Raw genomic sequence first — 224,845 nt, 5'->3', positions numbered from 1 at the left:
GCCAGGCACGTCTTAAAACTTTAGCAAAGTGTTACTATTGCTGTCCTTTGATGCTCTTGTCTTTGTGCCACATAGAGGGATGGAATATACTTGTTACATCTCAGTTTTAATTATGCAATACTAAGAGTTTTGAACCATGCAAAGTACACTTAGAGAATGTGAATGCCAAGGCTAAAAATATGACGCTGGGGACCTGTGTGGGTGGAAGCCTTTAGCGTTACACAGTATTAGTTATCATGCAAAGACTATATCTATGGCAACACGTTCTTCTTTGCAAAATAGTAGATTTTTTTGTGTTTTATCTTTTATTATCTTCACATAATTAATCAATACTTGGGGTTTCTGCTTCTGTTTATGAAACAAGAAGCATCAACGATGTCTCAAAGTGTAACATTTTTTCAGCAGTCCGACAGGTTAAATGTATCCATTCTAACTCTATATGCTTTAGAAATTGTTATAAGAAAATAATTTATACATGTTTTTATCCAGTGGGTTTGAATAAACCTTAGTACACTGGGAAAACCCTCACATGGACAAGAGGAGAATGCTAACTCCTCATGGAAAAACCACTGCTGAGTTTCCAACTAAGAACCCTGTAAGTGTTGTGCAGCAGGGCCTTGCTAAACATTTTTCGCATTTTTGTCACATTACAACTAGGAATGTAAATGGATTTTATTTGGATTCTACATGATTTTAATACTGCACCTTGAACACACCATTTCCACTGTGAAACACGGTGGTGCCAACAGCATGCCGTATGGATGCATTTCTTTAGTATTTATAGGGAGGAGCATGGAGATGATGGGAAGATGGATGAAGCCCAACACAGAGAAATCCTAAGATTGACCTATTTTGCCAAGAAGAATAATCTCACACAAGAATCTCAGTACAAAGACTTTGATGAATCATTGACGGTAGCTTTAGCAAGAATTTTGGCAGCACCTATTAGCGTGTGCTAACAAGGTTAGCATAGCTTAAATTGTAGACAGTGCAGTTGTCTTTCAGCCTTTTTAGTGGATGCAGTTGATGCCCTGCTGATGCTCAGTGATGGTGGTCCTGAATAATTAAGCAGCTCTGACAGCCGTGTAGGGGTTCGTCTCCATGACTACTGCTCTCCCTGTGTCCCTACAGCCCGGAGGAGTAATGTAAATCTTCAGTGTGCTCTATGTCAGTTTAACTCTGCCACGCACAGACATACTGTATGTGTCAGAGTTAGTTGGAGCCTTTGATTTACATGTCCTTCCTTGGTCTCGTCTCTGCTCAGTGTCTTCACTCTCGCAAAGTGTTGTGGACAGCTCAGGTGTCAGATGAGATGTGAACAACTAAAAAGATCACCTACAAGGTGTCTGAGATGATTATATAGAGACAGCAATGCTTGGGGGAGCCTCTTCTGCCATGCGACGCGGAGGGCTAAGGGAGTGGTGTAGGTCACCTTTTAATGATGTTCATAATTTCAATTGACCATATGGCAGCAATATCTGAGATTCTGATTCTGAGATTGGTACTTCTTCCACTGCCCACAACAACTTGTAGTTACCACACACACATTCACCACACCACTTAGACTTAGGCAATTACCCTTTAACATCAAATGGATCATCAGTACCCCGGCCCATTAGATAGTGAATTAACCTTATCTACCTGTAGATGAAGAGGTATGGCTATGACACATAACAGCCTGGGCCCAGACACCACGATTACAGAAAATGTGCTTTGCACTTTCCACACAGCATGACGCAGGCTAATCACACCCTGAGAGATTCAATAAAAAGAGGATTATGACACAGTTATGTTTTACCAGAAATACTTGCTCTGTGTTTTAATCATGCACTAATTTAATATCCCACAACATGTTGGGCATTCGGTTTTGGGTCCGTTTGATTTTCAGAAGCTAAATCTCAGCGTGGAATGTCTAAAGCCGAACTTCATCTCAGTGGGTCTTAAATGATTTGTGCTACATTCAGGAAAAGATTGCGCAGGAAAAGATTAAAAGGTGCTTTAATTAACTTTAGCTTTGTCACAAAGAACATTTTGTAATGCTCAAATGTGATGCTCTCAACATTGTTACTGGTTTGGATTACTTTGGAGGATCCTTCCAAAAGCTTTCTACGCTACTGTCCATTGGCTAAATCTGTTGTCATGGGGGCAATGCAATGTTCATCTGAGCATAAAGCCATCAGTGTGTGAGGATCATCACAATGATGACTATGAAAATGATGATTATCATGGTTGCAATCATGTAAGCTTCAGTCTCCAACGAGGCTAATCCCTCCAGCGAAACAGAATGGCCTGTTAAAAGAAATCAAGCCGAGACACAGTGTGATTACAAAGTCAAGATAATCAGTGCTCTCCAGAAAGAGCACCTAGGTGCCTAGAGAATCTGGCCACTGGCTATCACTTCATAGCTAAAATAAATCAGGACAATGCTTTCCTCAGTCTGCAAGGCAGATTAATGAATTAAAAATAAAATAACCTGAACCTAAGATCAGCAAAAGAAGCATCCATCTTTCCAAATATTAAGAACAGAAGCCATTTAAAGAATTTTCCTTCTTTGAAGCCAGAAAATATGTCGAGTTAACCTACCAATATTGTGTTAATCAACTCAAAGTTTGAGTTGAAATAGCAAATCAAGCAGAGTGAGTGACAAACAGTTTTCAGTGGTAAGTATTTTAAAAAGTAATTTTGACTGCCATCACATTATTCACATTAAATGGGTGTAAGCATAAAACAAGCAGTGACCATGATGGGGTCTTGTACAGAACCCATTTCCCATAATCAAAATATTCATTTTTTGGCTCTAAAACTTTATAAACATTATTTGGAAACTATTACTTTAAATGACCAAAAAAGATTCTCTCATTGCCAAAAGTGAAACTGTTGGAATGATTCCTCAGTCTTTTGAGAAAACATTCTTTGTACTAAAGAGACATAGGAAGAACTTTTCAAAGGTGTGTTACATTTGGCTTTAAAGCCAACACAGCATTACAGAAAGGAATGTCAAACGGACAATAAAACGTGGCAAGAATACTTTATTTTACTTAAATGAAATCAGTCGAAAGTCACTTTTTGCATCAGGTTTTTTTTGTTCTAATAAAGTTTGTTTTATGATCTGAAACATTTAGATGTGACAATAAAGCTAGAATACATGAGGTCTTTAGGGGGGTAAATATGAGAGTGCGCCAGGCTGCATGACGTCATGGCGTAGAATCAACAGCACCAGATTTCACCTGATGTGACTGCCTGTGACTGGGTTCACGCACTCACAGTGGCATCAATGTAGGCCGGCCACAATGAAAGGTCAGACAAAGGTTAAGAGAATAAAAGATGCAGGGGAACAGAGATGATTTAAAAAATGAAAGAAAAATTGCAAGGAAAACTGAGAATATAAAAAGATTTTTAAAAAAAGAGGCATGTATTTATTCAGAATGGATACCAATGAGCTAAATGAGATGTAAAGTCATGCTTATGTTTCCAGGCAGCAAAGAAGCATCTCAGGACCCTAAAGTAATCTGATGCTTAACAGGGCCCCTCTCAATGTTGCCTCACAAGACAATTCCTCCCCTCTGTTGCTTTGGCGTCAAAGTGATCTCTTAATTAATTCATAACGCTGCACAGATCTAAATTTGCTCTCGTTAGCCACCCGCTGTTTACTTTTCTTTATTTGCTATCATTAACCCCTCTTCCCTTCAAACTGTGCACCGTGAGTGTGCAAGCACGGGGGGAATTGGGGTGGGCGTCGTGACATCCTCACCTAGCAACCTGGCACAGTGAGATGCTCAAAGGCTCTGGATCACTGTGGTGGCACACACACACACACACACCCACACACACACACACGAGTACACCCAGTTTCCCACACTTCAGCCCCTCAGAGTAAATGTGACTCAGGTACTTCTGCTGGTGACGCTCCATCAACCAGACAGCTCATCGGGACTGGATAGAAACTGGATCTGCATCAACAGGTCTTTCCTGATAAGATGACTGATAAATCAAGAGGAAAGATTAAAGGAGAAGTGCCTCATTATTGGAGAAAAAGGGACACGATTGCTTAAGCTTATTTTTTCTCTCTCTCAGTAAACAGAGAAAGATTTTTTTTTTTTTTTTTTGCATAGGGGAGAAAAACAAAAACTTGGACTTTTTCTCTAATCATATTTATTCTAAGAATTTTTTAGGCCCAGTCATAGGTGTAACTTTGCATAATTTATTTAAACAAGTGAAAACAGTCAATTAGCCAAAGCTATACGCTAACCTAGTTATGAAAGAGTAACTAAATGGACAATCTCTATCCTCATCCAAGTTTTCCTCATGGACCTACAGTTGCCTTGTAATAAAGACTGACAGTGTGCCACTCACACACGTGCGCGCGCGCACACACACATGCACACATCCATGGACTGCGTCATGCCCTATCCTGCAACACGCCTCCAGTAGCAGAGGGATGCCTTGCCCACCTGTGGCTTCTGACTCCTGGAGCCAACCATCTCATCACACCTGCCATTCCTCTCTCCTTTCATTCATCTGGTTCTTCTGCTCAATCCGGTTGCATTCAGAAAAAGGAAGGAACTTTGGCCAGAAGATACTTTAGAGGTTTACGGCTCAAGTGACGTAGAAGGAGGAGGACAGCATCCCCCAAAAAGGATCTGGTGGCACTTTCAGAGTGGTAAGACATCAGCCATTTTGAATTTAAACTGTTTGGAGACATAGATTATAGAGCATAGATTAGATAAGTATAAGGATGGGAGTAATGACAATTTTAAGACAGCACAGTGGTAAACAAACATCAAAAAGAGAGCAATACTGACACATGAAAGCAGTAGTATGTTATTAATGCTGAAAACGTTTTGACTTCTACTCTGCTAAATAAATCATTATTCATCTTCCTTCTACTTTTTTTTGCAATGCCAGTCCATCTGTTGGTCGTTGGACACTGAAGTAACCATATGCTCTTTATGTATAAATCATCCACCACAGCTCGTTCCATTTCAGCTCTCTTTGGTAAAACATGAATTTAGCACACACACACACACACACCAAAAACCCTCTGAGGTATTGCCTGTCCCCTAAAAAAATTAACCCCATAGTTTTTTTTTCACTTTTATAAATCTAGTTATTGCTATCTTCTGCTATCTTATATATTTTTTGTAAACCCCCAAACAAGTCTATTATAACCTGATTAGTTCTTGCTTGAGTTGGGATGGTCATTGCAGTAATAGTAATTATGAGCATTTATTTAGTGGTTAGGTCATTTGTTTCCTCGCTGATATGTCCTCTTACGCAGACAAACGGTCCGTCATTAAAGTGCCTTTTATATGGGAAACCAGAGTGAACAAAAACAAAAAACAACACAAAAAAAGCGAACACATGCACATACAAATGCTCGACAGTCACAAATCAAATACACTAAGCATATTGACAGTGCCATGGGTTTTGCTGACTGTCATTTAAGCTGTTATCAAACAGCCAGGGAGATGTGTGGGAGTTTCAGCTGTAATTTGACAGTTTTGGTGGCACTTTCTAACAGGAGAGCTGTGTCTGCTGTTGGCTCATCTGCTGCTACAGCCTGACAGCTTGTTGAGCTTCCCAGCAGGAAGCAGCAAAAAACAGGGAAAAAATGGCTAAAACAATGCAGATTATGTGCATTTACTGCTCTGTTTGTAGATTCATTACAGGATCGTCCTGCTTAATTTTCTCCTGCAATAAATTGTGACCCGGCCCCACTCCCTTCACCAAATATCTGTAAACCTGGACCTAACATGAAGCAAACATACTTTTAATAAACTGACCAAATCTGGCAAAGACTACCACACATGTTGTCTGTGAATGCTGCATGTGAATAATTGATGGTATCAGCCTGCTTAAAAATGCATCGCCAACCTTTCTGTCGCACAGAGAGAGGAAACAGTAATTAGCGTTCACATATGAGGGGAGACCCTGGCTAATGATCAGTTGGGTAAACACAGCCAGCTGCTAAAGGCTTTTGAAATAAATATGCTGTTTGTTTATGACTCAATTTGGATTACAAATATATGAAAACACTGTACTGATAACTTTAGTAGCTAATTTTTATCGCATGCTACATCTGGTTTGGTTTTAAGGAGAACAAGTACAGGGCCTGTGAGTTTGATATACAAATTTCCCATCTGGATTCGTAGTTTTGTAAATATATTGTTTTCTGGTAAAGGTGGCCTTTATTTAACAATAGCTGGGGATAAAGGTGACAAAGTGAAAGAAAACAAGAAAATGAGTGAAGTTGCAGCCAAGAGGCCTGGACTCTTAACCTCAGTCTGCTGCAAAAAACCTCAACCTTTAATTCAAAAGTCCTCATATCAACCAGCAGCTAGAGATTTGCTTATTTAAGTCTAATGTCATTGAAGCAACTCAAGATTAGATAAGAGAAAATATGACAATAAATAGGGTGAAGTATTACACAGTCCATTTAAGTCTTAAAAGAAACCCTGCATAACGTGTGAGATTAAGTACTGCCTTGCCAAAAAATATTGACACATAAATTTAACTAATATTTGTGAGCTTCCTATTGGATAGTTCATGGAAGTTACTTAACCCCAGCTGATGCAATGAGCAGCTTCCACTTACTTTGACAACCATATGGACAACCTATGGTCATTGAAAAGATGGTCTGTTTAAGAGTCAAATCATTAGCATACATAAAGCAGAGAAAACATCTAATTGGATTGCAGAAGCTACTATCATTAAGTTGAGAACTATCTAAGGCATTATTCAAATCTGGAAGAATAGTAGGAAATAGAGCAGTGGTCTCAAACTGCATTCCTCAAGGCTGAGTATCCGGCAACTGATAGATGTCTCTCTGCTTCACCACACCTGGCTCCATTAGCATCATTAGCATAGCTCTGTGGCACTTCACTGCGTACTAGTGAGGCAGTTTTACCAATTAGTTGAAGTGTGAAAAACAATGGGGCTCATCAAACAGTTGCAAGACTCTGGACCTTGATCAATGCAGTTTGGTGACAAATGACTGCCGAACTGAAGGATGTGTTTAATAGTGAAAGTAAGAGCTGTGTAGCCATAAGAGACCACTAATCAAAAAAGCTAACTGGAGGAAAAAAACAAAACATTTTGCAAGGGAGCATAAACACTGGACTCTGGAGCAATAAATAAGGACATGTGATCTTATGAGTCTAGACTTCCTCTGTTCCAGAGGGTTGGGTGCATTAGAGTAAGAAGGGAGATAGCTGAAGCACTGTACCCATAATGACTAGTCTCTACTGTAGCAGTCTGTGGAGACAGTGCTATGATCTGGGGTTGCTGCAATTGGTCATTCCCATATGATGATGTCAGCTGACTACTTGAAGATACTGAATCACCAGGTTATTCCATCTATAGATTGTTTCTTGACTAATGATGTGAGGATATCCCCAGATGACAATGCAAACTCCATTAGTTGAAATTGTGAATGAGTGGTTCAGGGAGTGTGACATTATTTTCACACATTTATTGGCCACCAGAGATCAGACCTTAACACCACTGAGAATATTTTAAATTTTCTGAGGACAGAATTGAACAGTGGTCAAACGTCTTCCACCAATACAAGATCTTGGAGAAAAAACAAATCCCATATGGAAATAAATCGTGTGACGTAGCAGAAGCTATGTGTGCTTAATCAAAGCAAATGTGTTCTTTAATCAAAGTTTCAACTGACTTTTATATATATATAAAATGTCTTACATATTTGTTAAAACGGTCACTATGTCTACTATGAGACAGATATTCTTGAAAAAAGTCAAGTAACTCGTCTTCAGCCAGAGCCTCTGGTGGTACCTGTAGAAATACGACGGTCAGAAACAACCAATCAGAGCCAGGAGGCGGTTCTTAGCACTGTCAATCATGATTGTGTCGCTAGGGGTCCTTACTTCCTGCTCACCTGTGGATAATAAATGCTTCGGCTTTCCCAGAGTCAGGGGTGTCGGGGGGAAAAGTTAGGAAAATTTTCTTTTTTACAGAAATAGAAAAAAAATTGGGGCCCTGTCAGTTACTGTTATTGTGTTTTTTTTTAAATTGTTTTTAGCAGTAAAAATAATTTACTGCTAAAAATTGCACTCCCAGACCAAAAAGCACACATCCATATTTGCACTGACCACCCCCCTGCATCTGCATGAAATGGTTCGTTCCTGCTTAGCGCGCTTGACAGTGACGGTGTTCAGCAGCAGGCAGTAGAAAACAACCACCGTGGCACTTACTATGCCGCCAAGAAAAATGATAAAGTTAGGTTTTCAAAGAAATAGAAATAAGAGAAAAAAAAGACAAGAGTGTCAATTTGTAACACAGTTTTACTCCGAGAGGTGGGTAGACTGTTTGTCTCCATTTCAGTAGCATATAATGAACGAAGGAAAAGAAATACCAAGATATTCATATATTTAACTTGTCCCTGTACCTTTTACCACACTTGACAACAGGTGAGTCAGTCAGCAGCAGCTCTAACCCCTGATACCAGCCTAACCTTTCACCCCCGCCCCAGTGAAAAAGGTGAGCGACACTGTTTTCGATGACAAGCTAGTTAGGACTGCAGCCAGTCCACACAGTTTTACCTTTACCTGTGTTTAAATTACAGATATCTGTTGCCACGTCCCTCCTGTCCTCTCCTAAGTGAAATTAGAGCTGCAGTATGTAACTTGTATAAAAAAATATTTTTTACATGTGTTAAAACTGAGAGATAATATGTGAAAAATTTATTTCCTCTGCCTCCTCCCAGTTCTATCTAAAAATAACCAATCAGAACCAGAAGAAGGGTCTTAGTGCTGTCAATCACAATCTCATGTGGCTGCTCATGCTCCTTGCCCCTCGCTCTGTGCTATGCTGCAGCTGTTGCGAATGTTCAGTTTTGTTAGCATATAAACCGCAGATGAACAGTTTTCCTGTAACAAGTTGTTTCTCCACCATTAACACATTTAGCAGGGAGTGTATGAGATTGATTGACAGCACTAAGACCCTTCTTCTGGTTCTGATTGTTTTTGGTCAGAATAGTGCATTACTTTAGCTAAAAATAGTAGTTCAGGGAGGAGGTGGAGGAGATTGATTTTTTTCCCCCAGATTATCTGTCACATAGCAAACTGTCACAACATGGTGACAACTTGAACAAATATTGATAATTTTTAATTAAAAAAAAATTAAAGTTATATCCTGCAGCTTCAATAAAATGCAACTACATAGCGTTTTTTGACTAGTCTGGTTTACTTCATGTATATTTTGCACGTTGCTTTTGACTGTTGCAAGTGGGGAGAGGCCGTTCAGTAATCTAAAACTAATAACAAAAAAATTTAAGCAACCTGTTTGCTGTATTGCATGCGAACTGTTGCATTTAAAATTCATTAGCAGTAAATATTGTGCTAGTATCAGTATTGGACCAAAGAAAGCAAGGCAGTTGCAAGCCTTTAAAATTGTGACACTTTATATGGGTCAGATAGAGTCAAGAAATTGTAACAGTAGTTGCGAAGGAGGGTCCCAATTATATTTCTTGTCATGGGGCCCAAGGCAGCAACCCTGATGGGAGTTGACCCTGAAGTCCTGAATTACCTTGGAGAGAGAAGGAGCTCCCCTGTGTCTCCCAACAAAGTCCTGAGGTTCAACTGGAAAGGTTAACACAGGCATGAATGCTCAGGCTAGTTAGCATGGCCACCAATGACGGCAGATAAACAATGTCCCTACAATGGTGAGTTGTTTGTTCATTAGTACATTTAGCAGCGTGTACACTATTCAACTGACAACGCTAAGACCTTCCTCCAGGCTCTGACTGGTTGTTTTGGACTGGGAGCAGCAGGAAGGGAGGAGTTGGAGGAGCTCGATTTTATCTGTCACATATCTCTTTTCTGTCTCATTAAAAAACATTAAAAATACTCATAATGAGATAGATAGCATCTCAATACAATGATGTATAAAACATATATTTAAAAAAAAAAAAATATATATATATATATATATATATATATATATAAAATACATAGCCTACTAATATTAAAGTCACATTATTTAAAATAATGTGACTTTATTTTAAAGTCACATTAAAATAAAGTTTTAATGTGACTTTAAAAGACACATTAAAGTGTCTTTTAAAGTCTTCACATTAAGACTTTAATGTGAAGTCTTAATGTAAAGACTTCACATTAAAGGCCCTCATTTATGCTTTATTGTTATTTTTTCTCTGCAGTTGCACGTAGTGTAGTTTTCCCACATTTAATCACATTCCAACCACAAATATCTAATCTACTTAATAGTGATTTGAGAAAAAATCCCTTTTTGTGTTTACCGCATGCGGCACACAACGATCATCTGGAGGAATCTGCTTTGGTCAGATGAGATCAAAAGTCTTTGGTCTCATCTTGCAAAACAGTATGTGCCGTGGATAACAACACTGCACATTGTCCTGAACACAGCATTCCCACTGTGAAACATGGTGGTGGCAGCATCAAGCTGCGCTTTTAGCGAGGATATTCAGACTTCTAGCAGCAGGTAATGAGCACAACAGCAGGTTGGAAAAAAAGACATTTATTTTCAGTGAGGAGCTCTCTTGCTATTTGATGAGAACATGTGATGGCAACAATTATTCATAATTTTAAAGAAAGTAAATTAGTTATTCTTTGCTGATGTCTTGAACTTCTTCGAACCTTGAATCTCACACATTGTTAGCGTTCTTGTTATGATTCCCTTTAATTGGAATTATAAGTTTGGCATGTCTTAAAGCACTCTAAATTAGGCGCTAGAACACCAGCGCTGAGTAATTCTTAACTACAGAGCAGGTTATTTTAGGAAAGCCTGACTTTTACTGTGAACATCTCATTTGTTAAGTTATTGCAACAAGTAGACGACTGAAGCAGTAGATTAAAAAAAAAGATCAAACCTATCAATTATTTTTGTAAACTGAATTAAATTTTATTTAGATTGAGGGATTCTGGAATGTATTGCATGTCTTGTTCACATTAGAAGGGCAATAAAAATGTACATTTAGTGTTTGTTTTTCCCTCTAGAGTAAAATGACAAGAAAATCCCACACTAGAAGAGCCCTGACCCCGCTGTGCACAGAGATTAAGGTAAGTCACAGCATACCATCTGTCAAAGGAAGACATTTGCGGCATCTTGGATATATACTGTACCTGCGGATTTTAAGATGAAATTGACTTCAAATATTTTAAAATTTGTTGTGATAAAAATATAAAAATAGTCTGATCGTAAGCCAAGACCTGTGATTCAAGTTGAACTACTCTGACTGCATCTTGGTTTTTAAAAGTTCTTCCCTTGAGTCTTGCTTAGTTTATTTTTTCCATCTGCATCTTCTTAAGGCATTTAATTTTCCCTGATATCTTCCATCTGTTTGTTGTTGAGGCATTTAGTTTTTTGTTTCTCCACCTGTCAGTCTCTGTGTCCTTTGGTTAATACATGTGCTGTTACTTTTTAGCTCTCTGAATCCATGTTTACTCCCCTGCTAGCTCCTTTCCTTTATGTAAGATATTTTGTCCCCCGTTGCCACTTTTGTATCTTTTTATGTTTGGCTCCCTGTTCAGCAAACCAAAGTCATTTTTTCATGTTGTATTTTAAACTGTTTCCTGCTGTACCACAGGACATTTTCTATAAACCATTGCTGCCTCCGGTGTATTACTGACGGCTTCTTTAGGAGCTAACGCCTGAAGGTTTAAAAAGCATGGACCCAGTAGATGTCAATCTTTTTGAATATTTTAGTCGAACAGCCACCACAGCCACTTGCCTCCAAGCTGTCAACCATTAACCGGTTGACAGCTTGATCCATCCATGGAGCTATCTTTCTGTAGGATCCCTCTGCCTCCTGTAATGCTTGACTTGAGGAAAGTCAGGCTTGCAGCAGTAATCCTGCTCAGTGTCTTCCAGCTCCCTGGCCTCATTTCTCACGGACCTGCTTCTATGCGCAGCCAGCTAGTTACCCATAACAAAATTATTCAGTTAGCTCTCAATCTGATCCTGCCGTGGAGCCATATGAAACACTCTTGCCACAGATGTCCAGCCTCAGAGCTGGCACGCGTTGTGGACATTTTGCAATCCGGCACTCTGGCACTGATTGTTGATAGGTCTGAATCCACAGCCGGCCTGAGGCATGAGCAAAGTAAGTCACTTCTTTGAGGCTCCAGGCCAACATAAAGCTTCCATGAGGCCTTAGTTTCCCATATTGTGTAAATCTCAGCCATTTTAATATTATGTTGACAACTAAACATAATGATATAGTGATTTTTTTTGTTTTTATCCTGTTTAAATCTACATAAGAAAATAGCTGACAGATTAAATTATTGGATCATTTCCTTATGGACACTGCAGAAGAGAGGAAATGATGGCGTTTAACAACATTTTCATCATTGTCATGATGAAAATGTTGATGTCATGTTGATGGTAATACTTGGATGTAGTGTCAGTCTGCTCCTTCTGCGTGTTGAATTCTTGTTTTTCTGACAGTTTAACATCAGAATAGTTTTAGGGAATATCTACAAAGAATAATGCATCATTGATGTCCTGCTGCCGCTGGACTACATTTGAGTCAATGTAATTTAAACAGGTTAAAATAAAAAATAACTTGAAGATAATAATAGGTAACCTTACTAATATGTGTCTGATTTCATATTCCAGACAAATATGAAATATTTGTTCCAGCCATGACAAATATGGCTGTCAATTTGTAAATACCATGACAAATTGACCCTCCCAAATTGTCATGGTAGAGTCGTCCATCCCCTGTCAGTACCATATTTCTGTAGCTTTCTTCTAACCAAACAACCCAGTGGTTGGAAAATTAAAATTTCAAAATCCTAACAAATCCAAATGGACTCGATATGCAGTCAGTCAGTGCCGCCAGGCTCTCTGACCACCACCAATGAAAATAGGAAAAATAAGTAACTGAATTATGTGAATACTATTAACACTGTCAATGAAGAACATCCAAACAGACATTCCTTATGCATCATGTTATTCAAATGGATAAGCACAATAATTCTGTTTTTGCCCAATATTACGTGGGGAAAAATTGGAAGTTTTCAACAACGCTGCTAGCGTTGTTTCATACAATTATGAAGGGAAAAAGTATCAAAATAAAAAGTCACCCTGATCAATTTGACCTCAGATCACTTATGTCAAGTTCTCAGACCATAATTGGTCAGTGTAGTGCTCAGGCTTGTTCACTGTCATCATCAGGAAAGGCTGATTGCTGCTTTTGGCCCTGTGTAAAATTATTTTTTTCTCCCACCTGCATGAGGAACATTTTACTGGTAGAGTGAATGCTGGGTGTGCTGACAAATTTATTTGTGCAAACATTACACCATCTGGTTAAAAAAAAAAGCTGGCTTCTACAGATATATATATATATTTTTTTTTTTAGAAAAAAACAAAAAAAATGTTTATGTATGAGGAATTGAAATACCCAGATAAAGAAAAGAGCCTGAGGCGTGTGTGCATGAAAAGTGCACTTAAAGCAGGGGAATAATTTCTTCACCATTTGCAGTGTTTTTAAAGATGGCTGGAATAACAATAACACTACCAAATTTCCTCTGGTGTTTTTAATCTCCTTTGATATTTTAGATGTGCAGATGTCTTTGTGTACAGATACTCTTTGGTTTGAAAACGTCATTAAAAAAGCAGTTATTGGATATTGTTTGGGTAACAATTCAAATGGTAGATTTTATATGTTGTTGTTTCTTCAGGCATTGAACATTAACTTGGCATTTTCTCAAAGCTCGGTCCATTTATACTGTTTTTTCAACTGAATACATTTACGAAATTGTCAAGTTATTGATGCTTTAACATTTCCATTTTTCCCGGTCTATTAAAATCTACCGCACATTACATTTAACAATAACTTCGCAGATATTGTAGCAGATTGAAAATAGTACAACAAACGATGCAAGTAATTTGTGCGTATAGAGAGGAGTGTTTTTATAGCACATGAATTGTGAGAAATGTAATATGGGTGCATAAAATGCTTTGTACATTAAAGAGCTGTAATGCAGAGCATGTAATGCAATATGTTAGTTTTGAGGTTAGTAACCATGGCAACCACATGACACTACATAGGTGGGAATTTGATTAAATAAGCGGATGAGCTGGTTTTTGCTTCATCAAATGCAGATCATGAACAGTCTAAACTTTAAATACAGTATGATTTTCTAAGAGGTCTTTAGGTGGACAATTTTATTCTCTGGTTACTACAGCAAGAAGAAACTCCCACCTTTTGCAGGAATTACAGCTGCAAGTCACTTTGGATAGGTCTCTATATGAGTATGCCACATCTTGCCAGGAGTATTTTTGCCCATTCCTCAAGACAAAACTGCTCCAGCTCCTTCAAATTAGATGATATCTGATTAATGCCCTCCTTGGGTAGTTAGGAGTTTTGGTGGACACCCCCCTCTTGGCAGGTCTGTTGTGGTACCATCTTCTTTCCATTTGATGATATTAGATCAACAGGATAATCGGAGATTTTGATATTTTTTATAACCCAACCCTGATTTCTACTTCTGAACAATTTTGTCCCTGACTTGTTAGATGATCTCCTTGGTCTTCATGGGGTGTTTTGTTAGTGGTGGTGGTGCAGCCACCAGGGCTTTATTTCAACAACACGTTTAAGAACAGGTTCTAATGTAACAAAACACAAAAAAATGCCATGGGGAAGAAGAAGAAGGATGAATACTTTCACAAGGCACTGTACATATTTAAGCTGAGTTTGTTACGCTTTCTACATGCCTGTGTCTGCAGGGATGGAGTATATGAAATAAAACTGCTGTCTGATTGTGTCAAATATGAAACACTCAACATCTAATGGCAAGCCTGAGTCACAACTTTGGATGATGGAATTACATTTTACTGACAGATGTTTTTGTTTCTGTTTTAAGACACAAAAGTAGATGTATACTTTTCTTGCAAAAAAGCAAAGAAAAACTGCTAAATTTGTCCATGAACAATTTTTTCATAGCATAAAATTACATGCTATAAAGAGAGAATTTTATGAGGTAGCTGTAGGAAATATAACATCATTTTCAAGTGCAGATAAATAACATGAGGAAAAGTTGCTGAATCAGGGAAATGCCTAAAACATGGAGGGTTGAAAAACAATGTTCTGGAAGGTTGATATGACAATAACATAATCTATAATATATTTATAATGCATTTTGGTGCTAAGCCATTCAGTGATTTTATGGACTAAAAAAAATGTATTTTAAAGTTCATTCTCTGAGCTACAGAGAGCCAGTTTAAGGACTTTAGACGTGGGATGATGTGCTCCATTTTCCTAGTTTTAGTGAAAATACAAGCAGCTGGACCAACTCCAGCTGATGATTAGCACCGAGAGGAAAATTACAAGTTTGGGGACTGCACAAAACTGGTGAAGCAAACCAGTGAAGCTACTGTTATGTGTTGCAAAGGAAAATGTTCTTAATTCATTTGAAAAAATTAGTGCTGTAAGTGGTCGCCAAAAGCTTTTTGCCACTGCTCATTTCGTAGTAAACGTCCATAACCTTTGGAGCTGGTAACGTGTTTCTTTTATTTTAATGTTTAATATGATGTAATATTATTGCTCCTATTAGATCTACCACAAGCTTTATGCTTCCTAGCTAAAATATTTACAGGACTCTGTAACCTCTTCATTATACCATAAAATCAGTTGCTAAAATTAAACTCCAAATTCAATTAGCTGTGTTGCTTATTTAGGTGCCGAGAGTTAAAGGCCAAGAAAGGCACATAATTAAACAACTACGAATTAAACAATTTTTTGATAGTCAGAAAAGATTTAATTGGTTGTGCTAATTCTCTTTTGGTTTTTACGTTTGAATTAAGTTGTATAGCTGAATTATTAGAGCAAAGAGTTGTTGAGCTGAATGTCAGCCTGACTTCTGGTGGTGCAACATTCTGCAGAAGAATATGAAAACTCCACATTTAATGTTAGAGCAGGTAACATTGCTAGGTGTTGATCATTTCTATGGATGTACAGTGACTTTTCACAGTTTAAAGTCTTGTCTTTGACAGTTTATGTATATCTGTAAGACATAAAAATTGAAATACTAGACATTTAATGTTTACTGTTTATGTTAACTGATAAAGAAGTAATTTTTACATAAATGGTCCAATATTTATTATCACATTTATTGAAACACTACAAATTTTAGTGTTTTTGTTGAGATCCCATGTGATAGACCAATTATGACTAATGTGTAATTGTAAAATGGTTGGGAAAAGATACACGTTTTTCAAAATTGTTACAGAAATGGAACATGTGATGCGCATTTGTATTTATTCTTTATTCTTATTTCCCTACATAAAATACAGCGCAGCCAGTTCCTTTCAGAACTCTGCTAATTAGTCCACCTGTGTGTCCTTTAATTTGACTATAAATGGAGCTGTTCTGTAAAAGCCTGAGTCATTTGTTCGGAACAAAAGTGAACAAACAGCATTGTGAAGCCAAGAGGACAGTCCAGATCCGTCAGGGATTGAGTTTTGGATAACCTTAAAGCAAAAGGCTAAATGCAGGTTAACTTTTAAACTGCAAAGTTGTTATAGCAAGATCAGTAAGAGGGCTTTCCAGTGCCGAATTTGATCAAAGTCTGAAGCCACACAATGGTAAAGAGGTCAGAAAAATATACTGTAGACAGATGGAATAATAAGCAAGAATAGCTGCCACGAAGAACAGAGATTCAAGTTGACTTGTGTTATGCTGGATGAGCAATGTTGGACAGATTCTGTTGTGGATTCTGAAGGGTTTTCTTTATCAAGTCTGACTTTCTTTTCCCACGACCCAAATCCAGAGGTGACAGAAGGAGGTGAAAATAAACAGTATTTACTTAAGATAAAAAATAAAAAACTAGTGTTTAGCTAAAATCAAAAACAGGAATTCATGAAAGCACCATGAGGAAATACTGGGGTGTCTTGCATTGATTGTTTGAATGCAAGACAGGCGAGTTGATGAGCATATGAATGAACAATAGAAACAAAACTGGAAAGCTGTCTACAAAGTTTAATAGTGGGTTGATTGAAATTGTCGACCGTTATTTCAGAAGCGAACTTGTGTGGTCAGAATATTATGTTGGACGTGTATGTTTCCAGGCTGCACTTTAATTGTTGCATGCCCAACTTTTACATGCACCCCTGCTCTATCACACCTGAAATAAAAGAATGGCTAATTACCAGGCCTTTGCAAAACTGAATGTAATTGGTAAAGAGGGAAATTAGCCATTTGATTCAGGTGTGTTGGAGAAGAAATGCATCTAAAAGTTGTAGCTCTCATGGAATGGAATTGGGCATTCCTCCTCTTATTTATCTCAAAGTTGTTCTATTAGGTCGAGAGGCCAGGATGTGTGTTCAGAATAGTCCTTTTGAACCTTGCTTTGTGCACTGGAGTGCAGTCATGTGGGAACACGAAGCAGACCATTACTAAATTATTTCAATGCAAAGCTGGGAACTATAAATTGTTTAAAATATCTTGCCATGTTGAAGCATTAAGAGTTTCGTTTTGCTGGACCGAAGGTGTCGAGTCCAGCTCCTGAACAACTGACCTACGTCATATTCTCTTCTGCACCCAACTTCTCGCTTGACACAATGCATTCAGGCCTGTGCAGTTGTCCTGGCAACTGCCTGGAGAACTAAGCTTGCCAGACAAAGAAGCATTATCCGTCACTCCAAAGAACATGTCTTCAGTGCTTTGCACTTTACCTGGTTGATGTAAGGTTTGGATGCAGCTGCTCAGCCATGAAAATCCATTCCACAAAGCTTTCTGTAAGCAGTTCTTGAGCTACACTGTAAAAAAAATTCTGTTGTTTTTACAAAAAAAAAACCTGGCAGCTGTGGTTGCCAGAATAATTCTGTAGAAAACACAGTGAACATGTAAACTGTTTTACTGACCAAACAGTAATTACAACAGTGTTAAATTGTGAAATGAACAGATTTTCCCATAGTTTTGCACAAATTTTTACTGTGATTTGAAAAGGGTTATTTTTGTAATAAAACAGTTTTATCAAGTAATTTTAACCAACTTTTTCTGATGAATTATCATAATAATGCTGTTATTTTACACTTTTTTCCAGTAAGATTTACCCAGTTTTTGTTTGTTGTACAAAAAAACTTAATTTAGTCCTACTGATAAAATACCTTTAAATAACAGATTAAAACTGTTAAAATGTCAATTTAAAACATTTTATTAATACTTTCTGAAAAACAGAAATTTGCTCTAATTTTTTTTCTTTTTACTAATAATTATATTTTTAAATATCTATAAGCATCACATTTCAACAAACATTTCCCACTTAAAGGAAACTTTAAAACACAAGGAAGCCCAATATAAATTGTATCTATGATAATCTTAAAAAAATAAACATACACTTACATGCCTTTGAAATATTTATTTTCTCATTTGTCTTTTCTGAACATCATGAAGCACATGAAGCAAATGCACCTGCTGAATAGATATAAATTTCTTCAACCTTTTTAACTTTATCAGAAACAGTATGAGAACCAACTTTCACCCCCTTTTTTTTGGAGGGGGGGCTCGAAGATTATAACATACAATACATTTCTATTTCCAGTATACATTTTAATAATAATGTTTGTTTGCTTCAAAGGTTTTTCTTTTTTAGAAACAATTCTATTTTCAAATATCTATAAACATCAAATTTCAACAAACATTTACCAGTTAAATGCAAATTTAAAACACAAGAAAGCCCAATATAAACTGTATCTATAATGATAATTCAATTTTTTTTTTTAGAAACAAAAACATTTTAATTGAAAACATATTTTCAATGAAATTCTCATTTGTCCTTTCTGACATGGAGCAAAATTCAGCCACTGAACAAATATAAATATGTCATTTCAACTTTTTTAACTTCAGCAGACAAGGTGTGAGATGCAACATACATTTACAAATCTATGCAGCTCTGTTAAGATTAAACACTGTCTTGATAACTCACTGACTTTAGTCCTTTCTCAAACATCATGCCACTCATGATCCGAAAGTTCCTGGATCAAGGTGAGTATACGGGGGTTCACACGCAGTCTGGGTTTACGGGTTTCTTCCACCTTACTGCCCTTGTCTGGGTTGATTGAGAAGAAACACCTTAAGATAAAGAGGACAAACAGAAAACTACATCAAAATGTGCTTCACAAAGAAATAAACATTTTATTCAAGATATAAAAGTTGTCAAAAGTCAAATTTAACTCCCTACAATTAAAAAAAAAAACAAGAAAACAACTTATACCTCTGCAGAAACTCCAGTGTAGACGCCAGCCCCGATGGATAATGTATGTTAAAACAATAATAGCTCCCAAACATCATGCAGAGGGCAGAAATAAAACAGGAGATGTTGTTGTTTCCAATCTGTTGATCCACACTCAGCATGAATCGTTTAGCATGGAAGCAGGATTGACCTAAGGAGAAAGAACAAACAAATTTAGACTCCTGATACAACAAAACAATGACATTTATATGAAAAATAACAAATTAAGTAAAAAGTACAAAAAAATATATTAGTATCGTAAAAGCATAAGAAAATAATTGAAAAAAAAAAAAACAATATTAAACAAAATGCCAGATGGACAAAAGGGCAAAGAAAGGGGACAAGACAACAAAAAAGACAACAGGTCAAAGAAACTGGAAAAACAAAAAGGAACTCACCACACACAATGATAGTGGGAGTCAAGGAGACATTCTCCATCTGTACTTCTTCAGCTAGGCATGTGTCCTCCACACAGAAGAACATTGCTTCTTCATTTTCATTGAAGTAGCAGAGAAGTAGGAGCATCAGCTCTTTAACATCTTCAGAGTAACCGTCCAGTTCTCCCCTTAACATCTTCAACTTTGTCTGAGCCTGGAAAAACCTTTTGTTTTTGTTCACACAAACAGTGTTCATGTAGTTCAGCAGTCTTCTTCCCTTCATATCCATGTTCCTCATGAAGGTTTCCTTCAATCCAAGTCCAGTAAGTTCCTTGTAGTGTACAGCAATCCCAATGTCATGAAATAAAACAGGCCAGGCTTCCAAGACATCTTGAATGCTTTTCCCCTGGTTAATATCTTTGTGCTGTGAGTAGAAAGTTGTCCTCAGTAATTGTTTCATCTCCTCAGGATTGGCCTCCTTCTGCAGAGACATCATCTTGAGCTTGTCCTTCTTCTGTTGCTGACTTTCAGCAGTTTCTCCAAGAGGAAGGAATTTTACATTCCAGTTGATACACCCATAGGTGTCCTGAATTGCAGCTCTCTGTTCCTGAAGAATTTCATCTGTGTCAGTTTTCAGAGCAGCGCTTTCGCTTTCTTATTTTAGGCATTGTAGATCGCTTCACGTTGTCAATTCGATATTGAAGTTGTTTGACGAGTGAATGATAGCCAGGGCCAATGACATCTCCATCGATAACGTCTTGTAGAGATTTTGGATATTTTGCCACCATCTTCTTTGCAACCTCTGTAGAACTCCTTTTATCCAAGTAAGAACTTTTTTGCATCATTTCAGACACCACAATCCTGACCATCTCCTTCCTCATTTTTGGACTTGGCCGTTTACCTCTCTCTAATGCCTGCATCAGTTCTTCTGAGAACTTTTCCCATGGTATCTCAAAGGTGTCCACCCAGTCTGCTGCAGATGTCTGGTTGCTGCTGGAGGAGTTTGATGACACACTTAGCGGGGACAATGACTGCTCTGATGGAGGAGTATCTGGTGATGCATTACTTGAGGACCTGCTGGTTTCAGGGGTCCGGCCTTCAAAAACACAAAAAAACAAATAAGTTATCAGAACTGAATATGAATATCAGTGTTTAATGGTTGATTTTTGCTTTTCTACAATTTTACTTACGTCTGAATTTCCAAGCAGCAAGTGCCTTTCTGGCTTGAATTGGTCTTAATGCTGACAGCAAGTCTTCCTCAACAATGAACTGGAAGTCATCATACGTTTATACTCCAATTGTCTGTAAAGTCTCCTCGAGAATGTCTTTTGAAGCCTCTGCAAGATCAGGCAACACTTCACTGATAGCGCTGCGTAAAAATGTTTGCTCAGCCATTTCTGGAATAAAATCAGACAAAATAATGGTAAAAGAACAAGATCACCGTAATATAACATGTATTCAACTATGTACAAATTAAAGAGACTCATACTTAGTGTCAAACAAAATATCGTGCCTGATTCACACTTTTTAGTCATGTACATCCTTAAATCTTTTACTGGACATGCTACAGGCCGCCCCTCCATTATATGCTCCTTTAAATGAGCAACGACTTCTTTCACAGTTTGGCTTCGGTGCCCACACAATGAAATGGTGCATTTCAATTTAGCAACAATGGCTTTGGCTAATTCGGGTTGTGAAGCCACGTTGTGAACTCGGTAAAAATGAGTTTTAAACGCTGCATATGTACAAAATGTCCGCTTACATTCTGTGCCGAGGCATTTGAATACACAACTGGGCTCGTTTCTGTGCACAATGCAACACATAGCCCCTCAATGAGTCTAGTGTTTTACAGCAAAACGTACATGTAATCATGTTTAAACAATTTCAACCTACCCAAAAAGTTACACGTGTTGCAGGTGTAGCAAAAAATGATTCGACTGCATATTGTTCCAAGAAGCAATATGACGCCTTAAAAACAAAATTTAATCTCCCCAGAAACACAAATTACCGTGCCTTTTACGTTTGAAGAAAAATAAAGCTTAACTTACATTTGCTGAAAGCTGACGAGGTCCAAACAGCGTTCTTTTCTTTGCCGAGGTTTGAGCACAATTCAGCTTCTTCTGAGATGAGAACCGTTGAACGAACTTGTTCAAAACAGCTTTCAGGCGCCAGGTAAGCGGACCAATCAGAGAGCAGAACAGCGGACCAATCAGAGAGCAGAACAGCCCGCACTGTCGAGCGAATGGGAGAAGTTGAGCACAAAGCGGTGATCTCTGTCTTTCTTGCAGTAGCCAAACTTTGAGCTTATAATGGCAACGGTGAAGGTAAAAAATCCAGTGTTAGCAAAAAAAATAAATAAAAATAAAATAAGCAAGTACATGACTTCCTTGTTGATTCAGGTGTTTCCTCCACGTTAGTCGTGAAATATGAAGAAATGATCCAATCAAAATTGACAAAGAATAAGTAAATGAATTAAAGAGGAAATGACAATCTAAAGAAGTGGGAAAACACAAGTGAATATAAATAGATAACTAGTAAACAAAATTGGAAGTAAACAATGTGGAATCATAATTACGTAATTCCACATTAATTTCCAAATCGTCCATCCATCCATCCATCTTCCACTTATCTGGAGTTGGGGCAACAGCTTAAACAGGGAAGCCCAAACTTACTTCTCCCTAGCAAAAAAAATGGTAAGCTAGCTTCCAATTCATTTGGATTTAATAATCACAGAATGTAAATGTTACTTTTTCACTGCTGAAATGTAAAAATGTTGTGAAGGATACAACTTTTTCCATTAAACATACAAAATGTGTGTTTTCCACAACAAAATACAGTATTATTTGCAATTTTCTATTTTAAAATTTACAATAATTTTCGGTTCTACATTATACAACATCATACTGTTAAATGAACAAAATATCATTGTGTTTTTCTTTACAAATTTTTTTTGTCATGATTTCACAGATTTTTACTGTTTATTTTACAGACTTTTTTTTACAGTGTAATCTGTAGGCCATCTGGAGGTTAGGGAGTCTGTATCTACTGACTGCAGAAATTTGGCAACCTCCAGGTTTTGGTGAGTGAGGGAATTGTTTTGGTAATAAGTGTATATGTTATATAAGTTTGAGTTGTAATTATTGTGTGGGCAGATAGTTTAAAACAAAGCTAGGCTAATGATGATAACCCAAGCTTTGAACATCCCACAGAGCATTGTTTAATCACAGCTGAAAAATAACCAGGGGTGGGTGGAGGTTCATTTTAAGCCACTTTATGTCTAAATTATTTTCCATCAGATCTTTCTTCTTCTATTTAGCCATGATTCTAAAGTATCTCTGACATTTTCTTGGTATTATCTCTGAACCTTTCAAGATCAAATGTGTAATGGTGACTGAAATGATGATTACTTGACTTCTAGCCGTTCGAAACATAGACAATAACACCTGGAGCCTATCTTTGCTTGATTAGAGTGGCTGTTTGTGTGCTTCAGCTCCCGCTGGCTGTTTCTACGTGTCTCTCCTTCATCTGCTCTCCAACTGTCACTTGTTCCCTCGTCCCACTCTCCCAGCTCTCATTCTTCTGGGGATCTCTGTCTTGCTTTTTCACTGTCTCTCACATTCCCAGTCAAGCCATACTCACAAACACAAATACACACAGTGCCGTGTACTCCCAGGTGGTGAGTGGTTGCTTTGAGCAACGGCAACAATGTCCCTAGTGTTCAGGCACTGTCACCTCTCCTTACGCCGTATCCCATTCCATTATCTTACTTGTTGTCGCTGCGTCCAGCTTTCATCGGATCTCTTTCATCTAGTCCTGGTGGTTTTTCTGTTTCCATCTTGTCTTCAGTTGCATTTTCGTGTCTTATGGTATTATCCTAGTGGATTCATGTGAAGACATTGCTGAAATTCTCCTCCTTTCTCTGACAACTCCACCATCCCTCAGCATGACATAGTTTTTGACACATCTGAAGACTCTGAGTGAGAGGTAGAAGAGAAGAGGAGGAAGGAGAAGAGATCACAACTGTCATTTTATATTTGCGATCAGTCCCTGATCTGGTTGGGGGAGAGAAATTGAGGGTTCGGTGGGTTAGCTGATGAACTGTAACGCATGAAAAAGAGGAATCCTTGGTGGGAGAAGGAGGGGGGAAGAGTGACATGGTGAATGAAAGCTCAGAGAGCAGGAGAAGCAGGAGAGAGAGGAGATGGAGATTCAGAGGCAGTGGGTATTCAGAGCACAGTGTTCACACACAGAGAGTGACTTGCTGATTGAGGTGTTTCTGTATCTCGGTCATCTTAGACCATCTCTACATCAAATTCAACAGGAGCTCGGCACTCCAAAGACTCTTGCACCTCTCTTTGTTCTCCTTTTTTATGCTCTCTGCACCTGCAGTCGGCTCTTTTTTTTTTTTAAACCTGTGCTTCGATTCCTCACCTTTTCTTTCTTGAAGCCCCTTTTCACCCGGATTTAAATACCCTTGCTCCTGTCTCTCTCCCTCCCTCTGTGCTTTGCCATGTTTCCCTATTTTTCTCTCTCTCCCTCTCTGCGAGGAGAGAAAACAACATCAGCAGCTGAGCCACAGTAACAGCACATGCAACAGGGAGCAGGGAGGACCTTCTGCTTTCCCACCTTTGCGCTCTGACTCCTGTTCCCCTTGGAGGACGATTACAACGAGGAAAACAAGAAGATTGCAGGAATGGATTTGAGCTGGTGAAGATCTGTGGAAAAAACGGCATAAAGAAGGAACTAAGACTGGACTTTTATGATGCTTTTGTAAGTGAAAACAAGGTCTAAACAAAGGGGTGACACACATAGTGCTGACAAGTACTTTAGACTTCAGTAGAGATGCCACCTGTGGCACCAGTGTGATTCAAGAACAGCCTCCTCATATAACCGTGGCTGCTCTTCTTTCCACATACCTCGATTGAATTTGAACAACTATGGCATCCAAGAAGAAGTGGTCCGAGCGGAGAGAGTTGAGGAGGGAGCGGGCATTCTCCACCCGGGATGATTTATCTGTTGCGTCAGGAGCATCCGGGCCGGGGCGTCCCACCGCCAGGGGGCGTTTTTCAGAGTCCTGGAAGAGGCTGAGCTCCAGAGGGGGCTCCACCAAGAGGGGGGCGCTCAACTCTCAGCAGCCACCGGTAAGATAGTTAAGATACAGAGACCCCCTTGACTTGTTCCCAAAGATCAATCAATGACCCGGGTGCTGGGAGGAAAATGGGACAGGAAACACTTCACCTCACGTAGGAGGGTGTAAAGGCTTTGGGAAGGATTAGGAGGTACGTTGAGTTGAGGAGTTTAGAAGAATCATTTATGTCACTGTCACTTTGTTTTTAGGGACTCTAATGTCCTCATTTGTGTCAATTCATCCAACCTAATTAGCCATTTGACCTCTTTTTGACTTCTAAACAGGCTTTCTGGGTTAACTTCTTTGATTTTTTTTTCCCACCCCACTTTTACTCCATCTTTAATCATCTGCTGCCTTGGAAATTTATCAAAATAACCAGAGCTGGGTTTAAGTTTGGTGTTACTTTCCAAGAGAGATTTGAAACTTTGTAGGAATAATTGCAAACTGGTGTGAGTTTTATTCCCCTGGCCCTGGAGCATCAAACCTGTTATCTATTTAAGACTGATGAAAATTATAGTTCTTGTGCTTGCTGTCATAACTAAAATGACCCCTGGATCTTTAATGGTATGGTAGAGAGGGTAATATGTTACTGAGCAATCATTCGATCCAAGACATTACCTGATTGATTTCTTAACAGATTTTTAGCTGCAGTTGCTGATTTTATGATTTGATTCTGCAGAATCTAATCATATTAGTTTTTCTTTGAAATATTTGTGGTTACGTAAAACCAATAAAATTACTCTCCCAGTGAAGTCATTCAGGTTTCCTAAATATGGAAGTTGTTATATAATTGTTAAATTGTAAATCATAGTGGAATTCAGTGACCTACATGTTCATTGATTTTCCTAGCAGTTTGACAATCCCTTCACATTACAGAAGGAATATTGCTTTGGTAAAACACTAGAATTATTTCATCATTGTCGACAGTAATAAAATTACACTTACAATAGCTCACAACTTGAGGAAACTGTTGTGAAATATGTTCTCATGCAGATTCAGTTCTTGATGACATTACCATATCTTTAGCTCCTGATTGGGTTTCTTTTTCTTTTGTCTTTGCACCATGCCGAAAACAATTCTTCATGTTAGCTGGAGGAATAACCAAACTTCTCTGCAATTTAAAATGTGATGGCTCCAGGATTCCATCAGCTCTATTTTTGAAATGTGGAACTTCACTGATGTTTATGGATCCAGGTCAGCATAACTGAAGCTGGTTAATAATTGGCAGCGACATCTGAGCTGGGAGATGAGTGTGTTGAGAGAGATGTGCTTGGATGGAGAGTTGAGATCCATTTCTGCTTTTTGGTTTGTGCTCCAGTAACTGGGACTATTTTGGATTGCTCGCATGTACTGATATTTTAGCGGTATTAACTATAGGGCACTACTATGGTTTTTTGTTTCAGATTTGCATGAACAGATTTTTAAAAATGAAAGTCAGATACCTATGTTTTGTCTGTGTCTCCTGGATTTATGTACTGTATCTGTGTGATGGAGGATAGGCTGAGAGAGGTCTGCTGGGGTTTGTGTTGCTTAGATATGAAGCCAAGATACTGAAATACCAAGCTAGTCTCTAATCATTACTTTGAAATCATTACAATGTCTGTGTGCTTGAGTGTGCTCGCTCACTTGTGTGGTTCTGTGCAATCTTGTGTGTGACTGAATCAATAAGATAGAAGGTGGTGCAAAGAAATTGGAAAAACTGGAAAATTGCAGGCATTTTAAAAAATCCAATACTGAGAAATCACACTGTATGGGAATTAGAGTCAAAGGCAGGTATGGAGAGTGGGATTAAAAAGCTCCAGGGAGAGAAACTCTCTCTGGGCTTCTATAAAATCTGACAGTAAGGAGCAAATGTGTGTTTCTTTTTTTTCACCTTTTAAATATTTGTACCAAAGAAAATCATTGTCATTTTTGACAATGATCGCAAAGGTTAAGATTTTCCGTTTTGATTTAATTGTGAACTAAAAGGTCTATATGAATCATGTAGCTTTATCTAAAACAAGAATTTGATTTGGGTTTATTTTTTTTATAGCTTGTCTTAGTTTTTTCCATATTAGGAATAGTAGTGACTTATCATATATGAGCCGCTGCTGCAAAATCTTAAATCAAAAATGATTACAGAATTGACATTTTTAACTACATTTATCATTTTATGTTGTAACATAAAATGCAGAGCAGCTAGTCTAGCACAAGAGCTCTGTGTGTTTTCAAAGGAGAACTATGAAATTTTCTTTAGACTGACAATATTTCTAATTACAGCAAAGTTCCTTGACAGAGGTTGGAAGCAACTTTGCAGGACTTTGTTCAGCCTTCCTGTTACCTGCTACAAGTCTTAGCCTCTCTCAGAGCCTAAACGGTTCCACATGCATCACCCGAAATGCAGAGATCGGCTCTCACTGACGTAGATCTGTTATGAAGATTGCATCATTTTGTTTGCAGAGATGCATTCGCCTCCCCTTCTCGACACCGGGCCTGTGTCTTACTATTTCAGCAGAGCTCTGTGCTGTGGTCAGATACAGAAAACATTATTGATCTTTCACTTAAACTAGTTGTTTTTTTTTATTTTCAAGAGATATGCATACTTTTAAGGAATCATACATCAACTATTCAGCTTTGACTGAATTATATAGGAACCATTACTGAGTTGCAAACATGTCTCAACATATTGCAGAGAAAAAAAACGTTAATTCTTTTTAACAGCGTCTTACATCTTTGTTCCTCCTTTCATTTTAATTTTAGACACATTACCTAAAGTGACAATGCTTAACTTCTTTTTCACTCAGTGACATTGAAGACTGTTAGTCACATGGTAGTAATTATGTTTATTATTTATAAGGAATATAATTTTACTTGTCAGGACCAGTCGAAGTGAAATTGTCTGATTCCAGTTACTGTAGTAGTGGGCTGCATGTTGCTCTCACTCTGTTTGCGGTTTTACTTTTAGCAGGTTTTACATGATTTTTGTTGTAATCTAAATCTTTTTTTATACCGACTGCAAGTAGATGTTATTATGTCGCTGGAACTTCACTTCTTTGTTTATAAAAATCTGTAGAGATTAAATGTGTGATAGTTTGTCTTTGTTTGCCTCCTTCCATGTGAAAGCCCTGCAGTTCACCGAGCCATCTGTGCTTTATAGAGACCTATAAAGAAACCCACCGTTGTTAAAATAAACAAACAAGTAAAATGTTGTTTTGGTTTAAATGTCTGTGCTTTGCCTACTGTGTTCTGCAAGGATTCTTGAGATGGTAATGTTAAAGACTTTCACAGCTTCACAGTTCAGTTTTATAGTAATGAGCTTCATCAGTGGAACCTTTTAGGCCAGAATTCAGACAGCTTTTCCTCCCTTGTGTTCTCTCCCAGCATGAAAACAGGACAGCAAAGGCTCCCAAAGCTTGTTTGGTTCCTCTTGCTCATTGGTTGTTATCTGCTCTGATTAGGCTCACTGCTGCTAATTATGTGTTTCTTTTAATTTCCTTCATGTTAGTAAAGTAAAATAATGAATTAAAAATTGCTCCAGTATACACATAGCCTTTAAATCGAGATCCAACTGTGATCTCAACAGAAATGTTTTCATTAGATACAAAAACTTACTGTAACTTTGTTTTGTCTCTGATTCCAGTTCTCACCACATCATTAAATGTTTATGAAGAAAAAAACATCCACAATTACTACATTAAATTGAATTCAATTCTAACACAACTTAAGCCAAATTGAATTGAATTTTTCTTAACTTTCTCTTTTTTTTTTGATGACTTTGAAAACTCGAATCTTATTAAATCTTTACCGTTTTTTTATTTTAGTTCTAGTATTTAATTGGAAAGCATAGACTACCTACAGTATACATTTGGGAAAGGCTACATGCTCATTTCAGTGCAATTTGATGTCCACCATTCTACAGGAAGAGAGCTTATTGGGAAGTGAAAAATGTTTAAGACAACTTTTATTACCATTGTTGTGCGAGATACTTTTGTTTCCCATTGATAAATAAAGCTGATGCTGGGTGGCTATTTTAGTTAGAGTCTCATTATAATGAACAGAAACTGATTTTACTTAATGAAACAGAAAGCAGAAAAGATCAGAGTTGGTTTCTCTGGAGACAAAGAATATGCCTTTCGATCCTTTCTACTTTTTTCTTTTTTCTACCAAATTGCTTTCAAACATAAAATGATTAAGTGTTCTAAAGTTTTACTTGAACATTTACTTTTTTGGTTTCTCCATAATAGCAAGAGCACGCTTTTCTCTAAAACCTTACTGCGGAGATGTAGAATATGTTTTTTTTTATGTTAAAATGATTAAACTCTGACATGCAGTTGACATGTAGGTAATACTACAACCTCCAGTGTTTGTGGTCATTGTTGAGTCTAATGAAGCTTGCAGATCTTGTAGGAAAATTTGACCTTTGTGTCTAAAGCCTGAAGTGACTCTTGCCTGGCAAGACAATGATTCAAGGACAAGTGAAGACGGGCAGCTTTCAACATGATCCAGACAGCTGCAGCAGATGGTGTTTTAACTAGTTTGCATTCTTATTCCTGGATTTTAAGTACCAGGACGTGTATGAAAAGATGTAGGGCTGATCTGGCGTCATCTTTTTGGACAAACCTTTTTTCAAGACTCAACTATTGGGTAGAGTTATGAGTATTTATTTAGTTTTCATTGCTAGCCTCCCCCTCCTCCATAAAGTTTTATTGATTTTCCAGGGATCTGTCAGCTGCTGTATATAATAATGTATTATTTACCCCGATTTCTTAGAAGATCTGAAACTCGGCTATCTACAGTATAGAGATGATTCCCAAAGCAGTGCAATCTCTTTCATATTTTCCAGCTGTTTTGCTCTGATTGTGTGCATTTTGTTTTCAAAAGTGATTCACAAAGCAGGCTGCTTGCATACATGCAGAAGCAAGTATACCCAGAAAGTCAAGTATTTGGAGGAAATTTGCACCTTATTTTGAATCAGGTTACACTATTCCTCTTAATCCATAAACACAACAGACTCCAAAGTGATCAGAGATTAATTAAAAAATATCAACATTTTACTGAAACTTAAATTACAAAATCTCGGGGTGCTGTGGTGGCGCAGGGGCAAAGCATGACCCACGTTGAGGCCTTAGTCCTTGTAGCGGTGGTCGTAGGTTCGATTCCCGGCCTGGCGACGTTTGCCGCATGTCTTCCCCCTCTCTGATTACCCTGTTTCCTGTCAAACTACTTTCAAATAAAGGCCACTAGAGCCAACAAAACCTTTAAAAATTACAAAATCTCAATATTTAATAATCTCAACATTGTTATAATTAAATGGAATGATACGTCTTTTATTGATTGGTTCAGAGACAATGAACAAAAAGTCAAGATAAATGTATGAAGTTGCAAATATCCTACAGTGTCTATTTTAATTAAGAAATGAAACAGGGTCTGTTTTTTGTTTTGCGTGATGACAGCTTACTCACCGAATGCTACCTGTGTGTCTCCATTGCTCCCACACAAGCCCACCAACTATCAGATCCTTATCTCACCCTCAGGAAAACCGAAAACAGGACCAGAGATTCTTTAGTGTGTCTTGCTAAAGTTGCTATTTTGCATTTATTTTCTTTTAAATTATTTGTTATTTTGCATTGTTCTTGCTAAACACTCCATCCAAGTAATCTGCATAATGCATACAGCTCTGGTCTTTGTGAATGTGATGCAATTTGCTCTGGTTTTAGCTTTCATAAATGTACAGTACGTAAATATTGGCAGACTTTTCCCTAAATGCGTACAGTGCATGGTTCAAGTGTGTGCAAATGGCATCAGCACTCAGAGGTGCTGTTTTAGGCTCAGAACTGCCTTTGTGTCTCATCTTAGATTTAGAAGGACAAACAAACTCTGGTTAACATTTATTCAGAGCACGGGCACCGATTTATGTTCCCGCTGGTGGGTGATCACCATGCTTGTATGACTCGTGGATGTGGTCATTAGCAAATCAATAAAAATGTAATCTGCCTGGCACACGTGGGTTTCCGTGAATCTCTGTGGGTGCTCCAACCCCGAAGCACCCACAGAATCAGTGCCTATGATTCAGATCATGCAAATGGCTTCATCAGTTTGCTCGTATGTGTGTGAAACAAAGAATGTTCTGGTTTTAAATTGCATAAATATTCAAAACACTGAGCATAGATCCCTACAGAAACAGGATACAGCTATCAAAAAAACCTAGTGACAGCAATTGTGAAGTCTTAGCTAACTAGCTAACTCTGACCTGTGAAGTAATACATTACATCTGCTTGATCACAGCAAACTCTAGAAGTGAAGAAACGTCATGGAGACCAAGAACATGGATCAGAGATAAAACTGAGCAGAAGTTTGAAGCCAAGTTACGTTAAAACAATATCCCAACTTTTGAACATCTCACAGACGACTGTTCAATCCTTCATCTGAAAATGAAAAGAGCATGACACAACTGCAAACTAAATGAAGAGACCAGGCAAAGAGCATCACTAGATACTCTGCCAAGAGGTCCATGTTAGCCCTGGGAGAGCTGCAGAGATCCACACCTCAGGTGGGAGAATCTGTCGATTCTCTTGCCACTCTCTGGTGAAAGATTGGCAACGAACATGTAAAAGAGTGCTCTTACCCTAAACGAGCAGCACCCCCTCAATGGAACATGGTTTTCCTTGTAAGGTACAAAGAATACAGCGAAACAGAGTGAAACCCTCATCCAGTCAAAGTTCAGACCTAAATGCAACTGAATCGAAACTGTATCAAAAAAGACATGTCTCTTCACAGAATCTACCTATCAGGTCTGACTGTGCTTAAGCTCTTTTGCTAAGGAGGATGTGCAAACCTAATCAGTCTGTGCAAAGCAGACTTCGACTCACCTCAAATGATTTGTAACTGTAATTTCAGTGGGAGGTGGCTTAGCATTGTATTGACTTAGGAAGGCTGAATACAGAGGGACAACACACTTCAGATTTTACTTTATTGGGAAAAAAAATCTGAATCATGTATGATTTTCCTTCTACTTTGTAGATATGCACTACTTTTTGTCAGTCTATCACATGACATTCCTATAAAACACATTAAAAGCGGTGGTTATTATGGTTTGTGACGTGATAAAAGGCTCAAGTAGTGTGAATGCAAGGCACTAAGAGAATCTGAAAACTAGGTTGAATTTTGTTTAGTATTTATTTAAATTCTTCCTAAAGGCATACGTTGTAAAAAAAAAAAAAAAAAAAAAAAAGAGAGTAAACAAGGCTGAGCAACTGCTGGCTTGTAAATCATTGACCTATTGAGTAGAGCTCATTATGATTAAGGTAAATTAAAGAGCCAGTGATAAAGGGAAATGCGAGAGCCATCTGGAGAAAGGCCAGTGGGTGGCAGATGGACAAAGACAGATGTGATCTCTGGGCACATCTTTCCCTTTACTACGTTCAACCTCAACACTAAAAGCAAACCGGCAACATAACACCTCCAGAAACAAACCGTGATGGAATGCCGTAAGATTTTATGTCCCGTCATTTCCTTTGTGCTGCTATGAATCTAATTTAAACTCTGTAATTGGCGTCTCTTTGTAACCATCATGCGCACACCTAAGACTTTCATTTCACTTTCACTTAGCACTCCTGAGAAACGGAGTTATAACAAATCTGAGACTATAGGCTGGTGGCATGCCTGCACAGCTAAGTCCTCAACATTTTAATCGGCTTAATCCACCTTTTGGCAGCAGACCGGGGGTGAAAATAAGCAGGTTATTTGATGGTGGTGATGGTTTGCGATAATGTAGGAGTTGACTGACATACGTGGCAACAGTAGCTTTGGAAACAACTGAAGTATCATGCAGGGTTTGTTTAAACGGGGAACACGGTGGGAGGTGTTGGATAGTGGGAGAAATTGCTGAGGAGGCAAAGCCTCTTTAGGCACTTGCTTCTATGGGATTGTTTTTGTGTGTGTGGGAGACAAAGGAGGAGATTGAGAACTGAGTAGCCATAAGTACTTTTGATATCTGAAGGTGTAACAAATTACAAATTACTTTTCCTCACATACAGAAGTAGGGCAATACCTCTGTTTTATTGTGGCTTAGCTAAGAAGACCTTTTCCAGCATTTGAAGAATTGATGTGAATGGTGAACTTTTCCAGCTGGCACATTGAAAGGCCATGTTGAACTCTGACCATTAAAAGTCAACGAAAGCAAGGCTGCATGCTTTTGTTGCTGTCTTCAATGCTTTGTGAACTCACCTCACTGACGAATGACCACCAATGACCTGAGAGCCATTATTTGTGGAAGCGGTATGAACATGTGGGATGGGACGGTGCTTTCTGACCTTAAAAAACACCCGTCAGTGCTGCTGCTGTTTGACTCCAGTTGACTTGTTTTGTTGCAGCCCGCCAACTTGTTCTGAACTGTTTGTGAGTTTGCCTGCTCTCACTGCCGTTGTCTGGTTAAACAGTTAAAAATAGGGAAAAAAATAGAGGCTGGCAGATTTTTTGTTTGTAGATGAAATACCACATCCTACACAACTTTATTTTTCTCATTTTGAAAATGCCAGACAATAACGCATATACTTGGATAGTCCCCATTCCTCCTTCTTTCTCACAGATAAAATTGTTCAGTGTGATTGTCTCCAGACACATTTATCTCTCTTTTTTCTCTCCAGGTAATTTTATGAGAGGTTGAAGTAATATTGCATCCCTGTAATTGCTTGTTTACAATGAAGAGTTCTGGATCATTTGGTGAAATTGAAATGTAAAAGAATACTGTTTGTGCTAATGAGTCAGAATTGAGTCATTTTCCATTATGTCAAAGTGATGGAACAGAGTTGTTCAGTTAAGGGAACTTTTTAGAGTTTACTGAAGAAGTAAAAAAAAAAAAAAAACGTTTGCAGATGTGCTGCATTAGAAATACAGTACAACAGACATTTAAACTTCCATGTAATTTACTGGGATTTCTTAAAAAGAAAATTATACATAGATTTCTTTTTTTTCCCCAATAAAAATATGTAAAGAGGGGGGATATTTTGCATTGCTAAGCATTAGCGCAGGGTGGAGCAATTCACACACATGGCATGGTGACATGCCAAAGCCAAATATAGCCTCTCGCAAACGGACATTATTTCAGTTGCTCCCCTTATGGATCTGTCAGATTACCGGCATGGGTTCCTGATCAAAGCTCCTCTAAAACCTTTTTCTAAACGGCCTTGCTCTGAATTTCCTCCGCTAATTCATCCTAGAGAGGAATAGAGGTGGAGAGACCGAGTAGACAAAAATGCATTGAGCGATGCTCAGTCATGCCTCACTCCAAAACAGCTACCATCAGACAGCCCACATTAAATTACTGTTTCTTTTGTGTGTGCTCCATCAAATAAGTTTTTTGTTTTACTTTTATCTAAGTTGAATTTCTTGAAAACCACATTGTCATTCTCTACATACCACAGAGCTTTTGCCTTTTAGTCTCAAACATCAGAAATTAGGCATTGTCTTTCTGAATGGTGAATTCAACATTAAGCATACAAGTGATACATTTCGGGATAAAAAAAAATAAATCAGCAGTTCCACCTAAACTTTAATTCAGTGTAGATGCTATGAAGTAAAATACCTCCCTATGGTCAGTAAGCTAACTTGAGGGTAATTTATCCAGGTTTTAAACTCAGCAGAAAACAACGCCTTTCAGCCCCTCCACACACACACACACACACACACACACACACACACACACACACACACACACACACACCCCGACTCGCGCATTCACCAACCTTGAAAGTGTTCCCTGGATTAATGACTACCTTCTAACTCAGTTAATCTGTCACTATCCCCTGCTGAGCTCACACGTCTCATCCTGTAATCAAAGTGGAAACCAGCAAAACATAATTGGCTTTTGAGTTTAGTTTAAGCTCAACATTATGCTTCATAGAAATGTTCTAATTTTTTTCTGACAGCAGCAGAGCTGGCATATCTGCCCATTAGTTTTGTGCAGGAACCACTAAGATTGTCCTTTTTTACAGAGACCATATTAAGTACAAACAAAACATTCAGCTCTCATTAAATATAGAATGATCTTTTTTATGTAAATGTAAATATTTTCTGTCCATGTAAATGTGTTTGAATGGAGAGCTGCTGATCTAAAATTTGTGTAGCATGCTACCTTTGAACTGTGGCTTTGAAGCTCCGCTGTCTGATGCCACGAGCCCTGGGCTTTGAGGATGAGCAGATCCTGATATGTATTACCCGGTGTAGACAGTTAGGCTGTAATGATCGCCATTAAATCTATACCCAGGGGTCTCTTTGCCACAGGGCTGTGGAGCTAGGTTTGTTACGCTGCCACACAGTATGGTAACATGGACAGTTTAAGACTTGAATGTTTGAGCTGCTTTGATTTCAACTGTTTCAAAAGTGGATGGACCATTTTTAAGAAGTTTGAAAGAAAATTTGAATTAAAATTTTGGCAAGAACAGTATTCAGAGGTCCTTCCAGAATTATCTCACTGAAAAAAAATCAAATGCAGTTATATCCTGCTTTAAACCTGAAAATAAGTTTCCAGTATTTCTGTAAATCCTAAATGAGAGTGCCAGACAGTCGGCAATCAGACAGTTGGTGCTGCGGTGTCTTTGTAAGAAAAATTACATTTAGTATTTGTAAGTTAGGCCAAATGTTTAGTTCAAGTAGAGATCATTGTCTAATACAATTCCTTCAAAAACATCTGGTTCATAGATGATTTAAGATTTTAATAGCGCTAATCAATTTTTATGTTAATTATTTATTGAAGCCATGTGTTTTTGTGATTTTAATAGAAACAGAATAGAATTTTATTACATTTTTAACATCTAACTAAAAACCTGTCTGTTTGAAGGTTTTACTCTAAGCTTGATCTCTTAGAGTCACACAGAGAGCTGAAGAAAGAGGGATTTTGTTTGGAAAAAAAGCAAGTCAGAAGTCTAGGCTGTTGCACCAGGTTGAAATAAGTGACTGTTCATTATGTTGGTTTCTGACACTGAGCCATGTCTGCAGTGCTCTGTTGAGTCAGAAGATTAGATCGGCAAGCACTAAAGCTAATCTGGAATTTATAGATTTCTGTGTGCTTGGTGTGTGTGTATATGCACGTGTGTGTGAGTACATGTCTTTGAGCTTTGGGCTGACATGGACTTGTGAGTCGACGGTATTACCAGGTGGGTCCTGCACTAATCTGCCAGTCTACAGAGAGAAAAAGTGTCAATCGAAAGAAATAGGCCCAATCACGTCACTTTTCTCAGGAGGCGACTTCACTGATGGATTCCTCTTATTCCTGACATAAAAGATATTGTTGCAAACAGATGGCTTTCCACTTGTTTCTGCTGTTCCTAATATAATACGCAGGCTGAATACAATCAGATTAAACAGATGTTCATTCAAGGGAACATAAGCAACTCAAATGTGTAAAAAAATGAAGTGGCGCAATGACTGCTAAAATATTCAGGACACAATTTTTACATAGAAATGAAACTGTGAAGAAGTATCTCTTTATTTCCTGCCTCCTCATGCCATCACTCTACATAATATGTACGTTTTTTACATATTATGTAAAAGACATAATATGTAACTTTTTGTCTTGGTTTTTCCAGCTGTGATTTGGTCTTGCATAACACACTTATGAACACTGAGCTTACCTGAAGAAAGTGAGGCCTGCGGGTCTTTTGATGTTCCTTTGACTTCTTTTGTGATTTCCTTGATTAGTTGTTGGACTGGTTTTGGAAGGTCAGCCACAAATGTTAGTGTTTTTCTCATCTTCCTTCAAAGCAGGGCATGTCTTTGAGTCTTTTTGTTGTTGTTAAGCCTGATCTATTAAAGTACTGTTTTTATTCTGCATGTGTTTAGTAATCAGGCTTCCTGTTGATGGTAAATTTGATTTTACATCATTTGCATTAAATCCACTATTTAACAATAGGATAACTCCATTTCCACAAAGTACAATCGTTGAATGAAACAATTGTTTAAAAGCTACCCTTCGAATGTACTTTTGTTATCTTTGTTTGACGCCAAGTTGTTTAAATAAAAAAAAACATAAAATGTTTTTTATATATATTTTTTAAAAGTGCTGAATATAAGGAAAATGCTTCATCAAAGAACAGATAGAATTGGATCCAGAACAAAAGATTTTATAAAATGCTATTTTGAAAACGTAAAAAGCCAGTGGTGATGTGTTCTCATCTTAAGTGACTTGAGGCACCATTTAAGTGATTCCCACCTTTAAGAGCCTGTTTCCCTACAGAGCAAATTGTTATTCAGAGGTAGTCCAGCAGGGGTTGGCATATTTGACTCAGCTTTACAGGGGTTGTCTTTCATCTTGGTGACAATTTCTTCTCCACTCACACAGCTGCTCTGCCACAGCCCAGATAACCTCTAAAGTACAGCATACTGCAGCATTTAAGGCAGCCTTAAACCCAACCTGAGGCATGTCACACTCTGATACCACACAGTCCTCTGTGAAAGTGGTACATAACACTTCCCTTCATTTTCAAACCCATATATTAATACTACTTTTAACAGAGATATTGTAGAAACTTAAAAAAACTTGGGTTTATTCTTGCAAGGCATTGTTGGTGCTCTGATTTATACTTAATTATGTCATAAAATATTTTATCAGTTAATGTCAGACAAAAAATAAAAACATGTATTTTTATTGAGATGCTTAGATGGTTAGCCGTTTAAAAATATGCAATCTTGTAATATATTATAAGATCAAACGTAATCTTGCAATTACATTTGATTTGTCTCAGCTGTTTATCTCTTATAGTGTCCATGTTAGCGACAATACTTCTCTTCATTGCAGAAACCTTTTCTCTTTGTTGTTATTGGCTATTCTTGTTCTCACTCTTTTTTCTTTCACCTCACACAAATCTCTAATCCTTTCCTCAGTCGATAGTAGACGGGTGTGTCTCACAGGGACAGTAGAGATTTTCTTAGTCACACTTATCTCCTTTCTCGAACAAAGAATTGAAGCACAGGAACCCCCCTTTCCTCCACCACCACACACACTTTAGCACGTTTTATTTTTAAAGAAGCTTGACATTTAAGCTTGTAGATCAGACGTACGATTGTCATCCTTCAACTGGAAGAAAAGTGACTTGATTTTTAAAGTCTAAGTGTTGTTGGGCTTATCACTGGTCCACAGAATATACTCATCTATTGTTTGTCTGTTAAACATGACATTGCATTAATATAAAATGCAAATTTGAAACTCAAAAGCACCATATTAGTATGCTTGCTTCGCTTTGTAAAGCATTCTATTAAGCTAAATGAGGGTAAAAAGCTTTTTACTCTTTTATGTCTGCATTAGTTTATGAGACACAAGTACAAAAGGGCTACAATTCAATAAATAATTTATTAAATGATTACCTACAATGTAATTGGTTATTAGAAAAAAAATTATAAGTAAAAATATGTATTTTTTTCCTATAAAAAGTAATATGTAATTGTATCATAGTTATAAAAACTTGTATTGAAAATAGCTGCTCTGCCTATAAACTTATTTACTTAATCTTATATGCATTACGAAGAAAACTATAAATTAGGCGTTCCTCAAAGTGTCGTCAGTCAGAATGACAAACTGTATAATTCAAGCTAATGCATTATAATCAAATGATTTATTTGGATCTATAAGGGGTAGGGGGCACTTGTTACTAGAAAATTATTGTCTTTTCAAAGACCACCAGTGGCTCTTGTATATTATTCATCTACAATAACAAAGAGAGAGTGCCCATAATTGTGCCACACTGAGTGCTGCAACTGCTGGTGCATGAATGCCCTTTTGTAATTTCCATACACCTACACACAAACAGAGCGTGCTGCAGGCTTTACTGTAACTGACTAATCTCTTGTGATCTCTCTTTTAACCTTCAGGCATTTAAAATAGTTAAAATATCGCAATAATTCTTTATAGTTGGCTTCTAATAGTAGTGTGATGTGCTTTTAAGTACTCTGCACGACTTCATGTTGAATGAGATCAAATTGTATTCACCACTATATTATCAGGTCTAGAAAGGTATGGAAGAGAGTGGCACATTATGCAGCTCCAGGTCCCATATTTAAAACCTGACCACTGCTTAAAATGAGCCACACATTCATAGTGGATCTTTCCATTTATTCTTTAAAAACGGGATAAAATGAAACAAAGTCTTTGGAAACTGAATTTGAAATTCACAGGAATATTGAGGCAGATCCATCAGTCTAAATGACAATACATGCAAGAATAGCTGTAGAGATATCAAATAGTTAATACAATAACTTGTTCAACTGTACAGTATTCATATGAGTCATTGTCATAGTTTCTTCCATCCTTTGGCTTTAAAGAGGCAGTGAGGTATTGGGTAAAAAACCTCACTGATTTATTTCCTCACCATGTTTTGCTTCATGTTTGAGAAATCGTTTATTCTTCTGCAGCTTTTACTAAACACCTGGAAGAACTTTGCATCATACAAACTACTCTGTGCAACCCTGGCAGGAACGTTATTAAAGTGATGACATGCTTACGGTGGAGTGTTTCAAAGAACAGGAGCTTCAAGAGACGGGGATGTGGATTTCTCCAGCTCCTACACAGTTAACATGGACTTCTTGGCTGCTTCTATGATTGATGTTCTCCTTTTTCAGCATGTTTGGGTCACTTTAAGTGAACTGTCATGTCTCTTAAAATTTGTATTTGTTCAGTTCAATTTTAATTTTTAAATGAAGTGTTAAGCAGTGCTTGATTAGATGATCTAAGCATGGGATATTCACTTATAACCTATGATTACTTTAAATCCTCTTCAAAACATTAGATATTGCAGAGATGCTTTGTCATGCTACTGCATCAAAATACCGTAGTAACTGAATCTTACAACCAAGGCATTATAGTAATCAGTACAAATGAACAGTTCAGGTGTTTGGGATATAAACGTTGCCCGTAGGTCATTATTTTTAATTAGCACCATCTTCTGACTCTGTTTCTTCTGACTGATTTGATAATGCATGGCACTTGCCATCAGTCGTTGGTATGCTGGGAACATTGCACAGAGCTGCTTGAGGCAGAGTATCAAAGATAAAAAATGAACAACTGATTTCAGGTATGTGAGTTCATTTATCAGCTGTGTTTGGAATTGCAAAGATCTGTTGCAAACAGATTGTAAAAGTGTTATCAGAGAAAACAAGCGTCTTTGTGATGCTGCTGCTCTGTGTTGATATTTCTCGCGGAACAATCGGAGGCAGTTCACCAGCGTGTGGGCGTGTGCTTACACACAATGTGCTCTAAACAACACAGTTATCACTTATCTGATTCCTAGCAATGTGCAACATACACTGTTCCCCACTTCACACATGCATGCCAATTAGATTCTGTGACTACCTCGAGTGCAAACTCAGACTCTCATCAGCTTTGCATTAACTTTCTGCCTCTTTCATCTATAACTTTATTGTCAAACAATGTTGTATTGGGCTTAGCTTGATTTAAGAAGGGTAAGAAATGGCTTTGCAATCTTATTAACACCACTATGACTATAATATATAGGCAAATAGTGATTGATAGGGAGTTGTAAGAACTGGTGGAGTGAAAACACACTTTGAAAGCAGCTGTGTGCAAGCCTGAGCATGTCTACCTGTAGTTCCATCCCACAGCCTGATAATAATTACTTCTCTCCAGATGGAGGAGTGTACCCTACACAGCAGAAGTCTTCCTGCCTCTCCGAGGCAAAGGGAGCAGGGGGTCTTTGGGTGTGTGTGTGCATAGATGTGTTTGAGTGCATATGAAGGGAGGTATTGAACTGTCACTTACTGAGCATCCTCCAGGGAGGAGAGGCGGAGGAAGCCAAAGAAGATAAAGGCTTTTGAGGGATCGTGAATCCAGCACACACAGCTTTGTTAACAACCACCTTTTTGCCAAAGAGCTGACAGTGTCATTTTGTATGTGTCCACTTGATGGATGTAGCACATTATAGAAAATTACAGCCTGAACCACAACTGCTTTTAGTAACACAATTTTTTTCCTTTGCTGCACAAATGTGAGTTTCTCTCCCAGCAAAATTTCATACAAGTGGGAAAAGCTGTGTAATCTTGACATGGAGATTAATTTGGTTGCTATGAGTTTTATTCAGTAAATTTGGTGACAACATTCAGAGTTAGATGGGTGGAGAAGATGCTAATCTTTTCTTTTGCAGGGACCACAAGGCTGATCAGATTTTGCAGGGATATGGATGGAGCTAAAGATAGGGCAATCCTTCAGCAGAACGCTGTGCTGGTTCCAAGCAGCTAATGAAGCAGGGAGACCTTGATGAGTTGGCACCAAATTACTTGTATCTTATTAAATACCTATAAAATATCATCCTAGGTTTGTCCCCAATAGTATGTTGTATAAAAAGAAATAAGAGATGTAATCCTATAACATTCTAATTTTGACACTGCATGTTTAACACGATGCAAGCCAAGAGATTCACATTTTCAATGAGCGATCAACTTCACAGCAAATTCCTTTTCGATTGACAGGTGGAAATGGGCTTCCTTCACACTTCTGTCATGGTGCAGATGGGTGGTGTCACACGGTTTATCTGCAAAGATGTCTAAGAGAGTAAATGAGCTGCAGAACACCCACATTCTGTTAGTGGATATAAAATATGCTCCCACTCTGCCAGTAACAACTACAGCAGATTATGACCAGTCATTTCTTTCACATGAAGCCACCTAAATCTGCTCTTATGGTCCCAAATTACCGTGATTTTAGTTGCCACATAAATCAGACTGTGTGTAAAGGTTATCCGTTTAGATGAGCTAAACGGATTGCAGTACAGGGTGAAAGTAAAAAGTCATCTCTTATTTTGCTTATATTTTCTTTTAAATAAGCCCACTTGTCTTGTATTTTTAAAAAAGACTGCATGATATCCAAAGATCTTTCATTGCTTTTCACTTAAGTGTTTTTTGTTACAAAGGTATTTTCTTTTGTGTATTAAAGTACCTAGTTTTGGCCTGCAAGCCATTCAACCATGTAAAGATACCTAATTAAGGGAATCATACATGCCTGCAAAGGATAGCTTAGGTAACCATCAGACCTAAATTGGACCTTTAGATGCCCTGCAGAAGCAGCAGCCTCTCACTTAGACACATTATTCCCATCTGTTTTCGCACTTCTAGTAAATTGCCATATGCTTTCCAATTTGACTGACGTAAAATATTTTTGCACCGACAAGGTGATTCTCTATAAGCCATTAGGTAAAAATTTGACATATCTTGTCACGGCGTGCAGTGTATTTCAGATTTATTCAGGCAAAACTGTGCATGAGGAAGAAAAAAGGAAGTGTTTTTGAAAAGTAAGTGACTTAAAAAACACCGACAGGAGACAGGCAGTCTGTGAAACTGATGCCTTTAAGAAACTGGGGGAAAAAATCCACAGAAGCTGAGAGATTCATCGTCTCTCAGTTGATCATTCGTATGCCAGGTTTTCAGATAATGGTTAATGAGGAATTGCATTGTTGATGCTTAAGTACAACTTTGTTTATTCTTCAAGCTTAATAAATTTGTTGACATTAGTGGAACAGTGCTGGTAAAATGCTCACAATTAAATATATAATAAGGTAGTGGGGTTAGAAAAAATAAAAATAGATTGTGAAGGATTAGAATATGGTGTCGATGTGGCACAAAGGAGATCTATCTGAGTATCGTTCTCTCCATTCTTCCTACATCACATCAGTTTTGATTACCTCATTCTTCTGTAGTTTTATAAACCAGCTTTTATGGAATGCTGATCAAACCATCACTAGTTTCAATTACCATAGTAAATTTGTTGTTAATATTTAGTTTAACTGGGGAATATATAAAGCACCAAAAAAAACCAAAAACAAAATGGTGTTTTTACCCAGGCCGTTTTTGCCTTGTTTTTTGCCACAGTTCATATTCCAAACAATAGGTGTCACTATTAAGCAAATAATGCCAGTCTACAGAGCGATAACAGAAGGAAGGTCTTCTCTTATCAGTTACTTTTCAAACAAACAAAACATTCAACCTTAACATAGTCAGTTTACAGAACAGCTTTTCTTGATGCCAACATGTCAAAACCATATATTCATATTTACTTCATTTCATTTTCTACTTACTTTTTGTCCTTTCATTCTTCCCTGCCTTGTTCCATTTTCCTTCTGTCTTTCTACCCGAGTCCTTTTCTTCCATCCTTCCTCATGTCTTCCTCATGTGTCAATAGAAAGCCATTGGTTGCTAGAAGCAGATGATAGTTTGTGTTCTTTGCATTTACGGACTAAAGCATCTTTAAAAGCTTTCCATTCACTATTGTAAAGTGTCACATAGGCAGAGATTGTAAATACAGCATAGTTTTTGTTTAAGCTAGTAGTTGCAACAAGATTTGTTGTGTACAAAAATGTAAACTAGTTCTTTTGTTATTGGACTTGATATTTTTTAGCAGAAAGAGACACTCAAGAACTACTATTTTTGATGAAAAGAACAATACTTTTTTTTCAAATATTAGGTAAAACCTGTTATGTCTTTACACTGAAATTGTGCAAAACACACATCAAGTCTATTTTTATATAAAAAAGCTTATGTTGACTATGTGAAAAATACTTTTACATCTTTTTTTTAAATCTACTCTTTCAACGTTCAGACTACTTTTTTTGTTGAAATGTATTGTTTCAGTGAAAGGCTGACGATTTTACTAAATCACAGTTTGGCAGCTCAATGTTCTTTTTCTAAGGTTTCTTTGTTTTTTCCAAGTATTTTAATGTTTTAGATTACTACATTCCTCTCGAAACACTGTGGCTTTCATGAGCTGCTTCAACTTGTCTTATGAATTTTGTGTTCTCAGCTGTCAGACATTACCAACTTCTGCTTCTTTCCTACCATTCATTGTAACAAGAAAAAGGTATCCGTCCTCATGTCTCTGCTTTTCTTTTCATCTTTCTCTGTCCTTGTCTGTCATTTAGTTTACAATCTTTATACACAGTGAAAAAGCACCGCACTGTCATCATTACTCAGATAGATGCTGAACCTGACAAAAGGCAAAACCTTTTCATGTCAGAGAACTTCTCCCACGCGACTCCTACAGACTCGGCCCATGGTCAGCTAGCGGAGATACTCCAGATACAGCCAGGTTTCTTACCGTGCCATGCTTTGCCCTTTCCATACAGAAATGTTGATTTATTGAATTTATCATGTATATACAGCTCTGGATCACATCAATAAAAGACTGCTTTTGTTTAAAAAAAAAAAAAAGAAACTCCCACTAGAAATAATGAATAAATATCAAGAAGTGTCACCAATGACACCATGCCCCCTGTTTTTTTTTTTTTTTTCAAATAAAATCTTATCCATCATTCTCTATTTAAAACCTCCCGACTTACATTTCAACTGTAGCATTTTTTGAGAGGCTAATTTTATTAATAATTTCCATTAGTCAAACCATACGGGCAAGTCAATCAAGAAAAAGTGCAGAAAGAAATTCTTTATCAAAACTACACTTTGATTTACTCTGATTTACTCTGATCCAAGCCATAATTTGAGCATCTCTTATTCTACTATGTGACTGATATGACACAGAGTCACAAATAATATCACCAGTGAGGGCGGTTTGTGAATCTGCTTGGGCCAACGCTCCAGCAGACCATTGTAGGTTTTGTAGTATGAGCTTTGCATGTGTTTTGTCTGACGGACCAGTTTTAGTTCACGTTGCAATTTTCTTGTGATCCGAATTTGTCTGCTCTGCTTTCAGTGTACTGAGATTTTAAATTTTTTCCATATCACTGGGTCAACTTCAGTAGGACATGTAGAGCAGATGAATCATGTGTGGTTAAATACTTCTACACATCATCTGTAGGTCCCAGCTGGTTTTATCATGAACAATTTCTGAGACCTGCTCAATCCATTTTGGTTGTGATAACAAACCATTTTTAGTTTATTGTAAAGTTTAGATTTTTATACATTATGCAAGCTCCGTCCGAAAGCTCTACAGTAAATTTATTGTAAATCAATTTCTTCATCTTCCACTTTACAGAACCCAGTGGGAGACATGAATGTGTGAAAATCAAATCTCATCTTGTCAAGTCTTGTTCTGTGCCAAGACACGAGTAGCTTTTAACATTGTGATAATTAGTGCAGCCTTGAAAAGCAAGAGGAGAGAAGAAATGAGAAACCATCTGTGTTGTGTGCACGTGTTAAACAGATGCCCTCTTTTGTTGATGATTTATACTAAGCTTTTTATCAGGGAGATGACGTTGACCCGACTTACTGTGTTAAATATTTTTATACCTTTGAAATAAAAAAAAACGGCAGAATCCCCCGTTTCGTTTTGATTAAGAACAGCTTCTTGTTCATTAATGTTTCAGCTTTGCTCTTGTTTTTTATTTCTGTTGAAATCTGTTGCTGGGAAATGGATGAGAATAATGTGCATTTGAAGGCTGCCATCTAGGGTCAAGATGTGGGCAGTGCAGAGTGATTCAGTGAGCTGCGTTTGCGCAACCACTTAATAGAGTAAAATGGACAGGTGTGACTTGGAGGGTTAGGGGTAGGGAAGTTGGACTGGCATTATTTTTGTTTTTATTCTTTATGTCCATAAATTCACTCCATGTCTGATCTGACGGACGGCTGAGAGAGACTTGGAATGACTGCATGGTTGGTGATGTGGATGCTGTTAATGTCAGTGATTAACTGTTGGTTCAAAACAAGGATTAAACACAGGATGGTGACTCAAAGGAGGAATTGGGGCATACACTAATAGATTGGGATGTTGTTCACTTTAAAAATCATGAAAAGAAAAGGCCTTTTTAAAATTCTGAATACCCTGAAGTTCAGCATCGCATATGCATACTTTAGAAGAAAAAATCCTATGTATTTTGAATCCAGTCATACTGTGACATAATGACGTGCTCAAGAGAGAAGTAATAAATTAGATTCATTTTTTTCCAGTAACACTGCTAACATTTGTCTTTGCAGACTTCATGTCTTGATTGAGTTATGGTATGTGTAACAAAAGCAGTTTAAGATGCTATTGTCATCAACCTATTGTGAAATTTCAGAGCTTTTAATTTTCTGATTTTACAAGACAGTTAATGCTTTCTCAGATGAAGAAAACGTGTCAAATCTGTCACAAAGATCACACTTCTCTTGAAACGTGTAACTCAAAACAGAAATGCAGATGAGATAAAGCCAAAATAGCTTGTCCATTTTCCAGGTTTGCAGTCAAAAACTGCATTGCAGTCAAACATTACCATCCTCAGATTTGATTCACTTTGCAAAGGAGGCCATGTCTGACAGAACAATAGTCTTGTTAAGTGCTCAAAAATGTCAAAATGAAAACTGTGAATTTTCTGCCAAATAATTAAGGAGTATATGTACATTAACAAAAACACATTTTGTTATCAGCATCAAGCTGAATGTTGTATTACAAATCACTTTGTACAAATGCAGACACTATAACAGCCTTCTTAAAAAACAAACGAACAAAAAAATGACCTAACAAAATCAGCTGAATTAATTCAAATGTAATTGTTTAAGACAAATCACGCTTTGGTTTTGATCATTGAGTTAGTTAAATCTTCACGTAATTAACTAAAAATAAAATAATTTAATATTTTGTGGCCGCACCATTTGGGAACAATAACTGCTAGCAAGTAATTTCTGTACTTCTCTATGTCAGAACTTGACAACAGGTAAGTTGAGCCACTATTTCTAAGCAAACTGCCTGGCATTTTAAGGGTAGCATCTCCACACTGTAATTTTCAGATCTTTTCACAGATGTCCAATTTTATTGGGATCTGGACTCGCAGAGAGGATGTGAATTTTCCAGGTTTAATTCTCAGCCATTCTTGAGTGGTTTCAGTTTATTTTCCTTTTCTACCCTTGACCTGCAGCACAGGCTGAGCTCTCTGACAGTGAGTAGTGTGTTTCTCTCCAGGATGCCCTGGTGGTTTTGAAACTTCATTGTGCTCTGTGTAATTTCAAGGTTTTCTGTGCCAGATGCAGCAAAGCAACCCCAGAACAAAACCAATCCCACTCAGCCCACAGTAGGTGTTGTGGATTTTTAATTGAAAACGTAATTTTTCCTTTCGTAAACATAAAGCTTATGTCAAAGGTCTCAAAGTGAAATCTCCAGTTTTGTCTCACTTGTCCAATTTTAATAACATGGCTGATTGCCCGCTCTCATCTTAGTAAATGAGTCTTGCTTTTTTGTGTTTTCTGTCAACAGTGAAACCCTAATAGGTTTTCTTATATAGAATCTCTTGAGGTTCAAAATAAAACGGATGTTGTAATCAGAAAATGGTCCATCTTGGCCTTGGAGACCATCTTGAATAGTTTATTTTGCTCTTTTTCTACCACTTGTCTATCTGATCAACTTGAGTTTGTATTTTCTCTCACGTTGTTTGCTTTGAAGGTTGTTAATGAACCTTATACCTTTATTTACAATTAGCTATTTTTGTCACAGGAAAGAGGTCAATAGAGATGCAATGAGTAGGGTATTGTGGCTGATTCCTGTTATCTCATTTTTGTAAAGCTTAGATCTGCTGATATAGACTTTGGCCTTTCTAATATTTTTCATAATACCTTGGAAGTTGCAGTATGTAACGTTGATAAACAATATGTTTTTTACATATTTGTTGAAACTGTCACCATGTAGTTAAAAAAAAAGTCTAGGTCCTCCGTCTTCTCCCCATGGTCCTACAGCCATCTGCAGAAATTCACAGCTGATGTATAATCAGAGCCAGCAGGAGGGTCTTAGCGCTATCAATCACTCTTGTGTACACGCTGCTCTCTCCATTCCCCTTGCTAGCTGCTAGGCTACAGCTGGTTCCCCATCCCAGAGCCTGCAGTGAATGTGCAAACTAGTTAGATTGGCCACCGATGATGGCGGATAAACAGTTTTCCTGGAACGACAAGCTCTTTCTCCACCATTATCACATTGAGCAGCACGTACTGCATTTCTGCAGATGGCAATAGAATCACAAGGAAGAGGCCCAAAGTGAGAAGCTGTGCTCTACTCAACCTTTCTCTGATCTGCAGGAAAATCTCAGTCTCTCTCTCTGTTTCTCACCTTGAATCGTCTTGACATGTCATAGAAAACAGTCTCCTTTCAAAGAGCTAATCGCATTACTGGTTTTTCATCTTATTCCATTTAAACACAAGATTTCTAGATGCATCTTTATCTTGTAGCCTTTATCTTCAACGTAGATATGCCTACACATCTCTCCCTGTAGTCTCTTTGGTCTCTTACCAGTGTGTTGCATTGAACAGAACTAAACTACCTTGCAATACTTCCTGTATCCATCCATCCATCCATCCATCTTCTTCCGCTTATCCGAGGTCGGGTCGCGGGGATAGCAGCTTCAGAAGGGAGGCCCAGACTTCCCTCTCCCCGGCCACTTCTTCCAGCTCTTCCGGGGGAATCCCGAGGCGTTCCCAGGCCAGCCGAGAGACATAGTCCCTCCAGCGTGTCCTGGGTCTTTCCTGGGGCCTCCGCCCGGTATGACATGTGCCCACCTGTATATTCCTCTATATTCCTGTATATTCCCTTTAAATAAGTTGGACGGCGGATGAAAAGGTTGAAACCACCTCTGATACTAATCACTTGGTTTGAAACATAACGGTAACTTTTTTTCTTTTCAATTAACCGAGGATTAATAGTCTGTTTATGAGTTCCCAAAAATCTGATTATACTATTTTAGCGTATCTTTGTAAGATAAACAAGGGATTTTTTGTTCTTTTTTTTTAACAAGTTGTTCTTTTTTAGATATAAAATAGAAATAAATATGCCTCGTGCTTTTTGATAGAAGTAGCAGTTTTGAATGCAACCCAAAAATGTTGGAGTTTAAAAAACTAACTGCAATTATGCGCCAAATCATATTTCCATAAAGGTCATCTGGTTTTTACTAAACTCAAAAAAAATGCTGTCAGTTGATGAGTGAAAATGGTTGGACTTCTTAGTTTAATGCGTCATGAGTTGATTTCCTGATTTAAAGCCAATGAAATAAAAAACAGCTGTAATTGATTGCTACTTGTCATGTCCTTACAGACACAGACAATTAGGGAGCGTAAAAGGCCATACTATGGCAGGTGATGCCTGGAATAGTTACTATTACAATAATTTTTTTTTATTTATTTGTCTTTTACAGTAGATGTTATCAGCTTAAGGTATTTCTTAAAGACAAACTCGCCTGGAGAAATTGTTTTTTCTTCTGGTTATTTCATCTGAAAAAAACCCCAGCTTTTTTTCCACCCCACTTTTGTCAAAAGAGGCTGAAAAACAAGTGTCAACCGGTGCACAGGAAGAAAGCAAGAGTCAATTGGTGCAATAAATTTCAGCAAATGAGCGAAGGCGAAAGAGAGATGCTTGAGGGCAACGAAGAAGATTTTATCCACAGTGACAGTCGCAGCATCAGTCCCGTCAGAGGTTTCTAAACCACTTTGGAGAATTTCCTGCATAATTATGATGTCTCACGTAGGTCGCTAAGTAGGGTTCTAAGTAGGTCGCACTCCTCTCTGTTGCTGCCGCACCAACTTGTTTCATGTGCTTCCATCTTCAGCCTCCATCTGAAGGCACTCTGTAAGACAGAGCTTCGGCTCTGCTACAACCCATTTCCACATGGTGCCTCATCACATCTCTTCCTTCTCTTCCCATTCTCTCCATCAGCCCTCCTACCACTGTATCTCTCCATCACTCCTCCTTTTTCCATGTACAGAAACAATCATTCTCTCCTCTCTCCATATTTTCAGCTGGTTCATCAGTTTTGCTTGATATCATTATTCCATCTCTTTTTTTTTCTTCACTCTCTCTCCATCTCTCGCTCTCTCTTTTCCATTCTCTCTGTTTTCATCTTGGAGATAGGAGAGTGCATGCAGTCTCAAATCTAAGTCTCCTCTCTGCTTATGCGCTCTGCGCTACGATCCTTCTTCCTCTCCCCTCCGTGCTTTACCGCACTGCTCACATCTCCTCTCTCCACATCTCCTTCTCTTCCTCACTTTCTCTTTCTCTACCTGCATCTCTGTCACACCACAGGCTTGCATCTCTGCTGGGCATTGCTGTGCTTTGCTTTGGCGTTTGGAGAAAGGCTGTACGCTCTGGGGATCTTTTCGCGCCAGGGCTGAGCACACTCCGGCTTCTTGCAGAGGAGGATTTAGCTGCTCTTGGTGCGCCAGGTTTGCCTTGCCTTGGATTCCTTGGATCTGTGGGAGCTGGAGAACAGGGGAGGACAGGAGGAGGAGGAGAGGGGTGAGAGGTTTACTGGCTTGGAGGAGTCGAGGCTTCAAGGTGGTGGCGGTGGCGGCTGATGGTTGCATGTCGAGGGTCATGCCCTGGGACTTGCACGTTTTTCGGCAGTTGGAGTTGGAGACCCTGTCCCATTTTTGCCCCCCTCGAGGGGCAGAACTAATCCTGGTGCCGGGGAAAGCTGCCGGGCACCAGTGGCTGCAGCGTGAAGAGTGGACACCATGAACCAGCTGGACGCACCAAGACCACTTAACTGGACCATCAGGAAACTGTGCCATGCAGCCTTCCTGCCATCTGTGCGCCTGCTAAAGGTAAAAAAAAAAAAAGACATAAAAATCACAAGAGAGCTGAGAGTGCAAATGAGCTAAAAAATAGATGCCCAGGGAGATGGGAAAAAATATGTCAGGCAGCTCTCCTGCTTTTCTGCTCCTCTCCAAAGGAAGACAGCTGTTAACATTCTTTAGTGTGAACACTGAAGAATTTTCTTACAGAAGAAAATAATTTATTGTGCTTTAAATCGATGAATGCATGGCTTTCATTAAAGGGAGGGCAGTGGGTATTTTTCAGTTGAAAATAAGAAAAAGTGGGGCAAAGCTGCCAGCGTAACGCTCTCAGAGGGGAGCTCAAAGGGCTGGAGGAGTGGGGATGTGCAAAGAGTGGCGGATAAAAATGGAGTCAGGGAAAAGCGGGAGCACAATGCTAGAGAGGTTCAGAGAGAGTGGGACAAATATGAGAGAGAAGGGTGAGGAAAGTGTTGAAGAAGAAAAAATGACATAAAGAAAGTGGGGGGGAAAGATGCAAGGACATCACAGGGCCAATTTCAAAAGTTTATTTACAAAACTAACAAAAGTGCAGAGGCTGTAAACTGCTGATTTGTGATTAGAGTAATTCAAGATATGAGAGCTAAAAAGAGGAATTTGCAGGAATATCTTAGAAGAAAATGCTCCACTGGAGAACAGAAAGACTTGGACATTTTGAATCCAATTCCAGATCTCATATGATGAATCACTCATCACATAATAATGCTAATAGGATAATGACAGCTTTGTCTGCTAATTTTGAGTTGCAAAGGTTTAGTCGGAAGTCTGTTTTCACATTGCCTGAGTAGACATGCATAATGGGAACTAGAGCATCATTTGATATTTGAATGTTTTGTCACTTCTATAAATCCACAGTCCTTTTATACAGCTCACTTACAGGCATTTGTATCCTAAAACCTCATCTTTGTGCGCTCTTGTGATTTTATAAGCCAGTTACAGGCGCTCTGTTCCGAGGGCTATTGTTGGAGGTACTGAATACCTCTTCTTCACTCTCCTTTGATCTGGCTCCATCAAAGTACCTCACAGAGCAGTTTTGCTGTGATGTTGAACCACACAACCAGAGTGCCTCGACTCATGTCGTGCATTTGCATTTGTATGCCGTGGTTAAATGAATGTCGCTGTAAAACCTTGATTGAATCTGCACAGTCTGTGTGGGGGGAGTGTGGATGGCAACACATGCTGCAGAGCTTAACATGAGGTTCATGTTCTTAACACATTTTACTTTATCATCATCTAATTTGGTCAATTTACACTGAAAAGAGTGATGTCTACTACAGCCATAGAAAAAAGTGATACTAGAGTAAGAAATGATTAATTTATCTATTTTTTTCTCATCATATAATTGTTCTGTATTGTATAGCTGTATTACTTCCTTGAGAGCTTTAAATACACTAATAATACTGTGCCTTTAAACAAATCAGGAAAGCCCAGAAGATTATGTCATAGCTTTGGAGGCATTTGATGGCTTAAATGTCAACACGTTTTTTTCCCATTTGAGTTCTGCAAACCTGTGGATGTATTTTAATGTAACTCATTAAACACAGTGCTTCCCTGCGTGACATCACTGAAAAACCAAAAAAATATTGGTCAAGATATTTAAGGGAGAATTGCAGACCTCCATAAGTCTGTCTGACTCTTGAGTACAATTTCCAGATCCCCGAAGCTGCCATGTTCACCCCGTTAAGCAGTATACACTCAAGTATAAACACAGAGGGAATTCCCAGCCATCACACTATTAAGGAAGGAAGCTTATTCTGTGTCCCAGAGATGATGGTGAAAGCAAAACTCTTTGTGAAGATTCTGGCAGAAGCTGGTAAGAGAGTACCAATGCTCTTGAGTGACTAAAATGAAGAAGCAATCACTTCAAGAGCAACATAAAAAGTCAGTTTGCAGATTTACACAAGTCAAATACCTTAATTTGTTTAGTAACATCTCCTGTGATCTGCTGAAACTAAACATGAAGTTTGTGGTAAAAGGGAGAATGCTAGAGAAACTGATCTACCTGGGAAGTACAGGGATGGTAGTGTCATGTTGTGGAGCATTTTGCTCCAGGAGGGACTGGTGCACTTCAAAAAATAGATGGCAGTAAGAAAAAACAAAACATTGGGGCAACATCTCAAGAGATGAGGAAGTTAACGCCGGGGGACAGTGGGTTAACAAAGAAAAGAAAATGGGTGGATATTAATTTTCTAACATAATTCATTTTTGTTATTTTTTACTGCTTTCATGCATCTTGTCTTTCTCGTTGCTGTTTGGTTTTGGTGACGACCTAATTGCTACTAAGTACAATGATTTTGCTTGTCTTGGAGTTGTGCAGATACTGGAGTGGAATGTTGTTTGTACATTTAGAGATGATTTTTTTAAAACTCTGCAGTGGTAACATGGTTTTTCTTGTATTGTTTTTCTATTTCCAAGGATAATTTCAAAACAGCTCTATGATTTATCTTGCTTATATGACGGGTTATTAGGAGATTTCTTCCTAAACTGTTCCATGAACTAGTTTCAAAATATTTTACAAAATGGATACATTTATAATTATAGAATATTGCTGATAGAGTTAAGGTTTGCCTGAGTTTGTCTGATGAATAAGAAGGAATGTTGGTCATCACTCTGTACAGTGTTGGAATTTCCCCAGAGATATATTAGACTGTCAGACAGAAATTAACCTAACATTGTGCCATTATTGTTGGAAATTTCTGCCTGATACACATTTTTTCCCCCATACTCTGACCTCTTACCTCCCACCTCCTGCCAAATGCAGAGTTAGACTGGTGTGTGGCTCTGTGTTTTTTTTTTTTTTCCTGTCATCTCCCCACAGGAAAGATTGTCTTGCAGATTGTCTATGCTTGCATCAGTGCACCTGCCTGACAATAAGTATCTGTGTCTGTAATGTGGTCCTGCAGAGCCAGTTGACATGGCAGCTTATGGTGGTTTTGTGTACCCCTGTGCTCTACTCACTGTTGTACAAATATTGTAACCTCAAATGTAAGCGGGGTCCAAATTGCCTCTGTGGATTAAGGGGGGGGCATACATGAGTCCTAGCAATGCAGAATAACTTAAGGCAGACTGCCCAATTAGTTGCAAATTTCTTGAGGTACAGCAAATTCAGTGTTTTAGAGTGACCATAACAAAATCGTGATCTCAGACTTATGGAAAATTTGTGGGCAGAGCTGAAAAAGTGTGTGGGAGAAAGGCGGCCTCCGTTACGTCAGTTCTTTCACAAGGAATGGGTGAAAATCCCATCAAGCTTCTGTGAGAAGCTTGTAAGTAGGTGAATAATTCTTAAAAGAGGAAAAGTATCTTTGTGATACATTGCCAGACTGTGAGAAAAATGTTGCATTTTTACACAGTGTGCATTTCTGGTTTCTGATGTATTTGACATTTTAAAATACTTTAGTATGCTGACAGCCAGAGTAATGAAACCTAGAATAGGAATTATCTCAACTATTGCTAGACCTATCAATGTACCGTATGTTCTTCTTTTATTCAAATATTAATAACTAACTTAACAACGTTGAACAACTTTAGTCTCTATACATTTGGCTTCTTCTTGAAATAATTTGGAACTGGAAGCAGCTCAGTCTAAACCCAGTACTAAGTTAAGCTTTGAATTTTGTGTACACCAACTTTAGACTGAGAAACAAAACTGGAAATCTTATTTCATCCTCCCGTCTAAAACCCTCCTTTACTTCACCTTGGTCAAGTTTTTGTAGTTTCAGAATGACATCATCTGAATTTATTGTGCTTTTTTTGTTCAAAGGTTCAATCAGTGTCTTTCTACCCTGCAATTCTAGAGCCACAAAAATGAAGCTTAGAATTAAAATATGTGCTTTTGTTCTCTTTGTAAACTATTTTAAGTTCTCTTTTTTCCCTCTCTTGCATCTTTGCTTTGTGATGTCTGTCTCATTGTGTCTTTCATCATCCTTCTGGCATCTTACTTATTTTAGTACCTTGTATCTCTTTGCCTGCTGTCTATTAACATAAAGCACAAATAACTTTCTGTCATGTTCGAGACACACAGGGGGTGGAATCTGTTGTTAGGCTCTGAATATATTTTCATCACTGCTAAAAATAATTTCATCATCATGTTAAAAGTTTCTCCGTTGCAGATCTTTGCTTTATTTTATGCAATTTAGCTTTTATGGGAGCACTTAACTCCTCATATAAAATATATGATCTTTACAGTATATCCAAAATTAAATACATTAAGAAGGAACATACATGTTTTCACCCATAGATGGCACTAAATATTTTTGTATTTACAGTAACAGTACAGTAAGGCACCTAGATACAGCAAAACAACGGCAGAGTAACACTAACACATTTGAAGAATTGCTTATTTCCTTTGGGCATCCATCTCAAACAGCTTCCAGAGTGCCAGCATGACATCAAAACTGCTGCTTTCTCTAAGGTGTCTTGTCCACAATAAGAACATTATTTGTGATTTAATGGAGTGGTTTAGATAGATGTCAGGCTCCTTTTTGAGGCTCTGAATTAGATTTCTTTTGGTAAAAAAAAAAAAAAAAGAAAGAAAAAACTCAAGTCATGCAAATTAGGACAGCTGGGATTCTTCTAATTTCCAAGCTTTGATTAACTGATTGCATTTTCTGTTGGTTCACGACTCTCATACTCAGAAGGGAAAAAAAAGCCCTTCCTTACATCTTGTGTGTTTAATCAGGTGCATTTCAGTAGATTACAGCATTATGTGGAAAGTTGACTTCTTTCAGAAATTCATTTTAAAAAGTGAAAGAGTGTTTTATTGCAAGTATTTGTGTATCTTAAGTTCAATGATTGTAACTTTTGGCCAGTGAAAACTCAAAACTCACTTTTTTTTTCAAACACATAAATATTACATTATACCATAAGTGTACATTCCCGAAAGGAAATTAATGTTGCTGGAACTCAAACTATCCATGTTTCTAACACGTCATTGCATTCGGAGATTTCTTTTAGAAGGAAGCATCTGTTAGCATCTATATGACATCAGCTCTGAAAAATCATCTGGTTTAAGACCCTATTATGTCAGACAATTTGGAGCAGACAATTCCCAGGATTGTCCATCACATTGGAAGTCTGAGATGTACTGAAGAGTGAAAAGTAATGGTAAGGGCACGGTTCTCTGTGGAACTCCTGCATTGCTGACCCCCTGGTCACACACATAATCCCTCAGTCTCAAAAATGGTTGTTTGTCCAGTATTTGTAAATCTAAATTGATAAGGCAGCTATATGTGTCTTCTGGATTTTCTGAATTAGTAGATAATGCTGAATTGTACTAATTGCTCCAGAGAACTCAAATACTTCAAACCTCACAGTGTTGCCTGCTTTGAGGTTTGAGGTTTAGATGTTTGATTGGCTCCAGGGCTGTAGAGCAGGAATCGAACTTCTGAGTTAAAGTTCGATTCCTGAGTTAAACCAATTTAACTCAGGAATGAGTTAAATTCCTGAGTTAAACCAATTTAAAAATGTGTTCAATTCCTTGGTTCTGTCCAGACACCCAGTGATCTGAGACATCTATTTTATTGTTTTGTTTGAGATTGCTCTTCAGTTTTATTTTGACTTGCTTACATATAGATATCAATACAAAAAGGTTTTCCTCATTGGAGGCTTTTTTCTTTTGATATGCTGTTTGACTAGCTCATTATTGTTTAAGGTTATTTATTGCGGGAGAATGTTACGGTTCTGATGGGGACGGTGTTGTTCATGGATCAGTTTATATAGGTCTCAAACTCCATGGTGCATCCCTGTCTGTATCCTAAAATGATGCTTTCTCATTGTCCTTTGATTAACTATCAGTTTTCTTTTTCATTACAAGTTGCCTCTAAACAAAAGGTTAGTACATCGTGTAGAGAATGACAAGGTAATGACCTCATTTGCCCTGCGATTTTTGCTCATGGTACCAATACGTGCTTTAATGACTATCGTGTCAGTGTGCAAACAAGTCTGACAAAACACCATAGGGAAATTATGAAGTTTTGTTAATAGGAAGACGAGAGAAACCAGACCACACAACGGAGATGTGCTAAAGGCCACAAATAAAACAACATGACTTTTCTCGTCTCCTCAGCAAACAGTAATGGAGTAATTTTGCAAAAGGAAACACAATCAACTACCAAGTGCAGGTACAGTCATATTAAATAAGTTAGAAGTTTCAATGAGGCTCATTTGTCAGAATAAAGTTAGCTTTTGAAAATTACCTTTAAACAAGTACTAAACATACTTGCATTGAGTCCAAATTTCTGAATTAAAAACTTACTTTAAAACTAAAATGTATGTTAAAAAAATCGACACAAAAATGGGTCACACTTTCTCAATTGAGTGAAATAAATTTATTTTAGAAATCAGTCCTCCGTATATATTGTCTAAATAACAATGTATTATTTACAAAATCTTTAGATATAAACTGCACACAAACGTTGATTAAATATTCACTATTTAGCTATGTTTTGCCACATATATTTTATGTTTAAGTGAGCGATTTCCCCTTCCTCTTTTTCTCTCCACAGGAAATGTCCTCATTATTGCAGGCTATGTCTGAGTATATTGTGTATGTCTAAATTATAAAGCAAATGCGCCATTTGTGCGATTTCAATTAAAACATTATCTCTCTAATGAGCCAAAACGAGAACATAAGCTGCCAATTAAAATGTAATTTCTTTATTCGTCCTCACAATGACTGTATTTCCTGTTTTGCACAGTTCAACATAACATCAGAAGTGCATCAAGCTGTTTTATGACAGTGTTTTGTGCAAATGTCTTTCAAAGGATTTTTAGATTTTCCTTAAAAAAGGAACTAGCTGGAAACAAAAGGTCAGCATGTCTTTATGGATATTTTGTACTAATATATTTGTTCTTAATTGAAGAAACTGACTGCTCTGTATCTAAAAGTCAGTTGTTAAATAATTAATGAAAACTGATGCTAAAAGACATGGCAGGTTTAAAAGATTTTGCTGTTAAGGTTTCTAAAATCTATATAGGTAGACAAATGTTGCATAAGCACAAACCACATCCATCTGCAAACAACTCCCACTTGCAGGTGAGCTTTCTCACAGCAGTGAAGTTATCAACTCTGAACACTGACCTTTGGCTTATTAGTTGTGATGAGAAGAAAACATATTGCAAGTGATTGGAAATTGTTTAATTGTGTATGCGCACCATATGTCATGAATCCTGCTTCAAGTCCTGCACAGAAAAGGAGTGCAGATGATGTTCAGAGAACTTGTACTGTAAATTTATGTGTGCATGTGGCACCGGGAGGCAACCAGGGGAAGACCCAGGAAAACCTGGAGGGATCATCTTTCACGCTGACCTGGGTAGCTTTGGGATTCCCCCAGAGAAGCTAGCCCAATTGGCTGGGGAGAAGGAAGGCTGGCCTCTCTGCTGCCTCTGGGACTCGATCTTTGATTAAGCTGAAAATGGATGGATGGATGGATGATTTGGTTGGATGTGCATGAAAATAGCCGTGCTTGCAATTTGTCTCCTTTTGAGCATTTGTGCCGCTTTATGCCACTTCATGTTTCTTTCATGCTCAGACGCAACAAGAGAGAGAAACTAACCTTTGAAGTAATTCACCACCAACAGTTCACATAATTTATTCACAGCACTGTAAACACAGTAATATTTCTACTGGCAACAATTTGCATATAGTCCTTCTAGTGTGAACATTAAAGTGCAAATATATGAAAAAGAAAAATGCTCTATAGGAAAACATTTTTTTATATATAGAGCATTTATAGAGTCAGATGAAAGGACTGGTACTACTCTCAGCTGTGCTCAAAATAAAAAAATGCCACCATTATTTGCTGCTATTTAAGATAGCCAGTTGCTAAAGTAATTTATTTTTTATTATTTTGTTGAGTGATAACACATTTAGATTGATCTCTATCAGTGATGATACTGTGGTCATTCACTTCCTAAAGATCTTTTAGGTGTCCTTACACTCTCCATATTTCTCCAGGGTGCTTTTGGTGTACCAGAAATTATTTTTACTGTAGCAGGTGCCAAGTCATCAAAATATTTTGCCCTGGAGAAATTATATCCCTTTACCAGGAACTCACACGGGGATGAAAAATGATTTGGAAACAAAAGAAGAAACAAACTAGGGTAAACAAAGAGTTAGAATATCTTGCTGTGACAACCAGTACAAAACAAAAGCAGAGCGGCAACATGTAAACATAAGTGACCTGACAAAGAGGGAGATGCTTCTTTCAAAAAACATCACAAACTGCTTTGTTTGGAATAAAGGCATGGACTAATGTTCTGTACTATTTCATTCAGAACATCATTATCCTTTTCCAATTGACACTAAGAACATAAAATTTATTTAAGATTAAATTAAAGGGCTAATCATTTTCAATCAGATACAGTGTTTCCACATTTTTCTAGAAGCATGCTTTTTTAAGCAATATCTAACATTTTTCTTTAAATATGTACTACATATGCACATGTACATACTGTATGTGCACATACATTATGATGTATTTTTTTCCTTCCTTTTTTGTTTGCACATGTTACGAGTGTTGTCACTGCAATATTATTACACGTATTTCTATGATACTTTAAAGTTGAAATAATAGTAATAAAAATATTTGGCTGTTTGGGCAAGAAGAGGATTCAAACTACAAACAATAATGGACTTCATATGGAGCGAAAACATTTATTTTAACAAAAGTCAAACAGATCTGTCAGAAGCTTTAGAGTATATGCTAACTTTAGCTTATGACAACAACAATAAAACCCACCTGGTGACATTATTAAACTTAATCATAATTTAAGGAACATGTTAGAAATGTTAGGTTAACCCTTTCATACATGAATTATGATCCTTTGTGTCAGAATTTCTTTTCCATTTTTAAAAATTTTTTTCTTAAGGCATAAAAAAAGGTAGGAAATTTTTTTTTGTAAAAATAATTTATTTTTTATTTTTTATTTTTATGTGATCAATTGTAAATTTGTCCAAATACAAAGTTGTTATTTGAAAAATACATCAGTAGTATTGTTCCTTAGGGGTTATCTGATGTCACAATATTTTTTTTACTTGCAAGAGTCGTCTACAGTAGAAGGAGGGACCGGGTCGGTTCTCATGCTTTTTTGTCTGTCGGCCATATTGTATTTAACAAAAATAATTTCTTGCATTTGCAGCTGATGGCCAGTAGTTGATGGTATATTTTATGATGCATTAGTGTCCACTTCAGTGGTCTGTGTGCATTTATAACATAAAAATCCACAGGAAGCACAAGAAAATGGCTTTTAGATAGCTGTCCACTGCAGTGACCACTATGCATGAAAGGGTTAACATTTTTTTTTATTATCAATACTTTTTTGTGACTGAGAAAAGTAAAAATTCAACAATGCAAGGATTTTCCTATTATACAAAAAATAATTACAATTCTTATTTTAAGTATATAAAATGTAGGGGTGGAACTTTGGGGTAGAAATAATAAAGATGAAAAAGGAATTCCCCTTTATATATTTAATATATAATATTGCTCATATTTCATATTAAATTCTAGATTATTAGTCTCAATGTCTATTTTTTTCCTATTTCATTTCCTTTTTAACATATACTTTTATTATACCTGATCCTCATTTCGTATGATTTTGCTTAAAAATGTGGTGATTAAGAAATTTTTTACAATTTTTTATTTATTTATTTTTCACATGAAAACGTTACTGTTCGGCAATCCACTGATGGTGTCTTATTGTGAGATTCATCAGTGTCAAACTGCATGCTTCTGTTGCGTTAATCGCGGATGTAGAATATGCATTACATGGATTTTCATACAGGTACTGGATTCCCATGGAGGTAATTAGCAATGATTAGAAAGCTTATGAATAGATTAATAAAAAAAAGCCATGTAGACCCATTAGCTCATCATTACAAGTCATTGTTGAAGCTGTTAAGATAATGGAAAGAAAAGTAGTGGTGTAAGAGAGGGATGTGGGAATGATTGAAATCTTGTGCACAATAGACTAAAATTAGAGGCTTTCCAATCTTTTCAAGCAGTGGTCACATTGTTACTCATAATTCACACCCACAAAGCCACAACATTTGGACCAGCAGTGGAGGAAATTGCAGCCAAATTAGTCCAGGTTAAAAAATCAGCACCATGGAGAGATGCAGAAACAAACATTAAGGAAGCCTGCTTGTCAAATTATATTTTGCTTTTAATTTTTACACCTAATGATACTCTCTCATAACTATAATTTCAAGATTTAGTTTTGAAATTATACAAATTATTATATTTTAAAATCACTTTTTCTTTTTGCTAAAATATACCATATAAATAAACAGCTTTCTTACCCGCTCCTCGTTCCCCTGAGCAGGCTTCATCTCAAGTTCGGGTCCTCTCCCAGAGGCCAGACGTGGGATGGTAATTAGAAATTTACTATAAATTAGAAAGAAAACTTGTGTGATGTGGAAAATTCCTTTGGGGATAAAGAAAAAAAATAAAAATTTGTGTGTTGGTCAAATTGAAAACCTGCTTCAGATGATAGCCAGAGTGAGTTTATTATGTACAGGAAATGGTGAACATTTAAAAATTAACACCGTTTCCCCTCTCAAACTTTATTTCAGAGAAAAATGGGAACATAAATTCATCTATTCTTGTCTAAAGGTTGGCAAGTTTCTTCTGTGTTTCAGAGACATGAAACTACAAACTGTTCTCAAGTTGTGCACTTATTGTTCCCCAATATTTCTATTCAAAACTCAGGCAAACTTGTTGGCTTAAAGGGGCAGACATAGTAGCATCTGAATGACTAGGCATATCTGTGAATAATTGATACAGTCTTGGTTATTGTGGTGTGGAACTCTTTCTATGTTTATGAAAGCTGAGTGATGACCTCTTGTGATTTCAGCCATTTTAAATGCAGTGCCAGTTGCGGATTTAATGTGAAGCCATTAACACGAGCTGCCTCTTCGCCCAGTTTTACTCAACAGAATAATCCTTCCCACTCACTCTGCCTGACGGAGATGCCATTTATCAAGTAGAGGAAAAACAAACCAAAAGAATTGACCCTTGTTTCTACTCTATGCTGTTTGTTGTTTTCTTCTTACTGCTGAATGATCTAAAATGCTTGGAGTTGCTTGATATGCTGTATAAACAGCTGCAGTAGTTTGGCCTTTGTAAAATGGAAAGCATTCAATAAACTCAAAACAGACTTTTCATATTTGTATTTTATTGCAACCTGCACATGGTTTGGATTCTTGTGGAGTCAATACATGTTAGTTTTGAGATTTGTGAAGAAGAATATTAACAAAATGAAACAAAACATAAAGTTAATGAAGGTGTAGCTGGTTTTCTATGAAATGATATTGACTCTGTCCTCCTGTCATGTTGAATCCTTGAAACAGCACTGTGACAGCCAAATGAAGAAGGAATAAAGGGGGGGTTTAGTGTAGGAAGAGTGTTGAAAGAGAATGTAATACTTTTTGACATGGGAAGGCTTTCATCATTGTTCTTTGATCAGAGAAAGCAGTGGGACATGGTTTTCTTTCTCACTGTCTGTCTTGAGTTCATTCTCGGGTATCACTTTCTTGATCTGTCTGTGTTTCCTCCTTATTTCTCCATCCAACACCATCAGTGTCATGCAGGAGACAGGCTGTGGCAGAAGCTGCAGCCAGGTGCTAGGCCACCTAACCTTATATCTTGTCACAATTTTCTTAGGTACCTTATAAAAAGCTTGGTAGATCCCCTGTAGCATTGTGGAAATGCTGAGGGTTGATAGTAAAAAATAAGCCATCTACACCTCTTTTTAAAAAAATTATATTTTGTTATCTTTTTAGCACCTTTTTCATGCTTTAACTCCAGATTTCATTTGGTTATATTTGGATTTTAAGCGATAGACCACAGTCGACTAGTTTATCATTAAGTGGAATAATGAATAGAAATATGAAAATTGTGACTGATCTTTTCTTTATATTGAAATTTTATGGTGTTTTTGTCACTTTATTTTGTGCTCCCTTTCTAAGTTTTAATGCAATTAAAGTAGTAATGTTTCAGTTGAATTTATAACACTGCGGTGTTTGATTTAATCAAGTTAGCTGAGCAGACTCCGTTATTTAGCATCATTCTGTATAAGTTTAGTTGGAACGCTTAGATACATACTTTTGTAACAAATTGTGTCTGTACTGAGAACTGAATCTGAATCATGACATTGATTTTATGTATAAAGGTAAGAACTAAAAGACAAATGTAGCTTTTGGATAAAAAAAGGTTTCAATTCTCCAGGATATCTGTGCTTCCAGCGTCTTGCCAATAAATCATTCTGGTTGGTTAACTAATGTAAAACATTCTTACATTTTATGTTCGTATTAAGCAAATGTATAGAGTAAGGTGTTTCCTGCTGCTTCCAGCCTGTAGGCTAAGATAAGCTAATCCGACTGCTGGCATGTGAGCCCTGTTCTGGTTCTTCCACGTGATTCAAAATATTCAACTATTCCTTTCACATATGTCTAGTTCCACATATTCAGCAGAAACCCCCCAACAACATATAGCTAGATGATTTTTTTTATCCTATATTACAATATCTAGAGTAGTGTTTGTAGATCTTTTTAAAAAGCAAATTCAAATCAGCACTCTGAGGCATCTGCAGTTAGGGTTAGCTAAACTGATTTAAAGTGTCACACATTAACAGGATGTTTCTTACTTTGTTGCCTGTCCTTATTTTGAGAAATTTTCCTTTGAGTAGATGTCTTAAATTTATTTTTAAAACATGCAAAAGCCTTTCACTACTTCCCATTGTTTCTATGTAGGATTTCACCATCTTCATCACCTGTTTTTCTTTCTGTTTCTACATACTACAGCATGTTTTTTTTTTTTTCCTCCCTGAAGCTCAAACTGTGAATTTTTGTCAGTTTGTGATCTCACTCAAAGCGTCAGCCGTGAGTCGTAGCTTTTTAAATCACATGGAGGCAGCTTTAGTTTCCTTTGAACGGCTTCTCCAGCGTGTTTCCTTGTACTGTCATTTGTGGATCAACTCAGTACGCAATGGAAACCTAAAGCAAAAATATATGTGCTGCCACACACGTACACACTGATTCAAATGCATTCAGAGCTGATTTTATGGTGCATGTACATGACTGGTTTGCTGGTTTTGCAATGAAATCTTTAACAGAAGTCTGCTAATTTACCTGCAGTAAGGAATAATTACCTCCACAAAGAACGACTGAGATGTTAAACTTCTTCCTTTGCAGAAACGACACATTTGCAGACCATTTTATGTGTCACTATGAATCCCTACGAACATGAAGGGTCTGTAACACTAGAGTGGGGTTAGTCAAGCAACACAATTTCCTTTATATCTTTAACTTCAAACATTTGGTTTTGATTCTGTTCTTTTTTCCCCCTGGCACTTTATTCACAAAATAAACATCACTAAGTCTGGCAGATGGTAGTAATATGTACCTATTAATGCGTCAGGTTTTAGCAGTCTACTTTTTAGCCACAAAGATGAAATGAAGGGATTTTTTTGTTTTTTATGTGATTTTATTAACACCACTCCATGTCAAGACCTTATAGGTATTAGTAAAATCTATAACTGACTTGGATGGGTTGTACTGAAACGAATTTTGCTGTGCTTCTGTACAATAACAGTATAAAGCAATCTGATTCAGACTAAATGAACCACTTCAGAATGGCATTTCTACACTAAGTCATGTTGTTTAAAAAAAAGAAGAAAGAAATGTAATAGGCGTTTATGGTTGCTGGTTTTTCCTTCTCCAAGTTGAACAGAGATTAGCTAACGCACCTCAAATGTGCAATGCACATGAATCTTCTCAACAGAGCTAATTCATTTGCTTTAAATCAATTATTTGCATGTGAAGCATCTTTTGAAAATTTCTACAATCATAAGGTTTGGATTTTGTATTTAAATAGAGAAAATAATTTTAAATAATTTAAGTATCAGAAATTATTTACAAAAATATTCCACTGGAATACTTTCCATCCTGGTCAGGATGATTTCCCTGACCAGTTTTTTTTTGTAAATCCAGAATCAGCGATTCACTTTTTTCTGCTGTCAGCAGATGGTATTTTTTCCTATGCAATCTACAAAGCACATACAACTATTTTCTTCAAGAATGACGAGCAATTTTCTCTGGCTGTGATTTATCATAGTGAATATCAAGTGAATGAAAATGATCTTTGTTTCATTCAGATAGCAATGCTTGGTATCTTGCCCCTCCAACTTTTTGCTTCCTTGCATTTCAGCCTTTATTTCTGTGTTTCTCTCTTTTTCTGCCCATGCCTCCCCCAACATTTAACCATTTATCAATTTAACTTTTATCCCCTTTAAATGGGAAGAGCAGCTCTAAATCTCATAGTGCAGCTACAGATCCCAGTGGAGCTGTAGCTGCTGCAGTTTGTGAATGTGTGTTTCTGTGTGCACACTAATAAAATGCGGTGTACCATATAATCAAAGAGTACCTCTGTGCTAGTATGGAATTGTTCCCAGAGCAAAGGCTTGGAAGACCCTACCATCTGTTGGAAACACACAGGAAGTGTAGTGATCTGAGAGGAAGGATGATTGCGGAGGTGTTGAGGAAAAACACATCAGTTTTAGTATAAAATAAGAGATGTGTGCATGTCCATGTGCAAATTGGATACAAGTGGTAACGTGAGAATAAATAATTTCAGACAAATTTGTGTGTGAGAGAGAGAAGGAAATGAGTGAAATGTGTGAATATGTGTGTGACTATAAATTGGAAAGAAACCTGGACAATGAAAGTGAACAGCATGGCCACAGGGGCTATTTTTGTCCTTCCATCCACCCATCCGTCCGTCCATCTCTGTCTGCCTCAAGTCGACTCCGTTCTGAATTCCTCTAACCCCCCTTCATTGCTCCATTCACTTCTCCCTCCTTTACTCTTGCTGTCAACTCTGTTCTGTCTCGTCCTGTCTGATTTCTTGACATACACTTGACCACATCACCCCCGTCAAACCAGTTCTCACTCTGTGTCCCACATTTTGAAGACCAGTCACACTTCCATCTTGAGCTGCTGCTGCCCTAAAGGGACGACTGTCACTTGACATCTTAAAAGCTGTTATATAAATGATGGACTTTAACTGTTTTTGCAAAATGAGGTCTAAAATTATCTCTGAGATCTTCAGAAGTGTTTTTTTATGACTTGCAAAATCAAGCATCCATGAAAGGATTTTCTTTGATCTTAATATCTTCATATAGTTCTGTTTTTCAGTACTAACTAGAAGGAGAACTGATTTATCTACACTCTTTTTTTTTTCATCATCAGACCAGATAAGAATATTGTCAAGAGATGATTTTTGTGAACAGGATATCTTCATGGTTTGTTTATTGAAAATTTTCAGTGGGTCTTGCCTGGTTCACACATGAAGTGTAATTTCTGGAGGCATTTTTGCAGCTTCACTTAGGGGTGTTCCAAGAATGTTTCCCTATAGAAAGAAAACAATCTATCTTATTACTATATAAGGTAAAAACTGCACATTCTGTCTTAAGGCTTAAGAAGAAGTTGTGATTATGGGTCAGAGTATTAAAACCTCTGACCTATTATGTGGCCTTTTCCTTATCTTCAGTTTGTCAAAAAGGTCAAAAGAAGAAAAAGAAGTGAACTAGTCTTTGTAGAGTAGGTGCATGACTGACGTACAGTATAGATATTTGTAAACAAGCACCAATCTTAGAATCCTATAATTGAAAAACTTTAGCTTTGACTGAAGTTTTTTGAAATGGCACAAAATGTTTATTTCCTAGTAGTCCTAGCTTTCTTTTGGAATCAAGACGATACATACTATACAGCATTTATAGTTTTATATAAACTATAAATATATAATATACATGTATTATATATGTATTATTACATATATATGGCCTAGTTTGATGAATCACAATTTTGTATTGTAACCAACCCAAGGATGGCTGGGTACTTGTGTATTACAATAAAATATGGGAGTAAAGATATTTTGATTTTTCGGACAATGTTGTTCTATGAAACCTGTGAAACCGTCCATGTGGATCCGACATTGATATTTAGCACCAATTTAAGCATCATTGCAGGCCATATAGACTCTTATTGAAAAGATATTCCTGTGGTGGCCCCTTTCAGCAGCCATGAAACAAGAAATATTTTGGAACCAATTGTACCTTATATTCAGGAGATGGGGGATGTGCTGGACAAACAGTTCTGATCCACATCTCGCAACCTATGGATTTGTTGCTAATGTAGGTGACGGGGAACATTGTGTGCCTTCAGGGGTCTCGTGGAGTGCATGCCTTAATGATTTGGGGTGGTGAGGAGGGGTGTTGGCAGTGAAAGGGCGGACCAACACGCCATTATCATAATTCTATGCCTGATATTTACATAAGATCATTCAAAATAATGATGGAAAAGAAGGTAAATAGCAATGTGAAGAACAGAGACTGGACACGCAGAGAAAGTGGGGAGAGCAGGCTGTGTAATGATGTGTGCGCCGCATGTTGTTTTCGATTGTCAGCAGGTGGTGTACCACAGAGCATGAGCCTCCGTCTCACCACCATATGCAACCTGATGCGCTGAAGCTTCAAACTGGCTTCTCCACAACAGTGAGAAGCACTCTGGCAGAGGGCCATCAAGACATATTGAGAGGCAGATCACTGAAGGGCAAACATGAATGGGAATTACTTGCTCTGCTTCTCCTTTTTGGCTCCTAGTAGATTACATCTCTAAGAGAGACTCTCTCAGTTGTGTTAGAATGGGTTCACTTTAGAGGAATGCATTCAAACGTGAATAGTTGCTTGGATTGACTATAATTGTAATTTGTACTGGTTGCGAAACAATTAATATGCTAATTGATGTCAGGTGATTTGGTGCAGATATTTAATATATTCTAGTTTCAGCTGCTTTTTTTAGGTACAATTCAGTTGCAGTTGGAGAAGTGATACAAAGGGTAAGCTTGTTCAAGTCAGACATTAGAGCTGCAGTCTGTAACTTTTTACATATTGGTTTGAACTATCTATGCCGCGGCAGTTTGGTATGAGAGAGATAATCTGGTAAAGTTGAACTCCTCTGCCTCTTCCCTTTGGCCCCATCATTTGAAGAAATATGCCGCTTCATCAGAAACAACCAATCAAAGCAAGTATGAGAGTATTAGCTGTCAATCATCCTTGTGTATGCACTCCTCTCAAACTTTTTTATCTCAACTTATATATATATATATATATATATATATATATATATATATATATATATATATATAATCTATGCTTCCATTGGGGAACTTTTTTCCCCAGTGGGAGCATAATGTTTTTTTTGTGTTTCCATTAAGTCTGACTGTAAAAACATTTTTATTTAATTTCTACAGCAAACAACCAGCAAAGCCTCGTTTTTTGTTATCCATTCTTTCATTCTGGTATTTCCCAACTGTTCCCATCTTTTCTTTTTCTAGAGGGTACATCTGTACCATTTGTTCTCAGCAAACTTCTTGTTTGAGCTTTAATCCAAAATCTTGTTTGTAAGTAATTCAGAACTATCCTTTTTTTCTAAAATGAGTGTGGATTACAGATGTATGCAGGCGGGTGTGGGTGTGTGGGTGTGTGTGTGACAGCATGCTCAAGTGTCAGGTGCTTCACTGTAGTGGCTACCAAGACAGCCAGACAAAGAAAGCCTCAATCACAGAGAGGCTATAAATGGGAATAGCTCTTTGGGAAAACAAAACACAAACCTCACAGTCCATAAATTTTGGAGCAGAGACCCAGAAAGAAATACACGTGGAACATTTTACGGTCTGATATCGGATCACGAGTGCTAAAAGGGATGTATAAAAATCATCAGCTGAGATTTTTGCTTGTAAAAAAAGTGAATGTAAATGTGTGCAAGCATTCACATGCTCAGATGTGCTCCCGGTATTTCAAATTCAATCTGACATTTGCATGTTTGTATGGAGGCATTTCCCCCCTGAATAGATTGATGGAATGGGGCAGGATAGTGAGGTGGAAATTGAGGAAAGAAAAGCAATTAAAGAGGTAGTCAAATGGTGGCGGTGCAACAAGCATCTCATGCCCCTGGTTTAATTACGCTTAGCTCTAGATCTGCCATTATGACATAGCAAATTAATCAGGAACATGTGGAGATGTTTCTGTGGGATAAAATGGGTAGATACAGCAGCCATTTTTTAGATTAAATAAAAAAAACCAGAATATTTAGCTGAAATGTTTCATTTTAACATTAATCTTTACAGAACCAGAGCAGTTAGGTGCTATTTCTAAAGCTGAGTTTATGTGGATTCAAACAGGTAATGAAAAGAATAGCCTTTTAGCTTTTTGTCACACTCCCTGGAGTGCAAACATGGCTTCCCTTGCGGAAAACCAGAATACAAGATGACTTTTAACTTTTTTTAATGTTCAATTGAAATTGTACTTCATGTCCATGTAATCAAGTCCAACATTTGTCCAAGTAGGTGGTCCAAGTTCTTTAAACTTCTCCTTAAATCTTTTGCTTTTTTTATTCTGCCTTAATGTATTGGGATAAGAAGTGCGAAAAGTCAGTGTTGGGGACGCTAAGCATAGAGTAAGTGATGCATCCCTCTATTTAAGCTAAATAGATTCTCTTTTCTGGTCAACATCCAAAGCCCTTCCTGAGATTTTTTTTGTTTTTGCTATTTTCTGCTGTGTGCTGATGCCTGTGTAAAAAAAGTTTCTACCTAGATGTAACGTTTGGAATGGTTATAGGACTTGCGTGTCTATAAATAGTTTTAGCTCCAAGTCCTCAGAAATAGCCATTTAAAATCTCTGTTACTGCACACTCCAAGCAGCCTTCTACCTCAAAAATGTTGCCCTGCACAATGCATTTTGTCTGATTTTAGTTTATTACATATTAAAAAGTTTTATTACATTAATAACATTAAAGCATTTTATTTGGTTCCGTTAAATTTCCTTTTCATGGATGTGTATTATATTAGAACAATCAACCGAGATGTGACATAATTCTGTCCACTTTTCTTGAGAGAATCTATAGACTCATTCAAGCTGTTAGTTTTCAGTCAAGGACCTGGCTTTTAAGCCAGACACTTTATAAACCTAACCATAATTCATGGCTAATTTTAACCATAATTAATTTTAACCATTGTTTAAAAAAAAAAAGAAAGCAGTAATGTGTTTTTGAGGTATTTTTTTTCTGTTAGAGCAGTAAGCTAAGCACTAAGCATGTCTCCTCCATCTAGTTGTTGGTTTGACATAGTTGAAGGATTTGGAGGTTCTACTTTATTATGTCAGTGAATGTGTGGGAAGCACCAGCACCTCTGTGGGTTAAACAAACCATCAGCATGATGCTACCATCACCATGCTCGATGGTTGGAACCATGTTCTCAGGTTTGAAAACCTTAACCTCAAACCTCCTAATTGTCTTTCTGTCATTGTGGTCAAACATTAGTTCATGATCTTCTCACTACAGCTTGTGTATTCCAACTCGATGTTGATCTCAAAAACAGATCAAAATTGTTTTATAATGAATTTGAACGGAAAGTTAGTAATCTGTTCTTAAAGGTTGAGTCCAGGCCATGAAGTCCAGCAAGTTAAATGAACACTTTAATGACAACAGTGATCAAATATTGAGGTAATATTATAATAATTATGCAAGGAGCTTGCTGATGGCAACAGAATATGTGTAGTTTATGTTCAATGTAATGGGTGATATTTATTTAACTATAAGCGAGGGTGTATTTATATATTTGTCTCTGTGTGGATTGGAGAAAATCATTATTCATGTCATTAAAGTTTAATGACAAGTTCAAAATGATGACATTCTTGCCAGTATAGCCCCTGTTTCACCTGTTTGTTTTGTTACACAGCTGCAGTACTATTCCCTTTCTTTATAGCCCAGCATTTGTCTTCGAGCTTTTTCCTGCTGCCTGACAGCAATAGTAAGGAAAGCAAAGAGAAGGAAAAAAACAGAAAGGGATGCCTGCAGAAAGAGCTAATGGGTTGCTTCAGCAAATGAAAACGAATGGGGGAATCCTATTATCTGAGTAACTGAGAAACAGAGACATGGAAAGCTCCAGGTTGTAATGAGCAACTTGAAAAATGAGAGGAGTCAGGAAAGTCAAGTAAGTTAGTAATTCCAGAGTAAAGAAGGAAAAGTCAGAAAGTGAACAAAAACAACGTGATTTGTATCAGAACATAAAAGCATAGTAAGTAAAAGGCCTGAAAATACTGTAAGGAATGAGCGTGAAAGAGACGGGCTGCTAAAAGAGAGCGAGAGAGGGAGACAGTTTCACTCACCCTGGTCTTTAGCCAGTTTTTTTCCTTATCGGCCCGGTCCAGACGTGGTGAAAAAAAAAACATGCATGCTATGTGCCTAGAAAGAGCCTCTAACCCTGTCCTATGTGTTCAGAGGTCGACTCACGGTGCCAATGGTTCTTCATCTCTGAAACCAGGAAGATTTGTTCACAAAGCTTTCACAGATGGATGCCTTAGGCTCAGCCGTCGTAATTTAAAAGTTCAGTTCTGTTCACATTAATTTTACGCATCAAAGTTTGTAGATGAAACGTGGCATTTACTAATCTAAAAATATGCAGTTTTATAGTTTGATCTCTGATGCAAGGGGATGTTTCTATATATTCCCATATGAACTAAAGTGGAGAAACTGAATATTTGTTTTCATTCTAAAACAAATTATCAGGCCTTAAAAAATGAGTATATTTATATGCACCAGTCCGTCCTGATACAGAACCCATCTGCACTAACTTACAGCCCCTGGTAATATTAAAGGGAAGCTGTAGAGTTTGCTGTCTAAATGCACACATCACTTAGTGCCACTACATTTATCACAGAGCTTGTTTAGTGACATGTAATCTGCAGTGAAATGACCCAGCCTACCTTATGTGCATTTATAGACATGTCAGATGTGTTTTTTCGATATAGATCACTTCTGAGAGCTACTCAATGTGTGTGTGTGTGTGTGTGTGTGTGTTCAGGTGCGGGTGCGGGTGCGTTTGTCAGAACATTTTCTGTCAAATGTTCTTTTTTGAAGCACCTTTTTGAAGAACATGAAGGACTTTCTCAAAGTGTGCCTTTCAATGATGGCTGATAATCTAGTTGATTAGTTTTCTGAAGCCATTTGCTTAGAAACAAGCGTGAAATTGAGCCTAAAGGCTTTTCAAAACCATTATCTATGTAAAATTGAATACTGTGTGAGGTTAAAAAAGGCACAGTGGCATTTATGCAGCTGCATGCCTGGGTCTGCGCATGTAGTATCTTTGAACTCTCAAGGGAAATTAAGTTGACATTAGACTGAGATTAGATTCTCTATTTTGCAACTTGCAAAAGAATGAATTTCCAAAGTGATAACTCTCACATGAGCAAGCATCAGCGTTTTTATTATCTATCAATTAAAATAGAGTTTGTTTTAGTCATTAAGGAAATTTAAGTAGTTGTAGATATTACCATGCAGCATTTGGGGCATTTTTAAACTTGACATTGTGTTGGTTTCGTCCCATTGTTGTAGCTGGACCTGAGTGTATTATTTTTTCCAGCCATGCCACTGCTTCTTCTTAACAAGCTGGATGAAGAATGCTTCCTTTCGAAACAGGAAGGTTAATTTAGAATTATCGTCTTTGAAAAAAAAAAAAAAAACATCATGTCCTAGTGTGTGAGAAGTTTTTATTGTAAATACTCAAACAAAAGTCAGAATAATCTGCATATGGTCGTCGTTTCGAAATTGTGACAGTCAAGTCAAGTAAAAGTCCACACAGAAGACAATATGTGCAACTTTAATTCATCCATCCATCCATCCATTTTCTGTTCACCCTTGTCCCTAATGGGGTCGGGAGGTGCCGGTGCCCATCTCCAGCTACGTTCCGGGCGAGAGGCGGGGTACACCCTGGACAGGTCGCCAGTCTGTCGCAGGGGCAACTTTAATTTCCTCCAAAATATCACAAGAAGTCAAACAAACACTACATTAGTTATTTCTGCAGAAGACAACAGCATGTTTTTTTTCAAGACCAAAGAATGGAATAAATAAGTTCTTAGGGCAACACCTAAAAAAGTATTAACACTAATAGTGTCTGTCTCAAATATAAGCTGGCCTTTCTTTGCTCATTTTTATCTGCCTGACAAATACAGGTCAGATAAATACAAAGGTTTGAATTTAGACTTTTTGATCAGCAGCTATCACAGCACTCATACACATAACAGATCAATTTTTATTTAAAATTCATTGAAACAATTAAAATCAGTCATGCTAAACGTAATAAATGCTATTTATTTACAACAATTATTCTATTTTCAAGACCAAAACTTTGAAATTCTTAATGTAAATTAGCATTTTCACTGCTGGGAGGATTTGTAGAAACTAGGGTAGTGGACTGCAATATTTTTCTCCTCTTTGCGTCTTCCCTGAGACAGCCAGGGCCGAATAAGACAAACATGGATAGATGTCCATCCTGTTTACGCTTGTTTCTAGTTTCTAATTACCGTTAACTTAAAATTACTGGAGATTACCTGGAGTCTTTGTTTTTCCAGCAAAGAATGGGTGCTGGTCTCCCCCATGGTGTAGAGCTAAAGCTGGATAGCAGGAATGGAAATGTGTCATACGCTTCATCTTTTGAAGCAGAAAATAGAAGAATCTCTGGCCTTTTTTCTAAGGAGTTTCAAGCCTGTGAAGAAAATGGCTCCAAAAATACACATTAAAAAGTCATGTTTACCTCGAACAGATGATAAGTTCATAAGGAGACATTTGCTTTGAACTGTTAGATGCATGCACTTTTGTTGTGAAAATATTTTATTCCTGTTTAGCTGAATTCGCAAAGTATTCAGTGTATAATCAGATTTGTTCCAACTGTCCCAGGAAAACCGTTCCTTGATTTTGTAGTAACACATTTTTATAGTCTAATTTTTCAAATTGGACTGACAGAAATAAAAATTGCTGATTATTATGATGAGAATGCAAGCAGCCTCTTTAGCTCAGATACTCTTTCTAAATGTTTTTCTCTTTGCAGCAGTCTGCTTTACTTTTCCATGAAAACTTTCAGTTTTCTGCAATATTTTGCTTTTATTGTTACAAGTAGAATAATGACAGCTCCTATCTATTCCACATAGCACACTTCAAAACATCCATTCTGGAAGTTAGAGTTCAAGCTAATAATACAACATGAGATTAAATCTTTAATAGGACTTTGACGGAGCAAGATATTCTTAACTTCCTTAACTTCCATCGAGGAGTAGCAGCATGATGCCCATCTTGAACTCGTAAATTTAAATGTCCAAATATGACTTGCTTAATTTCAATTAACTGGGCAGTGTTCTTGGTAAGAGCAAAGAATAGACAGGTAAAGGGATTAAAACAAGTGGAGGGAATATTGCCAGGCCAAGACGATCTGAAAAAGCCACTGACCAAAGGCTGTTGCTGTATAATAGTTTCATGACTGTCGTGACATGAAAACAGCTCAATTTACAGACAGCAGAGATGACACTCCACAGCCACAACCGCTGGTAAACACTGTCAATCCACCTCACCTGCCCCTGCTGCTCCTCTTTAAGGAAGCTGGACAAACAGACCTCGAACCCTGGGACTCTATTCCTGCCCGTGTTGATTCCTGGAAGAGATGGTTTGAACTTCCTCCAGCTCTCTTTGGTTATGCTCTGCGTCCATGAAGTCTCTGTTTCAATTACTTTAAAATTTTGAGTTGTAGTTCAGGTGCTACTTGAGCTAAGATGCTAATCAGATGCTCCTAGTTGTAAAAACAATGCCTTGCTGTCACGACTCCACAGTTACACATCATAACATCTCTCTGAAACTAAAAAAGTAAGAGCAACAATCCTGTACAGCATCCAAAACCAGAAGTAACCATTGTCCTGACATGCAATGCCTCAACCCCCAAAATTTTGAATGGATGTCTGCAAAATAAACAAAAAAGAACTAATAAGACAGAGCTACTCAAAAAATGCTTCCACCTTGAGTGGTGCAATTCTAAAACTTTGACTTTTTCTTCTTCTAAACTTTAAAATTCAACCTGTCAATCTGCATTTTTAGTAATTTAAGTTCAAGTTTAATTTATTGCTGCCTATTACTGAGACACAGCGGATCAAGAGTTGCTATTATTCTTCCATTAATCGCAAAGAAACTTATATAAACATTTAACATCACTTTTGTCCACCAAAGTTCTTTATATCAAATGAATACAGTTAATAAATATATTTAATATGCATTTAAGAAATTCTTTAGTTATTGGCCCAGCTTTTGCTTGATCCTGTTGAAAAGTCTTTCTTATTTTTATCCCTGGATGGCATTTCTTTATATCCAAATTGCAACTCGACACTGCCTGCATCCTTCTTTGGATTTTACAACTAAATCCATAACACATCGTTTTAATTCCCTGGGACAATGCTGCTGCAAATTTTTTTTAATCAACATTTCTTTCACTAGATAACACAAACATTTGTATGAGTTAAGTAGATCATTTTAATCCTAAACAAGACGTTGAATATCAGTCCACAAATCAAGCTAGAAATATTTTCCTGATCCCCTGTGAAAACAACTATGAATTCCTGTTTCTTCCTTTCTGGGTCTCGATTAGGCAGAATTTACATACCTTTAAATTTATCTTCTTACCTCATGCTATTTTTCCGGCTCACTAATTATTAAGCATCTGTGAGTTTTCACTACAGGGTATTTTTCTAGCTGGTGTAATGATTTATTAATGGTGACCATTTGCTTTATCACCCAGTTCGTCTGCGTCCATTTAGAATATGAACAAGGACAAATGACACACTGACTTTTAATTATCCTGAAAAAAATGTCAAAATTAACATTATTCTTATTCCTGTTGAAACATGATGTGTGTACTTAAACTTCAACGAATGGAGTTATGTGAAGTGTTCATTCATATTTAGCTTTTTCTCCTATGCTCCCCCTCATCTCCATCCTGAACTTTGCCATAAGTTTATTATTACCCACCATGTGACCTTGATGGTTATAGCAACGTAAATGTATTATTATTTTTTTTCACTCAGTTTTACCTCTGCTTCCCTCACCTCACTCATTCACTAACTATTGAGGCTCAAAGCTTCTTGGAAACAAAGTACACTGTTTGTGCTGATTAAAAACATGTGCTGACAAGATTCAAGTCTTTTAAAAATATTTTAAGGATGTTGTAAATACTAATTATACTACATTTCTCAGATGTTTGGCTTTTGGTTTTTGTTTGCATGTGATCATTCTCCTTGTGGGTAATTTATGTTCCACTGCTCATTCTTCTTGTTTACATTATTGTCTAGAAGACTTAGCCGCATTAGTTTATTTCTTTATGTTTAGTTTCTTAGCTTAGCTTGGTCAATTAAACAAGAAACATTGTACGTTTAAGGAGCTGGTGTTTGTTGTCATTGCTCAAAGATGAGTATGCTTGTCTGACTCTCCTCCAGTACAATTGCGTTGACCTGCATTATTCTTCTTATTAATAAGAAAGCATCACTGCCAATCTTTGCAAAAAGCTATGTCTCTATTGTAACTAGAAAACAGAGACAGAGCTTGCTCTTATGTGGTCCAGTTGCTAATCAATGGCCAGTTAGTAAACTGGTTTGGAAATCTGATGTACAAGGTTGCAGAGCTCCTGAAAGTGGAATTTGGTGAAGGTCAGTAATTACTGGCATGTATAAGACTGGATTTTCATTGGTGGGAATGAGGCATCAGCAAACACTGTACATCCATAGACATCTTTACTGTAGCCATTTTAAGTTGGACAGTCACAGCCTTTATTTGACCCATAAAAATATTGAAGATGTGACTTTTGTAAACCATCTATCTTGTCCAAGTGTAGCCTGAACAAATTTGTTAAAAATCAGACTTCCTGAACCCATTTGATCAACTGCAACTGCTTTTCAACCACCTTTAGACATCAGTGGATGTTTTCAACCAAGATTCTACATTTATTTAGCAAATACTGACTCGTGGCGTAATGCTTGTTTTGTAGTAAGTAGACTAAAGGGAAAGGAGAATAACTGTTAACAACACATGCAGGCAAGTGCATGTCAGGTACTGTAGACAAAGCTATTATTTGGTGGGGCTTTTGTCTTCATTATGCTCTCATGTCTGTGGTTAAACCAAACATTGCCCCTGCTTGTCCAATTAGACTTTGAGTCCCACAGCACATCACCAGTGACATGGGAACAGACAGTCCATTAACAGTCATAGAGATGGATAGTAAGAGATCAGAGTCAGGAGAAGAAACGTACATTTCTGTAGTTTGTCTCTTCAGAAATCTGCTTTTTAAGGCATCATTAGTAGAAAGAGTTGATGGGGCCAAAAATCCTCAGAGAGATATGCATATTGCCATGAGAACTTGTCCCTGCTTACAATTTGCATAATGTCGGGCGTCTCACTTCATTAGTTTAATGCTTGCTTAAGGTATCTAGCCTAAACAAGATAAACAAAGAAGGGGAGAATAATAATTCATAGCACTACTAATGACTCCTATTAGCAGTGCAGGCACAGCTGATCCATGTGTGTACATGTGACTTACATTGTACTTGACATGGGTTTCATGGATCAGCTAGGAGAACTCCTAACTGGGATGCTCACTTGATGATTTTTAAACACGTTACCTGTTAAAATGTGTTCAGTTGAAATGATGCAAACCCATTACATACAGTATACTTGCAGTCATGGATAACTCCGTCAGATTATTGCAGATGAATAATTTTATTGGATAGATGAATCTGAGGAGTTTTTTATTTATTTATTTGTTTCTCTTACAGAAAGGTTGGAGACGTTTGCAGGACTACATAGAAGAGGTTTTCTGTAAAATCAAGGTTATGTGTAAATGAGGTAGTCTGCCAGCTTCAGAGTAAGCAGTACGCAGTCCAGTGTCACAAACTTTGTGCTTTATGTGCTTTGAGCAAACATTTACTACAGCACCAACAGGAAAGGCTTGCTCGATTATAAAAAATCTTTCCACTATTTGCTATGGATGATTAAAGATTAGAAAATGCTGTCAGCCTGTTAGAAGTTGCAGTGTGGGATTCCTTATCCATGAAATACATAGGCAGTCGTTACAGAGAGATATTAATGGCACTTATTGTTAATAGACGTTTAATTCAAAAACATGCAGACAAAAATTTTTCTCTTCTTGACATAAAAAAAAGAAAATTGGTTTCAATCTTAAAGCATATTTTAAATTAGTCAAACTTTTGTCTCAACTCAGATACAAATCCATTGCATCTTATCGTCCCTGATTTTTTTATTTTTTTCTTCACTTTCTTGTGTAGGTGGGGTAAATCGTTTAACGAGTCTTGCTGCTCTGCTGCCTCCTACGGAGTGTCTTTAAGGCCAAAGTTCATCTTGACTTATCTGACAGTCATCAGATAAAATCAGCATATTTTTCTGAAAGTACGTGGAAAGGGCCTTCGACATCGAAAGAGTGATGGTTTACAGAGAAAAGATTTTACCTAGACTATAGTGAGTGTACTGCATTCGACTTTTAAGGCACCTGCTCACTTTGAATAGCCTTTCATCAAATGTTCAGTGGTGCTTGAAAGTTTGTGACTGAATCAGAATATTTTACCCAACTTTAAATAGCACTGAGAGAGCCACAGTAACTTTTTCTGGTCTGAACTGGTGACCTTTTTCTCTCATTGAATCATTAACTTGATTTTAAAAATCTGCGTATATATGTTTCTGACACTTTAATCTAATTTGTCTGAAAGATTTTGTATTTAAGTTGTCACAGAGAATAAGAAGCCTGAATCCTTTTCTTCAAGAAGGAGGCCTTTGGTACAGATTTATTGAATGTTCGCAAGCAGTTTTGTTTACCTCTCAAACTGCTCAGATAACAGCCTGAAGTTGAGTAAAAGATTTTATCTGGGAGATGATGAAAAGGTTTTTGTGCTGTCAGCAGTGAAAGACCTGAATCAGTTCTCTCAGAGCTTAACTCCTGATCTTCTGCAGTAGATACTGACCTTCCTCAAAGAAATCTCAATCGCTCTTCCGGAAGAGGCAGTTGTTTCAAAGTGTTTACTGTCACCTGCAGATTTAACGTACGCATAGCTGAAGAATAATTATTTTCACTTTTTTCCTGCATGACAGTGAGGAGAACAGATCCTTCAATTCAGACAATTTAGCATTAGTTTCTCAGGCACATCCTTCCTATATCAGTCACCTCTTTGAACTCAGGTCTGACCTCTGTCAATCAAAGCCACGGCTCAGCTGCTCAGTTAGGCTTTTAGTCTCCCAGCTTCCTCCTCATTAAACATTGCAGTGGTGACTGAGGGGAGAGTTTAAACTAAAATTGGCCAGCTTGAAAAGCCTCTTCCTGCATCCTATGACGGTGTTATTCAGAGGCAAGGTTATCCAAAATTATAACAGTAACGGTGAGGTCATAACAACAAGCGATTTCAGCCAGCAGTTAAAATTGTTGAGAAAGTAGAGTAAAACTCAGTGTCACTGTCGGAGTGTTTGATTTTCTTGGTCTTACTAAGTCTCCCCAAAATTCCCAAGCCTACAGCAGCGATTCTCAAGATCTGCAGTCTGATGTCTGACTGAGTGGCAAGTCAGTTCTGATCCAGAACAGACTGAATCCTTTTCTTCTGATGTTTCAGCCCACACCTTATATTTCAGGCAATATCATTTCCACGTTGTGGGGTTGAGGGGAACAAACAAACAAAACAAAAGACAGAATAACAAAATTTTACATATAAAACTTTATGCATCATCAAACTTTGAATATCATAAAACCTTGTGGTTAATGGCAGCACATTATCCTAAAAATATGTGCGAGTCAGTGTTCACTTAGCTTCTGGTTCTCCCTTTGTCTTTTTGATGTGACTCACTTGGTCACACATGGAAGAACCATGTGGGAGAGACCTGGACACAGTTCACACGAGAATATATTAAATGTGTTAGTTCTTGAAAAAGTACTTGCAGTAAAGGTAATTAACACCTACCACATATTTTTAAATATATTTTTTTTAATTCACTAAAGATGAATTTGGGTTATTCTTCTGAAATGCAGAAATTCTGTATTTCAACTAAATGGCCAGATACTTGTTTGGATTAAATTACAAGTGTTGTACTATTTGCACTATTTGAATTTGAGAAAATGTATATAGCTCAAAGGGCCCATGTCTCTGTGTTTTATGACTTTCTCTGGGTACCTCTAAGTTTTCTTGTTGTACTTTTAGTCAGTTTAGAAAAATAACATGCTGCCTTTATAAAATAAATGCAATCAAGTTGAAGTGAGTATTGTTTTAAATTCTGTATAAATTTCGATTTACAGTACGAAATAGTATAGTAAAGACTAGGGTCACAAATAAACATTTGTATCTATAAAGTATAATTTCCTTTTACAAAAATTATATTTAGCTCTTGCTCTAAAGTTCATTGCTCTGAAGCAATGAACTTGTTCTAAAGTTCATTGTGACAAACACCAGTTTTACTGGGTTACTTTTTATGGTAAATAAGTTTGCAGAAAAAGTCACTGTGATCTCAAAACCTGAAGAGTTTCTTTGAACTTTTTGGGATCATTGCAGCTGTAAGCCATCACTTGCTCTAAATATCTGACCCTGGCACTGTTTTATACTGTATATGTGGAGAGGAACCTTCACAATAGATCATTTTCTGATTTCTGAACCTTGTATCTAAAAGGACAACATATTCTGACATTTACATAAATCTTTCTCCTTTGTTTACCTTTTTTCTGTCTCATCTATAACTCTGCTGTGGTTTTGCTTTTACTATGTCAGTCACTTTTTTTATTTGTCATTTCCTATATCTAATTTAGTCTACCAACAGTCATCATGTGATCTTGTTTTAGCCTAGCCAGTCTCTTTCCATGTCTTTTTGCCTTATGTATATTTTGTAAATCTGCTTTGAAGTGACCGTTTCTTCACAATAAAATTTGAACCAAAGATTCACAATATAGACTGTTCATGCTTGTGTAAATTTTGCAAAAGCCATGTTTTGTTACAGCCCATAGACCCTACCCTAACTTGTTCAGGGAAGCATATTAGATCCCCTGTAAGTGAGTTTTATGGGACTAAGCCCGCCTCTCAAGAAGGGATGACCTTATTGCCAAAACTAGACTTTCCCACATTTACTAGTCATTTGGAAAAGAACAACAATAACAGTTCTCTTAACCTATCTGCTGTCTTAACATCAAAACATCTTCCTCTGCATTACACAAACAAAACCTCTGAAGAGACCACATCTGCTGTCACTGTGACTAAGAGGTTATTCTGACCTGTCATGTCACAAGCACAACAAACTCAGACACACACATAAACACAAAAGTCATTTATTTTTGGGAGGTTTTTGTGAAGAATGGTATCTGGACAACTTCTTTATCCCAGCTTTTGTTCTGCAGCAAAACCCCTTTTTATTCTGAATTCATTTTATTACAGTACATAATACTACTGCCTCTCATTGTTAACCTTTCAAACTTTTATGCTCTGGCCTCTGTTTGTGCCCCTCTTCACAAACAAATGTTAGGTTAGCCAAAGGGTAATGTACACTCAGAGAGATGGGCATAGACGTAGAGAGGGACAGTTGGATAAAGACTCAGGTTTCTGTTAAGAGGTTTGTACTGCTTTGGGTTTGCATTATAGAGTCTGTGTGGAAACACAAAGTAGATTTGATTCAATCACATGACTTTCTATCTGCAGCCCCTCTGCAGGGAAATAAGATATTTTAGTGTCACTCGTAAGCAACTCAAATAGCAGATATTACAGTACAGTATTCACAGTAAATCACATTACAACAATAATATTTATTTGATAAATAACACAATGCTCAGTGAGACGTTCAAAGCGTGGGACCTAATTTTATTTCCCAGCTTAAAACTTCTTCACAACTTTATTCCTGATCTGTTCATTTTGTTCCTTGATTTTTATGATGCTGTTTTTTTTTTATTAATATTCTCTAGTAAAGTTATGAAGCATTGACAGAATAATGTGTTTATACTGAGTTTAAAGTTTGCAAAGGAGTTTGAATACTGTAATTACTTTTGAAAGCAAATCATTGCCCTAGATTTTATTTAGGGGTATCAGAGTAGAGTTGCTGGCTTTTGTTTAAAAATATTTAAATCTATGCATATTTTTACTTCTACTTAGTTATGTGCTACTTTATATTAATCTATTAAAACGAAACGAGACATTGAAACTACAGGTAGCAATGTTAAGAATGGAGGGCATGAAAACTTGAGAAAGACTGGGAAAAAATACCAATATAAACTATTTTGAATGTTAATTAATTCCTGTTGCTTATAAATTTCAAAATTCTATAAGAAAATAATAAATTTAGTTAAACATATTTTCAATATTCTATCAAAAATACTGTAAAATATGGAAAAAAGCTTAGTTGTGACAGGCAGTCTGTACATCACTGACACAGAGATGCTTACTCAGATCAGCCAGACAGCTCCATTACAATTCTGACAGCTCAATCCTCTAGATAACAAATCACCTACCTAGGCGTCTTCCATGGAAAAGAGCCTGTGTCAGAAATGTCAACATGCAATAATTTGTTAACCTGTGCAATCTATATATGTGTGCACATGTAGCTTCTTAAGGTCAAGCGCAGCTTAGGATTTCCGTATAACATTTTTACAGAATGAAGCAAACAACTTGTATTGATAGCTGAAGGCTATCAATACAAGGAAATCCACATTTTTGATTTTTGATTTTTTTTTTCTACATTACATTTTTACAGTGCCTTGCACCACAAACCTCAATATATTTTGTTGGTGTTCTGGTGCATAACTGAAATGGAAGAAAAAGCGTACATGTTTTTCCAATTTCCTTTTTGCAAATACGCCTGGATGGGGTGGCCTCGTTTTATGTATTGCTCACTGTACTCGTGTGCTAAATACAATCTACCTGTATGCTAATGTAAAGAGGGAAACATAATTTCCCACCCACACAGTAAAGCATCGTGGCTGTAGGGATACTTGTTGTAGCTGAGGTTCATGAGAGGTGGGTTGGGTTGAGGGCATGTTATCGAAATGCAAGCAATATTTTTTTAATTTTTGCTTGGTTTTGTGTTGGTCTACCACATTAAGTCTTCTTATTTGTGGTTTTAATATGAACATAGGTGAAAAAGTTCAAGTGGTATGACCACTTTTGCACCTGGGGAGTCAGTACTTGTGTTTCTCTGAAATGGTGTGTTTGTGTGTGGGGTTGTGTGTGTGTTTGCTGTTGTTTGCCAGCATCCTTGAGAGATCACTATTCCTTTTCCCAGCTATGCCTAAAGGGGGACGGGAGAGTGGGGGGTGTGTGTGTGGGGGGGGGGGGGGGGGGGGGGTCACAGGAAGACAGGATGGGGTGGAGGTGGGGGGCTGGGTCCGCCCCGGTTCTAGTATCCATGGTAACCCTGTCCTACCCTTCCAGGATTCATGTAAGCGGTGAGGGAGATGATGGGATGTGGAGAGGTGGCAAAGGACTGGATGGAGGAAGGGAGACAAAACAAATACAAACGTTTGAGAAATTACTGTCAATCCCAGGAACATAAAAGTAGATTAGAGAGGCTAAAAGGACATATTAAAATAAGAAATGAAAGGTAATACGTGAAGAACACAAAACATGTGGCTTTAGCAGATAAACGGAGAAATACAAACAGACAGGAATTGCTGATGGTATTCTCTCTTTGTCCTGTAAGTGAATAAAAATCGTGGAAGTCGATGGAAACATAATGAGATTAGCTGACACTTTATAATATTCAGTGTTTGCATAGAATTATATCTGTTGTTAAAGGCTTTACTTTGAGTTCTTTTTTTTATTTTGTGAGGAATACTTACACTGTGCCAGAAGAGGAAACTCATCAGCTGTTCCCGCTGAGCTGAAAGCAACAGGGAGACAGACAAAGCAAAAAAAAGTACAAAACAGACAGATATTATGTGTTTGTGTGTCTTCAGAATATTAATGTGAACTCATTGTGTTTGTGACTGTGAAAAATGAGTGTAGCTGCTGTTTTCCGCTTCAGCTCAATAACCATAAAAAATCAACTGTACTATAATGAATAATGACATTACATCATTATGTATAGTAAGGATGAGAAACGAGATGTTGAATAGAAGAAATAGTGTTTGTTCTTTTTTTTTTTTGAATATTTGCATTGTTTATATATTTCTTTTTTTTCTTATTCATCTTAACCATTAAACAAATCCGCTGGTAAAATTTTTAAAACCTAAACAATTATTAGAAAGCAAAATACTGCACATCTACCAGTTGTTTGTTTTTTTTATTTGTAGAAAGACATTTTCAAACATTCAGCTGCTTCCTAATGAACACCAGGATTCCTCAGTCAGTGTGACTCTCTCTAATGAAAGCTCATCTAAATCACAGTGTGACAGTAGGGCCGGTTTGGGATATTAAAAATTAATCACAGGCTGTGTAAACGTGATTGGAAAAATACATCCATCATATATGGAAGCAAGAGACAAAAGGGATTGAGAGGGAAGAGTGAGATTTGATGGAGGAGAAAAAGACAAGGTCAAGGCCAATCAATATGGGCTGTAACAGCTCAGGTGAGGTTATCAGTTTATTTCAGATTCTGTCGTGTGACCTCTTTGCTTCCTCTCAGCCTCCTTTTGTCCCATGTGCGCACACGTATCTTCATCCTCACTGTGGGTCAGAATATAGTGGTTACTGAGAGGCAATTTCACAGCTGTTGGTCTGACCACCTCCGGACCTGGAACTTCATTACAGCACTCTGGCACAGCTCGCAGTGCACACATAGACAGGCACATGACACGGTATGGTGCAGTCGAAAGCTCGTGTGGAGCCGTCAATGTGCCACTTTATCATAATGGTGTTGACATGTAGAAAGGCCAATTCCTATTGTAAGTTTCCTGGTGAACGATAAGTCATATTATGCATCATCGACAGGAGAATTAGGATGAGAAAAAGAGGTTCAGTTGGAAGCAAAGAAAACTGCAGAGAAATTACTGGACCAGTACAACTGCTGGCTAAACATATCTACTTGCAGGATTAAAAATTTATGAGGAATCTAACTTCATCTTTGAGTATTTGTAGTGTTTGTGTTTTGTCCATTGGGTACAAGATGGAACATAAACTGAATCTTTTAGACTCGGCTCTTTTGCACCACAGTAGGTTGATGCATCAACATGCGCCACCACAATTTCTGTCACAATCAACCTATCGGCCTCCCACTACTTGTTACCTCCACTTGCGAACAAGATTCCAAGACACTGGAAGTCTTTCACATGATTAAGATGTTTTCTTTACACCCTCAAGCTCATCTCTCTACCCTGTGGTAAGGTTAAATGGCTAGAAGACCGAAAGCTGCAGGAGCTGAACTCACTTGAAAGAGTGAGTGGCCTGCTTTTCTCAGGAGAAAACAGGCAAAGGAAGCAGAGATTTCAAGACAAGTGGATAACTACTGTGTTTTATGTGTAAAGTTGCAATGCTATCAGCCATAATGTATTTGCATCAAACCAGCAATAGAACTAAATCTGTTACTGAGGAAGTGTGGAAGTGAAACAGCAAAAAAGAGAAAATAGTCATCTTTTTTCCGTCTGTCCACTACTTTCTGCATGATTTGGAGCAGTTTGATACACATCCTGTGTCTCTAGGACATGCATTGGGCACCAGTTCCATTTTCAATGTAAAAGAAGCTTTACTGGAATTAAGACTTATAACCAGTAATGCAAACTGACTCTTACAGCAGTAGAAGGAGCTGCCTGACACTGTACAGCTGTTTCCCCATTGCACACCAACATTGGTCTCTTCTGTATGTTTAACCTGGAGTGCAAAATGTATTTCCTCTATTTTGAATAAATCAGTCCAGGGCTAAACTCCAAAATGTTGGATTGGGGCCAGCTATAAGTTTAAAACTGACATTTTTGTAAGGTCAAAATACAAACTTTTGTATGGGCATTACATCGTGGAGTAAGTTGTATTTTATTCTGTGTTGTACTGTGATAGGATTGTAACCAGTCCAAGTTTTAACTCAAGTTAAAGTGTTTGGCTAGGGCTAGGGTTACTGTCTGTTTTCAGCTGGGATAGACTTCAGCCCTTGTGGGCGTCCATAGAATGAAGCAGGTGTAGTTCATGGATGAATAAATCTGAAACCCCACAACAAACCCACATGGCTCAGGAAAAAAAAATTAAATAAACCCCACTGTTACAAAGCAACAAATCCCACCGTCATACACGATGACAACCCAATTACATGACAATGCTGCTCCAAAATTGCCCCTCATGTCTTACTGCCAAAACTTGTTACAACGCCTACCCTAACGAGATAAACACAAACGCTCTTTGTTGTCGCCTGTAAATTATTTCAAGTTGCCTCACATGTGTCAGTCAAGGTGTGCTTAAAAAGAAACAGAGGTGATGATTACAGTGGCTATAGTTATCTGCTAGTTACTGGTCTTGTCACTACCTGTGGGTTGCTGTCTCTCACGCTGTCTTTTATCATTTTTCATTTCTCCTCTTTCTCACTTTCTGACCTGTTTTCGCCACAAACAAAATGCACACAGTACAAATCATAACTTCTTGTCAGGTCGGTCAGTTTATTTTTCCTCCCTCCTTCCTCCAGATTTCGTTGTACCTCAGATGATGCACCTCAGAGGAGATGATTTTTATTCTTATGTCAAACCCATCCTCTTTACTACTTTCTCAGGTTCTACCCTATTTGAGTTATGTTTACACTTCAGAGTCACATAACTCAAACTCTCTCCTCACTCCTAATTTTTCCCACCATCTACCTCTGTCTCTGTCTTTATCCCCTTTTACCTCACCTCTCCAATACTTCTTGCCTGCTCCCACATACACCCCTCTGCCCCTTCCAGCTTTTCCGGACTGTGAACCTGTCCCCCCTCTGTCACAGACAGAATGACCATGCCAGTGTTGATTAGAGCCTGCATGACCAGATGCTCTGCTAGGCTTAGCTGAAGCCTGTGGGAAAGAGTGCTGCTTATTTTAGCCTCAGGAGATGGATTGAAAATGATGGAGGGGGTAAAACAAGCACAGATTCTCTTGCGCTCAAGGAAGTCAGTGAAATACTAAGCAGCCCATTTTAACATTAAAACTGATGAATGAACAAGCTCACTGTAAACATGCAGAGGGTTTTTTACTCAATTCATCTTGATCACCCAGTTTGAATGACGATGCCTTGGGGAACAAAAAATGAACTGTATTAAAACATGTTCAATGCGATATACTGTAGTTAGCCTTTTTAAGGTGGCAATATTGCAAAGTTCTTTCTAGTAGCTGTTATTATGTTACTTGACCTTGTGAAGTAAGTACACCCTTTTATTATCAACAGTGGATATGAGGCTGAGCGGTTTATATGCAACTTCCTTTTGCATTTATACTCACTAGTCACTGAATCATGTACACAAGTTTCTGCTTAACACAAATAAGAAATCAGCCAATCCAGTGCTGTTAATTTGATACATTAAGGTATCTATGCATAGCGAAGGCTTCTCCTCAAGGCAGGATTGTTGGTGTATGCTGGAATTTTTCTGCACAAACTATTTTCAGATTATCAAAAGAAAAAGAAAAATCTCCATCGAGGAACAGTAATGTGAACAAAAGTGTCTGTTTTTGAGATGAAAGAAAGGCAAAATTACCGTTTGTTGCCACCAAGTCATGTAGAATACATCTCTGAACAAACAACTCGATGCCCATGTCAGCTTTGAACAGGAAACTGAGGCTGCATTTAACACTGGCTTCTCAATACTTTAAATTGTTTATTTAAAGGCTTATTATCTGTTATCTGTAAAACCCAAACTGTTTTACAGATAACAATTTGGGTTTTATCTGTAAAAACAAAAATGTGTATCACCCCACAATTCTGTTGCAAAAAAAAATCTGCAATTAGTTTATTCTACCTCCGTCTCACACAAAGGAATACCTATACTGATGATGTAAAATATCAACTGAAACAAAGAAGCAAATGTGCATTTTTAACTGTATTCCTTCAGAGCCTTTTAAAATAAAACATGGCACTTGAGGCTAAACTTATTGACTAAAAGTTTGAAACCTAAAAATAAACTGAACCTGGCTGAGGCTGGTTTCGTCTCATCTAAGGAGGATTGAGTCATAAAATAATTCCAACTATTCCCTTGCTCTTTTTTTATTCAGCTCAAAGATGAGAGTCAAAGTGGAGAGAAATATGTCTTTTTCCAATTGTCATACAGTGAGAAGCCTGGTTCAGTCCGAACAGATCAAAACTGTTGGTTACGCACGGCTGTAAAAATAACTGCACTTGAGAAAATAGGAAACTATTTTTAACGTGTGCCATTTTCAGCAGATGCATGAGAAAAAGCCAGGCTTATTATTGTGCGTAATTAACAGACGTCCCCCACTGGTACATGACAAATTACTGGATTTAAATAATTGTTCAGTGTTTGCCTTTGGTGATTAGAAATGTTTGGGATTTTATTAACCTTTTCTTTATTTTTTATTTTTTTTTCATTGTACTAATTGGAGAACAACAAGCATGATGAAACTGCAAGCAATTGCCTCATGAGGCACAACTCAATTTCACAGGGTCTTATTCTCTTTGTCATCGGTACACTAGGGAATGTTCAAAAGTTGAATATTTTATTTAAAGGTAGAGGTGCAAGAAAGAAAAAAAAAAGATGATTTGCACTGGATTTTCTCATATGTTGACCAGAAAGAAAAGTGTTAAGCAGTGCTGGAGGAGGCAGTATTGGATTAAGGCTTTATCTTGATGGAACAGGAGAATCCACTGGAGAAAAGAATTGAAGGATCAGAGGTGTGAACTGAGGTTTCACTTTTGGTGTTTACAGTACACAGGCATATAGACATGGTCTGGACATTTGTGTGTAGACATAAATCCTTCTGTTCATGTTGACCAAGTTAAACACACACATACACACGGATCATATGTTTTGCTGTACTCGTGTTCTTTTCTTTGTTTCTCAATGTATACTCTGTACAAAGCTGAAACAGATGGAAACAGTCTGTGTGTGTTTTCAGAGAAAGAACATGCATGTGTGTTTTTGGCCCAAATACTGGCTACTTTCCAGGAAACTTTACCTTGTGTATTTAAGTGAGTGCAGGTCAGAAGGTGTTACCATTTCAGCTGCATAAATTATTTTTTCCCACCCCATACTACACTTACTCACAGTGACAGTGTTTCAAACAGTTCACAGCTGGCACCAATGAGTTTGCAGTCTATTCCAGTGCTCAGTTACAGTTCATTCCTGCCTCTTAATGTATTTGATCTTCTCAAGGCTATTAAATATAACTATATCAGCGTGGTTTCAGATCTTGTGCCTACTGTCCTTTGTACACTTGAAGTGGCTGCGGTGAGTGTGCTTCAGTCATCAATACTAAAGTGCTTCAAACAACTCAATCATTTTATGCCTTTCCAATTTTCTTTTCTTTATAAATAAATAAGTCACACATTTTCAATAGCATGCGTTGTGGTCAGAAGACAGAGAGGAAATTACTTCATCTGTTTTAACAATTTAGCAAATGAGAAATCTTAAGCCAATGTGCCCAAGTCCATTAGAACAGTGATGTTCAATACCAGTCCTTGAAGAGCAGTGTCCTGCATGTTTAAGACATGTCTCTCCTTCAACACAGCTAGTATAGACTGCTGAATGTTTTGCAGATAGTTGATAATGATTCATTTGTTTTAGATGTGCTGAACCGGATATGCATCAGAACATGCAGGACATCGTCTCTCGAGGACTGGAATCGAACAGCTGCAGACACCATGTCTGATGTCCAGCTTTTGACCTGACCTCACCAAACCGATACGAGATGATTAAGATTTATAACTGTGATGTACGAATATATTAAAACAGCTCCTTGACAGATCATTGGTCAACAGCCGATTTCATCTAGTTTTTATGTTCAGTTTTACAAACTATTATTTTCAATGACATTTGCCTAATGTTATCCACACCCCTGACAGATTTAGGTTCAACTTAATCTTCTAATCTTTTTGTCATGTTTCTTTTGATAGGAAGAATTATAAATTACCTGAGTCCAAACTTTAACCTGACATAAGATCTGTTGACTTAAGTCAACCCGGCCCCATACATAATAAATGGTCAAAATACCAGTGCATCAAGGGTTTTACTGATTTAATGCAAATTAAAATGTTTCTATTGATTATTTTTAGGGATATGATGATATATTTTTTCATTAAAAATATTTTAGCATTGTTTCATCTTGATGAAACATCTGTCTCTCTTCCATTTGGAAACAAGCTTCCTGAATAAAATTAATTTAAAATTGACAAATGTCTTCTGATGGATGAATAATTTGCAGCTTTACTGAACAACCTGTCAGCATTTTCCCATCAGCCGGCTATATCTTGCTTAATTTTGTTTTGTTTTTGCTCTGGAGTGACACAGAAAGTGAATGAAGCAGAATTATATCTTTTGCTTTTCTCATTTGCTTGCAGAACACTACATTGGGTTGTTTATGTGCATTACCTGAAAGATATGTGAAAAGGGAGCAAAATGTAATTTGGTGTCTCTTCCAATGTGTAAAGAAAAAAGTAACATTTGTTATTTTAAGCTATTTGACTGTTAAACAAATCTGCAGTAGTAGCATTAACAGCTTTGGTTTATCTCTGTGTGACAATTGTTTTTAGCACTTTTATTTGAAAAGTGGGGTTTATCATTGATCTGAGAAAACAACTTTTTACCTTTTTTCTTTGTCTTAGGCGTCAAAGGTTCTTTGGGATTGTACAAAATGGGGTGTTTAGAATTGGTGTGAGTTTGGGTTTATTTTCACATTTGTGCATATTATGGCATTTGCAAAGACAAGGTGTTATTTCCATGTCCTCAAGCACTGTATTTTGCTTAATTTAGCCCAGGTTGCAGTCTTTCTGTTTGGCTTCTTTGTAATTAAAACCGGCCATTTTTCTCCCCCCTAGATCTGTTAAACAGCTTGCAAATCACACTTTTAAGTAATAAAACTGCCAGTACAGGAGTAACTCTCATGAAGCAAGGTGTGGGTTTTGTATATGCATGTGTGAAAGTCATTCAGGGCAAAATAAGGGCAGTGAGCAGGCAAGACAAATGTCATGTTGCTCCTCCTAATGGGCTCTCTTGCCATTCAGAATCCCTCTTCTGGCGGAGATCTCTGACAGAAATGCAGTAAATCAAGATGATTCTCTCTCTCTGACCAGTTTTAATTTGAAGCCTAAACAGGTGAGGCACTGAAGAGAAACGAAGGGGACTCCTAATTCCCTTCACATACGGTTTCTGGAAATAACCGCAGAGTATTTAGTAGGGCTAGTTAACTATATGCTGTTAAATATGCAGATGTGGAAAGTATTTTAGTTAATTGCAGACAGAACATTTTAGGAAAATATAATTTTTAACATGAGAACATTTATTCAACCATGTTTTGAATGTAAATTAAGCTTCTTTAAATGTGTACTTTACCTTCCTAGGGCTCTAGAGACATTTTGACAATAACCCGTGAGTTTGAGTTTCTTTTAAGCCAGCGCACATTACACCGAATGTGATCACACCAAGAGCAGGATGACAAAAAAAAAAAAAAAAAATCAAACTCAAGATTATTTTGAGATTCTAACATCTCAGCAAAAGCCAATAGTGCTCTGTAGAAGTCAACTGTTTGTTTGGGAGTGATGCCGAAAGAAAAGAAAAAAACATTTGCTGTTTCATTACAAATTTGAGTTTGCTTAACTCTTAACTAATGTGTGCTATTCAGATGGGACTAACGTAAAGCCATCTGGCTATGAACATAATTAATTTGGAATAAAACAAAGAAATGTCCAAAATGTAAAATTTGACTTTTTGCAATTTTCTACAAAACGTGAGTACTGCAGTGAAAGATTTGAGTTTTGTTCTTTTTTTTATACATTTTTCCCAGAGGGACCAACACGTATCTTTGTCTGAATATAATGAGTCGGCAGAAATACAGCAGAAATTTTTTTTAATCAAAAAACCTAACATTGTTAAAATTTTGTGAGTTAGATTTTTCTTTTAATTCTTTTACCTGTTTGTGCATTAAAGTCAAAATAAAGTAGACGATGCGGAGATAGTTAAACACTAAAAGCACAAATACATCACAATGAAGACATGAGAACACACACACAAACACGCACACGCACAAATGCATATCCATTTTTTCTAGCACAGATTACACCCACAGTAGATTAGTAGCCTGTAGTCAGAGAGGTGTTGTGATCCAGTTTCCTCTGATAAAGTTTTCTCTTGTGGGTTGCTCACAGAATCTTTCAATTTATACTTTAGTCGACAATGGATATACAAAGAAAATTACAGCAGTGCAGTCCTTAATTAGACAGAGGTGAGTCAAGATAATTTACCACACAAGTTTCATACTCTTGCTACATTTTCTTGTGGTAAATTCCACTATCTTTGTTTTATTTCCTAAATCTTATTTTGTATTTCCTGTTTTCTTCAGCTTTCATTGAATTTAATGTATATTAAATGTATAGTAATTGTCTGAGATTTTCCTGTCTTAATATCACTGTCTAATGTACGATTCTTCACATAGTATAGTAGTAAAATAGTATAAAAACGGTACCTTTTTTTTGAATGATGCAGATGGCTCTTTCAGTAAAGTGTTAGATCATAAAGGTTAATGGATTTGAATTTTGTTCTAGAAAAAAAATATGACGTGACAGCTGAAAATGTAAATCTTTTGCTAGCCAACTGTGCTTTATGACTTTGTCAGATATTTAATTAAAGGAAGTTCAACACTGCTTCAAGCGACTGTGAACTCCTAACAGATTTTTATTTAAAAACAACTAACGCTCTCAGATTGGGTATTTCTTTTGATATTTGTAAAATCAATGTTAACATCAAAATACACCATAAACAGGAAACAATGTTTCTTCATTCCCTGATTGTATTTATCATTTTTGTGTTTTGTTGGGAATCGGGTAAGAAAGTTTATATGCTTTATGATGTGCCTTTATACAAGCCTGGTACCTCTATGACCATATCACACCCAAGCCATTCAAAGAGGATTTTTCTTTAAAAATGGAGAAGAAGCCAAAGGAGAGAGTGGAGACATTAGGATGTTGATTGGATTTTGTTCTCAATTCAGCTCCCTGCCAGTGCCAATAACAAAGAGAGGATACAATACCAGGGGAGGGGGTGGAGAGTGAACATGGAGGGTGGAGGTGGCGAATCTTGACTGTAATGGAGTCGAGACCCCTAACAGGCTGTCAGATGCTGGTTATTTGCTGCCGCAGTCACGCCTCACACTCAAGCACCCTGCACACATTTCCAAGAGTCAATCCAATATTTGGCTCGACAGCTGGCGTGTTTGTGTGTCTGATTGTGACCCAGTAATAAATATTAATTACACAATTGAGTGCAGGCCATGTGCCATTTCGCCGTTCTTTATCCAAGCTCATGAACAGCAATGAGGAGTGTAAGACAAGGAGTCATAAAATAGCACAGTTGAAGGTATTCCACCTTTGAAATTGACTTTGGTTGTTTATTGTTTTAGGGGTTTTCCATGGAAATAGAAGTTTATCCTACACCAATTTTATTTTACGCTATTGGCTCTACCGTCGGGCTAATCAGTGTTGATTATTTCGGAAACGTTGTCGAGAGGATCTATTTCATGACAGGAGATGCTGGCGGATGAATACGCTGTTATGGCATAGCAGAGAAAGAATTGGGCTGGGGGGGGTGTAGCAGTGGCCTGCTGAGTCATCTTTACCAGGCTAATCTGTTAAAGCAGCCCCCTCGGCCCCACAGAGTAATGGTTAATCGTTGGAAGTCTGGTGTTAGGGTAAGTGTGTAGGCCTGGCGTGGTTGTGGACAGTTGCGGTGGGTTTTGGGGTGCCTTAGAGTGACAGGTCAGTCAGGCGGATGAGGCGGGTGTTGTTGTAGTTGTGACAGTGAAGAAAGCCCAGAAAAAGCAGCTCCCAGCTTTGCTGACTGGGAGAAGAGCTCGGGCTGCTCTCCCACAGCAAACAGCAGAAAAACGACTTGTTCGTTTTTTAATCGTTGCTGTGTTTGGGTTTGTTTTACTTGCTGTCTGTCCTACTGTTTGTTCGTTTAACATCCTGGCTAAATATTAAATTGTAACATTTTATCTTTTTTTTTCTGGGCCTTCAACTCTTATTTTTTAGACCATTTCAAGCCAGAAAACTTTTTTTTTTCTCCAGAGGGCCAACTTGAATCAATTACAGCTAATGAAGGGTCAAACACCCAAATGTAATCAGGTCCACTGTTTTCTACGGGCGTCTGTCATACATAAAATCATGTCATCGATCATATCTATCAAATACAGTCAAAGATCCTGCTCTGTTCCACTTGGTTGGCAACCTATTTGTTGACGGTTGGTTGACTCCTTTCTGAGAAATACTGTTTTAGCAGTTTTGTTGGAAGACATCTTCTGGGCTTTTTTCCCTCCTTTACAGCTACAACAAGTTTGTAACAGTATGTTTGGTCAAGACACAATAACATTCCCTTGGCTTGTCGGACATAAACATCTCTGAACACACTGATATATTTTGTAAATGTCAGCTTTTAGCTTTTAGTTGTGTTTTTTTCCCTTTTTTGCCCCTTTCCTAAACATTTCATTTGTTTTCATTAGTTTTGCTTATGCCCCAACAATGTTTAAAATTTAAAGACAGATTGTGATGAAGAATGGATCAAAATCACCCCTAAGTGAATAGCTCCTGCATACTGGAGAAGTCTTCAAGTTATATTATAAAAATAGTTTCTACAAAGTGCTAAGTACATTTTAGTGTTTAATCGTTTTTCCACTTTATGAAATATAGCGTAATTTGTTGCATTTACTTAATTATATGTTAGAATATCTGGTGTGAATTTATTGTCAATAGTATCATTAGAAATGTATTAACTGAGAAATACGTGTAGTATGTATTTTCTCAGCTGCATGAATAAAATATAGATTTTTTAAAATTTTGGTTTAATGTTAATTGCACTTAAGGACATAACTGCCCAGTTGAGGTCTAGTGAATGTTGGTGATTTGTGCTTTTGTCTCCCTAAGGACTGACGGTGACCAACCCTATCATTACAGTTTCCACACTGAAATCACAGGATAAACATTGTAGTATATGAAGAAGTAGATGTCAAAGGGTTCATGTTCTGAGAACAGTGGGGTTAATTACATGTAAAATGGTTTGACAAATTTGTTTTTGGTTCTTCTTTAATTGATGGAATTACTAATGCATGCACTATATCCATTTCAACAACACAGTTATAAATTGGAGTTTTACTGTGGGCAGTGGCTGCACCTCTCTCTGGCTCTTCAGTGTCATTCCAATCATGTTGGGAACAGGATAATTGGTTTCTCACCTGCACCAGATGCAGCTGCAGGGTATCACAGTTTCACAAATGAACAATTTGACTGTGTCTGAAACTACAGTTTCTACATCTACTTGTTATTTATGAAGAAGTTGTGCAGAACACGCTGTGATTTCAAACATGCTCGACTGGCATGCAGGTTTCTAAGGAAGGAGAACTCTAACACTGAATGCCTTATTTCTCTCAGATTTTTGAAGCACTACATTTTTTCCAGTCTGAGCTATCTAAGTTACTGAAAAAATTGTGAGACTTCATTTTCAAATCGGTGTAAGACTGTGATTCTCTTGTACAGCAAAATGCCAGCTTCAAAATTCTTTGATATCCCCACATTTTTTTTCTTGCCTCATTACGTCAAATAATATTCTAGAAACAACTTTATTTCCCATTGCTCAGATCTGGAGTGATGCTAACATAATGTGTACCAGTTTTTACTGGGTTTCAGCTGCCTTTTCTCCATGCACAGGAAGCAGTTCTGCTTTTTAAACTGACTAAATGTTTTGTCTTTCCTCATGCAGGCACAAAAATCGTGGATAGAAAGGGCATTCAGCAAGAGAGAATGTGTTCATATCATAGTGAGTGCCAAAGACCCCCATAGGTGAGTGGAAATGTTTTAAAGATTAAAAAAGTGTCCGATGTGATTTTTCTTCAGTTGTTTAAGCTTCATAAAATTAAGTAAGGTGTAATTATCAATACCTCTTAACTTATTTGCTAAACTCAAACTACAAAAACTCAGTTTGATTAAATATTTGTTGAAGATTAAAATTGTGATCAATATTAATCACAATTATTGAAGGATAGCTCAGCATTATGCAGCTTTATCACTTCAGAGGATTTGTTTTTTTTATTCCGAAGGATGTTGTTTAAAATTCAGCTTTACTTGTAATATAAACGTTTACATTTTGCTTGGTCCAACAAATGTCTAAGATAAAAAAAAAAAAGCTTTTGAATTCACTGTGTATGATTGTGAGACTGCAGAAAGCAACATGGTTAGATCAGCACTTTAAGAGGATGTATCTTTATTTTTGCAAAAACAAACTCAGATGGTTTAGCTGATTTCATTTAAGCACCGTACAAACTCAAACATATGCAAGAAAAAACTCACGGCTTCTTGATAAACAACATTAGCATGGCTACACAAAATCAAGTGGATGCCGAGAGCAGTAGGAAGCTGGAGAAGCTGGAAAAAGATGTTTCTCATTACAAAATCAACTTTTTTTTGTCAGAAGCGTTGATACTTCATTTACACTTTTGACAAAGGGCGAAAAAGAAGCTTTGGTGAGAGATGATGGAGAAATGAATTGAAAATCAAAGCCTCCTGACTCTTCCTCCAAGCACTCTCTTTCTACCTTAATCACAATATCTTGAAAACTGCATTTAGCAGCTTCTGAATAAGTATTTCCTCATTTAGGAAGAGCACAATTCATGACCTTCATTCTGCCAAGTCTCGGTTTGCAGAAATGGAGAAGGAGACCAGAGAGACAGGAAAGCAGACGGGTGTTTTAAGAATAGGAAACAAAAAAAGGGACGGTGTCGGTGAGATGCTCCACAGGCCTGCAAATCCTTCATCTCTCCTCCATGAGAAGATAAAAGCGAGATGACAAGCTGCCACTTCAGCCTTGCCCACCTCTTACACACGCTTATGGAAGCGTTTCACACTCTTCTTCTCCATCACTTTCTCCCACGGTCTCCCTTCTCATTCTTACTGTTAGAGCCACTTTGCTTAGGGCTCACGAGTCGCAGCATTTCAATTATGTCAGGAAAAGGCCCGTGTAAGACAGCTGTCTTAACGTGGCTCTGACCTTTTCCTCCCCGTCCAGGTGCTGCTGCGGTCGTCTCATAGGTCAGCATGTGGGTTTGCCGCCAGGTATCTCATCCAGTCAAAATGACAAGGCAGAGCGTTTGGCCAAGAATGACAGCCTGTCAGAAAAATGGTCAATCAGCAAGCACACACAGCTCAGCCCCACCGATGCCTTCGGCACCATCGAGTTCCAGGGAGGAGGACACTCCAACAAAGCCATGGTGAGTTGCTTCAGTGTTGACAGTTGTATTTTATTGGTGTAGCTGGATGATATGTAACAAAACCTCCAGTATTAAAATCTCATAATATTGTTCGTCTTAAGAAAGTCTTTCTCAAGCAGCATGACTTTAACTGGCTAAATAAGCTATGGAAAGCACGGTTTTCTGCTCAGGGCAACACACTGCATGGGGCTACACAAAAAATAATCGAATAAATCAATAAAACATTTGCCTATTGGTTCAAAATGGCTTATTTGTATGTCCAGTCAATGAAAATGGGTCACCCAGTGTTTTGTACACTGCAAACGCCAAAAGTAAATATTTCTACTGCTGGATTCAATTCAAAATTACAGAACTACTTTGGTGTTTTGGAGAAACCACAACTACATTGGACTGTCTCTTGTTTACAATCATTCATATACATATACATAGAGGTTTAGCCTTCAACTGGATTATTCTCCACTGAACAGTAATAAATAAGTAAACTGCAGGAAGCCATTCAGCCTGCTTAACCTGATTACGAGTTATACCAGGTTGAGTGCTGGGAACAGACAATAGTCTTTAAAAATGCCAGCGGTTCTGTATTGTTAGTTGAGGTAGTGATGGAATAAACAGAATATAAAAAGAAAAGAATCTACAGTATTTATATTCTGTATAAAAACAGAATATAAATAGACTCTCAGTTGGCAGCACAGGCAAAGAGAAGAAAATGTTAGAAGTGTGGGTATGTGAAATAAATTTTCTTGGAAAGAAGTCACATAAAGGCTTAGATAAACATAGATAAACATTTTTCAGATTGTTTAGCCAATTAATATTTTTTCATATTGGTTAAAATGCAAAGCAAAACAAATTATGTAAGAACTCAAAAGACGTTCTTACGTATAAATTTTCATCCATTAAACAGAACGCCTTTTTCGACATGCTTTCCTCAATATCAGCCTTCCCAGTGCCACTGGTTGCACTAAATAGATATCGTATATTTATTTTAATTTACACCTTTGCGGTTCTAACAAAAATATATGGACATTTCCTGGAGTGTCAGTACTCATACAAAGCACTTTCTCTGCTTACACCATGCTTATCTTGCTATGTTCACAGTATGTGCGAGTGTCTTATGACACTAAGCCTGACTTGCTGCTCCACCTGATGACCAAGGAGTGGCAGCTGGAGCTTCCTAAGCTGCTCATCTCAGTCCATGGAGGCCTACAGAACTTCGAGTTACAGCCTAAGCTCAAGCAGGTCTTTGGCAAAGGGCTCATCAAGGCAGCCATGACGACAGGGGCCTGGATATTTACAGGAGGAGTTAACACAGGTAAAACAAAAAGGAGATAGAAATGTAAATATTGAACATTTGTAAGGTGAAGTGAAATTCCTTTTTGTGTTTATAACACATCTAGAGTTTAACTCGATAAATGAAATGATGAACTCTTCATATTGAATTTCGCTTGCTCTGTGCAGCCAAATTCTCATTTTACAAATGAAGTGGGCACTTCTAGCAGGAGCATGATGAGTGTGTGGAACTGTTTCACATGAATGATTAGCTATTAAAGAGCTCTTTGTCAAGCCGATATGGGCTCTCAGGATGATGAACCGCTGGATCCCTGTCATAGCGCTCGGTGGGTGGTTGGCAGATTCTGCTCACTCAACTTAAATTACACACACTTAAAGTAGCACCAGACATATGAAGTGAGGTCAATGACTTATTAGAGGACACTGAATTTAATTAATGTCAGGCAACCTGAAAGGCCTCATTTTAAGCATTAAAGTCATAAATCCATGCACTATGTCATGAAAAACAAATAATAGGCCATGTGGTTTCAGGGAAACAGATGAAGTAATTGTTTAAAATGATACAGTCAACATTTTAACAATGTCCAGTGTACAGCAAGGTTAAGTTGCTGAATTCCTCTGGAGAACAAAAACATGTTTTAGTCCTTTCAATTATTGTTGTATCTAAGTGTCTAACCAGAAGTTTTATTTCCGGTCATGTAGCTTTAATAAATTAGATAACAACTGAAAATGTTTGTCAATTACGTTACAAAGAAAATCACCTTTTTTCCACTTGAACTTTGAAATTTGAGGTAGTATTGTCATTACATTTGAGAAATATTTTAATTCACCCTTACCTCACTTAGTGTTCGATATAACCCCAGCTTCTGTTCTTTGCTTTTAAAGCACAAGAATGTGTATTTTTAGCACATAAAGATTTATTTTAGTGGAGTCAAAGAAAAAATAAACAGCAGGGGTTGTAATCTTTAATAACTCAGATGAAAACAGGCAAACGGGAAATAGAACAATATCGAGTGATGGAGGATGCCCACACTTGAATACAAAAAGGAAAAGAAAGTGAGATTTAGTGACAGAATGGGTACAGAAGCAAGAGAGAGGCTTGAATAATGGATGGATGGCTGGATTGGATGGACAGTGGGTGGAGGTAGAGAAAGAATGAATGTCAGCTGGAGAAATGTGATAAGATGGCCTCCAGGTCTGAAAGCTTCTCCCCTGAGGACGACACCTACATGCTTGAAGAAGTGTGTGTGTGGCCCTGTGTGGGTGTCTATTCACATGTTTCCTTGACTCCTAATAGATGCTGTCGAAATATCACAACAGAGTGCATGACTGCGGCATTGAGCTGTTAATTGATTGTGACAAAACATGTCTTTTTTTGTCTCTCTCTGGATCTCTCAAACGCAGGGGTGATCCGCCATGTGGGGGACGCACTGAAAGACCACGCCTCCAAATCAAGGGGCAAAATCTGCACCATTGGAATAGCTCCATGGGGCATCGTAGAAAATCAGGAGGACCTTGTTGGCAAAGATGTAAGTCTCAGCCAGACTTAACATTCAGTAGGAAGTTGCATTCTTTAGCATTTGTGTAGCTAGATGTTCAGACTGCCACACGCCAATCAACATGTCACAAAACACTTTTTAAAAGATAATATTTTTTGTGATTAGCTCCTATTAGACGCTGTGCCTATCAGACCTTTGCCCCAGGGTTTAGCTCATTAACCAAGCTGCAGAGTTAGGCAGTCCGATCTCCGTTAAACACTCCTTCACGGGGAGTCACAGAGCTGGCAGATCCTAATAAGACCGTGGAGCTCATGCTGACTTCTTGAAATTTCTGGGATTCGCGGTTTGTGGTTTGGCTAAGATTTCATCAGAATGTGCCACACTCTGTCCTGCTAACAAGTCAAGCAGAACCAATTAATGTCAGTGGCTGAAATAGGATGATCGAATGCTGAGGGACTTATTTTCTCACTTGATTAGTCTTAACTGTGCGCCTAATGATGAGATGAGTTTACCTCATATTGTTAGGCACGCTCCAGTTCACCGTGCTCCAGCTCCAGCAAGAAACTCTTGGTCATTTATAAATATCAGTCCAGTTTTCTGTGCTATTCATTCTTGTCATAGTTGCATTAAATAAATATGTGGTGTAAAATAAGTGATCGTATGAACTCATCAGGCTCTGCTTTGGATTTTTAATCTCACAAGTGTAAAAAGGAGTTGGGTTCTAGGAAATAATATGAAAAGCTAGCAGAGGATACGCCTCTGGAGGATTGAAAGGAGTCACTTGAAGTGGTTCAGGTATCTGATCAGGTTGCTTCCTGGTTTCTTCCTTTAGGAGATTTTACAAACACATCCCACAGTCAAAGGACCCTGGGGCAAACCCAGAACTCTGTAGAGGGTCTCTGGAATAAGTTGTAGAGAGTTTAAAGGAGAGGGTTGTTATAGCGCTGCAATCTGATCATGAAAAATAGGCAATGGATGGATCTATCCATCCAGCCAACCACCAGGCTAGCTAGCTTCAGAAATATCTGTCATGAGTTCACAGTAAACATTTGTATTTAGTGTGTAGTTTTAAAAACTGGAATTTTGAATCTACCAAAAGCAATCATTTTTGGCATTAAAAATGCATAGGAACCCTGACGAATGTCTGTAAAGCTTTTAAGTGTAGAGCTCAAACAATGCTACTGAATGTTAAAGTAAAAATATTTTAGAGAAAAAAAATTATTGGAGATTATTTTCACTCATATTTATACAGGTAAATCTCAGTGAGACATGAAGTCTGTTTAGACTTATATAGGAAGTCAAAATCTCTGGTTGTAAGGCAATAACTGGTTAACAGTGATCTGCAAGAGTTCTTAAAGTTCCCCTGAAAGAGAGACAACCAGGAGGATGAGGAAGAACAGAGTGTGGATGGGGCAGCACAGGAAAAAAAGCAAACGGGTCCAGTTGGTATTTATCAAGAAAGGACGATAAGAGAGTGTTTGAAGCATGGATCCTCCCATGCGTCTAAGCCCCAACATGGAGGTTGATGGTCACATGTTCTTCTCGTCTGCTGACACTTGCAATACTAATAACATAAAAAAGAGTGAACCCATTTGCAGTGCATCTTTGATCAAAATTCTTCAAAATAACTCCTTTGGATGTGTTGAAAGCATGTCTTGTTAAACCTCACATGTTGTGCCTCATTATCCATGCCCTGTGGGACATTTTGTCTCGCGAGATTTGTTTGATCGTGAATCCACCAGTCTCTCTTAGCTTTAAGTTGGTATAACATGGCAAGGATGTTTAGGTGCAATCAAAAAGCTGAGCTTAAAGTTTCAAAACACTTGGAAAATACTTCCAAGTAATTGCTTGTGTAGATGACAGAAAGATTCTTACTGACATTAATAGGATAAGTTGAGCAAAATTAAAGTGTTCCATTAAAACAATGCGATTTCTTCAACAGAAAATCTTCTTTCGTTTCCTTTTAAATTTTGACTGTAGTGTTAACTGGAATCGGTTACTTCATCTTATTTTGTTGACGTTAAAAAAAAAGCGCTTCACCATTCACAGTTCCTCTTGCTGTTTTAACAGCAACTTGCCCGATTTTTCCACATAAACAGACCTCTTTGCCAGGTTAACACTTTTCACTTTGTGTGTTTATTCTTCTCTCTCACTCTCTCTGACTTCCCTCTTTGGCAAGGTGGTGCGTCCGTACCAAACCATGTCCAACCCCATGAGCAAGCTGACGGTCCTCAACAGTCTCCACTCCCACTTCATCCTGGCAGACAATGGCACAACAGGAAAGTACGGAGCTGAAGTCAAACTGCGACGCCAGCTGGAGAAACACATCTCCCTGCAGAAGATCAACACACGTGAGTGGCCTTTAACATATCTGAAAGGGCTACCACAGACTATGTGTTCGCTCAACTACGGGCCATGTTTTCAAAATAACTATCATAATGAAGCTTTAGTTCTTAGGTTATGATGAATAATACTTGTCATATAACTGGGTTGTCTTTTTTATAGCAACAGTCTAAGATTACCCTCACCCATTTTCTCCAGAACTCATGCTGTCAGTTTATATTTAGACACCAGAAAAGAAAAAAAAAAACTTTATTAACCTTTGAAACCTTAAGCGCTCCCTGATTGGGATTGTTTTTTAATTTCTGACAGATCAGATGGACTTAATCTTTAAATAAATATGCTCGATAACTACAGCACATAGAAATATGAAAATTTAAAATCTATAAGTATTAGTTGGACTTGAATGTGCATATCACTTGGGGCGGAAATAGTTTAAACGGTTTTTGATTTTAGTGAATTAAATTTTATTTTATTTTATTAGTTTCAATTCAGTTGAAACAAAATAATGATTCAGTATGTAAAAGACACACAACCTTTTTTACATGAAGAGCAGCTGCATCTCCATTCAGCAGCTCTTGCTGCAAAATTGCCTGATTATTATATAAGATAAATCTCCAGTTTTAGGTTAGATTATCATACCAAATTAACAGTTGTGCATTTGCTAAATATTAGAATAATGAGCAAGATATTTCTCTTCAAATTCAAAAGTTTACATTTTTTAGTATATGGTACTATCACCTCTAAACTGTGAGATTTGGGTCAAGCATATTGGGTGTCCTAAAACCTCCTGACAGAACTGGTGTAACTGATTCAGGTTTATGGGCCATCTTGCTCACATTCACCCACTTTTACAGCTTTGCTAACAAATTTTCTAAGGGACTGAGATGCAGAGTTTGTGATGGCCATCCCAAAACATTGACTTTGTTGTCCTTAAGCCACTTTCTAACTGTTTTGGTGGTATTCTTGGGGTCATCGTCTATTTGAAAGACCCATTTGTGCCTAAGTTTTAGTGTCATAAAACTTTGTATCAACATTTCCACTTAATGTTCTTTTCTGCTGATGCCTTTTATTTTGTGAAGTACACCAGATGCTCCATCAGCGAAAAAGCCTCACAACATGAGGCTGTCAGCCACATTCCTTCTTTCCCCTTCAAAATAAATGATGCTATTATGCTTTAGGTGGCTTATGCTACAGGCCACCATATCTCTAAAACATTAACATTGTCTGAGTGCATTTTCATTCAACTTTATTCTGGCTTTTAAAATCTCTTTTTCAGTAAACGCTTCTTCTGTTTCAATTCTGAACCCGAGAGAAAAAATAAAATGTTCTGATGGTCTGCTGTGACCAACTGGGACTTATGAGGACAGAAATTGAAAAGAGAGAAGGGAAAAGAGAGGAAAAGAGGAAAAGAAAATGGAAAAGAGAGAAGCACCAATCAAGCAGTACCTTTTTATGGGGGGAAACAAATAAGTCCACCAGTCCACCATCCGGCGTCTCAGGAGGGGGAAGCAGTACAGCACCAACACTGTTTATAGTGGGGATGGTGTGCTGCTGACCTCAACTCGGGATGTTGCGGGCCGGTGGGCAGAATACTTCGTAGACCTCCTCAATCCCACCAACATGCCTTCCACTGAGGAAGCTGAGCCTGGGGACTCTGGGTTGGGCTATCCAATCGCTGGGGACGAGGTTGTCTAGGTGGTTAAAAATCTCCTCGGTGGGTGGACGAGATCCGCCCGGAGTTCCTTAAAGCTCTGGATGTTGTAGGGTTGTGTTGGCTGACCCGACTCTCCAGTATTGCATGTACATCGGGGTCAGTTCCCCTGGATTGGCAGACTGGGGTGGTGGTCCCCCTGTTCAAAAAGGGGGACCGGAGGGTGTGCTCCACTCTTAAGCCTCCCTGGCAAGGTTTATTCAGGGGTCCTGGAGAGGAGGGTCCGTCGGATAGTCGAACCTCGGATTCAGGAAGAGCAGTGTGGTTTTCGTCCTGGTCGTGGAACACTGGACCAGCTCTACACCCTCAGCAGGGTCCTGGAGGGTGCGTGGGACTTCGCCCAACTGGTCTACATGTGTTTTGTGGACTTGGAGAAGGCGTTCAACCGTGTCCCTCGGGGAGCCCTGTGGGGGATTCTCCGGGAGTATGGGGTACCAGGCCCTTTGATACGGGTTGTCAGGTCCCTGTATGACCGGAGTCAGAGTCTGGTCCGCATTGCCGGCAGTAAGCCAGACTCGTTTCCGGTGAGAGTTGGACTCCGCCAGGGCTGCCCTTTGTCACCGATTCTGTTCATTACTTTTATGGACAGAATTTCTAGACACAGCCAAGGCGTTGAGGGGATCCATTTTGGTGGCCTTAGGATCGCGTCTCTGCTTTTTGCGGATGATGTGGTCCTATTGGCTTCATCAAGTTGTGATCTGCAGCTCTCGCTGGAGCGGTTCGCAGCCGAGTGTGAAGCGGCCGGGATGAGGATCAGAGCCTCCAAATCCGAGGCCATGGTCTTGAGCCGGAAAAGGGTAGAGTCCCTTCTCCGGGTCGGGGGGGGGAGTTGTCCTGCCCCAAGTGGAGGAGTTCAAGTATCTCGGGATCTTGCTCACGAATGAGGGAAGAAGGGAACGGGAGATCGACAGGCGGATTGGCGCAGGGTTTGCCGTGAAACGGGCGCTGTACCGGTCTGTCGTGGTGAAGAGAGAGCTGAGTCAAAAAGCGAAGCTCTCGATTTACTGGTCGATCTACGTTCCCACCCTCATCTATGGTTATGAGCTTTGGGTCATGACCGAAATAACAAGATCGCGGATACAAGCGACCGAAATGGGTTTTCTCCGTAGGGTGTCTGGGCTCTCCCTTAGAGATAGGATGAGAAACTTGGTCATCCGGGGAAGACCCAGGACACGCTGGAGGGACTGTGTTTCTCGGTTGGCATGGGAAAGCCTTGGGATTCCCCCGGAAGAGCTGGAACAAGTGGCTGGGGAGAGGGAAGTGTGGGCCTTCCTTCTTAAGTTGCTACCCCCGCGACCCGACCCCGGACAAAGCGGAAGAAAATGGATAGATGGATGGACAAATGATAAGCAGAGATAATGGCAGTAGTGGCTCCATAAGTGAAGAGCTTCTCAAAAATGTATTTTTCTGAACACTTTGGACTGTTCTTCACCAAAAGAACAACAGAAAAACTAGGCTGTTTGTATTCTTCTGTCTTTCTCCCCTTTTCTCACATGACACAAACAAGAATCCACAGTGAAGCAGCACCTAAGCAGGATTCTTGGCGTGAACCAAATTATAACTAAATAAACATCTTTACAGTCATGTTTTATTTGTTATAATAGCTTTTCTCTGAACACAGGCAGCTCATGCCATATCCCTTTGGGTGTGGTGAAGAAACAAAAGCACTTCACTTGACGTCACTGCTTATTTAAGAGCTGCAGAAAGCTCCCAGAATGTCAGGAAGCAAGTTCAAGTGAAATGCCATTATCAAAATTGTCAGAACCATTTTTTGTTCACTGCCAGAATATTTGCTGATGTTTGGTGATACTGACATTGTAAGGCTATGCTGAATCAAACTGCACTTAAGCTCTGAGGACTCAGGAAAACGGTCTGGAGTTGAGAAATTCTGCAGATGTACTTTGTTTTTGCTTTTTTTCCTCTGCCAATCATGTGGCCTGTGGACTTCCCTTTGTCATCCTATGCCTGGAGTCATGTCAATGGGGCTGGGAAGGCAAAGGGATGCCCAGATGTCATGGAAGCATCAGAGTTTTGCCTCCTGTTTTATCTTCAGCCTTGCGTTAAATTCAGTATAAATAATTGTGGAATTCTACAAAGATGAAGGACAATAAATCTGCTGTTTCTTTGTATGTGCATATCACAGAGGAATCACTCTCAACCTTCAAGAGTACCCTTCAACTAAGCAGTGTGAAAATATAGTGCATGATCAATTTTGGTGATTTTCTTCTCATCAGATGGAGATGAAGAGGAAGTGTTAGCAGTTGAAATAGGTCTAGCACTATATTTTAAATACTTTTATTTTCAGTTTTTTTTCATTATTTCATAGTCACTTGTGTGCCAGAGCACAACCTCATCACTGTTTTTTTTTTTGTTGAAGAACCTATCAAATTACCAACTTTGCTAAAAGTATTCATGCCTCTTAAACACCTACATATTTTGTCTCAAACTTGAGATGTTTTGGGGATTTTATGTGATAGAGCAACACAAAGTATGGTATAAATGTAAAGTTGAAAAAGAAGAAAATATGCTTTTCAAAACTCTAAAAATATATATATTTAAAAATATATGTTCACTCGAGTCAATATTTTGTGTAAGCATATTTTGGTGTGTGATGGGGGTGCAATGGAGGTGCAATTCCAGCTGCAAGTCTCTTTGTGTCTCTTCTAGCAGATTTGCATATCCATAGAATGGAAATGTTGCCCATTCCTCACAAAATAGTTCAAGTTCAGTCAGATTGGATGGAGAGTATCCAGGAATATCGTTTCTCTTGTCTTGCCACACATACTCAGTGCCATAGTACCTCTGGCTGAATGTTTATTATTGTCATCTCCTGGGAGTTGAACTTTTTATCCAGTCTTAGATCTCTTACAAAACATCTTTTTGAATTGCTTCACTCATCTCTCCATCAATTCTGATTGTTACTTTTTTTTTGTCATAGGTGGTGAATATATTATAAAACAGACATTCAACATAAAAGTAAAAATCTGATTTATACTACGTGGCAGTTTGTTACCAGAACAAAAAGCTCATCTCTTAACACCAAATTAATTATTGTTCATAAAACATAAGCTCTTTTGAAACACTGCTTACCTGCTTAGACACAAGAAATTTACAGTTGGTAAATTTTGCAAAAGTGAAAATAAGATAAGATGTGGCACTTGGTTACCAGAAAACACACTCATCTCCTAGCAACAGATTAACAACAAATATTGTTATTGTTCAAAAACATACGATTTCTTCTGCTCTTTTGAAAAACTACTTGTCTTACACTACTTACTACTTAACAAGAATTGTGCAGTTGGAGAAAAGTGAAAATATTTTTTTTGTCATTGGTCGTAGATAAAACTGACATTCAACACAAAAGTAAAAATTTTATTTATACTTTGTGGCAGTTCATTACCAGAAAAAAACTCTCTTCTCTTAACACCAAATTAATAACAAGTTATATTGTTTATAAAACATTATGTCTTTTGAAATATTGCTCATCTGCTTGGACACAAGTAATTTACAGTTGGTAAATTTCGCAAAAGTGATGTTTTTTTATTTACCTTTTGCCATTGGTGGTGAATATATTATAAAACAGACATTCAACACAAAGTAAAACTTTGATTTATACTTTGTGGCCGTTTGTAGAAAAAAACACTCATCTCCTAACGCCAAATTAACAATTAGTAATATTATTGTTTATAAAATATAAGATAAGCTCTTTTGAAATACTGCTAATCTGCATGGATACAAGTAATTTACAGTTGGTAAATTTTGCAAAAGTGAAAATCTGATGTTTACTTCAGGGCACTTGGTTACCAGAAAAACGCGCTCGTCTCTTAGCAACAGATTAACAGCAAATATTGTTATTGTTCAAAAAACATAAGATTTCTTCTGCTCTTTTGAAATACTACTTATCTTACACTACTTACTACTTAATAAGAATTGTGCAGTTAGTGAATTTTTCAGAAAAGTAAAAAAAAAATGTTTTTTTTCTTTTATTGGTGGTAAATATAAAATGGACATTTAATACAAAAGTAAAAATCTGATTTATACCTCGTGGAAGTTCGTTACCAGAAAAAAAAGCTAATCTCTTAACACCAAATTAATTGTTGTTTATAAGACATAAGCTCTTTTGAAATACACAACTGCTTAGACACAAGAAATTTACAGTTGGTAAATTTTGCAGAAGTAAAAATCAGATGTTTACTTCGTGGCACTTGGTTACCAGAAAACACGCTCACCTCTTAGCAACAGATTAACAGCAAATATTGTTATTGTAGAATTGTGCAGTAGGAAAATTATTATTATTTTCTTTTTTGTCATTGGGGGTAAATAAATTAAAGCATACATACTTGTCTGTAGTAAGTTTTCCACCAAGCTGGCGTGTCTGTAGTTGTGACTGGAAGCTCTGCCCTCCTCTGTAGGAACTGAGCGTTCCGCCATTTCTGTAGTTCTCTACATCTCTGCTCTCCTCAGTGTTCTGTCGCTATGGTAACTAATCCTCTCTGAAAACTGTCATGTGTGAGTGAGACACAGTGGGGGAGACAAAATTTTATCTAACTGACCACAAAACTGTCAGAATTCGTTTTGATCTTAATTTGGCTCGTTTCTTCGCTAATTACGTCGCCATGGTTACTTGAAATGCCAACAGAAGTAATAGCCCGCATCCATGTTTTGATATATATTGTGGGGGTGCACGCAGCGGTATAATGCCTTGCTTTGCAAATGCAATGCTCTCCTATGCTTTGCTATGGCAGAGCCCAATGAGAATAAATTACAGGTAGATTCAGCAGTGATTAGGTGACTTCTGAAGGCAGTTTCATACAGTACATTTTATTTTGGGTACTATAGTAAAGGGAGATGAATAAATTCACAAACACTTTTTAGGTTTTATTAGTAAAATGTGTAAATAAAAATCAGGTATAATCTTAATTCTTTTTCAAAATTAAGATTATACCTAATCTTATCAAAATTATGTGGAATGTTGTTTTGGCCAAATAAAATCCCACTAAAATACACCGAGGTTTTTGTTTGAAGTAATCAGGACAAATATTAAGGGTTTGCAATGCAATGTGTATAAGATATTAAGACATGAAAATGCAATTTTGAGTTACTTTACATGCAAAAAAAAAACACAAAAAAAAACGCATACCAATTCAGTATTTCTTCAAGCTTTGGGGGCTAAATTTTGGAAAAATTTAGTTTCTGGTTTAAAACATTGGTTTAAAAGTCTATGTGTCATACTGCAAATTACTGTGCATGTTATTTTCCCCTGACTGCTGTGTCTTGTGCAGACAAGGGTCATTTCTTGATTTGATTACCTGTGCATGGCTAGCTGTTGACTGCATGAATTTTCCTCACACCAATTCCTCCCGCCGGATCCAAGTTTTGGCCTGAGGTGCTGTCACAAAACGAGGCACAAAGAAAAGTGAAGAGGGGAAAAGGTGCCTCAGTTAGTCGAGCATGGATTTTTGCAGACCACTTGAACTACAAGCTCTTTCTTTCTGATCATAACCGGCAGACAGACATGAGATAAAATGAGTGAGGTGTTTAAATATTTTCCTGCAATGTTTTGTTTCTTGCCAATCCTGCTTCTAATCCTGCTACAACTGTGTGTGATTTTCCATGAAATAGCCATTAAGATAAATGGGGTTCTCAACACAACGACCTTTAAATACAGTATAAGAATCAGCCATCTGGAACACACATGAGTGTTTTTGTCTGTTGATTAGCAGAAATAAAAATAAAACTGCAAATGTTTTAGAGTTACTTCAGGTCATGATCATTTTATTTACTTTGACACTTTATGGGATATTTTAAAAGATAATGAGCGTTGCTCAGTTCCCAGTAAAGTTTTAAAAGCATAGATGGCACATGTCCAATGTCACTGGAGCCCAACGTTGAAGTTCCTGAACATTTCAGCACTACATTTGGAAACTGAGTTTGTTTTGTCTCTGCACACTTTCCATACTACCAGAAAGTGAATGAAAATACCAAAGGGACAGCTCAGATGGAGTGTAAATAAATAAACGTCTTACGACAGAAAACTTTGAAAGATTGGTGAATGGAACCAGTAAATGAGTTATGTAGCTTGATAAAACCTGTATAGACAAGCGAGCCTGCATGCAGCTTAGTTGCTTTTATAAGTGTTGTGTAAAGAGTAGACACTACTTTGGACATTTTTCAAGTCATACAAATATTTGTTCAAAATGCACATAGTCCAAGTTCAGTTGCCAGAATGATCAGTGTTTTTGGTTTGGAATAAATTATACTGTCTGTCTGTGACAGACTGGCGATCTGTCCAGGGTGTACACCGCCTCTTGCCCGAAACGTTCACTGGAGATGGGCACCAGCACCCCTCCTGACCCCACTAGGGACAAGGGTGTACAGAAAATGGATGGATAAATTATACTTCTACATTTTCAAATATTTATCAGTCACATGATGCATTCTGCTGACTCTGTAATTGAGTAATTAATTTAAAGGGGAGTGATCCAAATAATAGCAGTGTGAACTTTTATCATTGAGATCATTCATTCTGAGAAACATGCAGTGTTAAACTGTCGACCTGAAGTTAGGGACCAAGGCTCTCCTCGTCCCTTGGTTAGGGAAAAGTCAATCATTTGAGTTTCTCTCTTAGACCGCAACCCCCTTCCTCCATTATTATTATTATTATTATTATTATTATTATTATTATTATTATAGTCACAGTTCTGCTTACCAAGTCACAGTTCATGCTGCTTATAGTGCATCGGAGTCACACAGTTTTAAAGAACTGTTTTTAGAGTAAACAGCTGATTAGAAAGGACAAATTATGAAGAATTGCAAAACATGTTGGCTGCTCGGCGAAATTGATTTCAGATGTCTTAGAAAGGAGACCAAAAATATAAAGAGGGGGGGAAAAAAACAAACTAATGTCAATCATGGAAGAATGGTTATAATGCATATACAATAATCAGCTTACCTGTCAGGGCTGTAACAAGTATGTGAAGCCAAGCTATTGTCATAAAGTTGGTAAGTAAGTTAGTGAAAGTTTATGTGACTTGTTCTCACAGATGGATGTCACAAACTATTGAACAAAAAGGGTAACTCGACAAAATCCACAACAATGTACATTAAAGAAAACAAAGCATAATACAATCTTGATTTCATTTTATAAAAGCTCAAGTGTAACTCAAAACCTCTTGGAAGCTGTTTAATAGTATCCACAGAGTCCAAACTCTTTTGGGCAATAGGTGAAGATGTAGAGATGGAATGAGATAAAGAGGTTTCTGTTAGCCAAATAAGACTTTGAGAGGCCTTAAGAGACATTGAGCAACATTTTGTAACCTAACCGATAAAAGCAAGTTTGTTCTGTTTGGGTTTGTGGGCCTCAGGCAGCTTGTCAGACAACCCCCAAAACCTAAAACAAGCTCGGTGGTCCAGTGCTAGAAAAGCTGGAAGTAAATGAAGCAAGCAGACTTTTTGAATACTCGGTTTTTCTTTCTGCAGATTGATCACAAATTGAAACATTTTTCTTGATCTTTTGATTTGTAATGGGATGCTTCACGTGAAAATGCACATTTTTAAAAGCATTTGAGTGCTTTATCCACTGTTTTTAAACACAAAAGTATTATTTAGAATAGAACTGTGTCATATGTTTTGTCAAATATACAAAATTATGAGGTACTTCACGTACGAAACATAGGAAAGCATAAAATCCCTTCTATCTTTGGGACGGTTCTCTCAACACCAACAGCACAGATTTAATGATAAGTTATGGCCACTGCACTTTAATCAATTGCATGTTTCACAGAAGCAAGGGGAAAAAAAGAGTTAGATGTCTTAGAAGATTTATAAAGTAAAGGCTGAGAATTTAATGTGCAAACTAAAAGCAGAAGACAGTCGGTGAAATAATTCATTACCTTGGGATGTTACTACTAAAAATATAAAAAGTAAAAATGAGAAGGAGCAGAGGTGCAATAAAACAAACTTCATGCATGAATGTTTTCTTATTATCACTGTTAAGTGAACAAAAATTATTTAATTTTTCTTTCATTTTTTGTTATTGTTTTTACATGATTACACAAGCTAAAACGTATTGATTTGTAGCCATTATAATAAAGCCTTTGAGAAACAACAATTCACTGCGAGGAAATCATCTCCATGCAATTTTACCAAAATTATGCTTAATAGTGAAACCGTGGCATATTAATGTGTGATTGTGTGCATACTTGCGGGCATTTGCATGTGTGAACAGCAGTGTAACCTTCACTGGTCCTCCTTCCTGTGGCTGGACTTTCATTAATCACAGGGTAGGTAAAAAGAAGTAGATAAAGTAATTGAATCTAGAAGCCATAAGGCCCTGTGTTGTAGATTAGCCATGATATGTTGACCTTCGCTGCGGGACAGCTTTTATACAAGGTAAGCTTTTCTACATGAGAAGTCAAAAAGGTTGTAACACTCTTGCATTCAAGCACAATAAATGTCTGGATAAAATGTGGTTTTCTCAGACGTTTGCACTAATATCTGCTCTTTGTTGTGAAGTACGTTCCTTCAATGTTCAGAGTAGGTCAGAATTTTGAAATGGAAAAGGAAGGAAATGTGGTTTGTGAAATATTACAAACTAAAAAGTTCAGCTTGTATTTATATTCAGGCCAAATGAATTAATATTTTGTAGAACCACATTTGACTGCAAAACATTTTGGAAGATGCTTCTTCCAGCTTCAAACATGTAATGGAATGGAAATTGTGTCTATTCTTTTTTGCACAAGGTCAGAATTTTGACTGGGACATTCTAACAAGTGAATATGTTTTTTCTCAGACAAAAAAATAATTGCAACATTAAAACTATTAGTTAAATAATTAGTTAAGATTGACTCACATTTTCCTGACACGTTCCTTTCCTTACCATGCCCCATTTGTCTTCGGAAGTTACAACATTTCAGCCACAACAGATACAAGAGCTGCTTAATGGAGCACATGGCTAATCGTTGTCATGCTGACAGATTTTCCTAACTGAGTAATGGTTCTCTGCAACTCTTCTAGAGAAACAATGAAACTTTCTAGCTATGTCTTTGATTAATGGTTTCTTTGCCTGGCTCTAGTGTGTAGTTTGACAGTCAAGTCTTGGTAAGTTTTGGCTTGTGCCGTTGATTGAACAGTGCTCTATGAGATGTTAAAAGCGTGAAATATTGATATCTAATCTAGCACTGCTTTGAACCTCTCTGCACCTGCATCCCTGGTCTCCCTGATGTGTTCCTGGGTCTTCATGTTGCTGTTTGTTCACTAATATTCTCTAAAAACTTCTTAGGTCTGCACAGAAAATCTGTACTGTTTACAGATGTAATGTGGAAGGTGGCTGGAATGGATTTGATTAGAGTTTTAGAGTAAAGATCAAAATTATAATGAATGAAATAAATTAAACAAATTTTTTCATCCAGTTATGCACTACTGTGTACCTTTTTTACAAGGTTATTATTCAAATGTTTAAATGTTAACTAAAATTTAGCTCAAGTTTTTATTTTTAATAAATATTAGTTTATCACAGTAACAGTGCCGCACCTCTCAAGTGTGTTATTTATCTGACTGCTTGGTGCAGATCATCATATAAAACATTTGAAAACTATTGTGTGCAACAACTGAGGTAGGAGGGGTTGGGGGTAAGATATGTTCGTGCAGGGAAAAAAAACCCCGTCAAAATGATTAACCTGAACAGCCTGAGTGTTCAACCCTGTGGCAGAGAGATAACAGAGTCAGGAGTTGGTCGGATGTAAGACTTGCTCCAGGTATGGTTCCAGGTTGAGGATGTGCATCGGTGACAACATTTCATGAAGCGTGGAAAGAATTTCAGTTTATGGCCAGTGGTGTGGAAAGTGGTTTCAAAAAATTAACCTTTTTTTCTTTGATTGAAGATACTTAGCATATACTGAACGGCTTTTATATTGTAAAGACCAGTTTTATTTGCACCTCTATTATTTACACCAATGTTTTGTAGCAAGACGGCAGACTAAAAAAAAAGTAAAATTATGAAACTGATGCTTATAAAAGTACTAGTGCCTTTAGACCTTAATTTTGATTTTTAATATTGCAATCACATGTTTATTAGGATCATAAGTGATGAAGGTTGTGCATATTTGTGAACTGGAAGTAAATTTACTCATAGTGTTTTCATATAATTTACAAAGCAAATCTGACAACTGTGCAAGAGAGTTTTATTTATTCTTTGATCTGATACACCTAATTAAAATTTCAATTCAATATATTTTATTGAATTTTGCATGTAGTTTTTATCTAAAGAATCCATTGTTTGAGGGTTTATTTAGCTGTTTTGTGAAGAACTCAGATATATGATGTATTATCTCATAGAGGAATGTTAAGTTTATTGTGTGAAAGTAGAAATAGTACATCTGCAACAGGACAGGTTATCTATCTAAACTGACAGGGTGGGTAAGAAGAGCTGGAAAAGCTGCACAGATCCACAGGTCAGGAAGGAGAATGTATAAACATAAAAACTTTTTGTAGTACACTTTAATCTTGCCTTCTTTGAGTAATAAGAAAATCACTGTTGAGAAATAGCCATTAAAAGTCTTCTTTGGACTTGTAGGCAACTCGGCAAACATTTAATTTAATTTTATCCAGTCAACTTGTGAGAGAATATCACTACACATGTCCATGCAACATCATCACGGTGAGCAGAATTTGCAAGAAGGTACTTCCAAAAGCAGCTGACCCAAACACAACTAAAATGAATCAAACCTGACAGCGTGTACATGTCTCAAGAACACTAATGCATTTACACCTTCTCTGTTTTTTCCTTTTAGTGGGCAAATATTCATTCATAAAGGTCAGGGAGCATTTGCGCTTTGGCTGGTGCATTTGCACTTACATTAAGTTCTTTTCATGTGTGAAAGCTATCTGATTGATCCAAAATGCGTGAAAAATGAGGGCAAACATCTTGATTCACTTGAAGCTTTTTACTACTTTTGGAGCCCTTTACCTACTGTGAACTGTGTGTGAGTGGGGGTTTTTCGACCACACTTTAAATACACACGTACGGCTAAGAAGTTCAGTTAAAATGGATCATAGGTGGAAATCCAAGCATACTTGAAGATATGCTTTGGCTTTATGGTTTACAGTCACTGTTAGGTGCTTTTATCTTTTTGTCCAGAACATTGCACAACATAAACCAAGTTAAAAAATTAAATATCTTATTCATTACTTACATTAGATGGAGAGAACTTATCAGAAATTAATAATATGTACTATGGACATTGTGTTGTCCAGAATTATGAAAACAGAACACCAAGAATAAACTCAAACATCAAAAATCAAGTTAATAAAACATGCTATTGCAATGACTACACAAGCTTGTTATATATATTAGCAGATTTAAAACATGTTGTACTCCGGTGTGAACATAAAATAACTGTGTGTGTGTGTGTGTGTGTAGGGGGGGGTTGCCTTTTCTGTGGTCTTGTTTTCTATAGAGCGAGCATGCTGGGATGAAGGATGTAAAACTGACTGTGTCAGACACCGTCAAGAGGGAGCATGTTTACTTTACCGTCATACCACCATCTTGTTTCATTTCTTTCTGCTCTCAAAGATTCTCTGGCCATCTGGGGATGAAACTATAAAGTGCTTTTAAAAATATATGAGCACCCTAAGTGGAGCGGCTGTGGGAAGAGTAGTCATCTTGCAATCAGAAAGTTTATGGATCGGTTCCAGAAGTTTTTGGTGACTCCAGAGTTTTAGGTACCACCTCTGTACCTACGTGTCTCTGAATTGTGATGTTCATTCCAGAGACAGTTTTTTTTTTTTGACAAATCCTGACATAAACAGGGGGTAGCCTGGCTCAGTCCAAAATAAAATTACACATTTTGAACTATCTCATGTGGAAGAAGGTAATGTTGGGAAAGCTTTTCTTCCTATGTTATTTGTAACAGAGGGCAATATGCAGTAGGATGACTGGATGTTGGTTTATGGCAACACTTTGCCATGCTGCTGAGAAATTACAAACGCAACCAAAACACGTCATATATTTCTATTTCCAATGCCATTAGACAAGCAAAAACACAAAAGCTACAACAATGTCTACAAATTGTTTCCATGATTATTTTTACACAATTTATTTGACACAAAACAAGATACTGTTAGACAAAACGTGCACTTGGAAAAAGATAGATTTTTTTTAGGTTACTTCATCAGACATTCAAATGGTGAAAACATCTTGACTCACACCAATATCTCTGTTTTGTTAGATTCCTTTGGTAAAATTCCTCATCACCATCATAGCGTACAGTCTGTTGGGCCGTTAATACATCTGGGAAATAATATTTCTGAATGCTAAATTTATTGTTGGCAGTCATGGACTGCTGTGTTTAGGCAATCTGTATTCATTGCCACCATGGGAGATGCTAATCATCCACAGAAGCACTTGGCCATAAATTCTGAACACTTTACAAAGAAGCCTTATATATCTGGGGATTGCTTTTGAGAGTGAGACATAAAGAAAGATGAGACCTTCTGTTATCAGATGCAAAACAATAACACCTTGAACAATAATGAGTCAACACAACAACAAAAAGCCGTTGGTACACTGTAAAAAAAAAAAAAGTCATTTTTACGGTAAAATACTGGCAGCTGTGGTTGCCAGAATTTAACCGTTAAAATTACAGTCAGCAATTTTTACAATTGCTGATTCTACAGTAATAAATGGTGTTTTATTCAACCTTTTACTGTAAAAATTGATAGTTCTTACCATTGAAATTGATCAAGTTTTATCCTAAAATTATCAGTAAAACAATATTACAAATACAGTTAGAGCCATTAAATATGAAAGTATTTTGTTGTAAAATTAACAGTCTAAATTATAAAATATGTCACTGAATTCCTGCACAATTACAGGGTTTTGTCTGTATTTTAAACAGTAATTAACCGGCAGCTGTGGTTGCCAGAATTTCACCGTCAAAATTACAGTAAGACATTTTTTACAATTACGATAGATGAGTATTGGTGTTGCTGATTCTACAGTAATAAATTGTTTTTTTAACCTTTTACTGTAAAAATTACTATTATTACCATTATAAAAATGATATTTTGTCCGAAAATTGATATATAAGATGCGGTTCATGCCATGAAATTTGAAAACATTTTACTGTAAATTTAACAGTTTTACCATGCTAACATTTCCCTAAATTACTGTATTAATACATGTTTTGTCTTTATTTTTCAAAGGGAAAAAACTGTAAAAATGTAGGATATTCATCCTTTTCTTTAATGGTAAAAGAGCACCAGTATTGCTGATTTTATGGTTAATTACTGACTTTGAAGCCATAATGTTATATAAAACTAAGAAAAATAAACTTTTTGGCTAAAAATTAACATTGAAACATTAAAGAAATGTTTAGTTAGTGCAAATTGTGAAATTAAAAAGTGCACATTTACTTGGTAAAAGTATCAAATCGATTAGAGCAGCTAAATAATGTGTTACCAGTTTTGTCTAATGGTAAAAACATAGAAAAGTATAAGTAAATTTTACATAAAGTATCCAAAAACCAAACTTTATTGTATTTTTTCCATTTAATGAAAACTTTTTGGGCTGTGCAAACTTCTCACAACCCTGTGAACACTGATTACAAAGAACTTGTAACATCTTCCAAAAAGCAGCAAGCACTTATATTAGTGCAAAAGTTTGAACAGATATGACACAACATTATCACTTCAACCCCGGTGCAGTGTGTTTCAAATGAATAATCCATATCATATGGAATTGGCACATACACAGAAATAAGAACTTTCTAACAAATGTGCTGGGCACCACTGTAACCTTTCTGAAATAGATAACTAAACTGTTCACGTTTGTCAGGTTTTTTGACTTGAAACTTGTAAATCACCACATATTCATTAAGCCGTGACAGTGGTGCAGCATAAAATCTGTGTTATTGTCATCTGCTATATACATATATATAAAAAAAATGTCTAACATAAATTTGCAAAATTTAACATGAAGATGAAAAATGTGAAATCTTACAGTGTAAACCTTAAATACCAAGAAAATGCAGTTTTCAACATACCGCAACATAACAACATTACACATCATATCACATGACTCACAAAGTATGGTCTAAGTCCACTCATGGTCTGCAAGGTCAGCGATGAGCGTGAGGACTCTTGGGTTGACCGCAAAGATCTTCCTCCTCTTGCTATGCTCAACTTTTGTTCCTCTCTCCGGATTAATTGAAAAGAAACACCTTGAAGAAAAGAAATTTTATTGCATTTAATGTTATGTTTATAAATGACTTAACAGAAAGATTTCACAAGATCCAGCTTTGTGGTGGCGGGATTCAGTGGCAGAGCCAGAGGAATATTTAGTGACAGGCTTTTGTGCCTATCCTGCTTCACAAACAGACTGAAGAACTCTTCTGTCTCCATGGCCATAAAAAATATACAATTTAAACACTTCTCAGCAACAGCAAAGAAATGATAAAATATTTTCACAGTTTCTACTGGCATTATTTCTATCATGAATATTTAGATTTAGCAGTTTTTTCCCCTCCATTTCTTTTGTATTTATTATATTTCGGTAACTAGTAACATTCTGATCTATGTTGTGAAAACTTTATCTTGCTGGTAAATATAGACTGTGTGTAAGTATAAGAATTACCTCTGGAGGAACTCCAGTGTTGACCGCAGTCCCACTGGGTAGTGTATATTAAAACAGTAGTAACTGCCAAACATCAGGCAGATGGCACAGGAGAAGGCAGTGATGTGGTCATTGATAATCTTCTGATCAATACTCAACATGAAGCAGTCTGCAGTGAAGCAAGAGGACCCTTTGAATAAAAAACATGAACAAATATATATCACAAAAAGCCCGTGTGAACCATTCAACTACTTTGTCAACTTGGTTCAGACATACCACACACAATAAGGCAGAGTGTTGCTGGCACATCCTCCATCTCAACCTCTTCAGCAAGGCTCGTCTTCTCAACATAGTGGAACATATGCTCTTCCTTCTCACCAAAAAAAGCAAGTAGAAGAAGAATCATCTCCGTACAACCACTGGACTGACCTTTTTCACTTGCTAACTTGAGGAGAGACTCCAGAACTTGTTTTTCTTTCTGAGCAAAAACAGTTTTCAGGAAGTTGACGATGCGCTCCCCCTTTTTGTCCAGATTGGTGAAGAAGGCTTCCATCAGACTGATGCCAGTAAGTTGCTGGAAGTGTTCTGCCATGCCAGTTTCATGGAACAAAAAAGGCCATTCTTGGCATAGCTTCAGGATGCTTGTACCTTTATTGATGTCCTTTCGTTGCGTGTAATAGGTGGACTTGATAAGTTCTTTCACATCTTCTGCAGCATATTTTTTGTCTTTGAACATCTTTTTCATGTCTTCTTTTTTCTTAAGCTGACTCTCTACAGTCTCAGAAAGGGGCAAAAACTTTGGCGCCCAGTTGACACAGCCATACGTGTCTTGAACACTGGCTTTCTGCTCAGCAGGTATCTCATCAGTGTCATTATCTGATTCTGCCTTGCGTTTAGTTATCTTTGGTGTGTCTTGTCGTTTGACATTTTCAATTCTTGCCTGGAGTTGTTTTACCAAGGAATGATAACCAAGTCCAATAACGTCACCATCAATGACATCCTTAAGTGACTTTGGATACCTGCTCACCATCCTTTCTGCTATTTCAGTAGTGTTGCGTTTGGTTGGATTCTTGCAAATCAGCATCATTTCAGAGACAATAATCCTCACCATTTGTCTTCGAAGTCGTGCACTTGGCCTTTTCTGTCGTTCCAAAGTCTGTATCAGCTCTTCTGGAAGCTTCTGCCACGGTATCTGAAAACTGTCAACCCAGGTTGGCAAAACTGGGGAGCAGCTCAGGGAAGGCGATGAAGTAGCAGCAGACGATGGTTGTGAAAGTGAGGCTGCAGATTGAGAGGACTGAACAGACTGTGGAGAGGAGGATGCCCCGCCTGAAGTTGAAGCCATTGAGTCTGGAAAGGTACAACACATGAAATTGAAAAACATTAAGTATATAAGTTTTTGGTAAAGAAAAAAAAAATGTTTATCAAAACAAGATATACACAATATGCTTAAATCTCACAACTGCAATTATTTTGAAATATCTTATCGACTGGTCATATCAAATTAAGTTATACATAAATATATACAAGTACATGTACTTTTTACTGTTACAATTTTTCATCATTTAAATTGTGTTAGTGATATCAAAATTACTTGTGTAAAGTAATGTTAGGGAACTGTTAATGTAGAGTGTTTCCTTTTCTAGCAGACTGTTGTGTGTCCCCTGCACAGGAACTACCAGGTGTAAATGAGAAGCTGTACATTGTTGTCCTTGTCAAATAAACAAACATATGAAATATGATTGAAATGTGTCTTTGTTGACCTTTCATTTTCACTTTTGATCTGTAGTTAGGTGTAAAGCACATGTTTTTATGCAAAGGTTACACAAGACTATATCTCAAAATACTTACTATTTTGGGCCCATGCAGCAACCAGTCTTCTGGCCTGTATGGGCTTCAGCACAGGCAATAAGTCTCCTTCGGTGATATACTGGAAATCATCTGTGGTTGTAGTGCCGAGTTTCTCCAACACATCCTCTAAAGCAGCCAAAACTTCCTGTGAAAGACCAGGAAGCGCTGCTCGAATGGCATCGCGGATGTCCTTTTGTGTATCCATCATATCTGTTGAAATACAGAAAGCTAAAAAAAGGTTGATCTCTGAACCATTAATATCAAGCCTTTACACTGCCAAAACACTATGCTTTAATGGTACAAACCGATTCCCATCTTTTATGTAAGATGATAATGGCCACATGTCAATCAGTTTACTAATGTGTCTGCATTCTAATCTTCTTGTTTCATCCTTTACAAAGTACATGTGGTAGTGTGGAAGAAATTCTCCACGATACACTCTCATCAGAAAATGAAGTGCAGATTCATCCTTCACCAATGTAAAGATGAGTTCACCAAACTCCAGTGACTCATCATTCCTACTGACTACAAATTGGCCCTTCTTGTACGTTATTCCATTATACTGCACATCTGTGGGAGTCATTGTATTGTTTTCAGTGAACCCAAAATGAAGAACTGCACCTTTAACTTCCTCACTGTAAAGTTCTAAATAAAATGGTGAGCCATCTTTTATTTGCAAGGTTGGGAGAGTCACTGTTCCAGCAGAAAGAAAGGCCTGTAACATTTGATGTCTCTCTGAAAGAGTCAAACACAGATTTTTGAAGTTCTTCAGTTGTCTGGCACATCTTTTGAAGTAACTATGTTTGCTCTCGAACCGCATGGTCCAGAGCCTGATGAGTGGACCAAATTTCAGAATCAGCACTGGATAGTGCTGTAAATAATGATGTTTAGGTCTCAGTGCGTTATCTGGAAACAATACCTTCCTGGTTTCCAAATATTCCTGGATGAGAACATTCAAATATGCAACCTGAGGCTTGGAAATTTGCTGAGCACAAATCAGGTCAACAATATCCTTAAGCTGCAATGTTAACTGCCATATATCATCTTGTGAATCCAATTATCACCAATTAACAGAGGCAACAGTCTCAAGAAATTCCAGTTTTGTACTGCTTGTCCACTGAGTTTCAGTGCTTTTGGAGTGACAGCAGGGGCGCAACTCCATATTTTTGAGGTGGATGCGAACATATCTTCGGCGCCCCCCCATATATCGAATGATGACTGAGGCCTGCTCTTGCTTTGAAATATCAGGTGTGCAGTCCAGTTCCACTGCAAAGTACTTAGAGGACTTGATCTTGGCAGATATTTTACTCAAAACACACTCTGATATTGAATCTAAAAATTCATTCTGAGTGCACCATGTCAGATATCCAGTGGTTTGTTTGGAGGCAGCCTTTCTAAGATGCACTGCCAGTGTTACATCATATCGCGCTATGAGCTCAAGGATTCCCAGAAAATTTCCATTTTTAGGATTTCCTAACTGAGAATTTTTCCCCCTTAGTGGCAAGTTTCTCTCTGCAAGGAAAAGTATGCAGTCGATAACTCTAGTCAACACACTTCTCCAGTGTGCTTTTTCAGCTGCCATGGTTTTCTGCAGTTCACTATCAATAGTCTTACCTAGGCGTAAGCGAGATGCCATTTCTTTCCACGTCAGATAAGCATTTATGTGAGAACTACTGGTTTCATGGTGCTTCCGTGTTTTTGAAAGACATCCCCAGTTATTATACCCCTCCACAAGGCATGTGTCAAGAACTTTAGCTTCACCAAAAAGCTTACATGCAAAACAATAGACTCTGTTAGTATTTTTAGAATACAGTAACCAATCTCGTTTAACTTTCTCTCCATTAGACAGTAAACGAAAACAGTATGCTTTGGAAAAACACCTCTTATTCTTCTCTGATCTTGGATATGGACCATCAGAAACTTTCTGTGGGCCATTTACAACCATGTACCTACTGCCTAAATGTGTCCCCCATTTTGTGTGGTAAAGGCCACTCCTTGTTGGATAACAGTTACTGATTGGACATTACATCTGATCTGACTTATCAGATACATCACAACACCACTGTAGTGGTATTGAATAAGACATTTAAACTCAAGTGTCCCCCTGCCAAAAAGGTTGGTAAAATAGGTCACCAACCTTTTTGAGTTTAAGGGCTTTAGTGACTCTGATGACTAATTTGTCTGATACACGCATGAACTTGAACAACTCATCTTTAATTAAAGAATCCATAATATATATGAGTGAAAAAATGCACCCAGGAGGGCTAAGTGTTGGACCATAGCTGGGCACTGCCGCCACAGCAGCTTTAGCTTTCCTGTGTTAATATTTCCTGAGTTTTATTTCGGTCATTCTTACTTAGTGCGCGGTTATGTGTCTGTGATAGGTTTATGTATCAGATATTCATAGAAATACAAAACAAATCGCGTCCCTTAATGGTTTAATAGGGGAGGCAACTTTTAACAGCAAATATGGGACGATTCCGTATTAGGCTAGCTGCTAGCTTTAGCTAACTTGATTATTTACAGCCTTCCTGTCCTGCTAATACACTGACGGTACTTACCTAATATCTTTCAACCACATTGAAAGGCTTTTTTTCATCCCGCCAACATCTTTATCCTTCTCCCTTTTACTTTTTCTGTTTTGCGCCCCGGACAGCTTTTTTTTCTGCCGCTCCATTTTGTCAAGTGCACTATGAGTGGTAGTCTAAAATAAAAAAAAAAATTTAAAAAACACGCCTGCGTACTCTTAGGGGCGCGTGCACAGCCACCTGCATGGGAGGAGCAGAGGGGCGCCTAATCAGTGCTGTTCTCCTGTTAATGATCATTTCATTCTGTTAATTATAGAAAATGCCAACAAGAAAAAAACATTTTTCGAGACGGGGTTTTGGCGCCCCCTCTAGTGCAGCGCCCCTATGCGTTGCATACCCTGCATACCCACTTTTTGCGCCACTGAGTGACAGCACAAGGTTTGGAACAAGCATCTGTTGCTTTGTATTTGAATTGTCTGATGCGCCTATTCAAAATTGTGTATGTCAGCCATTTCTTTTTGACAATCATGTATTTGAGATAAAGGGCAACATCATATGAGAGGACACCCTCGAAGATGTCATGGCCAAGACAAGGGGGCATGCCTGGTGAACAAACATTAAAGTTCTCTAAAGTATTAAACACTGACCTGAACTTAATCCCCTGTACTTCTGTCACATCCTCTCTTTCCAGCTGTTCAGTGGCAGATTGATACGTTTCTGGAGTCCGCTCTGGTCCAATGATAGCTGGATTTTCACTCTGAAATTCAGACTGAGTAATCAGACAATATCTGCAGAAGTACTGAGATGTACTGAAATTTTCCGTAAAACCCCCGACGCAGTGAGAGCCCAAGTTGTCTCCAGCAATGCAATACAGTGCTCCTTTCACAACTGATTCATCTGCCATAGTTATCCCATTCTCCTCTAGTATTTTCAAGTCAGTCAACAGTTCTGAAAAAACTCTGGAATGGCCAAATTCCTTGAAATCCTTCTCTCTACACAACAAGACCAACTGCATATGATCAGTATTTGATCGGACATGGGGTGGCATATTGAGTAGAGAAAAGTAAACAGCCAAGATCTTGTGCTTTTTTTTTGCAGATCCCAATGGGTTCACAACTTCAAATGCATCTTGATAGAGAACCAGCTTGAGACAATTTTGGTTTTCTTGAAAAAATACGTTGGACATAAACACCTTACCATGGTCACAGTCAGAGAGAACATCATCTTTTGAAACGCCATGAGCCATCATTAGGCACTGCCAATATTTGGAATCTAACATACCTTTTAACGTATTTAGCACAGGAACATAGTATGCAAATCTATCTTTTCTGTCCTCATCTTTGCCCAACAACACTTTTTTGGGTTCCCCATATTTGAACATGTCTTTAAAACACCGGGCTCTAGAATAAGCAGTTCTCATCGGCCCTGTGTGGCAAGCTGAGAACAAGTCCGACTGTTTTACTGTGTCACAGATTTTTGCAATGTCTTCATCTGCAAATGACATTTCTTTAAGAAGCAAGTTCAATCTATTTAAAGAGTATGTCTGTCCCAATTCATGTATATTCTGCATCTCTTCTACAATGTTTTGAATGGTAGATGATGGAAGAAGATGCTGTCCCTGTAGTTTTATGTAAAACATACATACATTCCTAAGATACAAGTCACTGAAATTTGGTCCATCCATGACTGTGTCTTCTGCATCTGGCACACTGGAATCTTTTGTGGTAGCACTTGCAGCACTCTGAGTATCTTCATTACTTGTTTCACAAATCCATCCATCCATCCATCTTCTTCCGCTTATCCGAGGTCGGGTCGCGGGGGTAGCAGCTTCAGAAGGGAGGCCCAGACTTCCCTCTCCCCAGCCACTTCTTCCAGCTCCTCCGGGGGAATCCCGAGGCGTTCCCAGGCCAGCCGAGAGACATAGTCCCTCCAGCGTGTCCTGGGTCTTCCCCGGGGCCTCCTCCCGGTGGGACGTGCCCGGAACACCTCACCAGGGAGGCGTCCAGGAGGCATCCTGACCAGATGCCCAAGCCACCTCAACTGGCTCCTCTCGATGTGAAGGAGCAGCGGCTCTACTCTGAGTCCCTCCCGGATGACTGAGCTTCTCACCCTATCTCTAAGGGAGAGCCCAGCCACCCTACGGAGAAAACCCATTTCGGCCGCTTGTATCCGCGATCTCGTTCTTTCGGTCATGACCCAAAGCTCATGACCATAGATGAGGGTTTCACAAATCACATTTTCCAAATAATTTTTATGTTTCCTGGAGATGTGAGAGGTAAAGGAAGATTTTACACGAAACACAGAGGTGCACCCTTTCACAGGGCAAGTTACTTGGCGCCCCTCTACTATATGCTCCTTCAAGTGAACAACCAAAGCTTTTATCCCTTCACACTCCCATTTACAAAGTGGAACTGTGCATTTTAATTTTGTCAAACTTGTGTCCAGAGCAACTGTTGGCATGCTATTATGATGACGATAGAAGTGTGCTTTTAATGCTGCATAACCAGTACACACCTGCTTGCAACCGGCTGCAACACACTTGAACATACGCCTGGGTTCGTTGCGATGCAGTTTGCAATGGAGAACAAAGGCTTTAACAGATTTAACTGTTTCTGCACACAGGTTGCATGAATACATCTTAAATATATTACTTCGATGGATAGCTTACAGCAATGGCGATACAAAACAGATGTAAGCAATAGCTTTGTGGAGAGGCTAACTTTCCACAACTTCTTTTTCTCCTCGTTTCCCCTGAAATTTCTTTTCAACCAACCGAATGCAATTCAAACTATTTGTTTTCTGAAAATTTCCGCAATATTTCCTTACCTGAGAAAGAGAGCCGATCAGATGGAGAAGGTTGGATGATGAAGTCTCTGCACAATCTGAGCGGAATAGCTGGACAAAAACGCGAACCACCGAGTGCGACGGGTCCTCAAATGCAGCGCGCTGATTGGTCCGTTCAAATCCACAGCTTCCAAAGTACCGCCAGAACTCCACTTCGCCTGTCCGCGCGGGCCAGGTGCAGGGGCCCTGTTAATGGCCCCCTGTTGGGCCATTAATTAAGACTGACTACAGGCTGCCTGCCAGGTCTACAGGCAGGAAACTTGACTTACATGACTTTTGTTAAACCGAATAAATTATATTACAATATAGACTACAAATATCTCTAAAACATTTTCTGTGACTGAGTACAGATTATTTTAATTTATTTGTTAATGAAAAAAAAAATCTAATATTGGCAACAAGATAATTTACAGTACAGAACAGTACAGGAAAGATATTTAATTTCCATAATTCCATTCAAAAAGTCAAACTTTAATAGATTCCAGATTCAGGACCCACAACTTAAGACGATTGCAAGTATTTGTTTATTTTTACATAATTTGGGCTATCAGGAGAATTAAATGCAAATTTGTTTTCATTTCCACAACAGTATGCATATTGACAGTTTTGAACTGTATACTTTAGATTAATTAAATGTAAAAAATTACGATATACACTGCTAGAAAAATTATAGTATATTTTTGTAATTGCCACAGCAGTATGCATATTGAACAGTTTCGAACTGTATACTTTATAATTATTGAATGCAAAAACTACGGTATACATTGCTAGAAAAATTACGGTATGTTTCTGTAATTGTCACAACAGTATGCATTTTTAACAGCTACTAACTGTATTACTTAAGAAGGATGAGTGCAAAAACTACAGTATGTACTACTAGAAAAATTACAGCATATTACTGTTAAAAGTATTACAAGATTTTTTTTTAACAGCAGGGCAATGTAAATTTTCTGAAGAAAAACAGTAAAAATTACATTTTTTCCTAATTATCTTATTTACGGTAATTACTTGTTAAAGAAACAGTCTAAAACTGATTTCCAATTTACGGTTTTAAATTTTCATGGTTTACTTTATTTAACTGTAAAATTTACGGATATTTTTTTACAGTGTAGCTTCATACCATAACTAGATTAGCTGTTTTACAATTACGCACCTTAGCCATTCTAGAGGAAATAGGGAGATGTTGGGTGAGATGATGAGACATGGCTGTTTGAAATGTTTTATCTCTTTATCTTTTAGGCCATTCATTTGCTGCTTATCTTCTGTTTGAAAACACATTGGTATTTAGTTTCAGGGAGATCTCAGGCCAACAAAACAAATTAAAGACCCCTAAACTAAATTTTTTTTATCTTGTCAAGCCTAAAAAATAATAATCACATAAACAAGAAATATTTTTGAAATAAACAAATTGGCAGCTCTTCCTACAAACCAATCTGACCAAATATTCAGTTCACAGGAACTTTACAATAGATGTCCATCCCTTTACAACAAACAATTGTTGCCATGGGGCCACATGGTCCAGCAGTGCATTCCTTTGTGTCTGCTGCTGATTGATGATTGGCTTGAATATCTTTGTGTCACAACCAATTACTAAGTAGGAGGATCCTAGTGCAGAACATCGTATATGTCACTTCACAAAAAACATCCTTATCCGGGACGTAACGCTTCATCGTTGCATATTTATTAGTCTGTAAATGTGGGAGAGTTACTGTAAAAACAAATAATTAATTCAATGTCAAAGGGTTTTGTTGGTTGTGAGATAGTGATGTCAATACTGCATAAACATATAGAGCTTTTAGTAGTAATTCTGTGTTAAAAGGTTTCTTTATCTTCAGGATGGGGTCTCACAAGGAAAATTTTAATCTTGGGAGGGGCTGATGTGGAAAAATTACAATAAGGTTACACCTGCTAGTTTTATTGCTATATGTTGATTCTAAGTTCTTTATAGTCCCACCAAGATAAAGCTATTTGGGTTACATGTACAACATTGGATGTTGTTTTTCCTAGCTGCATGGTATCCAGTTGTTTCCCATGCTTTGGATCCCTTATCCCTTTTATATAAACTCCTGTGTTGTCTCTGCCTGGCAGAGCTTTTCATCCAGACTTGCTTCATTATTGATTGTCCTACGAGCTCTCTGAGTTGTGCACAATTCATGAATAAACCTGATTGAGTGATTTTACCTGAACAGTGTTTGGAAATAGTTTTTTTTCCCCACGACAGGGCCAAGGTAGAATATCCAACCAAATCTTTTCTACAAAACAAATCTGACAACTGGTATCAGTTTCTCACTGTTGTGAGTGAAATCCAACCAGATAAGTGAAGCTTTATGGGCAGAGACGATCAGTATATGATCCTTTTTTACCGCAGTAATATCTAATGGCAACCTGTGTCTGCCCATGTAAGGCAAGAATTTAACTTGAAGAAAATTTAGTTTCACAATCTATGACCTTTTCAGAAATCAGTCATTTACAAGCCAACCAGAAAATAGTCTCACTGGACTCTTTGTGCTTTCCAGATATGAGAACTTACTATAATTGGTTTGTTTTTCTGTCAATCAATCAAACTTGCTTTTGACTCCAATGCCTCAAGAGTGTCTTTGAAAATATTGCTAAGCACAAACAGTTTTGACTTAGAGCAAGATTTAATTCGTAACCAGTTTGTTTTTTACTCTGAATTATTTCCTGAGGATGTTAAGTTATAAAGCAAATGAGATTTGGAAAACAGTTTAATGCTCTTTTTTTTAGAGCAGAACAATGCTTGAGAGATGAGCAGCTGGCACTCGGTGAATCAGGTTCAGTCAAGTTTGAGAAGTGTGGCAATATGGCTCACAAAAACACAATCATTCGCTATTCTGTGTTTTTCTGATATCATTTAATGGAAATGTCTAATGTGCTACATAGATAATTAAATTATGAAGCTTGAGGTTATTAATTAAAAGGTGGCGTCAACTGACAGTATTTCAGAAGCTTTAAATTGAGTGTTTTTCAGTATTTGTATGACTGCAAATTTGCTCATGTCTGCGTGTGTGGGGGTGCTTGTGCGTGTGTGTGTGTTCGGGTGCATACAGGCAGAGTCTCCTTTTCCCAATTAGCCATGACACAGCTGTGCTTTCTCCTCCTCATCTGCTCCTCAGTGGGTTTCAGTTGAACAAAAATCCACTTTAGTTACTACAACATTGCCTCCAAAGCTCCAAAGTCATCAATATCAATGTTTGATCTCGCACAGCTGCAACCTCACATGCAAACACGTATGCAGGAAAGAATAGGAAAAGCAGACATCCAAAGAAAATGGAAAATCGATTTTTTGGAAAACGCAAGTCACCACTTTGCCGCTCTTTCACATTCTGCCCTGTTGATGTACGGCTGTGTGATGTGGCATGGCACAGTGACGCGGTACCTCTTTGAAGTAGGCAAGACCCCTAAAATATTCTCCTTATGTAACTGTCCCTGTTGCAAGGCCACACAAAGCTGTGTGAGGCGCTGCACATTCGTGGGTGCAATCCCGAAAAGGAGCGCTTGCATGCCCAAGTGTGTGCATACAGTAGGCATGAATTTGTGCGCTGGTGCTGCCTCTCTTCTGTGAATTATGCAGACAAGGACGAGAGTGCATAAGGGAAAGATGAGGCAGTTACATGACTTTTGAATTAAAAGAGACAAACCAGCAACATAAAACACAAGCACATGTGAAGCAGAAAGGGGTAGAGTGGAGTCAAATGTGGATGGATGTGGAGGGGAAAATTTTATAAGAAAATGGAAGGAGCAAGATTTTGGGGATATGGCCTGAAGAAGTGAACCCACTGAGTCCCTTGAAGGGAGTGACAGAAATACACCTAATTGTTTGCATGCCTTTTGGGACTTTCACTGGGGTAATGACAATTCAACTACAGACAGGAGGTTAAAGTTAGGAACAGCTTTCGGCAAAACCCTTTATATCTAAATTTTACATGTTTTTAATACGCTAAGTTTTAATTTAACTCATGAATTTATTATTTTCTGTGTCCTTGAAACATTATTTTCAGCTATGTAAAGCTTTGACGTGTACTTACGGATTCAAGCCAGTTTTGATTTATCTTAAAAAGGTATTATTTGAGATGTTCTAATGAAACATTAATAGCTTTCTGAGCAGATATTATATCTTACATTCAGAAGTGGTTAAACAGAGATCAGCAAAGTTATAATTCACTTTATACAATATATGCATGTTTGGGGAGGTATTTGCTCCAAAACACCTGATGAGTTTTAATGTTGTAGTTTAGGTAGATATATAATAAGAGGAAAGAATAAATAATGAGTGATCTCACACAGCTCAGTGAGCTCTTACACACACACTGTGGAGATTAAATCACACAGCATAGTAAGATCCTACTGATGCCAGGACCTGTCAGCTTTCAGCACACCTTTATGACACTGCACCACCTCATTAAGTAAGTAAGGATGTAAACCAAGTTACAGCTCGTGTTATGGTTATGTGCTGGAAGTTACAAAAAAAACAACAGGGTTTATAGAATGCTTTTAGCTGGGAGACATTCAGGTAACAACTCTGCTGCTTGAGGGAAGTCGTGTTATTTCAGTGGATGGCCCTTCACTGTCTCAGGATGGAATGTGTTCAGACTGCTAAACTAATGCAGAAGAAGAAATGGTTCCAAAGGGGATCTGAGTTCTCTCAGTTCACAGCTGCATTTAGTGCTTTCCAACATGATCCAACTGGACACTTGGACATTACACTTGGACTGTTCACACTTGGAACTATTGTCCAAGTGTCTGTGAGTATTTTCTATTAAAAATATTGCTAATACAACAAAAATGTGTATTATTGTTGTTACATACACTATATGGACTCTTTATGGAAGAATACGACAAAGTGTTTCTGAAAAACTTTCTACTGTAATGAGAGTGTTTTGATAGAATAAATGATTTTTTTTAATCGTGTTGCTCATAAATTATTAGGTTTTTCTAAAAATTGGTTCAGTCTGGCAGAAGTAGTGACATCTTTCTATTTTTATCTTCGTATTCCCCCATATGCGTTTCTGTCTGTTCTTCTTTTCCTAAAATTACTCCTCACCTCTCGCCTCTCCTGTGCAGGGATCGGCCAGGGCGTACCAGTGGTGGCTCTTATCGTGGAGGGAGGCCCTAATGTGATCTCCATTGTGCTGGAGTACCTCAGGGACACTCCGCCAGTCCCTGTGGTGGTGTGTGATGGCAGCGGGAGAGCCTCAGACATCTTGGCCTTTGGACACAAATACTCAGAGGAGGGAGGGTATGCACTCACATTTGCACATATTACAGTAATATAAGAACAAATAGTTAGAAATTCACCTACCACAGCTACAACAGCTTCCTATATTTAGTTTGTTTAACATCTCACCTTGGACCCGAGAGTCCCAGTCTACCTTGGTTTTATTTAGCAACAATTAAATTTAATATTCTTGTTTTCCTCAAGCTATCGATCTGACTTTGTTCCTTCACATTTTTCCTCTTCTCCTACTCCTTCCTCTCTTTGCAGCATAATTAATGAGTCTCTTAGAGACCAGCTGCTGGTGACCATCCAGAAGACCTTCACATACAGCCGCACACAGGCCCAACATCTGTTCATCATCCTCATGGAGTGCATGAAGAAAAAGGAACTGGTTAGTCATTTTCCTTTCCACTTGGGCTCTTTATATGTGGCTACATGCAAAACCCAGCTCATTATAGACACAATTACAGCACCTCAGCGCATACATATTCATGCCTGCAGATGCAGTTAAACCAGTTAAACGGGCTGTGCTTAAATGGAATAATAAACCACAAAGTCTGACACACATCAGGCCATCACGCACATCATTAACTTGCAAACGGCATCGTCCCTGATCACCTAGACACTGTAGTGTTTGCTGGATAAATGTAGCATCGCGTGACAAAGTAAGCCGCACAAATTAAGCTTTCTTATCGTAAAACTTGGATTATAACAGATATTACTTTGTCCTTTAAGTATGTTAAGCAGATGCAAATGCATTCAGATGACATTTGAGACAAGCTGCCCTGTACCTTGTATCCCTTTGGCACTGTTTACCTCAAAACACAGGTCATGTTATACACTGTGTGTGGTCATGTCGCTCATCTACTTACAATATATTTTATACCATGGTGCAGGCAACTCAGATCCGAACAGGGTTGGTGTCTGGCATGTTTTAGATTGTACTGTGGTCAGCTTTTGTTTTAATTCAATGACAAAATGAAAAAACACAATAAAACTTCATCAACTTTAAATGAATACTTCTAAAAATGTTATACTTAGAAGCTGCAAACGTTTAAGTTTGCAAAATAAAACATTTATTTTGTTGATTCATAAGATATTTGATGTGATTTCCTTTTGTTTCCATGTTTAAGTGGTGTTGTTGTTGGGGTTTCATTATGTTGATCACAAGAAATCGTAAGAAGAAACATGTTTGGCCTTCCTGTGACATGGATGAAGTTCTTCATTTCTTTCACTGCTCACATGAGCAACTCTCCACCAAAAGAGTTCAGAATCAACATTATCTCCTGTAAAGCACCTGAAACATAATTGTGTTTTGTGTTTGGGTGCTACTGCTGAACCAGCACACTGCAGTACTGTATATTTTTCTAACACACCCACATGCACCATTGTTCTTGCACAGATAATAACGTGATGTTTTTCTTATGGTACATAAAATGCCTGCAGCATTTACTGTGTCTTCACTCTGCAGCAATATCAGCCTATTTGCTGCTTTTTTGCCTTTGCAGGTTTAAGCCAAGTCTTTGGAAAAAGAGGAAATATCTGCTAGCTCAGGGATTCCCGAATGATTTTGTAATTTTCCTGTTAATAAATTGCAAATACACATACCTTAGCATTTTCTTAAAATCTAACTTTTTGCAAAATTGCATAGCAGGAGTCCTGTAGAGCCACTAAAACCACAAGACATGCATTTAAAAAGGCATTGAAGTAATACCCTTCACTGTTATTCATTTTAAGTCATTTCCCTTTTGTGCTTCTACTTTTAGAATAGTACTATCCTACAAGGTCAGAGACAAGGCATATGAAATAGGCACACATACGTTTTCACAGACAGTCTTTCCTGTGTTGCCCTGAATTGGTCATAGCTGTGCAGCATGTAAATGGACTGATTTCACCCTCTGTGGGATTCCAACAAGTGACTGATGCTCACACTGACAGAGCCTCTGAACGACATGTACAAGAGCAGCAGAACAGTAGAGCGTGAATCATTCGCCAGTCACAGCTGTGAAGTTCAGATAGTCCGATACTGCCTGTCTCTGAACTAACAAGAGTGTTACCACTATCATATTGAAAATGAGCACTAAATGTCAGGTAGCAACAAAAACAACGACAGTGCAAACTAATATTGAAAAAGAAAACGCATGTGTGTGTTTTATTGGGGTGCGAAAAGTCAGCAGACAGTATTGCAAAGAGTTGGATACTTTATCTTGTGAAAAATGTGCTTTGAATTAGTAGTTTAACTATTTAAAAAGTATATACACCACAAACTTTTCTCAGTTTGTCTCATTAGAACCTCAAACTTCATCTTATTGTAATTTTTTTCGAATTTTGTGTGATGGTCCGATACAAAAGGACCGACAAAGCAGCATAGGCTACACCTGTAAAGTTCCAGGAAAATGATAAATGGCTTTTCAGATATTTTTCAAGTGAATGTCTATTTCTCTTTCACCCCTAAATAAAATCCCACGCTGCCAAATGCCTTTAGAGGTCTGGCTTTTAGTTGATGTTTGAATCAGTTTGTTATCTTGCATAGTTCGCCATGTATTTTAACTTTAGCAACTTTTATATTATCTATTTATAGTTTATTAATTAGCCGCTCTTTAAGTTATCAATGATCAAAGCAAGTACTGCCATGTGTTTTGATATTTTTGTTACATTTTATCATTTATCAATAATATTAAATATGCACGATCTTTGCTTGAGTGTTTTTTGTAAATTTTATTACATTATTTTAAGTTTTTTTTATAAAAATCTAAATATATGACCCATGTTTCCTCGCTAATCTACCATTCCACATCTCCTCTTCCTCTATAATTAATGAATTTTTCACTTTTTATTGTTGATTATGATCATTTTGCTTTATTTGTCTATTTATTTGATTTACTCATTTTGATTATCTCATTGTGTGTCTAGTAGTTAAAGGTCTGCTCTTCTGTTTATAAAACTCCATAAAGCAGTTCTAGTTACATTTGACTATGTAAAAGGTCCTCTATAAAGTTTCATTGATTGACGGTTTAAATCTAACAAAACGATTAGCTGTTTTCTGAAGGCGTCAGAGGTTTGTTAGAGGACATTCTTAGTGAGCGGCATTGTGAAGACCAAAGAACACATGAGAAGGGTCCAGGCATCACATGGTGGAAAAGTTAAAAGCAGAATTAGGTACAACGTCTCCAACCTAGAACATGTCATGGACATGAGTTCAATCTATCATCTGGAATGAAAAGAGTTCATGTGGGAAAATCCATCTGTAGAACAATTACTAGTTTAGAACAGCAGATTTCTGTTTGTTGTGCTTGTTATGAAAGCCATTGTCAAAGTCATGTAGGATACAGCAGATATGTAGACAAGAGTGTACCAGTCGGAGGTTTGATATGTACTACATATCATAATATATCATGTTTTCACATGATATATTTGAAAACAGCTTTGTCCTTTTTATCTGTTAGATTTTTAAAATTTCAGGCTATCCATTTTTTTGTAACATAGGCACAAATTCCATTCATCCATCTGTCCGCCCGTCCGTCCATCCATCCATTGTCATCCACTTATCTGAGGTTGGGTCAGGGAGACAAAGGGTCAAGCAGGTAACCCTAGACATCCCTCTCTCCAGCAACAACCTCCAGTTCGGTTTGAGGATCCCAAGGGGCTCCGAGGGAAGACAGGATGTATTGTCCCCTTCAGCAAATTTGCTTCAAATTGCTCTTTGCAGCTCCAGATATTCATTATTACCTGCACAACCAATAAGGTTTTCATTTGGCAGATTTCCAGTAGCAAATAAATACATTGTTACATTGTTTAAGAAGTGACATGGGAAAATAACTACACATCCTATCAGTGATGAGAAAAACCTCCACAGGAAATGTAATTGTGAAACGCTTTCCTTTTTTTCTATTTTGATGATTGCTAAAGAAAAATTATGTTTCTGCATAGGCACATTTCATTTCCATCCTCATTGCAAAAGGTAGAATAAACAGGACTGTAAGACTGGGCTCCTTTTAGCATTACCAGTCAACTGCTGCTGCCAAAAATGTAGGAAGCCATTTTTTTTGTCCAATTATTGGACTATTGACGCCTCTTTTCACCCGCTCCCCTGCCTATGAGTGGTGGGGGGTGGAGAGCACAAGATGGCCATGTTGGCATCTCAGAGTGCGCTATAAATAATTTAACATAGAATCATCCTTATATGTTTAATTTGGATTAAATATTGAAGAGAACTCTCCAGCCCACGGTGTTCCTCAACCTTCCTGACAAGAGAAACTAGGAAGGAGTTCGAGGAACATTAAGGAAAGTAGGAGTGATTTAAATGGACTGCGAGCTGGGGGAGGGAGAAGAAGTGAAAAAAAAAGAACTACAGTGCAGAGATAAAGACACAAACAGAGATACAAGGAGAGAACAGTTCATTATTGGCAGGGGAGCATCCCTCTGTTTACTGGGCAGTAGAAAAAATCTTGACAGTTTAGCATTTTCCCCAAAACAAATAGACAAGTAGTTTTGAATGTTTTACACTTATGTTCTCAACATGAATGCAGTGCCAGAGATTTGTGGGAGTTGACCTTCTTCAAGTATTGTCCACGAGAGGATTTGGAGAGCTCAGTGTTCTGGAAAAGTGTTCTTGCTCATGTAGTGTTGGCCATTAGTTGTCTGTGAATGTGTGGCAAGATCAGTAGGCTCTTTGGCTATCAAATGAAGATAAATGTTTTATAATTAGCTCGATCCACTGACGTGTGAAGTTCAATCTGTGCAGCATGTGTAAAGTTTGTACATTACCAATGCTGAAGATGCAGAAATCTTTCTTCAAAGCTACGCCACAACGAGAAGGATTGCACCGTTCTTTCCAGTCCAAAGTCAAAGCTTCATCCTTCTTTTATCTCTTTTGCATAAAACAAACCTCATTTTTTCTTCTTCTCACTTCATCTTCCACATCCTATTGAAAATTTTCAATAACTGTATCTCTCTATGTTTGTTTTTAACTGAAATTACAGTGTGGATGTGAAAAGCATGCAGGTTCAACACAAAAGCAACCTTTTCTTGTCCACCACATCTGTAAACCTGCTTGTTTGCAATAACTGCTATTCAACACCTGTGTCTTGGACGAAACGGAGAACAACAAAAAGAAAATCTGTCTGTTTACATTTTGCGCCCCTTCATTGGCGAGTCTCTGGGGGACTGTCGAGATTAAAGCAGCTCAATTGCAATGTCACAGAGGATATGCTGCACTTCCCCTGTGATAACAGGTAGACCGTACCCGAAGAGTCACCTTGAGGGTGTAATTGCATAAACTGAACAGTGACGACGAAGACAGAAAAAAGACAAAGGACTGGATGGTCCAATAGTAAGGTTGCGTGGGAGGAGCTGTGAGATGAGTGTCTGCAACAGATGGTTGGAGGAATAAAAGGGAATAGAGGTGTCTGTTTAGAGGCATATATGGGAGCTAAAAATAGACCCAAATTTGAACATCTTCTGTAATTATTGTTCTTCTACTGCACAATATTAAATTCTAGTCCTGAAGGCAACCAATAATACCCTGCCAGTGTGCGTGTGTGTTTTAGGAAACGTGTGTAGGGAAACTCCTGATCATAAAAACAACAGGGAACAATGGGCAAATAGCCGGAACAGAAATCTTTATTAATGAAAACTTATTGAAGAACAAAAATCCCCTTAAAATTAAGAGTAAGCTAGCAACCACATCCCTCTGAAACAGTCTTTTTTTGTTCCCCTGATCTCAAAAGAATATTACAAAGATATATGCACATGGTTTAACCTTTAAAAGTCACTATGTGTCAGGACAGATAAAACAGACACAAAGTGGCATTCTAATGAGGATTTTATGCTCATCCTTGTTGACCTCACGACATCAAACACCAAAAACAAGGATGCTGCCTCTGTCAGGGGTGGGAGGTGTTCTGTGCAAATCCTAGGTTTTAAAATATCAAATTTATATTCAGTTTTTTTGTTTTACTTTGAAAGGAAGTCTGGTGACAAAACCACAGTACAGACGGACAGCCAATAAAGAGTGGGTGGACTCTGTCACTTTGCTTGATCCCCCACATCTCTATTTTTCTAACTTTTTGCATTCAGTTAAAGTGATGCTAAAGAAGCAGAAAAAGCAGAAGGGTTTACTCACTAAGACTATTTCTTTTGCAGTGGTGATTCTACATAAGCACACCTGAATATCCCCCAAAAGCACCATTCACTGTAAAATGTTAACCGTACACTTCAAAGTAACATCTAACAGTAACACCTATGACTGGGGTGTCCAAAGTTGATCCTCAATGGCCTCTGTCCTGCATGTTTTTGATCTCTCCCTGGTGGTAGTAACAACCTCCTCAGCATTTCAGTGTTTTTGCAGAGGCCTGCTAACGATCCATCATTTGACCCAGGGAGAGAAGTAAAACATGCAGTAAAACATGACCTATGAGTTCAACTTGTGTTATTAAAGTTGTGTATTTTTTTCTGAAGTGGCATCTACTGTTTCAAATGAGAACTGCAATGAGCGTGGTGCATCTGAATCATCCCACAGGGGGCAAATGCTTTTTCACCCTTGTGTATGTACCGCAAAAGTTACATAAACATTCCTAAAAATGCTAAGGCTTATACCCTACTGGTCAAACCACACATGCTTCCTCTGAACTCTTCTCATGAACATGTTGCCACTTGTTCATAACAGGAAGATTTATTTTTTTGTATCAATGTCTATAGTGTAAAAAGAGAACTGCAGTGTGTTGTGAAACTAAAGCAGCAGCATAGAAGGCAACACCATTCACATGAACACTAAAACTGACTGGGAAGACCGATGCTTAAATATATCAGACTAATCTCTGTTGAACTTCAAGCAAAGAGATGCTGTATTGTGTGTATAGACACACACATGCATATGAAAACTCACTCATATTCTACCACCTGGGTTTTATGGTGCCAAAATGTCACTATTCCTTCAGAAAGCAAAGCAACATCCCTTCAGCATACACATGGCGTACAAATGATAAATGAGACGACTGCTGCTTCGTGTGTACAGACTTAACCCACAACACTGCAGCATCTCCCAAAGGGAAGGAACCATTGCAGACGCAGAGCCTGCCGATTCCTGAAGCTCCACAAAATGAAGCTATTCAGGAAAGGGGGCGGGGCCGGGGGCTGCAGGCATGGAGGTGGGAGGAGATGGATGGATGTAGGGATTAGAGGAATAGCTCATTAGGTATTCAGAACACACATATTCTTCCATACAAAGCTTCCCCAAGGTGCCTTTCACACATTCATACATAGGATCATGTGCCCACACATGCATGCGTGCGCCTGCATGTGTGTTGCAGCTCAGCACTGTAACAAACAACTGTGACTTCAAAAGCCCTGAAAAACTGGGGTATTCCTCAGCTTCCCCTCGCAGGTGACTTCACAGCATCAGTGGATCATCCAGCTAAGTGAAGCTTTCGAGTACATGATGAGGAAAATATTTTTATTCCCAAAAATCCCTGAAACAGCACACACACAAGCACGCGCACACACCAAATAAAAAAGAATGGTTTACGGTGCCGGACAGAAGCAGGAGTTCCCATTCATTTGATACCCAATTTTTTTCACGCTTTTCTTTCAGCTTCTCAGATTCCTTCATCTCAAATCCCCTCATGCCCTCCTCTCATCGAATCGACTGGATTTCAGCTTTGTGATGTCTTTTTGCCGTGGAGACTGGAGACAGTACAAGAGACCGGTGTTTTGTGCAGTACACCCAATCAATTCTCTTCTCTCTTCTTTCCTCTTCTCTCCATCAGAAGCAGTGTTTTTAGTGAAAGAGTTTAATACAGCAAAGGAAAGCACTCCACTGGCTTCCTTATTGTGATTGAATTTTCTTTGTGCTGTAAGCCTTCATGCACTTGCCAAAGCAACAATAGGACGGTTCAAGAGGAAAGACACTTATTGGCACTTCTGCTGGTGTGGAAAACAGACATTTACTTGTGTTTATTCCCGTCTGTCTTTCTCATTTTCTCTCAGATAACAGTTTTCCGGATGGGCTCTGAGGGTCATCAGGACATTGACCTTGCCATCCTCACTGCATTGCTCAAAGGTAGGTCAGGGCATGTAAGTGTGTGTGCTGGAGCTTGAGTGTCTTCAATTACACTATGTCCCCCAATCACTGTAGATATTTGGAGGTTTTTGAGCAATAAATTTTTCATCCTAGCAATTTTTTTTCTTTTTCAGAAGCGTTCTAATTGCACTCCAGATTTATGAAGAGGCATTTGCTCAAAAGCCTTTTATTCCCAAGGTGGAGCTTTATTTGGAAAGAAAGCTGCTGGCCTTCTCAGGATGTGGTTAAAGTCAAGAATTCATTTGATATAAAAGCTTAAACACCCTTGGTAAAATGCCAAGATTTTGAGATGTGAAAATAAAACCAACATAAATAGTCTTTGAACCCTTTTACACCTGTAACCTGTTAAATTGAATTGTGAAACAAGCAAATTTGTTATTGGAAGAGATGTCAAAACATTTAAAATGCATCTTTTTAGTGCGGGTAATGGGATTTGTGTTGATAATGATGGCATGCAATCCAAAGTGGTGTGACCACATACTGTTTACTTTAATGGAATTGGATTGTTGCACTACCAATAGATATACCAAAACTGTAAATTTAAAGTACAAAAAAACGCTTTCTGACATACTGTCACGATATGACCCTCTCGTAACTGTGACCTGTTCATGTTAAGATAAAAAAAATTTTTTTAGAAAAAATGGACTGTAATTGAAAATTTGTTGTGGTATATTTGTAAAAAACTTTTGAGCAACAAAACCAAGGATGCCAACAAGAATCAAACCTACAACTAACGAGAATCAATCACAAAACTGGACCAAAGGGAGGGTGAGGTTAAAATACTGAAAATATACAGAGAGCGCGATTAAATAGAGACCAGATGTGATCACTGACTAAAAAAAAAGTCCTGGCTTAAGGTGGAAAGCAAAGGACAATATAAAAAAAACTGTCCAGAAAAAATAAACATAACTCACAGACTGGAACACCTCATGTATGTGGAATAAAAGTAAGCATCTTATGATGTATCTACTGATGTGCAGCATCTTCAGCTTTAGGAGTCTTTTAGCAACCAGAATGGAGGGAAGCTAGTAGTGAATTAAATTTTCTATGGTTTTAGTGTGAGATAAAAAAAATAATGACTCCTGTAAAATCATCAGTTATTGTGATATTAGCCGGTCATTGAGATAAATGATTATGGGAAGACATGGCCGCAAGTTGCAAAAGTCTCTTCTGAAGAATGCATTCGTTTTCTGTTTTTGTTTGAAAATTACATTTTTGCGGTCTGGAGATACTTTGGAAGAAATCCAAAAAGGATCACCTCAGAGCAAGACCACTATTACTGATGGGCTCACTGTTTCCCCTTCATGACTTTACACCATTACCTCCTGCAGCAGAACACACACATAATGCCCCCATCTCTGTATGACACAGTAGGGATAGTGTTCTTGGAGTTCCACTGTTTCCTCCAAAGGTAATGATGAGCATATGGCCAAACACTTTCATTTTAGTTGAGTCAGACCACAGGATGTGCAACAGAGACCTTTCTGTGATCTAGCTTTTTATGTTTTCTTTCCAAACATCTGGGAATTGTATGTAAGAGTTAAACAGACTTGTGAAGGCCCACATTTATCTTCCTGATGTCTTGACTGATATCTTTTTATTTTCCCACAATTCCACTCAAGAAAGCATATTTTGCTTTTAAATATATTCACATGTTTGCCTTTAGTTATCTTCACTTTTGTAAGTTAAGCTTTCAGAAGTCTTTATAAAAGCCATGATGTTTTCATTTGAGCTTTTTTTTTTAACTTGTTGAGAGGCATACTAATATAGTATATTTACATATATCTCTATTTGAAGGAAACAATAAAAATATCTCTGAAATTATTCTGAAATTTTGAAAACAAAAATACTGTAATCATAATTTACCACAGACCGGAATAATCAGAGTGACTATTGAAGTCCACTCACAGTAGAAAATCATCTTGGACTGGTTGCATAGAAATGTCTGAGAAAATATAAAAAACTAATTTCTACTGAACAGGATCTAGCCAAGATTGTCTGCTCCAGTCATTTTACCCAAACAAGGTAGCGTGCATAATCTAGTTTGAGCATGTGGCCTTTTCTTTTGCATCCAGAGATGTCCAGGAAGATAAAACATTAACTGGCAGTTTAAATAAATTCTACACACTTTAACAAATTATTTACTACTGGAAATAAAGTTGATCAAAGTGTGCACAGTTCAACTAAACCTGTACTGCTCTGTATTCTCACACATTTCCCAGGGACACACACATGCACGCCCACACCCATGCACACACACACCTCTGAGGAATCCATACTTCTGATTGTTGCTCAGTAGCTTGTATTGACCATGGTTTCTCTGGTTTCCTCTGGGACAACGGCTCATTCCTTTTCACGCTCACATTTGTGCACATAAATACAGACTGAACAAACGTATGCATGGGCACAAAGGAGCAGCAGGTCCTGTGAGGCTGCTTAGCAATTCAGAGCAAATGATTGATTATCTCAGGAACTGCATTTCAGGAAAGCACTTCAGCCCACAGAGGAGGAAAAGACACAAACTTACAGTTTGTAGAAGAAAAGTGTAAAAGAGGAATGTGTTTTAAATAATTTATGTGCAGCGTTGATGGTGCATGATTTTTCATCCCGTTTTTCGCTCCCTGTTTTTAAGCTCATCCCAGATTTATTTGCTCTTGTTCCTTTAGTTTACATATGCTTTTATTCCACTCACATTCTTTTCATATTATCTGTTGATCTAACCCTCATTTTTGTTCTCCTTTTCATCCCTTTTTTATTTTCTCTCGTGCGAATTGTGGCAGGGATGGAATTCAGATGAACAAGCAAAGGAGGATCAAAGACAGAAAAAAGAAAGGAAAAATATCTGAAATAAATTGGGAAACTTAAAGATAAGAGAAGAGCTTAGAAAACACATACTTTAATGGTCAACACTGTGACAGACAGAAAATTAACATGCAAGCCGCGTTCTGCTGCACTGGAGTCAATTGGAGGTGTAAAATGAAATCCCTCACATCTTGCATGAGCGCTTTCTAAAACACTGGATTAGATTTGTTTGCTGGGGTAGTAAGCTGCTGCCTGCAGCTCAGCTAAACAGAACAGAGTCAGACACATGACTTGAGGAGAGAACAGACCAAAAGTAAGAGAAATGATTTGAGTGCGTCCTCATGTGTGTAAGAGATTGAGTGATTAAGGGAAGTTGGAAAAGAGAAGAGTTGGAAGGACTCACTGTGTAACTTAAAGGTGTGATTGATGGCTGACTGTTTGGCTTGCATCCTGAGGACTGAGTGCGTAAAGTTAATTCACTGCAGCTCAGAACCCCAAGGGAGACACAACGAGAGTGTGACTGTGCTGATAAAGCAGCACAGTCACACTGGTTTTTAACATAGACATTTCTTCGCTAAAGTGCTTATTAGTAGGTGTTGCGTCTTATTAGTGGGACTCTGTCTGAACTTGTACCAGTAAGCTCCAGTAATTCTGCTCAGACATTTAAGCCACAGGGAAAGCACTGTGTGAAGTGATAATGTTGGTGTGCTCATTAAAAATCACCCATAGTTGCGTTACAGTGGTTTTCTTAGATTTCCTTGCTGTGAGGTCGTACTTTTTAACAAGAACACCAAACTGTGGTTTTGGTTAATGGGGACTTAAGTGAGCCAGAAACACAGTGAAGCAGCGACATTTTCACTATGTTTTTCTGAGCCCTTATTCCCCCAAAGCCTTGCAAAAGCATTCCCATGGATTTTTTTCAGCTTCTATATATTTATTTACATATTATTTATTTAAATTTATAATTGTAAGATGCCAGGAAAATATTACAAGATTTTCATGTTAAAAAAAAAGGATTTATGAATGAACATATGAAAAGTTAAAAGTGCGCCTTTATTCAGCCCCCTTTACTCTCAATCCAGTGCAGCCAACTGTCTTCAGAAGTCACCTAATTAATACTTATCTATTTGTGTGTTATCTAACTTCAGCATAGACGCCTGTGAAATCTGCTAGTGAACAAACAACATCATATTCACAAGAGACGTCAATAGGTGATAAGGTTTAGGAGAAATTTAAAGTAGGATTATAAACCAATGTCCTAACTATTTAAAGATTTTAAAACCACTGTGCAAACCATCATTTGAAAATAAAGAGCATAACTGCAAGCCACTTAGACAGACAGGCCAGATGAGAAGGCATTGATCAAAGAAGCAGACAAATAGATTCATAGTATCTCTGGATGAGATGCCATGTCAAAAACAGACATTAGTGACCTTTGACATCTACATAAATCAGGCTATTTTCCACCTGCTCATAATAGTATGATTCATATTTGTATTGGAGATGATTTCTCAAACACAGTCCATTTACTTTAGCAAGACCACAGCAGCAAAATAAACAGACTGATAAATACTGTTATCAGTATTTATCTGATAACAGATAAACAGCTGTGGTATTGTAACTCAACACTACAGCCGATAATCTCATTACACCCTATGAAATATTATATAAATGTAACATTTGGGGTTTATTGTTAATATGGGAAAATTTGGATATAACTACATACGTATATCAATATAACTTACACAATGTTTCTTTCCTCAATCTGTTTCCTTATCAGGATAAATTCTTATGACCATACCGTTGTTTCCTACACCAGGTGCCAATGCTTCAGCCCCAGACCAGCTGAGTTTGGCTCTTGCGTGGAACAGAGTGGACATTGCACGAAGTCAGATCTTCATTTATGGACAGCAGTGGCCTGTAAGAAGCAATAAATGCATGAAAATCTCCAGCTGTGCTCAGTGCTTCCAAATAATTTTCACTAATATTGCTGTTAAAGTTTTTAAGTTACTAACCGTACATTATTTAAATGAAAACTTTTTCTGCTTTTATTTTTAATATTCTTTACTTAAATCACAAAACAGCAAAAAAAGATCACTATGACTTACTTAACGGATAAAAAACAAGCCACTTTATGCAGTTATCATGTCATACCAGATGATTTTTTTGGTTTTTCACTCTCTGTAGGTGGGTTCCCTGGAACAGGCAATGCTGGATGCCTTGGTTTTGGACAGAGTGGACTTTGTTAAGCTGCTGATTGAAAATGGTGTCAGCATGCACCGCTTTCTCACGCTTTCCAGACTGGAGGAGCTGTATAACACGGTATGATAATAGGAACAAATGACATAGTGTCACCACAGTTTTTTTTTTTTTTTACAAATTCTTGCCATAGCAACTTTTTCTCTGTTTTCTAACAGCGACACGGACCATCAAACACCCTTTACCACCTTGTCAGAGATGTCAAAAAGGTACGCCTGTCACTGCCGTTTCAGTAGCTCTGTAGCTGCTCAGGCTCACTGGATGCTAATATTGTTCACTGGACATGTTTGACTACAGAGGTTCAGCTGCTTTTTTGTGGTGTGTGTGTATATATGTCGTATATGTCTATGTTTGTGTGTGAATACATTTGGTAGATCTAGCTGCTGTTACCATCAATAGAGGCCAGCTTTTCTCTTTCAGCTGGTTTTGTGCACTGCCTTGGCTGTGTAGAGCTTTGCACGTTTTCCAACCCTCGTGAATAAACAGCACAAGTATCACATATTGCTAAATCCACAGGAGCTAAGGCGGACGTAGAGAAAAGATACGCTTTACACACACTCTATATACAAAAGACACATCTTTATTTTGTCACTGATATTAGACTCAATTTTTTCTATTATAGGTCAGTAAGATTTGTGTTAAATATCGCTTTATGTTAAATGCTAAGATGAGACAGATTTTTTTAAAATTTATTTCTATTTCTTCAAAGTTTGAAGATTACATATTTTAGGAGTGTGTTTTCAAACTATTTGGTATGCAGAGGCGTTTCATTCAAAATTAATTAAATCAACAAATGAATAATAAAATTAAAAATAATCATTAATAAATGAATAAGTACTGCTATTAATAAATCAGTTATCCATACTTTATCAAATGAATAAATGTCCTCATGAGATAAAACATATATATACTTTATAATAATTCTATTTTTTAAACAAAATTATTTTTAAAAGAAATTAAACATACTTTACATGTTTTCAGGCCAGAATAAAAAAACACACAACTAGCTGCAAATTTTTTTTAAAAAAGGAAATGCTGGCAGTTTTTTTTGTTAACATTTTTACAAGATTTCAGATTTTTCTGAATTTATTGAAATGATTTAAAATGTCTGACAACAAGACTATTTGGGAGAAACTGCTGAAATCTGTAACAATAAGGTCCCTATTAAAGTAATTAGTGTCTGAATATTTCTTCTTTTTTGATTTTATGAGTGCATATATGAATTTCATCAAATATTTTTTTTTACTTTACAGTATTTATTTGTTTATATTTGAATGAAACTGCTCTCTATAATTTGGGAAGGTCCTGATGATTATTTTATAGCTTTCTAGACTTAAGACCAACTAATTGTAGGCACATCTGGGCAGCCTGAACTGAACAGTATGTCTATGTTCAGCCATGATGCCGCTCAGAGAAGACAGGTTGTCTGTCTCACAGAGAAATGTGATTTGCTGGTAAATGCACACACCAAAACAAGAACAACTGTAAAAAGAGGCTTTCAAATGTATTATAATACTTAAAAGATTTTACCAGCATGAGCTGAAAGGCCTCAGCAAGAAACAAGCCATTAATCCTAATGTAACATATAAAAGCCAGATTTTGGTTCGTAAATGCTCTTGTAAAAGAGAAAGACTCACATTTTTGGATACATGCCCTGCGGACTGATGATACAAAAATTTTGGTGTTTATAGTCATAATGGCCACAGTTACCTTTGGGGGAAATGGGAAGCTTCGAAGCCTGAAAACACCATTCCAACTGTGATTTTTGATGTGGCGGCATCAAGATGTTTAACTGTTTTACTACTGGAGGGTCTGGCAGACTTTACATGATACATGGCCTGATGAAGAAATAGTATGTGAAAATATTGAAGCAACATCTCAAAATGGCTATTTTAAGATGTTGTAAAAAGCTTGTGGAAAGAAACCTAAAGCATATGACCCAAGAAAAGTATGAAAAAACAACTTCAATAAGCAAATGTATGCAAACATCTAAGTTCGAGTGGAATTTAGCAAACAAGTAATTTTAGTAATCCTTTCTGACCTGAAACAGGAAATTTGCAGTCTAATTTAATTTCAGACAGTGGGGAAAAAATGCTTATGATCCGAGTGCTGATCAAGAGTAACTCAGTAGATACAGTTTATGTTTTATTAAAAGCAGTTGAATCAATTTGATATGAATTAAAACATCTTAAATTAAGTTGAGAGTTAATTTCTTGAATAAAATTTTGCACAGATTCTCAAAAAGTAAAAATGATTCAATGTGTTTTCCTTTATTTTTTGCATTGACACAAAAAAGAGAGACTTTATTTCACATTTAGGAAAATCTTCATGGACAAAATTATCCGTTTTAATTTTATTGTACACTCAGGAGACAGCAACTATTAGTTGTAATTATTCTATTTAGAAATGTTCAGCAATTAACTTGCTTTGGGCTTATTTGAGATAAACATTGTCTATGAGATAAACAATGTCTGAAGCAGAGCTCTGAGCTGATGTTTCTGAGTAAAAAAAAAAGAGACCACATTACTAATACAGTTATGTTTTATTCTCATCATGCAACCCTGTAGTGCAAGGCATAGTTTTCCTGAAAATGTGTGTGTTCTTTCAACGGTGTAGCTGGGTGTTTGTGTGTGTCACTGTGCTTTAAGTATGTTCCTAATTAGATTTAACTACTACCCTCAGGTGAGGTCTCTGTGTCATTGCTGTTCTCTTTTATTCCTCATTATTCTCAGAGGATTGCGTCGCTGTACTAACAGAAGATGTATATTTTACAAAGTGCGAGTTTCAGGTTAAAACTGAGTAGAAAGCTGTGAGGCAGCAGGCATGCGGGTTTCTGAAGTGGATGTGGGCTTATTTTCATGAAGGAAATCTCAGCAGTAGAAAGAGTAACAGAAAATCAGAGCCAATATTTACTGAGGCTAGATAACCACTGACAAAGGCAAGTTAAACCAAAACAATCAGAGGACAGACGAATTGTTCACGAGAACTAAGAAGCAAAAAGATTCAACTGTTCAATTTTAAAAAGTCTGAGTCAAGATTAAGAATAGTTAAAGAGAATGCCAAATAAAATTAGCTTCCAACATACACAAAGGTTTGGTCCCAGAACTGAGGCTCACATGCAGTGCTGTGCAAAAATCTCTTTCACTCTTTCTTTGGTCTATCCAAATACCTTCTGGTTATTATTTTTTTTGTAGTTGTTTACTATTGCCCTGTCCTAGTCTTTATTTAGCTTACATGCTCTTTTCCTTAATGTGTCCCATCTGAATTTAGCATATTCAATGAGAACATGCATGGCATAGTTCGCCCAGATCAGCTTCAATCATGTTTCAGTCACATATAGAGAGAGACGTATTCATGGAAACGATGCCAATGCAATGTCCTCGTTTGTTTTTTTTTTGTCTATTCAGCTGAATTTGGCTCACTGCGTACTCTATTTTAATAAAAAATGTCTTTATTAAAGAAGACATTTATAGTATTTATTTAAACTTCTGCTGCTTTTTCACTGAGTTGCTATCCATGACAACAACCCATATTATGCAATGGGAGAATTGGAAGTAGAGTTGGTCATTCCTGTGCTTGATAAAAAAAAAATTGACATTATTTTTATGTGTTTAAGATACTTTAGGGGGAAACAGAAACAATATCACACATGTATCATATGTATGCTGATAAATATATACTGTCAAATATGATTTCAACTAAACACTGTCATTTTGTCGATGCTTAAAAAGGCTAAAAGTTTCCTTGATGATCTGGTCAATTTCAACATGTTAAGTGTAAAATCCAGAAATGCATTGGTTAGCTTTCTTTATTGGTTAGGGGTTCAGGTAACTGTCTCATTAGTGATTATTATGTAGCCACATAAGTTCATTCTCTTCTGAATACATACAATCACAATAATTATACATTTTCTAAAGTTTACACTTTTGAAAATGTCAGATTAGACTTCTGAGACTTAAATTAAATTTAATAAATTGAAAACATATTAGTCACATGCAAGTAAAAAAGCAGTGGAGGTTGCTAGCAGTCATAAAGCTTAAAACTATATGTCAAGAGTTTCTTCTTTTGGTCAAATAGATGTTTACTGAGTGATTCTGTACCGAAGTTGATTTGTGGGTAATTAACTCAAACAGCTGACAAAATGTTAGGCGCCCCATTTGTTGTTGTTCCATGAAAGTCTATAAAAGCAACACTTGAATTAGTTCCATCAATAAATTTGTAATTGATTACGTTAGTGTTAGTGTTTTTACGTCACATATTTAGGACATTAGAAATGAAAGAGTTCAAGTGAGAAGATTTCTTGGATCTCTCTCAGCCCTATTCCAGAAGCAGAGGGGCAGCGGTGGCGTCACAGTTGATTTTAAACATGTCAGACAAGTGGTGTGTCTCGAAGGAGCAGTGGGGGCAGGGTAATAAGTGCAGGGTCTAAGGCTGAGGTTGATGGCATGATGAGGAGCAAAGAGTATCGACATAATTCACATGAATGGACTTCTGTTTCAATATTAACTCTCCCCTCAAGCTTTAATAGCCGCATATAGCTCCATGCTCCTACTGCAACTCTCTTCCAGGCTAATGAGTCGCAGTGCCCTTTACTTTCCTACAACACAATATTTAACCTCATAGAAGATCTCATTACTCTTCTGAATAAAATTATGAAAACTAATTCTGGTCTATTTTTATTGGGATTGCCCTCAGATTGCCCTATAAGTCAAATAGCTCCAAAGTTTTTCACAGCTTGTGTGCCGTGAGAGTCACATTCTGAAAATCTTTAGCCTGAAATTGACGTTCAAACCGAATCAGACCTTCAAAATGGTGGCTAAATGGAGGCAAAGTCTTGTTTGAGACTCAGATGTTTTCTAAAGACTGGAAGAGAGATCCTGCCTGAGTTTCTGTGTTCCTCATTTCCGCTGCTCTTGCTTATCGTGCGGTTTACTCACTGACATTGTGTGTTCTTTCCAAGCGAGAATATCCAGGGTTCAGTTGGATCTACTTCAAGGTGAATCCGATGATCACGTTTTCCTTTGTAGCCACAAACAATTTGACATGGATTTTGTGTTTGTGAGTGTGTATGACAGTGGCTCAATTCTGCCCACTGGTTTCCCTACCTTTGTTAATCATTTGGTGTTGGTTGTTAACACGCTCTGGTTTGTAGGGAAACCTGCCGCCGGACTACCGCATCAGCCTCATCGACATTGGACTGGTCATTGAATACCTCATGGGTGGGGCGTATCGATGCAACTACACCAGGAAGAGATTCAGAACACTATACCATAACCTCTTTGGGCCCAAAAGGGTATGTAATTGATTTTTACCCTCATTAGCATCCAACTGGTTCATCAGCTGCAGCACTAGTGTCATTAATGGAAGTGGACCATATCAGTTTGATTAGCCTCAAGATCAAATTTTCCCTACAAGTGCAACATGCATGAAATGATATTTTATTAATTAACTTCAAAACACAGAGGGTCCTCTGAAGAGAACATTTTAATTTGCTGATGCAAGTAGTTTATTAGCATGAGTGGGTATATTTTAAATATTTGAACATGAGAATGGATAGGAAAAACACGACTTATGAGTAGTGTCATGATAACAAAAAAAGTTGCAGCCAAATAAATGAAAAAATGACATTTAAACTCCACAAAATTGAAAATTTTTTATTTTTTTAGATTATTTGTCCCAGACTGAGGGATAACCCCCCGTTAAAGAAAAATGAAAATACAACATTTAACCACTGAATAAGAGATGCTATGAATTGGAAATTTTTATATAAAATTTTTATATTTTCTTTTAAATAGCAACATGACTTTATGCACTAAAAGTCAATAGGATGCATAACTTACAATGTCACTTACTTAAAAGAAAGAAAAAAAAATATTGAAATGTTTTCTTTCTTTTAGTAAAACCAACAGTGCAGCAAGTTAATTTCTTAACTTTATTTTTTTTTATTTTGTAAATGTATTAAAGCAAATGTTTGAACTTAACCGCGTTCGTCAAGCAGTACTGAGCAATTGTACGTTCCTTATTCTTCCACTAATTTACAGGAGTACAGAGGAATATGGGCACCTGTACTTTAAATCTGTGCATGCCGGCTCATAGCAAGTGTAGGCAGACTAAATGATAAGATATTTGCTTGACGGGGGAATTTGAGATGCAAATCTCCTTTTGTGAAATAGATGGGTGCAAAAAGTCCTCTGTGATTTTGTGAGTGGAAAAATCACAGGGTGCTTTTGTAAATCAGAGACACAATCCACCAAAGACAAAGAAATGGTTATTATACGCTTGAAGTCATAAATCAGCCATTCATAGTGATGTCTCTTTATCAAGTACTATCATAACTCTGAGAAAATAAGCACTTTATCGCGGCGCTCTCAGAACATAATCTCTACAGCCAAGTGGAGGAAGGGATCATTAAAATCACACTCACGTTTAGGGCTTGCCTGTTTTACGTCACACACACACACTGCTCGTTACATGGTGTTCTGTTGCTCATTCTGCTTCAACAATTTCATTATTGCCTCAGGTGTAGTTCAAACAGGACTATGCTCAGGTGTGTCTCAAACTGTTATTTGTTGTTTAACAGTGGACTCAAATGAGTATATATTTTTGAGCATATTCGGTATATACTGAGTGCTGGAGAACACTCAGCAAATACAGGCAATTTATTGCAAAATAAACAGATTAAGGTAACTTTGAAAATGTATGTACTGTTTGGACCCAGATGGCAGGAGCTACAGTCACAAAGCAAAATGTACAGCTGCTTTTTTACAACAAAACATTTGCATTATAGATCTAAAATTCATTCGTAATTGCAGCCAGGCATTAGAAATGTGATGCACATATCACAACATATGACCTCTTGGTTTATGCCTTATTGATAAATAATTCATGTTTGAATGAATGGAAAAGTGAGTTGCAGTCATCTCCAGCTGAAGAAACTATCCATTGACAGATGCTTGACATTACAATAGATTTGTTAGACACAAACTGCTTCTTACATACATGATTGCACACTTGAAAGTTCAGCATTGCAAACAGCATATGCACTTTTCCACAGAGACAGGAGTGACACCATCAGACAGCTGAGTGAGCAGATGTACATTAAGAAAACTGTACAGGCCTGAACCCGTGACCTCCTCAGTGAGTGGGACACAGTTGTTCTGTCACTGCTTCTGCCCACAGGGTCTCAGTCAGCTTCTCCCTGCAATAGGGAAGCTTCAGTGTGAATAAATAATGTACACAGTTGATATGAACGATTATCCTTGCTGTACAGTGAACACTTGTCTTCCAGGGGGATAGAAATGCTCCACTAAGTGAATTTCCTAAAGAGGTTCGGCATAATGTGAATATTGTGCCCCTCAGACACCTTGATGGCAGAGAACAACTGTGAGCCCAGCTGGGTCATTTTGAAACTACAGTCTCTTTCAGATAAAAAAAACAACACATTCAAATCACAAAATTCAGTAAGATTTATTTGGATTTTATGTGATAAGTCAACTGAGAGAAATGCATAATTGTGAAAAAATATGAAAAGCCGTGTACAATTTTCAAAATTCTCTATTACAAAAATAGTGTGAATAGTGAACTGAATAGTGTGACTTACATTTGTATTCAACACACCTGAGTCAGTTGCTTGGAGGAGGACATTGGAATGAATTGCATACAAGTAAATTCTGAATTAGTTTCCTTTAAAAAAAATAGCTCAAGCTTTTTCTCACTCTGGATGGAGAGCGTGAAAGAACTCAATTGGATTAAGGTCTAAACATTATCTGGGGAAATTCTAACATTCCCATAGTTTTAGTTTTAGTAAAGTCTTCAGGGTGATGTGCACTGTTAGGATTCGAACTACCATTTTCTAGCCTTTTATTAGTAATGTATTTCTTCTTGCCACTCTCCTGTAACAGTCAGATTTGAAGATTGCATTACTCTACAGACTCTCCCATCTGACCTGTTGCTGCAGCTCCTACAGTGTTACTGTTGCTCTCTTCGCTCAGCCAAAGATAGCGCTCATATTTGGATTGATATACTTTAATAATTAGCTGACTTCTGATAGCAGCTGGTTGCGCTGAGTTTTTATTTTGAGCTCTTACTGTAACAGGGCTGAGTACAAATGGATACCACACTTTTCAGATACATATTTGTGAACATTAGGCTTTTGCAGGCTCCCTCTTCCACATTATTACGTTTCTGTTCAGTGGTCTATAACACTGAAACAAAAAAGACTATATTGAAGTTTGTGGTTTACTGTAATAACATGTGAACAAGGATAAATAGATAGAAATAACTGCTTGGCACTGTAGTTTTTTTAAAGTGTTCTGTGAACCACCATGATGAACATTAATTTGTTGAAATCCAGAACTTTAATACTGATTTTGTCATGCCATTTTGTAATCCCACCATTTGCTGACCCAAGACATGAATGGAGTACTTTAGATGTTTTTTTTTTCTTTGTCGCTGTACTGTAAATTTCAGAGGCTTGGATTCTACCATGTCATGCTACAAGATGGAAATAGTAAGGTGGTTACAGAGGCGCAGATACCAAGGGAGCAAAGAAGCAGGACAAGAACCAAAGATAATATAGAAGAGTCGGTTCTAGTTTCACCGTGATTTGCTGGATGAACTGAATGTGCCATCACACAAGTACATGTAAAGTAACAACAAAGCTTCCAAATAGATATTGCAATTCCCAAATGAAACACGAGCTATTTTTACATGCTCATGAATGCATAATTCATACATGTCCCGCTTTTTGACAGTTACTCTATACTGTAAAGGCACTTTGCTGTAAAGCATGTAAAACAGGACGTTATTTCCTCAAATATATAATAGTATGAACCTAAAATGCAATCTCTTGGTATGGGTTTAGACAATTCTTAAATTGAAGCCCATTTAAATTTATAAGTTAAGTCTTATTGCACTGAAAATACAATCAGCAGGATTTATCCTAAATGTGCTTTTGTCACTTTTGTAGCCCAAGGCACTGAAGCTGCTGGGGATGGAGGTGAGTATTGTTCTTTCAAGGTTGTAATCCACTAATTTCTTTATTCTTTCTCTCACGCTGCCTTCAAATACTCCTACTTGTAAAATATGCCAAATGCTATTTTGCAGCCCCATCAACAAAATAGTTAAATAGCTCAATGTGAGTTTTGTGCTCCACAAGCTTTCAAAGAAAAAACTTAGCTTACTGTAAAATGAATTGGATGGAATCTTAATAGGAACATCTGTGACAGCTGCAATATTTTGGTCAAAAAACCTGCCAGATTCTTTTCAGTTTACAGTCTTATAAAAGCCTAAGTAAAAAAACACACTACCTTAAACTTAATGTAAGAAAAAGTATAAAATTGTACTCTTGACTTCATTCTATCAGGATGACATGCCAATCCGGAGAGGCCGGCAGAAGACGACACGTAAGCGAGAGGAAGAGGTGGACATTGATTTGGATGACCCCGAGATAAACCACTTCCCCTTCCCCTTCCACGAGCTCATGGTGTGGGCTGTACTCATGAAGCGCCAGAAGATGGCGCTGTTCTTTTGGCAGCATGGCGAGGAAGCTATGGCCAAGGCCCTGGTTGCATGTAAGCTGTGTAAGGCTATGGCACACGAAGCGTCTGAGAATGACATGGTGGATGACATCTCCCAAGAACTCAACCACAACTCCAGGTGGGTGACATGAATTTGAAAGAACTTGAAGGCATCGAGTTGGGCATTTAGTAAAGAATCCCTGCCACCGTCGCACTGACACAGATGGATACACTCATACCTTCTCTACTGCACCGCAGTCATTTTAGATTCCTATTGGATGTGACATGTACATGCATCGTGTTATTGAAAGAAATACGCTCAAATTAAGGTAATGCAAGTGATGATAAAAACTATGGAAATATTATAAATCAAGGAAAATGTTTAAGTTGCAAACACAGCTCAGCCTCACATTAGCTAACTCCACTGACTACACAGTTTCTATTGATTTTCTTACTGCTGGCATCATTTTATTTATTTTTCTAGACAGAGTTTTTTTCTTTCTGGAAGCTTAGAATTTTAATCTCCCATGTGTTGTTCACATATTTTGGGATGTTTTTGAAGGTCTTTGTGTGTGTATGAGTTTGCAGAGACGCAGGGGATGATTTCTTACAATGCATTTGAAAATGTGGCTTTTTCTTTCTGCACCGCTTTCTCGCTTCTCAAGATGTTTCACACAACCTGTTTAAAGAATGCTGCGGTATTCACCTGTTACTTAAGATCACATCATGTGAGACCTTTGGAAAATATATTCAAAGAAAATCCCTCGTCTGTTCATGCAAAACAGCAGAACTGTGTTACATGTGCATATGTGACATTGGGAGTAATAGTTTGACGAAGCCAAAAAGTGGCAGCAATGTGTTTTAGAATGTGAACATCTTCGTGCTTGTGTAAATCAACAGAAGTATTAAGGCACATTTTTCAATATTTTTTATGATATTTGCTTTTGTTCATGTATTGTACAGAATAGCAAGCTTTAAAGTGACCAAATTATTTATGTCTAAGCACATAATAGAAAATACAGTGAAATAATGTGGGCGGGAGCAGAGGGAGAGCAGTTTAACTGAGAATCGCTCACTTTTTAGAGTGGAACGGTCCGGACAACTACAATGTGTGATGTCAGGCTGTTCCAGAGCTTCGGGGCTGCCGATAAGAAAATGGGTCGTGGTTTTCTATTGCTGGTCATTTATACAGTAGAAACAGTAGAAATACAGTAGAAGTTTACATACAACGAAAAAGACACACACCTTTGATAACCACTAACCGCTTGTATGTTTCGGGTTATTGTACAGTTAGAGGACCAATTTGCCCAATAGCTTTAACTTCCCATCTGATGACCTTAGATATTGTTTCAGACTACAAGACATGACTCAAATAATGAAGATCTTTGTCCCTGTATCCATTTGAAAACTGTAATTTGTTTTTTACGTTTCTTTTGTAAAAATTGCTTCCTCCTCACTGACAGAGCTTTCAGCCCATGTTGATTCAGGACACTGTTCACTGTTTATAATAACCCTGTCTTACCACCTTGAGCCAGCATCTTTGGCTTTTGATATCTAATGTAATGTCTGTGATGTCAGCGTATTACTTAGTGGGCTTAATTTTGATATTCCAACAAAGTAAATAATTTTCTCTTTTTACGTTTTCCACGACGTTTCACAGAGAGTTTGGCCAGCTAGCTGTGGAGCTCCTAGACCAGTCCTATAAACAGGACGAGCAGATGGCAATGAAGCTACTGACATATGAGCTGAAAAACTGGAGCAACGCCACCTGCCTGCAGCTTGCGGTAGCAGCTAAACATCGAGATTTCATCGCCCATACCTGCAGTCAGATGCTGCTGACCGACATGTGGATGGGGCGTCTCCGCATGCGCAAGAATTCAGGCCTGAAGGTAGGATGACAGGTGCAGATATTTAGTTCACCCTGATGCATCACTTGTGAACTTCACAGCATTTAATATTTGGCATAGCCTGCCTGGTATTATTGTACAGCAAATATGGAGCATCTACAGTTTGTACATGTCTCTCGGAGAAAGGTTAGACAGCCAAAGTATCGTTTACCTAAACAATATTAGAGTTTAAATTAATGACAAGTGTAACATATTACATAAAAATTCAATTCAATTCCACAGCTATGATGTGGTGATTATGCAGTATACTATGCAAAAAAGAAGGGTGACAGCTGCTAGGAAAAAAAATAATGAATCATCTGGTTTTGCTTCCAAGTACAGAAAATGAGGCAAACATTTCTCTTTTTAAAATGCCACACATTTCTTAATCCTGCAGTTTACTTTTGACTGGTGCTTTTTGTTCTTATTGTGCTTTAAAATATATCACAGGTGAATATAGGAATGTTTAAATTGCATGTTATTAATTTGGTAGAGCTGATTTAAATTTCTTTTGCCTTTTGCTCAGGCAAAAGAAAGATGCTAATCAGTTGATAACAGTTAAACAGAGATATTGGGGTTGTGACCAGTCTGAGTGCTCTTGTCATTTCTTAATTTGTGTAAGTCTCTTAAGTCAGAGGGTATGAATGACTTAACCTTAATTAAAAAAAAAAGTCCAATAAAACTCGCATGGATTCTGATATGCTGAGTCAAGAGCAAATTTTTCGTTAAACAGCATTGGCTGAATTTTGAGCGATATTTGCTTGTCTAGGTTCTCCAGATGTTTGATGTTAGGTTGACACAGCAGCTGCTCAGACAAGAAAGGTCATAGCTATTTATAATGAAGACTTGCCTCAGGATTTTCTGAAGTGTGGCGTTACACTCCTTTACATGGTGAATGAAGTGAGACAATGGAATGGACTGGTGTGCTGGCCTTTTTGCTGGAGAGCAGGACAGACCTTGCAGTTCAGTAAATATTTGTCGTCGTTTGCTGGAGGAAGTGAGAGAGTGCACTGCCAAGACAAACTCAGCAGAGCAGAAAGACAAAGGGGAAACCACAAGTGGAGCAAACAAGATTTTATGGCCCTGGGTGTTTACGATAAAATAACAATGTCAAAACAATACGTCTGCATGTGGTTTAGCTGTATTAGATGCAGGGGCAGCTATCCTCAACACTCTTGTTCTCAAATTACTCCCCAAAAGGACTGCGACTTGCAACAAATAGTACATATCTTTCTTTACGCTTGAATAAGTCGGACCAGATTGGTCTTCACCTTTGACCCTTTGATGGGACAACAGTTACGGATAAATATTTCACTGGTACCAGCCCATATTCATTTAACTAATGCTACGTTATTGATATATTGTGCTGACACCGCAGTCATTGAATTTCCCATTGTGATAAAGTATGGGAAATTATCATAAATGTTTGCAGGTGTATGCAGCTGCTAACAGAGAAGAGCACACTTGATTATGGTGTTATCCATCTTCCTCTCCTTCCCACAGATCTACTGTAAGCCCTTCTTGCCGAGACTGTGCTGCTCTGATTTTGCATTTCAGAAGTGAGAGCAGCATATTTGCATCACTTCTATCTGATGCAGGTGTTGCTCTCATTGACCCCTAACAGAACAGTAATCATGCTGGCTCTCTGAAATAAGGGTTTTACAATCGTCACATTGAGTTCCAATAAACTACAATAAAATTAGGTGATATAGTGCTTGACAAAATACTGGTACACACTGTATATTCAGTGTATTCCTGTTGTCAAATCCAGCACTTTATCATCTCATTTTCTTATATTTTGTCTGTCAATCAGGTGATCTTAGGCCTGCTTCTTCCACCGTCCATCCTGAGTCTAGAGTTCAAAAACAAGGATGAGATGTCCTACATGCCGCAGGATCAGGACACGTACCTGCAGGAGAAGGAAGAGGAGGAGCCAGAAAAACCAGTCAAAGAAAAAGAGGAGGAGGACATGGAGTTCACAGTAAGATCTTACTGTGAGACGCAGTACAACTCTGTGGTGAGAGAACCCACCTCAGCCCCGCATCTCAGAAATTATACACATAATCAAGCAAGACAACACACACACTTTATTTGGGTCCAGAACCGATCACAGTCCATATTCTGTGTGCCTTTATAAATATCTCTTGTGGATGCATTTTTAATTTTGTTCCTATTGTCCACAATGAGAAATGAGCAAACATGTGCACACAGTGCTTCCCACACACTTACTCGTTTCTCTATTCTGGCCAGCTGGACAGTTCCAGTAAAAACTGGCCTTTCCTGTTTCTCGTTGTCTTAGCAAAGACTTGGTGTGGAGTTGTAGCGTCTCAGTCTGTCGCCGACTGTGGGTTCCCTCGTGTGTGTTCCTCGCTCTCTCCTTTCTTTTTTCTTTTTCTTTCTTGTTCTTTTCCAAACTCCTTCTTTGCTTTTCTATTTTTTCTTACTTTTATTCTGTAAATCCTCCTTGTCTCTCTTGCTCTTTCTCTCTTTACCCTCTCTTTTCCCTCCAAACGTAGGTCTGATTGAGGTACAGTACTGAATGCCAGCCGATTGCTGCCCCCCACTCTCTCCCATCAGTGATGGTTTGCTGCAGCACACCTCTCAGCATGTCAGCTGCTGAGCATGGGAGGCCCAGGCTTTTGCATTATATAACTGTATCTGCTGGATGCTGCAGGGCTTTAATCATGCAGAGTCTGAGTGCATTCTCCCAGCTCACAGTGGAAGAGTTGGTCCATCTGCGTAGACATGGATGTACAGCAGGAATAGGATCCGTTCTGTTTCAGTTTGTCTGGTGATGATTCCCTGATCCAGTTTGTTTTCTTCCAAGCGAAGACTTGGGATTAGAAAAGTCATTTCAATCCCCAAACTGGATCAAGTCATTATCTCAAGAAGTGACTCAACTGAAATCGTACGTCTTCGGTGCCACTGTACATACTTTCCATCTGCATACAGCTAAGCCAGCCAGCAAGCCAGCGCAAATGCTTACAAAACTGGGCTTGTAACACTTACTTGAAGGCCCTGAGGCACTCTGGTATAAAACAAAATAAACATGTTTCCAATGCCAGAGAATGCATTGTTATGATCCATTTGTTGTTGCCCTGGCTTCTGACTGCTCAAACACACCTTCAGATTCTTATGAATCGCAGACAGATTCATACACCAACTGCTTCACCACAGAGGGAGATTGTATTGCTCTATCCTCAGATGTTTTAGATGAGCTACTCTGTAATGAGTTTCAATGGTTGTGTGACATCTTGAATGAGTAAAGAGCATGTTGATTGCAGTAAAGGCATGGTGTGACTTTCACACGGGCACCTATATCTGTTCCTGCCAAAATTCCAGTGAGTGTGTGCCTGGGATAAAACAACGTTTCACACATTTGGAAGATAAACACATCCCTGTGTACTTACATGTAGACACATTTTCTTTGATTTCAGGCTGATTTAAAAAAAAATGTTTAGCACTAGCATACCATGTTAAAGCTTGGGTCAGCTCTCAAACATACAGTGTTAGTCAAAAGTTTACATACACTCATCATTATCATGGACGTCATATTAATTTTTGAGTCACTTTTTAATCATTCTTTCTCCAAGGCATAAAGGTTATTTAGCAAACACCTTTTATATTGTAATCTCAGATGTTCAGGAAACCTCGGGAGCAGTTTCCTGTTAATGGCTAAATGACGATTGTTTCTCTGCAATCTCTGAATGGACACTTAAGCAAATATGACGGGGTGTGTTTGTTTACATTTTAGCCAGTGTGTATATATTTTCACCCTTTGTGGTTTAATTAAAAATCTGCATCGACTACAAACTTGTTGAATTACCATGCAAAAACATACTAATAAATCATTAGGAGGTTACATTATTATGACATTCATGTCCTTAAGATGCATGTAAACGTCTGACTGACACTGTATATTTTAGTTCCTTTTAATACAATACAATTCTGTGGATAAGCTCCCTCAGAGAAATGGTGTTGCTTTTACATTAAGACCATGACCCATTAAAAAAAACAATGGGCTCCGAACCCTCTCTCATGGATTTAAAAACTGTGTCACAGATTGATATGAGATATCTATGTCTTATCTTTTTCCTCCTCTCACTCTGTCCTCTTCCTGTCTCTTATCTCGTTGTCTGTCTCCTGCCTCCTAATTGTTGTCTGAGACACAATCCATGAGTGTCTGTGTCCTCGTCATACCGTGTTACAATATCAGCCTTCACTCGAACTCCACCTCACACAAACATTTCACATTTTGGAATGACGGCATTGCTTGCGCTTGCTTCTTTGATTACATTATTTTAAAAAAAACAACAAAGTTGCTCATGATATAACCCTCTTCTCCACTTTTTTTTTTAATTTCTTTTACCCAACCCTTCCTTTTTCCACCTCCTCCCCTTCCAATACTCGTCCTCCTCTCTATCCTCATTCTGCATCTCCTCTGCGTTTCCATCCACCACACTCCCTTCCTTCCCACACTCTTCTTTCCTGAAATCCTCACACCTTTCCCTCCCTCGTCCCTCACTTGCTCTGTGTGGGCTTCACGCTCGCCCAGGCGATGCTGGGTAAGGTAGCCACAGAGACATCCAGAAAGAAGGATGTTGAGGAGGTTCAGAGCCGCCACCGCCTTATCCCCATGGGACGCAAGATATACGAGTTCTACAACGCCCCAATTGTCAAGTTCTGGTTTCATACGGTCAGTGTTGGCTTCAGCAACACCTCCCACATTCTCCTGTGGAAATTGTTTCTGCTGACTATGCAGCCATTAATGTCTACTTTCACGCACAGCCTCTGTTATCATTAGGCTCCTGTTCCACCGTGTCATTACTGAGGTGCTAAAGTTAAGTGAGAAGTGGGAGACTCCTGAAAGCAGCAGGCTGAGAAAAGAAAAATAGAAAGGAGGAAAATGAAATTACTTACTGTGAGACTCCTAATTCAACAACACAAATACATATTTAAACCTAATGTAATGTTCTGACTTAATGCTTCCGGTAACTTGTGCATAAAGTAAACATTTAATTTATCTTTAGATAGTAATGGCAACAACATGAGCAGCATGCATCAAGATTTTGCTCCTGTTGTTGCCTTTGAATTTGGTGTGCAACTTCTCTTTGGTGTCATTTCTGCCTGTGAGGAAGTGAATAATAGTTCATACAAGCTGATTGTTGGTTTCCTACACTTGATTTGCTCATTCAATGGAAACATCTCATTAGCACCAGCAGAGGTTTTTACTTTTTATTCGTACTAACAAAATATTTAAACTCTGCTTTTTTCTTGTTATTTTTTTTCCTTCACTATTGCCCTTCACAACCTCCCTTTTCTATAATTGATGTTAAATCTGCGGTATGCAACTGAATTCTTAGCCTAGTTAGCGTGGACACTGATAAGAGCGGATAAACATTTTCCTGTCACTGTAAATCGTTTCTCTGCCATCAGCACAGTTGCAGCAAACTGGAAATCTTTAGCTTGTGCACGCTGTGTGGGGGAGGGTATGAGCAGTGCGTACACGAGCATGATTGCCAGTGCCAAGACACTCCTTACTGTTATTCAGTGCTTCTAACTGGGAGCTGTGTGTTTCTTTAGATGGCAGTAAGACCACAGGGAGGAGGCAGAGGAGCTTGATTTTTATATAATACGAGATTTTCTGTCTCATATTATCCTGGCAGGACATGGTGACAGTTCTAACAAGTATGTAAAAAAACCATGTTTTTATAAAAGTTATCTACTGCAACTTTAAAGAGGAATATTGCACAATATGTCTGATGTCTTGTGCCAATGGAGCAGATGGTTGGTTTTTCTCTCAGAATTTGATCCTCATCTTATTATGCAATTTATATTCTTACTTGTCACCAGCTGTGGAGCACTGGCATGATTTTATAAATCAGGCTCAACGTTTTTCATGCATGTGGGATTTAATGAGAAAAGTCTCTGACACCCATATTACAGTCTCTTCACTGACTTGCATCATTGGTATGCTTGACTTGCAGCTAATGAATGAGCTGTTCCTATTTCCATTATTGTTGCTTTAATTTGCTTTCTAAATATGTTCAAGGTTTTGCTGTTCATCAGAATTTAAATGCTACTGAATGTGTTTTGATATAGAAAAATGTAAGACGCTGGTTTGAAAATAAATCCAGCCTTCAATACTCAAATAAAAATGTGCACAAATATTATACAGATCTATTTCATGTCATTATTTCAGAGAAGTGTCACCTTGACAGCTAAAAGTCAATGATAATTTTTCAGTCTATTTAACTTTTTATCTTATAAACCAATTTAAGAAGTCTTTATTGCCAACAACAGACCTGAATTTATTAAATTCACATTGCTACAGTAACAATACCTTTGTATTAGCCCAACTTTACATTTAGAGGAAAATGAGCTGACTTACTGTTATGTCTTGAATTGCTTAATCATGTATTGTAACTATTCAAAATTATTAAAATGCCATTCTGTTGAGATTGATAATTATATTAGGACTCTAAAGAATAAACAGGATTTTACTATTATTTTAAAGCTAATGCAGTATAAGGGAGTTCACATTTCAAGCTGTCTTGCTAATTGCTAATTAATATTAGCAATTAGCACTATTAATATACATAGCACTACATCAGTCATTTACATGTGCATTTTCTAATCCAGCATGTCCTATGACAGACAGAATTTAGTATAAAAACAGATCAACCATTTTCTGTAATAAACATTTTGCTGTGACATTTATTTCCAAACTGTAGCCATTTGTATTAACAGGCAACACATCACTGTAGAAAAATAGTTTCCTTTCTAGAAGACTTTTACTTGTTTTAGGGTTCCTCTAACACCTCAGTGAACCTGGAAATTGCCTACTTAGTCTTTTTTGCACAGTGGAAGTCACAACTTCCACTCGGAGGAGTCTTGTTGTCAGCATGAACAGTTATGACTTATGTATGGTATGTTTGTTCCCCGACTGGAAAAAAGATCAGATTTTTATCTTCCAACCTGCCAATCATCAAAAGGAGCCATTTAATCTTAAAATTGGACAGTTCTGGCATCTCTAGTTTTGGCTCCCTCAGAATAGCCATTAGATCTGCCTCCGGGATCACTTTATCAGGGAGTTATTCATTTTAAGTAGCATATTAATTGTTTTTAACCCTGAACTATCCCTATAAAAGTAACAGTGCTGCCCCTTCTTCTTATCTTTTTCAATAAATGTAATGCAGTTGTATTTTGATTTCATGTATTGTGCTTATATCTATGAAAAGCCCAAAAACAGGCATGTCACCAAAATATGACGCCACTCATTATTTTTCTTCTTCGTGTATTTTTATGCAGATGGCATATGTGGGGTACCTGATGTTGTTTAACTACATTGTCCTGGTCAAGATGGACCTGTGGCCTTCTCCTCAAGAGTGGATTGTGATTGCTTACATTTTCACCAATGGCATTGAAAAGATGAGAGAGGTAATAGATCATGATTGTGATACAATACATTGAGATATATGCTGGGTGCAGGATAAGCGACGTGCAACTCAAAGCACCTGCACTTTTAATTAGCTTCAACAGTGGCAGAGAGGAGATTCAAAGGTTATGTCTATTTCATGAAATGGTTTATAACACATAAGAAAATCAGTAAAAGGGAGATAAAGAAAGCACATCTAAGTAAAGCAAAAGGGGAGCAGGATGGTGATGAAGATGAAAGCAAGAACCAGAAATGACACAAAAAACGAGTAAACGGAAAAAATACATTGTGGCCATATAATAAGTTCTGCCCCACTCTGTGCTTTTTTTAAAGTAAGTGTATGAAATGTATAAATCATTGTGTCACATCATTTTAAGCTACACTGTATGTACTTCCTCAGATGTCAAATTCTCTGATTGGTGAGCCCATACTGCCCTCTTATGGTGATCATGATGGAATGCATTTCTACTCTCCTATTTCTGTCACTTTTTCAGGTCATTTATTTTCACCATTCTGCTTCTCAGCTTCAGAGTTTATGAATCCGACTTATTACCAGTACTAAGTGACCATATATCCGTGCTGTTTTCTAGATCCTGATGTCAGAGCCGGGAAAGTTGCTACAGAAGGTAAAGGTGTGGCTACAAGAGTACTGGAACATCACTGACCTCATGGCCATCCTCATCTTCTCCGTCGGTATGGTCCTGCGCCTCCAGGAGCCACCGCTCATGAACTACGGGCGGGTCATCTACTGTGTCAACATCATCTACTGGTACATCCGGCTGCTCGACATCTTCGGAGTCAACAAGTATCTGGGGCCCTACGTGATGATGATTGGCAAGATGGTGAGAGGAGACAGTGGTGGAGTTTACTTCCTTTGCCTCCTGTCCATCCATCCATTTTCTGTACACCCTTGTCACTTAGACGGGTCGGGAGGGCTGCTGTTGCCTATGACCAGCTAACGTTCTGGGCGAGAGGCGGGGTACACTCTGGACAGGTCGCCAGTCTGTCGCAGGGCAACACAGAAACAGACAGGACAAACAACCAGGCACACACTCACACCTAGAGAGAATTTAGAGAGACCAATTAACCTGACAGTCATGTTTTTGGACTGTGGGAGGAAGCCTGAGTGCCCGGAGAGAACCCATGCATGCACAGGAAGAACATGCAAACTCCATGCAGAAAGACCCCGGGCCGGGAATCGAACCCAAAACCTTCTTGCGGCAAGGCAACAGCTCTACCAACTGCGCCACTGTGCAGCCCCTTTGCCTCCTGTCTTTATCATTATTTTCTCCTCATAATAAATTCTCCTTTGGCATCTGTTTAGTCATGATTGCAAGTATATAATCTCTAAACCAGTTCAAAGAGAACCCCAGAGACTCTTAACTTGTTTGTTTGATCTCAACAAGTTCAAGATCAGAGCCTCAGATTTACGCACACAGATCTAAATCAGTACCTATCTGACACTCGACTGCTTCTGACGCCAGCTGTGTACTGGTGAACTTAAAGTCTTTGATATGATAATTAGCTGTTAGGTAGAAGAGGATATTTGGATTTGCATTAAATGATCCTGTCAAGGCGTTTTGTAATGGGTTCCTTCAGGTTTATAAGCTGGTTTCATGTCAGAGTAAGTGAGGAGATGAAATTATACTTAGAGCAAAAAGTTAAAAAAAAAACTTTTTCTCTAAAAATACAGTATTATATTTTTGTTTTAAAAATGTTTTACAAAACCTGATGAGCATGTGGGCCTGTTTATCTTCATAAGGCACTGGACTCCTTTAAATAGTCAATTATATCTCCCTCAGCTCATTGTCCCTTAAGAGGAAATAGGTTTGCAGGAATAAGTCTCATGCTACCAAAAATAGTTGTGTAAAATGACAAAATGATGACAGGGTACCAAGAAAGTGTTGCACTTGTAATTTTCCCCAAAACATTAGTTTTCAATGTGGGATTTTAAATAAATGCACACAAATGAAAAGATGTGCTTCTTAAGATAAGAATTCAATGAAGATATAATATTTGTTTTAAGACATTTTTATCCTTTATGTTGTTTTACCAATATGAAAATAGCTCAAAATCTGTGTGTTTTCAATGCATTAGATTTGTTAATGATTTAAACATGGAAAAGTAGAAAATCCAGCCATTCCTTGATCATTCCCCTTCCTCTCTCCCTCTCTCTGTCAGATGATCGACATGATGTATTTTGTCATCATCATGTTGGTAGTGCTCATGAGTTTTGGGGTGGCACGTCAGGCCATCCTCAATCCTAACGAAGACCCGTCCTGGATGTTGGCCAGAAACATCTTCTTCATGCCTTACTGGATGATCTATGGGGAGGTGTTTGCCGACCAGATTGACCGTAAGTTTTGGGTGTCAGCTAGTGGAGAAAATTCATTTTGAATTTGGAGAAAGATCATTCCTGACTTCCCGAGCAAAGAAGATAAACCTTGACTAAATCTGACGCATACTGTAACTCAAAGATTGTGCTTTTAAATACATATACATATGAGAGAAACTAGTGTATTACAAACATTTTCCATCTTCTTGAACTTTTTCACATTTTATCAAGACAAAGCCACAAACTTGAATAATGAAAGAGAAATGTTGCATGGATCACAACATTTTTCATACAGTATAGGAAGGCTAAAGTCTACTTTTGTGTAATTTAATGTAAGTTGCCTGTGAAGGTATCAGAGGTTTGTTGGTGAACATCAGAACAGCATCATGAAGACCAATGAACATAGAGATGTAAGAGTGAAGTATTTGAAGCAGTTAGGTAATAAAATGTTATCTCAAGTCTTAAACACTTTTCAGTCCATACCTGAAGATAGAAATAGTAACAATTTCCATCTTCGATTTGTCTGTAAGCCATTGTCATCAAAAGGTTTTGCTCTCTGTGTAGTAAATCCATTTAATTCAGGTTTACTTTATGAAACAAGCACTTAAAATAAAATATGATATAAATATTTAATTGTTTCACATGTACCCGTATGGTTTGACCTCTAACTTGCCAATATAAAATACTGAAGTTTGTGGCTATAATGTTATAAATTGTGAAAAAGTTCAAGGGAAGTACATATATTTGCAAGGAGCGGAAAATAGGACAAATTCCATCATTATTGTAGGAGTAATTCTTGACAAGTTGTTCACCATATAACAAGATTTCACAGTTTATCAGGACCTTTTTTTGTCTCTAAATTCTTTTGTACTCTGTTAACATTCTGACTTAAGAGGCATTTTGGAAGCGTATTTCAGAAAGTTTTCCGAAGAGTGTCTGTGTGCTGTTCTGTTGTCTATTTGTATAGTACTTTATATAAAGGTGTGTACAGAATGTGAGGAGTGGCCCAAAGAGAAGAGATCTGAAATAATGTTTCCATTCTTTGTTTCAGATATGCATAGTAGGAAGGTACAGCAAAGGCTGAATGAAAAACTCTGGCTGGTCGAAAATTACTTACGAACGCACGGAACCTGGCGTAGTAATGGTCCATCCCACATTGGCCAGACCACTCAAAATTCCAGTAAATCTGTACATATAGACCTCAGTTTAACCACATTTACCTATCCCACCTTTCCTTCGTCATCCTCGCGTTTCCACCATGTCATGCAAAGTCCCACCATTAGAGGCCACTTGAGAAAAAAAAGTATGCATGTGTTTTCTTGCTGTAAGGCTAAAGTTGCCACTGTGACGGTATCTCAGGTCAGCTACTAAACTACTACTTTGACCAACCAGTCCAAGAAAAAACTGATTCTGATTCCAATATTTAAAGAGAAGAGCTAGTAGCTTGACCTAAGGATATACCCTGTAAGCAACTTTACTCCCACTAGTTTTGGCAATGGTCGCTCAGAGGGCAGCAGAACGTTTCAGATATTTTTACCTGTCTTAGATCTTTGCTTTTGGTCAGCTGCCACATCAAGAGAAACCATCAAATACTTGATATTTCCTTGATGCCTCTTTCCTTGATTTTGTTGGTTATTTCTAAATTTCTTTAATTTGGAGAACTGATCATGATTATACCACATTTCACACTAATCATATTACTTCAACAATATTTCACTACTCAATGGAGCAGTAGCGCCACTGCTGAAATATTTCACCGACTAAACCCAACATTTTGTGTGATCGATCTCAAAACCTTACTAAAAACATTACATTACATTTGAATGAAGCGCACATCCATATCAGGACATAGTTATTATTCACCCTTCATTATCTGTAATCTGTTTTTTCACGTGGTTCAGTTGTCAGAGTTTTTGTGTCCAAAATTTGTTGACACTACAAAAAAAAGTAAGAAAGAAAGAAATTACTTCAGTTCTCTGTCTTTGGGCTACATTGTGTGAAGAAATTGAACACCGAGAAATGATGAGCATGACCACACTGAATCTCCAAGGCAAACAAACCAAGGACAAATGCTGAATGTTCCCTAGATCAGCCACAGCAACTGAACCATCATGGATGGAAAAACATACATTGTTTCCTAAATACATGTCAGATAGATCTCAGATCAATCAACCATTGTGGAATGAAGTTATGGCTCTCACATGTGGCAATATATTTTAAACGCACGTTTAAATATATTGAAAACAAAAACAGGAACAACACATGCTAAATGTGTTGTTCTGTGGATTTTTTTTTATTTCCATTACCGTACATGAGCCCTTGCCATTATGATATTTGCTCTTTCCAATTCTTTTCTCAATAAAAGAAGCATGAAAATAAAGTATGCTTCTTGTTTGTTTGCAGAATGTCTTTATGTACTTTGTTTGATACTTTAGACCTGCTTGTCTTTAATTTCGCTGTTTCCACTCATTAGAGTGTAATATATGCTAGGGCATTATTTTCTTTAATATGCATCTTAACTTTTGATTTCATTTTTATTTCTGGTTTAATTTATGCGTCTGCATGTATTTATTTATTTTTTTATCAAACATGCATCCAAGATATCCATGTAAAGATGGATTAATGAAAGTCTACATATATATATATATTTTTTTTTTTATTTGCCTTGTATCAAAGTGTGCGTTTGTTCATTTTGTGGCACTGTGCAGCTCCCTGCGGCCAGAATATAACCACAGAGGACGGGGTGGTGGTGACCCTGCCGCCATGTAAGACTGGTGCTTGGATTGTACCTGCGATCATGGCTTGCTACCTGCTGGTGGCCAACATACTGCTTGTCAACCTACTCATAGCAGTGTTTAAGTATGTAAACCTTTGATTGGTTTTTACTACTGTACCATGTAAAAGTATTTAGATAAGCTGTTTGCTTACAATAAGAAAAAGTATAATTGGAGAAGTCATTTTGAGTCTTTTTAAACCAGGGACACTTTATGGTAGTTGCTCCATTGTACTGGTGCACTGTACAAACTAAATGCAATTGTGAAAGAAGGAGCTCAAAAATCTTTAACTTAATCTAAAATCAAAAACAATTGGGTTTTCAGCAGAACTATGTTTGATTCTGTAGTAATCTTGCTAAAGCCTCAAATTAAAACAGGAAATGTTGTGGGTGGTGCTGGAAAACTCACTGTAGAGGTGAGGAAAGTTTAAATATCTTCCAAGAACAATGTCTAAAACGTGTTGAAGACTTCTAGCAATTATGGTCTATATATACAGTATTTTGGCCTTTAAAATCTTAAATCAATTCATAGATAAGGAAAGACATGTCAATTCTTGAATCAAAATATTTTATGTGTGTTTATTAGGCATTCCATCCTTAAAAAAAGCCCAGACTGTAAATGGTCAAAGTGCTAGTTTATGTGCTGGTCAACATTAAAGGCAACATCTTTGACGACTGGATTCACTTTATTGTCACATCTGTAAATCAGTCATGGCTAAACTTATATTTGTGTTTCATTATTCACAGCAACACATTTTTTGAGGTAAAGTCCATCTCAAACCAGGTGTGGAAGTTCCAGCGCTACCAGCTAATCATGACATTCCATGAGCGGCCGGTCCTTCCTCCACCTCTCATCATCTTCAGCCACATAACAATGGTCCTAAAACATCTATGCTGCCGCTGGCGCAAGCATGACGACGACGAGAGGGACTATGGATTGAGTGAGTGGACATTAGTGTGATAAACATTAAACTGAGTGTAAACAGTAGAGTGTTCAGCATTCAAATTTGTAATTTGTTTTAAACTTGTTTTTTCATAATTTATACGACTATATTTATAGTATTATCTAGACAGAATAAGTGGCTGTTGGTGTTTTGGTACTAGTGTAAAATTTACATTGTTCCTTTTTTTGTCGTCTGTTTTTATTTAACAGAGCTATTCATCACTGAGGATGAGCTGAAGAAAGTTCATGACTTTGAGGAGCAATGCATAGAAGAGTACTTCAGAGAGAAAGACGACAGATTCCACTCATCAAATGATGAACGGATCAGAGTCACATCTGAAAGGTCAGATAAGAACACAGAAGTAATCTACTGTGCGTCGCAGAAATATTTGCTACTGTTGAACTTTCTTACAATGTGTTACATTGAAGCCACAAAATGTCACGTATTTACTTTGGATTTTATCTGACAGACCATCAGACATTAACTTCTTTAATTTGAAGTTGAAGAAAAACCATGCCTGGTTTCAAAAGCTATTAAAAAAATCTGAAAAGAGTGGAATCCATTTTTAAATTTCCCTGCAAGTTTAGCTGGAAGTCATTTGGAGGTTTGGCTGTGCCTGCTTTCCACATCTAGAGACTGATTTTTTGCACTGTTTCAGTCGTATAGAATAGAGAGCCTACATGGAAAGAAATTATGTACTTATAATTATAAGCCCTCAAGTAGATTTAGGTCTGGACTTTGACTAGACTATTGCAACACATTAATATGCTTGAACTTAACCATTCCAATGGAGCTCTGATTGTACGTTTAGAGTCATTTTTCTGCTGGAAGGTGAACCTCTGCCCCAGTCTCAGGACTATTGCAACCTCTAACAGATTTTCTTTGCACTGTCTTTAAGCCCCATCCATCTTCCCATAAATTCTGACCAGGAATGCCAAACATTGCACTTTACATGTTGATTTAAAAAGGTAATTTTCTTTTGTTTCACCACAATAACTTTTTTAAACATGTTTAATTCTAACAATGGCTTTCTTTTTATCACTCCTCCATAACTGTCAGAGACATCCTCGTGGCTTATTTCGTTATCAATGCTCTCCATTATCATTATCAATACTCTTCATTCCTAGCTTGTCAGTTTCAATTGTCAAATTGAACAAATTGAACGTGCTATGGTCAGTTTTCAGCTGTGCCATATTCAAGCTCTGTGTAGCTTTCTCAGAGCAGCTGTAATTAAACTGTAACTTCCACATGACAGGCATATTGAATTTGCTATCATTTGGTTGTTCTGGGATTTTTTAAAATAAATGAGCTCCAAACATTACTAGATGTTGTTAGAGAGAATAAATTAACCTCCCCAATTAAGAGAAACGGGAGTAAATACAAAATCGTACAAATATTAAACTGCTGTTTATTAAAGTTTGTTAAAGTTTTGATATTTCAATGAACTGTATACCTATCACATCACTCAGTCGTTAAATTTTCTCCTCTTCATCAGGGTGGAGAACATGGCTATGCGTTTGGAAGAGGTCAATGAGAGGGAACACTTTATGAAAGCATCGCTGCAGACTGTGGATATTCGGCTGGCCCAGATGGAGGACCTAATTGGGCGGATTGCTGTGGCTCTGGAGCGCGTGACGGGTGTTGAGCGTGTGGAGGTCAACAAAGCGCGCTCCCGGACCTCGTCTGACTGCACAGACTCAGCGTACATACTCCGCCAAGCTGAGTGCCCGGAGTCTGCATACATCCTCCGCCAAAGCAGCTTTAACAGCACAGAGGGGAATGCCTACCGCCTTCAGGAGGCATTGGAGGGAGCAGCTGAGGGCTCCATGTCCCCTCCCTCTCCTACTGGCATCACTGCTCGGGCAAGGAGTCACTCTTTTTATGTTGGGGGTGGACGTGCTATCGAACGTGCAAGTGGGGCTGAGCGAGCTGAAAGCTTCTTTAAGGAGCGCTCGCTCAGTCTCCACAGAGCTAATAGCTCGCAATCTGTGTCTTCAGCTGCCGCCACCAAGGAGTCTAAGCCCCTCCCACTGGCGACGCTGTCGGTTTCCCAGCAGCATCGTCCGTCATCATGTATTGATATCTATGTCTCAACATCTGAGGAGGTGGGGCCAGCCGAGGTCTTTCTTGATCCTCTCCGTGTGGTCCCACCCCTCCAGAGAGACTCCTCACTGCAGTCAGATATCATAGAGACGGTGCTGCCAGGAGGCCGTGACTTCAGCAGCACGGCTACTAGCGGCTTGGGCGACAGGCACTCGGAGGGCGGCGCAGGCAGCAGTGGAACGACTGGAGCTATGTATGACGACAGTGCGGCTGTGGATTTGTCATTGTGCTCAGCAAGCCTCTTACCAGACACCACCCTACCTCCTTGGGATACGGAGCCGTCTCCACCTCCCTCAGCAGGGCTGCTCGAGCGCTCCAAGAGCAGTCGCTACCTCTCCACAGCAGGCACGGCGTTCCTTGATGAGCCTCCTCTGGTCAAATCCCACAGCCTCATGTTCACGCCGAGAGGCTGTTACGGTGGGCTAGGGGCAGGAGTCCAGGTGAAGGCCGCAGAATACACCAGCATCACTGACTGCATTGACACCCGCTGTGTATCATCTCCGTACACTCCTGCAGAATGCTCACACTCGCCAGGAGGATCCACCTCATTCACCTTTGATAAGCCGTCAGACATTATCTCCTCTCACCCGGAGAGAGAGGCAGAGCTAAGTCACACAGAGTCCGACCCCGAGGACCTCGAGGACCTGATTCCAGCCTCCGATACTCCTCGCATTACAGGCCTAGGCGGGCCCAGCGGAGCTCCTCTCTGCTCCACCCTCTCCAGGCTGGAGCGAGCGAACAGCTGCTCCTCAGATGACTCCCATCCTTCACTCACTCTGGCTCCTCCGCATCGGAAGAGCCTGTCAGTGAGCGAGAGGATGGAGAGGGGACCGGGTTTGGGAGCAGATAGGGGACCTGGTCCTGGGGGACGGGGTCTTGCGGGGCACAGATACCCTTTCCTCAGGAGCAAGTCCGGAGCGAGACCTGACACAGCCAAAACTGATAGTCTGTCTATAAGGAAGCTGGCAGCTCCATCAGCCTTCCGCAGCTTCGATAGACAAAACTACACGTGACAAGGGCCCACTGGCGCCCTCACACATTGTTAGGGCCTGGGTGAAAACTGAAAAGGGCCAAGTAATAGCAGGATGAAATTGCACATAGATGCTGATTTGGAACATATCTATACTTTATTCACTTACATTTTAGGTTTGTAAAAGGTTTAGGTGTGATCAGCATTGAACAGCAGTTTTATCCTGAGCGAAGAATGGAAAAGAGCAGAAGACTCAGAAGGTCTGTGTACATCACTTAAAAGAAAGAGCTATGAATTTAGACTAGTTGATACCTCTTGTAGCAATGTAACTTACAATTGGGTGCCATGAAAATGCAAGTTATATTTGTCTTGTAGGTCTTCCACCAACCTAATTTACATCAAGTAGACATTGGTCACTGTATTGCAACACATATCACAACCACCCTAGAAAGAAAAAGTCTACTGTTAATCCTACCTGTAATGTGTGGTAGGCACTGTTAAATCCGAGAGACAAAGACAAGGGGCAAGGAAAGAGATAGTCAACTCATTTTGTAGTTTTTCATCAGCACAATTGCTGCAAAGGTTCCACTTTAAAGCCTTTCTTACTCATCGTGGAATCCTAACTCCCATCAGAGTGATACTCAAACACTACCAGGTTTAAAAGCTGACAATCTACAGCAGAGAAAATGAGAACTGAACATGTCAATACTTCCATCTCTCTCAACAACCCAAGTAATCCATGAATTTTGAACAAAGTACATCCATAAATGAAATTGTGTTGTAAAGTGGAAAGGCAGAAGAATTGAGTACTTATAGCACTTACTGAAGTTAATAACGCCTCAGCAGAAAATCTTTGTTGCTAAATGAAGCTTCAAGACGCTGTCCTTCTGGAGAAACTAGGTTCATGCATTGTTGAAGTTTCATCAGTTTCTGCATCAACTATTGTCTAGAGATCCTAAAGGATTTTTGGGTACTCTTTTATGAACTCATCTTTTTCCATCAGTTTGCTTTATTTTATTGTGACCATACCTTGCTGAAAAATCTACCCTTGAACGATCATCAGATTCTTGTCAAGAATGTTTTGGTAGATTTCTCCAGCCATTTTTAAAGGGGCTTTGTTGTGTATTTTGGCCTTTAACAAGGTTCTTAGGAGCTTTGCACTGAAAAGCAGTTTGTATGATAAGCTCAGCAGATGCGCAGTTCCGCCAGGTGTTTGCTAATTGCTGCTGGCGCTAGTCTGAAGGAGCTGAGTGGGGAAGGCATGGGGGATGGATGCTCTATGAGGTGGAATCTCATCTTGGGGACTGCAACTCCAAGATGAACTGCATGGAAAGGGGAGCATGGAGTGTAAACAAGCGCTAAGGCGCCCCCAAATGGTTTCCATGGGGGATTAATGCATGAAAGAATCAAAGCAACACTTCAGGTACGTCTTTGATGAGGCAATAACATTATAACATGATAAGCTTAAAAAAGTAAATTAGCTAAAGGTTAACTATCTAATATTTTTTTAAGGTCTCAAGAAAGTTCTTTATTTTTACCCATTGTGGTAGTTATGCAACATGTCAATAATGAGAAATATTTTTAATGGTCATATATTAGAGCTAAACTTGCTGATATTATTTGCACTGATGAGGAACATGATGAGTTTCTATGCTAGAACTGGTTTCATAGTAAAATACACCACATTTTGTTTCAGTGATGATACTCTGTTCTAGTCCACTTTATTACACATAATTAAATTTATGGACTCATTTGATTTTATTATTTGGGTTAGCACAGATATTTAAAGTAAATTTCACATCATTGGCCCCATTAGAAATACATTTACTAAGAAAAATGTCGACAAACTTACTTTCCCTGCTGTAATTTATCAGTAGCCAATGTTTACACATAAAGTAGTCAAAATATGATTCCGTTTTAAAATTATTGTTGAATTCAAAATGGTCCTCAAAATAAACTGACAAATCATCATTATTTCTGAATTGAAACAATCCCTTATTTGTAGGGTACAATGAAGTGGGTTGTAACAGATTTACAAAAGCTTTCTGATACCTCTAAGCTTGTGCTTCAATCATTGATTATACATAAAAGTGTGCATAGTGAGTCTACATAGACACACAACGTTTTGTCTGAAACCTTTTCAACCCTGTCCCCCAGAGCTCTAACAAGTGCAATTGCAAAAGATGAGGATAAGAGGGCGCTATAATCCAGCCTTGGCTAGAAACGAACCTGGTTTGAACTTTTCTTCTTTTGCCTGTAACTTACACCAAAAATCTCCTCACTTAGTGAGTCATAGATCTGTTGTTTTCAGCCATTCTTCAGATTTTGGCAGTGGTATTATTTTTCTATCCAGCTTCACCTAATAGATCCGTCCTTCATCTTTTCCAATATTCCCATTTGTTTTATTAATTTTTTTCAGTGAAAGTCGAAGCAAGCCACCTAAAAGAGACTAAAAAGGAAGCAGCTGATGGGTGACACGCCTAAATATAAACTATGTACAGGTCACGATAATTGCTTTTTTTTTTTAAAGCACTAATTTATTAATTCTTAAAAAAGCTTGAAAATAAGCTATTGAGTATATGCACTTTTGGTGAGATTTAACAAAGGTGTGCATCTTAGATCACATGAAGGAAGCAGCTCATCAAACGATGACAGCTAGATTCATGTTTTTACATTTCTAATTTTTATTCTGGTGGAAAAAGTAGGTGGGGAGAAAGATCCCTGTCTCCAGCAGATTTGCAAAGATAATAAAGGTGAGATTATTAAAATCTATCTTGAGCTTGATGTTTATAAACACTTTCTCACCATTTCAATTCAGTTTAATCATGTTGTATTTATTTTAAGATGATGATTCTATTTATAACTATTTTCTTGCTCATTAGCGATGATTATAGTAAATGCCTGTTTGAATTACAAAATGATATTTATATGTTTTCAGTGATATTTTTGTCAAATTTTAAGTATTTTCTAATTAAGCTTTTGAATATGATAAAGGATGACCACCTACATGCACTAAATGATGATGTAAAATATTTATTAAATATAGATTAGTCTCAAATACTGTACATTTCAATTATATTTAAAGTAGTTTTTATTGTGTGTTTTATCAACCAACTTATGAGATTTTTCTATTGTTGATATGGCAATACACAGTTGCCAGTATACCAAACTTAGGGTGCCTTTTGGGCATGGATGGAGTATGTTGGGATTCACGTTATTCAAGACTCTGTGAAGTGTCTCATTTTTTGTGTGTTTTTTTTTTTTCTTTCACATACGTAGGGGTCAACTATCAGTAATGATTTATTCATAGACTTTTGTTGTTCCCTTTCCCATCTACTGTACATAGTGGAGGAATTGTTATTGCAAGATTACACCATTGCTTGTATGGTTTTATAATTTATTTAAATACACCAAAAATCATGTGAGATGTCTTTAGCACAATGGCTCTGTGGGTTAAGAGAGTAAATGAATCTGTTTGCATGCGACAGTGAGACGTTATCATGAGGACTGAGCTTCTCCACTCGGCTGGTGCTGCTGCTGCTGGAACTCTTCTGTCTAGCTTTAGTTGACTGACCTGATTTGCCTGCATCACTCAACCCATCTTTCAATCAAAAATCTTCTAGACTGTTAAACATTTCCAGTTGATGATGTTTTAAAGACATTAAGCAACTGCAGTGCTTTCATCTGCAAAACCAGACGTCGCCAAACATTTATTTAAGGAAAACCTCAATGAAATGTCCCTTCAACCTCCAGGTGCATCTGCATGTGTTAGAATATAGCATAAAAACATGTCAGTAATTTAATTCAGATTGTAAAACTCATTTATTCTAGTTTCATTACACACAGAGATTTATTTCCAGTGCTTATTGTGGTTAAATCTGTTGATTGTAGCTTATAACTAATGAAGTACCACAAATTTGTTTCTTAAAAAAGCTGAAAAATGAACATGAACAATACAAAAATCACAACAAATGTTATATTATGACCAAGCTTCTATTTGAAATTCGACAGCTGTGTAATGTTATCTATAAGCAAGTGAAAGCCAAAAAGTGTCAGTGCTGAAGAAGCTGGCTGTTTGCAAAGGACTGAGTCCAAGCATATTAATGACATGCTACATTGAAGGAAAAAGTGTGGTAGAAATAGAAACATGATTGACTGTAGCTTTGACAAGTTTGTTAAACAGCACTTATTCAAGAGTGACGAGGAGTTCACAAGACATCGAGTACAGCCGAGTCAAGGCTTCATGAACCACCACACACTTACCGACTCCTGAATGGGAACGCATCAGGAACGTCTCACACAGACTAAGATTCTAGACAGGAGCCAAAAGGGACCAGCGCCACTGTAAAACTGGTGTGGCCCCTTTTTTTATTGTCACAGTTTTACATTAACAATTAATTAAAATTTTAATTGTTGTACTTAGCTTCAGTCATATTAAGATAGTTTAATTTTCATCTGGTAGACCAGGGATGTGCAACCTGCAGAAATAGAGCCCCAAGTGGCTCTTTTCTCACTTAACATATTAAACAATGAAATATTGCCCTTTTTAAAGTTTTTATGTTTGATTTTATCAAGGAACACTGGTCACATCCTGGTGAATTTGTTGCGTTTCTAGCTAAAACTCATACTTGCATTTCATTTATAAATCAAGGTAAAAAATCTGGATGAAGCATGTAGAGGCACAGCATCCAAAGTCACTCAGTGTGACGTTTCCACAGTCAACAATGATTTCAAGAGCCAAGTTGCTCCACTGTCCAACTCCAGTTGCAAAGTCACCACAGCTACTTACCAGGAAGTTCTAGAGCATTTCCCTCAGTTGCTGACATTTTTGGAGATATTGATTTTGTTTTCCAGTACAAAAGTATTCCAGTATTTGGCACCTCCCCACACTTCCAAAAGTACCTGTGCCTGCTTTATTGACTCTAATGTCACAGGGCTGGATTCAACACTCCCTGACCTAAACACCATAGAGAGTCTGTGGATTATTGTCAAGAAGATGAAGGAATTCATAATCCTCACACTGCTGTGGTTATGCCTAAAGTTTGTACGCCTTTTTAACAATTGTTTTTCTTCCACTTATCATCATTAATATGTTTGGACACAGCCCTTGGAGAGTAGCCAGCTTCTTTAGGAGAAAAAAAACTTTCATGGCTCAACCTCTTTTTAGAACGGCCAATGACTGTCTCCTGGACAACTGCCAAGTCAGTAGTCTTCCCCATGAGCTGTGACAGGCCATGACATCAGATTTCTAAATTTCAAATCTTTTTTTATTGGGGCCATGTAACATTTACATTTTTCTGAGAAAATGGTCGTTAGCTTCTTATTTGCTGGGTGCAGCAAATCCAAGTTTCTATGACCATCTATAACATTTTAAATTAAATTAATAAAAAAATAGCTTCTTAAAAATCACTTTCTAATAAGCTGAGCTGCATCTGTATTGTTCGTAATATAAACTTAAGGTTTGCAGTGCCATTGCAAGGTCAGTATCGACCATGAAAATCGAACAGAACTAGAGTCGTACTCTGTTTGACACAAGCTCAGATTTACAGCTTCTTCGACAGATGTGTGGGTTGCATTGTGGATATGAAAGGATGACTTTAGGTCAGTGCTCAGGGACAATATTACCCCAGTGATGCAAGTTATAAAGTGTTTCACTGAGATACAGTGGAATAACAGAAAGAAAAGAAAGACACAGATCAGTTTGTTTAGAGCTGAAGGCATCCAATTTAATCACTGTGCTTTATGAGTCTAACCCAGAATTTGGGGGATTTTAGAGTATATATATACTGTATATATATATGTATATATATATATAGAGTATATACATTGTGTTTTGTCTTAAAAGATAGCAATAGCATTTGAATGAATGTCTTCATACTGGCTCATCTTGCTCACCTCCAGAAGTGTAAATTGCTGATAGTAAAAGCAAAAGGGCGGGACTTTTTTCTCTCTCTTTTATTTCCACTTGTTTTTCCTACAGTGCTGACGTTGAGTAGGCTTTGGTCATGCACAGTTGCTGCTCCCATTTTGAACCAAACCAAACTGTCAAGCCAAATGGAGACGGGCTAAGTTGCATTCTGTTGACCTATTGTCTACTGAGATGCGACAGGCGGGGGATTAAACGCGCTAAGGTTGAACAGTTCAGCTCAAGTTCTGTGTGAAAAAGTATGAAAACAAATGACTATGTTTGACCTAGGCCCTCCCCTTTTGGCCTGCTGCAATATATATATTTATTTTTTTGTGATCTGTTTATCCTCACTGCAAAGACTATCAGATGACAGATTTGTTCTGGGCTTGTAGAAACAACTAGTATGATTTATACATCTACATGGCCGTTGTGGAAGGAGTTGTTACAACAGGAGATGTGAATGTGTGAAACCAGACATTTAAAATACACCATCAACAGGGAGGCATGCCAGGACAATACAACCCTCCATATAGTCTAAGTGTACAGTATTTTAAAAATATTTTCTAATGCTATATCACACGGTGTAGGGGAAAGATGAGCATTTATTGATAATCAACAGATTGTTCCTTTTTTCTCCTTTTTATGAAATCTGTTGACAAGTGAGCTGAAGGAGAGTTTTTACACGCACAAACTTCTGCAATAATGGCTGAGGTTAAACTAAAAGGGACGTAGTGTATCCCACCTATTGGTCACACTTAAGTTTATGTCCTTTGAATGCATGCAGTTCTTCCACTCAGCTTGTACACAGATGACTTGTAACGTTGACCGAGAGAAAGTCGGAAAGAAATTACCATATGAAATAAAAGTAGTGCGTATTTGGATGCAAATACAAATCTGTACTCTTCAATGTGACTAGGATCCTGTCTGGCATGCATTGTTAAATAAACAGTTATAGATTGGTATCCGAGTAGTGCGTGTCTGTTTTAATTCTTGAAACTGTGTTCAGCCAGAAATTTACAAAATAATGAGCAATTTAATATCATGTCCATTTGTCCCCAGATATGTCAAAGCCTGTAGTCATTGGTTGTCATCCAGATGAGTGGGATTGTTCATGTCGTCATATTTCAAACTTGAGCTGCTGTAAACAGAAGACAAGCTTTACAAATGGTAAAGGGGAAAAAAAAGTCATATGTAATATTTCAATGATTTCTTTTTTCACAGTAAAGTTGCACAACTTAATTGTCTTTTGCATTTATTTCCTTTTTAACCGAATGAAATTAAATAACAGTACGAGTAAAATGTAGTTGCATTAACTCACCCAAAGCAGCTATATGCTAATATCTGACATGCAGCAGATAAAGACTTTGGTATTTTTATTTGGTGTAAATACAGATTAGTCTGAAATTAACAATTAGTCAAAACCACGGGAGGCTTTTACTGTCATAGGGCGACTTCAAAACATAGTAGCACTAATTGCTATTTTGTGAAGTTTTAAAACTGCTGTCACATTTGCATTGGGAAATTAGTTCTTCTTGTGAGTGTCAACTGGGAACGTTTTAGTCTGCTGCAGAGCCCTAAGTTTGGTATCCAACACAGCTTTTGCATATACAAAATGCATCAAAGTGCAAGTATAAACAATTTTATTAGCAGTTCTGACAGCTTGTATCTTCTTCTACCAGTGATACACACTGCATAATAACTATTAGAGAAGACGTTGCTTCTTTGTTTGAATGCAGAAAACACAGAGAAATTCACTCTTGTTTTTGTGTTTCTAATTGTAGATCGCAACAAATAGAAAACTGCACTGGTTCTTCAATTTGTATCTAACTAGAAAGTGCTCTACGGGCTTGACGTCATCCTCAGATTTGAGCTTCAACTTCCGAGATAAATCCAATGCAGCAAAACCACCTGCTTATGAGCGCAAAAACATGCATTGCAGATGTGAAAATGTTTTAAGGACTCATAAAAAAGCATTGGTATAAACCTGGGACTATTTTGCTATTAGTTTTATGGTTCAAATCAAATTTGTTCGTGGCCTCTTTCAGACAACTTTATCACTCAAGTTGAGTGATAAACTTGACTTGAGCTGTTACGTTTATCACTCAAGACTAATTAATTTGGGTTTATGCTGAATAAAGATGTCGAGAGAGTTAATCAGTATTTATATTTAATAACCTTAATCTTTTGATTGTTGTATTGACATTGTTATAATCTGATGCTACAAGTTTAATCTTTTTTTCTGTTGCTCATGTACATTCCTCCAGTGCTATCCCCTGTCATCGGTAGCTATGCTAACTTGTCTGAGCAACCATGACAGGCTTTGCTGTCTGGAAGAAGCTGTAGGCTAGCAGAAAGCAAGGGAGTGGGTGTGAGCAATCCATACACAAGAATGATTGACAGTACAAGACCCTCCTCCCGGCTCTGATTGGTTGCTACTGACCAAGCCTGTGTTTCTGCAGATAGCACTGGGAAAAGGCAGGACAGCTAGATTGTTTTTTTTTCCCACAGATTATCTGTCTTGTACTATTTAAGTATTTACGCACTTTTAACAAATACGTAAATAAATGCTATTTTTTTTTTTTTTTTTTTTTTTACAAAAGTTGCATACTGCAGCTTTGGTCAGCCCTGCACAACCTTGAAACAGAGCCTCACTGCAAAAATCCTACAGTATCACTTTAAGGTAGCAATGAAGTAACTCTAGACTAAATTGTATGTTTTTCTTCATGCAATTTGATTAACATGTCAGAGTGAGAGTTCTTAACTGTACAGTGTATTTTGATTGCTGTGGACATATGCAGTCTGTCTTGATGGATGGACTGGGAATTCCAGTCCTTCCGCCTGTGGGTGTGCTGGTGTGGTGGGGTGTGCATGTGTATGTGTAAGCCCTAAGTGTGTGTTGGTGGTAATGGTGTTCACTCAAGGAAGCGGGGTCCGCAGTGCTGAGCTCGCTCACATTGCCACACGTGGACACGGGAACATTTTGTACCGACGTTCTGCACGTGTCCTCTCATTCTCTCCCTGTTGAAGCGCGCGCGCCACTGCACACTCAAAAACAACCTTATCTCTGCCACGACCGTGTCAACATGGCGATATGACCCAGAAGTACGGCGCAATCCTGAACTCTTGCACTTTGTAGAGAGAACGAGGGTGGGGGGAGAAAGGGGAGCAGGAGAGACTGCGGCAGCCGCAGAAGCACCTCCTTTTTCACTGAAATGTTTACAGCCCCGCTGTAGGAAGAGCAGGGGGAGCCAGAGTTCAACGAGACCTTTTTTTCTTGGAAATGTAGGGGTTCTGCACCTGAATCCAGAAAAAGGAGGATGTGAATGGGGATAGTGGCAATAGGGAGGGTATGTCGGTGATGTTGGGTCAGCAGAAGTTGTAGAAACACAAACAGGAACTTTGTTTCTATGGACAGACATCTTAAAGTCACTAGTACATTTTGTTCCTGTAGTGTAGTTGGGTATTGTCCAAAGACAAAGGCTGGTATTTTAAATACTAAAACAAAAAATTATAGTCAGTAAATAAAGATGTTCTGAAAGAGAGAATATTTTACCAAAAAAAACAACATGCACCTCCAATTAAATGTTTATTTAATTTTTAATCTCTTTTTGCATTGTGCAAAGAGGAAGAATTGCTCAATCTTTGCACCCTGAAAACAGAATTTCGAAGAACTTAAACCTCATGAACCACCCACTGCACTCAAAGTACCCCCCCCTTTTTAAAGCGAGAGATTGGGAAAGAGAGATTGGTTTCATTACAGTTTCAACTAGTCAGCTGGACCATCAGCATACTTGTTGCTGGAATTTCTTAATGGCTCAGAGAAATGTGGAAGCATGAAGACATATTCTGAAGACAGAAAAAAACATATCTTCAAAGATCAAGAAATAAACTTTATGACTGCTCCTGAACTACAAGCTAAACAATGTTGTAAAGATTGCAGGGAATGGAAATGGAAACTAACTCCGTTTGTTACTGGAGTTAAAACTTTTTCTAAAATGATTTCTCTCTGTGTTTGAGTTCATTTTTAATTTCTTGTGAAACGCTTAATGTGTTTGTATCTCTTTAAGAGTTCAAGTTCAGCTGTAGGGACAGTAGGAATGGGCTATAAGGAGGTGTGTCACATTGAATGAGACATTTTCAATAACACAAAACAGACCACAACAGCTAGTTTCGGTTAACACCTAACAAACATAACTCATATCTCTGTCATGACCCTTAATTTGTAACTTTCTTTAAATAGTGGCCTGATAGTTCTTCTAATCACAAGTCTGTTAATGGAAATAAATGGTCCAACCACCAATTTTAATGAAAGCAGGGTTGGCTGGTTTTGTATGTGCTTTGACCATTTTTACATATAAACTAACTTTCTAATTTCAAAGCATAGTCTATTTCTATGATTTTTAAACTGTGGTACAACTGCCACATCTCTGGCAGTGATATTTGTATCAATTTCATCGGGTAAATACAAAGTAATGTATTAAGCTAGTAATCACAAGTAGGCAAAAAAAGGTGATTTCTTCAAGCACATGGAACTTTGCTTTAGAGAAAAACTACTCTTCATTCGTAAGGCTATCTACTGTTAGCAATACATTACAGTAATAATGCATTTCTGTAGATTTCATGCCTTTAAATATTGGAGCAACACTTTCACTAACCCAAGTATAATCAGAAACTTAATTAGATACAAAACATAAACAGTACTACTGTAGCAATCTCTACGCTTAGATGCACAGTGGCCATATTGAATTTCCAGATTCATGTTTATGAAAACTGTGCCACTCGTATTTTCTGTAGTTTGTTGCTATTGGACCTCGAGAAATCTGATATTGAGTACAAATTTAAAGCACATTTACACAGTGCTAATCATCCAAACGTGTACTACAAGTACCGAATATTTATTTATGATGACGATTTGACGATATTTGTTGATAAAAGCTAAGTTTCACCGTGACCAAACTAATTTTTTCAATTTATGCATTTCATCATTTTATTGTTGTTGTTGTATACAAGCAGCTGTAGTTGCTTTAGTTTAGTTATTTTATTGTTCAACTAAAGTACCTAAGTTTATACTCGCATAAAGTGCCAAGCTAAAACTTTAAAAAATCAATTTTACACTCCGTAATCCATATTTCCCAGCCATATTGTCTACTCAAATGCAATGTCACAAAATCCGGCCTGTGATTGGTCCAACTCTCCGTCGCTCACGTCGGAGAAACGGCAGCTTTAACAGACGAGTCACAGCTGCCATCAGCCAATCACGGCGCAGCTCTATTATGACAGCGGTATTCCGCGAAATTGTTTCTTGGAGTTGAGGGAACTGTCTGTTGCTCACTGTAAAATAGGACAAGTGGACGCCGGAGTGCAAGCACAGAGAACGGTGGAGCATACGTCTCAAAAGCACAATAGCTTAAAGGAGGGGAATAGAGCACGACTAAAGAAGAAGTAAAGGAAAGGAGCACAACTGTTATCTCTTTTGAGGCGGCGTTCATTTGTCCGCCCAGCATCCTAAGAAGAAAACGTTCCGTCTTTTCGAGACCGGGACTGTGAGGTCGGCACGTGTGGATCATTAGCCACGTTTCCAAGGAGGACTGCGGTCTAACTACGAGTCTTATCCCCCTTTCCGGATTGTTTTTCAGACTCCATACAAACTGCACAGACTGTCTCCACTCCACCCAGATCTGCTCCAGCCATGTCGGAGGTTGAGGTCTCTGTGGACTGCGTCCCCACTTGTCCTCTGGAGAGGACAGAGGACGTGTTTAAAGACAGCCAAGAAAACGGCACTTTACTGATGGTGGCGATGATTTTATTGGACTTAAAGAAATGCGGTCCAGACGCTGTCGGCGCAGGAGACAGCAGATGTCTCGGCGGTGCCATCGAAGCGGGAAGGCAGGAGAAAGAGAAAGAGGAGCGGGGGAGCCGTCGGGTGTCTCCGGTTCTCAAAGAGCCCCGGAACAAGGCACCGAGGAGAACGGAGACCCCCGAGAAGAAGCACGGCTGCCCCTTTGCCGGCTGTGGGAAAATGTACGGGAAGTCGTCCCACCTCAAAGCCCACCTCAGGGTCCACACCGGTGAGTGCGGGGCTCAGCCGGTTGACACGCCTACAAAAAGTCACCGGCTCGGTTCTGCCGACAGCAGCAAACCCGCGCTGCGTCACTTGTAGCCGACTATAATTAGCCACAGCCTTCATTATTACATTATTTCAGGCGGATTACGGTAGCGCTACTGATTCCAAAGTCACAGTTTATAATTAAAAAAAAAAATTATTATTATATGCTGGACAAACAGTCGTATCTTTGACTTGTGAAGTGTACGCGCAGAGCACATGTTCCCACTGGAGAGAACACGTTAAGGGACAGGTGGTCCAGTGGGTTCGGCTGCTACGGGAGTGACTGGTCAGGTCATATCATGTCTGCCACTGGCTGAGCAGGCAGAAAAAGAGGCGTGTGTTAGATAAAATGTGTCTTAATGCGTTGTTGACACGCAGCAGCAGGACGCGGGTTCCTGTGGGAACATCGCGTTCTTTCCGTGGGTGACATGTTGTTGGGGTGTAATAAATCACAATGAGCGCTAATTAACTCTAGTCACGATTTATTTGGAGAAGAATTTAAAACGCAGCTATTACTTCGGTCAACATATTGTCTTATGACCCGTCACAAACGTACGGGTCAATCCGTCCCTGTTGTCACTGTATGTTCTTGTACGGAGGTAACCCACCCTGCGCCACCGCTTCCTGATACGTCACCCACCTCCACACCCCTCCGTCCAGTTGTAAACAAGAGCGGACATGTGGTTTCAGTGGCGCACGTGGAAGAGGTGGGGTGTGGCCATGTGTGTTTTTTTTATTATTCTTATCTTCATATACAAACTCTAAATCGAGCAAAAACATTTGGTTACATATCCTAAAGGGGGAAAAAACTATTTTTATGCAGCCAGTTCGTTTTAAGCACACTTATTGTCCCTAAATTACCTTTGTGACGTGGCTCCTCTGAGATGACTTGTAAGTTGTTTGTTTTTTTTCTCTCGAAACATCTGTCCGATGTCTTCCAGGGTCGCGTTGGGACCTAGCTGCAGCGTTCAATGCACCAAAGGCAGGGTACAGAGTGTTAATCTTTTCCAGGGAAACAGAGACACACAGAAGAATTGACAATACATGCACACAGTTACTGGTAGGGAAAAATGAGACTAACCAACCAACTTAACAGTCATGTTTTGGGACTGTGTCACAGCACAAGGAGAGAACCCATGGAGCACTGGAAGAACAAGCTCAATGCAGGACTTTCTTGCTGCAAGGCAGTGCTACACTCTGTTCTGCTGCCTGTGTCTTAAGTAACAGATGTCAGTGAAATGACAGAACGTACAAGAAGAAATCAATCACTAAAACATTCTTTTCAGCTTTATTTTTTATCAGCATAGATTAAATGGAAACACTGTGAAATGCCAGGCAGTTTATCAGACCAGCCACTATCTTAAACATGAAGAACCGTAAATACACATCATCATCTTTTATTGGTGATATTTAAACGGTGATTGGCTGACATTTTTATGAGGCATTAACAAAAAAAAGCACTATAAACTTGTTAATTGTATGATGAACAATTAATAATAAAAATAAGTGATTATGTGTGTGTGTGTTCCCAGGGGAACGTCCCTTCAAATGCACCTGGCCAGACTGCAGTAAGAAGTTCTCCAGATCGGACGAGCTTACACGCCACTACCGCACGCACACGGGCGAGAAGCGCTTCAACTGTCCGCTGTGTGAAAAGTGCTTCATGAGGAGCGACCACCTGACCAAACACGCCCGGCGACACGCGGGCTTCCATCCCAGCATGCTGCAGGGCTCCAGCGTCTCCAAGAGACGGCGCTGCTCCACCTCCATGTCCTCCTCCGACTCTGGGGACCAAAGCCCTGCAGGAATCTGAAACACCTACTGTCCATGATTGGTTTATGTATATATATATATATTTATATATATATATATATATATATATAATATAGAGAGAGCGAGAATGGTGTTTATTAGTAGGTAACAAACCCTGCTGTACCTCCACGTGAATCTCAGTCAGCCAGACAAATATTCAGGGACTTTCCTTTCACACGTGCAACAGCAAGCTGATTATCATTTAACTAGAGTTCGCTGACTCATTCCCTGAGATAATTTATATTTATTAAGGGTTGTTCAGGGTCTGACAGAGAAGACTAGTTATTCTTTTTTTCTTTTTGCCTAGGTTCATTTATGGGTTTTCTGAAAGAATGTCAAATCAAAGTAAAGTTCATTTACGTGAACAGTGTTGCTCTTAGAAACTCGCGCTCCATTTAAAGATGCAGTCAAACATTGGCCACAGCATCTTACAGTGGATCGAATCCGAGTTCTGAAGTTTTAGAAATATTCCTATCGTTCAGTGTGAAGAATGACACACAATTTGTTTTACAGTTACTTTTCCGTCGAACACAATGTGAATGCACTATACAACAGTATTACCATGTAAATAAATTAAACAGGCAGGACATAGATTCAGATTAGTGTAGTTTATGAGAGTGTAATAAGAAAAGTTATAATAAAGAGACGCAGAGCTTAGCTATTTAATTTCATATATGTTTGGCTACAGACCTCAGCTGTGCTTCGAGCTGCTAAAACTGAAATGTTTTTTATGCAACAATAAACTTGCAAATACATGCACATAAAAATAAATCTGAATACATTTACAATACTTCACCAGTCTCATGTGGTGGGAGGGGGATTCGACTTCAACATTTGTGTTTCAATCAGACTTGAATCTTGTTAGAGGTGCAGAAAAATATAACAGGGTAAGACCTTTTGTTAGCTGAAGTCATTGTAAAATATAAAATGTCGTTTGTTTTCATTTTCCAGGCCGTGACGGTTTGTGTTCAGTGGAAGTGTGTGCCTTTGTAGCAGAGGAGAATGTTGACGTCATAATCTCTGGGAAGGTTGGGGGAGATGACCCCTTGAATTGACTTGTTTCATATTCTTCATGTTGCATTTTCTCAGAAACACTTTACCGATCAACAGATCAGTGACTCTCTCCAATACCAACTGTGCCAGTGGCTGTGCATTGAAAACTTTACCTTATTTTGTGTGTAAACTGTGTTTTGTAAGCGACTCATGTCATGTTTTGGTCTTGTCTGATAATATCACACCCCTTTCCCCCATGTGGTGACATGGAAGCACAACATTTTCCAAAATCCTCAAAAATATCTGTTTTTTTTATTGTTATTGTTTGTTGTAGCACTTGTGAGGACTGCCTTCATTACTACTTTGTTGAGAGCGATTGTATTCCATCATGTAGCATGTGTTTCTTTTTGCTTGTCTGGTTATCTTTTATAATATTACTACTAACAAAGTGAGAGGTCTTATTAAATCACTACTTTCCTTAGCTTAATTTTTATATTTGTTCCCACACATTACATATGTTTGCTGAGTGAATTCCTGTTTTTCTTTTGTCGCATAGCTGATTAGATGCTGGTGCCTTTCTGGTGGAAACCCTTTTTTTCTACTGTAACCAGGAACTGTCCGTCCAAACCTCATGCTATTGCAATACACACCACTGTGTAATAATTAATCCTCAACTTTATCATTAAAATAGCTTTTTATTTCCTTTTAAATATTTACCTGTGACTCATTTTTTCCTTATCGTACACACATTTATAGGCATGAGTTAAGAGAGCTGGTCAAACTATAACTCTGAGCAGACAGTTTTCCATTTGCTTTTTGTTTATTAGTCACCTTCATACACTGCACATGACAATAACATTGGTAAATACTGTAATGGAACTGTGTACAATACATAAAAGTCATTTAAAAAAGAAGAAACTCAAGAAAAAATCTACATGTTAAAAACATCTTCCTTCCTCAAATCAACTAAAGATAATTGCAATAAATATATGCACAGCTTTTTAAACTTCTCTGTCCTTAAGGCATAATGTAATTGCATTAAGCAACTGAATCAGAGAAGGGAGTGGGTTGTAAATGAGGGATTCTGGTGCTCCAAGTCGGTGATGTCCTTGATGATGGGATAACAAAATGGTTTCTACCCTATAGGTCAAAGGAAGGTTTGAAGTTGTTTCACCTAATGTTCTGGGATTGTAGGTATGGATGCATGCGTGTGTGAGAGAACAGGGAGCGTCCTTCTAAACTGGACTTGTGTTTTCCTTAATGATTAGCAGCGTCTAGCGTTTGTCACACTCTGTGACACGAGAGATAAACGAGAAGCTCTAACGCCACAAACCGAGTACGGAAAATCTATCTGGACTTTTGTTCCTTTGGCCTTCATAGTGTACCTTGCAAAAGTATTTATGCTCCATTTTTACTTTTCTTTTTAAAAAAAATAAAATAACCACGAATATTAACATATATTACTTGATTTTAATGCGGTAGATCAACACAAAGTATTATATTTTTGTGAAGTGGAAGGAAAATAATCCATGTTTCTTAAAATAGTGGCGTGCATTTTAATAAAAACCGGTGCAAAGAGTAACCGGTATCCGCCTGTGTGCGTAGTACCGCTCTGTGAAAATTTCAACGGTTTGCTAAAACAACATTAGTGTCATTAGTATCTTGAAAATCAAGGAACATACCGGGAACAGTCAGGGATCAATTTGTGGAAAAGGTTACAGCAGAGTTTGGTAAGAAAAGAAGTTTTTACCATTTACCATCTGTAGACCTAAACTGACAGACTGGACAACAACAGATTTATTTAAAGGGACAGGGATCAAGTCCCTTGGTACATCAAGAGGAGCTGCAAGAATCCACGACTCAAATGCAAGAATCAGTTGATGTTACAGCTGCTAGACATAAAGCAGAAGATTTTCAGCTGTAATTGTAAAAATATTACTGCATGTATACCACATTCTTGACATTATTTGTCAGAAATTATGAAAACCATGTATCCTTTTCCTTCTCCTTCACAATTATGATCTACTTTGTGTTGGTGCTTTACATTAAATTCCAATAAAGCACAGTTACATCTGACAACAAAATGTGCTCAAGTCCAAGAGGAGTAAATAATCTTGCAAGGCACAGTAGAAATCTGAGCAATTTACAAAAACAGATCATTTCAGGTAGACCGGGTATGGTTGTAACATGGGGAGAGTTGTCACACCACCAGTTCCACCAATCAGGGATAAGATAGGAGTCACATGATCATTTCAGTGTTTACCCGCTTCCTCCCCAATCCCATATTGTGATTGTCAAGGCTGGAAACAGGCACATGCAGATACTAAGGAGAAAAACGGATTTTGAGGTAAGAAAGTAAATTTTTTGACCATGACTATATTTTTGTTTAGTACTTATACTGTTGCAGATAAAACCATATGACTTACATTAGATGAACGTGTAATTTCTCAGGCAAAATGTGATGCATTTTCCCGTGCTAATTTCAAACCGCTATGCTACTACAGCCAGCTAAACATGGCTGACAGGGTTGGGGTGGGTTGCAACACATCTTTAAAAAGTGTTACAACCTTCCCCTTACATACAACTAAGAACATTTTGATTTTAATAATTTTACAGAAGGCCTAGGCAGTGGATACGAAAGACTGATAGAGGTGTGCCTGCAGATGTTTTAAAAAAGGCATCTGATGAGGTCACAAAGAAGAGCAAGTCAGTCAGATCAGTTGCGAAGGCGCATGGGATCTGCCATGTAACACTGAGCAGATACTGCAAATCACTGCAGAAGCTGAGAGAACAGGGGTCCAGTGATCTTCCCAGTGTAGGTTATTGGAGCAGCAACAAAGTCTTCTCTGAGGTGCAGGAGGAAGTGTTGGCTGACTATTTGACTCAGGCAGCAGACCTGTATTATGGACTGACTTCACGTGAGGTAAGCATATGACAGGTTAGTCACTGGAGACAAGAGAAGAATCGAATACCAGCGTAGGTGCTAGATAAATTGAAAAAACTTTTTGTGTCTATGTACTCTGATTTTCTATTCCTCTTTCTTTTAGGTCAGAAAGTTTGCATATCAACTGGCAGTAACATATAACATCAAACACCCACAAACATGGGATGAGAAGCAGATGGCAGGGCCTGACTGGTTCACATTATTTATGAAGCGGAACCCTAACCTGTCAATAAGGAGTCCTGAGGCAACCAGCCTTACACGGGCCACAAGTTTTAACCGCCAAAATGTGGAACCTTTCTTCAACAGCCTTGGACAGGTCATTGAGAGATACAACTTCGACGGGAGCGATATTGTGTGATAAGTGTTACAGCCATACCCGGTCTCCCCTACGTCACGTTCACTTGTGGTGCAGGAAAGAGTGATATGAACCCATAAAATCTCAAATAAAAAGTGCAAATTGAAAGAAATTCAAAAATCAAGCTTGTGCCACAACAGCAGCAGGTGACTGCACAACAGAAAATTAAATAGGCAAAAGCTACGTGCTTTTATATATTCCTTCATACTTTGCACTCTGGTGGCCTTCATGCAGTTTGTACTACAGCCATTCATGTTTACACATTCATTCATCAACTCTGTGGTTTAACATTTCACTCCAGCGTCGCAGAGAAAGCAGAAATGTCGCAGCGTTTAAGTGTTCAAAGAACTGACCTGTGCTACATAGCAACCTTGCACAGTAAACGGATACAGTACCAGGGGAATTCAAAAGACCACATCCCATATTTCTCGTTACCAGGTACAGGCTCGTTGATCTCATAGTTAGTACATTAAAATAAAAGGAAAAAAATATATTAAAACAAGGCAAACCAGAGCAGAACAGTTGAGTCAGCAGTTATGATCATGTTTGTTGCCAGTCAGGGAAATGGAAACCACTTCACAGCAGCAGCTGACCTTTTTTGTGTCTGTAAACTAATATTAGGGTCACATTGCGTCCGCCAGGAGGAGGGAGCTCTTAAACAGAAGTGTGTCTCCTGCCATAGGAGGAATCCACCACTTTACTGCTTTTACCATTACATATGCTTTCCTCTATGTTCAAGATTTTGTACCAAAGTTTTTATTTGTTAGTGTGATTATTAACCTAATCATCATAGCACTTTACTGTCATGACAATATTCTATAAATGCCTCACATTTTGCCACTCTGGTGGCGAAGTAAACTCACAGCGGATGAAGACAGCGGGTTTAAGTTTGTGAGGGACAAGGGGGCCAGCGGTTTTGGGAGGGAGGGGTTACTGGATTTGGCAGGTCGTAGAGGAGGTCGCCTGGCAGCACATGCAGGTCGGGTTGACTGATTTGGGCGGGATCAGATCCAGGTCCTCGTCATCTGGGATCTCGTCGAGGCGGTAGCCGTCTTTCAGCAGCTGGATGTTCAGATCCTGATTGATTTGCTGAGAAGAGAGAGGAGCAGATGAGTCAGTAAAGAATTGGACCCCTTCAGAGACAAAGAGGATTGTTGTTGTTTTTACCATATGTAAAAATACTACATAAGTAAAATTACATAAGTTAAGATGTATGCACTGCAAATATATTTTTAATATAACCTTTTTGTTGTTAAAATCTGAGATTGTATCTAGATGTTGTTTTAGATCCTTTACAAAGAGGTCATAAACAAAACATTTTCAAAAATAAATGTGGGAAATCAAGTTTTATGTTAATGGAGATCAGAGCAGGTACAGAAAAGATAATCACATGTCTTTGGATAATGTTTACAAGAAGAACAGGAGATTTTGATGTCAGATTTGTATTTTTGAAAAAAAAATGTTTGGTTGAATACATAATAAAAAAATCTACTTGTTTGACTTCATTAATGAAAAATAATTTCTGGGGAAGATGGCATGTTTTTACCCAATTTGGATTATGTACAAATGCGTTTCAATATTATACAAAGGATGTAGATGAAACCAAATTTTCTTGATATACAGATCAAATATAGCTAATGTAATGGAGATCTGGTCAAGGTACAAATGTGTATTTCCTCATTTTTAAAAACATTTTTTGCCGAGTGACTGAATAACTTTAAGTTTGAGATTGTATCATTAAAGAACGGCTTCTGAAAGCATATGATGGGTGACACAAGGGAGCTAATGATTAGGAATAATCTGTAAAACAAAAAGTCTTTTAAACCTTTTCACCACAACACAAACATGAAAATAGGCAACTAATAGCTACGTTTCATCAGAGAGATGGTTAAACCCTTTCTACTTCGGTCCTTAGGGTTAGGGTTGACCCTTTCACTTTTTAGACATTAGTAAAACAAAAATCCAGGCATGTCTTTGCATCTGAGTCTTCTTAAATTTTCCTAAATGTAAGCTGACAAGTGAGGACAATGTCAGACCGGTTGCAAAATCTGGTTGTTATGCTGATCATAATTACAGTTAATCCAAGAATAAATAAACATTACAGCAGAGTCTAATCTGGATCTCATTTCTACACATATATAGTCAAGCTTTCAGCACAACGTTCAATATCTTTGTGGAAAACAGATTTGCTAATGTGAGGTTGTTTGAAAGACGACTTTAAACCCCCACAGTTCGTCCACTGTGAAAAACAACATATTCTGTAAAACCCTTTATGAAGAAGAGACCCAACCCAGTGGATATTTCTACCTTGAAACACTCATTGATCTGTTGACTACTGAAGCTAGAACAATGTTGGAAAGCTAAGACTGTCCGTTCTTATGAATTAGTCTAGTAAAACATAAAAGTGGTAACCATGGCGCTCTCACAGATGGCTGCAGGCATCGCTGCTTGGATCTTTGTCTTGATCACGACAACTAATCCCCTGGTGTGATTCTTCGTGTTCATAAGGTGTCCTTGTTTCCATGAAAGCTGGAAGCAAAGTGTTTTGTAAAGAAACATCTGTGTGCTTCAATAAAGAGTTCCCATCAGAAATAACACTTATCATCAAGCGTGAATCACTGATAGGACTTAGAATTTTAATTATACATTTCAACTCTATTTTTACAGGGTCAAATGATACTAAAGCAAACATACGTGATTTTATTCAAAATAAACACATGCAGGTGTATATGCATATACCTGACTAAGATTTCGTCAAACTGGTTCAACCTGAACCTCAAAGGCATTCATTTTCAGATAGCTATTCCATATGCTTAATATTTGCATGTTTTATCTATTCAATAGCTGCTTTTAAAGTTGTTTGGGATACGTTTTCCTGTTGGAAAACCCAACAGTTTCAACCATCTGACCCTAATGACAACCATCAGATGAAATAAAAACAGTTAAAAGCAGCTCAGGATCCATCGAGGCTCAAGCAAACCGTGAACTGGAAACTGCTAGTTTCATCGTCTAAATGAGGCCAATTTTACATTATTATGAACTAAAAAGGTGTTGGTCAAAGAAACTCCTGCTTAAACATCAACATCTTCAATCTTAGCTGAAGTTTGCCCTGCTGCATAGAAAGTCAAGAGCTTTCTGGAAAAAAAAATGATTATGAGATGAAACAAAAGTTTGGCCACAGGGACAAGTATGCACAAACAAATCATTAAAGGCACAAAATTGATTTGACTTTGATCAGTGTATGTAAGTTTCTCCCAGATCTTTATTATTACTCATACTTTGAGAGTTACAATAGAAATTCAGTATCAGCAGGTGAACTGGGTTACAATGTTTCTACTCCTCATCTTTTATTCACACAGCCACAAGTCAGTGTAAATATATCAGCACCCAGATGGAAAACTGCTGTAAAGAGATTGCATTTAGGATTCCTCTGAGAAATGAACATGTTCTCCCTGTAATGCAAGCTGCACGTTCCTTTAAAAACAAAATGTGCAGAAACTGAGGAAAAAGCATTTTGTGGCATTTACATCTTGCTTTATGCTTCAAACACTTTTTTTGTGCAGGCGCACCTGCGGTTTAATCATGCGCTTGCAGTGAGAGAGGACGCCTACATAATTAGCATGGATTTGCAGGATGGGCTTAAATAAGCTTGCCTGAAGACTGGCTTATAAAGGCATCGTGCTTTCCTTTCCGACAACCGTGAAGAATCGAGGCAAAGGAACGAGGGATGGAAGACTATTAAGTAGTAAATAGGAGGGAAGGAAGTAGAGTGCACCGCAGTTGTCTCACCTCTGCAGAAGAATATCCAGACGACGAGTATCTAGACATGTCGAAATCATCGTCACTGCAGTACAGAGATACATGTTAGCAGTTCTTTTTCTGGATCCTCAAAAGTGTGCGTACAAAAACAAAGCATGTTTCTGTCATCTTACCTGTCGGTATCTAAGGCCACCAGGGGCTTTTCGTCTGGGCTCTGGTCTAAAGATGAATAACCTTTATTGGGTACTACCAACCTGCGGTGGAGTGAAAAAAGGGGAACGGGAGGGGGTAAGGCAGGAGCAGTGAGAACATGACAAGCAGAGTTGATGAGAGAGTCATAAAGACTGGCCTAAAGGCTCAGCTACAGCTGCACTACAGGAACAACAGAAGCATGGAAGAAGTCTGCTTACTGACTCAAACATTACAAACCCCAAATCAATATAGCTATTTTTGAAGACATATGGACTGAGAGAAGTAAAGCAAGCTTTGAATACTCCGACAAGGCTGGAGTAATCTAGACAGGAGTGTTTTTTTACTGATTTCTTCCACGAACCTTCAACCACAGTGCCAATTTCTTACCGTGTTCTGGCCATGACGTTGTTCTTCTTGGGCTGCTGGTTAACCGGACTACCTACAGTGTTGTTGTTCTTTAATGAGCCCTTCCTGGCCAGGTCTCTTTGTTTCTCTGCACACGAGATAGGACCAGATTAATAAGAAAACAACATTACGGCTGACCTTCCCTCCATCCAGGACTTGTTCGGGTCTAAAGGCAGGAAGGAGGAGGGCAGCTAAAATGTTTATTACACTTTATTACACATTACATTTATTACACAAAAAAGTTGACTGTTTGGAAATCATCAGTAGTCAGGATTTGCAAATTGAAGAAACAAAACAACTCACAGCTATTTGTTAATTAAGGGATGTCATATTAATGTCATGTTAAACACCTAACTCTCGGCTGCCAATGGAAGCAGAAAGTCCAACTAACCTATTAGTCAGCAGCTCGTTAAAATTGTGTTAAACAGCGTATTTATATGTGTATTAATCAGAATACTACATAAGCTGATATTCTTATGCTACTTTTATACAGTTTTATTTTAAATATTTTTGGGAATGTAGTGATACAATGAGACTGTGGTATATCTTACTTAAATGCTAATCTAATTACAAGAAATATTTACCATTTGAAACCAAAGTCTGACACCAAATATCCTTCTCGTTGTTGAGGCCAGCAGCAAAATAATACACACAAGATTTAGTAATCATGTGTTTCTTTCAGATAAATGAAATCTTTATTTACAGTCGATTTTAAGTTTCTCGGTGACTGAGAAAAATTACTCCTTAGATTCATATGCAACAAGGTCAGTTTATGCTACAATTATATTATGACAACCTCATCTGTATGTCAACGTTTTGCAGAGGTTCTGCTAATGAACCACCATTTGATTCAGGTGTGTTGAACCAGGGAGAGAACTGAAACATGCAGGACGCTGACATTGTTCTTTGTACCACTAATTGTACTCCCTTATTTATCTCCCTCCCATGTTCTCTCAGGCATTGTCAGATTCTTCTGATTGTTGATACTTGCTGTTTTTGCTCTTGTTTGTGTCTTTGTTCACTGTTCAGACTTCACTTTGGTTTTGTTGCTGTTGGACTTCCACCTCTGTACGCATCACTATGTTTTACTTGCTTACAAGCTTTTAAAAAACTTTCAGCCCACCATTCTCCTGGATCTAGCCACATGACAGATAATGACATTGCTGCTATTCGCCACTGGACTCTGTCCAGGGTTCTGAAACTAAGTTAATTATTTTTGTCATCTTTAATTTTGGTAAATCAGCTGAGTGACTGCTTGGATGAAGGGAACTCACAGATGACATTTTGTAATGGTTTAAAAACCAAATGATTACACAAGTACTTGACATAATAATCCATACTGGAAACATTCAGTCACCTCAGTCCTAAATAATTAACAATTAAATTAAAAACTTCAAATCTTTTAATCATATTTATTGAATTATTGTGCATTTTACACATATTTGCTGATTCCTACATTTACATATATTTCTTACCTATTTTCATCTGGAGGGGTGAGGGCTTATAGTTGATAGTAACAGCTTCTCCTTCTCTGGTGTCGGACTCTGCCTCCGAGGCAGTGGAAGAAGCCGGGTCCTGGATTGAAAAGAAACCCCACCAGAGACAGAAAGATGAGCACAAATACATAATTCTGATCCTAACATTAATTATTCATATCTTTTTACCCACTATGAAGACAATATGGTAAGATACATAGCGATTTTAAGTACGTGTTGATGATGTAAATAAAATAAAAAATGGACTTAGAAAACAAAAAGAATGGTGCTACAATTCCTTAAATGGGTGCTGGTTTCTCTAGGTCATGCATAGGGTTTCATACTTTCAGTAAAACAAAGGTCACAGTTGTAATAAAAACAAGCTTCCAAAACCAACTAGGAACATTATGAACAAGTTGATGGAAATGCCATGTGGCAAATACAACACAATCTATATAAAGTGTATTCAGAGGGTCAACTCTAAACAATTCGTATTCTATTTGCCATTTAACAAACAAAATTACTGACCAGCATGTTATGAAACTTCACCAGGGACAACATTGCCTTGGAGCTGGGCAGTGGAGACCGCCCTGCAGGTTTATATTGTTGCTATATCTTAACAAATTGATTGTAGAAAGAAACCTTCATCTATCATTAAACTCAGTACTAGATAGATGTCAAAATATTCTTGTAAATAATAACACTATTACTACTAATAAAAATAACAATAATAATGATGATGATGGTGATGATAATAATAACTGATCCTCTTAATATCAGATTTATTAATGTAAAAACATAAAATATGGGATAAAATAAATAAGCAAAAAAAACATTGCCATTGAATATTACATATATAATAAAAGATGAAAATAAAAAACAAAACAAAAGTACCTTTTCTTTGACCACTTGACAAAATTACAACCGTTTTTCAGAGAGCAAGAAGCTCTATGCATGCCCCAGATATAAGAAATCTTTTTATTATTATTATTATTATTTATTCAGTTCGAATGAAACATCTATTGTAAAGTAGGGAGAGAACAGCCCCGATTCAGTGTTCATATGGGATCCGGTGATTAATGGAAATCAGAGAAAAGATCAGATTGCCGAGAGTCTCGTCTGGTTGGAGCTGGGCAGTGGAGGCCGCCCTGCAGGCTGCAGTATCTTGGGGCTCCGCTACAGGCCACAGAGCGCTCCGCTGTAGCAAGCTACCCCGAATTACATCAAAAGGCGTGGGTTTGATTTGATACAGGCAACAAACAAAATATCCCGATTTAATCTAGTCAAAGTGCAGCGAGAGGCGTCGAAGAAAGAGCAACCTGCTGCTGATGCTGATGATGTAGCAGCAGCAGCAGCAGCAGCAGCAGAGACTCAGGACGGGATGCTTGTTTACGCCAGACATGACGGATGCTGCGCAGGAGAGAGGACATTGCCTGCGTGACATAGAGGAACAAGGATTCCTCTTTTTGAACACGTCAGCCACATCAGTGTTGTACCATATACCATATACCGTAGTGCCTGTTAAAAACTTGCAGAGACTCAAACTACATCAGCATAACTCCCGGTGTGTGATGGATTGGGTACAGGCCTCATTTGATTCCCATCCTCTAATCTAATTGTATGTTATTTGAAAATATGAACGTGACAGACAGCAGAGTCATTATCTCCAGGCAACGTGAAGCAGACCCCAGGGACTCACCAGCGGCTGCATCTCGGACTGCATCTCTGCCTCCTGCACCGCGCTCGGTACCTGGAATCTGTCTATTTCCTCCATCATGTTGGCGATGTTCAGCTTTTCTTTTCTTCTCCTTTAAACAATCCGATCGCTTCACCGCGTGATCACCAGGACGGCGTTCAGCCTCAGAACCGGATCAATCCCTCTGGTTCTCCGGTGCCGAGCTTCATCCCAGCTGACTCTGTGTCGACGGTGGTCTGACTGGTGTGGTGACGGCGACTCCACCACCCACTTCCGGGGAGGGGTATCCCAAGCGGCGGTCCGTGGACCCAAATCAGGTCTTATTTAGAAAATGACATGGTCTTCCGGAAAAAAAACAACCCCCTTCCGCCCCCCAAAAACAAACAAAAAAGGCTGGCTCAATTTAAAAACTGTAAAATGTCCATAATTCACAGACCCAAAACAACATAAAAAATTAATATTTAATTTTGCACTGATCAAAAAGAAATAAATTCAGTTAGTAGAACATGTGTGCTGAAAACATTGGATAAAAAGGCAACATGACTGGATTTTCCTTTCTACTTTTAAATTTACACAAACAATAAAGAGTCAAAGTTAATAACACTAAAGTGTAGTCAATGTTAAACTTAATGTTTTACATATATTTACCTTTTTTTTTGCTTCCTAAATGAATTATGGCCAAAGTGTTGCAGGTTCTCTCTCAGAAATTAACCCAAAACAAGAAAACAAGCAGATGGAATCAGATTTTACTACAATCTGTTAACTTTCCAATTATAAAGTTTAGTGGTAACATTATCTCCATAATTCAAGCCCAATGGTTTTGTCTGATTATAATTTGCTCATTTGTGGTGATTCTGAACCACAAAGTCATTCAATTCAAATTAATAGCTTCTCTATCATAAAATCAACTGTATCAGAAATTTCATTTCTGATACAGTTGCATAAAGTATTTGATTTGTTATTTTTTGCTCAGACATTACTCATGAGCAACGGGAGCTTTGTTTTGTTGCAGTTCAGTAACAAGAGTTCTCTAGCAATTGCCCCTAAACCTAATAAATGGCTGTGTCATCCGAGGAGTCAACAAACAATATCAAGCATTTGCAATAGCTAGTAAACGCTGAAGTCTTTTGTGCTGCTGTGGAAGGATTTGGTTCACTCCACTTGTAGAATTGCTGAAGTTCGGCCAGATTGGAGGTTTTAGAATTAGAAGGGACATTTTTAGAATTATACCACAGGATTTCAGTCAAATTTGAGTTCAGAGTTTGACTAAGTCTATGGAAGCCTTCACTTTAGTTATTTTTTATTTTATCGTGGTCCGTTCAGAGGTGGACTTGCTGTTGTGGTTTGAATTACAGCCCTGCTGGATACCTAAAGTGGGCTGGAGCTCAGGATCCCAAACTGATGAGAAACTTTCTGGTGCAGAGCAGAATTCATAGTTTCATTGATTATGGCGAGTTGTCCAAATCCTAATGCAGCTAAGCAGCCCAAACCGACACACACACCACCACAATGTTTGACTCTTGATATGCCGACGTTCTTTTTCTAAATTGCTGTTTTACTTTTAGACTAGTTGTAATTGAATGAACACCTTCCAAAAAGTTGCACTTTTTCTTTGTCATACACAGAATACTTTCCCAGAAGTTATGAGGTACTAAAGGTGTTTTGTTTTTGGCTAGTTGAAGATGGTCTTTAATGTTCTGTTTGATCAGAACTGGTTTTGGCCTTGATATTTAAACATGGATTCAATTCTGTCCCAGTTTCCTGCTTATTGTTGAATCATGAATACTGAGCTGAGCTGAGGTAAATTATGCCTGCAGTGCCTTTCCACACTAATGAGCCCACCTGGTACTCACCTCAATGGAGACAGGACAACACTTTTAAGTTGCCAAAAGCAAAACCTAGATGAACTGAAGCAGGTACTTTGTCGCCTTTCATTGCACGAATACTGAAACTTGTCAAATTTCACTTTGTATTTTTATTTTTACTAAGGTTTTGCATATAAACTGACTTTATGTTGAATTTCCAATTTTCCTTCTCTAATTTGTGAAGTTGCAACCACAAGCTATAATGTAGCAAACACACAGCGCATTACAGTTTAAATTGTAGGCTGTAGGTTTATCCGGCCCCGGTTACATTGTCACTCCTGGATAAAATCCAGTGCAACCAATTGCCTAATAAATAGAGTCCACCTGAGTGTAATTTAATCGCAGTATAAATGAGTTATCATTAATCAACAAAACACATTGGGAAAACAATGGAGAACAATAAACAGGTCAGTGATAAAGTTGTAAAGAAGTTCAAAGCAGGGTTAGATTATGAAACGATAGCCCAAACGTTCACAGATTACTGTTTAAATTGTCACCCAAAAGGTCAGGCAAGGAAAGCAATAATCCTCTTTGCTAATCACACACTAGTTTGTTTGGGCATATATTTTTTTACATTGATATTTGCAGTTTTAACATAGCAGTGCAAAAGGGTTCAAGAGGTACGATTTCATTAGCAAGACGCCTTAATTGTCATATATTACAACAAAAGTAAACACTGCTAATTTCATATTTTATTTTTTGCCACCATTATTTACCACCTCTGCTGTATAATTCAAATAGACAATCTGAATACTTCACCTGTGAAATGTGTTGGATCTAACAAAAAACGTATCCTAAGCCGCTTTCGCTCTGGGTCAATTTTCACACTGACTCTTCTGATTTCATATCTTCCCAACCCAGAAACGCCAGCAGATAGCAGCAACAGCATGCTCCACAGCACAAGGATCCTGGCGCTGCTGCAGTCAACGCCTGCAGTCTCAAGTTGAACCAGCAGATGACAGTATTACCCTTTGGAAGACAGGGTTGGCAGGTGGCGTACAAGTTGAATTTCAAATAAATGTACGGCAGGGTCGAGCAGGTCTCTACATTTCAGCCTGCTAAATCCAATCAACCTGAAGCCTAAGTTCTAGCAACACCCCGTTGCATTAGATCTGACTAGCTTATATGCTTTTATGTCAAGTTTTGTATGTTTGACAAATGTGAAACTCAGGCAAATCATGTGGAATTTAGTGAAATAATGGAAATGTGAATTTGCAAACCAAAAAGGGTGTATTTTTCGCATTCTCCTGCTCGTCTGTCACATTCACACACTCATCATGTCCCCATGATTTCACCATGTTTTGCATGGCGATGCTTTTCCTATCACCCCTTTACTCAAGCTTATTAAATGCTATAATTAGACCTCTGCAGACAAAATGGTCATTCATAGTAAATTACAGTTATTTCAATGTTAAAACAGAATTGCTGTCAAAACACATTTATTGGATGGGTGCTTGGGTTTGTGCCATTGTGGATTTTTTTTTTTTTCATTAGAAGAGATTAGAGCATTCCGATTCAATTTTCACACACTTAAGAAAGAAACGTAGATACCCACATGAGAAATGCAAATGTATTCATGCTTCCTGAATCGTTCCACATATTTTGACCTTGCTATAGCTTTCGATGTATTTCACTGGGTTTTTGAGCCATATAACAACACATGGAATTCAGGATTTTCGCAATTTTTGGGAAACATAATGTGTAAAGCGAAGGGGTGTACACCTGTGTGTAATTTATTTTCAGTATCAATCACGAAGGCCTCAGAGGTTCGTTAGAGAACATCAGAAAACAAATAGCATCATGAAGACAAAGGAAGTTATGGAGTTTAAAGCGGAGTTAGATTATAAAATAGTACTCCAGGCTTTGGATATATCACAGATCACTGTTCAATCTGTGACCCATAAATGGAAAGAGATTGACAAAACTGAAAACTTATAACATAGACATTCACATAAACAGGTCAGGCAAAACAAGCACTGATCAAAAAACAGCAATTATTAGTCCAAACCAGGTCATCATGAAACTCTGGCAAAAGGAAAACCATAAATTCTGTTTGGAGTCTCCTACATCCTATGTAATGGAGCCATCGGACATGTGAATAAAGGTGCTGTGTTCACACAAGACATACACTGAACCTCATGACATATGCATACAGGCAGGAAACATGAACAGCACTAAATGCAGAACAATCCTGAAAGAAAATTTGACAGAGACCTCAAAATACTTTCATTAGCCTGGACTGGAGGCCCACGTTCCAGCAGGCGAAACACCTTAAACATACAGTCTAAGCAACATTGAAATAGTTTACAGTTTCAGTCTTTGTTTAAGAATGTTCCAGAGTTCAAACTTATATCCAAGTGAGAAACTGTGGCAAGACTTTGCAGTTCAAAAATCAATGAAATATTAATCACTTGTTGCGCAAAACTGCAGAAACACCTTGAAAGACTTTCTGCTCTGATGCACCAAAAGATGGTTCTGCCAAGTTTTGACTCAAAGAGGCTAAATATAAAGTTACATCATATTTTTTTTCAGAGTTTTATTTGTAAAGTTGTTTACACCATATTTGATTTTCTTTCCAGCTAGTAAAAAGCCACTGCTTTGTTATGGTTGATAATTAAATCCAAATAACACACACAAAAATTTGTGTTTCTAACACAACAAAACATTTAAAAGTTCAATGAGTATGAATAGCTTTTCAAGGTAGTCTATTCAAGCCAAACGCACCTGAGATGTGTTATTAGGAGACACTAAATAACAATTGTATATTAATCGTATGTTACATAAGACATAAAAAATAAAGCAAACAATCAGTTCCATTTTTGGGGCTCAGAAAACAAATGTTAACATCTGATCCTCTGATGGTTGCATTAAAACTAATATACACGCACAAACACACCGCTACAGTCACACAGTGGCAGAGACTAACAGTGCTGATGACTGATGTTGAGCCTGATGTGCATTATGCAACCAGCAGCAGTGAGGATTGAGTTTCAGATTACCGTCTCCTCGTACATCTATTAGTAATCTCTTTGTAATGTCCCTTTCATTATATAACACCGTGCTGAACGTAGCGAGATGCTTCCATATCAAATACCACAGCGATACAGGGAGAATTTGCAGCTCACAACTGAATGCAATTCAGTTCATTAATCTAACAACAGTTCCCAACAACGATCAGAGCACGTATGACGGATTCCAAAAGGCATATCTTATTTCTTACAATTGATCACCGAACGTCTAGATGGATGGATCTATGGAAAGGTAGCAGTTAGGAGGCCAGATACCATAGTGGTTTACATGCTCAAAATAACTGTTTTCATTGTTTAGAGAAGATTTGATTTGAATATGCTGTAGCTTATACACTGCATGCGTTGACCTTCACATCTCCCTTACAGAGATAACATCTCTGAATCGGCGGTGGCCGGTTTCCATGAATCTGGCTCTGCTGGACGGTAGCTGGGAACAGAGAAACAGAGATAGGCTGCCAAAGAGACGAAGATCAAGAGAGTGACTGTCAAGAAGATAAATAAAAGACAAGCAGACAGTCAGCTGTGCAGCTGCCTTTCTGATGAGCAGTTTCCAATCAACAACCCAGGAAAAGCTCACACCATCTGTTTCACCCAGTCTGAGCTATAAACCCTGTTTTATCACACACGTAAAACAGTGTGATAATACATTATAGTATCACATTCTTTGTTTTCTCAAACGCAGGCTCGCCGGATGCACAGCTAATGCAATCTAATTGCTGTGAACAAACATGACGCAGGTCTTTATTTTAAATCAGTACCGTTGCCATGGGTGTGACATCTGCAATGTTTTTATCACAACTGTGGAAATTAGTTATTTTTATGTTAAAGATATACATATACATATAGGTGGTTTCTGCACATTCATTAGTTTTAGTCTTACCGTGGGTGAGGATACATATAAAGATGCAGATCAGAACATTTTGTTGTAACAACACTTTGTTAGCATATCTCGATGCGTACAATCAGAAGGAATCATGCACCCAAAATCCAAAATGTTTGGATTTTTAAAATATATATTTAATATATATTACTTTGAGCTGCACGCAGTAAGGCTCTGAAGCCAGCCAAAGGTCTTACATGAGTTATTTTAATAGTAAAATAAACTCGATGAACCCAGGATTATGCTTTTTTCTTCCTCCTCCTCTTCCGCTTATTGCTAAATATAGTGCCAGGGTTCTTTGTGACATTGTGACAAAAACATGTTGCATTGGAACTGTAACACAAAAAACTCACAACTCCGCTTGGCTAACCAGCAACCTGCATGTGCAAATTGGAGGTGTGTGTAATTCTCACCATCTGGAAGGCCTACCAGAAAAAATCCAGCATGTGCTGGATGGCAGAGAGTTTTTACCCCCACATTCTCCTTCTCACATTTATCCCAGAGAACCTCTGGTCATTTTTAATCTCCTGATAAAACCTAGGAGAAATCTAAAGTAAATGATAAAGATTAGCTTTGATTTGCATATTTCAGAAGAGCAAGCTGACATATAACAAATCACATTTCAAAATGCCACAGGTGTCAAAAAACATAAGGTGAAAAATTTTAAAATGCATTTTATCCGATTTTTCAACATGTAGCTCCACCTTGTGGAACGTAAGAATATAACTTGTGATTGGATGGATCGTCCATATTTTGTGGAAAAATTGTGTAAGAGGATAAAGATGAGAGATATTATGAATACATCCACAGACAACCCATGACTTACATCTTTAACAAGGGGAAACAAAGCACAAGGATTCTTCACACATCACACACACAAGCCTTGTGTGAGAACATTTTTTTTCCCCCATTTTTCTCTTTTCTCCTTATATTAAATGCATTTATTATCAGGATATACACATTTTATTCAATGAACTGAAGGTCATGAGGCCTGCTTGCCTAATTAAAAATACCTTTAGAAAACAACAACTTTTAAGCAGGTTTGAAATACACTTTTTTTATTAAGCCCAAATTTCTGCAATAATATTTTTTATTGATTTGATGTCTTATTCTGGTCATAAATGTTGCACTTTCATTAACCATAAGTAATTAAAAATGCTCAGATTTAAAGGTTTGAGAACACTAGTTTCTATTTAATTATATGAAATGCCTTTTATATAGTGAATTGAATTTCTGAAATAAATTAACTTTGATTAAATATGCCACTTTCTTCTGGATTTTCTGTCTCAATTGAGTCAAACTAGAAGAAGATTAAAATAGTAATATAACAAAAAATAAATAAATAACGAGAAGTCCCAACCCAACCTGTTTTACACAAGATTGTACTCCACTCAGTGCACTTTGTACATTTATTCTGCTTTTTAAAAACTGTATAGTACTGACATTAACAGTAAGAAAATATGTTGCACCAGTTATACACTGAAATTACCAAGAACAAATGTGCTCTTGTTGTGTGAACCTTCCAAGATATACTCAGATGCCCAGTTGGCAGATTTCCCTTCACTCTGACGTAGGCCTATTCTTATTAAAAATAAGTTTTTCCTTACATTGTTGCTGCTTTGTGAGCTGTGTCTTGGAAAATAAAACTTTGGTTTATTTACTGGAAAGAATGAACTGTAACGGAGGTTTCAGAGGAGATGTTTTTCTCCTTTCCACCGAAACTCCTTTGAATCGAGTTTGATTTAGTGACAGAGGTACAAATTAAGCAGAGATGGGAGAAACCGAGAGAAACTCCCTACAGGAGAGAGCTGGGTGGAAGGCACCGAGTACGTTACTGAAAAGATTTAAAAGGAGAATTGTATGTGTTAAGTTTCACTTTTCCTTCTCTCACACACTGATCTCTGAGACTTACACAGATTTTCTAAATAAAATATCTAAAGACAAATGCGTCTTTCTCTGATTGATTCAGTGTATCGCCCTTTATCAAAACGCAAAAGAATTTCCCTAAACAGCTGCAACATAAATAATTCAACGTGATCCACTGTTCACTGTCGCCACATGCATTTTTAGATGGAAGGAATCCCACAAGTTTAGTAACTGGATGCAATCAACCAATTGGCTTAATAAATGTAATTTCACTGAATTATTTTGTAACTGGTTGAATTCTAACTGGAATATGTGCATATGTCTATATGATTAGACTTATTTGATTATAGCAATATCTCTGTATAAAAACTGGGTGTTTTTGTGTAAAACAGCAACATATTTAAAAATCTCTCTTGACTAAGCAAACCTAAAGCAGAAAAGCAAATGATGATATGAAATTCAAAGTGCCTACAACAATCAACTATTATTGCTGGACGCCCATGGGCACAGATATTTTCCAAATTTCCTGTTATTATATTGGAACACATACTGAATTAAATTATTGCACCATCTGTAGGATGATGCTAATTGTCAGTAAGAAGATATAAGCCGTTTATATTCGCAAAACCATTAGAACGACTCCGGGTTGTGGCTACAAGATAAGGATTGTGGACTTCTGCTTGATTAACGACAGGAAGTGGGTCACGGTTCCAAGCAGTGTGTTGAACATTGATTATCTCAGCGCAGGAGGCAGCATGAGGTCAGCTTTTATTTTAGTTCAGACTCTGTTGTTCATCCAAAGGGCAAAGACTTTAAAGGCAATAAATAGAACGGTGAATAAAGTGTCTGCCATTTCCAGAAGTTTTTTTTTGTCACATTTGAATCCTTTAGAACATAATTTTTTTTTTTATGTTGGACAAAGTTAATATAAGAAATTCAACTTTTTTTTAAGAAAATAAATCTAAATCAAACTGAGCCTATGTGAAAAAATATCCATCCCCTTGTGAAATTATGAATTAATTGTGATTAACTATACTAATCTCTTCAGAGATTACAGTGGAGAATCCTACCAGGACAAGCTGCTCTCCCTAAATGAGTCCATGAGCACACACTTTTGAAATCTACAAGGTCACAAAATAATTCAGGACAAAATCTAGGTGGCTCATTTGAGCTCAGAGATCATTGTTCCAGAAAAAGAATCAGAACTGACAAAAATGTCATTCAAGGGAAACGTTCAGAGAACAAAGCTCTGGTCACCAGTTAGAGGACAAAAGTCCACATGAAAAACATCTTAATCTCTGTAACTTTGGGGAAGATATTCTAGGGATTTTCAGACTGCTGTAATTGACGGAGCCATGCATTCAAGAAAACAACAAAAAAAGAAATACAATATCAGACCATCAGTTGATGAATGTATGCGTAGTCACGCCTGTGTTATGTTGCAAGACAAAGTTCCAACACACATCTGCGTAATACCTAAAAAATACACAAAAATTAAAGTTCACAGAGGCTTTGTCAAATGTCTACATTAAGTCCAATGAAATCCACCGGATTAAATTCTGAAATTTGCTCCAGGCCGTGCAGATCTTTTAATGTGGCTGAAATTTGTAAAGTTGTGCAAAGAAGACGTTTAGTCAAAACAAACATGGCTTGATGGCTGATCCCAGATAATGCAACCACACTGTTATTTTAGTTTGTTGCCTAATAAATGAAATCATCAACAGTGCATTTTGAATTTTTATTAATCTGATATTTAATCTGATATTTTATTAATCTGATAAATTTGCTTGATGACCTGACATATCAGAGTGTCAGTAAGGGGGGCAACAACTTTCTATAACACTGAAAAATTAAATTGTGACACCACATGTGGACGGTGTCAGTAACTAAAACATGTAAAAATACTTTACAATTAATAAAGATAAATACAAATAGACATGTAAAAACCCCCAAAAGACTCTATTCTTTAATTTTACGTTTATTCATTCACGTAAAACTAAAAATAAAAAAACATATATACAGTATTGCAAGCTGACAACTAGTATGGCTTTGAACGTTTTGATTCATCAGCAGATTAACAAAGTAATTAATGTTCTTGGAAAAGATCAGATGCTTTCATACAAAAAAAGATGAGCAGTGAGTTCCAAATGTTACCAAAATTGTTTCAGTATTGTTAATAATTTGAGCAAATCTTGCTACTAATCGTCCCATGTAAGTTTGACGTTTATTTCTCCATCCATGAAAGTTTATGTGAGGTTACAATTCGCATATCTTGACTGAGCCCTTTGATGTTTCAAAACAACACCTGTTTCACAAGATAAACAAATTCTCTACTGTAAATGCTGGATGTTTTTCAGGAGGCTTGTTACAACAGAAATGATATTTTCGTGTAAAAGTGATTTTTTTTTTTTTCCAGTCAACACTGATGATGCCTGTCTGTAAGACTATTTCTCCGTCTTCATCGGAGCTGGGGTAGAAAAAAGAGGAAGGCACAGCAGAACAAAAGAAAAGGTGTTGTAAGTTACATTTCTGCAGAGGATTTTAATCCAGTGGGGGTTGGATCAGGGAGAGACTGTCAAACAGGGCCCTCGAGCTCCTTTTTCCGTCAACAAAACATCAAAGTGTCCTATTTCCAATTCTTCCCCTGAATTTTATCTCCTTTCCTCCAAAATATAAACCAAACTTTATCTCCATCTGTCGTGGATCAGAGGCGACTTGCAGCAACGTCTCTGTGCTCCCTGTCTTCTACTTTAAGCCGTGGGTCTCTACCTGTTGTGCATTTGCTGCTCTGTTGCTTCCATCATTAGCGGTGCAGCCAAAATAAACAGCAAAACTGACTGGGGAGTCACATTTTTAGCGTTCACTCTCAAAAAATTTCATTGCCTTTCAACCAGCCAGCCTTATCAACCCCAGCTCCTCTATTCCACTTCATTGCACTTTCGCTGTTTCGCCTCCACATCCTCGCCGCCGTCCTGCGTGACGAGATGAAAAAGACTGGCGTAGAGGAGGAGGAGATGGCGATCTGCTTGTGTGGAGCGAGCCAAACTGACTGACAGATGGACAGTCCCAGCGACGCACAGCAGAGATAAGAGGATTTGAGTCTTGCTTGTTGTTGTTGCTTTTGGTCTTGCCTCAAATCTTAACTCAGTTAGCTTACTCTGAGCTCCCCCGAATGGCACAGACGAGATGGGGATGATGGTGGTGCATTGTACACGGTTTTGTGGCACAAATGGAGAGAGAGGAAACAGAAAAGCTTGGGAAGACTTCTCCACCTCTACCATCCTAGCTTGACGTTTGTCCTTGTATCAAGTTCATATTTTCAGGGCCTCGGTCAGGCTGCAGTCAGCATGTACTTCTCCTCTGCCCTTGTCTGATCCAGTCTGACAGCAAAAACTGGCATTTTGTCTTGATGTGAAGGCACCTTGCAGGCTTTGTAGAGGACCACGAAGAGGATGAGGATGAGCAGGCCCACTACGGAGTTACAAACAATGGCCACGATAGCCCAAAGAGACAGACCCATACTCAGCTCATGCTCCATGCTCAGTCCGGGCAGCGGTCACATCAGGCTTCAGGACCCTCTCAAGTGTCCAACCATTATGTAGTAACGCTCATCTTCCTTGGAAGTAATGTCTAAAGTGGAAAAAAAGAGAAGAAATTCTTATAAATAACCGTAAATTAAAATAAATAAATAAATAAATAAACTCAAACAGTACCATGCAGAAACACTCATACTTGGTTTTCTTTTTTTTAGATATTGCAACATTATAGCCACAAACTTCAAAATATAATACTGGGATTTTTTGTGACAGACAACCATAAAGTAAACCATAGTTTTTGTGTGCTTTCAGATTCAGAAAACCTGAATTGACGCTTTAAAGAATCACCTTTCACTGCAGTTTTTCTTGTTACCTGGGGTCTGTTGAATGTATCTATGTTAAGAAAGTCTAAAATTAGTAACTTTCCCAACTAAGAACCTCCAGCATTGGAAACTTTTCAAATAAGTAAAGGTAATATATCTACCAGACTGGTCAGGAAAGTTTATCAGAGCAAACAAGACCATGATAAGTTCAAAGAAACCAAATAAAGTGCTAACAATCTCCACCCCAGTTTCAAGTTCTTTGCAGTTTCTAACTGGTTGTCTTCCAGTATTGTCAGGCATCTATAGCTCTGGCTCTACCGAAGAAAAGCAGCATGATGTTGCTTTTATATTTCATTGTGTGAATAATGTGTTCAGGTAGATGTGCAGCATTGCAATACTGCAGCAGTCGTCTCTGTTCAGGAGTGATTTCAAAGTTATTCTTCCCTTTATGGGCTTTTCAAGTTGGCTAATAAAGCTTGATTTTGGTCTCATCTGACCAGAAAACATTTTTTCACATGATTACTAAGCGTGCTTAGTAATCATCTCACTAGGCGAACTGCGAAAGGGATTTCTTATGGGGGCTTTTTATATTAGCTGTCTTCTAGCCACTACACCAGTTTTGTGAAGTGAATAATAAATAGTTGTGGACACTCCAACTGTGCATCTCTGCAGTCTCTCCTGTTGTTACCTTGGTCCTCTTGACTAATTCACTCCTTTCGTGGGTTTATGTGGAAGATCATGTGTTAGTAGATCTGAAACGTGCTATTTTCCAATGATAGATTTAACATTGAAATTTCTATTAGTAAAATGATTGAAAAGCATGAATTAATTTATTATCTTATACTGGTCGATCTGAAAACTCAAAGAAAACACGTTAAACTTTATGGTTGGCAAGCAGCGGAAAAGTTGAAGAAGTGTGAAGACTTTTAAAGGCACTGGGTGAAAGTGACACATTTGGCAACAGTAAACCTGACTGTCACGTGAATGCGCTAAGTCCTCGGGTAAAGATTACTTTCCCTTTAATGGGTTAGTCATGAAGTGCAGGGGCTTTATTCTTAACAGGTACTTTTATATGGAGCAACCTACATTTTGTTTCACGGCTGTAGAAGTAGGTTATATTACCAAGGCTTATTTTTAGAGGGAAAGGTAGTCTTTCAGTGTCAAATACAAACCCCTAAAGAAACTTATAAAATGTAACATAATATATGGATGTATATGAGTCTTTCAGTTTTATATGAGAGTAAGGAAGTTATTAAACCAATGAAGAAGTTTTTCTTCATGAATTGTTCTGAATGACAATTTTCAGACAAAAACACATCAAAATGCATTTGTTTTGTGGCTGATATTAAATCGGCAAGTGAGTTGTAATGGTGAGAAAAAACAATGCAATGACCGAGAAAAAAGGATGGTTGTCAACCAGATTAAAAGTGTGAATATTTCCCTACTTAAGAGTTCAACAGATAAAAAAAAAATCCTGCTCATCTCCTCAGTTCTCAGCCTTTTCTCTCTGCTCTCCTAATGCATTTCTAATGAGATCTCAGATTTCCTTTTTTCTCCCCAACTGGTGGCAATATTGCAACGGTCCAAGTCGTCTCCTGCTGTTGAGGAGTCATTTCAAAGTTATCCTTCCCTTTATAGGCATTTTATGACCAGGCCAAATAAAGATGGATCACTAAGCTGTAGAAGGTGGCAGTGATGCATTTGATCTGCTTGCCAGTTCCCAAACTTGCTCTGTGTTTGGAGCAGATGGGTCCCCTCTCAGGATGCTGGTGCTATTGTGGAGGGGAAATTGCCCTCATAATCACTAAGTGACATTACTGTCAGTAAAACTGCCCTCACACTTTTGCAACCTGCTTTTAGAAACATAATGTAGCCCTTTGGACAGAATTGAGAAAACATTAAATATGGAGGAGTTAGCCGTGTTAATTAGAGGAATGTGACTGATATTAGACATTAGACAGAGGAAGGTGAAGAGGAACAGTGTTCATGTTCACGTTCAGGTGAGAGAAATCAAATGAGTCTGAGAAATACAGTATGTTAGAACAGAGGGCTGTTTGCACACTCATTTTAATTTCAAGCAGTCACTGGGCCATGACAAGGCGAGTCCCAGAGTTATTTGTGATCTCAAATTATAGCACCATTGCCAGATGCACACTTCCCAAAGTGATCGTGGCTCATGTTTGAATCATTGAAAGGCTCATTAACTTTCACTTGCAAGAAAAATATCGCTTTATTATGAAGCATTGCAAAAGTATTTACACCCCGTGAACTTTCTAACATTTTGTTACGTTACAAACGTCAATACTAATATACATTGTATACTGACACAAATTAGTGCAGTGTGATACAATAGGTGGAGTGCGTCTTTATTTAACCACCTTTACTCTGATACCCCTGAATCAAATCTAGTTCAACCTGTTGCCCTCAGACTTCACTTAGTAAACAAAAGGTAGACATACTGATTTCCACTTTTATTTTTAGAAATAAACATTTTATGGCATGTGTTTGTATTCAGACTTCTTTTCTCTCATGCTTAGTAAAAAGAGCCTACATGTGTAAAATTGAGTCTCGATATGAATCTAGCCGTGCAATAAAAATCTGAGAGGTTTGTCAGAAAATATTATTGAGCAAACACACTAAAACTGACAGGACAATTTTAATCTAAGCAGCCAAGAGCCTAATAGTCAGTTCATTGGAATATGAATGGTGCTAACATAGTACAATCCTGGAAGAAACCCTGTCAGTGCCTGCAAAGGACAGTGAGATAGACTGTGTAGGTTCATGTTCCAGCAGGACAAATATGCTAAAAAATACAGCCAAAGCAGCAGGAAGGTCTGGATCTAAGTTAATTGAGAATTGATGTAGACTAATGCTCTCCCTCCAACTGGACTGATCTTGAGTATTTTTCAAAGCAGAATGGAACAGAACATTTTCATTTGTTTGTCTTACATTTGTGATGTTTATGGAAAGTTCTGTGGAGTTCTTTGCACATTTGGAATGAGCAAATCTGTAAACATTAAAGGTCAACAATGGTTGCTGAAGCTTTCACTTCAACCATCTCCTCGTTCCTAAAATTTTGTGCCAATCTCTTAGTTAAATGGAAGAGACGTGGAAGTGTTTAAAACATTAACGGGGTTGATTTAAAGGCTCAAGGATCACAGGATTTAACTGAACCACCTCCAACACTTGTAAACACACTCCCTAAGGCCACAGTCAATACAAAGATAGAACCCAGTGTTATGCAATCACTGTGCTCTGCTGCAGCGACCGTCTGAAACTGGGAGTAGAAAACATTGTAATCCAACAAGAGTATGAGATTTAGCCTCAGTGTATGAATAGTGTCACTGTTTGATACAGAGCCCTGTTGTGTTCACATGCAACAAAAAAAAAAAATCAAATGTAAATGCAGCTTGTGTAATGCACCAATGTGCTTGTTTGCTGAACAATGCAGGTGGGCTCTGCATGCAAAGACAAACCATGTTCACAGTGACCACATGGAAAGCAGGTTAGTACTTGTGCATATCAATGCGTCACCTGCAGTGAACTACCTGACTTAGGGTTGATATGTGAAGATGATAATTAAGGTGATTGTTTCTGAAAGACAAAATTTAACACATTTTCAAAAGTGGGTTTAGTTTTTATATGATTGTTAAATAGCATCAGAGACGCTGACCAAAGACTTTGTTTAAGGGGATTTAACTTTTCACATGTGGGTGAAGAGCAGGAGGGTGACCTTGCATCACAGTTACTCTTTCAGAGAACAACTATTTAATAAAGCTGCTAAAGATGAACTCTGACAACTTTACTAAATATTGTAAAATATCATCATAATGTTTTAAGGGTCAAGCTTAGGTGACCTTGTGGATACATCTCCAGAATTAGAGGACTAATGTCTCAGCAAGACCTAGAGAAACTCATCCATGCGTTCATCTTCAGTCGCACTGATTATTGCAACAGCGTCTTCACAGGTCTGTCCAACAAATCAATCAAATAGCTGCAGCTGATCCAGAATGCTGCTGCTCGCGTTCTCACTAAAACCAGGAAGCTAGAGCACATAACACCAGTTTTAAAGTCCCTACACTGGCTCCCTGTAGCTCAAAGAATAGACTTTAAAATACTGTTGTTAGTTTATAAATCACTGAACGGTTTAGCACCACAATACATTAAAGATCTGCTGTTGTTGTATCAACCTTCCAGACTTCTCAGGTCTTCTGGTTCTGGTTCTGCTCTGCATCCACAGAACCAGAACCGAATGAGGAGAAGCAGCTTTCAGCATCTATGCACCTCAAATCTGGAACAAGCCTCCAGAAAACTGTAAAACAGCTGAAACACTGAGTGCCTTTAAATCTCGACTAAAAACCCACCTGTTTAGGATTATATTCGAAATGTAACCAATTACGGATTTAATGATGGAACTTGATTTAATGTCATGTTTTGATTGTTGATTCTATGTTGCATAACTTTGTGTTTTTGTGTTTGTTATGATGTAAAGCTCTTTGAAATGCCTTGCTGCTGAAATGTGTTATACAAATGAAATGTAATTGAATTTGATTGATTGATTCTCTTAGATCTGGAGGTTTAGTAACCAGTAGAAAGAACTGGCACCTTTTTGTAAAAACCATTTTTGGTCAAGCAGCTTTTCATGTCTGTTAATACGAGGAATTATTTACTGAGGACTTGAATCTGATTCCAGCCTGGGAGGTTTTTAGATCCTTAAAGAAGACCTAGCTTGTTGTCATTATTAGCAGCCAGCCCACGATGGCTTCATGGTGGTTCTTGTTTCATTGTGGTCTCTTTCAAGCTATGTTGTATTATTGTCTTTTAAACTGTTTATGTGGTTTAGAGGAGATTTGTGGACATGCACAGCAAATTAACTAATGCTATCAATGTTACAGAGTTTACTGCAATTCAAAGTATGCAGATTCCAGCTGACTTTTATTGAAACCGTAATAAAAAAAAATTAAATATAACTTGTACTTTTGCTTTATCTGGAAAACAACAGTCCCGTTGTTTATAGTTTGCAGTTCAAACTATAAACTGATTAAAAGAAAAAGAGCATTATCTCTTTGGCTCTGAAAAACCAGGGAATACATAAAAGCAATAAATCTTTTGTGGTAGCTGTTACAAGTCATATTTATATCACTTCTATATGTGGTATTTGGTTGACATACAGTTTTGATAGATGGCATTCTGAAAGTACCACAGTTCAATGGTGCATGAAATGTGTTATAAATGATCAAAAATAGGAAATAGATTTAAAATCAGTTAAATAAATATTTATCTAATTAGAATATTAAAGATTCAATAAAAAAAACATATTTAATGATTTCACTATTTTGCTAGTTATTTCTTGTTTGTGTGTGATAGTGATCTGTGGTGACATCTGATGTTGAGGCATAGCACACGTCACAAGAAGTATTTAATGTACTAATTAAACATAACAATAAAATATAATGACATTTTAATTTAATTGAATTTCACACAAAAAATTTTAATCATAAAGTCTTGACAAATATTTATGTATGTATGTTTGACTGGAACAAATAATTTCTTAATGACTTATTTTTAACTTCGTGACATTTTTGGCACTCCATATCGTCTATTTAGTGGGTTTCTTCAAATCGGTCACTGTGTGTTTGTCCCTCCAACAATGAGCGGCTGCATTCAGACTGAAAACAAACATTTCACAGCTCACCCGGTTGTCCTCTCTGATGTCTCTTCCCCACGGATTTGGCTGCTACACCTCCAGGCTCAGATCATAATCCCGAAGCAAACAGACAAGCAAAAAACCAACAAGCGCTGAACTTCTCCTTCTCCACAACGATGCAAAAACTTTTGGCTTAAAATAAGTTCCCGCGCTGACACGCAGCGCCCGTTTCGCAGGACTTCAGCAGATCAATGATGCCGGTCTCTCAATGTCCTAATCGGGTCAAATTGACGCGGTGTCCTCGGTCAATTCCTGACTGCTGACAGACGCAAAAGAGGCGGCAGAAGTAGACGCTGCTGTCACTGTGGCTCATCATCATCATCATTATTATCCCCCGCCTCTCCTCCTCTGTCCCTCCCTCAGTCTCTTGCTACTTTCTTTCTATTTACAGACGCTCTAAGGACATCCGATCAGGGGCTTTCCTTTCACCTCTGAGACTCGCCAGAGGTCATTGCGACAGTTTAACCCATCAACATTAATAATGCAAGGAAAACAGATACGTAGCTCAGAGAAAGCAGCTTTAGAAAGTTAAATGAATAAATAAACTTTTGTCCAAGTCGTTTTGAGAAAGTGTTTCAGCTTTCTTACGCGCTTGGTTTTACATCATGCTAATTAAATGTCACAATTTGTGCAGTGTGCTTTGATATGAAGGTGTCACTGGAGAAGCACTATCCACATTCAGTATTTATGATGAATTTGTATCATGTGCAGAGTTTTTGTAATATGTCTTGTGAATTATGTGCACCACAGTGAGGGACAAGGACATAATTAGTTTTGGTCTACAAACCGGCATATAAATAACATCTATTTCTCCATTATTGTGCATTATTCCTTTTGTAAATAAACAAATCTGATCATGAGATCAATATTTACTTTGAGTAGCAGAAGTGGCTTTCAAGCAATTGATAGTTAACCGTTTTTCCTTTGCCTTGTTTCACCCCAAAGTCCATATTTGTCATCAAACGTTTTACATAACGAAAACGTTAAAATATTGTAGGGAGATTACAATCTTTTCAGATGGGAATTTAATTTTATTTTGACAGTTTTGTCATAAATCAATTAATTTTGTTTCAGCAGCATAAATGTTGTTACTGAAATAAACAACACAAATCACAGAAGTGAAGAAGTAAAAAAAAAAAAAAGTAAAGCAAGAAGTTTACCAAGGATTCTTCCTAAAATGAAAACATTGTTATTCTGAGACTGTCTTACGAGAACAGACTGTCTTCAGTCAGAGGCTTCTTCAGATCTGCTGTAATACTGAAAGCCACAGGAGATCCTACATATTCACAACCATCATTTTTCCTCGACTACTAAGGAATCTTGGACATTATCAGAGACAAGAACATTTAACTTACCTTTGGGATTCATAAAGCATTTCAGATTTTTAATTTAATTTAAATTACAGACATGAGCTGAGCAATAGCAGGTACCATTTGTTTCACATGAGCAAAGTGAACTAACATATTTTGTAAATGTTGAACAGAGAATAGGAAATGAGTTTTTTTTTAATGTGTGTGTTACTGAGATTGTGCCCAAATAAGAGCAAATAAATTATTTTATTTTTAACCAAAACAGCTTAATGTCCAAACAGAGTTGCTTTATCTTCCATCTTGTGCTCTGCTTTGTATAATCTAAAACAAGGCCCCTAAAGCTGAATAGCTGCTGTTGTAATTTCACACTTGTTGCCTCCCATTTTCCTCATTAGTATTCAGGACAACAGTAGGGTGTCCCTGGGGAATTCAGCTCTGTCCCGCACTTCTTTGTATGTGTGTGTAGTCGTACAACCATCTTTGTAGGGACCCGTTTTAGTTCCAGACACTTTCATAAAATAAGAACATTTTTCATGATTTATTTATGCTAACTTTGGTTAAATAGCTTTATGGCTGACTTTGGAGCAGGGGTTAAATTGTATTAGGAGTTTAATTTGGACTAAATGGCTGCAAGCTCCAATTGTCCTCACAGAGGCTGAGAAAGGGTTGTGTGTGTGTGAGTGGAAAAGGAGAGGGGAGTACCATGACCCTGAGTTCAGGCAGAGACAAAGCTTCCTTTAAGGCCTCATCATCATTCCCAGTGCTCACACCAGAAAGAAGCTTCACTGGGGCACAGGTCCAGCACATTCATCAAGGAGGCTCATATACCCCACATGTTCGTAATGCTTTAAAAGCTGAATGGCTTCAATTAAAAATGAATGCAGTGGTTATCATTCTAACAGCTGCCTGATGACGTATAAGCCTGATAAATGTAATGAAATGCAGTATGAAATTAAAAACATCTAATTAAATTCAAGAAATTAGAGTATTATATGTTACTGCAATAAATTGTATTCAAAGTTTAATGAGCATAGATAAAATTATAGGGCTATTGTACTTAGTGCCTTATGCCTATTGTCATAAGTTATTAAAATATTTGTCACTATATTTATTCTAAAAGGCGGTAAATTACATGTTTTCCTGTCCAACTGCAATTAATAGCACTAGTAATCCAACAAATGTATAATGTTTAAAGGACTTACTGTACTGAGTAATACATTTTCGAGTAATACGTTTTCAAAATAATGTGTATTTCTACCGGATGTTTTCTGTCATTGTGCTGCTTGAAGGCAGATCTCCTCCTCAGTCTCAAGTCTTTTGCAGCCTTTAAGAGTTTATTCCCTCCCAAAACTTTCCTGTTTCCAGCTTTGGTTCATTTTCTCATCAACCACCACCTTTGTGTCTGAGCCACCTTCACTGTCCCCGCCAAAGAAAAGCATCCCCACAGTCTTTCACCAGCAGGTCACCTGTAGGTAATTCTTTTGGTCTTCGTAATGCTCTTCACATGCTCTCTGACAAATCTCCCAGGTCTTAGCTGAACAGCTGGATTTAAATTGAGATTAAGCTACATACAAGTCTTTCACAACTTGTTCCCTTGGGATTTATGTAGGGTTATCACAATAAAGGCAGCAGAATACAAATTCAGGCCACACTTTTTAGATCATTTTCTGTGAAATAGGTCAAAAACCATGTATCATTTTTTTTCTCTGCTTTATATTTGTGTGCTACTTTGTGTTATGTCACAAAATGTAAAAATGAACCAAATGGGAAACACTGCGCTCTGTTTTGTGTGGATGCATTGAAATAAATAAGTAAATAAAAGATTTCCATTAATAAAACTATATAAGTCAGAGAAGTCATGAGGAGTACATTAGATGGAATATGCATCACACGGTCAAAGCCTGACACGCCGCAGAATCCTCCTTCTGTCATGTGATAAATAGACCTAAAATATTTGGGTTCATGCACTAGATGGGGGATATACTACAGTATAATGGACATGCAGAGAAGCTGCATGCCCTCCTGCATCTTCTTGAGGCTGCTCTTAATGTACTGCACTGTATAGACACATGCATGGGACCGCACACAGAGCACCATTATTACTCACTCAAATACGATGTGTCATGTGTGATCACTACATCTCATGTCAGCGAAGATGTTTCCTCGCTTCCAGTACATTTAAAGTGTTCCTGTGTGTATTTTTGCAGTGAGAGAGAGAGAGAGGGAGAGAGAGAGAAGGAGAAGAAAGCAGAGAGGCAATTTTATTTCTTTTCCAGTCTTCACCCCACTTACGCTTTCCTCCACATCTCATTACAGCATTGATATGGGAAGAGATAAAAAGTAAGAAAAGATAGAAATGTTAATCACAACCTTGTCATATCTGGCTTCTGCATTTTTAGATTGCGGACGTCATGAGGAAATATTCTCCTCGGCGGTAGAATATTATGGTTTTCATAAACCTTGCACCCTAGCTGTGGGGATGGGTGAGGGTGCGGAGGCAAAGCAGGTCAGTTTCATGCATGATTATTAGATGTGCATCTCCTACTCCTTTTTGATGCTCACAGTCTTATTCAACTCAGGATTACTTGGCATCTCATCTGACAGTTTAATTTGAATCTCGGGTCTCATTTCTTTAATACTGTAAAAAATAAAAAAATAAAAAATTATGGGAGTCACATTTGTTTGCTGGTGCTGTTTTTCCATGCAGAAACATTGGTTATTATGCACAAAATTCAGATTGGGGATGCTGTCAGAAGCAATTCTCTATCATGAGTTTGTGAGGACACCTGCTGGGCAGATCTTGATACTGTTTCAGCTTCTAAGAAGCCAGAATGTGTTGCTGCTCATTTAATTTAATATGAATGCATATAGTAAGTCTAAGTAATAAATACTTGAATATGCATTAGGCCTTATCAAATATGCATTTGCAGTTACTAAATGTACTTTACACAAAACAACACACTTAAGACAACTGCATATTTTGGGGAATTTTTATTGACATATCATCTTTAATTATTCAGCATCACCTACACAAACACAGAGAAAAACATAAAACATTGAAAGGATTGTTCAGATTCTGTTCAAGTGAGATTCTGTTAAAAGATTAAAAGAAGTTAAAATCCCAGGGAGCATTTGTTAAATAAAATATTTGTCTAAATTGTCCCTCTACACCTAAGCAAATATTGAGATCTGGGGTAGAGAGCATCCAGAAAGTATTCACAGCACTTCACTTTTTCCCCGTTTTGTTATGTTTCAACCATATTCCAAATTGTATTAAATTAAGATATCCCATCAAAATTTTACACACAAGTACCATCTTTACAGCAACGTGGGAAAAAGTTTTTGAGTATTTTGCAAATTTATTAAAAACAGAAAACCAAGAAATCCCGTTTACGTAAGTATTCACATAATCAACAAGGTGGAAAGTTCTTTAGTGCAGGTAAGATATTAATTGTGTTTAACATTAAAAAAACAACAAAAAAACCTTCCTTTCCAAAATCCCAAAACATTCCTTTATGCTTCCTTGTGCTTTTCTAACACAACTTGGGATTGGCAATTATCGTATAAGATATTGTTACTGAAGGTGAAAAAAAAGATTGGTAATTTATTTTATAATAATTATGAACTCTAAACAATGGATTTGATACAATGCAACAATTGTGTCTTTTTAATTCAAATTAATGGAACTGTTGTACTGAAGAAGACAACTGATGATTGGTAAGTTTGTTTTTGGGGCTCAGACTGAATGCAGTGGAAAACGTACCTCTTTATTAAATACATTTTATCAATGCTTTTTACATTTTTCCAAGAAATACCAACATGAATTCTAATGTAGTTTTAAGAATACATCAGCCATCTTTTTTACCTGGTCAATCCAGCTGTTGAAAGCAGAGACTCTGGTGAAGACGGTGGGTTTCTTCTCGTAGTTGCAGCCGAAGCCAGACACAAAGCTGGCAATGCCATGGATCTCCCAAAAACCTTCAGCGTTCTTACAATTCAGAGGGCCACCAGAGTCACCCTGAACAAGGAGATTCAGAAAGAGGGTTTATGTTTTATTCAACTGAAGGAGCGACCAGAAGATCGACCAGAAAGAAAGAAAGAAAGAAAGAAAAAGAAAACTGGGAAAATCACTATCAAAATCATTGATTCATGAAGAATGCTGCAGGACACGGGGACACAAGAACAGCATTTGTTGATTCTTGGCATCACGCCACAAAAAATAACTTTGAGGGGAAAATTATTCTGTTTCATTTCAGTGGGATCACTTTGTAGGTTTATTTTTTGTGTGGCTTCAAAAACAGCTTGTCTAATCACCGATCAGGCATTTTGAAGGAATAAACAAAGCAACTTAAAACACATAACTGCTGAAATAATCATCTCCCTCCTCATGCACATTTTCAAACAGTGCGGCAGACCTACGTTGCATCCAGCAACAATTCCATCCCCACCGGCGCACACCATGCTGGTCCTAACAGCGATGCCCCACCAGTCAGACTGGGAGCAGGTGGCGTGGTCAGCCACAGGCATCAAAGCCTGCTGCAGCTTATCAGCAATGGGGCCTCCGGCTAAAACACACAGGCAGAGTCTATTACCGTCATACACATAAACTCGCTGGCTGTCAAAGCTGCTTTACAGGAGCTCCCCGAGAGCAAAACTCACAGTCTGACCCAAATTTTCAATTTAGAAGTAATCCCCCTGCTGAAAAGTTTCAGCTCAAATCGTATGCAGGTAATTTTCTTCCCAACTTCCCAAATAGCTCCAGTTAACCCTAACCGTTTATGAATACTGTCACTGTGGCTAAATACTGGCCAAACATGCTAATGGAAATGATACGAGGAGTTTTCAGGAATGCAGCCAAAACATAAACAGAGGAAGAACTTACTGTACACTCTGCCCCAGCCAGTGATGTAGCAGGGGTAGAGGTTGGTCAGCAAAGTGCCAGGAGCGGGGATGCATCCCAGCTGCACCTGATCACTCAGAGTCACTGGCTCGGACAACTTAATCAGGGCAATGTCATTACTGCAAGGAAGACAGATAGAGAGACAAAGTCTTAGGGAGGATCGACTTCCCCAACCTAAGATACTGAAAAGCAAGGTGAGGAAGTCAGTGCATCAATAAATTGCAATAATATTACTTTCCAAATGCTAATCAAACACTTTGATTTAAATGTTACTGAGGATGTTGGTTCATGAAGGTAATGTGTGATGTTCAGCGGAGAACGTCAAGGCTAACATCTTAATAGTAAATGTTTTATCAATTAATCAATTTAGCAACTTTTCAAAACATAAGACGTTTCATAATTATGTGAGGTAAGTTACATGTTGGAATAAGATTAAAGTTTGTATCCAGATTTAATTACTTTACCAGTAGCACCACTGTTGTTGTTGAACCCTGTTCTAAGCTTAGGCACTTGCTGAGAAATGGTTTGTTTCATACCACTTTGTTAAAATGTATTTTAAAAGTTTATTATAATTTTGCTAGCATGTTATGCCTTAACTAGCTTATATTGTCAAGCCTGCTAGCAAGCTTATTTTTTGAATCTTAAGGTAGTCAATGTCAATAAACAACACATCTTATCCATAGTTGTCAATGAAAATATTTGTATGTTTACATTCTTATGAAATCAATTCATTTTTGGAATCTAGTTTCTTAAAAACACATTAACTAACTGAGTTGTTAGTTTATTTGGTCCAGGTAAATCAAAATTTTCAGCAATATGCTCAGGCTATGTCACCAACTGGAATGAAGAAAATAGATAAAGAATGGTATTCTGAGTATGTTTGCTTTATGTTATCATTGGAAATACTTGAAACTCCAACCCAGAACAGCAAATAAAAAACTGCTTCTGTAAAGACAGCAAACAGCAGTTCTAGACTTGCTTAAAGTAGGAAAACCTTAAGAGTTTTGGAAATTATATCAGTTAAGTGTCTTTTAGTTGTTAAACAAAAGCACTACTCAAAGATTCTGAAACGTATGATAAATTCAGTAGCTCAGATATCATCGTTACAAGAAGACATTGCAATATGTGAATTTACCTAATTGATGTTTATGCAGAGAGAATCTTATTTCAAGAAATGGTGGTAAGTCCAGCTCCCTGTGAGAGGAAACTAAAATATCTGTCTTGTGCTTCAAAGACTCAGTTTTGATTCACTAATTGAATTTTTCTATATACAGTATTTTATATGAGTTTCAGAAACATGAACTTTAGTAAATTAATCTAGCCTTACTCTAAGTCCTCTTCATTGACAAAAAGAAGATGAGATCACAATCATTTCCCTCTTTATTCTTTGTTTGTGTTTTTCTTCATAGCCGCTGTCTTTGTCTTTCTTACCCAAAAGCTACAAAGATGGGGTGCCACTTCTCATGGACGATGATCTTCTCAGGCAGGATGGCCTTGGAGCCAGCCTCTTCTTCAACCAGGTTGTGTTTGCCCACAAACACCCTGTAGGAGAACTTGGTACTGCGAGAGAAAACAGACTGTTGAGGCCCAAGGCAAACCAGACAGAGGGTTTATTAAACAGTTGAATGATTTGATTAATTTGGTCTGATTGTGCTTTTGTGTGGAGGATTAGATAAATAATCTTTGATGATGAGTTGAATTTGCGATAACTTCCAAAATATTTTTCCTTTTTTTTTTCTTGGTAGGAAAATTAAGCCTTTGGTGATGTAAATAAGCAAGCAGCATTGCATAGAATAAATACAGAACAGGCAAGCTTTGTGCAATGATGGTTGTGTTCCTGAGTTCTTATCTTTGTGCTCCTCAGCTTCTCGTACTTGATGCAATGTGCAGCAGTCATAACCCAGTTGGCAGCAATCAGAGATCCTCCACAACTGTGCCTCCACTCACCGTCCCTTTCATACTGCAGAGAGATCTAAAAAAGGGACACGAGAAAAACAATATACAAAGAAGTGGGCTGTCCTTCAGACGGATGGTATGGATTCCTGATTTAACACTTTAAAAATAGCCCTGCTTAATTGCAGGATTTTCAACAGCATCTGGGTTTGTCATCCGATAGCCAGATGCTGAACCCGGAGGGTCATCAAAGTGAACATAAAAACACAGACAGATGTGTGCACATCAGCATACCTGCCAGGGCCAGCTGTGGGGCTTGGCATCCACTCCATTGACCACACGGGAAGTCAGGGGCTCAACGGGAGGGGTGCCGCACCCAAGGGCTGAAAGGAAAAGGAGTAGGTATTACACAAACACATATATTTAAATATTTTCTGAAGCAGAGTGCAACATTTTTCTCCTCACCAAAGAATCACAAAGGACCGGCTCACTATGTGCTAATGAGCAAATGCAACACAGAGAAACAATTAACCACAGAAATAGAATATTCCAGATGTTCTTACCGCCAGCAATGAGCACTGAGGCCAGCACAATGGGGATCATGTTGATTGATGCTTCAGCTGAGGGACGGCGAGACCCAGACACTCTCTTTTAAACTTTCCACCTCAGGCAGCTCTCTCTCCGAACACAGCAGCACACTCTCCAATTGGTCTGTGGTGGCCTGCTGAGGCTGTAGATGGACCAATGGCAGTGGGCCAGGAGTGTATTTCACACTGGTGTATTTTCTGGGACATTTCTCATGACCTTCCTGCAGCATTAACCCTCAATCACTAACCTTAGCATAGGTAACATTGTTTTTGGACATGGATATATCCATACTATGAGTGTGTTTAAAATGCAGATGGCTCTTTATATGCACCAAAGATAAGTTTCAGTATTCAAAAACCTGCTATACCTACAAAACACCTGGAATTGGATGCCTACGTGACAGCATGGGAAGTCAGCATCTGGATTCTTGGCACTAAAGTGTCTTTTGTTTTTTTTCTTTTTTAAGAATTGCAATATGAAAAAGTGTTCCTAAAAAATTACACGGTAACATTGAACAACAGATGGTTTTGTTGATGCAGAAAGTGTGTTGATATTTTAACACATGCAGTGGTGCGACTAATTCTGCTGTGTCAGGACACCATAAGTGTGACAAAACTTTGCATTCATCACGTTTCACATTCATCTGTCATTTTCTCTGTCGCACATATTTGGATCTCCTACAAAATATTCTGACCTAAACTTTCAGGTGTTTGTTTTGTTGATCTAGATGACCTGAAGAAAAAAGGCAGAAATTAAAAGGTAATTGTTGTGGTGTAACAAACCTGAGGGGTCTCAGGATGCAGACTTAATAAATCTGTCAGGGGTTATTAGAAAATATGCTTCACCAATAGAGGCAAAGGACTATGATGGAGAAGAAAATCAAACATCGGTGAGAATGTTTTAAAAAAACTGTAAATGCCTGCAAATATTGCTTCATAATCTTCACAATTCTGCTATAATTTATGAAGCAGCTTGTTTTATTGATCAAAGTAAATGTATACAAAGCAATTAGTCGGGAAATTTGTCAAATCACTGCAGACTGCAGACTCGGCTCTCAGAATGTTCATGAGTCATTTATTTTCCCAATTCACCACTAGATGGGACAGTTCATCTGCTTTGATGCCAAATTCATTTATGTCCATTTAAAGGAGAGGAACAGGGATTATTCTGTGTATAAATATATGTTGTATTTATTTTTATTTGTTCTCACAAAGAAAAGAAGAAAAAAAAATCAAGTTTGTAAAATCACTTATTTTAAAATTAAGGTACAAAATGAACCATGGAAGTGATTGTAAAAGGTCGCTGGGGTTCTGTAAAAAGCAAAATTCAAAACGGTTAACTATGCTTTCAACGTTTCCTTTAAAAGTTTTTTCTTTTTTTTTTTTTTTTACCAGGGGCATTTACTCCTTCCATAGTGAAGCAAATTCTCAGAGGAAAGAAAAACACTTTAAAGAGGCAAAAAGAAACCCAAACAACCGGAACAACATGGGCATATGTGTACTCTGCTTTCTTGTATGCATGGCATCATGCAGTGCAAAATGCTTTGTGTTGCGTCTCTGTACATCATCCCGCTTACACCATCCCCGTGGTGAAACAAGATGATGGCAGTGTGAGGTTTCTTTTTTAAGCAGATACACAGAAAACGGTCAGGGTTGGTAGGAAGATGGAGGCATCTAAATACAAAACAATCCTGGAAGAAAACCTGTTAGAGGCTGACCAGACCCAAAACAAGTCTGCTCACAGATGCTCTGCATCGAATTTGATTCAATTTGAGATGTGCTGCTAAACAGAATGGGCACAAATGTTATA

General features: G+C 37.9%; 5 protein-coding genes and 4 long non-coding RNA genes across 25 annotated transcripts; 3 read left to right on the top strand and 6 right to left on the bottom strand.

Annotated features, from left to right (window-relative positions):
* Positions 1-18,921: 18,921 nt before the first annotated feature.
* LOC114154112 (uncharacterized) lies at positions 18,922-20,691 on the bottom strand. The gene is made up of 3 exons (XM_028032916.1): positions 19,637-20,691; positions 19,221-19,389; positions 18,922-19,078 (listed from the first exon to the last, which is right to left on the bottom strand). The coding sequence occupies exons 1-3, from the start codon at positions 20,109-20,111 to the stop codon at positions 18,949-18,951; spliced, it is 774 nt and encodes a 257-aa protein (XP_027888717.1). The 5' UTR covers positions 20,112-20,691; the 3' UTR covers positions 18,922-18,948.
* Positions 20,692-24,058: 3,367 nt separating this feature from the next.
* Positions 24,059-178,369, top strand: trpm3 (transient receptor potential cation channel, subfamily M, member 3). 17 transcript variants are annotated; one of them, XM_028032754.1, is made up of 28 exons: positions 24,061-24,756; positions 94,973-95,052; positions 96,275-96,476; positions 97,572-97,785; positions 99,168-99,292; positions 101,442-101,613; positions 130,233-130,407; positions 130,654-130,777; positions 138,373-138,445; positions 143,088-143,188; positions 143,456-143,590; positions 143,686-143,736; positions 148,488-148,523; positions 148,680-148,820; positions 152,496-152,525; positions 152,892-153,184; positions 154,706-154,934; positions 156,745-156,948; positions 159,487-159,627; positions 162,243-162,371; positions 162,960-162,995; positions 163,083-163,211; positions 164,551-164,725; positions 165,756-165,884; positions 167,413-167,563; positions 168,225-168,418; positions 168,631-168,763; positions 169,917-178,369. In XM_028032754.1, exons 1-28 carry the CDS (start codon positions 24,553-24,555, stop codon positions 171,535-171,537), a joined length of 5,427 nt encoding a protein of 1,808 aa, XP_027888555.1. In that variant the 5' UTR covers positions 24,061-24,552; the 3' UTR covers positions 171,538-178,369. The 17 variants fall into 17 exon arrangements, 16 of the variants coding, with proteins under 16 accessions (XP_027888567.1, XP_027888555.1, XP_027888553.1 ...); XM_028032752.1 differs by having other exon boundaries at positions 156,745-156,912; positions 162,960-163,211; XM_028032749.1 differs by having other exon boundaries at positions 162,960-163,211.
* Positions 101,371-106,467, bottom strand: LOC114154022 (uncharacterized). Its single transcript, XR_003597460.1, has 2 exons — positions 106,407-106,467; positions 101,371-101,594 (listed from the first exon to the last, which is right to left on the bottom strand). It is a non-coding gene; the product is annotated as an uncharacterized LOC114154022 (long non-coding RNA).
* Positions 116,862-118,209, bottom strand: LOC114154023 (uncharacterized). The gene is made up of 2 exons (XR_003597461.1): positions 117,949-118,209; positions 116,862-117,535 (listed from the first exon to the last, which is right to left on the bottom strand). It is a non-coding gene; the product is annotated as an uncharacterized LOC114154023 (long non-coding RNA).
* On the top strand, positions 118,234-119,669 carry LOC114154024 (uncharacterized). The gene is made up of 2 exons (XR_003597462.1): positions 118,234-119,285; positions 119,600-119,669. It is a non-coding gene; the product is annotated as an uncharacterized LOC114154024 (long non-coding RNA).
* Positions 178,370-182,722: 4,353 nt separating the features above from the next.
* On the top strand, positions 182,723-187,023 carry klf9 (Kruppel like factor 9). Its single transcript, XM_028032767.1, has 2 exons — positions 182,723-183,470; positions 185,041-187,023. Exons 1-2 carry the CDS (start codon positions 183,092-183,094, stop codon positions 185,319-185,321), a joined length of 660 nt encoding a protein of 219 aa, XP_027888568.1. The 5' UTR covers positions 182,723-183,091; the 3' UTR covers positions 185,322-187,023.
* On the bottom strand, positions 186,676-197,411 carry fam219ab (family with sequence similarity 219 member Ab). Its single transcript, XM_028032768.1, has 6 exons — positions 197,143-197,411; positions 195,444-195,543; positions 193,951-194,056; positions 193,545-193,625; positions 193,402-193,456; positions 186,676-190,701 (listed from the first exon to the last, which is right to left on the bottom strand). The coding sequence occupies exons 1-6, from the start codon at positions 197,218-197,220 to the stop codon at positions 190,543-190,545; spliced, it is 579 nt and encodes a 192-aa protein (XP_027888569.1). The 5' UTR covers positions 197,221-197,411; the 3' UTR covers positions 186,676-190,542.
* A 9,330-nt stretch (positions 197,412-206,741) lies between these two features.
* On the bottom strand, positions 206,742-214,460 carry LOC114155230 (uncharacterized). Its single transcript, XR_003597704.1, has 2 exons — positions 214,334-214,460; positions 206,742-208,409 (listed from the first exon to the last, which is right to left on the bottom strand). It is a non-coding gene; the product is annotated as an uncharacterized LOC114155230 (long non-coding RNA).
* A 4,168-nt stretch (positions 214,461-218,628) lies between these two features.
* Positions 218,629-223,097, bottom strand: ela3l (elastase 3 like). The gene is made up of 8 exons (XM_028034119.1): positions 223,012-223,097; positions 222,743-222,831; positions 222,430-222,527; positions 221,987-222,115; positions 220,538-220,674; positions 220,075-220,220; positions 219,521-219,673; positions 218,629-218,681 (listed from the first exon to the last, which is right to left on the bottom strand). The coding sequence occupies exons 1-8, from the start codon at positions 223,049-223,051 to the stop codon at positions 218,664-218,666; spliced, it is 810 nt and encodes a 269-aa protein (XP_027889920.1). The 5' UTR covers positions 223,052-223,097; the 3' UTR covers positions 218,629-218,663.
* Positions 223,098-224,845: the final 1,748 nt, after the last annotated feature.

The sequence above is a fragment of the Xiphophorus couchianus genome, chromosome 12 (genome assembly GCF_001444195.1).
Source record: "Xiphophorus couchianus chromosome 12, X_couchianus-1.0, whole genome shotgun sequence".
Taxonomy (NCBI): Eukaryota; Metazoa; Chordata; class Actinopteri; order Cyprinodontiformes; family Poeciliidae; genus Xiphophorus; species Xiphophorus couchianus.
Note: the sequence above shows the minus strand (reverse complement) of the source record. Positions and strands in the feature narration are given on the sequence as shown.

Bases quoted from the DNA above. Each gene is read 5' to 3' on its own strand.
- LOC114154112 (XM_028032916.1), bottom strand. From the start codon at position 20,111: ATGATGTCTCTGCAGAAGGAGGCCAATCCTGAGGAGATGAAACAATTA. The intron at 19,390-19,636 runs GTGAGTTCCTTT...CTTTCTCCTTAG, and splicing joins TCCCACTATCATTGTGTGTG to GTCAATCCTGCTTCCATGCT. The intron at 19,079-19,220 runs GTATAAGTTGTT...CTTTATCTTAAG, and splicing joins ACACTGGAGTTTCTGCAGAG to GTGTTTCTTCTCAATCAACC.
- trpm3 (XM_028032749.1), top strand. From the start codon at position 24,553: ATGGCATCCAAGAAGAAGTGGTCCGAGCGGAGAGAGTTGAGGAGGGAG. The intron at 168,419-168,630 runs GTGAGTGGACAT...TTTATTTAACAG, and splicing joins CGAGAGGGACTATGGATTGA to AGCTATTCATCACTGAGGAT. The intron at 168,764-169,916 runs GTCAGATAAGAA...CCTCTTCATCAG, and splicing joins ATCAGAGTCACATCTGAAAG to GGTGGAGAACATGGCTATGC.
- klf9 (XM_028032767.1), top strand. From the start codon at position 183,092: ATGTCGGAGGTTGAGGTCTCTGTGGACTGCGTCCCCACTTGTCCTCTG. The intron at 183,471-185,040 runs GTGAGTGCGGGG...GTGTGTTCCCAG, and splicing joins CCACCTCAGGGTCCACACCG to GGGAACGTCCCTTCAAATGC.
- fam219ab (XM_028032768.1), bottom strand. From the start codon at position 197,220: ATGATGGAGGAAATAGACAGATTCCAGGTACCGAGCGCGGTGCAGGAG. The intron at 194,057-195,443 runs GTAAGAAATATA...TCTCGTGTGCAG, and splicing joins ACCCCTCCAGATGAAAATAG to AGAAACAAAGAGACCTGGCC. The intron at 193,457-193,544 runs GTAAGATGACAG...TCTGTACTGCAG, and splicing joins GTGGCCTTAGATACCGACAG to TGACGATGATTTCGACATGT.
- ela3l (XM_028034119.1), bottom strand. From the start codon at position 223,051: ATGATCCCCATTGTGCTGGCCTCAGTGCTCATTGCTGGCG. The intron at 222,116-222,429 runs GTACGAGAAGCT...TTTCTCTCGCAG, and splicing joins ACTGCTGCACATTGCATCAA to TACCAAGTTCTCCTACAGGG. The intron at 220,221-220,537 runs GTAAGTTCTTCC...TGTGTGTTTTAG, and splicing joins TGGCTGGGGCAGAGTGTACA to CCGGAGGCCCCATTGCTGAT.